We start from the raw sequence: 288358 nt of genomic DNA on the forward strand, positions 1-288358 counted from the left end.
AAGTCTTCTGCCATCTTTTTAAAGAGCCACTTTATGAAATTCTTGTCAATGATCCCTTGTGGCTATGCCCTCTGTCTCCTGCTGGGCCTCTAACTGACCCACCATCACATAGGAAACACAATATGAAAAGAGCATATACAACGTTCATAGCAGCACTGTTTACAATAGCCAAGACATGGAAGCAACGTAAGCGTCCTTCAACAGGTGAATGGATAGAGACAACGTGGTACATATACACAAAGGAATAGTAATCAGCCATAAAAAGAATGAAATAATGTCATTTACAGCAGCATGGATGGACCTAGAGATTATCATACAAAGTGAAGTCAGAGAAAGACAAATATCATGATATCACTTATATGTGGAATCCAAAAAAAAATGAAACAAATGAACTTATTTACAAATAAGAAACAGAGTCACAGACATAGAAAACAATCTTATGGTTACCAAAGGGGAAGGCATGGGGAAGGGATAAATTAGCAGTTTGAGATGAACATATACACATTACTATATATAAAAGAGATAAACAAGGACCTACTATATAGCACAGGGAACTATATTCAATATCTTGTAATAACCTATAATAGAAAAGAATCTGAAACATATATATATATATATATATATATATATATCTGAATCACTTTTTTGTACACCTGACACTAACACAATATTGTAAATCAACTATATTTCAATTTTTTTTAAAGTGAAGAGAAAAGAGTATATAAACTTTTGTTCTCTAAAGTTGTGAATGTTTCAATAGACATCATTTGATCATCCTTCATTGTGTCCCACTATGGCAAAGAAAAGTAGATATCAGCCTTTTTTAACTGCAAAGGGAAGAGAAATGTAGAGATATCCAGCTCCTTGCCTGTGGTAGGTCAAGAAATAGTAGGTAGAAAAGGGTGAGGGCAGAAGAGTCTGAAGCCCTTGAATTTCTAAACCTTGTGTCCCTTTAATTATTTAAAAATAGCCTATTTCTTCAGCTAATAGAGATATGGATGTCAAATAGATATTTGAAAAATGTGGGAAAATATAAAGAAGTAAAATTTTAAAAATTCATAATCCCACTTTCCTAAAATAAACATAGCTTATTTCTTTCCAGCCGTTTTTTTTCAGGTGTTCCATATGCAGCTGTTTTAAAGAAACAGGGTAGTTGGTTTTCTGCCTTTTCTCACCTAACTATATATTTCAGCATTTTCATTATCATTAAATATTATTTGTAGAGATTGTTTTTTAATGGCCATATAAATCTTATATTGTATAGCACATGGGTTCATCTTCTTCCCTATTGTGATCCTTGGCTTCTAGCAGGGAGCTACACTTTGCAGAAAGCAAACCAAGTTTCAATCCACTCATTGGCCACTGTGATGGTGTTCTTTGACATTTAGGGGCCAGCCTCAATCCTAAACAGAATTTAAAATCAAGGGACTTAAGAACTGAGAGAAAGGTGCTTGACAGCTAGTGGAGGCATTTGGGGAGTATTCCAAATGCTAGTGACATTTGGGGAATATTTCCAAATGACAGCTAGTGGAGGCATTTGGGGTCTAACAAGAAAACTGGTGGGGTTCTCAGTCTCCACCTCCAGATAACTTCGAAAGCCTGCCCTGCTGAGGTTCAGTTAAGGTGAGAATGATCAGGTAACTTCACAGGAAGACCATAAATCCTGCAATAACAAATGCCAAATTCTGTCATTTTAGCAGTTCTGAGTGACTGCCTTGTTATTTCTAAGGGTTTTAAGGGTAGTATTTGTCAGTGGTAGTCACACTGACTTTTCAAAGTAATTAACTTTGTATCCAAAAATAAACCTAATTGTTTAACCACTGATGTGTTAGGCACCAAGGGAGGGATGTACCACTTTCTTTGGAAATAAATCTGATTCCTTCAGCCTATCGATTTCTTTCTCCGGGAACCATGTTATTGTCTTGTAAAAAGGGCTACCCCTCCCATTATCTCCTAAGTAGCAGTTAGGCTGGGGAGAAAACAGTTATACTGATATATGAAGTTGGAGGCAGATGCCAAGCTAAGTGATTAATTGAGTACCTTAAATGGGAGAAAATACTTCCAAGAATCAACAGAGGTGCTAATTCGGCTAACTGTTGGACAGTGTTCCTTTTTTAAGTGAGTGATTTTCCCAATTATTGTTTATCATGTTGACTTTTTGTTTTTTACCCTGAGTTTATCAGTTTTGACTTTACTAAACCTTCTATGATATTGGTTTCCAATGTGTCTTCGTCCCAAAGTTTTTATCTCCAACCTAATGACAGGTGGTTTTCCTGGATGTGCTGCTCTTACAGTGCAAAAACCAGGCTTGGTCTTTTACCAAAATGACTCCAGCAGGGAAAAGTTTCTTCTAATGGCATCTAAAACAAAAACAAAAGTCCCTGTCTCACTAGAGTGGATGGACCAGGAAATAAATGTTGAAGCACATTACTTAAATTTACAAAGGTAACCAATAGACAAACTGAAGATTAATATCTTACTAATTAAAAACAGGGAAGAGAAATACAGAGGGAATGGATAATAAACCAATGTCTTACCTTTCTAAAGGTGTTGGGAAGGGGGTTTCAATAGATTTTGCTCAACATTGGTAGTTCAAGACTTTGGTCAACAATGGATACAAGGAGTGGACATAGGGAATGGAGTGACGAGACAAGAAGAGAGAATTTTCTCTCTTTTATTTAACCTTTCTATGTAATAACGTAAAATTAATAATAACATGACCACAAAGGTGTTAAGAGTTTGGAAAGAATAGTGAGATATGAAGGGAAGAGGAAACCTGGAATCCTAGAATGTGAGTGAAAGAAAGCAGGACCTTTTGGTCCTCACCCTCCACGTCCTCTGCCTGCCTTTTGTCTGTGGAAAAACTTTAGCCAAAGAATAAGTTTAATCAGAGAAGTGAGAAAATGCAGAAGCAAAACAAAGCAGTCAAACAGGACAAAATAATAATAGTTTAGTCAGTAAGCAAAGTCAAGGACATTTAGTTCCTTCTCAAGGGCTGTAGATAATATTCTGAGCCATATCCTATTAACTTGTGAACTAATAGATACTGAAACCCCCATCAAGTGGAAGAAGTTAACTACATGATGACCAGACTGTAGCTATGACCTAAGCTGCCACAATTCCGAGAACTGGCCTCAAGGAAATGGGGAACAAACCGACCCTGGAACTGAAGATTAACTGTACTTACAACAACCAAGATGACGCTGGTCAGACCACCGCGTGACCAATTTCAAGATGGCTGTCAGAGCTGACTGTGCTGTTTCTGCATGTAGCCCCCTCTCTCCATCTATAAAAGCTCTTGCCCACCGGTTGTCAGTGAGGGGGAGGGAGCCTTTGGACAGGATTCTGCCCTCAGCCCACCCCCTGTGGTCGGCATCCAATATAAAGCGAACTTGCCTTTCCACCAACTTGCCTCTTTAATGGCTTGGGCAGCAAGCAGCCGGACCCCACTTTCGGTTACATCAGGACTAAAAGAGACCCAGGAGAACAGTCTTTTCCCACTTACCTCCTTTACAAATGACAGACTGAGGGAAAGACGGTTGACTAACAGAGATTATTACAAACTTTGAGATGCAAAAATAACAAAGCAGAGTATAGTCTATTGATAATGTGTGATATTTTCTTGGAATAATACTTGGAAAATTCTCCTTGCTAATCCCCACTCCCAAGCCTGCTCACTAGTGCCTGAAATTCTTTTAAGACAGGACTAAGCCTTTCATTCCAAAATGAGGGATACCCTAGGGAGAAATTTACACATTAACTCGGGGTTCTGCCTGAGTGATTCTGACCTAATTTGAAACAAAGGTTTAATGTCTGCTATTAGAAGAGTACAAAACTCTGAATGCAGAGACAGAGGAAGCCCTATCAATATGAGCTCAAAAATGTATGACCAGAGGCATCGGATACAAATATTTTACATCATAACTGTTTCCTTCTGTCAGCTCTCTCTCCAGCCTCCTTCTTTCTTTCTGTGCAATGGCCCATGACGTTGGAGTTGTTTTTTATGGCGAAAATCAGCATTAGAACTGGAATTTCAAAGAGTTACTGTCAGAGTCTGGTTGGCATCTTTTGGCAGATCTCCCTGCTGGAGTGTTCACTGTCATATCAGGGTGGTAATGATAAACTGGAACCAACATACAAGCTGGTGGCTAACCTGGAACAGAGAAGAATTTTTCAAGGCCTTTCTCAGGGAAATTGGAGTTCACTGATTAAAAGAATTCACACGAACATCAAGGCACCACCACACCACCACCAGGTGTCTCCCTGCAAGTAATGTGGAGACATCATCACCGCCATCATCAACACTGCACTTGGGTTGCCATGTGACCTAGAACTTAGTTCACTTCTCTGAGATCAGCCCGCTCATCTATAAAATGGAGATGCTGAACATGGCCCTGCCCACCTTGTAAAGAGACATAAATGTGGATAAATAAATGAGGCAAAGATGCGTAAGAAAGCCATGAGAAAGCACTAAGCAAATATGAAAATAATCAGAAATGACTCCAAGGTCATAAGCTGTTTGAGGTCGGAGATACCAAAGAGCATTGCATGGAGTGTTGCACATTGTAGATATTCAAACGTGCTTTATGCACATGTAACAGAGAAAACAGGGCAAAAATAGACAAGAATGTAAATGATAATATAACTGATTCTATAAGGTGGCATATGATTAGTGAGGGGTATGAATAGTCAGTGCTGTAATTTTAGAGGATACTGAGCCCTCCAGAAGGATTCTGGAGTGAAATTATGGAAGAGAAACTTCAGCTGAGCTTTGAAGGACAGATCAGGTTTAGCTAGCTATTGAAGAAAAGATGACCAAAGGTAGGGGCAACATATAACTGGCAAATTAATCCAGTTCTTATAATACATTCAGATATGGTTACATATCACAAATTCATTTATTGGATTTGCTAACTCCTCTTGGGAATGAAATTGAAGTTGGAGGCAGGGACAGAGGTGAACAATGGGTTGGAGAGACAGTGTTCTGAACTAGATGGACAAGCACAGATGGGTTAGCACAATAGTGAGGGAGATGGCGTCAGGCGGAGCAGCTAGATAGAGTTGGGTGTGTGAGATTCTGAGTGTGAGACACTCTAAAAGGAAGCAAGGAGGGGACCAGTGAGCACAAGCTTCCACTTCTCATTATTTTGTCTTTGAAAGAAGGACCACTGTACATAGCTGTCTGGGAAGTGGCCATTGCAGTCAGTAGGAATTATGCAACGTGACCGCCCTCTCCCTGAAAGCCTAGTTAACTCTCCATTTTGGGCGTACAAACTCTGCTGTCTCCTCTTCAATATCTTCGGCTGGGATTTGCCCATCCCGGTCTCTGCTTCTAAACCATCCCATGGAGCCAGTGCCCATCAAGTCAAAGGAATGTCTAGGCCTGGAGATTGCCTGAAGCTGCCTAGCATCAAGGTTCAAAGCTTCTTTGTGGGTTTATGTTTTATCACGGAAATTCAGAGACTCGGGTGAATTTTGTGTTACACTCTATAATAGACCTGTGCCTATGAGTGCAACAAAAAAAATAACATAAAATTAACATTTTAAGAATAATAGTTAATCTGTATGCAACACTGATCATGAGCCAGGCTCTGATCTATGCCCTTTACTTTCACTGTCTATTTTAATCCTCACGGTATGAAACAGCATGATTATTATTGTCATCATCCTCCTTTTACAGGTGGAGAAACGAAGGCTTGGAAAGAATAATTACTTTACCCAAGCACATTCAGCCAATCAGTGCTGGAGACAAGATTGAAACCCAAGCTGGCTCACTCCAGAGCTCAGGTGGATCCTTCAAGGCCCAAGCAAAGTTTCTCCCCCTCCACGGATCTCTCCACATCCCATGTACTGAGCTCAGTGTCCTCTGAAATCACTGCATTTATCATCCATCCCCTTCTGTAATCATATACCCCTTATGGTATTAGGTATATTGTCGTTCACACTTTTATGTCAACCTGCCTACTCCAGGGCCTCTAGAACTCCCAATCCCAAGACCTCAAGTTTGAGAAGGACAGAGCTACGTGACTAGGCCTGCCAGGGAAAGTCTTAACATTGTCTGAGCTAAGCAGTAAGCTTCAGCATGTGTCACAGCCTGAAGGCCTCCAATGCGGGGGAACAAGATAAAAGAGGGCAAAAGAAAGTGGTGGTGAGAGGAACAAAATAAAAAGATTTTAAAAATCTAATAGAGGGAAAGGAAGATGGGATAGAAAGAAAAATAAATACAAGTAGTGTATTAGCCTGGGTGTGTTAGAGTGAAAACAAGAATGAGAAAGATGTCTGCTGCCATGCACTTCCCATGGGTTACCCAACTCACATGGGCTGGCCCAAGCTCAAGGCTAGTCATTAGAAAACAAGAGCTCTGACCCTTCATTCACTACTAATTAGTTAGAAAATCTTTAGTGATTCAACCAATTTCCAATCAACCTACCTCACTTAATCTCAGTCTCTTCTACTCCATTACCTCTCCTGACTACTGCATTAGATGACTGGAAGACCCAAATGGAATTATGCAATGTATGAAACGTTGTGTGAAAACATTTTTTGAGGAAAAGATGCGTTCGGCAGAATATTCCATTGCACTTCTAGAAAGTAATGTACATCATCCATGCTCCATGCTGAGTGTTAGAGATCCAGAGATGGGCAAGGCCTCATCTCCACCTTCAAAGGACCCACAAGCCAGGGATGGAGACAAGATGGATTAACAAGTGTATTACAAAACATTATGACAGGTGTAATAAGAAAACACATTCCAAGAGTAGGGAATGGTTAACTCTATCAGAGGATGGCAGGGAAAACATCATAGAAGAAAACACGGGCATCAGTATTTGTTTTACGGGAAAAAAAAAAAAAAAAGGAAGGTGATGAAAGAAAAGACAAGAAGTAAATAAAAATGTCCAGCTTTAAACCCACCTGATTCAGTATCAGAGTAACAACGTATTTATTAATGTCCGACTTCTTTCCTCTGCAATTTTAATCAAGTCCTAAAAGACACTTGTGAGATTAAATCACCACCCACAAGACCTTGATTTATCCAGGGAAAATGGACTATTTCAGCCTCCATTCCCTGAGCAGAACAGACAAGCCAATTTTGCCTTAAAAAAATCAACAGGTACGGGTATAACAAAGGTCGTATATTATGAGGCTGCAGATGGAAATTCAGCCCCAGCAGTTACATCGACACAGTTATTACTGTTATTACAGCTAACCCTCCTCATTCCACTGACATTATTAACCAAGACAAACGTGGCCCTGCAGCTTTATTTCATGGGGCAGATCACCTGTTAAACCAAGAACAATATCACTGTCTTTTGTAGCACTTCCAAAACTGCTTCCCGCCTCTAAGAGATTTCCTGGGCTTTTTTCCCCTTACCCTCAAAATAGACACCATCTATCTTGTACATGTTGTTTTATGGCCAGAATCTGTTTTGCATACCCCCATATATCCCCATGATATTCAGTCAGGTAAAAGATGTGCAATTGTTGGGATCATTTGTGAAACTATTAACATGCTCTCTGGTAATATTATTTAGGTGCTTACCGAGTGAATCCACCCCTTAAAAAGCTCAAAATTTATCAGGGTATTTTTTTCTCCTCTAACCAAAAATGCACATTTCAGAATCCATGAGAGAAATTCACCCCGGAATTTGAGAGTGCTACGTTCATCTAGAGGAAGAAACCATGTCCCAGACAGTATAAATGATTTGACCAGAGCTACACAGCTATATGTGGCTGAACAGGGACTAAAACTGAGGTCATATAAAATGATTTTTGCCTATTTAATCTAGGAAAATTGGCTACTCTTTTGAAACAGGACCACAAATCCTTATTTGCTATGTGGGTGATAACTAAAATTCAAACCACCTTTATTTGGCTGGTAGGGTGGGCTAATTTTTGCACGGAAATATCCCTCATTTAATTATACTTTTTTCACCTTAATTAATATATTGAGTAAATCATTCTCACACTCCATGTCATGTGCCTCAGATTTGTTTCAATTTGAGCACGGTCCCTTCTTGTCAAAGGGGGAAAAAAATCCCCTCCAAGCATTGATGATTCTGGAACTGACAATATTGAGTATTTTTGATGCAGCCCTAGGTGCCCTGTATAATTGTAAATAAAAACCCAGAGAGAAATAATTACAGTAGTCACTCAATAGTATCCTTGGTTTTCTTATGAATGGTACCCTCAAGAGGCAGAGTCCAGCAAGAAGTTTATGACAATGTGATCCTTAAGAAAGGGGAAATATCTTCTTGGTTTTGTGAAACTCCAAATGACCAAAGGTTTCCCAGGAGGTCTGCCATATGGCTTGGGCTTTTGCATGTCTTTTCTTGAATTTTCTTCTCGAATAAAACACACCAACATGTTGCTGTTGAACGACAACAAAATAGCAGGACTTGATGTTCCAGCCGCGTCAAGGTCGGAAGCCTGAACTGCGAGGACCTCTGCCTTGGCCTCCACTCTCCCTGCCACGCTGGCTGCCGGCAGACCAGTGGGATGAGTGAGGGCAGAGCCTGTCGCCTCGCTGGCTCCTCTGGTCTGTGTGCAGCCGGACTGATCCAGGGCCAGACCTGACTCCCCAGCTCTCTGCCTTTTGGCAACCAGCCACCTGGAGTCTGTTCAAATGAACAAGCTGCCTTTTCTTCCTACATATTGGTTTCTCCTCCATTTGAAAACAAAACTCTTCCCCATCTGCTTGCTTCTGGGATCGCCATAATTGCATGGAGGATAATTGGCGGCAACTCAATCTGAGGAAAACCCCGTTGATTCAAAGCACAGTCTCCATAAACATTTGTGTTTCATCGTTTTGCTAAATGGAGCCTGTGTCCCAGCCAGCTTTGCTAACGCAGGAGAAGAAATTAATGGGAGGCATATAAAGAGGAGGGAGAGCATTGAGCGATATCCTACCGTGATCTCTTTGTTTCTAAGAATTCTCAACTGTCAGGGGATCCGTTGATTTGTCTGGAACGTGCCCCGCCTCCAACCCCAATCCATAAAGCACCAAAGTAAATGACATCAGAACGGAGCGCTAAAAACAATGGCACTGCCAAGAATAGGGCTATTTTCCTGACTCCACGTCCTGAACTGTGGCCCTGGATATAAGTACTGAGCCAGTCAACTTCCATTAAAAAAAAAAAAAAAGTCATTGCCTTAACACCTAACATTTGCTTTCTGAAGTAGTCCTTGATGCCGTGAAATAAGCCTCTCAAGTCTGTGCATAGTCCAAGCGGAGAGTACAAGAGAATAAACTTGTCATTCACGAACCTGGGTTTGAGTCTTGACACTCACCAGCTGTGTGACCTTGAGCATGTCCTTTAATCTCAGCCTCAGGGTCTCATCTCTAACATGGGGGTGAAGAATCATTTCAAGCTCACTGGGTTGCTGTGAATGGGATCGTTCATGTAAGGATTACATCAGTCTCTGATGCATAGTAAGCTCTGTAACACTGGGCTATTACTGCTTATTACATTTGGTGTTCATTCAACAAACCTGTACTGAGCATTTCCTATCTATCAGGCACTCCTTTATGTTCTGGAAATACAGCATAGAAAAAGATAGACAAGGGTTGGCAATCATGAATCTTAGAGACTTGGAAGGGAGGCAGGCAATAAAGCAAGGAAATAAATTAGTAAACAAGATTGTTTGAAATAGTAACAATTTCTATGATGAAAATAAAACCACCTAAATGTCCATTGACAGATAAATGGATAGAGAAAATGTGATATACACACACACAATGGAATATTACTCAGCCATAAAAAAGAAGGAAATAATGCCATTTGCAGCAATGGATGGATCTAGAGATTATCACAGTAAGTGAAATAGACCAGCCAAAGGCAAATATTATATGATATCACTTATACGTGGAATCTAAAAAAAATTATACAATGAGCTTACATACAAAACAGAAATAGATCCATAGACACAGAAAACAAACCTATCTTTACCAAAGGGGAAAAGATGAGGGAGGGATAAATTAGGAGTTTGGGATGAACATATACACACTACTATATATAAAATAGATAACCAATGAGGACCTACTGTTATAGCACAGGGAACTATACTCAATATTTTTTAATAACCTATAGGGAACAGAATCTGAAAAAGAGTATATATAACTGAATCACTTTGCTGTACACCTGAAACTAACACAACATTGTAAACCAGCTATACTTCAGAAAAAGAAAAGAAAACAAAGTAGAAGAGTAGAGAAAGACTAAGACAGGGAGACAGGGACTACTAGCTTACATAGAATATTTAGGAAAAGGCCTCCCTAAAAAGGAAATATCCGAATTGCAACTTGAATGCTTAGGCATAGGAAAGAGTTATGGTGAAGGTCAGTAGTGGGAATGACCTTGACATGTTCAAGGGGAAAAAGGTAGACCAGTGAGGCTGGAACATAGTGAACAAGGGATGAGAGACATGAGATGAAATCAGAGGATTTGGCAGGACCTTGTAGTTCAAGGAAAGTGTTCTTTTGTAAACTGTGGAAGGCTCTGGGAGGAACTGGTGTTTTGTGATTTTTCATGTTTCATGTTTCACTTGGCTGCTTTTTTCCATGTTTCATGTTTCACTTGGCTGCTTTGAGAACAGGTCATGGACAAGAACAGGAGCACACCAATAGGAGGCTGGTGCTGTGACCTTGTTGGGACATGATGGGTACTTGGACCAGGTGGAAGCAGCAAGATGGAGAGAGGTAGACAGCATTCAAGCCATATTCTAGAACAGCAATCTCTATCAACCTGGCACGTGCTTACTTTCCCTGATCTGATTAAACTCAGGTTCTGAATTTCAGTCATGAGATCACCTGTCCAGCAGCATTCACACAGACATAGAGAGGGTTGAAAAGAGGTATATTCAAGGGACTTCTTTTTACTATGCCAAGTAGGCACCATAGGGTAGAAGAAAATACCCTGGGCTTTTAGTCAAAAGAACCAAGAATGAGTGAGCTGGACTCCACCACCTACCAGCTGTGTCACTTTGATCAAGACAGTCAGCGTCCAGCCTCAGCTGTTACATCATCTGTAATATGAGAGGGTCATACCAAACTCATGGAATTGTGGATGATAATGTATGTGGAAACTGTTCTGTGAACTTTAATGTGGTATTAAAGTATAAGAAAGTATTTCCAAACAGAAAGCTGGAACAGATGGTTTCTGCTTTTCTTGATGTTCGGTGCCCAAGTGTAGGGCCAACTGGGCCCCCATCTTGTTCGAGTTTCTATATGTGTTTCCTACGCCTGCAGTAACAAATTAACACAAACTGGGTGGCTAAAGATAAGAGAAATTTATTCTCTCACAGTTCCAGAAGCTAGAAGTCCAAAAACAAGGTGCTAGCAGTGCCATGCTCTCTCAAAAGACTCTAGGGAAGGGGCCTTCCTTGCCTCTTTAAGCTTCTGGTAGCTCAGGCGTTCTATGCTGGTAGAACACCAACTAATGCTGGTAGCTTGGAGCAACATTACTCCAATCGTTGCCTCCATCTTCACATGGCCCTCTCTCCTCGATGTCTGTGTATCTCCGTCTTCACAAGGTGTCCTCCTTGTGTTTCTGTTTTCTCTTCTTATAAGGACACAGTCAGATTAGGGCCCACCTTAACCGAGTATGACCTCATCTTAACTTGATTACTTCTGCAAAGACCCTATTTTCAAAGGGTACCAGGTACCAGGGAGTAGGACTTCAACATATCACTCAAAGGGACACAGAAAAAGAAATAGGCAGATTTGGACTATCTTGGTATCTTGCTAAACAAGAGAGCAATGCCCAGTTTTGAGTTGCGGGAGATAGCTTGGCAAGAAGGCAAAATCAAGAATCCAGGGTATAGGGCCATCGGTAGATGGGATAAATGGGATAAGTTTGATGTTAAGGTTAAAAATTAAGCTGGAGCCATCTGGTGGCCCTAAGGAGGGTTGTCAAGTTGGAAGAAAGGAAAAGAGGGACCAGAGAACAAGCCAGCATTGTTATGGGGAAAGGAAGAGTTGAACTGGTACAACTGGGGTCTGGGGGCAGTTGCCACACACAATGGACACTGCCAAGGCATTCCATTTGTCAGGCAAAGAGTATGTTACCCAATAAGAAGCAAAACGATTCAAGGGAAGCAGGTTTCAAGTTCTGCAGGTCATTAATTGAGCACAGGTGGAAGCCCTAAAGAAATTAGACTGTAAGTCACTCTGAATTGTATGTGTGTTAGATGGTGGCTCAGTCTGGCAGGTAGCCCTGTTCCTAGGCAGACAAAATGGAGAATTTAAAAAAAAAATTTGTCCTTTGTTGGTTTCCTTTTTGGTTTTTGTTTTACTAAAACTTCAGTTTAAACCTTTCATGAATATATGCTTAATTTCACTAAACAGAGATAGTAAGCAATAACCCCAACGTATTAACATTTTCCCTTTCTCAGCTGGGGGAGGGCCTCTAATCCTGGAATTAACTAGGTACATTAAAAAAATATTCAGATGGAGCTTCATGTGATGTCTTGTGAAAGAAATTAATTCAAGGAATGTCAAAGTTTATGTAGAAAAGAAAGAACTGGAATATTCTCTTTCCACAAGAAATCATAGTGGCTTTCAGGGATCAAACAGTAGGCAAATCGTTATCCTAGTGCTCCTGAAATGAAGCGTGCACTTTGAATCCATAAAGTGGGACTGACAATGTTTCTTTCACGGCATCAAGTACTGCCATGTGAATTTCACTATATATAATTTCACCCACATATGTCATATCAAACCACATTAGCAGACATTTAGAAGCACCAACACTGTACCAACCTCTGAGATTCAATAAGCTAGTGTAGTTGTATGGCACTGTTTTATATAACATAAATAAATATATGTGTTATATATTTACTCACCTATCTCCCACCGTAGACTGAAAGCCCCCTAAAAGTAGGGGCTGTCTTTCATTTCCATATCCCTGGGCCACTGTTTAATCAAAACACAAAGAATGAATTTACCTGGCATACAAATATCTCACATCCCCCTAACTCTAGGAGAGAAAGCTCTCTCGGGGAAGATAACATCCAAACTGCGGTTTACATTCTAAGCAGAGAAAATGAAATGAGCAAAGGCATGGAAGGAGGAAATCATGATGTGATGATTAGAAGAATGTAAATTTGATGTTAAGGCCCAAAAATTAGCTGGAGACATAGAGTGGCCCCATGCAAGTGATCCCAGACTGTCTTCCAGGCTTCAGTATCAGTTGGGGTTCCATCTACAAACAGAAAACACCCCAGGTGTTTTAGTCGGGGAGGGATTTAACATAGGAAATTGGGAGTTTATAGGATTTTTGGAGCTGCTGGACTGTACCTCCAGGAACATCTGCTGATCTATACAGAATTAGCCACCAGGAAAGCTTGTATATCTGAGGCCCCTGAAGCTATGCCAGAATCAGGAAGCTGGAACTGCCTCTCACGCTCGACTGTGATTTCCTCCAAATGCCCAGGAAGCTGATGGTGGTCAGTGGAAGGTTTCTGCAGAAACACCCACCTATCCAGGCCCTTGTCCAAGAAGGGCAGGAAGATAGCACCTTCCAAATATTGCACAAAATCACTCATTGGTAGCACCTAATTCAAACCCAGAGCCCTATCCATAAAGAATTCTCAGAAATGTAGTTTTCAGCTTTTTAACCTCTTCAACTAGAAGGAAGCTGGTGGTTTGAGTGATGGAAACCACAGTTTTCAGAAAATCTATTACAGGATTAAAGCGCTGATGACAAAAATGATGGTTTGAGAAATTTTTCCAGGATGAATTAAACAGAGTCTGAAAACAGAGAAACCAACGTAAACAAATGAAAAGACTTATTTTACAATGTGAACTAAATATTAATCAGAGATTTTATTGATGACAAAAATCTTTTTTAAAAGAATATCTTTCCTGCTTCGGAGTGTGTGTGTGTGTGTTTTAAGGAAATTGTTTCATGACTGGTAAGGGCATTTATCAGTAGGGAACAATGAAATGCTGATAAGGAAAAAGCGTCCCTCAGCTCACAGGGACTGCCTCCTGTTGTCATCTTACACTGTAGCTCACTGGATCCTGGAGCCATCCACGGGATTTCTTGAATTCATTTGGCACTTCAAGTATCAGCTGCAGTTTTAGGTCAAGCGTTGGCTTAAATTTCTATGGGGTTTGTTCAACGTGGTGTCTCGGGTTTGGGTATTGGCGAACTGTCATTGTAATTGTGCATCTAATTTGATGTGACTTCAGTATGTACCTTTCACTAAAATCTCCTGAGCAGCTTTTAGAATCCCTGATTAGTTTAGGAAAAGAAAAATGTTTCTCCATTAAAAGAAAGAAATAAAAATGGCCACATTAGTCACGAGGCTTTCAAGATCCGTAGTTGTGAAAGAACAAAGTTTCCATCACTTCACAGCTACTTTCCAAGTAAGCTCCTCTCCAATGCACCATCAGGCAGTGGGGACACATGTATTCAGCCTGGACTGAATCCCAAAGCTGCTCCGTACCAGCTAGTTATTTAACTACTCCAAATCTCAGTTTCATCTTCTGTAAAATGAACATGACACTTATTTTATAAGATGGTTGAGGGGATTAATACGATATATAATTTCTGGCATATAGTACATAGTTTATACTATATACAGCTATTTTCAATAAATGTTAATGCATGCCTTCTCTCTCTCTCTCCTTTTCTACTTAACTATATGCTTAAAGAGCATACCGTGTGTCCCCTTGTTCCTAGTACCTACATATATGCCTGGCATATAGTAGGTCCTTGATAACTGGTTTTTGGATTAGTTAATGTTAGAATGGACAGGTGGGTTGTTCACAGCAGCCGCTTATACCATGAGCCACTGTTGGTTGATTGTCCGGGCTGTACCTATATCTCTGTAACGCTGGGTAGTGAGCTTATAATGCAGGTTCCAGCCCATGCTAAGCACAGAAGTAACAAGTCAAATTTACTCCTGACTAGAACTGAACAGGACCCTCCCCTTACTGCCTCGGGAGGCCTGACTTGCATTTGAGGCCCCAGGAGTAATTGTCCTTTCCAACGGGCTTATTTCACAGTCGATTATGCTGTGGCAGCCCCAGACATCCCATTTTAAACATGTATAACATGTCCTTGAAAAACCCAATTGCTTCAACAAGAAGCAGTCACTCAAAATATTAAATATCACTCCATCTTCAAAGCAACTTATCGTATCATCCAGCCTCTCCTCTGGCAAGATCTCCTACTATCAAAAAATAAAAGAAAAAGAAAAAATACTAGGCTTGGAGATGCAATCAGACAATTGCCGAGCCACGGTAGCCATAGTGCTGGACATCATCAAAGAAACGTCACCTGGTGAAAGGCTCAGATATAGCCACTCGGCCACGAATATCCAAACTAGTACTTTGTGCCAAATAAACACAGGGCTCCGATTCGCCACAACATGAAAGAACTTAGATGTGCAGCTCCCATGGTCCTGGTGGGAGTCCCATGACTTACTCTCACCTCCCGGAGCCTCCAAGGGGTTATTTCCCTTGGCTGCCTAAGCCACTGCTTGTACCATTGGCGACTGCAGAAAGTAGTGCCAAGTCCACTCCGCTGCTTCCACGTCACTGTGAACCACAGAGACAGGGTGCTTTGGACAACTCCTGAGGAGCAGGCTGCTAGATGAGGCTTTATCTCCTCCGTGAGAAGTGAAATTATGCGAGCCTTTGATCTTTATTTTCCTTCTCTGAAGTGAACATTTTTGCTTGTGGAAAGTGCCAGACTAACAGGCCAGGAAAATGAAGGACTATACTTGCCAATGAGAAAGGTCAAAGAGGAGGAACAACCTTGCTGTCAATGGTCAATTTTGCCTGCTCCCCACCCACCCTTGTCTAGGGAGTTTAGGAGAAAACAGTCCAAAAAATCAGATGGTGTCTTGTCCCTGTTTCAGTCTAATTTGAAAGCTTGGCCAACTTCCTTGCTCCCCCTCAATTTTCCTGTCTGTTGAGTGGGCAGAGTCACTCAGATTTTTATTCCTCAGAGAGATACTTGAAAACAAAGGTGCTTTCAGGCTTGAAGTACTTCTGAGTTTACCAGAGCACAAGCAGGACAGTAACTCAGTCAGTGAGAACCGCGTTTGTTTCTGGGCTAGGAGGAGCGTACACAAGGGAAACCATTCATCCGCTGTGTTCATCAAGTTCCCACCCACTCTGTTCCCCAGACTGTGGTTAGCTCTACATGGAGTAGACAGAGACATAGGAATGGAATCCTGTCCTCAATCAAGGATTGTCTCTGCAGTTTCTTGATTTTTCTGAAAATGGAAATATAGATCTAACCAAAAAAATAAAACGTAGCCAATGATTTATTGAGAAGGAAAAAAGTTAAACCAGAACTGACTTAGCATAACTTAAAAACTGTGAAGTATTGTGGAGGTAGCAGTTGCACCAAGTAACTACCACCCATAGGGATGGTAAAACTAAGGGAACAGAGTAGCATCATTAAAACAGAACAAAGACCCAATAAGGCTGAAACTCAACTCAGACTTTTGAAGAGGGAGTGCTGTGTGGCTAGAGCTGGTGTCTCTGAGGGTACATGATGGGATTGGTCCTACAAGGGTTTGAAAATTTTCAACATGCTCTCAGCTGCTGGGGAGAAGAAGCATCCCCTGAGCGATACGGACAGGAACCGAAGGTGAATAAAGCAAGCAGTAAAAAACAGGAAGTAGCAGGTCCCTTCACCCCTCCAGCCTTGCTCACAGTCTCCCTCTAGTGTCTCCTTTTGGTAAAACAACAGAGAGGAGAGAGCAAAGCAGAAATGTGGTTGCAGAGCCCCAGTGCCAGCATGACAAAGAGGAAAAGAGAAGGGTCAGTTTGGAGTGGGGAGACAATTCCTTAATAACTGGCCCTCGGAAATAACCAAGGAGAGAAAGAGATATGTACCATTTGGGGGGCGGTGCTATAAAGACAGAGGGTAGAGAATAAGACTCAGGAGAAGCAAAAAAGTGGAACAAGAGGTAATTGGTAAAAAATGTAAGTCTTTGGATTTCACAAGCAAAATCTGAAGAGAGAGTAAACATAACACAGAATGTAGGATTAGGGTGAGGCCATTGGGCCGGGGACAGGTGGCAGTGAGACAGATAGATCTTAACATCAGAGGCATGAACTTTGATTTAAATACAAGTTCCATCAATTATTCAATGTAGGACACTGGGCAACTTGCTCAAACTCTTTGAGTTTCTTTGTCTACACCTGCAAAGTGGGGATGATAACACTATCTATGTCATAAGGTTATTGTGAAGGGTGAATGAGATAATTTTGCAAAAGAGCTTAATGGAGTGAATGGCATAAACCAAGGTCTCATTGTTTTGTTTTGTTAACATATTTCGAATCTATTTACATTTATTATTCTCTTTAGTGATGCTATGGAAGAAACTGTTATTTGTGTCCCAATATCCACTTTTCTTTCAGTATGATAATTTTTAGCTGGGCACATGGCTATGCAGAGTATTGAGTTCATCTCTCATGTGTCTTATATCTGTACCCAGTAGACTAAGTTCTTTCTGACCAATAGGATAATAAGTCAAGTGACGGAGCAATTTCCAGCTAGTGCCTTTAAAAGAACAGGGCACCCTCTCCTCTTCCCTTTCTCCCTTCTCCTGGCTGGAATGTAGACATCATGGGGAGCCATCTTCAACTTTATGGATGAAGGCAGCACCTTCAGGATGGCAGAGCAACAACATAAAAGGAATCCACATGACAACATAACGCAGCCGTCACAGCAGGTGAGGCTTTGTGTAAGAGAGAAATAAACTTCCACTGGGTTAAAGTCACTGTAATTTGGAGTGAACTAGACCTGGTCCCTGTCTTCACGGGGCTTGCATTCTAAAAGGAAAGTGTAGCTGTTATAAAGTTGTATCAGAGAAGATACTTTTAGTTTCAGCAAACAAAATAACCAGAAACTAAAATGTTGTGAAATAAAGGTTTGTTTCTCTCACATAAAAAAGAATTTGAGTGGTTCTGGAGTTCATTCAGTAGCTCAGCAATAACAGGACTCTGTGTCATCTTCTCTGTGATGCTCTTGCACCTGTCCTCATGGTGTAAAGATAGTGGCCACACCACCAACATCATATCCTCACACACAAAAATATGTAAAGCAAGAAAAATGGGGAAAGATGTACTCCCTGTTTGTCTTTCTCTTCCATCAGGAGGGAAAGTCTTCGACAAGTGTCCTTATCAGGTTTGGTCTCAGGTCCCGTTGGTCAGTATTGGGACACATGCCAATGCCCTAGCAGCAAGGGAGGCCAGGCAAGCAAGGAACTGATACTTTAGGCTTCATAAGCTTTGGAAGGTGGGCTCCGCAGGAAAGGAAGAAGTAGGGTAGCAGTACTGTTAGGCATCAATCTTTATAGGAATGCTTCTTTGCTTTCTGTAATTTTCACGTGGGCAGGTTACTGCTGAAATTCTTCTCCAAATGTGCTTATTTATACCCTACCTTCTTGCTGAGTTGTCCCCTTGTATTGTAGAGGAAATAGAGTAGGGTTAATTACTTAAAAAAAAAATTTCTGTAACTATTTTTTCATTCAATTCTACCATGCATCAGGCTCTGCACTGAATGCTTGATACACATTATATCATTTAATAAAGCATGCTTTCTGAAAATTGCTGGTCATCTGCGTGTTACCTTCCAAAGCACTGCATTTGAGTATGAATAAAAATAAAGCTGGATGATAGAAGGCACTGTGAATCAATTTTCAATATGCTCAAGAATCAGCATTGCAGAAAACAGACATCTTATTACCTTGGCCAAACTACATAAAGTGTTGGCTTAGCTTTTAGCTATGGCTTCAAATCAATTCTGATAATGGTGACAGAAAACACAGTGAAAAACTAAAACATATCTGGAATTTTCCTGTCAAACATACCAACCACTCCTTGGGAAATGAGACATTGGTCAAGAATTTAGATTGACTTACCAGGGCCATTCTGGGACTTATCAAAAAGTCTCAAAGTTCTTCTAATTTGCTTAAATATTTGCTGCAGTTTTGCACTCTGCCAGTTACTTGCAATGCATAAATTGCTACACATTCTCCTGCAGATTGTGAGCTTGCCTTTAAATCTGCTGAGTTTAAGGAATTAATGCTTGGAGACTTTATTAAAACTGTCACTCTTACATCCCATCACCCTCAAACAAATGGTCAGATTGCAGATATGGTAGAAGCTACTATACATGCGATGAAGAAACTTGTAGAAAGAATTGTCCAATGAGACTAGACAGATTCCTCATCACGGAGCATGGCTCGAGGGTGGAGCCAGGTCTGTGGTTTAGCCAGCTGTGCAGAATCTCATGCCTTGGCTACATCTAGACTTCTATATGTATAGGCTCAACACAAACATAGCCTAGAATCATTGGTTCTCAAACCCGTGTAGTCATAATAATCACATTAAGGGGCATATTAAAAATATATATTCTTGTATCTTATCCCAAACTGTGTATTGTGTAGATCTGGGCTAAAGTCAATGAATCTGCATATTTGACATGAGTCCCAGGTGGTTCCTATGCAGGTAGACTAGACCACAGACCATAATTTGAGAAACATGATCTAGAGGCTCCTTGGTTGGCATCTACTATTTCAAAGTTGAGTTATACAATTTTAGTCTTTGTAAATAATTATGAAGTTGGCCTAAAGTGGATTCCTTTAAAACTGAAATCACGTAGGCCAATGATTAGACATCAGAAAAATCAACATGGCATTACCATGTGGACCAGCATGAGGTTTGTATATGTGTGTACACACACACACACACACACACACACACCAGCCCAGTGACTGACAGAATCAGAGCTATTAAAGCATCCGATCTCCATCACTTAGCAAATAAACTATCAAATCTATAAGAACTAGAATGTAAAGAACATGATAATTATTTTAAGACTACCACAAACTGCTATAATCAAGTCATCTGATAGTTTTATATCTATTGGTACAACAAAGATCAACTTGAGGTGTCCTCTTCCAGGATGAACACTTATATTAATGTTAGGGAATAAGAGTAAAGATTTGATAGCCAAGAACTTAAGACACCTCAAATCTTACCCTAACAAATATCTTTATCTCCCCATAAGGTTCCCAAGAGAGATCTATGCAAAATATAGAAGCAGGACATTTAGAATAAAAGAACCACTAAATTAATAGCAGCGCAAGAGCCTCCTACCATTTTACTCTGTTACGTGGCAGAATTGGAGCAAGTTTGTTTTTGTCTAGAGACCTAAGAAGGGCCTAAGATTCCCTCCCTCTTCCTGCAAATCTAACTTCTGATGCAATTATACAAAGTCAAATCTGTGTGGAGGGGAATGGAAGACAGGCGCCAGGATACAGAGAAGAGAGAAAGAGTCAGTGAATGAGGAGTAAATACAGAGGGCGGGCCCTGGCCTGAGTCACCTACCACATCATACGCTGAGAGAGACTGAAAAATAATTAACCATGGTTCTCTAGAATGGCAGGCTCTGCCTAGATCTGCTTATTATAATGAAGAGATATCGCAAGGGAGAAGGAACTAAGCCATTCCCACCTGTAAGAACTGGAAGCCTGCCTGTAACAATAGTATGGCCCTAAGGAGCGCTTTCACCTGACCAATCATATTAACAACTGCTTCCTCGAAGCCAGAACAGAGGGATAGGGCAGGGGCAGCGGAAGGGGAGACCAAGTTCATTCCGGCTGTGATTCACTCCATAATTGGTTCTGATGTCAAAATGGAATTGTCAATCTGTTTCTTCACTCCTGCCCACATTTCTAAATCTTAACCAACTTTTAGGATTCAGTTCAAACACGTTCTTCTGGCTGACACCTAGGCAGGCAATTCTTCCCCTGCGATCACATGGCTCACAGCCATACCATCCGATATTTGCCCGCTCACCTACTGACAGATCGTGAATGACTACACTTATGAGAAAGTAAGCTAACCCTTGTATGAATTCATAGAATAATCAGGAGAGATCTCAGAAATGCAATCATGCCTCATCTCAACTGGATTCTCTATTCCTCAAACACAGAACTTCTGTTTCAAATATTTTTGTAATCTTTGTATCACCTGTAATGTATAATCCAGAAATCCCCTCATTTACGAACAGTCAATTTACAAATTTTCATGGTAGCAAAGATTTTCACTCAGGCAAAAGTGAAGCAATCTGCTGGCCATCAATAGATGGTTGGACATGGTCCCCTGAGATGTGGGGATCAAGTCTTTCATTAATTAATGGCATGTCTGAAGCAGTTATCATGTTATCAACTTATTTTTGATAAAAAATGAAAATGCAAGCATATTTGGAGAAAATGTTTAAGAGGGTTTTAAAAATCAGAGCTGTCAAATAATCACAGTTCTTCTACAAAACTTGACAGAAATATGCTGAGAGATTGCTTGTCGGGTATCCTGGGAGTTCTGAACAAATAAGCTAATGAATAGCCTTTTGAATTTTGACTGGATCGTAAGTTAAAGACGATTTTGGACTGGCATGTAGTAAGTGCTCAGTAAATTTATACCTGATTTTAATTTCTTTGACTTCAGAACTAAATTTTAACCTTCTCAAAGGCAAGAGCCTTATCAGCTGCTTCTTTTGGATTCCCCACAAAAGAGGAAGCACAGTGCTAAACAGCATTGCCCACCATAGAGAGAGAACAAATTCTTAAAAATCATCACCCAGATGAGTCCATAGTACATACTTGCGTGTGAGATTCTACATGCTAACCCATATACTTTCCCTCCAAGAAAGTATCCCAGGAAAAGAAGGGAAGGGAAAGAATATGGAGAAGATTTTCAGACACTGTGTGCAGCAGAGTATGTAAGTTCAGGTCAAACAGCTTGGTTTCTTCAGATGGAGGCACTCATTAAGTATTCAGCTTTGGGTAAGTTGCCTAGACATTCTGTGCCTCAGTTTACTCTTCTGTAAAATGGAGGTGACAATAATAGCAGGACCTATCTCATACAGACACTCTGAGGCTTAAAAGAATTAGGGGTTGTCAAACTACCACCCACAGCTGAAATCTGGCTCACTACCTGTTTTCTTATAAATAAAGTTCTATTGGAACACACACACAAAAGAGTTAATGCATGTGAATGCTTAGAGCCTTCCTGCCCTCTAGCCAACACTCAGTGAATGCTAGCCATTGTTTTTGTGGTGTCAGGAGACCTAGATGGTAGTCCTGGCTCTGCTGCTACTGAGCCTTTTGATTCTGTTTCCTTGTCTAAGAAATGGAAATATTTAAACCAGATGACCTCTAGCACTAATTCTAACCCGAGTTTTTCATATTCATATTATTTATTCAGTAAAGAAAATGCATATGGTATTTGAAAGAAAAATATAGACAAAGAAAAAAGAAACCGAGCAGAGTAAATTATTTGAAAGAAAGCATCCTGCCTCCCCCTCTCACACCCAAAATAAAAAGCAGCTAAGAGAAGGAACAGGATACAAGAAGAGACAGTGACAGTATAAAAAGAAAGAAGAGGCAATATTTCACTCAGGGCTCTATTGCTTTTATTAACTGGGAGACAAATTCACTCAGAACTTTTAATTCTTCAAATAACAGGCATCATAAACACCATTATATGTTTGCTTGTGCCTGTAACATTTACTGTAATTCCTCAGATGAAAACCTCAGCTTCTAATATTACAGGACAAGGACGGAGTGAGGAAGGCTTAATGTAATTCAAGATATTCAAAGGTAAAAAGCTTCAAATGAAAATGATCACAATGAGCAAGAATAAAATTATTATAAAACTGTCACATTTCTAATATTTCCTATCACTTCTGACCATAAGCTCTGCAGCTATAAAAGCAATATCTTTTACTCCCCAGTGTGCAGTCGTGATGGTTCGCATTCTTCAAGGCTTATGATGTTAAAAATGCCTTTAATTATGTTCCAGATAGCTACTCGTAAGGCATTCTTAAACCTCTCCAAGGTCAGCATCTTCCTTCTCACTGATTCTCAGATCATCACTCTCTGATTCTAGCTTCACTGACACAATATTCATTTTATCCTGGGGAAAGACACAATTGCTGAATTGGTCACACTGGCATCCGGGACGGGAGCAAGATTGTCCCAGAAGGTGCCTTTGCTGGGCACTTGACGTCTGCATCGGTCTCCTCTGCCATTCTTTAGAGGTCAGCCAAAGAGAAAATTCAGACGGGTACTTAATGCAATTCAAAAGTCTGAGCGCTGCAAACAGCCACCACCTTTTGAGGCCATTTGGAGACCCTGAGTATCAAGCAGATGGTAAGCGGCACAGCCCCTTATAGATTTGTGTTTCTGGCAACACCTTGTAATGGGGAGCAGGAAAGCAATTTTGAGTTGCCCATTGCAGTGCTAAGTGGGCACCTTGAAAATGGAAAACCTAAGTCTACCCATAGTTTATCCTGAATTTAAACAATCGCTGGCTATCCTGCATACAGTAATAGACTTTGCTCCCAAACCATTCATTTAAATGCTCAGACGTTAAAACCCAAAAAAAGAATCAACTTCATGGCTGGCTGGCCGTGTTAACAAGTAGCGACTGGGGTATATTTCAGGAGCACTGCCTCACCAAGTTCTTGTTAAGGGTATGGTAATTTTGGAAATGTCCTTGTTTTCAGGGATTTTCTTTTCATTTACACACATACCCACCCTCACAGACCCATACATCTGTTTCCCCTATGTGAAAGTTCAGAAAGCCTGCGAAAAATAAGTAGAAAGGGAATCCAAAGCCCAAAGGCATGCAGAAGAGAGACCAAGTACAGACTGGGAGACGGAGTCGCTTCCAGGTGCCAGCCAGGTAATGGGGAATGACTTCATTCTCTTTTAATAATTTTTAATAATAACTTTACTGTGGTTTTTCTGCTTATCAACAGAAATCTATGCCTGTTATAGAAAATTTGGAAAATACAGAGATGTCACGGAATAAGTTCTACTACTCAGGGACCATCACTGATAAGATTTTGATGTAAATTTTTACTGAGTTCTTTTTATAAGCATAATTGCATTGTCTATTTGTTTTATACCTCTTCATTTCTAACCTCTACCTAATCACAACCTTTAATGACTTTGCTTATTTATTTGTTTATTGTCTGGCACCACACCCCCGTCCCCAAATGCTCCTTCTGCCCTGGAAAGTACGCTTCCGAAAGGGAAAGTTGTGTCCTATTCTTTCCTTTCACAGAACCTGAGACCTCTTGGGTACCCAATAGATTAGTGAATGCACCAATTCATTGAGATCCTATTGAGCATGTAACTTTAGGTCTCATATTTCTCTCCCAACACTGCAACAGTGTAATAAGCACATCTTGTATGTCACTACACAATCCCTCCAATCTCTCCACTTATCCAAGTACTACAGGAGTGGCAGATCCCTGCAGGCACTGATGCAGCTAGAGAATGCCTCCCACAGACTTTTGCTTCCAGCCTGAAGGCATCTCTCATTTCCCAGACAGGGAGACTCATGGGAACCCTATGCATAACCTGGAGGTGTGCCCATAAGCCATGCTTGACCAATGACAGCCAGGAGCCAGTGGATAAATCCTCTTTTCATCCCTGAGGAAGATGGTTCTGAGATATATTTCGTAAGCCTCTCTGAAGATCCTGATGGGTTTGAGTTCATCAGCCATGGACAACATGAAAACACATCCTCATTTTGTTTCTCCCTATTTCCCTCTCCTGTGTTCTGTAAGCCTGTTCCATGGAATCCCATCCTAAAGATCCTACTGGCACAAAGCCTTCATCTCAGATTCTGCTTCATAGGAAATCAGCCTAATAAAAATAGAATTTTTATACATTATTATAAATTATTGAAGACAAATTTAATGGCTGTATAGTATTCTACTAATATAAATTACTATAGCTAGGTAATAATTTTAATATTTCTGAATGTTTAGGTGGTTCGTTGCTTTTAATCTTACAAATAAAGCTATGTAGAACATCTTCACATGTAAAGCTTTTTCCTCATTTAAGAAATGGAATTAGTGAGTCAAAGCTAAGAATCTTTTTTTTTTTTCAGTTTTAGATCATATTGGCCAATTTCTTTCTGGAAAAGACTGTACCATTTTATAGTCCCACTAACAATATATGAACTTGTTCTTTCATTGCAACATTGCCAACACTGGATATTATCTTTACTTGTATTTTTGATAATTTGGGAGTTGAATAGATTTTGTATTCTAATTTGCATTTCTTTTATTTATAGTATTTCCTCTTTTGGAAACTGTTTCTTATGGAAAAGCAATACTTTTCAGAATTTTGTGAAGCTCTGGGTTAGACATACCCTACAGCATAAGCCAAATCCCCCTACAAGATGGCCATTTGGGTAATGAGGTTGGAAAGCAATTCAGAGGGAAGATGTGAGTTGGAACAAGAGGGAACTCTCAAATTGAATAAATATGGTGCCTACTACATGCTGGGTGCATTAGAAAATATTGAAGATCCAAAGATGAAAAAGATAGAAAATGTCATATTGGAGCTAATAGTCTAGCGATCATGCTGAGGAGGAAACTAAATGTCTGAAATAAAGTCATCCTAGAGGATGGTTTGACTGGAAAGGGGAAAAACTAGTTCAAAATCCTCTCATTTTAGATTAAGACAAATAGATTGTTTGGACTGCATTTAGTTTGGCTATGAAAGAAAGTAAACAATGCTCATGGTTTAGAGCTAGACATACTGGATTAAGCTCAAGTGATATCAAAGGGGGTAGATGGTAATGTGATACTATAATAAGAAAACCTGAGCATAAGAATCAGGCAACCCTGGTTTTAAAACTGAATTCTACCACTTCTAGTTTATGGCCTTGGGCAAGTTAGCTTCTCTGGATCTCTATTTCTTATCTGTGAAATGAAAATTATAATACCTTCCTGACAGAGTTGTTATGTGACTTCAAATAAGATAATGTATGGAATAGCCTAACAAATTCAATGGCACAAAGTAGAAAACCAATAAAAATCATAAAGAAAAAAAATTAATGCTTTTTTAAAGTCAAAGGCAAAATTCCTCTGAGAATGAGAATTGTATTTTGTTACATAAAATAGATCAGTGTCACATTTCACTGTGAAAAGAGAGACCCGAGACCAGAGTCTGAAAATGAAGGGAAGACTCTAGAAGATAGGAACTATGAAGAAGGTAAAAAGTAGTAACCAAAAAAAAAGTGCTGATTAAAGAGAAACTGTTCCAACAACTTTTTCAAGAATGAAGGATATGAAACATCCACTTAAAAGTTGTTTGTTGCATGGCGACCAAAGTTAATGATACCTGAGGGCTTCCCTGGTGGCACAGTGGTTGAGAATCTGCCTGCCAATGCAGGGGACGTGGGTTCAAGCCCTGGTCTGGGAGGATCCCACATGCCACAGAGCAGCTGGGCCCGTGAGCCACAACTACTGAGCCTGCATGTCTGGAGCCTGTGCTCCGCAACGAGAGGCCGTGATAGTGAGAGGCCCGCGCACCGCAGTGAAGAGGGGCCCCCACTCGCCACAACTGGAGAAAGCCCTCGCACAGAAACGAAGACCCAACACAGCCAAAAATAAATAAATAAAATTTTTTTTTAAAAATGATACCTGAAATTTGCTAAGAATGTAATGAAATTTGCTGAGAGTCTTTTGTGTTCTCAACACTCAAACATGTAAAAGGTAACTATGTGAGGTGATGGACATGTTAATTAAAATGATTGTGGCATCATCGCACAATGTATATGTATATCAAATAATTACATCATTCACCTTAAATATATGAATATTATCAATTATACCTCAACAGAGCTGGAAAAAAAAGTGACTTTTCTGCTCACCAAAATTGGGTGTTATCATCTTCAATTTTGACAATAAGATTTGTGAATTGTTTTTATTTAATAATTGTTTTAAGCTGCATATTTTATTATTAGTGGGGTTGAAGACTTCCCCCACATTGAAATAGTAAAAATATTCTCTTGAAAAAGAAGTTATTTGCTGGGCAATGCTGAGATGTAACCCATCCTTCTATTTCTAGAACTACAAGAAAACAAATACCTCTGTGATGAATGTGTTAATTAATTGGATTGAGGTAATCTTTTCACAAGGTATACATATATCAAGAATCACATTGTATACTTTAAGTATATTACAATTTTATTTGTCAATTATACCTCAATAAAGTTAGAGAACAAAAACAAAGACCTCCAAAAATCTTTGCTGTACACATAGTCTAGTATCAAGTGTGTTAACTAATACACATATATGGGTTTAAGATTACTAGCAGCTCTTTTCCTTCCACAGTCAGGACCGGTTTGTTGAAAAAATGTGTTAGATATAGGAATTACAAAAAATGATGCATACCTACCTAAAATATTTTTATCTGCTAATTTTTGCATGTGAATCTAATAACTTCTACTCAAGTAAAATTCTCTCAGTTGGCTTCCCAGCCATCTTTCTTGCATAAACCATACCTATAATAAAGCATTAATTTCCATTTTGGTTTTGCTAAAGTGGAACAAGAACTTAAAGACACTTGCAAAATAATCTGAGTACAGAATCCTTCTAGAGTCTTCTAAATTTTTCCAAATCTATTACTGTTATTTTTCCCAGTTTTAATTTAATGCTGTTTTTAAACAACTCATCTTTATGGAGACCTGCTATTATTATTCCATAATAGACAAAAGTTTTCTTACTCAATTATTTAATCAGTTAGGATAATATTTCTATAAATTAATTACTTATACTAAAACACATATGTAGTAAGGCAGTTTGGTAACAGACATCTCTAATTTTGCTAAGCATACAACCTGACTGGTAGAGGTGCATGTGCATGAGCGTAGTTCTAGAGGGTGGCCTATAATGACTTCTGTTTCTAGCAGTATGGCAAACTAGATCTTTCTGAACAACCTTCTTGACTGGCACAGCTAAATTGTTGGATAAAACATATATATTCAATCTTCTAAAAAGAACTGCTGAGTCAGCGTAAAAGGAAGTCCTTCACAGAGGTCAAAGAAAAGTAGAAACAGGAACCTTGAAAGATAAAAGATACTAAAATCAAATTATATGTAGAGGTTTCTAGTAAACTCTGGAGTTCCTCAGCTCTGTTTTGATGCTGTAAAAGGTAAGGGGACTGGAGTGAAAATCTAGGATTTGCCCAAGGATGGGACCTGTGAAGACAAACTCCACTAGGCTCAGCTTCCAAGGACTGCTTACTCAAGGTAAAAAGAGACACAAGGAAAATTTCATTTATCAGTTCATTGCATTTATTGATTCTATGCTGAGTCGAGAGAGAAAAAATCTCATTTGAGAATTTGTTACCAATAGGCAATCATCATAGAAGTTTACAATCCAAATCCATGCTACCATCTGAATAATAATTTAAAAAATTCCAAACAAGTAGAGTGATCCTGTGTTAGTAATGCTACCAAATATCCTAAACAAACACAAATGTAGTTTGGTGGAATCCAACTACACGCTCTGCCTCAATAAATTGTCATAAAGTGCCAAGGAAAATGAGCAGACCACAGCCAAAAATCACAAAACACAAAAGTGATAGCCAGAAGAAACAATGAGATGGCAAATCAGAACTGAAAGTCCTCAGTAACTGCAATATCAGATGCAGAGTATAAAATATACAAATTCAATATGTTTAAAGAAATAAAAGAGAAGCTTGAAAGTAAAACAGAGGAAAGAGACTCTAAAGAGCAACTAAATAGATTTGGAAAGACCTAAATTACACTCCTAGACATGAAAAATGAATTAATTAAAATTAAACATAGAATGGGTAAATTAAACAGCAAATTGGAGACAACAGACAAGAGTGCTAATGAGCTGAAAGACCCAAATAAATTATCTAGAATGCATCCCAGGGAGAAAACTGATTGGAAACATAAAAGGGGGTAAGAGTCATAAAGAATAGAGGGAAAATGTCCAGCATAAACCTAATTGGTGGTCCAGAAAGAGAAGGTATTAGTCAAAATAGGCTAGTCTATGACATAGCAACAAAGTAAGCCCCAAGTTTTAGTGGCTTAACAAAACTAGTGTATTTCTCACTCACTTAAAGTCCAGTATGAATCAGTCAACTGTTCAGGGAAATATTCTCCCCTGAAGAGCCCCAGAGATACTGTGGATTTTCCATCTCAATGAGTGGTCCCCACAGTCTCTGCCAAAGGAGAAGAGAGAGCTGGAGGGTCAAAGAATAATCAAAAATGATAAGGTGATTGCATAGCATTAGCTCTGCCTCTGTTTGCCCTTCAGTCATGAAACCATTCCATTCTTCCATCCACACATAGAACACACTCAATCCCAACCCAAAGTCCCATCTAGTTACTGCTCTCAGCTCAAAATCCAAAGATTTTAATAATCATATTAGTCTCTTCAAACATGGGCTCTCTTTTCATGAGATCTGTGAATTAAAAAGTCATCATTGGGCTTCCCTGGTGGCGCAGTGGTTGAGAGTCCGCCTGCCGATGCAGGGGACACGGGTTCATGCCCCGGTCCAGGAAGATCCCATATGCCGCGGAGCGGCTGGGACCGTGAGCCATGGCCGCTGAGCCTGCGCGTCCAGAGCCTGTGCTCCGCAACGGGAGAGGCCACAACAGTGAGAGGCCCGCGTAATGCAAAAAAAAAAAGAAAAGAAATCATCATTATGCTCCATCCTATCAAATCAACAATGATGAAAGGGAAAAAAATTGCAATAAATATTTCCATTCTGAAAGGAAATGAATGAAAGATATAATATAACATAATATTTCACTAAAATCCACTGGGCAGACATAGTGCATGCTCCTTATTCAAAGGAGATTTTCCTTGATTAAGCCCTAATTTTCCTATTTTAAAATCTTTTTCCATTGGTCTTATGCCCTGTGGTGTCACGCTGTAAATTATTCCTTTTTACTTACTATCATTTGCCACATCTAAAGTGGGCTTTGGGAGTCAATCACTCTTGTGGTCTGCACAGATTTCACAACTGATTTTCTGTTTATGAAAAGTTGGAACCCAAAAGTTGGTTTAAATTGTAAAAGTCATATGCTTTTTAAAAATCCAGGCTGGACTTCCCTGGTGGCGCAGTGGTTGAGAGTCCACCTGCCGATGCAGGGGACGCGGGTTCGTGCCCCAGTCCGGGAAGATCCCACATACCGCGGAGCGGCTGGGCCCGTGAGCCATGGCCGCTGAGCCTGCGCGTCCGGAGCCTGTGCTCTGCAACGAGAGAGGCCACAACAGTGAAAGGCCCGCGTACCACAAAAAAAAAAAAAATCCAGGCTAATAGTTTCTTTGTCAATATAGGTTTTCTAAAAAATTAAGTTTCTGATCTATCTGCTTTCAGTGAGTTACACATGCCCATAATGATATCAGAAGTACCCTGAGAGACATCATTTTCAGATATGATTTATTTCTTTGTTTTTTTGTCCCACATACCTCTCTCTCTCAATTTAATGGCAGATATTTTAAGGCTATTTAGAATAATGAGTGAAGTGGCCAAACCTATAATGTGATGTCATCCTGGATCATTTTATCTGTTGATAGGTTTTTTTTTCATCTTTATTGGATTATAATTGCCTTACAATGTTGTGTTAGTTTCTGCTGTACAACAAAGTGAATTCAGCTATACATATATATATATCCTCTCCCTCTTGAACCTCCCTCCCATCCACCCCATCCCACCCCTCTAGGTGGTCACAAAGTACCGAGCTGATCTCCCTGTGCTATGCGGCTGCTTCCCACTAGCTATCTATTTTGTTGAGCCCCTGAAGGCAGGAAAAAGAGAACACATACATGGAATATGTATTTATTCCTGTGAGACTCAATCACTAGACCTTCAATGGTAGAAGGAACCCAATGCAGTCAACTTGCCATCACTTGGCTATTGGTTTATTCAAAGAGTGGTGCTGTATCAGGGTCTCATCATTGATATCTATTATCAATCAATTGATCATTCAGCAGTGGCAACAGTACTATCAGCCTTGATGAGTGTAAGCCCATGTTGTTGAGGCCATTCACGGCCTCCATCTCTGTCACCACGGATATCTCATTCACGTGCCCATCACACCAGCAATGGGTGGCCAAGGACAGATGGTGGCCAATGACAACCAGCCAAGTCAGTACCTCTTTCATGGAAGATGCTCTCTTATGGACATTTACGTCTTATAAAGATTTTCACACTTAGCATCTATTCCCGTGTATTCACCTACATACATGCCTCTATGCCAGATCACCTTGTCACGAGACTTCTATTTTTTCTCCTTTCAGATGTCTGATCACCTGTTCAGGACATTCACATCTTCCTATGAATCCATATATATTTTATCCTGAGGTTGTCCCTCCTCTGGTCGCACAAAATGATAACCAGGTGCACCACTTGTATATCTGCCAAACTTGAGTGGAACCAGCATCCCTTCCACCCACATTCCACTGGCCATAACTCCATCTCTTTCAACTCTAACTGAAAGACAGCTAGACAAGCTAATATTATGCTATGCCTGAATGTTCAAAGCTTTGCCTATGCCACAGAGATAATAGAGAATACAGAAAAGGTAATGTTCAAAAATTGTTGAGAATTTTCCAGAACTATTTAAAGACACCAATATTCAGGTCTAGGTATTACAATAAATCCCAAGAAGATTAAATTAAAAGAAATAGATACCTTAATCATCATCGTAATACTGAAGATCACTAAAAAAGAGAAGATCTTAAAAGACAAATTGCCCACAAAGAAATGGATATTACACCAATTTATGACTTTTCAATAACAACAATGAAAGCCAGATAGTAATGGAATAATACTCTCAATGTTATGAGAAAAAAGTTTAACTATTGTTCAAGAAAAAGGGTAAAGACATATTTAGACAGATAATATATGAGAAGCTCAACCCAGCTTCTCCCTAGAGTAAAGTCTATGGGATGACTTTAAACGGAAGGAAAACAATCACAGAGTATCTGAGATAGAATGATAAGAAAAAAATAGGAAGTGTGGGTGAATTTAAATCAACATTGACTGTTCAAAATAACTATAAGAAATTTTAGTTGTTGTGGAAAATAAAGGAGAATTAAAATACATAATATTAAGACTTAAATTGGAAAGAGGGGTGATCAAGGTTAAAGTATTTAAGGTCCTTGAATATCTCATAGGACAATGAAGTGGTGGTGATTTGGTGGTGGTGGTTAAATAAACCTGTTAAAAGTGTTTGAGTAACAAAAAATAATACACTGAGCACATAACATCAACCATATAAAGGGAAAAAATAAAACAAAGAAAAGAAAATAAGACTTAGCCAAATAAGTATGTCACAGAAGACAGATATAGACATAGACACATCATATTATTTTACTTACAGATAGATAAAATAAGACAATATATTTTCATATGTACATATAAAATCATAAAGGAAATTTAGAGAGTAATTTAGAGAAAATTCAAGGCAGTGCTTACCATGCGGAGAGTTCAGGAGGGGGGAGAACAGTGAGAGGGTGCCATGCGGGAGGGGCATAAACGTTTCTATTTTTAAGCTACAGGGTGGGCACTCAGGTATTTACCTTATTATTCTCTTTTAAAGGAATCATAAATGTTTTAAATACTCTTTTGCATGTGTGATATATTTCATCAAAAAAATATACTTAAAAAAAACATGGACTGCTAACTGAGTATTCAAAGTGCGAGGAGTGTTAGTTGGTATGAATTGTCAGCACATATATTTTAGAGAAGGAATGGAGAGTGTCAATTAAAGCAATAAATCAATCCAGAAAAGCATTAATCCAGCAATTTGATTAAGTAGAGATCAGATAAGAGTGATTTCACTCTGGGTAAATACAACTATTTAAATGTGCTCTCCCAGGGGAGGAGAGAAGAGGAGAGAAAACCTAGTAGAACTCAGTGCTCTTGGTTTGGTTTCTTGGAGACTGCTCTGGATCTTGGATGTAGATTTTACTGACTGTGATGCTTGTTTCAGTAGGACTCTGTATGCGTTAACTGCATACTGTGTGCCTACTGAATTTCACTTCTTAATAGGCTGTATCTTTCTATAGTGCATTTTCTCCTCCATGAAAAGCACAGCAATAGGTTACTGTTCAACAAAAAACGATGATAGTTTATAAGGTTTGTGTTTCTTATAAAGTTGCTTGAATAGTGTCTGCTCAGCTCCCTGAAGAAACTGGGATGAAATAATAGTATACATTTTAATAAAATATGCAAGGAGTTTGAACACTAAAACTGCTGTTATCAGTATTACCATTATCAGTAGAGAAGTTGTATACCTAATTCTCCATACATTGTACGAAAAAATTAAAGCATTATATCTAATACAATGTCAAAGACAACATTAAGGCAAAAATTAACTACAGGAATGCACAAAAGTGAAAGAATGGAATTCCAAATGAACAGATTAGAGAGATGGTAGCATTAAGACGTCTTCAGTTTCTAGAATAAATACAGAGAGTTTTCTAATGTAGTGCTCTGAAAAAAAAAATCATTCATGGAAGTACTACCTATAGTCATTTACATTTTCATAAATGATCTGTAGCATGACTAGTTGTTAAAACGCAATATTGACTTTAGGTAGATAATGAATCAACAACCAAGAAATGCCCAAAAGTGAATTCATCCAAACTGTCATCATTAGCCAAACACTGTTTTGTTAGAAGTACAAAGACAAAACAATCAGGATTCCTGCCTAGTCAGGTGAGTGAAGCAAACAAGTCAAGAGACTCCATGCTCACATAGTGAGTCCCTGGTTTCCTGTTCTCTCTTAGTAGGTGCTTATTGAAATGTTATTTAAATGATGGCTATGTGGTATGTTGGGTCAAAGTGCTTTCAGAATACCAAGGAGTTGGTGATGTTTGAGTTGAATCTTTAAGGAAGGACAGGGCATTTCCAAGAAGAGAAATATTCAACTGGAAGAGATCAATGGAAAGAAAGATTGTTTATTTCCATTTAAAATGTAAGGTAATGCAGGGGTAAATGGACACGTAAGCCCTGAAAAGTTCAGAGGATGAGGGTAGAGATGAGACTGGGAGGTAGAATGGGCCATATAATAAAAGACATCTATTCCAAACTAAAGAGCCTGTAGTTGCTCCTACAGAAAATGAGTCCTCAGAGGTTTTTCTGTAGGGGAGTATGTATGCAGGCTTGTTTCTATAAAGAGGAGATCTCCTGTAGCATAACAGTTGCTGGAGTGGGAGAGGAATGCCATGTCTTAGGCCCTGTGTTAGTGGCCACACAAAGATAAAGAAGATGCTGTCACTGCCTTCCAGGTGATGGACACCCAGTGAGGGAGGCAGGTAAAATCAGGAGACAGGTAATAGCAAAGGCTAAGTGCTGTGATGAATTTATACACAGTGGTGCTTTGGAAGTACACAGGAGGACTACCTACCTCATGGTGGAGAAGTCAGGGAAGGCTTCTAGGAGGAAGTGTCAGCCGAACTGAGCCTAGAAAATCAGGCCATAAAGGCACATATGCTATACTTTAATCACTGCTCAAGTCACACCATAAGGTTAAGAGATCATAACTGATTCTTATCCAATCACATGTGTTTTGGGGAACATGGCAGGGTATAAATATAAAAGCAATTAATTTAATAAATCAATAAAATAATAAGAGCAGTATTTAATCTTATTAAGCACAAAGAATGTTTCATTGATCAATCATGCACAGAGAGTGTTTATCAAGGACTAGGCACGAGAAAAGCTTCAGGAGAATTTTCAGAAGTACCAGAACTATGACCAATGGGATTCTCACAATGGGAAAGGACTTAGAACAGGTCATATTCCACTATGTCCCTTTGAATACTGAGGTTCCATTTCTGCCACCATTAAGAAGCTTATAACCTAATAGATGAAGCAGATCTTTTTCATGCCAGAAAAAATAAAGGTATAAAACAAGGCTTATAAAAATGTAAGAACGAGTGGTATGATACAAACAGAAACTTCCATGGTGATTATGAGAGATAAACTGAGAAATTCCAGACAGAGGGAATACTCTGAAAACAGTGCCTAGGAATAAGCAAAAACATGGCATTGTCTTTTTCCTTCCTTCCTTCCTTCCTTCCTTCCTAACTTCCCTTCCTCCTGCCCTTTCTTCTGCCCTCCCTCCCTCTCTCTTTCCTCTTTTCTTTCTTTCCTTCTTCCATAGATATTTATTGAACCTAAAATTATTTTTAAAATCAAAAACGTATTCCCTTACTGCAGATTGCTTACAGTTCAGTGAAGGGACACCAAGAAAAGAGAACATAACTGGCCCTCCTTCCCCTCCTAAATCTAATTCCATCTTCTGGAGTCAGAAATAGGGAGTTGATCAGGGAATACATCCCAAAAGAGGTGATGCCCAAACTAAATCACAAAGGAGCCCAGAAGGTAGGCAAGGCAGAAAAATAGCTCATGCCAAAGCAAAATACGGAGTGTGGCATATTCAAGGAAACACAAGGATTTAAACATAGCTGAAACTTGGGATGTGCTGGAGAGGGATGAGGGGTAGAATCTGAGGAGCAGTGCGGTGATGACTCACAGGACAGGAGACTGACCCAGCTGGTGGTTAAGGAACAGGAGGAGATAAAGTTGAATAGGTCAAATAAGGTCCTGCCAGCTAGAGGAGAGCAGATGGACGTCACATAAAAAAGGTTTCTAATCGTTCTGCAGAACTGTGTTTGTTAAGCAGTTTTGCACACTTGAAAGCAATCTGGGTACATTTAGGCCTTACAACTATAGTTTGTGTTACCTGTAATTATTATTAATTAAGGCAGAGACTGGTGTATATGAAAGGAGTGTGGAAATCTGCAGGGTTCATTTTTGTATTTGTCAACTTTTATTTGAAAACAGCAGGTGAAATCCTGATTTGAGCAACATTTAGCCTCAAACTATCATGCAGATTGTTTTGGTATCTATATAATTGCAAAGTACTGCTTTGGTCAAAGCTCCTGAACACTTTTTGTTGCTCATTTTGGCAATAAACCTGTTAATTAGTTAATTGTAAAACGTTAGTGAATCAAGCAAAAAGAATCCATCTGTTTATAAAATTTCATCTCTTCTGGGCATAATATTTAAAAACAAGAGCTGGCTTGCACTGTATTGCCTACTAACTACAGACATTGTCTGTGAAATATTTGTATAGTCCCCACTTAGGGCTAAGAGGTGATATTTTAATGCAACCATTTGCTGTATTTGAAGGTAATTTTTAGGTACATGGTGCTGCATACAATTTGTTTCAGGGACTGGTGGAAACTGAAAAATTGGTGAGAGATATATGACTTTTTCCTCTATATCCCAAGCTGAACCTAGAAATAATTAGCCAGGCAGGAAAAAAAATCAGAAGGGCATTTCACACAGAGACACACAGTAATAAAAGCAAGGAGAAAAACGGAAAAAAAAACCCAAAAAAACAGAGGACAGCAAAAATTCCTAAACAAAGAAAACTTGTAGTGCACCTAGGAGAAGGGCCAGAAAGAACACTGGTGAGCTAGGCAGGGACCAGACTGTAAAAAAATGTGTTTCCATAAAGAGGGATTTCTCTGCAACTGTACCATCAAGTTATGGGAATACACTGAAAATCCTCCATTTGAAGAGTCTAATGAAATATTTGTTTTTAGGAAACGTTGACAATCATCCCCTTGGAAAACTGGGGAGATTCCTAAGGTCCTCCTTTCCCCAGCTCCCAGGGGGAAGTGTAGTGAGAAGCTCAGGAAAACCCAGGCATCCAAGAATGAAGTAGGGAAAATGCTACCAGACTGGGAGCCAGAGATGTGGGTTCTAACCCTAGTAGCATACAGACCAGCGAGTGAGCAAAGTCATGTCATTTGGCTTCCCGGGTCTCTTCTTTTCTTGGTAAATGGGAAAGTTGCTTTGGGACACACTTTGTCTGAGTTTAGGAGGATGGGTTTACATAGTTGTATTCACAGTCACTTTCATGTATAGCTAAGTTATTGATATCCACAGGGATGTAGGGATGGCTTTAAGGAACTTCTACCACCGGAAATTGGAGTTAACCTGCCTCCTGACATAAAGATGCAGGGAAAGGGGCCAAATCACAATATGAACTCAGGCTCCCATAACTGGAATTATGTAGGTTTGGAGGAAGAAACAAAGTTTGAAATATAAGATACCAGGAGCTAGTCCATTGTCCAAAATCATAAACAGAGGATGTAGATTTGATGGACACCTAATCATAATGGAAGTTACTGCTTTGGTTATCATCTGAATTTTTAGTTACAATTTACCTTTTGATATCAGAATGATTTCTATTGATTTTTTATTGCTGATCATCATAGATTTTGTTTTGTATCCCATTAATTGTCTGAAGTTTCTTTTGAATCTTTAATAAATAAATTTAAAGATAACAAAGGAAGGTACCCTTCAGATATATCAACATCCAAACCACTTGTTTTGTTTCTTTAAACATTCAGAACATCTTAAATCTCTTTGTAAAATGCGACGAAAATGAAATACAGATTAGGCCTCTGGAGAGGAGCATCAGAGGATCTAAACCTCCCAAACATTTCACCTCTCATGTATGCTTTCCCTCTCTGTGGACTTTATTCTGTCTTGATGCAACTAGTCATTTCAACACTAAGGGAGAACCACCCACTAATAACTCCCATGCTCATATTTCTTCCTCCACCATAGATTACCTAGTTGTAACTCAAAATTCCATTTATTATATTATTTTAAGGCCTATTTTGCTTTGCTATTCCACTTGGGGGTCCCAGTGAGCATCTGTTGTTAACGACTCTGATTTGCTCATGAAGTCTTCACTTAAATATTCAGCAAAGCTGATGAAGAGAATGTACCATGATATGATGAAGTATGTAGAGCCAAATTAGTGGAGTCACTTATGTCAGAGACAGAATGGAGATGGTCAGTGCAGGAACATAATGGAACCTTAACCTAACCATACAGGAACTTATAACTCTTCTCAGGAATCAGCAGAGCAAGACAGCCACTCCCCAAATGCCATGTGTGTTCATGCTATCTCCAGACTTCCTTGTTCTCCCAACTCAAGAGTCCCTAATCCAATAGGGAAGAAGACCTCTAGGCAACCAATAATCTGAAAAAAAAACCCAAAAACTAAATGACTTCTACGTTTACCGCATAAAAATCCCCTAGTCTGTGAGCAACTTGGAACTCATTGCTCCCGTCATCTTGAGTTTCCTGGCTCGCTGATGGAAACTTTGCAATAAACTCATCTTTTTCCTTTGTTTTATTCAGTGTGCAGAGCTTGGTTTTTGACACGTAGAAAGAGCCCTGAGTTGGGAGCCAGAAAACCTAGTCTCCAGTCTAGTCTTGAGAGCTGTGTGGCCTTTAATAATTCATTTAATTTCCTTTAGCCCCAGTGTCCTCAACTATAAAAACAGAAAGTTGGACCAGGTATCATTTTAGATTCCTTCCAGTTAAAACATTCTGGAATTTGATTTCCCAGGCTAATTTGGGGGACATCTATTTGCTTCCAGCCCTGGTAAACAGAGGCCAGTGCTGTTACAACCTGACAGCTGGAGAGACAGACGAGGAATAAAAGTTTCCCTAAGTGTTCCTGTTCCTCCTTTTTTGTAAATAAATGAAAAGACTTCATTTTCCAGAGCAAATCCTGAGTCGCAAATGCCATTTTTTTCTTCATGGGGAAGTGAAAAAAATTAGCATTTAAAAATATGCAAGCAAGTAACATTTCGTTTGTTTCCCTAATGTCTGATTTAAAGATAAAGATCTTTTTTCAGCACTAAAAGCAAAACCACCTAATTCATCTGGCTTAGAGGATCGTTTACATATCCAATGGAACATTTATTTTATCTGACCAGAATTGAAGGTGATGCAACATTCTTGGCTGAGATTAAAAATATATAAGGATGGAATATTGATGGCAATACGCAGGATAGAGAAGAACAGCCCAGATGATGCACTGTGGATGATAAGAATGAAATGGTTCTTAGCTAAAGTGAAATGATAACCTCAAAAGATATAGATTAATGACAGTAGTTTCTAAGATTGAAAAAGGAGAGACAAGGATAAAAGAGGAATAAATTTAAGCATTTCAACAAAGGATGGAGAAACTTAAAGGATAATGTTAATTGAATCATGTGTTGTAACCAGATAATACTCTATTATACAAAGATGAAAGCCACAGTCGTATCAAACCATCTAGTGGAAAGACATCAACTGAATCTGCAAGGGTTATTTTTAAAGTGGCAGATTCTAATATGAATCCAAATTTCTGGGGTACAAGTTTAGTTTAAGCTTCTTAATTTATAATGGTGATAAGCTTAGTTTGATTGCTCAGGAACATATTTGGCAGATGTATGGCAACTTCAGGATGACTGAATGCATTGTTACTTTTCGTCCAGAATTCATTGATTCATTTTATATACATTTATTGAGTTCTTCTATCTGTCCATAATCCCAAATGACTCAAAAGGCACTGTTTTTCAATCTTCATTCATTCAACAAACCTCTCCTAAGTACCGTCCGTGTGAAAAGCATTGTGGTAAAGTTCAGAGGTTAGAATAAATTAACGTGTTTTTTGAGGACAAGAGCTATATTACCATTACCTTTCCATGCCTGCCAAGAGGGCCTGGCCTGATATAAGTAGTTGATAAATGTTAACTTGAACTAAACCTTTTAGGGAAGCAGATATACATAAAACTATAAGCTAAGAGAACCAAATATTATCTTACAATGTATAGAATCATGAACTAAAAAAGTTGGAGGAATATACGGAAGCAACCTAAGTGTCCATCAACAGATGAATGGATAAAGAAGCTGTGGTATATATATTGAATGGAATACTACTCAGCTACAAAAAAAAAAGAATGAAATTTTGCCACTTGCAGCAACATGGATGGACTTGGAGAGCATTACGCTAAGTGACATAAGTCAGACAGATAAAGACTAACATTGTGTGATATCACTTGTGTGTAGAATCTAAAAAATACAACAAATAGTAAATATAAAAAAAAAGCAGACTCATAGATCTAGAGAACAAGTTAGTGGTTGCCAGTGGGGAGAGGGAAGCGGGGAGGAGCTATGTGAGCGTTGGGGATCAAGAAGTACAAACTATTAGGTATAAAATAAACTATAAGGATATATCATACAATGTTTATTTATAATAGCCAATATTTTATAAGAACTATAAATTGAATATAACCTATAAAGATTGTGAATCACTATATTGTATTCCTGTAACTTACATAACATTGTGTATCAACTATACTTCAATAAAAAATAAAGAAAAAATAAAAATTAAACATTAAATTAAAAAATTGGAAGAGATCATATATGTCATTGAATCTTATGGAACAAATCTAGGTTTGTTCCATGGAATAAAAGTATTAGGTGTTATTAAAATTAAAGGGGGTGGGAGATTCCTTGGTCAAATAATTTCAAAGGAAACAGAATCAAACAAGTTTCTTTACTTCCCAGAGACTTTGATGAGTTAAAATTTTGTATTTCTCTCAAAATTAGATAGAGCACATAGCATTTCCAACCTTATTCATCCAGGGGCTTTTTTATTGTGAAACTAATGTCTGACTTTGGTAAGGGCTCAACTGGTCCATTTTCCTTGCTTTACCCCCCAACCTCACCACTCTTAAACCAGTGAGAGACAACTTTCTAACTCTGCCTAAACAATTCAATAAGTGATTCATCCAATTTTTTGAGCAAACGTTCTGTTATTGGTTAGCCTTAATCGTTGGAAATCTTTAGAATTTTGAGCTGAAATCTACCTCACAGTCTACTAGAGCACGTGTTAGCAAACAATGGTTGGAAGGAAAAATCTGCCCTGTGGCCTATTTTTGTATGGTCCTCAAGCTAAGAATATTTTAAAAATTTTTTAAAGACTAAAAAGAAGAATATGCAGTAGTGAGCATATATGGCCCACCCAACCTAAAATATTTACAATCCTGACTTTTACAAAAGAGTCTACAGACCTGTGCTCTAAAAAAAATTGTCTCCAGAATTTTTGATCATGCCATCTGTGGCAAGCAGTCTCTAAGGTAGTTTCCAAAAATCCCTACCTCCTTGTATTTAAGTCCTTGTATAATCCCCTCCCCTTGAGAATAAGCTAGATTTAGCAACTCACTTCTATTCTATTCTATTCTATTCTGTTCTATTGAACAGACTTGTTTCTATTCTATTTCCCTGAATAGAATATGGCAAAATTGATGGAATGCCACTTTTAAGATTAAGTTGTAAAAGACTTTGGCTTCTGACTTGGATACTATCTCTCCCTCTCTCATTCAACTGCTCTAAGGAAAGCCAGCTGCCATATTGCTTAGCTACTTTATAAAAAGGCACGGAAAGTAGAAAGGTCTCCAGCTAACAGCCAGCGAAGGACTAAGGCCTTCAGGCCAACGGTCTGAAAGGGACTGAATTTTACCAATAATCAGGTGAGTGAACTTAAAACAATCTCCTCTAGTTCAGCCTTCACATGTGACCACAGCCCTGGTCAACAGCTCTATTTCAAATTCATAAAGAGACCTTGAGCTAGAGGCAGCCAGCTAAATTACATCCAGATTCCTGACCCATAAAAACTGAGATAATAAATGTTTGCTGTTTTAAGATGTTATGTTCTGGGATGATTGTTATACAGCAATAGATAACTAACATATACTCCCATTAGTAAAAATTTTCAGGGCATGTAGTCCCAATATATGTATATTTACCTATGAATTATAAACATCTCCTACTGCAAATTTTTACTTTAAATACTAGTAAGGCTTACATTTTTTCTTAATTATTAGATAAAAATAAATATAGAAGGAAGTTTTAATAACTCGTTATGGGTATGGACCCTGTTGGATTGGTTTATCCATCCCTTGATATGCTCACTTTTCATGCCTGCTTTGCAGAACACTGCGTAAAGTAACATAATAACACAAACACTCCCCAAAATTATAGACAAAGAATTTTATTTGATCACTTTATCCTTTCAGTAGAATCAGTTCATTCTGTCTAAAATATTTTATTTGTTCAGAAATGTTAGCTCTTCATTCATGTTAATCGATGGACAACTCATCACAGATGTCACCTTGGAAACCTGTACTTCAGTTTGTAGGAAATTTTCAGATGTCTAAGAGAGTTTGTTCTGTCTTAAGGGTTACTTGGCCACTGAAGAGGAATGTTAACAGCTGTGGGAGAAGCAATTAGTGTCCATTCTATCCTGATTCACAATTCTGTAAAATGCCTGGTAGCATTTTCTATGGTTTTACAAAATGGCGACCTTCTGTTTCAGAGTGCTGGGTAGACTGAGTTCTGTATACAGTTATCATCATGTGGATGCCCCATGTAGCTTCCAATTAGGAAACCAACACTAATTTCACTCCCCAACCAGATTGAAATATAAAAGAGACAGATAAGACCTTCATAGTGAGGTAGGAACAGAGATTTCAGGCAAGCAGAATTCATGAATATCAACTTTTAGGAGCATTCAACTAAAAATGCAAAGGCAGAGTTCTCTGAAAAACTGGAAGGCTCTGGATGAAAGGAGAGAGATTAGTGAGAACCCTGTGATGAATGTACTGTTTTCATACAATGCCCTAATCAGGAGATGAGTGGTAGTTGTTATGAAGCAGCGAGTTGGGAACAATGCCTTTCCCAGGGAAGTAGTCACTACAAAACAGGGCTGCAGTAGGAGGATACTGACTTGTACACATGAAAGAGAATAATTACTTTAAGACGTTGTGTTCGACATCTGGTGAGCTTCCTTGGTCCCAAACCAAAAATACTAGAAACTGGAAAGTAGTGGGTTATTTTTCCTTTGGCTTCCAAACTTCCTATTTTTCTCACTACACGTTTCATATTATCCCAATTATCTAAGTTGGTGCATTAATATAGAAATACTATTATCTTCCATTTTCCCTAATTAAGACTATTAGGAAGACATTTTATGCTCTTATTTTTTTAATGAAACTCAATCTAAAGTCACTGTATCAGATCTTATTAGCTGCTACATTATAACATACAATATTTCATTGGGGGCAAAATGCCTAAATCAAAAATTAGATCCAAACTTCAAGAATGCAAACTATGATAGTAACATAGTCATGGTTTTTTGCATATATTTTATCCCATATAAAATAAAACTTCCCTTGTGTTAAGTTTTAGTCAAGCATGTCCCCAGGAAAAACTGTGACATGGGAGACCTGGGAACACATTTTACCATTCCATATTTTCAATAATAGGGTGTCCAAATTAAAAGTCCCACGTATTTTAAGGAGGATGTGAGAGGTGAATAAAGAGTTGACCCACACTAGGTCATATTTTAAAAGAGCAAAATAGGAAACTTTCATTCAATTATTTCAGGAAGTATACTTAAGTGTTAACTGCATTGTGAGCATGAAATTAATCACAATGGGATGCGGTAACATACTGGAGAAAGATGTCTCCACGGCCCAGCATATAGTAGTTGCTCAATACAATATTTTTAAAATAAATGTATAAAGTTCTTATTCTTTTCCCTAAAGAAACATGCAATCTAGGTGAGATGAATAGACATTCTCTCATCTAACGTTCACCATACTTCTGTAAGGAAGGAAATATTTTTAAGCTAATTTTGTACTTGGGGAAACAGGGGTTCTGAAAAGCTAATTTGTCCAACCAAGTTCAGAGAGCTAGAAAGTGTGGAGCAAGGAATTCAACCCTGTCTGTCTCTGGAGTCCAGACTGTTAACTTGGACTTGCATCTTTCAGCCGCTGATGTTTCACTCTTATGAGAACTAAGAAGTACCCTCAATGATCTCCTGCTAGTAGTCCTTCAGTCCTGGCCTCTTTTTAGTATGATTTCTTCCCTTCTCTATTATTCTCCTTTAGAAATGTTATAGTAAGACTATTCAGCCTCCTATAGGAAATCTTCCACCCATAATTATTAAAACACAAGTAAACGTGTACCCCCAACACTTGAGGGAAAAACCATATTTCAAGTAAAACCTTCAGGACTGCCTGGCAAGCTGCTTTGCATGTGCCCAGGGCTCAGAACAACCACCACTAGGACAACTGATACTCAGGGATGTTTTCTTTGTCATTGCTGGACAGGAAAGACCTTTCTCAATGATTTTCTGTCACCACTTGAAAGTGATAAGTTCTATGAACAGTTTAACGGCCAAATAAAGGATTTCTGGATACCCCATGGAGGGGATTCTCAATTTTGCTGTGCTCCCAGTACATCTCATAGGTATGCTTTGAGGACACGTTGATGTTCAAATTTTCACCAGGGTTCAGAGTCATCTATTTCTCCTAGAACAGCTCGCACTGGTAGAGCTCAGCTGAGACTAGAGATAAAGAATCTTAGGAAGCTGACAATCAATATAATACAGGGCCTCAGTTTTAGCTTATGGGGACAGAAAGCTTTTTCGTTTAAGGTCTAAAATTTTTAAGCCTTAATAAATTTGAATAACAGGAACTGTACAGTGGGGAAATACACCAGAAAATAAAAATGACATGTAGCGTTCCTCAACTAATAGGAATGAGTTGCTTCATGCAGCCAAGATATCGTGTTGCCTGTTTTCTGGTTTTGTTTGCTTGTTTCTTTTTTTACAGCAGTAAATCCTTAAACTATAGCATTCTTTGCTGACACTCTATTACTCTTGAAGTAGGTATAGCCCCTCTTGGCCAAAAGCCTTCATCCATCCACCCAGAATTGGAACCAACTGAGAAAAATGGCAGCTCTGATTCCCCCACAAAAATGACAGAGTGCCAAAACACCATAGAATTGTTCTCACCCAGTTTTTCTGTAAAGTCTGATTTGTGGCCTATCAATAGTCTGCACTGCGTGCTTCATGTCACCAAGATTACTGGAGGTCAGAGATTTGGTCTCTCCTCCCTCTGGGAAGCCTTCCCCAATCTTTGGGCATCTGTTCATCGGACACACTAGCTAGAGATGGACGATCATGATGAGATCTGAGAAAAAGTTTTAAATCTCAGAGGGTTTTTGTTCAGTTTACAAAATGCTTTCAGATATATAATTTGATTTGTAACAACCTTGTTATAAGAACACGCATTCTATAATGAGGGAAGAAACTTAGAGCAGTTCAATGGCAAGACAAAGATGATCAAGGCATTTAAACAGTAGCACCGGAAGCTCTACTTGCATCTTCTGATTCTCAGGCCAGTGCTCTTGCCACCTACCTTGCCACCGTTAATGTTAGTTGACTCACTGGAATATACTAAGGCCTCTCAAAGTGGTCAGCATCTGGCATCTCTTGAGAAATGCACATTCTCAGGGCTTTCTCTAGACGTGCTGAATCAGAAATTCAGGAATGGGTACAGCAATCCATGTTTTAACAAGACCTGTAGGTGATACTAATGCCCACTCATGTTTGAGAACCACTAGCATTTGCTAAACATTGTAGCCCACATATTACTATGATTGCCGTATAATTTTCCATCAAACTTCTTAAGGATCAAGCAATATGCTCATACTTACAGTAATCAGAAAGCCATCCCAGGAAGTAGTCCCTATATCAATAGTTTTTATATTAAGCCTCTAGAAAACCTCAAAGCCACGAGGAGAAGAATGTTTAAAGCTTATCCACACAATGCAGGTGACATGGCCATTATTTGTAGCTTCCCTTCCCCTTATTCCCTACCATTTGGAGATAAAGAAAATTATTTTTATCTCTTGAGGTCAAGATCGTCCAACTATTCAATTTTGTCAAAGTAAAAAAATATTTATCCTAGCTATGCAAATTATTTTTCAAGGGTCTTCAATTCTTTCTCAGTCTGCCCAGAACTGTGTTTTTATCCAATTCATAGGCAGTCAGAAAGAGTGATTACTTCTCCCCACCCCTTGCCCACTTCAGGGGCACTGTAAACATAAACTCTTTCAAGGGCTTTATTCCACTGTAGTTTGAAACGTGCATGCCTTGGATTTCATCAAGAAAAATGAAGGGAGGTTAGGCCCCCCTGTCACATGCTCCATAGGACTCTGTGCTTCTCCTTTACAGCCCTCATCACACTTCTGATTACTTGTTCAATGTCACTGTCTAATTACTTGTTCCCCACATGTTCTCAATTAAGACTTTTAGAGGTCCTAAGCTCTGACAGGATAATGGTGTCTACTCCAACACCATATGGATTTTGAATTAAGAAAAAAAAATCAAAACTTTCAAATAAGTTTAAGATGTCCAGCAAGGTTTTACTTCCCATCATGACTGCTTTGATGCTTTGCTCCAAATATCATATGCCAAGCTTAATTTTTAAAAGAGTGCCGGAAGGCAGCTCCTTGGCTGGTGCCCTAAGCATGTGTTGGTCTTCCTTTGGAAAATCCCACACCATTTCCACATAAATTGTAAGTTTCATGAGGACCAAAGCTGTATCTGTCTTGGTCACAATGTAGTCCTACAATGCCTGAGGTAAAATAGGTTCTTAATAAATATCTGATGAAAGGATACAAGAATGAGTGAGTGAGCAAGTGGGTGAGTGAATGAGTGAGTAGGACAGAGCAGTAGGATGAGAATGAGGTAGAAAAAATAAAGTGACAGGGAGAAAAGGAGGAGGAAAGGAAAAGAGGGGGGTAAAGAGGCAGAAGAGAGAGAAAGAAGGCAGAAGAGAGGAAGGAAATAAAACCAGTTGGTTACTATCTTAATTCTGCTATAGTTTACAGAAAAGGTGTACTGGTACTAGACACTCTAGTCCATTGTTAGAGCTCAAAGAATTATCTGGTTCACTATTGCTTAATTCCAGAATAAATGTTGCCCTCATCCTTTTATAGAATTATGAACTGGGTATTTACTTGCATGGCACAATTTTCAAATACGTGACAGCCCGTCGCTCACACTGTCTTTGTCATGGAATTAAATTTGCAGCTGCCGTCCAATCAGTGAGGAGGGCCCACCGGGCAGATAGTGCTGTGACACGTGAAGTTAGCTATTCAGCTGTTATAGTCCTTGGCACTTTTGATTTCTGTCACCCTAGAAAATGAACAGCATTTGTGCTGACAGCTTTTTTTTTTTTTTTTCCCAATTCATCCCTTACTAATGAAGCTATTCCAAACCGAGGTGTGCATTTAAATAAATTTTACAAGCCATATCAAAACAGCAATGTTAACAGTACTTGTTGCCAAAAAAAAACCCATGCAAATTACAGGGAACTTACACATGCAAAACATTTAGCCAAAATGGGGCTTTTATATGACATCAACCTTATAAGGTGTAAACACACAGCAATGATATTCAGACCTTGTTTTTCTCCTTTTTCTTGATAAGAACAAAAGTATGCTTTGGCACAGCGTTCAAACTCATCAGATAAGCACCCAAGAATGGCTGTATTGCACAGTCTAAAGTTTAGTAGGGAAGGCCCATATGCTGTATAAATAAGCTCCTATATCTTTAGGTCCCCAGGTCCTAATGTGACAAGGATATTATTATCCACTAGTCAAAAAGCCTTTTATAGAGAGAGTTTCCCCTTTAGCCCTGTTATTTTAATTTGTGCACAGATTTTAGCACAGGCAATTTCCCCATGCAAGGGCTTTTCACTAATAGAACTATACTATCTTAGCTCAGGATGGCCTTTGGTTTTTCAGTCCACTGGGTTCAAAAGGTTATTTCCTTGTGCTGGAAAGTTTTCCACACCACCCAGGAGCCCACCATTATCTGCACGAAACACCCCAGCCCGCTACATCCTCCAAGAGGCTACACAGCTGGGCCCAGCATGAAAATGACAAGCATTAGAAAACTTCAAGAGTTTATTTTCCTCTGGCTGGGTATCTTGGCTTCTGGACTCCCGTCAATGTCAACACAATGCATGCCTTTCAATAAAAAGTGATCTTAACAGGATTAAAGGTAATTTAGAGTCAATAAGAAGTTTGCCATCGGGCAGAATTATAATAGACAGTGTGATCAGAAGTAAGAGAATCTGGAAGGTTTTCAGAGCCCATTCTACTGTAAAAATGAAACACAGAGAAGAGAAAAAAAATTTATTCTCAGCCAAACCCTTTCACTAGTTCCATCTTGCACACAAATCAATTCACAGTCTATTAAAATAGTAAGAACCGTGTATTGTCATTTACGGGGAGGAAAAGAAGAGAGAGAGAGAAAAAAAAACAAGTGTGATTTCTACACCAGTCTTCTCTGTTGCTATGCAAGTGGTAAATCAAATGTTTTCGGTTCTGCCTGATGTGTGACCTGAACCCACAAGAGGCCCCTGGAGCCCAACACAGAATTATATTTGAAGCAGGACAGTTCCCAAATCATCACTCAGCAGCCAGCAGCTTTAGGAAGGCAATTTACTCTTCTGGAAGGCAGCCCTCCATCCCCTGGGCAGGATGGACCTGGTAAAGTAATGGAGGAATTGAGCACTGGATTGGAACTCTAGCCCAGGGAAGGATAACCCTCCTCTGCCAGAAGGATGAGCTTTTGCTTTCTTGGAGCTGCCAATGGATGCCCTTCACTGAATCACTGCTCTAGTACACATGGAAGGGATAAGGAAGCAAAGTAGGCATGTAGCAAGAGGTGACTGCCTGAAATTATTTCCCTAACTTTCGAGTCTTTGCACTAATATTAATAGAAAAAAATAATAATAGCTACCACTTAATGGACATTGTAATTGCCACTTAGTGGAGGGTGTCCTAAGTTATCTTATGTGTACCAGCTCATTTAAATTCTCACTACAGTCCTATAAAGTAGCTAGTTTTATTTTAATTCTCACTTTACAGATGAGGGAAAGAAAAATCAGAGGTCGGATTTAGTCACTTGAGGGCGTGTGTTCCACAAACGCTAGGGCTGTGATCAAACCCTGGGTTAGCTGGTGTTATCCATGCGCTTAACACATCTGCTCAACTAGCAACTGGAAATGCAACAGTTTTATCGTGGGAATAATTTTGGTTTGGTCAGTGCCATTGCTGGGAAGAGTAACTAATTTATTAAAAGAGATTCAAAAACAAAACAGCCTGCATGAGTGCAGAAACAAAGAACATAATGTTTAGTATAAACAATGGAAGTCTTAGGAAAGAAAGAAGCTACACATCTACTACTTTGTGAAATGACTGGCCGTGAAATATGGAAAATCAACTAAACCTTCAGAGACACAGAAGATCTTATACTGAAATGTTGTGGTTTGGCTAAATCGTGTGTCATTGAAAATAACTGGGAGCCAAAAGCCCCGGTGCCAGGCTTGATTCTGCCACAACTTTATCATTAAAAATATGAAGTAGCATTTTGATGTTTGGAAACAGACTGTCTGGTTGCAACACTGGCTCCACTACTTACTAGCTCTATGGTTCAGGCAAGTTACTTACCTTTTTTCTGCCTCAGTTTATTCATCTGCAAAATGAGGATAACAGTTGTAGAATTTGCATCATAGTAAAGGATTAAAGGAGTTAATCTACATCTTAAGTTTCCATTGCAAATAAGAATTTGCCTAACATCCATTACATCGCTGATTTAATACACATTTATAAGTTGCTTAGCTATGCCAGATATCATGCTCTGTACTAGAAATATTAAGATAAGACCTCAAAGTTGTTTGCCATCGAGAAGGGCAAACAAAAAACATTATGTGTGACAGAGATATAATAAATTGATGAGTATAGACTAGTGGTAACAATTGGTTTATAAGTATCTAGAAAGTGTAACAAGTACTTAAAGAACAGTTGTTGCCATGATGTGTTTAAAGTATCACCTAGAAGGAGTGAAGTGTATACTTGGCAATTTCTGTCACTTGTATCATTGTTTCCTTACAGAGCCATCACTGGCTTATCTATGTCCATTACTCGAACACCCAGTGAATCATCTGACCGCTGACATTTGTCTTTAAAAATATGTTCTAATAGGGCTTCCCTGGTGGCGCAGTGGTTGAGAGTCCGCCTGCCGATGCAGGGGACATGGGTTCGTGCCCCGGTCCTGGAGGATCCCGCATGCCGCGGAGCGGCTGGGCCTGTAAGCTGTGGCCGCTGAGCCTGTGCATCTGGAGCCTGTGCTCCGCAGCAGGGGAGGCCACAACAGTGAGAGGGCCGCGTACCGCAAAAAAAAAAAAAAAAAAGTTCTAATAATGAAAGAAAACAGAAGCTAAGGAAGAAAATTTAGGAACAAATTATAAAGAAGGAAAAAATTTTCATACCACAACCCAGAGAGAGAGATAAAAGGAAATATCAAGACATTAACAGTGGTTATTTCTTTCTTATCTTTTATCTCCATCATCTCCATATACGTTGCTTATATTTCTATAGCTAATATATACTCTGAATATATTAACTCTTCCCACGTACAATTTTAAAACTTTTAGCGGGGGTGGGGGTGAGGGAATAATTTTAGATTTACAAAAGAGTTGCAAAGAGAGTCCAGAGAATTTATATTCTTCACCCAGCTTCCTCTAATGTTAACTTCTTACATAACCATGGAATATTTATCAAAACTAAGAAGTTAACAATGGTAAAGTACTATTAATTAAACTGAAGACTTTATTTGGATTTCCAGGTTTTTCCACTAATGTCCTTTTTTCTGTTCCAGGACTCAATCCAAGGGACCATGTTGCATTTCAGTTCCTGAGTACTTTTGATACATTAATTATATTTATACATTAACTGTTCATTTATGCACTTCCCACCTTAACCAGGGCCCTTAACACATCAACTGTATTCTTCTGAAAAGAAGCTTTCTATCTGGTTCCTACATCTTTCAACATGTTGCTTTTAAATCATCACCATCCTGTCCAGAAATCTTTAGCCTTGCTCTAAGATGAAACCAGAAAGTCTTTAAAGAACATCAGAGACTCTCCACATTCTGGTCCCAACCTGCCCATCCTCTCCCCTAAGGAGAGCTGGAGTAGACCCTGCCTCCCACCTCCAACAAGCTTTATGCTTTCCACCTCTGTATTTTTACATGTAATATTTATATTATATTATTTTTATATTACATTATTTTCCTTGCCCATGGAGTCATATCCGACCATGCCATCTAGCAGAGAACTCTCTCTGCTCTTAGCATCTGGGAAATTCACCCAGCATCATTTATCATTTCATGTCCCTCTCCTAGCTCCCAAACCAGACCATGAGCTTCTTTTAGAGAAGAACTGTCTTGTCTGCAGTACCGCATCTCTACAATGTACTGCACAGTTTAGTTTAATAAATATGTACTGATTAGGCTGCTAGAAACCTTCACTTCTAATAATTATAAAAATAATGGCAACTGGTTTGCCATTCCAATATGTTGACTGGTTTCCAGTCCAATATGTAAGGAGCTTGCAAGTCATTGCTCCCATCCTAAGGACAAGAAGAAAGTCAAACAAACTGAAAATTAACAATTCTTCTTAGATCCACCAGACAATTGAGGTAACAGGGGAAAGTGTTGCCACAAAACATTGGAGAGACGGTGAATCACAAGTTTCCAGAGCAGGAAACTCTGCAGGAACCAGAGGGAGTGAACCGGTATGAAAGTTAGACATAATGGGTCACACTCATTGTGCCCAACCTCTCTGAACATGTGACATCGATTGGCTTGTTTAACTTTCACAACAGCCTTATGAGGAGCCCGCGTTACAGATAGGGAAACTGAGGCTCGGGGACACCCAGTAAGGTACTTAATGTCACTTGGCTAGTACATGTCAGAGTCAGGATTTAAATGCGGGTGAATTGGCTCTTAATGATTACACTATATTGGCCTCAAAACAGGTACCAATACCATCACTCAGGCAAAATCACATAAGACAGTCGTGGGTCAGGTGACACTTAGAGACCCTGGGAAATCCTGGGACAATGGGCTCCATTTACTCTCCACAAGAGACACTCATTAACTCTCACCATTGGGAATCTAACCCAGTGCTTCCACCATCTCCCCATCTCACCTACTGCCACAGTCTATAAGGTTTCTTCTCCCTTCCTGCTGCTGTAACCCATAATTCTAAAGCCCACCATAAAGTGTCTCCATGTCAAAATGTCTTCTGATTTCATTCTTTAAGGCTCATCATGCTTTGTGCTCTGTACTATATCCCTCCCAGGACAACTGGAGCCTAAAATATCATGATCAGTGATGAATATGTGTTCTCCAGGTAAGGAGTATTGCTAGTAATTAAACAGTATTAATTCTATCAGTTTTGATTTATTCTGCTCTTTCAAAAATGAAGCTCAATCTTCTATTTTCTTTCTGCCTTGCTCCAAGCAATAGAATTGATGTTTGGGGATTATCATATAAATCTACTTTTTGGTCAGCCAGTGCTGGGGAATTTTTTCAATATATTACAAATGTATTCATTACTCTCTCGTTCATAAAAATAATTAAAAACTACAGGCCGAATAAAAATTCCCAGACCACAAAAGCCTGACTGGCACTCCACTGCCAAAAACCAGGGTTGCCAGTGTCTTAGTTTACGGGTTTCTTAATGAGAAATTGTACTGCTCATTCAATAAAGGACTTAAGGGGACATTTCCTGGTGTTGTTTGCAGGAGTTACGAAAGTCCTATACATCAAACTGAAAAGGGACTACTATTACTTTCTGCATATTTTTAGCAATTCAGAAATGACTTACCCTAAAATGAAAACTATCAAAAAAAAATTCTTTAAAAGTGATCCCCAGGATGTTAATAACATGTGTTCACAATGCCATTTTTTTTAAAAAATCAAGGAAGGAAGGTAGAGAGAAATACAAGTAGATCCAATCCATCATTGTGATATCCAAGTTTCTTCTTAGATAAAACAGACATAAAACATGTGCTATACAAGCCCCAGATGACCTTCAAGACATCTAAGTACAGTGTATATGGATTTTTAAGTATAATTAACAACTCCTGTTTTTCCATTTAAAGAATACAAGTTCTGTTTCTTTGACAGGCAATAGCAAATCAATTCTGTTCTCAAATGTTAAAAAAAGCAATTAAAAATAAGATGAATTAAAATACTACAAGGGCTCATAGGGTTTTGGCTGGTGGACTTCTTTTTTCCTCACCTTTAACTTACGGCAATTTTGTTTTGACACTTTTTTAATTAATTAATTTATTTATTTTTTAACATCATTATTGGAGTATAATTGCTTTAAACTGTTGTGTTACTTTCAGCTCTATAAAAAAGTGAATCAGCTATATGTATACATATATCCCCATTTCCCCTCCCTCTTGCGTCTCCCTCCCACCCTCCTTATCCCACCCCTCTAGGTGGTCACAAAGCACCAAGCTGGTCTCCCTCTGCTATGCAGAGGCTACCCACTAGCTATCTATTTTACATTTGGTAGTGTATATATGTCCATGCCACTCTCTCACCCCGTCCAGCTTACCCTTCCCACTCCCTGTGTCCTCAAATCCATTCTCTACATCTGCGTCTTTATTACTGTCTTGGCCATAGGTTCATCAGAACAATTTCTTTTTTTTTTAGAATCCATATTTGTTAGCATACAGTATTTGTCTTTCTCTTTCTGACTTACTTCACTCTGTATGACACTACAGGTCCATCCACCTCACTACAAATAACTCCATTTAATTTGTTTTTATGCCTGAGTAATCCATTGTATACATGTGCCACATCTTCTTTATCCATTCATCTGTCGATGGACACTTGGGTTGCTTCCGTGTCCTGGCTATTGTAAATAGTGCTGCAATGAATATTGTGGTACATGACTCTTTTTAAATTATGGTTTTCTCAGGGTATATGCCCAGTAGTGGGATTGCTGTGTCATATGTTAGTTCTACTTTAAGTTTTTTAAGGAACCTCCATACTGTTCTCCACAGTGGCTGTATCAATTTACATTCCCACCAACAGTGCAGGAGGGTTTCCTTTTCTCCACACCCTCTCCAGCATTTATTGTTTCTAGATTTTTTGATGATGGCCATTCTGACTGGTGTGAGGTGATACCCCATTTTAGTTTTGATTTGCATTTCTCTAATAATTAGTGATGTTGAGCATTCTTTCATGTGTTTGTCGGCAGTCTGTATATCTTCTTTGGAGAAATGTCTATTTAGGTCTTCTGCCCATTTTTGGATTGGGTTGTTTGTTTATTCGATATTGAGCTGCATGAGCTGCTTGTATATTTTGGAGATTAATCGTTTGTCAGTTACTTCGTTTGCAGCTATTTTCTCCCATTACGATGGTTGCCTTTTAATCTTGTTTATGGTTTCCTTTGCTGGGCAAAAGCTTTTAAGTTTCATTAGGTCCCATTTGTTTATTTTTGGTTTTATTTCCATTTCTCTAGGAGGTGGGTCAAAAAGGATCTTGCTGTGATTTATGTCATAGAGTGATCTGCCTATATTTTCCTCTAAGAGTTTTATAGTGTCTGGTCTTACATTTAGGTCTTTAATCCATTTTGAGTTTATTTTTGTATATGGTGTTAGGGAGTGTTCTAATTTCATTCTTTTACATGTAGCTGTCCAGTTTTCCCAGCACCAATTATTGAAGAGGCTGTCTTTTCTCCACTGTATATTCTTCCCTCCTTTATCAAAGATAAGGTGACCATATGTGTGTGGGTTTATCTCTGGGCTTTCTATCCTGTTCCATTGATCTATATTTCTGTTTTTGTGTCAGTACCATACTGTCTTGATTACTGTAGGTTTGTAGTATAGTCTGAAATCAGGGCACCTGATTCTTCCAGCTTTGTTTTTCTTTCTCAAGTTTGTTTTCGCCATTCGGGGTCTTTGGTGTATCCATACAAATTGTGAAACTTTTTGCTCTAGTTCTGTGAAAAATGCCATTGGTAGTTTGACACGGATTACACTGAATCTGTAGATTGCTTTGGGCAATAGAGTCATTTTCACAATGTTGATTTTTCCAATCCAAGAACATGGTATATCTCTCCATCTGTTTGTACCATCTTTAATTTCTTTCATTGATGTCTTATAGTTTCCTGCATACAGGTTTTTTGTCTCCTCAGGTAGGTTTATTCCTACATATTTTCTTTTTGTTGCAATGGTAAATAGGATTGTTCCCTTCATTTCTCTTTCAGATTTTTCATCATTAGTGTATAGGAATGCAAGAGATTTCTGGGCATTAATTTTGTATCCTGCTACTCTACCAAATTCACTAATTAGCTCTAGTAGTTTTCTGGTAGCATCTTTAGGATTCTGTATGTATAGTATCATGTCATCTGCAAATGGTGACAGTTTTACTTCTTTTCCAATTCTGATTCATTTTAATTCTTTTTCTTCTCTGATTGCTGTGGCTAAAACTTCCAAAACTATGTTGAATAATAGTGGTGAGAGTGGGCAACCTTGTCTTGTTCCTGATCTTAGAGGAAATGGTTTCAATTTTTTACCATTGAGAATGATGTTGGCTGTGGGTTTTGTCATATATGGCCTTTATTATGTTGAGGTAGGTTCCCTCTATGCCTAGTTTTGGAGAGTGTTTATCATAAGTAGGTGTTGAATTTTGTCGAACGCTTTTTCTGCATCTATTGAGATGATCATATGGTTTTTCTCCTTCAATTTGTTAATATGGTTTATCACATTGATTGATTTGCATATACTGAAGAATCCTTGCATTCCTGGGAAAAACTCCACTTGATCATGGTGTGTGATCCTTTTAATGTGCTGTTGGATTCTGTTTGCTAGTATATTGTTCAGGACATTTGCATCTCTATTCATCAGTGATATTGGCCTGTAGTTTTCTTTCTTTGTGGCATCTTTGTCTGGTGTTGGTATCAGGGTGATGGTGGCCTTGTAGAATGAGTTTGGGAGTGTTCCTCCGTCTGCCATGTTTTGGAAGAGTTTAAGAAGGAGAGGTGTTAGCTCTTCTCTAAATGTTTGATAGAATTCGCCTGTGAAGCCATCTGGTCCTGGGCTTTTGTTTGTTGGAAGATTTTTAATCACAGTTTCAATTTCAGTGCTTGTGATTGGTCTGTTCATATTTTCTATTTCTTCCTGGTTCAGTCTTGGAAGGTTGTGCTTTTCTAAGAATTTGTCCATTTCTTCCAGGTTGTCCATTTTATTGGCATAGAGTTGCTTGTAGTAGTCTCTTAGTATGCTTTGTATTTCTGTGGTGTCCGTTGTAACTTGTTCTTTATCATTTCTAATTTTATTGATTAGAGTCCTCTCCCTCTTTTTCTTGATGAGTTTGGCTAATGGTTTATCAATTTTGTTTATCTTCTCAAAGAACCAGCTTTTAGTTTTATTGATCTTTGGTATCATTTTGTTCATTTCTTTTTCACTTATTTCTGATCTGATCTTTGTGATTTCTTTCCTTTTGCTAATTGGCGGGGGGGGGGTTGTTCCTCTTTCTCTAGTTGCTTTAGGTGTAAGATCAGTTTGTTTATTTGAGACTTTTCTTGTTTCTTAAGGTTGGATTGTATTTCTATAAACTTCCTTCTTAGAACTGCTTTTGCTGTATCCCATAGGTTTTGGGTCATCGTGTTTTCATTGTCATTTGTTTCTAGGTATTTTTTGATTTCCTCTTTGATTTCTCCAGTGATCTCTTGGTTATTTAGTAGTGTACTGTTTAGCCTCCACGTGTTTGTATTTTTTACAGTTTTTTTCCCTTAATTGATATCTAGTCTCATAGCGTTGTGGTTGGAAAAGATACTTGATACAATTTCAACTTTTTAAATTTACAAAGGCTTGATTTGTGACCCAAGATATAATCTATCCTGGAGAATGGTCCATGAGCACTTGAGAAGAAAATGTATTCTGTTGTTTTTGGATGGAATGTCCTATAAATATCAATTAAGTCCATCTTATTTAATGTGTTATTTAAAGCTTGTGTTTCCTTATTTATTTTCATTTTGGATGATCTGTCCACTGGTGAAAGTGGACTGTTAAAGTCCCCTATATGATTGTGTTACTGTTGCTTTCCCTGTTTATGGCTGTTAGCATTTGCCTTATGTGTTGAGGTGCTCCTATGTTGGGTGCAAAAATATTTATAATTGTTATATCTTCTTCCTGGATTGATCCCTTGATCATTACGTACTGTCCTTCTTTGTCTCTTGTAATAGTCTTTATTTTAAAGTCTATTTTGTCTGATATGAGAATTGCTACTCCAGCTTTCTTTTGATTTCCATTTGCATGGAATATCTTTTTCCATCCCCTCACTTTCAGTCTGTATGTGTCGCTAGGTCTGATGTGGGTCTCTTGTAGACACCATATGTATGGGTCTTGTTTTTGTATCCATTCAGCCAGTCTGTGTCTCTTGGTTGGAGCATTTAATCCATTTACTTAAGGTAATTACTTAAGGTAAATATTGATATGTATGTTCCTATTACCATTTTCTTAATTGTTTTTAGTTTGTTATTGTAGGTCTTTTCCTTCTCTTGTGTTTCCTGTCTAGAGAAGTTTCTTTAGCATTTGTTGTAAAGCTGGTTTGCTGGTGCTTAATTCTCTTAACTTTTACTTGTCTGTAAATATTTTAATTTCTCCATCAAATCTGAATTAGCTCCTTGCTGGGTAGAGTAATCTTGGTTGTAGTTTTTGCCCTTTCATCACTTTAAATATGTCCTGCCACTCCTTTCTGGCTTGCAGAGTTTCTGCTGAAAGATCAGCTGTTAACCTTATGCGGATTCCCTTCTATGTTATTTGTTGCTTTTCCCTTGCTGCTTTTAATATTTATTCTTTGTATTCAATTTTTGATAGTTTTATTAATATGTGTCTTGGTGTGTTTCTCCTTGGATTTATCCTTTATGGGACTCTCTGCACTTCCTGGACTTGATTATTTCCTTTCCCATGTTAGGGAAGCTTTTGACTGTAATCTCTTCAAATATTTTCTCAGTCCCTTTCTTTTTCTCTTCTTCTTCTGGGACCGCTATAATTTGAATGTTGGTGTGTTTAATGTTGTTCCAGAGGTTTCTGAGACTGTCCTCAATTCTTTTCATTATTTTTTCTTTATTCTGCTCTGTGGTAGTTATTTCCACTACTTTATCTTCCAGGTCACTTATCCAGTCTTCTGCCACAGTTATTCTGCTATTGAGTCCTTCTGGAGAATTTTAAATTTCATTTATTTTGTTCTTCATCATTGTTTGTTTGCTCTTTAGTTCTTTTAGGTCCTTGTTAAACATTTCTTGTATTTTCTCCATTGTATTTCTGAGATTTTGGATCATCTTTACCAGCATTACTCTGAATTCTTTTTCAGGTAGACTGCCTATTTCCTCTTCATTTGTTTGTTCTGGTGGGTTTTTACCTTGCTCCTTCATCTGCTGCATATTTCTCTGTATTCTCATTTTGTTAAACTTATTGTGTTTGGGGTCTCCTTTTTACATGCTAGCAGTTCGTGGTTCCCGTTGTTTTTGGTGTCTGCCCCCAGTGGATAAGGTTGATTCAGTGACTTGTGTAGCCTTCCTGGTGGAGGGGACTAGTGCCTGTGTTCTGGTGGGTAGGTGCTGGATCTTGTCTTTGGGGTGGGCAGGACTGTGTCCAGTTTTGTGTTTTGGGGGTGTCTGTGAACTTAGTATGATTTTAGGCAGCCTCTCTGCTAATGGGTGGGGTCATGTCTCTGTCTTGCTAGTTGTTTGGCATGGGGCATCCAGCACTGGAGCTTGCTGTTGGTTGGGTGGATCTGGGTCTTAGCATTGAGATGGAGATCTCTGGCAGAGCTCCGCCAATTGATATTACTTTGTGCTGTGAGGTCTCTGGTGGTCCAATGTCCTGAACTCAGCTCTCCCACCTCAGAAGCTCAGGCCTGACACCAGGCCAGAGCACCAAAACCCTGTCAGCCACATGGCTCAGAAGAAGAGCGAGAAAAAAAGAATGAAAAATAATAAATAAAAATTTATTTAAATAAAACAATTTTTAATTAATAATAATAAAAAATAAAAGAGAGCAACCAAACCAATAAACAAATCCACCAGCGATAAGAAGCGCTAAAAGCTATACTAAGATAAACATAAAAATCAGAAACAAATCATTCACAGACAGCAAACCCTATTCTACAGTTGCTCCTAAAGTCCACCGCCTCAATTTTGGGATGATTCGTTGTCTGTTCAGGTATTCCACAGATGCAGGGTACATCAAGTTGATTGTGGGAATTTAATCCACTGCTCCTGAGGCTGCTGGGAGAAATTTCCCTTTCTCTTCTTTGTTCTTAGAGCTCCTGGGGTTTGGCTTTGGTTTTGGCCCCACCTCTGCATGTAGGTCACCCTTAGGCATCTGTTCCCCGCCCAGAAAATAGGGGGTTAAAGCAGCGGCTGATTAGGGGGCTCTTGCTCACTCATGCCCAGGGGAGGGAGGGGTACGGTAGTCCTAACTAGAATGCGGGGCGAGCCTGCAGCAGCAGAGACCAACATAACATTGCAACAGCCTGAGGCACGCCGTGTGTTCTCCGAGGGAAGTAGTCCCTGGATCACAGGACCCTGGCAGTGGCGGGCTACACTGGCTCCATTTGGCGGCGGGTGGTGGGGGGTGTGGATAGTGACCTATGCTTGCACACAGGATTCTTGGTGGCTGCAGTAGCTGCGTTAACGTTTCATGACTGTCTCTGTTGTCCAAGCTGATAGCTGTGGCTCACGCCCGTCTCTGGAGCTCATTTAGGCGGTGCTCTGCCTTCTGTGGGCAGACAGGGAAGGAATCCCCTCTCCTTGTGCACCTTGAAACAACAGTCTCTTGCCTCTTAGGCAGGTCCAGACATTTTCCTGGACTCCCTCTGGGCTAGCTGTGGTGCACTAGCCCCCTTCAGGCTGTGTTCATGCAGCCAACCCCTGTCCTCTCCCTGGGATTCGTACTCCGAAGCCTGAGCCTCAGCTCTCAGCCCCCACCTGCCCCAGTGGGTGAGCAGACAAGCCTCTCAGGCTGGTGAGTGCTAGTTGGCACCAATGCTCTGTGCAGGAATCTCTCCGCTTTGCCCTCTGCACCCCTATTGCTGTGCTCTCTTCCATGGCTCCAAAGCTTCCCCCTCTCCTACCCTCCGTCTCTGCCAGTGAAAGGTCTTCCTAGTGCGTGGAAACTTTTCCTCCTTCACAGCTCCCTCCCAGAGGTGCAGATTCTGTCCCTATTCTTTTGTCTCTGTTTTTCCTTTTTTCTTTACCGCTACCCAGGTATGTGGGTATTTTCTTGCCTTTTGGGAAGTCTGAGGTCTTCTGCCAGCGTTCAGTAGGTGTTCTGTAGGAGTTGTTCCACATGTAGATGTATTTCTGATGTATTTGTGGGGAGGAAGGTGATCTCCATGTCTTACTCCTCTGCCATCTTGAAGGTCCCCCACCTACAGCAATTTTAATTTACAGGGCTTATTAGAGAAGCACCTTTGGTTTGATCTATCTCTTGGGACGAAGAGCTGGCCTTTCAAATGCAGCAGAGATCTGCGGAGGCCACAGCACTGTGAGGCAGCCAAGCCACTGATGCTAGATTGTTTGTTTCACTTGGTAGACCAGCTGTGACAGATCGTTTTATTTACAGCAAGAATATTAATTTTCTAGTTTTGGTAACAAAAATACAATGCTCGTTTGTATTGTTGTAAAACTTGTAAATATGCGCTGCAGGATAAGTAGTATTCAAAGCAACATCCTAATTAAAAGGAAAATTCAGTTGTTTTGCAAGATAATATAAGGAGGGCACATAAACTGTAAATAAGATGCATGGTAAAAATGAAAAAGACAGGTTGGATAGGAGAAGAATGAAATAAGATTTGGAAATGTGCTTTTAAAATGAACAAATTGTGAGATAATGTTTCATTAAACAATAAAAATAACAGACGAGTGGCAAAGATGTAATAGAAATTCCTATGTATACCATTTTAATTTTAATATAATTTTCCCCAGTGCATCCACGTTTATTGAACTACTATGACAGTTTCTTTCTCACCCTGTCCAAAGTTACTGAGGGAAGGTACTTTGCTGTAAATAATTCCCTGATTATGAACATGAAAACAATCCAGAAACTGACCACAGTGTTTTTTAAAAATGGCAGAGCATCTGCTCAGCACCAAAGCCTTAAGAGAATGGCAAAGTATGTTCCATTTCCTCAGGCAAGCAGAAGGAGAATATAGAAAACCACCTTCCCTATGTCTTCCTGCATAAAGTAACTCCACACACTTGTTTCTTTTTTACTTTTTAAAAAATGCAGAGAAGACTTCGATGACACCACAATCTACACTGTGCTGTCCATAACAGAGCTGATGCCAAGGAGGTGCCAGGTCCAGTAAACAAGCATTGATGTGACTTGAGGGAGATGCACATCAGTGCAGTCTCAGTTTCTCAGTCTGAAAAATGGGGTGATAATACTTACCTCTTCTCTTCAAGCCGGATAGACACATAAAAGTTTAGTAAATATTACTTAAATATGGATGTGAGGGCACAAAGTCCACATATGTGGAAGATGTGATGGAGTGAAGACAGGAAGTCCAGAGGGAGCCCTATATCTTACTGACCCCCACTGAGGAAGCTGAGTAAAATGTCCAAGTCCAAGCAACCTCACATACACCTCAGGCATTTCAACCACCAAGGTAAGAAATCCTCCCCTCCTTTGCTTACACTCATGTAAGTCAATTAACTCATGTATTTATTTATTGGCTGTCATCAATGTTCTGACGGATCCTTAATTTTTTTAATATAAATTTATTTATTTATTCTTTTATTTAATTTTTGGCTGCATTGGGTCTTTGCTGCTGCACACGGGTTTTCTCTAGTTGCTGAGAGCAGGGGCTACTCTTTGCTGCAGTGCGCGGGCTTCTCATTGCGGTGGCTGCTCTTACTGTGGAGCACAGGCTCTAGGCACGTGGGCTTCAGTAGTTGTGGCACACGGGCTTCAGTAGTTGTGGCTTGTGGGCTCTAGAACGCAGGCTCAGTAGTTGTGGCACATGGGCTTAGTTGCTCCGCGGCATGTGGGATCTTCCTGGACCAGGGCTTGAACCCATGTCCCCTGCATTGGCAGGCAGATTCTTAACCACTGTGCCACCAGGGAAGCCCCGGATCCTTAATTTTTAAAAATATCCAAAAGTAGACACCATGCCCTGCTCATTCTTTTGCTTTTAATCTGGTGTGGTTATAGAGTAGTAATCCAATTTCTGTTAAACATCAGTGCTCAAATACTCTTTTTTGCCATTCACATTCTGGTTTGTTTTATTACTTTCTTATTTTCCAAAAGTTTATCAGGCAAGAGAAAGATGTACTTGTTCATGCATAGGTAAACTATGTGCCAAATATTCAACCAATCCATTTTATTAACTAGGTTATCAGTTAATCCCTTTGGTGAACAGAATTCATAACGATACAGTGGGACTAACTTTTAATTTTGATTTTTATACTAGATTAAGTAGTAGAAAGTTATGGAACACATGCCAATGGACCTACAAAAGCAAAGAATAGCTTATGTAGATAGAAAAAAATAGGCTCATAAACAAGTATTTTTATAATAAGTGTTCTGCCGTTAGAGTTGCAAATCATGAGCACACTGTGCTTATAAATTTTGCATTATTTTTTCTAGAAAAATTCTAAGGATTTAAATCGAAGTTTCCAAGTCCATCTGATTTCTTAATATAAAAATCAATTGCAGTGGTTTTCTATTCTATTTTTTTAAAAAGCTTCATTGATCAAATACAAATAGAGTAAAAGTCATCATTAAATACATCCCCAGACATCATATATTCAGACTTCATGATCACAGATCAGCTGGTAGGACCTATTTATTACAAAGGCAACTTGAGGATGTCTGAAGGATCTACCAAAGCAGATTTCCTTTCCGAGAGCAGAGGCCCCTTCTCCAGGTGAAACTGCCCAGCCACCCTTCCTATAGAGGTCCCTCCAGGCCACTGTTTCAGATAATCTTAGCATACTCCTTGGCTGACATGTGAGGCACTCGGAGTCTTGCTGGATCTTCAAAATCAACGTGGAAGAGACCAAACCGGCTGCTGTACCCATGCGTCCACTCAAGTTATCCAGAAAAGACCAAGCACAATATATTTGAAGACTGACTTTATCAAGTTGGATAGCTAAAATTACAAAAACAAAAAATTACCATTTCCCCAAAGGTTTTATGAGAACACAAAATCATTGATGACCAGTGTGGATGGGTGTCTTTCTCCTGCAGAGGATCACAGTGGGAACAGAAAAAGGCTTGTCTCAATCCCCTTTTTATTTTATTTTATTTTATTTTATTTTGCGGTATGCGGGCCTCTCACTGTTGTGGCCTCTCCCGTTGCGGAGCACAGGCTCCGGAAGCGCAGGCTCAGCGGCCATGGCTCACTGGCCTAGCCGCTCCACGGCATGTGGGATCTTCCCGGACCGGGGCACGAACCCGTGTCGCCTTCATCGACAGGCGGACTCTCAACCACTACGCCACCAGGGAAGCCCCTCAATCCCCTTTTTAAATTTCCTGTTTTAACCAAGCAAGGGCTTCATTCACGAAGTTAATTTACATGCCTTTTTATTTGTTGTCCTCCCCGCTTCTTTAGATTGAGGAGCTATTTAATCTCTGAATTTCATCCAAGGTCCAAGAATATAATAGGCCCCAATTAATTTTTATTAAAATTGTAAATAAATGAATAAATAAATTATGACACTAAAAAAAGAAGTTAAATTACATAATTCTAAATATTTGGTTATTCATTCATTTTGACATTCATTTTATTCATTGTCTTTTACTCAGTACACATCTTTTCAACACCTACTATTCTTCAGACACGAAGAAACACACACACACAGAGTTTCTCCCTAATACCTTAGAAATGTATTCAGTAAAAATACTACCCAGATTCTAAATACAACTTCAAGATAATCTAGAAAGCCCATTGGTAAATTGGAAAAAAGTGATAGCAGCACAGCTGAGGAAGACCCAGTACTTACCTTGTGATCAAACTGAGGTATATCTTATAATTCTGGAAATAGAATCTCCAAAATGAAAAGGATCAGCACAGGGTTCTGGCTGTGCCTTTATCCTAGACTGAGTAGGCACAGAAATGCCACAGCATCTTCTCTGCCCCACATCTAAACTCAGAGTAGTGCTTAAGCCCTAAAAGACAAAGCACTAGACCACCTCCCCTCCAAATGCACATATGCACAAACACAATATTCTATATAATTTCATCTGCGGATGCCCCAGACACCATCCGTGGACTCCATATTAAGACGCCAAAGTGTGGAGAATTCTTTAAGTAGTTTTACACTGATTTCTTTCATTTAGTCAGGGAATTGAGCTCATTTTTTATTTAGCATTTTAAGTTTGGCAAAACCTTTAGGTTGTGTGAATCTTTGCATTGAGCATTCTCTTTTTTTAAAACCATAGCAAGTAAACCTTATCTATGGGATGTACTTAAATCTGTTTCACGGTGCAGAAATTAAATTCAAAGGCAAGTTTTCTTTATAAGGTAGACATAATCCTAAATAAGTTAGGTGAAAATGAACATTTATATAATAAATCAAATTTTAATTTTACTGGGGCTTTCTTTCAACGTAAATGACTCTTCTAGCTTCAGCAAACCAAGATCCACTTTTTAATTTTTTCTGTTATAAATCTGTATTTTTCAGGTGTCTCAAAATTACTATACCCATATACTATTACACATGTGTTGATTGCCAAATCTTAGAATTTTTTTTAACTATGGATAGACAAATGGAATTTTTTTTTTACTATGGATATTCTGTAGACAAATGGAATGTTTTTTATTAGTATGGATATTCTATAGAAAAATGGAATTATTATTTTTTCTTTTTTACTATGGATAGTCCATTGACAAAGGTTTTCTGACAGGTTAATTGATGCATAACCCCTCTACCTTTGTGCATGGAGGCATACAAAGTGCTTTACTTAGAGAATGCCCTGTGAATGGCCTCAAGGCAGGAATTAAACCACACTGGATTGACTCTTTTTAAATAAAGTGTTATTGGAAAATGAAATATATACCATTCAAGCACATCAAGCTTGATAGGAGTTAAAACACTTACTAGGTATGCCTTCTCCTCCCACTTGACCACCTTGTCACATGCCTCCTCCCCTCTCTTGTCAACCACAATCTGCAAAATACAAATATTTTTAAATAATCTTTTAAAATTTAATTTCTGGAAGGAATATATCTAAGAATGAAAACGACTAAAACCAAATACCAGGCCATAAAATGGCAATCTTTTTTGACTGCCTTATAATTCAATGTGGGGACATGTGAAAATCTGCATATCTTCTTTCTCATTTGCAGAACTACTTCTCAACAAGGCAGTCTGCCAGGTATAAAGCCAGGCAGTTTCTGAAAACATGCACAGTGCCACCAATCATGTACAAAAAGATTGATTCATGTGCTAAACCAGGAGATAAAAACAATGCCCTGCCTGCTTGGAAGGGAGCAAAAAGGAAATCTTGACAATTTCATTGTTAACTGCCAGGAGTTCCGCAGCAGGTACTAAACGGCCTGAGTGACACTGGTGGATGTCTCTGCATTTTCATTGCAGGAACACTCAAGTAGAGAATTACCTGGTTAGGGCTGAAGAGCTAGCCTGCTGGAATCCTTCTGATGGTGCTACCACTGGTAAAAATTACAAAACCGTATCGGAACCTGCATGCTTCTCCTGTTCCTACCTCCTCAAGAACAGAAAGAGACCATCATCACATTTCTTGTCACCATGACTTATGGGGTCCCAAATCTTAGTTGGGAAAAAACATTTCTGTTAATTCACTCTCTTTCTTTAAGCAGAGTTGCAGGCAAAGTAAACCCAGACTGACAGGAACTGCAGATGGGTACAAAGTACACGGGGATGAATACGATACCCATACCGGGGTCAGAGTTTGGTTTTGGAATAAAAGGACAGTAGGAAAGATCTCACAGTCAGCAGGTTGAATTTAAAGATGCAAGGAGAAAAATATCTAAGACTTATTAATATATTATAGCCTTCAGCTGTTCTCATTATAAGAAATCTATGCCAGTGTTGTACTATACACACACACATACACACACACACACTTATGCATGTACACATACACTCACTGCCCTGTGCTGGCCAAACTGAAAAGGTTGAGGAAACAGTCCTTCACCAGACAGTTCTCACTGCTGACACCAACTTCAGGTTCAAGGGGTTCCCAAAACCATGCTCAGTTTCAATAATTTGCTAGAAGAACTCTCAGAACTCACAGAAACCTCTTGTAGTCACAGTTATGGTGTATTACAGCAAAGGATACATAATAATATAAGCCAAAGGAAAAGACACATAGGTCAGAAATTGATGTCTTCAAACATAAAGTTTACATTGTCTTTTTCCCTAGGAGTCAGGACAAGTTGTCCTCCTGGTGTTGACATGTGACAACACACACAGAGTACTGCCAACCAGAGAAGGTCACCTGAGCTTCGGTGTCCAGTTTTTATAGGGACTTTGTTACATTGGCATGATTGATTGATTGCCCATGTGGATGTCTCAATCGCCCAGGTCAAGTGACACCGTGTGACCCAGAGTCCCTCACTCAGTCACATGACTGGTCTTCCTAATGTGACTAGCACTCACCCTAAACAAGGACATTCATCAGGTTGTAATAGATTTTTTTTCTCCCAGAAGCTAAGGGCAAAGGCCAATCCATGCTTTGGGCAAAACCAAACTCTTTACTACACACACACATATGAACACACACATTTTAGAAACACCTTATTTCATGGTATTGGGCAAATTCCTCTCAATTTACTGACTTAACGAGGTATCGTGATTATGCCTCTGTCTATCATGTTAGAAAGGGCTAGAAATCGGGCACTCAGCATCAGTGGGATTTATTTCCACACAGTTTATAAACAGAGATAATCTGTGTTTTCAAGATTGCCTAGACATCCATGAATGTGACGTAACTATGAAGCTATAAAACATACCACTAATCCACAGACCCAAGCTGCCAGGACACGAAACAGTGGAAAGGTCCAGGACAGTGTAAAAGGCAGCACCTCACAAAAAAAAAAAAAAAAAAAAAAAAAAAAAAAAAAAAAAAAAGAGAGAGAGAGAGAGAGAGATAAAGCACCAAGAATGGATAAGAAGAAAAATTATAGGCCCTTAAGTCATGACCCTGGGGGTGAGTTGGACACCAGGCAGGGCCTGGGAGTGACCGGACTGCGAGACTACTTTCCTCCTGAGACATCTCTGTGCTGCTCCTTTTAAAGGCATTTCTTGGTTGAGTAGAAACATGTTTCCATCAGACCATTTTAGGTTCAACTGTTTAGTGCCCAAGAGAATAAATCTAAACTTCTCATCCAGAGAAAGGCAACAGTCAGGCCTTCAAGTTCAGGTCACTGCAGATATTTACCAAGACAGTTCACTTATTCATTGAACAAATGTTCATTAACTGTTTCCTATGTGCTGGGTACTGTTCTGGCTCTGAGGTTACAGCATAAGAGCTGTGTGGCTGACAAGGTCTTCGTGCTCTGGCCTGGTATCAGGCCTGAGCCTCTGAGGTGGAAGAGCCAAGTTCCAGACTTTGTACCACCAGAGACCTCCTGGCCCCAAGTAATATCAATCAGCAAGAGCTCTGCCAGAGATCTCCGTCTCAACGGTAAGACCCAGATCCACCCATCCAACAAGAAGCTCCAGTGCTGGATGCCCCATGCCGAACAACTAGCAAGACAGGAACACAATCCCACCCATTAGCAGAGAGACTAAGTTCACAGTTCACATACTAAGTTCACAGACACCCCCAAAACACACCACTGGACATGGCCCTGCCCACCAGAAAGACAAGATCCAGGCCCCAACCACCAGAACACAAGCACCAGTCCTCTCCACCAGGAAGGCTACACAAGCCAGTGAACCAACTTCACCCACAGGGGGCAGACAAAAAAAAAATGGGAACTATGAATGTGCAGCCTGGAAAAAGGAGACCCCAAACACAATAAGTTCAACAAAATGAGAAGACAAAGAAATATGTAGCAGATGAAGGAACAAGGTAAAAACCCACCACACCAAACAAATGAAGAGGAAATAGGCAGTCTACCTGAAAAAGAATTCAGAGTAATGATAATAAAGATGATTCAAAATCTCAGAAACACAATGAAGAAAATAAAGAAACGGTTAACAAGGACCTAGAAGAACTAAAGAGCAAACAAACAATGATGAAGAACACAATTACTGAAATTAAAAATTCTCTAGAAGGACTCAATAGTAGAATATCTGAGGTAGCAGAATGGATAAGTGACCTGGAAGATAAAATAGTGGAAATAACTACCACAGAGCAGAATAAAGAAAAAATAATGAAAAGGATTGAGGACAGTCTCAGAGACCTCTGGGACAACATTAAACACACCAACATTCAAATTATAAGGGTCCCAGAAGAGGAAGAGAAAAACAAAAGGTCTGAGAAAATATCTGAAGAGGTTATAGTCAAAAGCTTCCCTAACATGGGAAAGGAAATAGTCAATCAAGTCCAGGAAGTGCAGAGACATGCCAAATATATATTATTTGGCAAGGAGAAACATGCCAAAATATATATTAATCAAACTTTCAAAAATTGAATACAAAGAATAAATATTAAAAGCAGCAAGGGAAAAGCAACAAATAACATACAACAGAATCAGCATAAGGTTAACAGCTAATCTTTCAGCAGAAACTCTGCAAGCCAGAAAGGAGTGGCAGGACATATTTAAAGTGATAAAAGGGAAAAACCTACCACCAAGATTACTCCACCCACCAAGGATCTCATTCAGATTTGGCAGACAAACTAAAACCTTTACAGACAAGCAAAACTTAAGAGAATTAATAAGAACCACCAAACCAGCTTTACAATAAATGCTAAAGAAATTTCTCTAGGCAGGAAACACAAGAGAAGGAAAAGACCTACAATAACAAACCCAAAACAATTAAGAAATGGTAATAGGAAAATACATATAGATATCTACCTTAAATGTAAATGCATTAAACGCTCCAACCAAAAGACATAGACTGGCCAAATGGTTACAAAAAAAAGACCTGTACATATGCTGTCTACAGGAGACCCAATTCAGACTTAGGGACACATACAGACTGAAAGTGAGGGGATGGAAAAAGATATTCCATGTAAATGGAAATTAAAAGAAAGCTGGATTAGCAATTCTCATATCAGACAAGATAAATTTCAAAATAAAGACTACTACAAGAGACAAAGAGGACACTACATAATGACCAAGTGATCAATCCAAGAAGAAGATATAACAATTATAAATATTTTTGCACCCAACATAGGAGCACCTCAATACATAAGGCAAATGCTAACAGCCATGAAAGGGGAAATCGACAGTAACACAATAATAGTAGGGGATTTTAACACCCCATTTTCACTAATGGACAGATCATCCAAAATTAAAATAATTTTATTATTTTAATAAAATTATAATAAGATTTAAATGACACATTAAACAAGATGGACTTAATTGATATTTATAGGACATTCCATCCAAAAACAACAGAATACACATTCTTCTCAAGTGCTCATGGAATATTCTCCAGGATAGATCATATCCTGGGTCACAAATCAAACCTTGGTAAATTTAAGAAAATTGAAATTGTATCAAGTATTTTTTCTGACCACAACAATATGAGATGAGATATCAAATACAGGAAAACAACTGTAAAAAATACAAACATATGGGGAGTAAACAATACACTACTAAATAACTAAGAGATCACTGAAGAAATCAAATAGGAAATCAAAAACTACCTAGAAACAAGTGAGAATGAAAACACAATGACCCAAAACCTATGGGATGCAGCAAAGGCAGTTCTAAGAGGGAAGTTTATAGCAATACAATCCTACCTCAAAAAACAAGCAAATCTCAAATAAACAACCTAACCTTACGTCTTAAGCAATTAGAGAAAGAAGAACAAAAACATCCCAAAGTTAGCAGAAGGAAAGAAGTCATAAAAATCAGATCAGAAATAAATGAAAAACAAATGAAGGAAACAATAACAAAGATCAATAAAACTACAAGCTGGTTCTTTAAGAAAATAAACAAACTTGATAAACCATTAGCCAGACTCATCAAGAAAAAAAGAGAGAAGACTCAAATCAACAGAATTAGAAGTGAAAAAGGATAAGTAACAACTGACACTGCAGAAATACAAAGGATCATGAGAGACTACTACAAGCAATTATATGCCAATAAAATGGACAACCTGGAAGAAATGGACAAATTCGTAGAAAAGCACAACCTTCTGAAACTGAACCAGGAAGAAATAGAAAATATTAACAGACCAATCACTGAAAATGAAACTGTGATTAAAAATCTTCCAACAGGGCTTTCCTGGTGGCGCAGTGGTGGAGAGTCCGCCTGCTGATGCAGGGGACACGGGTTCATGCCCCGGTCCGGGAGGATCCCACATGCTGTGGAGTGGCTGGGCCCATGAGCCATGGCCGCTGAGCCTGCGCATCCAGAGCTTGTGCTCGGCAATGGGAGAGGCCACAACAGTGAGAGGCCTGCGTAACGAAAAAAAAAAATCTTCTAACAAACAAAAGCCCAGGACCAGATGGCTTCACAGGTGAATTCTGTCAAACATTTAGAGAAGAGCTAACACCTATCCTTCTCAAACTCTTCCAAAATATAGTAGACAGAGGAACACTCCCAAACTCATTCTACAAGGCTACCATCACCCTGATACCAAAACCAGACAAAGATACCGCAAAAAAAAAGTTACAGTCCAATACCACTGATGAACATACATGCAAAAATCCTAAACAAAATGTGAGCAAACAGAATCCAACAGCACATTAAAATGATCACACACCATGATCTAGTGGTTTACCCCAGGAATGCAAGGATTCTTCAATACATGCAAATCAATATGATACAGCATATTAACAAATTGAAGGAGAAAAAACATATGATCATCTCAATAGATGCAGTAAAATCTTTCGACAAAATTCAACACCCATTTATGCTAAAAACTCTCCAGAAAGTGGGCAGAGAGGGAAACTACCTCACCATAATAAAGGCCATATATGACAAACCCACAGCCAACATCATTCTCAAAGGTGAAAAATTGAAAGCATTTCTACTAAGATCAGGAACAAGACAAGGTTTTACACTCTCACCACTATTATTCAACATTGTTTTGGAAGTTTTAGCCACAGCAATCAGAGAAGAAAAAGAAATAAAAGGAATCCAAATTGGAAAAGAAGAAGTAAAGCTGTCACTGTTTGCAGATGACGTGATACTATACATAGAGAATCCTAAGGATGCTACAAGAAAACTACTAGAGCTAATCAATGAAATTAGCAGAGTAGCAGGACACAAAACTAATGCACAGAAATCTCTTGCATTCCTATACACTAATGATGAAAAATCTGAAAGCGAAATTAAGGAAACAATCCCATTTACCATTGAAATAAAAAAGAATAAAATATCTAGGAATAAACCTACCTAAGGAGAAAAAAGACCTGTTTGCAGAAAACTATAAGACAGTGATGAAAGAAATTAAAGATGATACAAACAGATGAAGTGGTATACAACGTTCTTGGATTGGAAGAATCAACACTGTGAAAATGACTATACTACCCAAAGAAATCTACAGATTCAATGCAATCCCTATCAAACTACCAATGGCAGCTTTCACAAAACTAGAACAAAACATTTCACAATTTGTGGAAACACAAAAGACCCCAAATAGCTAAAGCAATCTTGAGAAAGAAAAACAGAGCTGGAGGAATCAGGCACCCTGACTTCAGACTTTACTACAAAGCTACAGTAATCAAGACAGTATGGTTACTGGCACAAAAACAGAAATATAGATCAATGGAACAGGATAGAAAGCCCAGAGATAAACCCACACACATATGGTCACCTTATCTTTGTTAAAGGAGGCAAGAATATACAATGAAGAAAAGACAGACTCTTCAATAAGTGGTGCTGGGAAAACTGGACAGCTACATGTAAAAGAATGAAATTAAAACACTCCCTAACACCATATACAAAAATAAACTCAAAATGGATTAAAGACCTAAATGTAACACCGGACAGTATAAAACTCTTAGAGGAAAACATAGGCAGAAGACTCTGTGACATAAATCACAGCAAGATCCTTTTTGACCCACCTCCTAGAGAAATGGAAATAAAAATAAACAAATGGGACCTAATGAAACTTAAAAGCTTTTGCCCAGCAAAGGAAACCATAAACAAGATGAAAAGACAACCCTCGTAATGGGAGAAAATATTTGCAAATGAAGCAACTGACAAACGATTAATCTCCAAGATATACAAGCAGCTCATGCAGCTCAATATCAAAAAAAACAAACAAACAATCCAGAAGTGGGCAGAGGACCTAAGTAGACATTTCTCCAAAGAAGATATACAGATTGCCAGCAGATACATGAAAGGACGCTCAACATCACTAATCATTAGAGAAATGCAAATCAAAACTACAATGAGGTATCACCTCACACTGGTCAAAATGGCCACCATCAAAAAATCTACAAAGAATAAATGCTGGAGAGGGTGTGGAGAATAGGGTAACCTCCTGCACTGTTGGTGGGAATGTAAATTGATACAGCCACTATGGAGAACAGTATGTAGGTTCCTTAAAAAACTAAAAGCAGAACTACCATAGGACACAGCAATCCCACTACTGGACATATACCCAAAGAAAACCATAATTCAAAAAGAGTCATGTACCACAATGTTCATTGCAGCACTATTTACAATAGCCAGGACACTGAAGCAACCTAAGTGTCCATCGACAGATGAATGGATAAAGAAGATGTGGCACATATATACAATGGAATATTACTCAGCCATAAAAAGAAACGAAATTGAGTTTTTTGTGGTGAGGTGGATGGACCTAGAATCTGACATACAGAGTGAAGTAAGTCAGAAAGAGAAAAACAAATACCGTACGCCAACATATATATATGGAATCTAAAAGAAAAAAATGGTTCTGATGAACCTAGAGGTAGGACAGAAATAAAGAGGCAGACGTAGAGAATGGACTTGAGGACATGGGGAGGGGGAAGGGTAAGCTGGACGAGGTGAGAGAGTGGCATGTACATATATACAGTACCAAATGTAAAATAGATAGCTAGTGGGAAGCAGCTGCATAGCACAGGGAGATCAGCTCAGTGCTTTGTGACCACCTAGAGGAGTGGGATAGGGAGGGTGGGAGGGAGACACAAGAGGGAGGGGATATGGGGATATATATATATACATACAGCTGATTCACTTTGTTATACAGCAGAAACTAACACAACCTTGCCAAGCAATTATACTCCAATAAAGATGTTAAAAAAAGGAAATTATAAGCCCCTAGATTTCTGTGTTCAGGTAATGGCAGATTACACTATTCAATCAAGTAATGAAAATAAGTAAACATGCTGACTAAAATTTTTTAAACATATTTTCAAAACAATGGAAAGCTGTTAATTTCATAGGGAATTAACAGGCCAAAGCAGGAAGTGGGAACTGAGATTCGTGGGCATGGCAGCTACTTTTTGCCTGATGGAATTTTCCAGTCTTAGGAAATCAGAAACTTTTTCTATTTTCTGGGGTGAGAATAAGTGTCAAAGAAATCTACTATGAGACCCTACACTCAGAAAACTAAGATCCCAAAAGACTAAACCCTGAGTGTAAGTGTGAGCCAGAAGCAAACCAGTCACTGTAAAGTCTTAAGTCACATGGTGGTTCAGAAAATGCTAAGTCTGGATCTTGGATTGAGGTGACCCCAGACTAACAGTACCCAGATACTGGGAAGATACACATTCAAATTCTTTCTAAAGGGAGATACCTATATTCTAAACCTCAAATTATTATTACAAACATTTTAAAGTATAATCGTCAGTACATGTATGACCATACAGACTGCTGGAAAATAATGACATAAAAAAAATCACCAGAATCAACAGACAACAAGAAACAAACCCAGAATGATCTCAGTTATTAGAATTGTCAGACAGACTATAAGATAACCATGTTCATTATGTTTAAATCATAGAGACCAACTTGGAATATCTTTTGAAAAAGAAACCTCTGCAAGATTGGGTTTGCACCCCAGGTCCAGCAGTCACTAGCTGAAGGGGCCTCTCATTTCTCCTGAGTACAGTGGAGACACTAATACTTACTCCTAGGACTGTTGTAAAGACGAAACAGGATAGTGTGGACCCCAGCACAATACCTAGCCCAGGGTGAGTTTCTGTTCCTTTCCTCTGGCCACCCCTTAGAAGAATATAGAAGCCAAAGTAAAAATACACTTTGATGTGCCCTCTCCCCCATCCCAAACATTTTGATAAAGTAGAAATTGGGTTTAATGAACATCTGCAACAGTGTAAAAGGGAAAAGGGAGTCACAGGGACAATATTCAGTCTGAGAAAGGTGACTGTAAAGACAAAGGGACAGCTACAGACTGTATAAATCTGAAGGCAGGGCTCTTTACTTCAGTTGACAGACTCCTTTCTTTGCTCCAGGGTGACATCTCCAAGTTATTGCCTGGCTTCCTTCCTCCCTGAGCTCTGAGAAGCAGTTCTAAGACCCCCATAAAGCACTGAGTTTCTGATGTCCAAGCTCTCAAACTCGTGTGATGTTCGTTGAGCAGGTGCATCCTGAGATTTACTTCTCGAGCAGCAAATCCTTTCCGAGATGTGGAAAAAACTAGTAGAGTGGGTCTGAGTCGAAACCTTAAATACTATGTGGCTAAGTCAATGTCATAACAAGTCCAAAAGACAGGATGCAAAACCACCTCAGATTCAAGGTTATTGAACTAGAATGGGAACAGGTCTCAGACAGACACCAGAGTTGGGGAGAGGTCTTGGGGAGTGTTCACAGAGGGTCATGGAGTATCTTCTATTTGCATTAATTTGTTGCTGCATATGGAAAAAAGCAAGACAATATAAAGACATGGAGCCAAAACAAATGTCAAAATGATTACCAGTCCACCAAGGAATTTTCTCAAAATGTTGACTCTGACCACCTAAACCAGTTAGATCTTGGGGCATGGCTTTAAAAAAGTTTGTTAGCCTCATCCCAAACCCACTAAAATCAGAGTCTCTTGGGTTGTGGGTTATGGGCTAAATTATGTCCCCCATAAATCCACATGTTGAAGTCCCAACCCCTAGTACCTGAGCACATGACCTTATTTGGACTTAAAGTCTTTAAAGAGGTGATTAAGTTAAAATGAGGTCATTAGGGTGGGCCCTAATCCAATATGACTGGTGTCTTCATAAGAAGAGAGTCACTAGGGGTGCATGGGCACAGAGGAAAAACCAGTGAGGACACGGTGAGAAAGTGCTTGTCTGAAAGCCAGAGACCTCAGGAGAAGTCAAACCTGCTGATAACTCAATCTTGAACTTCCAGCTTCCAGAACTGTGAGAAAATACCTTTCTGTTGTTCAAGCCACCCAGTCTACGGCATTGTGTTATGGCAGTGCTTAGCAAACTAATACAGGTTGAGAACTGAGAATTTCTGTTTTCAATAAAATCCCTGAGTGATTTTTATACTTAATCAAGTTTGAGGCTGATAAGCCTAGGATAAATTCTGATGGTCAACTACGATTTTTTGAACACAGCTTGCAACCCCAGAGGCATCCCTCTGGCGGATTATAAGTGTTAGAGAATCACCATCAGCCCCTTTCCTCAATAGTCATAGCTAGAGGAGCTCTGTGCAGAGACACAGCTATGTGCAGGCCAAGTCACAGCAACTTTCAGGCATGAGGACCACAAGACACTAAGGGAAAGATGCTGCATGCTCAGGAGTGTCAAAATGCCTTTTCATCCCACTGCTTAGTCGAAGCCCACCCTTATCCCAGTGGATCATGAGAAATCCTCTCAGTTCACCATGTGTAATGGCTTGATTGGAGGCTCCTCTAAAAGATTTGTCCATCCAAAACCTGTGAATGTGTCCTTATTTGGAAAAAGGGCCTTTGCAAATGTAAGTGAAGGAGCTCAAGATGAGATCATCCTGCATAATGGTGAGTCCTAAATCCAATGACAAGTGTCCTTACAAGATAAGAGAAGGGGAGAAGATATACAAGGAAGAAGGCAATGTGAGGACAGAGGTAGAGACTGGAGTGATCTGCCTACAAGCCAAGGAATGCCAAGGCAGCCACCAGAAGCTGGTAGGGGGGCATGGAACAGATTCTCCCTCGGAGCCTCCAAAAGGAACCAATCCTACTGATAAGCCTTCATTTCAGACTTCTGGTCTCCAGAACTCTGAGAGAGTCAATTTCTGCTGTTTAAGCCACCAAGTTTGTGGTAATTTGTTACAGTAGCCACAGGAAAGAGACCCACCAGATCCTTTGGTGTGGATGCCAACCGGGCTCCAAGTCCCAAACCACCCACCCGAATAGGCTGAGTGCTTATACAAATCTCTCTCAAGGCCTGCAAAGCTGGAGAGAGAAAGCCTTCCCGGGACACAGTTTGAAGTCGATTTTCTGGCCATTGCCCCACATACGAACTGAGAAATTGTGTCTCTCTGAGTCTGGTGCAAGTGCACAAGAGCACTACAACTGGAGGACAGCTTCAGCTGTATAAGGGTTCCTAAAAGAGAACTGGCACGCCTGCTGTTTCCCCTTTCTTTCAAAAAAATAAAATAAAACAACATCAGGAAGATCTAAACATAGAAAATGCACAATAAGCCTACCCCCCTAACAACTCCAGGTGAATATCAGTGGCTGGACAGCATCTGCGAAAATGCCCAAATAATCCCAAAGCAGGAGGCCCCACCGGCACATGGGAACACCCAGAAGCAAAAACTATGACTCTCTGAAAAGAGAGTCTTTGAAAAGCAAAGGCTAATGTATAAATATTTTATAAGAAAATGACAATTAACCAGAAACGAGCTGTAAAGTTGTCTTAATTATCTGCATCATTCCTATTACTTACATTAGATTGGGGGAAGGGAGGTGCAAGCTGTAAATAGCAGATGAAAGATATGATATAAAATCGTATTTTTATTTAATTATAAAGCTGATTGGATGATAGGTACACATTCATTGTCATCTTCTATAATTTCTACATCAATATTATTTTTATGGTTACTTCTGCTACAGTGGGAAGTTCTTATTAGAACCAAAGTTCTCAGCAAATAAATCTGTCTTCTACCAGAAAATCTTCCTTCCTTGCCCCATTCCCTCCTTTTCTCTCTTCCTTCCTTCCTTTCTTTCCTTCCGAGATTTACTTTTTCCTTCTATAAAATGGGGGCAATAGCATCTTCTTCCTACGATTGTTGGGGGTATTATATAAATTAATACATATAAAGCTCTATGAATAATGCCTAGTTTATAGTAAACACTCAGTATACACTGCTCGTTGGTACTGTTGTTCTTGTTATTTCTCTCAGAGTCTGGAAGGGCAATGAATGAAATCTGTTTTTTCTCTTCCTCCCATCTGGCTCCAAACAGCTTTCAGAGGGTGTAGAGTCAGCACAAAGTGCTCAGTGCTGAGAACCAGAGAAATCAGGGCATCAAGGGAAAGTGCAGCATCTGGGGCAGGGTTTGTGCTCAGTCAGAAAGGGTCAGTTGTGGGTCATGAAAAATAAATTACTAAAGACAAGGATCTTAGGGTGAGGCTGCCAGGAACACCAAGTGTTGCTGAAGCCTTCCTGCCCTGGGGCACTCGGAGCTGGGAATGGCATAACTTAAGGTTTCTGGGATCCTACATCCATCCTACACTTATTCAATAAATATATATTGTGCTAGGAATTGGGACTATAAGGGTGAGCAAAATAAGTGGCCTCTCTTTTTGAAGAGCTTAACAGCTTATATGGAAGACATATCTGAATCAAATTACCACCCTGTGAGCCTTTAATTACAATCCGTGAAAAACATTATGAAAAGAAAGACATGGGAACTGTGGGTAATAACAGCATATTAGCTAACATTTATTGAGAACTCAGGTACCACTTTAAGGGTTTCATGTATGCACTAATTCATTTAATCTTTACAGTAAACCTGTGAGTTAGATGGATATTACCATTGTCTCCATTTTACAGAGAAGGGAAGGGATCACAGAGAGCAAATATCAGGTCAGTAGGAGGGTTGAGACTGGAACTCAGGCAGGATACCAGCAGAGCCTGCACGCCAAGCCAGGACACTATACTGAGTCATTTGTTTGTTTGTCTGCTTGTTTGTTTTGTTTACAACTCCAAGGTTTTTTTTAATTTTTAAAAATTTTTACACACTTCTTAAAGGTTACTTTCAACTCCAATTTGTTTGAATTTTTAAAAAATTTTATACACTTTTTAAAGGTTACTTTCCATTTACAGTTATTACAAAATATTGGCTATATTCCCCACGTTGTACAATACATCCTTGTAGCCTGTCTTATACCCAATAATTTGTACCTCCCACTCTTCCACCCCTATATTGCCCCTCCCTCCATTGGTAACCACAAGTTTGTTCTCTATATCTATGAGTCTGCTTCTTTTTCTGTTATATTCACTAGTTTGTTGTAATTTTTAGATTCCACATGTAAGTGATATCATACAAAATTTGTCTTTGTCTTATTTCACTTAGCATATGCCCTCCAAGTCTATCCATGTTGCTGCAAATGGCAAAATTTTGTTCTTTTTTATTGACTTAGTAGTATTCCCTTGTGTATGTGTATATATGTATATGTATATATATATATATATATATACACACACACACACACACACACACACATCTTCTTTATCCATTCATCTGTTGATGGACACTTAGGTTGCTTCCATACTTTGGCAGTTCTTTGGCAATTGTAAATAATGCTTCTATGAACATTGGGGTGCATGTATCTTTTCAAATTAGTGTTTTTGTCTTTTTCGGATATATACCCAGGAGTAGAATTGCTGGGTTATATGGTAGCAAGACTGTGGAGAAAAGGGAACCCTTTTACACTGTTGGCGGGAATGTAAATTAGTGCAGCCACTGCAGAAAACAATACGGAGATTTCTCAGAAAACTAAAAATAGAACTACTATATTGAGTCTTGACAACATGTTGTAGTGGAAGATCTATCTAAGTCAGCAAGGGTTGGAGAACAGGGAAAATGGAACAGTCTCCTAGAGTGAACTAGAGCTCAGAGCTCAAGGATTAGTTGGAGTTATTGAATGCTACCAGCCAGGGTTCTTTCTTACTTGTAAGTAACAGAAGCTGACCTTGACAGATGAAGCAAAAAACGTGTCAAGGTGGAAAATTTGGCTCAAACGAAGCTTTCAGAAATAGTGCCCAAAAGCATACCACGGAACTGGTGGGTGGAAGAAACTTCCTTAACTGCTAATGACCTAATGGCCACTAAGTCCCATAGTTCGTGTTGCTGTCAAAACCCAACTTTCTTGCAGCCATGCAGCCACAGGCATCTCAACTACTTCTGCACCAGAAACTAGACTTTATAACCACTGTCATTCTCAAGAGCTGGATGCCTCTGTTGCTATCCTCACCAGCACGTGATAGGTTCTGCCTTCTTCAAGCTGTTTACTTTCAGATTAAATTCTCACATGAGTCAGTCTGATTGGTGGAGACTAGATCACATGTGCATGCCCTTGCTCCAAAGAAACCTGGGGAATGTCATTCTCTACCTTGACTAGACACAGCTCTTAAGACTGGCTATTCCTCAAATGTAGCAAGTGTATTCAACAAGTGCTAAGCAGTCAGAAAACCTGACAGATGTCCACTTCACTAAATGAAGAAGAATAAGAAAATCCGAGAAAAATAAATAACATATGTCAAAGATCAGGCATGGGAAAGTTCACAGCACACTTAAGGAATTTAAAAAATATAGTTCAATGGATCATAAAGAATTATCAGGAACTCATTGAAACGGAGACTGGAATGGTGGTTACCAAGGGCTGGGGAGTGGGGGAAATAGGGAGACATTGCCTAAAGGGTACAAAATTTCAGTTATAAAATGAATAAGTTTGCAGGATCCAACGTACAGTATGGTAATGTCAGTTAACAATACTGTCTTATGAGATTGAAAGTTGCTAAGAGAGTAGATCTTAAATGTTCTTGTCACAAAAAAGAAATAATAATTATGTAAGGTGATGGGGGGTTTAGCTGATGCTACAGTGGGAATTATATCACAGTACATAAGTGTGTCAAATCAACATGTTGTATACATTAAAGTTATACAATGTTGTATGTCATTGTATCTCAAAAAAGCTGTAGGGAAAAAATAATTAGAGAGAGAGAACATGCACTCCAGGAGGCAGGGACTGAGACATGCAGGGCCTTATAAAGATTTTAATCTTTATCTCAACAGCAACGAAAAGTCATGGAAGGAGTTAAGCAAGGGAGTGAGTTTAGCTAACTTGCATTTTTAGAAGAGAACTGTGACCTCTGTGGAGAATAGACTTGAGTGGAATCCAAGAGAGCATTTAGGAGTGATTGCAGTAAACCATGAGGGAGATGATAGGAGCTTGGTCTGGGTTGGCATAAGTGAAGACAAAGAATCAGATAGATTCAATAGATACTCAGATAAAATCAACAGGACTGAACAATTTATTGGAGATTAGTGGTGAAGGAGCTAAGGTGATAAAGTTAGCACAATTTAATGGATAGTATTGTCAGTCTCTAAGTTAGGAAATATTGGGCATAGACAACTTTTGGATAAAAGGCAGGGAAGATAATGAATCAAGCTTTGGTTATGATGACATTAAGGTGCTTTTTTGACCTCTAAATGAAAAGTTCAACAGGTAGTTGGACAGACAAATTAAAGAGCTCAAAGTAGGGTCTGACATGGAAATGTAAATTTTGGAGTCATCATGTAAAGATGGTAATTGAAATCATGGCTGTTGAATAGAATTTAGAGAATAAGAAAACAAGACTTGGTACAAGCCTCATGTCATCCCAACATTTAAAGATAAGCTGGAAAGAGAGATTGATGAGGAGGGCCAGAAATGCCCCATGTCCTTGACCTGGTGACACTCTCTGTGGATGTAATTTGACCAAAGTCACACAACTAAAAAGGGAGAATTTGGAAATGAATACTAAAACTGTCTGACTCCAAAGTCCATGATCCTTCTATAAGAATACCATGGAAACACTGCAAATCAAGAAAGACTGCACATCTAGGACTGTGGGTGACATGCAAGGGTCAAAGCCACTATGGGAATCAAATGGCCAGAGCATAAAAAGCATGTGGAGAGCATAAAGCTGGGGGTGACACCTGTAGCACTGACTCCTTAAGAGCAAAAATCTAGTGCTTGTAGTGTAGGGAAAATTCTCAAGTCTCTTCCACCCCTTTTATAATCCTCTTATATCTCCAGGGAAAATGCAAGATCAAAACCAAACAACTAGCACCATTGAGAAAGAGGAGTACTCAGTAATTGGTCCAAGTTTTTCTGCGGTGAGAGTTTTTTGTTTTAATGTTGAGCCTTCTTTTAATTTATTTATTTTTATTTTTGGCTGTGTTGAGTCTTCGTTTCTGTGCGAGGGCTTTCTCTAGTTGTGGCAAGCGGGGGCTGCTCTTCATTGCAGTGCACGGGCCTCTCACTGTCGCAGCCTCTCTTGTTGCAGAGCACAGGCTCCAGACGCGCAGGCTCAGTAGTTGTGGCTCACAGGCCTAGTTGCTCCGCGGCATGTGGGATCTTCCCAGACCAGGGCTCGAACCCGTGTCCCCTGCATTAGCAGGCAGATTCTCAACCACTGCACCACCAGGGAAGCCCTGGGGTGAGAGTTTTAAAGGGGATCACCTTATGGAGTTATAGCCTGCATGAGTAGGGGTCTCTCCTTCATGCACCTTAAAGTCAGAGTGGTCAGATGGCACACTGGAGCACACTTGGCCAATGTTCAGATTTTGTTCAAAGTTTCTCTTTTCGCTACTTGAAAACAGAGCTTCTGGACTTGCTTAGGCCCAGGACAGAGGCAGGCTTGTGGGGCGGGGAGAGGGGGCAGGGAGCACTGGGGACGCACTCTCTCCTGCTGTCTGTTGCACTGCTTCCATTTCCAAGGGCGTGGAACAGCGGTGTGTTCTTATTTTTATCCTATTAGAAGGATAAGTTCAGAGATGCTCAGACGAATTTAGGGGAAATTATGGCCTTTCCAGCCTATTTTAACACTGGGTTTTAGACTAACTCTAACCCACCTCTACTTAGGCAAAAACTATGTCATGTGGCTCAGCTTAGCTCATTAGACATCTAAAAAGAATTGGGGCCACAACCTAATTTGGTTCATGGATTCTCTGGTCAAAGACTATATGATGACACCAAAATTTGTATCTCTAGCTCTAGCATCTCTCTTACCTGCAAAATCTATATATAATTCACGACTTTACTTCTGCTCTTGTGATCTAAATGACATTTAAAATTTAACGGGTGTATTTGTACACTGATGTTCAAAGCAGCATTAGTCAAATGATGGAAACAATGCAAATGTCCATCACTGGATGAATGGATAAACAAGATGTGGTGTATACCTACAATGGAATATTATTCAATATTTTTAAAAAATAAAATTTTGATACATTCTACAACATGGATGAATGTTGAAGACAGGCTAAGTAAAACAAGCCAAACTTAGAAGACACATACTGTATGATTTCACTTATATAAAGCACTTAGAATGTCAAAGGCACAAAGTAGAATAATAGTTACAAGGGATGGTGGGGAGGAGTGATGGGGAGTTTAATAGGTACAACGGGAATACGAAAAAGTTCTGGAGATAGATGGAGATCATGGTTGCACAACAAGGTGAACTGTAAATTTAAATTTAACACTTTAAAATAAATAAAATTTAACGTATATAAAATAGAACTCTTGATGTATAACCCATTCCTCAAACCTGCCCCCACTCTATTTTCGAATCTCAAAAAATGGCATCACTTAGTTCTTCATACCAAATGCCTAGACGTCATGCCTGCTTCTCCCTTTTCCATATCCTCTTCACCTGCCCATCTGTAACAGGCTCTCCCCGCACCCAGCTCTTGATCCCTCTACACCACCACAATAGCTTCCCGACTAGTCTTCCTGCCACAACTCTTGCAAACAATGTAGCCAGAAAGTATAAATCTTCGAAAAACCAATTTGCCTTATGTCTTTTTCTAACTCCCCCACTTAATGGTTTCCTATTTCACTTAGTGCAAAATTTTAAATCCTTATTTGACCATTAAGGCCCTACATGATCAGGCTTCTGCACAGCTCTCCCCCATCCTCTCCTTCCTGCTCTCCACTGGCCATTCTCTAGGCACGCTGGGCTTCTTTCGCTTCCTAAAATGTACTGAGCTGTTTTCCATTTTACAGCCTTTACACAGACTTCCCTTCTGCTTGAATCACTCCTCTATGTCTTTACCTCATGGCTGCTTATTTCCATTCAGGTCTTGATTCAAGTTTACCTCCATAAGAGGTCTTTTTTGATGCCTCCATTTATATTCCCAACTACCTCATTCTGTCTCATCCTGTACTCTTTTCTTTGTGGCCCTATTATTAAGTGAAATTGCCTTGTTCATGTACTTATTTTTTATTATTGATCCTACCTGGAAGACTGAAAATCCCATGAGAAAAAAAGGGACCTTGTCTGTCTATTCTTTTCAATATTCCTAACCCTGAGAATAGTACTTAACACATAGAAGATGCTAAATAAGTACTTGTTGAAGGAATGAAGGAGAAAGGGAAATGAGGAAGGGAAAAAGATATAGGAGGAAGAGAGAGGAAGGAAGGAAGGGAGGGAGGGAGGGAGGGAGGGAAGAAGGAAGGAAAGAAGGAAGGAAGGAATGGAGGGAGGGAGGGAGGGAGGAAGGAAGGGAGGAAGGAAGGGAAAAAGGGAGGAAGGGAGTCATCTTAATATAATCTTAATAGGACTCTGGTCTCACTATTCCTATCTGGGTATCAGAATCATATTATCTTCAGGCTGAACAGCCAAGATGTCAATGCCATTGATTCCAAGTCCCCATCCAGCACCTGAATCCCTGCTACTGCACTGCTGGATGTTCCTGTCCCAGGGGAAACCAGCCTCTGCTTCCATTCGCAACCTGGCTATTCCAACTCTCTACCCATTCAGACCTAAGATTCCCCATCACTTTCCACTGGCCTCTCTTCTCTGACATATCCCAAAAGCTTCTCTGCTGTCTCAGCTGCTGCTACCACACTTCACCTGTGATTACCAATATCTCTCAAGGAACCCTTTATTTGGCCCTTGGCTGTATTTCTGGGGTGGTCTTCTTGAGTGTTTTCCCCTTCTTAAGAATTATCACTGTAAGTGCTCAGTGCTCTTGGGCAATGTCACTACACTCTCCTGGACACAGACTAAGCTTGAGTGGTGGCTCCTTGGTCCCAGAAGCCCCTAGGGTATCATAGTAGAGCTTCAGAAGAAAACATCTCTCATCAAACGATCTTATCCCTAGGCCTGAGGTACACACTTCGGAATAGCTATTATTTTTTAGATCATAAGAATGTTGATCTACTTGTATATAGAACTAGCCTATCTCTAATAACTACAGTGACCTAAGAACAGCCCTCAAAAAAAGTAGCTGGTTCCCCAGATAGAAATATCAGAGTCCTGTATTTCTATACACAGGTGAAAGGCTAAGTTCTATATTCTAGGGCTCTAGAGGTGGAAAAATAGGCACCATGGGTAAATAAAAAATGGTATAGCTGCACGTGAGAGCAAAAGAAAAATGTGTAGTTTTGCTCTAAAACTAATTTAGGGCTCTAGAATTGTAATTTGTCCAACTGTATTCTGAATAAATGGACTAGTGTTAGTACTTCATTCTTAGTTTCTTTCTTTAATTCCTCCCTTATATCCACAAAATACTTTATACTACATAGCATCTACTATATACAAGTTATTGTTTTAGGCATAGTGATTCTCATTTGGGGGGGTGAGGTGGTATGGAACCTAATGCAGACCTTGCCCTCAAGATGAAACAGAAGAGCAAAGACCCCATACAGTTTCTCTGTTATGTGCATTCACTCAACACTGTTATCTTCCCTTTTGTAACATGAATAAGACATGGAATTAACTATTTGTTCAGTGTCTGTCCTCTTCTCCAGACTCTAAGCTCCATGAGGGCAGGAAGCACATGGATCTTATATTCCCAAAACTTAGCACAGTGGCTGGTGAAGGATAACTGTCAATAAATACTGCTTAAATGAGTGAATAACTACAAATAGATACAGAATAACAAACATAATGTTAGCAAGATGAGAGTAGAGAAAAGGTCATTCTCAAGAAGGCAAGATTATTTACTTGGCCAAGATGACAAAATTCAACTCCAAATTCACCTTGTCCAAATAAAGAGAAAGAAATATCTCCTTCCAATATGATCAACTCACTGCACATTTTGGTTGCTGGGATATTTTTCTGTGGTCACTTGTCTTCAGGACCATGTCTCTTGTCAGTTACTAGTATTTCCATACCTATACGATAAATGTTGAATAAATTACATTAAATACCCCTTAAAAAGCCATTCTCAGAGGAGTTAAAGCCTCCTTTTGTTAATGACAAAGGGAGAGAAAGCAAGTGTTAGCATTCTCCACACCACAATAATACCACAAAAACACAAGTGCTTGCGTTCGGCGGCCACTGTAATTGCACAGAGTCGAGGGATACAGGAAAGTGAGCAACAGAGAGTTGGGAAGAAAGAGCAGTGGCACGTCTTTAAAATGCTACCGTGTACGGTTTCATATTGCTGGCACCAAGTTCAAGCCCAGGTGGGTACACCTCACCCAGACTGCCTGTCCTGGCCTATTGTATAAGTCTCGCTCGTCTGTTTTTTAAGGACAAAGAAGGACACTGCTTGGTGATGTGGCCACAAGCTGTTCGGGGAGGGGACTTTGCTCAGCACATTTCAGCTCCTGAGCAAGGCTGGGCTTGTTTCAGAGAGCCACATAAAATAAATAATCATGCAAAAGCATATTCGTTCTGATAGGCCTCTGACAGCTGCTCCGAGAGGTAGGTGCTTGCAAGCCCATCTTTCAACAATGAACTGACCCAAAGATCCAGGAAAGCTCCAGACAGGACCATATGGCCTGGAATAAAAGCATATTTCAAACTCTGTTTATTATGCATATCTTTCAAAGGTTCACTACTCTGTGATGAAACACTGCACCTGCAAGGCTTTAATAAGCTTCCTAAGCAAGTACAATTATAAAATCCAGGAACCTGAAGAGTTTGTCTTCTCTTACACCCACCCATGCACTACCCACCAATGACTTCTCTCATTCTTTTAATTAAATAGGTTTGCAGTATTTTTTAAGCTGCAATCAATACTTATTCAGAAAATAAAACTTCTTATAGACCTCAGAGTGAGGGCCATGAAATATATCTCTTCCTAAATTCTAAGGACTCCAACATTATTGCCTATCGAACCCTCCAGTCTGCCCGAAAATAAAAGCAGCAGTTTAATCATGCAGCCCCTCAAAGACAGGAGAGCATTTGACATGAATTGAGGTAGGGCTTCATTCATCAGCAATGGCCAGAGCAGAGGGGGCAGGAACAGTTTCCCTTCACAAGTGAGCCCTGTGACTCCGCAACTGATCCAAATATTTGAAAAGTCAAATTTGTTCATTATTCACTCAACAAATACCCACGGAGCAGCTATTATGTGCCAGACTCCAGGCAGGATGTGGTGATTCAGAGATGGATAGCATATAGTTTCTGCCCTCAGGAGGTGATGGTCTCATTGGGAAGACAGGTCCAAAGAGAACTGGTTGGAGAATACAAAGAGACACTGGTGGCACAAAGAGGAGGTGACTTAGCTCTCCTGGGAAGTTCACAAACAGCTTTCCAGAGGAACAGGCATTTGAATCAAAACTTGAAAGATAACTATGAGTTCACTAGCTACCAAGTAAGTGAAGACTGGAACTTTGTCCATGTGTCAATTTTAATGGCCTCTCCCAAGGCCACCAGCAAGGTGATAACAGCTCGAGGCCCAGAGACCTGTTTCTATCTCTGCCTCTAATTAACCTACGCATGACTAAGACGTGTGTGTCTGAGATTGCTCATATGGTCTAATGATGGGTTTGGAATGGGTGATCTTCATAGGTCTATATGGCATTAGAATCTCTCTAGGGTTCTTTCCAAACTAAAAGTCTACATGAAACTAACAGTCTACCCCAAAACAGTACACAGTGAGATAGTTCAGGATTTTAGGAATGGATTTTATGTAAGGTGCTTAGTCTAATCATTATGCAGAGTGTTAGAGTGAGTGAGTCTTGACTGCTAAGATCATATCTTATTCCATTTGAACACATGGGGCCTATGGATTTGTATCCTAGAGGGATTATATCATACAGAATTTAAAATAAAGAATGTAAAGCTAACGATGGTAGGTGATATAAACATTTTGACTCTGGGATTACATGGTAGAACTGGAGTCATATGAAAAAAGTAACTAGCTTCCTAGAGGTATGATGATGCCATCAGTAACTGCAAGAAGATGAGCTTCTTTAACGAGGGGTTGTTATTTGACAAGTGGATAGAGGGCAAAAAAGAGAGAAAGATGGAGGGAAGAAGGGAGAGAGGAGGGGAATAAAGGAGAGAGGAGGCAAAGAGGAAGAGAAGAGGCAAGAGGAAAGGAGGGAAAGAGGGAAGGAGGAAGGACCAACAATTAACAGTATCCCTAAACTGCTGTTACCTCCAGGCTCTCAGCAATGATTCACAAATATATAGCCAGGGCATTAGGTTTCAAGCCTTTTCAGACTCAAGGAGAAGAACAGAGGATTATCAAAGATGACACCTGACACTGTCCAGGCACAAAGGAAGAGGAACAGCTATGATTTATTGCTAAAAACCATGCTGTTCACAACAATTCTTAAAGACTGATGCTATTCTGTCCATTATATGAACACAGAAAATGAATTGCAGAGAAAGTAGACGTGTGCAAGGTGATAAGAGAACAGGTAACAGAGAAAAGATTAAAACCCAGCTCTCTGCCTCCAAAATCCATGTTCTTCCCAAGATTCTCTCTTGTCTTCTTCCTGATTCATCTTCATGAACATTCACGCCCCTGCTGAGGAAGCAGAAAATAGCCATTTTTTCTCTATTTTACTTCACGCTTTGAAAGACTGCTGATCACAGCCATGTAGGTGACCATAGCAGACGAAGTATCAAAGGAATTCTGGACAGGTGCCTGACACTGAGCATGCGACTGGCTTGGGCCAGTCCAACCAATGTCTCTTCATTTGACCTCTCTGTCTCTCATGTATCAGTTAAGCTTTTCTGGTTTTGAGTATTAAAAAAAACAAAAATATTCCTAAGCGGCATCAGCAGAATCACAGAAAGTGTAGAGAATATGCATGGGAATAGAAACCCTTTTATTTTACTGTGAACTGTATGGCAAAGAAAATTATCAAACCAGGAGAGAATGGGGTCAACAGAGTTTTGTTTTTCTCTTGCTTATGCCAGAACTCTACAAGTCTTTGAACTCCATTGTTTTTCTTGATGATTTTTTTCTTTATTTGGATGATTAATAAATCCACTCTTTTATGAGCTACTTCACTGAGGTCAAGAAAACCTACAGACCACCTCTCCCACCCAAACTTTCATTGACCACCTCCAAGAGCAACTTTCTTGAATGAAGGATGGGGTGAATTCACTTCCATTTGGAACTAATAAGATAGTAGCAATTAATGTTTACTGTGTGTTTACTGGATACCAAGCACCTTTTAAGAGTTTTATATGCATATTTAATTTGCTCTTTCCAACAGTACTGTAAGGTAGATACTCATTATTCCCCCTTTACAAGATGAGAAAAATGACTTAGGGATGCTGTGTCATTTGCCCAAGATCATGCATCTGACAATACATGTCAAAGATGATCTCCTTTGTAAATCTCTTGTAGAGTGGAGTGGATTTGCAACTTGGAGATGATTCTTGAAGGGTAACCTCATCATCTTATTCTCATTGAGCAAAATATTTATTCTTCCATTTAATCAACATTTATTGTTTTTTTTCCCAAGCCACTGGGAATACAAAAACCACTTGGATGAGATCCTAATCCTCAAGCGTTCATCTTTCTTATAAGGAAGAGAGATACATAAAGGAGTAGTTGGGATACAAGCAATCAGCGCAAACACTGGGCATCATGGGGGCACAGAAGAGGAACTGTTAACTCAGGGCATCGGGGAAAAGGGATGTCAGAAAAGGCTCTTTAAAGTAGCTGACGCTAGAATGAATAATCTTGAAGGGCAGGTAAGAAGATAATGGGAAGGAAAAGGCCAGAAAGCACAAGAAAAAGACATGTTCTGGGGAACTATACCGAATTTGATGTGACACAAGGCATCGATAAAGGCAAAAGGGCAAGAGTGATCTTGGGGGAATGTGTAAAAAGTGTGTAAAAAGCCATGTCATGAGAGAGCTTGCTCACCATGCTAATAAATTGGAATTTTATGCTGAAGGCAATGAGAAACCACTAGGGAGTTTTAAGTAGGAAAATGGGAAGAATGAATTTGCAGTTTAGGACAATCATTCTGGTAACAGACCGAAGAATGGAGTCTGGGAGGCCAGTTAGGAGGATGCTAAAACCTTATATTTGAGGAAATTGCAGTGGATAGGAGGGAGGGGCCAGATACTAAAGATATTAAGAGAAGAATCAAATCTTACAGCCAACTCATTGAAAGGAAGGGTTTAATATGACTACCAGTTTTATAGCTGTGTCAACTGGGTTAATAAAGAAAGAGAATTCAAGAGAATAATCAGGTTTGGAGAATTTAAAATGATAATGCACATGAGGCTTTACAGTATACAAATGAAATTGATAGATAATGTTTTATTATTTCTTTAAACAACTCTATGAGGCTGGTGTTATCCTCATCTCAGACAAGAGCCCTGAATAGAGAGATCAAGTGACTTGTCCAAGCTCCCACAAAATAGCAGAGGGAAGAATCAGAACTTGAACCCTTTCTAAATCTCATTTTCTTTCCACTACAAAATACATGTAAAAATAGTAGTAAAATAATAATGACGATAGCAAGTGTGTGTTGAATACCCAGCCCTCTTCTGAGAACTTCATATTTATCAATTCATTTAATCCCCAGGACAATTCTACCCAATAGGTATTATTGTTGGCTCCATTTTATAGCTGAAGCAAATGAGGATCAAAGAGGTGCCAGCAATAAGTGGTACCGTTGGGGCAAAGAATCTACCTGTTGCCATCTTCCCTATGGGGAGGGTCTAGTGCCACAGCAAACAGAACCACACTGCCGTAAGTCAGTGCCTTGACACATCTTTGTGTTCCTCAACAGAAGCCATGGTTCTTTCAAAGCCTGTGAACTAGGGAAAAATCCAAACACAAGCCCTCATTGTTTTAACCCATATATGAAAGTTGAGAGCCATTTCCCCCACTCTATCCTCAGTTTCTTGAGTTTACCAGCACAGATATCCAGGCCCTCCTTGCTGGGCTGTTGCCTTCTGAAAGCTAGAGCCAGGCACTGTGGATCCAGTTTGTGTTTTCAATATGGAACCATTTTCCAGCAACTTTGGTGTGCAGGCCTGGGCTATCCTGGAGTAGGATTAACAACCACAGGCTTGATTGCCCAATGCGACAAGCTATGGAAACAGCCCTCTGGAGAACACTGCTCACCAAAAGCTTGTTAGCTAACTACTCAGAGCCCATTTAGTAAGTGAACTTTCTGTGGATTAACTGGAGTGCTATGAAAGTAAACTTGCAGCGAGAAGCTAGTTCTCTGTAGCCAGATTCCTCCCTTGGTGCACCCGGAATCAGGTGTCCTGGAGAGGCAGATGGTGTAGTGGTGCAGCCACAAGCTCTCAGCCTGGGCTGCCTGGATTTAAGTCCCAGCTCTGGCCCAGCTGTGCAGACTTCAGCAAGTTATTCTGGCCTCAGTTTCCCCATCTGTAAAATGAGGATCATAGGACCTATTTCAGTGGATTTGGAGTTCTCAAATGTGGTAATGTCCCTGTGCTCGGCACATAAGAACAATCCAGTAAATGTTAGCTGGTTTTATTTACTGCCCTTGATTATTTGTGTGGAAAAACCCACCTTGTTCCAAAGAATACAATATTAAAAGTGAGAGGAGGGAGAATAAACTTACTCCAGTTTGATTACTCAGTTGTTTTTTTTAAGTCTTTGGGAAGTGGGAGCACACCGTGTGGCCTGCAGGATCTTAGCTCCCTGACCAAGGATCAAACTTGGGCCCCCTGCAGAAGAAGCATAAAGTCCTAACCACTGGACCTCCAGGGAATTCCCTGATTACTCAGGTTTGAGTAAGTAAACTTACTAAGGACATTTGTGATGTCTGCTACAACCCTCATTTGGCAATTAAGATATACTTTATTATTAGTTTGTATCACTGTGTTGCTAAGTGACTTTTCTTATACCTAAGCATTAATTATCTTATCAATCTGATTTTATGCTCCTTGAAGACAGGTCCCATGTACCTTCATGTCCACCCATACCTTCCAAACACTCAACAGATATTTGTTTGCTGACTGATGTTGTTGAGTAAATTTCTGTCATTCCTGATGAAAATCAGCTAGAGTGAATATTGGTTTGCTTGCTTTATTACCAAGAATATTTAATTCTTTAAGATGGAAAGGTCCCAATCAATTTAACCTCTATTCATGTTGTGCTGTCAAATTAGATATACATATAATCAGACCCATAGAATGAAATGGTAATAAAGTAAGCCAAGGCAAGAATTTATACTTCTCCTGAGCCACAGGTAGTTTATTTTCTGAGGATATCATACAAAAGTTAAAGTAGATGAATGCAAAAGCCTTCATGATCTTAATGCCACTGGAGTTGGTCAACAGTTTAGCCTAAGAAGTAGAAGAGACTCTAAAAAGCAAATTGAGGAAATTCCCTGGTGGTCCAGTGGTTAGGACTCCACCCTTTCACTGCTGTGGGCCCGGCTTTAATCCCTGGTTGGAAAACTAAGATCCTGCAAGCTGCTCCGCGTGACCGAAAATTAAAATAAAATAAAAAGCAAATTGAAGTTCTGCATGAATTAACTGTAATTATCATTGAAGCTGTGCAAACCTGATCAAATAATTTTATTGTCTGCAAAATCTGAAGTCTATTTTAGTATAGATGAAAACAGCATGTATCGTATTATTGAAACAACATTAACCCAGTAAACATTTTATGGGTTTGAGTACTTGATGATTACTTATTGAAAATTATAATTGTCAAGGTAAGTATTGAACATAATAACCTCATAATGTTGTAAAAGCCAATTATTGCTATTCAATCTCTTTTATGATTTTAATTTAATCTCCTTAAAAGCATAAAAATAATATATTGATTTGTTTAAAGGAAAAATAAGAAAAAACATGTCACATCTTTTGATAAACATAGGTAGCTGCTGAATGGAAAAGTCAGAACTGGATACCTGCAGACCTGTCATTCAAACAGACTTAGGTAAAGAGTTAAATTATCAAGTTTCTATGGAAATAATTTTGTGCTTTAAAAAAGAGAAGAAAACCCTGAAATAGCTTCCTTTCTTCAGTGTGGTCATTTTCCTGATTCCACAAGCAGAAGCAAATACAATGTGACCTGCTAATTCCCAGCTGTGTAAAGATTTAAATCCATGCCTGAACACTGGACAATCAAATTATGTAGTAGCTCAGTAGCCAGAAATAAACCCAACACATAAATGCAGTTTATTTAACATTATTAACACAAATAAAATTTACACCTACAGTCCTGTGCATTAAAAATAACTTCTCTCACATCAAATAGCAGTATTTTGCTATACCAATCAAATTAAACCACCAGAAACATAGAGAAAGAAATCAATTCTGTAACAAACCTTTGAAAAGTATGGCATTCATCATGTTCAAGACAGGTTAATTCCCATTCTAAACAAACTTTCTCTTTCCAAGTTGGGGCCTTTGTTTTACATTCTTTTCTTTTCTTTGCTGGGAATGTGCACAATACAAACATTCTGTCAGTCTAGCCACAAAATCCTTTTTCTCCCAGCTACATGAATTAAAAGGAGAAAAAAAATAAAAACAACACACACACACACACACACACACACACACACACACACACACTATCCTACTAGACCCAGAAAAATTTAACTGTATTGATTTTAGGCAAAAGTGGGACTAAAATCCTATACCAAGAATGAGAGTTGAATATTCTGGTGAGAAATGTTTATAGAAAAAGCTTTCCCCTTGTTTCTTGTCAACAGCTTCAGGAACTGTAAAATCACTTCAGCAAATCTATTTGGCTAAAGGGAAAGAAGCCATTTTTAATGGTCTTCAAAACCCTACACTCCACATAGCTCTACAGATAGAAACTGATAGCCCCAAGCAGAGCCCTACTCTGAACAATAACTGCATCATCCACACTACCTGAATCATCTTCCTAAATTAGCATCCTCCACAGCCACCATTAGCTCACATTTGAAAGACAGAGTCAGGACCAGTCATCCAAATCATGGACGACAATAACCTCACCTGTAAGTCATGAGCGAAGTAACAATGGCCGCTCAAAAGTGCATACAGAAAGGAAAGAAAGGCATAAGGTGTACATTTTAGAGCAGAAAGAGACCTTACTGATTACCTAGTCTGGTCTTGTAGCTTCCATTACATCAGAGTGTGGGAGTGAAAATATGGAATGCAAAAACTTTCCCCACTGGCAAAGAAGAAATGAACCTACAGTGCCAAATGCCCACGGGACTTCTCAGCATTTGTGCAGGTACCTAGTTATTCTTCACGAAAATGGAAACAGTCAAAACTATTGTGTCAAAATTAAGAGAGAGAGTTGGCTTTCTAGCTGGGGATTTGAAATTTGCATTTAGTTAAAACCAGTAAGCTGAAACATCAAAGTAAGTTTCTTTGTTTTGTCTCAGTTTTACTTTATATATTTTAATTAATTCATCAGGCATTCACTTATTAAGTCAACAAATATTTACTGAGAGCTACCAAGTATCAGGTACTGCCCTGACTGAAGGGGTAGAAAAATGGACCTAGCAGAAAAAGTCCCTGGGAAAGGGCTGTCAATAAACAAGTACAGGCATGTATACATGAGCTGGTGATAGGTGATACAAAAAAAAGAAATCAGGTAAGAGCTGAGACTGGCAGAAGATGATATTTTATATAGAATGGTCAAGGAAATCCTCACTGATAAAATGATATTTAGACAAGATTTACAAAAGAAAGGGAGCAAATCTGAGAGTATACAATATGAGCATTCCAGGCTAAGGAAACAGCAAGTTCAGGGCTCTCAGGTGAAAACATTTTTGACATGTACAAGGAACAAGAAGGCCAGACTAGATTTGAATGATCAGAGGAAGAGTGGTAGAGCAAGAGGGAGAGAGGAAATGAGGACCATCAGGTAGGGTCTTGGAGGCCACAGCAAGGAATTTGGATCTAATTCCAAGTGAGATGGAAAGTCATCAGAGTGTTTTGAGCAAAGAAGTGACCACTAGGAAGCAAGGGCAGAGCAGTTTAAAGAACGCCTGTAAGGAGTGGCAGCCCCTGCCCCACAGAGCTTGCTTCATTCAAGACCTCAGTTCATCACCCACCACCACAATCATTACCAACACTCCACCCAACCCAGTAGATATGAGTAGAACCAGGAAGGGAAAGAGGTCATCTTATTACAGGTCATAGAGCAGCAAACATCTGATGGGATCCAAATGTCCTCCCCCACCCCTTCTAAGTCAGGGACTGGTGAGCATTCCTTTGCTCAGGACTAAAGGCAAGAGTAGGATGGCAGAGGTAAGATGGGCAATGGTTGGAGAGCATCCTGCATCTGCCACAGTTTACCAAGGCAAAGATAAGGAAAGTTCTTATGGGTCGACCAGATGCCAGAAGATAGAGGAATTTAAGCACTTCCAAAAGGGCTATTCGTTACATGAGGGGACCCTGTAGCAAGAGTTCATGGGGTGAGTGGCCTGCCCATGGTCTGTACTGAAGCTGGCAAGAAGACATCAAAACTGGGCCAGGTCTCCTGGGCCAGGTGACTGTGTAGGGCAAGTATGACAACAGCTCTCCCGTGAGCACCCATAAGAGGTAACTCTTGGGGAAACTGCCACAAAGAGTGAAAACTAGTTGATAAAGGAAAGTAGATTAAAGGGCTCTAAGAAAGCCTAAAAAGCTCCTTACCTAAAACTGTTGCCATTTATGTGATAATAATGTAATTCTGGTGATAACTCATTGAGGAATTTGCAAACACATATGGTTTAAATTGTGAAAACACCCAGTGAAAATTTTCTGCTTTAAAAATTCCATAACAAGAGACTGATTAAATAGAGCTTATACATATATTCTGCTTTTACAGAATTAAATTCAAAACAATTCAACACAGAAAAGTTTAATAGTTTTCTCATGAAGTCATATTCACTTGCTCTTGGATTTTCCAAAGTTTTGAAATTAGGCAAAAATATCACTTTCAAAAATTGACTATTTTTTTAATCATGTGTATGATTAACTTAAGAAATAGCCTGGTCTGTAAGTAGAGCATTAGAATGATGTGACCCTGCCTCTACCTTTTGAACTGTGATTCTATGGACAAGTCACTTCCTTTTGCACAGATGATATCCTCATTAAAGAGTTTGCGTATAGAAATACACAGTTCCTAATCTGTGCATTTACAGTCCTTTGGGGAGAGTTCCTCCTAATACTTCTTACCTCCCATCCTGTCTTTACTGCAAGGTAGCCTGGAATCCACTGTGAATGTCTCACAGGCATTGGTTAGTTTTGCCTACCTTGCATCTACCTCCCACCAACCACTAGTAAGAACACCTCAGTTTTTCTGGAAAAATCATACTCTCCATACTCAGTGCACATGTTTGGATGGGACTGGCTCCATCCCCTAGATCCAGGTCTGGACACAAGATTTATTTCTGGTCAATCAACCTTTATCCAAACTGAAGTCATAATGATGTTGGCCCAAAGATGAACTCCTGATTCAAGTTGCATAATCAGAGCTAAGCCAAGCATTGGTTAGAGAAATGGGAGGATGTCATTCTCTTCTATTTGATCTTTTTTTTTCTCCAAAAGGTTTTAATTAGAATAAGTTGATGTGTCTATTACAGGATATAATAGAATATGAAATTTATATTTAAAATATGATTTATATAGTATTTTCCTTTTTAATGATAGCTATGAAAATAAGACAAAATCCAAAAATTACTTACATTTAGAATGCTGACACTGTTGTAGCAGGTATTAAAATTGTATGAATATTTCTCCTATATACAACATTTCTACCTGCAGATGAGTATCCTAGACTAAGCTAGCTTAGTTCTTCTAGCCTACATATTTTTTTTTAATATCTTTAATGGAGTATAACTGCTTTACAATGGTGTGTAAGTTTCTGCTTTATAACAGAGTGAATCAGCTATACATATACATATATCCCCATATCCCCATATCCCCTCCCTCTTGCATCTCCCTGCCACCCTCCCTATCCCACCCCTCTAGGTGGTCACAAAGCTTACCGAGCTGATCTCCCTGTGCTATGTGGCTGCTTCCCACTAGCTATCTATTTTACATTTGGTAGTGTATATATGTACATGCCACTCTCTCACTTCATTCCAGCTTACCCTTCCCCCTCCCCGTGTCCTCAAGTCCATTCTCTACGTCTGCATCTTTATTCCTGTCCTGCCCCTAAGTTCTTCAGAACCTTTTTTTTTTTTTTTTTTAGAATCCATATATATCTGTCAGCATACAGTACTTGTTTTTCTCTTTCTGACTTACTTCACTCTGTATGACAGACTCTAGGTCCATCCACCTCACTACAAATAACTCAGTTTCATTTCTTTTTATGGCTGAGTAATATTCCATGTATATATGTGCCACATCTTCTTTATCCATTCATCTGTCAATGGACACTTAGGTTGCTTCCATGTCCTGGCTATTGTAAATAGAGCTGCAGTGAACACTGTGGTACGTGACTCTTTTTGAATTATGGTTTTCGCCAGGTATATGCCCAAGACTGGGATTGCTGGGTCATATGGCAGTTCTATTCTTAGTTTTTTAAGGAACCTCCATACCGTTCCCCATAGTAGCGGTATCAATTTACATTCCCACCAATAGTGCAGGAGTGTTCCTTTTCCTCCACACCCTCTCCAGAACTTATTGTTTGCAGGTTTTTTGATGACAGGCAATCTGACCAGTGTGAGGTGATACCTCATTTAGTTTTGATTTGCATTTCTCTAATGATTACTGATGTTGAGCATCCTTTCACGTGTTTCTTGGCAATCTGTATATCTTCTCCGGAGAAATGTCTATTTGGGTCTTCTGACCATTCTTGGATTGGGTTTTTTGTTTTTTGATATTGTGCTACATAAGCTGCTTGTATGTTCTGGAGATAAATCCTTTGTCAGTTGCTCCTTTTGCAAATATTTTCTCCCATTCTGAGAGTTGTCTTTTTGACTTGTTTATGGTTTCCTTTGCTGCACAAAAGATTTTAAGTTTCATTAGGTCCCATTTGTTTATTTTTGTTATTATTTCCATTTCTCTCAGAGTTGGCTCAAAAAGGATCTTGTTGTGATTTATGTCATAGAGTGTTCTGCCTATGTTTTCCTCTAAGAGTTTGATAGTGTCTGGCCTTACATTTAGGTCTTTAATCCATTTTGAGCTTATTTTTGTGTATGGTGTTAGGGAGTGTTCTAATTTCATTCTTTTACATGTAGCTGTCCAGTTTTCCCAGCACCACTTATTGAAGAGGCTGTCTTTTCCCCATTGTATATTCTAGCCTCCTTTATCAAAGATAAGGTGACCATATGTGTGTGGGTTTATCTCTGGGCTTTCTATCCTGTTCCATTGACCTATATTTCTGTTTTTGTGCCAGTACCATACTGTCTTGATTACTGTAGCTTTCTAGTATAGTCTGAAGTCAGGGCACATGATTCCTCCAGCTCCGTTTTTTCTTTCACAAGTTTGCTTCAGCTATTCGGGATCTTTGTGTTTCCATACAAATTGTGAAATTTTTTGTTCTAGTTTTGTGAAACCTGCCATTGGTAGTTTGATAGGGATTGCACTGAAGCTGTAGATTGCTTTGGGTAGTAGAGTCATTTTCACAATGTTGATTTTTCCAATCCAAGAACATGGTATATCTCTCCATCTGTTTGTATTATTTTTAATTTATTTCATTGGTGTCTTAGAGTTTCCTACATACAGGTCTTTTCTCTCCTTAGGTAGGTGTATTCCTAGGTATTTTATTCTTTGTGCTGCAATGGTAAATGGGATTGTTTCCTTAATTTCTCTTTCAGATTTTTCATCATTAGTGTATAGGAATGCAAGAGATTTCTGCACATTAACTTTGTATCCTGCTACTTTACTGATTAGCTCTAGTAGTTTTCTGGTAGCATCTTTAAGATTCTCTGTGTATAGGACCATGTCATCTGCAAACAGTGACAGTTTTACTTCTTCTTTTCCAATTTGGATTCCTTTTATTTCTTTTTCTTCTCTGATTGCTGTGGCTAAAACTTCCAAAACTATGTTGAATAAGAGTGGTGAGAGTGGGCAACCTTGTCTTGTTCCGGATCTTAGTGGAAATGGTTTCATTTTTTCACCACGGAGAACGATGTTGGCTGTGGGTTTGTCAGATATGGCCTTCATTATGTTGAGGTAGGTTCCCTCTATGCCTATTTTCTGGAGAGTTTTTATCATAAATGGGTGCTGAATTTTGTCAAAAGCTTTTTCTGCATCTATTGAGATTATCATATGGTTTTCTCCTTCAATTTATTAATATGGTGTATCACATTGATTGATTTGCATATATTGAAGAATCCTTGCATTCCTGGGTTAAACCCCACTTGATCATGGTGTATGATCCTTTTAATGTGCTGTCAGATTCTGTTTGCTGGTATTTTGTGGAGGATTTTTGCATCTATGTTCATTAGTGATATTGGCTTATAGTTTTCTTTTTGTGTGACATCTTTGTCTGGTTTTTGTATCAGGGTGATTGTGACCGTGTAGAATGAATTTGGGAGTATTCCTCCCTCTGCTATATTTTGGAAGAGTTGAGAAGGATAGGTGTTAGCTCTTCTCTGAACGTTTGATAGAAGTCACCTGTGAATCCATCTGTTCCCAGGCTTTTGTTTGTTGGAAGATTTTTAATCACAGTTTCAATTTCAGTGCTTGTCATAGGTCTGTTCATATTTTCTATATCTTCCTGGTTCATTCTTGGAAGGTTGTGCTTTTCTAAGAATTGGTCCATTTCTTCCAGGTTGTCCATTTTATTGCCATATAGTTGCTTGTAGTAATCTCTCATGATTCTTGTATTTCTGCAGTGTCAGTTGTTACTTCTCCTTTTTCATTTCCAATTCTGTTGATTTGAGTCTTTTCCCTTTCTTTCTTGATGAGTCTGGCTAAAGGTTTATGAATTTTGTTTATCTTCTCAAAGAATCAGCTTGTAGTTTTATTGATCTTTGCTATTGTTTCTTCATTTCTTTTTCATTTATTTCTGATCTAATTTTTATGATTTCTTTACTTCTGCTAACTTTGGGGGGTTTCTTGTTCTTCTTTCTCTGATTGCTTTAGGTGTAAGGTTAGATTATTTCTTTGAGTTTTTTTTTGTTTCTTGAGATAGGATTGTACTGCTATAACTTTCCCTTTTGGAACTGCCTTTGCTGCATCCCATAGGTTTTGGGTCATCGTGTTTTCAGTCATTTGTTTGTAGGTATCTTTTGATATCCTCTTTGATTTCTTCAGTGATCTCTTGGTTATTTATTAGTGTACTATTTAGCCTCCATGTGCTTGTATTTTTTACAGTCTTTTTCCTGTAACTGATATCTAGTCTCATAGTGTTGTGGTAGGAAAGGATACTTGATATGATTTCAATTTCTTAAATTAACCAAGGCTTGATTTATGACCCAAGATATGGTCTATCCTTGAGAATGTACCATGAGCACTTCAGAAGAAAGTGAATTCTGTTGTTTTGGGATGGAATGTCCTATAAATATCAATTAAGTCCGTCTTTTTTAATGTATCATTTAATACTTGTGTTTCCTTATTTATTTTCATTTTGGATGATCTGTCCGTTGCTGAAAGTGGGGGGTTAAAGTCACCTACTATGATTGTGTTTCTGTCAATTTCCCCTTTTATGGCTGTTAGCATTTGCCCTATGTATTGAGGTGCTTCTATGTTGGGTGCATAAATATTTATAATTATTATATCTTCTTCTTGGATTGATCCTTTGATCATTATGTAGTGTCCTTCTATGTCTCTTTTAATAGTCTTTATTTTAAAGTCTATTTTGTCTGATATGAGAATTGCTACTCCAGCTTTCTTTTGATTTCCATTTGCATGGAATATCTTTTCTCATCCCCTCACTTTCAGTCTGTATGTGTCCCTAGGTCTGAAGTGGGACTCTTGTATACAGAATATATATACAGGTCTTATTTTTGTATCCATTCAGCCAGTCTATGTCTTTTGGTTGGAGTATTTAATGCATTTACATTTAAGGTAGCTATTGATATGTATGTTCCTATTACCATTTTCTTAATTGTTTTGTGTTTGTTATTATAGGTCTTTTCCTTCTCTTGTGTTTCCGCCTGGAGAAGTTTCTTTAGCATTTGTTGTAAAGCTGGTTTGGTGGTGCTAAATTCTCTTAGCTTTTGTTTGTCTGTAAAGGTTTTAATTTCTCCATCAAATCTGAATGAGGTCCTTGTTGGGTAGAGTAATCTTGTTTGTAGTTTTTTCCTTTTCATCACTTTAAATATGTCCTGCCACTCCCTTCTTGCTTGCAGAGTTTCTGCTGGAAGATCAGCTGTTAACCTTATGGGGATTCCCTAATATGTTATTTGTTGCTTTTCTCTTGCTGCTTTTAATATTTTTTCTTTGTATTTAATATTTGATAGTTTGATTTTTATGTGTCTTGGTGTGTTTCTGCTTGGATTTATCCTGTATGGGGCTCTCTGCACTTCCTGGACTTGATAGACTATTTCCTTTCCCATATTATGGAAGTTTTCAACTATAATCTCTTCAAATATTTTCTCAGTCCCTTTCTTTTTCTCTTCTTCTGGGACCCCTATAATTCGAACGTTGGTGCATTTAATGTTGTCCCAGAGGTCTCCGAGACTGTCCTCAATTCTTTTCATTCTTTTTTCTTTATTCTGCTCTGTGGTAGTTATTTCCACTATTTTATCTTCCAGGTCACTAATCCGTTCTTCTGCTTCAGTTATTCTGCTATTGATTCCTTCTAGAGAATTTTTTATTTCATTTATTGCGTTGTTCATCACTGTTCGTTTGCTCTTTAGTTCTTGTAGGTTCTTGTTAAACATTTCTTGTATTTTCTCCATTCTATTTCCCAGATTTTGAATCATCTTTACTATCATTACTCTGAATTCTTTTTCAGGTAGACGGCCTATTTCCTCTTCATTTATTTGGTCTTGTGGGTTTTTACTTTGCTCCTTCATCTGCTGCATATTTCTCTGTCTTCTCATTTTGCTTAACTTACTGTGTTTGGGGTCTCCTTTTGCAGGCTGCAGTTTTGTAGTTCCCATTGTTTTTGGGGTCTGCCCCCAGTGGGTAAGGTGGGTTCAGTGGCTTGTGTAGGCTTCCTGGGACTGGTGCCTATGTTCTGGTGGATGAGGCTGGATCTTGTCTTTCTGGTGGACAGGAGAGCATCCGGTGGTGTGTTTTGGGGTGTCTGTGAACTTATTATGATTTTAGGAAGTCTCTCTGCTAACGGGTGGGTTTGTGTTCCTGTCTTGCTAGTTGTTTGGCATGGGGTGTCTAGCACTGGAGCTTGCTGTTCGTTGAGTGGAGCTGGGTCTTAGCGTTGAGATGGAGATATCTGGGAGAGCTCTCACTGATTGATATTATATGGGACCAGGAGGTCTCTGGTGGTCCAATGTCCTGAACTCGGCTCTCCCACCTCAGAGGCTCAGGCCTGACCCTGGCCAGAGCACCAAGACCCTGTCAGCCACAAGGCTTCTGTCCTGTGTAACTTCTCAATGGCAATGGTTTTTCTGGTGATACAAATAGGGCTGGTTTTCCTTGAACCTTCAGGCTTCAGTTTTGCCTTGGTCATAACATGCATGTAAAGAAAACACCCGAGTCCAAGGAAAGAATCAAATCAGGAATCTTCCCTTTGATCTTTATTTTTTCTTTACTTTTTATTTTGTATTGGTGTATAGCCAATTAACAATGTTGCAATAATTTCAGGTGCACAGCAAAGGGACTCAACCATACATACACATGTATCCACTGATGCAAGCCTGGATCTGCTAGCACCCACCACAAGGAGAGAGACTGGGAGCTGAAGAAAATTCACCAGAAAAAAGTAGAACCAAGAGATGGAGAAGGTTAAGCCTCTAAGTCCAATTAATTTTAAAAACTATCCTTGGACATTTCAGCCACTTGAGCAAATAAACTCCCTTATTTCTATTAAGTTTTTTGTAACTGAAACCAATTTCTGTTAAGTTTTTTGTAACTGAAAGAGATGTATCTGATGGACATAGTCTATACGTTGAATTATTTATCCAGTCTAATTCAGTGATATACAAATATTTTTATAATATATGTAGATAATGAGCCAAATAAAATATAAATCAGCATAAAAATAATTTTCTACATTTTTAGTAGGATTTTCTCAACCAATATATAGTAAAGGTACCATTAGACAATTTTGCAGAGTCGTGGATGGACCTAGAGAATCATACAGAGTGAAGTAAGTCAGAAAGAGAAAAACAAATATTGTATAATATCGCTCATATGTGGAATCTAGAAAAAATGGTACAGATGAACTCATTTGCAAAGCAGAAATAGAGACACAGATATAGAGAACAAACTTATGGCTACCAAGTGGAGAAGGGGGGTGGAATGAATTGGGAGATTAGGATTGACATATATACACTACTATGTCTAAAATAGATAAATAATGAGAACCTACTGTATAGCACAGGGAACTCTACTCAGTGCTCTGTGGTGACCTAAATGGGAAGGAAATCCAAAAAGGAGGGGATATATGTATACGTATGGCTGATTCACTTTTCTGTACAGCAGAAACTAACACAACATTGTAAAGCAACTATACTCCAATAAAAATTAATTAAAAAAAGAAAAAGAAATAAAATTTTGGCCATCCCTTAGGTTCTAAAACTCTATGATGTTTAAAAGTCTTTGCATTACATGCATCAAGGTATAAACTTGCTCATAAATGATATAGGGACATTAGCCCTCCGAGTTTAATCAATAAGCAGCTGTGTACATTTGCCCGGTATTGTGAAATGTGAAAACTTTGAGACAATGATGTTACGTTGTGGGTTTTGCTGATTAGGGTCATGGAAATAAGGTTGTGGATTCTGAGTAAGACCAAAAAATTTTAAAATCCAAAAGATGCCTTTTGTTTTGATCTTTCTTTTTGTGCCGGTGGAGATTTCACTCTGGGTAATATAAATCACCAACATGCTAATTAAGCTGTGTTTCTCACTTTAAGGTCTTTTTGTGCTTCCCTCAAAGTGACAACATATGGAACACCATCATTTTCCTTAGATCTGAGATCACAAAGTGTCCACAAGCTATATACAGTTGTAGTGATACAATAGCCAGCAAAAAATAAGGCTTTAAATATCACCCACCACAAAACCTGGAATATAAAATGTGAAATTTGCAGAGGCATGACTAATGGGGTGATTTCTATTTTTCCAGCAACTGAACACCCAGTCCATGAACCGTGCACATATAATACTTAGAAAACAGTCTTAGAGAAAACTGACAGATATATGGGGTATTTTATCTTGCATTATGTGATTTGTAGAAGTAATCTCCAGTGGAAGCACTTCAAAGGAAGGCATTAAACAAGTATAAAATAACTAATCTACAAGTATTTATTAAGTGTTTGCTATGTAGCCAGCCAAATCCAAGGTGGCTGAGGAGGAAATAAGGGTGTGAAATCTAAGGACCCTGTTGAGAGTAACCTGCTAACTGTGTCCCCTCTTTCAGCCTCATCCTTCTAAACCACTATACACGTGGCTCCCAGGCTGACTGATTCAAAGCACAGTCTGACTCATTTCACTGTCCAGCTCAAGCATCTTCTGTGGCTCCCCACTGCCTATTAAATACATTCTGGATATCTCAGGTTGGCACAAGATTAGATATCCTAAACTTTTAGCCTTATCTCCCAGCATTCCCCTTCGGGTGACCTGACACAAATTAGCATTTTTATCTGAGAAGGAACTGGTTCTAGAATGGCTATGACAATGAAGACAACAATGATGATGGAGAAGAAAAGGAGGAGGAAGGAGACTGACATTCTTCGATTGGTTACCACATACTGAGTATTAGCTGTTGCGCTAAGTATTTAATGTCCATAGTTTCATTATAACCCTATGAGGGGTGTACTATTTTCATGTCCATTTTTTTCTATTGAAGTGAGATTCACATAACACAAAATTAACCATTTTTAAATTTTTTTATTACTTTTTATTGGAGTATAGTTGCTTTACAATGTTGTGTTAGTTTCTGCTGTACAGAAAAGTGAATCAGCCATACGTATACATATATCCCCTCCTTTTTGGATTTCCTTCCCATTTAGGTCACCACAGAGCATTGAGTAGAGTTCCCTGTGCTATACAGTAGGTTCTCATTATTTATCTATTTTAGACATAGTAGTGTATATATGTCAATCCCAATCTCCCAATTCATTCCATCCCCCTTCTCCACTTGGTAGCCATAAGTTTGTTCTCTATATCTGTGTCTCTATTTCTGCTTTGCAAATGAGTTCATCTGTACCATTTTTTCTAGATTCCACATATGAGCAATATTATACAATATTTGTTTTTCTCTTTCTGACTTACTTCACTCTGTATGACAGTCCCTAGGTCCATCCATGTCTCTGCAAATGGCACAAAAATTAACCATTTTAAAGTGAAAAAGCATTTAGTACATTTACAATGTTGTACAACCACCACCTCTGTCTAGTCTCAAAATATTTTCATCACCCTAAAGGGAAGCTCCATATCCATTAAGCAGTTTCTCCCCCTCTGTCCCTCCTCCCAGCCCCTGGAAATCACCAATCTGCATTCTGTCTCTATGTCATCCCCACTTTAAAAATGAGGATATTCAGTCTTAAAGAGGAGAAGCTACTTGTCCAAATTCTCACTGGTAAGAATAGTAGAGCTGAGATTCTGTCCCCTGCCTTAAAACGATTAAGCTATGAGGCTTTTGAAACACATTTACTTGAAGAATAAACTTGCCATGAATACAGGGATTAGAGAGTGGTTGAATGGTGCACCATGGGGAACTAATAACTATAAAATAGACCAGGTCCCCCACCCACCCCTAAGACGCCACAGGCAATAGGCCAAAGAGACATCACCGGCAGCTCTCAGCACCATGAAGGCCCCCAGAGGTTCATTTCTAACAAGCATCTGCTCCCATCATTTATGTATTATGTGATACGTATTTAGCACCTACCATGAGCTCAGTGCATAAGTTTCAGCTATAAGCATAGTCTACTTTAAAACCTCCCAGAAGGGACAAGGTTCAAAACAAAATATCTGTAATCCTGTACATGCCATCCTCCTTAAAATGGGCCACTGTTTTTCTCATGTTGGGATCCTAGTTCTTTTGTAGAATATAGTGTGAATATTATAAAATATCTTATATAGCAGATGTAAATATCTCAGACTATAATATGATATGCATACCGCAATATTATATTTATATAATATTACATATTATGATAATTTAATCCAAATCTAGATACAATATTATTATACATAAGAAATCATACATATTAACTCAGTATAGCGTTGTAAGATATCTCACTTGACCCTGGTCTAGATGAACCATTACAACAGCTGTCTGACTTGTGCCCCTAATCGCAGCCCTGCTACCTGTATTAGAGCACTCCAGAGAAACAGATCCTGTAGGATGGAGTGGTGGGGGTTGGGGGGGAGTTGGTTGTAGAGAGGCAGATTTTGAGGAGCTGGCTCACTTTCTTGTGGGGACTGACAAGTACAAAGTCTTCAGGGCAGGCTAGAGCTGATGTTGCAGCTTGAGTCCAAAGGCAGTCTGGACACAGAATTCCTTCTTCTTCAGGGAACCTCAGCCTTTTTCTTTTAATTTCCTCAACTGATTGAATGAAGCCCATCCATACATTATAGAGGGTAATCTGCTTCACTCAAAGTTTACTGATTTAAATGTTAATAACTACTGAAAAAATACCTTCACTTCAACATCTAGACTGGTGTTTTATCAAACATCCGGCCACTATAGCCTAGCCAAGTTGACACATAAAATTAACCATCATATTAGTTATGAACTAGATTTTGAACCACATCCCCACCCCACCCCCCCAAATTCATATGTTGAAGCTTTAACTTCCAATGTGACTGTATTTGGAGAATGGGCTTTAAGGAGGTAATTAAGGTTAAATGAAGTCATAAGGGTGGGGCCCTGATCTAATCAAACTAGTGTCCTTATAAAAAGAGGAAGAGACAGCAGAGATCTCTCTCTTTCTTCCCCATCTACACAGAAGAAAGGCCATGTGAGGACACAGCAAGAAGGCAGCTATGTAAGCCAAGGTGAGAGGCCTGACCAGAAACCAACCTGTTGGCACCTTGATCTTGGACTTCTAGCCTCTAGAAATGTAAGAAAATAAAATTCTATTGTTTCAGCCACCCAGTGGTATTTTACTATGGCAGCCCTAGCAGACTAATACTCTACCCAAATCTCTCCCTGATAAAGTAGTCAGGGACTCACTGAGAACACACATTAAATTCTCTCCATCCTTTGCCCAGAACCTTACAAGTACTCCTATTTCCATCAAAGTATCAAAGAAGAAGCCAATGCCATTAAAGGCCTACCCTGTCCTACAGGATCTGTTCACAGAGGTTTCCTCTCTCCCTCAGTGACTTCCTTCCCCTCAGCCATGTCGTTCCAGCCCTTGCTGGCCATGTCATTGGCCCCCTTGCTATCCCTGGGCCATGCCAGGCCAGATCCCAGCTCAGAAATTCTATGCTGGATCTTCCCTCTGCATGGGAGCTTCTTCCCAAATGGAAGGACTGTTCCCACTCCCATCTCCAAGCCAACCCTCACAAGACCCCTACTCAATGAGATGTATGCTGTGACCAGCCCTTGACCTCCACCCTACCCTCTGCTCCCAGGATCTCTGCTCCCCCTGCCCCTGCTTTACCTCATCAGTCCTCTCAGGAACCCCATGAAGTACATGCTATTATTACCCCCATTTTACAGATGAAGAAACTGAGGAACAGACGGTTTCATTACCATGCCTTTGCCCATGAATCCCCGAAGTCTGAAGAGACCAGAAGAGACCAGAATTTGAAGCCAGGCTGTCTTACTCTAATTCCAAACCTTAATCACTCAATTAGACTGTCTCTAGCTGTTTGTGAGGAGAGAAGGAACTGCCATTTTTTCCCAGCTTTACTAAGATATAATTGACATAGAACATTGTGTAATTTTAAGATGTACAGTGTAATGATTTTATATATGTGTATATTATGATATGATGACCACAGAAAATGCTGCTTTCTGAATTAGCCATGCATTAGGCACAGCTCACAGCCCCACGCCAGTGCACACCCTTAGTACATTGTCTCATTTAACTGCCAAACAATTCTGTGAAGTCAGCATGGTTCCCTTCATACAAATGTGCGCGTGGCTTTTTAGGAGAGACTGGGTAACAGCAAATGAGAGAATTCCAATCTACTCTCCAAAATATTTATCTGCATGCTCCAAGGATCCGGGTTCTCTCCATCTGTCTATTCTGACATCCATGATGTCCGCTTCGGTTTCAGGATTCTCTCAGTGCCCCCAAAGCTCCAGCTCTCCTCTTGTGAATGTAACACAACAGCCAGAATTTCAGACTTCCCTTTCTCACACCACATGAGAAAGACCAAGCATCTCCTTTAACTGCTCCAATGGAAGCGATAGGAACCACCTTTGTAGAAACGCCAACCAATATCTTCCTGCATCCCTTTAGCTCTGTTTGGGTAACATCCCTTTCCATGCTCCAATCAAGAGTGTCTCGGGAAAAGGATTCTCTTACTGACTTGAACTAACTAGGGCTCGTCTCTGAAGCTAGGGTGGAACCATTCTTGCCAAAATTAGGGGGTTGAAATGGGGACCAAAGGAATTGCTCAGGGGAAATGTGGGACAATGTCAGAAGAAGTAACATATGTCCACTGGGAAAGGGTAAGGTGTAAAACCATTTCAAGTTTTTAATACTTAAGCAGGGTATTGGTGCTTTCACTGATTATCAGTACAAGCCTGGTACAAGGAAAGAAGAAGAGTGTGCGGGGGGGGGGTAGTCTGTGTGGGAGTTTGGGGGGTTGTGGGATAAAGGGGGTGCATTTCATCTCCTACAACAGGAAATTGGTAGAGCAAGCAAATGCAAGAACCAGGTCAGACCGAGAGGACCCAGTGCCTTAGGTCAGCCGTGAGCATCAGAATTTACAAGGCAGAGCAAGAACAGGAAGGCAGAAAGGTGAAGGAAAGAGAAAGAGGTTTTGCCTACATGACAATTTTGCCTTCTCTGTGAGGCATGAGCTATCTATCGGACAGGCAGGCTACCAAACAAGAAGAGATCGACTCTGCAAAAACAAGCATACATTATAGAAATTCTCAGATGGGATGATCCTCCCGAGAATTCTGTTACATCCTAGCTAATTAGCCAAGTAGATAATTCATTTTACTCTTGAGAATCCAGTTTTCCCTGAGGGGGGAAAATATTCAAGGACTGCAAAAAGAGAGTCCGATATGACTATGAGTGTTGCTAAGTACCAAGCGTTCGTCCTCCAGGGCTGGAGCCCAGCAAGGGCAAAGCAAAGCCAAATTTTCTGGCTTTGGCAGTAGCCACTCCCCTCATCCTTCCCATCACCCCCTCCCATCTCATTTTCCTGTCCCCTCCCCTAGCATTTAGGCCTGGAGATATCTCATGCCATGGGAATGCAGATCCTGGAGAGAATTCCTCTTGTTACTGCCAAAATATATAGTAGGGAGAAGCACACAGTATGATGTTGGCAGAACACAGGGGGAACAAAAAGTGTACCCAGTGCTCAGTGAGTTAGAAGAGCACCACTGGGTAAACATGGATGAGCAAAGACAGCTGCAGAAATTCTCTTGAGCAACACAGTTCCCCCTTGCCCCCATGCTGGAACAGAACAGGGCTGATTAAAGCCATAATGAAGGTGTGGCTACATCTAAAGACAGAATGAAGCAAGAGAAAAGAGAAGTTTAGCCATAAAAACATAGGAAGTTGGGCAGAATTTATCAATATGTGTCCAGCACATCCAGGGATTGGTGCCCTGGGCAACAAGTACAATTTTTGTGCCCCTATGTAGGAATATTATTATAATAGAGGTGAATGCATTAGGCTAAAAGATGATGAGGCTGTTAGTCCTTGCCCTGACATGACCATCTAGCTACATTTTAAACTCTTCCTATGTTTCACTTATAGCTTTTTTCCAGAAAGAGAATGTGTTAACTAATTGACACAAATACCTTATGTCCTCAACAGTTGTATTTCAAGTCATAAATTAATAAATCGACACTTTGGTTTATATATCAGTGTCTTGCAAGTTGTTAGCTACAAGTCTATTCCATGAGAAACTGCTATACTCTGGAAATGCTGACACTTTAGTTTCTGAACAAGCAAAGCTGAAGAGCATGGCTATGGCCGTCCTCCAAAGGGCCTTGTCCAACTATCTGGCTGGATTCTGTGGGTCTCCTTCCTTTTGTTCATGCCTTTCAAGCTACAATAGCAATGCAGGGTCATCAGCAAGGTCGACTTCATCGCAAAGGATTAGCCTCTGCTCTAATTAGAAATATGAGACAGTTTTGTAGGTTGGTTTTTTGTGGCCACCTTATACAAAGCAGCCAAAAGGCAAAACACCCTACAGAATTTAAGAGCTGTAATGAGTCCTCATTTCACAAAGAATCTCAAAGAAATCAAATGACTTGTATATGGCCACACATTTTTGGCAAAAACGAAACTGAAGATTCTTGGTTTAAGTCTAGGGTTTTTTCCATTGCAGCACAACGGTCCCCAAAGACCATCAAGGTTATCACCATATCCACCAAAAACCGTGTTTCTACAACATCATTTGAATTCATAGTTATTCTTGTGTGAATTAAATTTGAAAATATAGCCAATCCCAGTCTATGTCCTCAGTGTAGAAATCTGATTGCATTTCGAAGGTGAAATACTCTGATTAGTAACCAAATTATAACTGCTCTTATGTCCTCCATTTCCTTACTACAATGATCCTAAGATTTCATATAAAATTTCAACATAGATCAAGTGAAATCTCAATACATTGTCAATTAAACGTGAGTTCTAATTCTTACATACCACACAGTAAGTTACTGATAAAGTCACAGACTGTCAAGTGTTATTTATTTTGTTATCAGGAGATAATACTATTTAGCCTCTTGAAGAACTCACATGCACCCTTCCACTGGGTGAAGAAAACAATGCTGCCCACGGTATTTTTCTTTTCGTCCTGGCTGATAGGTGACTCAGCAGTAAACATAATGCTCAATCACAGGAGCTTTGCTAGACCAATGTTTTGGTATATTCATGCCTCTCAATCTAAGCCAGCCATGCTGGGCTCAAGCCACATTCAGGCAGAGCTGCCCAAGAAGAAACTACATAGCGGTCATGAAAAGTGGAGAGTTTAGTGATAGGTCACCTATATTATAGGATGAGCTAACTAACTAAAAATTTAGCAAAATGAAAAGCCAGGGAATTAGAATAGTGTATCAGACTGGAGAGAGAAACTACAGACAATAAAATAGAAGTAAAACATATGGTGCCTAGAGATCATGAAATCTAGAAAAGAAAGGAACTGATCAGGGCAAAACTCCTGTGAATTCAGCACAAGTGCTCTGCCATCTTCCTTGTGATTATATTGATTGGTTTCCTAGCCCAGCTTAGATTCCTAAAGAGTTACCTTCCTTTAGCTTTTCACTTTTGTTACTAATCTAATTGTATATGTTAATTTTGTTTTAAGCCCTGTCTATTCCTATATGAAAGCAAGTAGCCAAAGTAAATTAGCTATTTTTAAAATCTCTGATGGGGCTTCCCTGGTGGCGCAGTGGTTGAGAGTCCGCCCGCCGATGCAGGGGACGCGGGTTCGTGCCCCGGTCCGGGAAGATCCCACATACCGCGGAGCAGCTGGGCCCGTAAGCCATGGCCGCTGAGCCTGCGCGTCTGGAGCCTGTGCTCCGCAACAGGAGAGGCCACAACAGTGAGAGACCCGCGTGCCGCAAAAAGACACAAAAAAACAAAATAAAATCTCTGATGATTGCAGGAGCTAACTGGTAATGCACAAACTATATGTGGATGGGTTAGCAACCATCTTTCTTTTAAAATATGACTCTGATCCTAACTCTGGGCAGTCATGTGTCTGAGTGTTGAGAAATAGAAAGAAGGCAAGTGTGGCTGGAGTGGAATGAAGCAGAGAGGGTAATGGGAGATGAGGTCCAAGAGTCTGAATAAGAAGGGGACTGTGTAAGACCCTGTCAATTAGTTAAGCATTTTCACTATTACTCTGTGTGATGTGGAAAGCCATTGAGGAGCTTTAAGCAGAGTATTTATATGATCTGACTTACACTTTAAAAGGATAATTCTGGCTTCTGTAAGATGGAGAAATGAGAAACCAGGTAAGAGCCTGGTCCATTAGTCCAGGCAAAGATGATGGTAGCTTAAACCTAGGTGTCTGCAGACTTATTGGTTGAGAGGGCACAAAAAAAAGAGAGGAGACAAAAATGACTCCATGATTTTGAGCTCAAGTCATTGGAAGCTGGGAGTTGCTGCTAAATGAGACGCTGTGTCAAGGCATCAGGCACACAGAGATGAACAAGACACAGTGGCTTTGAGAACCCACAGTCTAGATGAGGAGATGGACAAGAAAACACATGTCAGTAAAAGTAATTCCATTTCTTAAACACTTACTTTGTACCAGACACTGAACTAAATATTCTACAAATACGACATAATTCAGTCCTCATAATGACTTCATGTGGTTGATACAATTCACCCTATTTTATAGATGAGAAAACTGAAACTCAGCAGAGTAAAATGACTTGTCAAAGGTCTGAGAGCTGAAAGATAGAGAATTGGTTTGAATCCATATCTGCTTAACCTCAAACTTATGCTCTTAAAGAGTACTGTGCTTGAGCCTAACTCTGGCTTGTCCTAATCTGAGGAAATGAGAGGCAGGCCCGTGAGGACAGAGAGCAGTTTACCCATGACAGAATGATTGCACGATCGCTTTTTTTTTTTTTTTTGCGGTACGCGGGCCTCTCACTGTTGCAGCCTCTCCCGTTGCGGAGCACAGGCTCCGGACACGCAGGCTCAGCGGCCATGGCTCACGGGCCCAGCCGCTCCGCAGCACGGGGGATCTTCCCGGACCGGGGCACAAACCGGCGTCCCCTGCATCGGCAGGCAGACTCTCAACCACTGCACCACCAGGGAAGCCCTAGCACGATCGCTTTTAATCCATGAAACAAGAAGGATGGACTCGACGATTTACATGGTTCCTCTCAGCTCTCAAAGCCTGTAATTTTAAAACATGGTGATGCTTCTTTTCAGTCAAGTGAAAGTCATTTTTATTCCTTAAGATTGAACAGCATATAACACAGTTCTCTTATTTACACAAAGCTATTTCAAGCCGGGCTGAATTGAGCCTCAAACCTTACAGTTTGCCCATTTTGAAGTAGAAAGACTATTAATGGTGAAAGAATAGCAGTAAACACAGAAGGGTAAAGAACAAGGCACATCAAGGAAATAAAGGCCTTGTCATAAAATAAGCAAGGGATATAAAAATGAGGTTTGGAAAATTGTCATTTTCCAGAAAACTGAAGGACTTTTTCAACTTTTATACAGAGATCTTGACTGTGGACTAAAAAGTTCAGTAACAACTAAAAAAGCATCTTGCATGTTAACAGAAACTTTAATTTTCATAGTCTTTTTTGCTCCAAATCCTAGTTTGTAATATCACACCTTCAATGTATCACAATAGCAAAATCATATGAACATATTTTCACCCAGAAAGGGCGTAAATCATAAACAGCCGGAAAAAGATAATGCAATATATCTGTTTGCCTTCAGTATGAGATATGTCTGTGAGATTAAACTAAAATGTGGCCTAGATTTAAGGAATCATAAAATTAACTTTGGGTTTAATCAGGATGTAACAAGCAGCATGTTTTTCTCCATCATCATCATCACTAAATTTATGATAGACATCCATAATGTAGGTATCCCTGTGGCAGTAAGCAGCTAGGGGGATATGTCACTTGATTTGCTGACAGTGAAGGCATATGAAGTTACAGTAAAATTATTCCAAAGTGTCTGATTAGCATAAACAGAAAAGGAAAAGTTCTAAACTTTGGTTTTTAAACTATACTTCATGGAACTAGAGTGTCATATCCCACAGGGGAAACTCTCCCTCTCCTCCTCTCTCTCCCTCACTTTATCCTCTTTTGGACACTTTCATATGATGTCATTAATATAATTACATCTTAAAATCTCATTTTGAGCTTTAAAATATGTGTAAAACTGCATCTAAGACTATAAAGAATGGATTCAATGTTAAAAAAAATATAAAGAAAATTGAAGACTTTACCACATATTTTAAAATCATCATTCTCTACATACTTTCTGGAGACTGCTAGGGGAAATGACAATCAGCTATTATAATGGCTGGTATTTTCTTGAAACATATGCTAAACATGAAAACCACAATAGAATGTTTAGAGGACTTGAACAGAAGCCTTACAGAAGAATTTCAGATAACTAATAAATAAATAAAACATTATCTTCTCTAAAATTAAATAAATGTAAATGAAAACAAGAGAAACATACATGCAAATGTAAACATCATTTCAAATTATCAAATTGTATGTTGTGTGTATGTGTGCATTTTAAAGACAATATCTACTATTGGTGAAGATGTGGCAAAATGGGTATCCTAGTAATTATTAAGAAAAAATTTAATTTCTGCAAATCAATTTGAAAATATATATTTAAACAGTTTTAAAAGTTCATACTTTTTGACAGTAATTTTCCATCTAGAATTATATTTTAAGGACATAAACAGAAGCTGGATCAAAAAAATATTTTCCGATGATTTATCATGATTTTATATAAGCTGTCAGTATGAGCACCTAATTCTCCCAATTTCCATATTCCTATAAACATTCTAAAATACACAATAGGTAAAACCTGCATTAATTCTGGAAATCATACAGGATTTGCTCCATTTGCCAAAAAAAAAATGTAAGTTTTCTGGCTTGTCTGCTGGAGAGAGAGGGCAGATGGCACCAGACTGAAGGAAGAACAGAGGGTAGATGGATGTGAACAAGAAGTAAATACAGAACACCCTTGTGGAAGATAACACCCCAGCAGGAAGACCACAGCCTGAATTCCACCTAAATGAGGAGGAAAACAATTAGACCTTTGAAAAGTTATTGCCTTTCATAAGAAAAGAACTACCCCTAAAAACTATAGAAAATGCTTTACTCTAACAGAGACTTATTGCAAGAAAAGTACACATGTTTAAAACATTTCTGTCCTTTTGTCTCAAAATTATATGAGGGTTTATTGCATCTATGAAACTAAAGTAAGTAGTCATGAGATCAGGAAAGAACACATGGAAAAACTAAATTACTGAAGGACACATGGAGAAAATAAATTACTGAATCAAAAATCACCAGGGTGGTGGAAATCAGATAACCAGGCATAGTCAAAAATTGAATTAGTATGGTGGAAGACACAACTGGAAATCTGCCCAAATCTCACCGAAGGGCAAGAAGATTTAACTATAAGGGAAAAAATAAAAGACATGGAGAACAGATTCAGAAACGCTGACACTCTATCTGTAAAAATTAGAATCTCAATTAGAGGCTATGGTACAGATAAGACAGACCTAACTCTCAAAGATACAATAGCATAAAATTTTTGAGAGCTTAAGAAAACCCTGAAACTTTTACTGCAAATGGCTTATTGGCAGGCTACATTAATGAAAAGACAGGAATCATGGGTTACATACCTCAAGAAAAAACAGCTATTCTCATAAGCATCCATGCAAGATGCTTAATCATCTACAACGAAACACAAATCAATTTACAAACTTCGCTTCCACAACAGTAACATCCAGAAGAAAATGGATCAAACTTTTAATTTGAAAAAGAAAGAGCAGAAGGAGAGTTTTAGAGGCATACACATTGCTACTCGTGTGCAAGTGCAACGGAAATGCACTCTCAAACAGATGTCAGAAATGCTCTGAAAACATTACACCTGTATAAAACTCATTCCTGAGTAATTTTCAGAAAGATCCTACCACTTCACAATAGCTCAGCATAAATGAGAACACTGGTCTGAAGTATCTCTTAGAAACTAGGTCTTTTTCAATTCTCAGATCCACAGAGAGTCTATGTTCTATGCAAATGATGCTCCACAAATAATACCATGGAAATTTTTAGATTTCTCTTTAATATAAGGAGATCAAAGCCCCTAAATCAGTGATTCTTAGCATTATCTGCACATTAGAATCTCCAGGGAATTTGTAAAATCCCTAATGTCCAGGCCACACCCCCTGCATTTAAATTAGACTCTCTGTTTCTGCTGTGTATTGCAGCACTATTCACAATAGCCTAGAAACTGAAACAACCTAAGCGTCTGTCTACAAATGAATGGATAAAGAAGATGTGATATAGATATAGATCTCATATATATGTGCATATGTGTATACAATACACTATATATATAAAAAGAATATATATATACACACACTATTATATAAATATACATATATATTATACATATAATATATATTATAATATTATTCAGCCATGAGAAAGAAGAAAATCCTGCCATTTGCAACAACATGGATGGACCTTGAAGGCATTATGCTAAGTGAAATAAGTCAGAGGGAGAAAGACAAATATTGTCAAGATCTCACTTATATGTGGAATCTAAAAAAAGCCTAACTCACAGAAACAGAAATAGAATAATAGTTGCCAGGGGCAGGGAGGGAGGGGATGGAAGTTTGGTCAAAGGGCACAAACTTCCAGTTATAAGATGAATAAGTTCTGGGGATTTAATGTACAGCATGGTGACTATAGTTAATAACACTGTATTGTATATTTGAAAGTTGCTAGGACAGTAGATCTTAAATGTTCTCACCAAAACACACAAAAAAGGCAATTATATGAGGTAACTGAAGTGTTAAGTAACTCTATTGTGGTAATCATTTTACGATATACATATGTATCTAAACATCACCTTGTACACCTTAAAATTACACAATGTTATAAGTCAATTATATCTCAAAAAATGGGAAAAAAATAAAGTATAATCACTGGGGTGGTGGGGGGGAACCAGGTAGAACTCACTATTTTTGAAATCTCCCCAGGCTATTCCAGTGTGCAGCTGAGATTCAGAAGCAGTGCTCCAAATGTTTGCTCTGTATATAGCAAAAAATAGAGTAATAAAAAGAAAGTAATGTCAGAATATGCAAACTTCTATTTTAATATTTTTAATTTCCCAAATTTTTTACTTTTCCAGCTAAGATCCTTTAAACATACTTGCATATCATCCTAAGTGGAAGCTTTAGGCCCCATTGGCTGATCATTCTTAGCCACTCCAAAGCAAAGGCTTGGGAAAGCTGTCTCCATCACACACTCCCTCTGTACTATATCCATTACTCACAGCACATTAATCTAAACTACACTGGGAAAACATAATTTTAAACTGGATTAATTTCAAGGTCAGAAAATGGAAAAGAGACACACACAAAGGGACACTCTCCAGTAGAGGAAATAACTAGGTCCCCAGACTATATGGCAAAGGAATATTTTTAAAGCCTTCCCAAGTATCTTGCATATTTACTAACACAGTAAGGTAAGCAAACATTAAAGATCTGAGGCTGTAATCTACTCAGTGTCAAAGTGGCTCCCAACGTTATAAGTAGCCTAAGGAAGTATGTTCATCTCTCAGGTCACTGTGATAGCATGTGGACCAGTCACTGCAGGAAATATGTTAATCAGATTCTAACACTCCTTTCTGAAGTGTGTGAAAGACAGAAAGGCCAGATCCATGCAACAGCCAAGGTCAGGTCTTTGGCACAGCACAGAGAATTCAGACCAAAATGTTAGGTTGTTAATGTGATATCCAAACATAACCCCCCAAAACTGTTCCATCCAGACATTTATTTATTAATGTTCTCTAGTGCCCTGAAGGAGGTTTCCAAGTCAAACACGTTGTGATTGATTGAGGCAGACTTGACTTTACAGAATTAAGTGTGCTTACTTATAATTCCATGAACTCTCTGCTTTATAATTTATGTTTTTACCATCAGTGAGAATTCCTGAGATCCAATTCTAATGCAAAAATATCTATCCTGACAGAGTTTGATTAAATAAAACCAACACAAGTCATTCTGAGCTTGGGATTCATATTAACTTTAAAGACCAGAAGAGATGTGAACCAAAGGAAAGAAACTCACTTTTCATATGCTATAATCTTCCATGTCGTGAAAGAAAAGGTACTAGATCTTAATTTTTCCAAAAACTAAGAAGAAATAGTTATGTGAGTTGATAGAGGGTGCTAATTATTGCTACCCTGGCAACTGTAGTACAATATATAAATGTTTCAAATCAATGTGTTGTACACATTAAATTTACATGATGTTATATGCAACACAGATGTCAATTTTTTAAAAAGAAAAACCAGCAAAGTGAGAGCTTAAATTCAGGGACAATAGTAGGACTTGGCTATATGAAGTGGTTCTCCGAACCGTGTTCTTCCCTGCTGGGCATAAGTTTAAGTATTACTGGTAGGTTGGTGGTGTTTTGAGACCTCATAACTTTGGACTGCTCTAATGTGGAATTTGTAAGAATGACATCAGGGCCTTGGCTAAAACTCCCTGAGATTCACAGAATTCAGGATTGGAAGGTGATCACATCTAGACAGCTGTGCTTTATATATTTCTGCATTCCCCACAGAAACAGGCACACCATGGGGACTCAATAAATATTAGGTGATTACACACACTTGTGGAATGACCATCCCACATGGGGCAGACATCCTCTGAACATCTTTGACAGATGGGCATCTGGCATCTGTTTTCATGTCATCTATTGACAGGTATCTAATGAACTCCTGAGGACATCCGTTCCCTTACTCAGTCCCACTAATTGTCAGAAAGCCCTGTCTTATGTTGAATCGAAACTTGCTTTCATGTAATGGGCCCCCGCTGGCCTGACCTCTGCCCTCTCCAACAGCACAAAATGAGTCTTTTTAGTCTTTTATGTGATAGCTCTTACACAATTTTAACAAAAATTAACAGGCCTCTCCCTATATGAGATTATCCTGGGCATTCTCTTCTGGGTATGATTTAGATTGTTAATATTAACATTAATGCTTAATGGTGCCACAGATAGAAGATAATATTCCAGATATAAACTGAGAGTGAGGCTATTACATCTTATAATCAGGAGATCTGACACTGTGAATGAAAATTTTAAATGACTAAAACATGTATGTTTAGTATACATGGAGTATATTCAACAATTTCTATCAAGCTTCTAGATTGACTCCTACCAAGTTTCATTTCTAAACCAGGAATGTGATCATGTCATTTTATTGCCTAACATTCTTTGATGGCTCCCCCAACTTTCTTTCAATCAACAGAAATTTATTAACTTCCTATTATGTGCCAGGAACTATTCTATGTCCTAACTAGCCAGAAATGAGCAGGGAAGCCCTGTCCCTTCTCTCATCAAGCTTATAGTCTATGAAGATGTGTTAGGAAACTAGTAAACAACTAAGAAGTACAATTTCAGGTAAAGAAAACAAGTAAAAATTGATTGGAAATGGGGGCCATATATTAGTCAGATGCACAGGGAAAATCTTTGTGAGAAGGTGATATTTAAGCCAAAACCTATTTGATGAATAGGAACAAACCATCATAAAAGGAGAAACAAGCTTGTTTTTGCTCACTCCTAATGAGATTTTTGTCATCCACAAACTTGAAACGCATTCCCTCAACTCTTTACCCAAATCATTGGTTAAAATGTTGCATGGGGCAGGGTCAGGAAGTGAGGTGGATGGACCTAGAATCTGTCGTACAGAGTGAAGTAAGTCAGAAAGAGAAAAACAAATACCGTATGCTAACACATACGTATGGAATTTTAAAAAGCGGAACTGATCAACCCAGTGGCAGGGCAGGAATAAAGATGCAGATGTAGAGAACGGACCTGAGGGCACAGGGTGGGAAGGGGAAGCTGGGATGAAGTGAGAAAGTAGCATTGACATACACACACTACCAAATGTAAAATGGATGGCTAGTGGGAAGCTGCTGCATAGCACAAGGAGATCAGCTTGATGCTTTGTGACGACCTAGAGGGATGGGATAGGAAATGTGGAAGGGAGGCTCAAGAGGGAGAGGTTATGGGGATATATGTATACGTATAGCTGATTCACTTTGTTGTACAGCAGAAACACAACACTGTAAAGCATTTATACTCCAATAAAGTTGTGGGAAAAAAATATGTTCATACTATAGTGTAGTCTAATAAGCATGCAATAGTATTATGTCTGTAAAACAATGTACATACATTTAAAAATACTTTATTGCTAAAAGAGAAAAAGAAGAAGAGAGAAGCTTTAGGCACCTCGAAGTTTCCTGTTAGACTGTTTTGTAGCAACATCTAATTACAAGGACTTTGTAAAGCAAATAATACGCTTTCAGGATATCCAAAGCTGGGCGGAATTCCTCCCCTACTAAACTCCCATCAATAATAGAGAACATCGTACTGCCTGTTGTGGGGTTGTTTCCCTCCCCGGGCAAAGCCACCTAGTGAGGACCAAAGGAACTTTAGATTAACGCATTTCAAGGTATTGATACTTGTAGCACCAGCCGCAGTGGGAGGTTCACAGCTTGGTACCTCAGCCTGATACACTTCAAACTTCCTTTCCCAGAGCAAAGGCAGATATGCCTTTTCCTGCACAACTTGCCTGCCTTAGTAGCACACTGCTGAGTTAGCAGCTGAAGCCTGGTAAAAGCCTGCACTGTATATGTGTTTACACTGAAGAGGCTTGAGGGCAATATTCTAGAAAGGGGGAGATACGCATAACGCCGCCACACGTTATCACTTGTCCCGGCCACCAGTCCTCTGTGATCTGGAAAAAGCGAAAGGCTCGGACATCTTCCTTGTGTTCTCCATTTGCAACACAGTATCTCCAAAGAAGGTGCAATTTTCCCCAGTCCCCACCTTTAGCTAGAAAGACCTTGAGGAAATACAAAGCACAAATCTTCTATTTAGATTCCAGTTGTAAACTCTTAAGCACACTAACTCACCCAAACTCTACACATCCTACAGATGTTCACACCTATAGCATCCCCTACATAAAGGACTGCTGCTTATGTTTACACACGTTGTACTTTGCACAACTCTAGAGAACACCCTTGACATAAAGCCATTGTAGATTTGTTTAGTCTTTGTGACCATTTTCCAGAAAACGTTTTGAGGAAAGGGAGCCTTACTCTAAATGGTACAAAGATACCATTTGGGCTAACCATGGGGCTGCTTCCTAAACTCCCATGTAGGAAATGTCTTTTAAACATATGAGCTACTCAAGGACATTCACTGCAGCACTGTTCGTAAAAGTGAAAAAAAATATCCATCATTTGGACCCCAAAGGTCTGTCAGCAAGCAAACGGATACATAAATGTTGTCTGGTTACACATCAGACTATCATAGGGCCATTATAAAAAATGAATTCAAGCTAAAAGTATTGACATGGATAAATTTTAAACAATGTAATGTTGAAAACAGCTATGTCTAGTGTGACACCATTTATATAAATACTAAGATGCACAAAACAATGTACAAATAGGTCCATGCATTTTGTAGCAAAATGTACATCTAGTGCACAAGTTGATACCCATCATCTTCAGAATTAGGGTTATCCCAGGTAAGGAATGGAAGACAGGAGATTTGGGAAGGGCACAAAGCGGTTTCACCTGGGTCAATCACATTTTATTTCTTTTTTAAAGTAGAATATATGGGGCAAAATATTAACATTTGTTAAATCTGGGTCATAGTTATATGTATATTTGTGTTTTTTCTGTATATGTGAAATATTTTTTTAAGTGAAAGAGAAAAGAAGTGAAGCCTCATTTCCGCAAAGGAGCTACTATTTTTTGTTGTTGTTGTTTTTCCTGTTGTTTTGGGTTTTTTTCTGGGAGGGTGTCGAATTTTTATTTTATCTTATTTTTATACAGCAAGTTATTATTAGTTATCTATTTTATGCATATTAGTGTATATATGTCAATCCCAATCTCCCAATTCATTCCCCCACCACCACCGTCCCCACTGCTTTCCATGCTTGGTGTCCATACACTTGTTCTCGACATCTGTGTCTCTATTTCTGCCTTGCAAACCAGTTCATCTGTATCATTTTTCTAGATTCCACATATATGCATTAATATACAATATTTGTTTTCCTCTTTCTGAATTACTTCACTCTGTATGACAGTTTCTAGCTCCATCCACATCTCTACAAATGACCCAATTTCGTTCCCTTTTATGGCTGAGTAATATTCCACTGTATATATGTACCACAACTTCTTTATTCATTTGTCTGTCCATGGGCATTTAGGTTGCCTCCATGACCTGGCTATTGTAAACAGTGCTGCAATGAACACTGGGTGCATGTGTCTTTTTGAATTATGGTTTTCTCTGGGTATGCCCAAGAGTGAACTGCTGAGTCATATGGTAATTCTATTTTTAGTTTTTGTTTTTTTTAAAACATCTTGATTAGAGTATGACTGTTGTGTGTTAGTTTCTGTGTTAGTTTCTAATTGGTGTGTTACATTTTGCTTTATAACAAAGTGAATCAGTTATACATATACATATGTCCCCATATCTCTTCCCTCTTGCGTCTCCCTCCCTCCCACGCTCCCTATCCCACCCTTCTAGGTAATCACAAAGCACCAAGCTGATCTCCCTGTGCTATGCGGCTGCTTCCCACTAGCTATCTATTTTACGTATGGTAGTGTACGTAAGTCCATGCCCCTCTCTCACTTTGTGCCAGCTTACACTTCCCCCTCCCCGTATCCTCAAGTTCATTCTCTAGGAGGTCTGCATCTTTATTCCCATCTTGCCCCTAGGTTCTTCTGACGATTTATTTTATCTTTTTTTGGATTACATATATATGTGTTAGCATACAGTATTTGTTTTTCTCTTTCAGACTTACTTCACTCTGTATGACAGCCTCTAGGTCCATCAACCTCACTACAAATAACTCAGAGGCATTCCTTTTTATGGATGAGTAATATTCCATTGTATATACGTGCCACAACTTCTTTATCCATTCATCTGTTGATGGACAGTAGGTTGCTTCCACATCCTGGCTATTGTAAATAGAGCTGCAATGAAGATTTTGGTACATGACTCCTTTTGATTTAAGGTTTTCTCAGGGTATATGCCCAGTAGTGGGATTGCTGGGTCGTATGGTAGTTATTTACTTTTTTAAGGAACCTCCATACTATTCTCCATAGTGGCTCTATCAATTTACATTCCCACCAACAGTGCAAGAGGGTTCCCTTTTCTCCACACCCTCTCCAGCATTCACTGTTTGTAGATTTTTTGATGAAGGCCATTCTGATTGGTGTGAGATGATATCTCATTGTAGTTTTGATTTGCATTTCTCTAATGATTAATGATGTTGAGCATGCTTTCATGTGTTTGTTGGCAATCTGTGTATCTTCTTTGGAGAAATGTCTATTTAGGTCTTCTGCCCATTTTTGGATTGGGTTGTTTGTTTTTTTGATATTGAGCTGCATGAGTTGCTTGTATGTTTTGGAGATTAAACCTTTGTCAGTTGCTTTCTTGGCAAATATTTTCTCCCATTCTGACAGTTGTCTTTTCATCTTGTTTATGGTTTCCTTTGCTGTGCAAAAGCTTTTAAGTTTCATTAGGTCCCATTTGTTTATTTTTGTTTTTATTTCCATTTCTCTAGGAGGTGGGTCAGAAAGGATATTGCTGTGATTTATGTTCTAGAGTGTTCTGCCTAGGTTTTCCTCTAAGAGTTCGATGGTGTCTGGCCTTACATTTAGTTCTTTAATCCATTTGGAGTTTATTTTTGTGTATGGTGTTAGGGAGTGATCTAATCTCATACTTTTACATGTACCTGTCCAGTTTTCCCAGCACCACTTATTAAAGAGGCTGTCTTTTCTCCACTGTATATTCTTGTCTCCATTATCAAAGATAAGGTGACCATATATGCGTGGGTTTATCCCTGGGCTTTCTATCCTGTTCCATTGATCTATATTTCTGTTTTTCTGCCAGTACTATACTGTCTTGATTACTGTACCTTTGTAGTATAGTCTGAAGACCGGGAGCCTGATTCCACCAGTTCCATTTTTCTTTCTCAAGATTGCTTTGGCTATTCGGGGTCTTTTGTGTTTCCATACAAATTGTGAAATTTTTTGTTCTAGTACTGTGAAAAACGCTAGTGGTAGTTTGTTAGAGACTGCATTGAATCTATAGATTGCTTTGGGTAGTAGAGTCATTTTCACATTGTTGATTCTTCCAATCAAAAAGCTTGGTATATCTCTCCATCTATTTGTATCATCTTTCTTTCATCAGTGTCTTAAAATTTTCTGAATACAGGTCTTTTGTCTCCTTAGGTAGGTTTATTCCTAGATATTTTATTCTTTTTGTTGCAATGGTAAATGGGAGTGTTTTCTTAATTTCACTTTCAGATTTTTCATCATTAGTGTATAGTAATGCAAGAGATTTCTGTGCATTAATTTTGTCTCCTGGTACTTTACCAAATTCCTTAATTAGCTGTAGTAGTTTTCTGGTAGCATCTTTAGGATTCTCTATGTATAGTATCATGTCATCTGCAAACAGTGACAGCTTTACTTCTTCTTTTCCAATTTGGATTCCTTTTTTTTCTTCTCTGATTGCTGTGGCTAAAACTTCCAAAACTCTGTTGAATAATAGTGGTGAGAGTGGGCAACCTTGTCTTATTCCTGGAAATGCTTTCAGTGTTTCACCATTGAGGACGATGTTCGGTGTGGGTTTGTCATATATGGCCTTTATTATGTTGAGGAAAGTTCCCTCTATGTCTACTTTCTGCAGGGTATTTATCATAAATGGATGTTGAATTTTGTCGAAAGCTTTCTCTGCATCTATTGAGATGATCATATGGTTTTTCTCCTTCAATTTGTTAATATGGTATATCACGTTGATTAATTTGAGTATATTGAAGAATCCTTGCATTCCCAGGATAAACCCCACTTGATCATGATGTATGATCCTTTTAATGTGCTGTTGGATTCTGTTTGCTAGTAGTTTGTTGAGGATTTTTGCATCTATGTTCATCGCTGATATTGGCCTGTAGGTTTCTTTCTTTGGGACATCTTTGTCCGGTTTTGGTATCAGAGTGATGGTGGCCTTGTAGAATGAGTTTGGGAGTGTTCCTCCCTCTGTTACATTTTGGAAGAGTTTGAGACGGATAGCTGTTAGCTCTTCTCCAAATGTTTGATAGAATTCGCCTGTGAAGCCATCTGGTCCTGGGCTTTTGTTTGTTGGAAGATTTTTAATCACAGTTTCAATTTCAGTGCTTGTGATTGGTCTGTTCATATTTTCTATTTCTTCCTGGTTCAGTCTTGGAAGGTTGTGCTTTTCTAAGAATTTGTCCATTTCTTCCAGGTTGTCCATTTTATTGGCATATAGTTTCTTGTAATCTCTCATGACCCTTTTTTATTTCTGCAGTTTCAGTTGCTACTTCTCCTTTTTCATTTCTAATTCTACTGAGTCTTCTCCCTTTTTATCTTGATAAGTCTGGCTAATGGTATATCAATTTTGTTTATCTTCTCAAAGAACCAGCTTTTAGTTTTACTGATCTTTGCTATCGATTCCTTCATTTCTTTTTCATTTATTTCTGATCTGATCTTTATGATTTTTTTCCTTCTGCTAAATTTGGGAGGTTTTTTGTTCCTCTTTCTCTAATTGCTTTAGGTGTAAGTTTAGATTATTTGAGATGTTTCTTGTTTCTTAAGGTAGGCCTGTAAAGCTATAAACTTCCCTCTTAGAACTGCTTTTGCTGCATCCCATAGGTTTTGGGTCATTGTGTGTTCATTGTCATTTGTTACTAGGTATTTTTTTATTTCCTCTTTGATTTCTTCAGTGATCTCTTGGTTACTAAGTAGTGTGCTGTTTAGCCTCCATGTGTTTGTATTTCTTACACATTTTTTCCTGTAATTGATATCTAGTCTCATAGCGTTGTGGTCAGAAAAGATACTTGATACGATTTCAATTTTCTTAAATTCACCAAGGCTTGATTTGTGACCCAAGATATGATCTACCCTGGAGAATGTTCCATGAGCACTTGAGAAGAATGTGTATTCTGTTGGTTTTGGATGGAATGCCCTTAAATATCAATTAAGTCCATCTTTTTTAATGTATCATTTAAAGCTTGTGTTTCCTTATTTATTTTCATTTTGGATGATCTGTCCATTGGTGAAACTGGGTTGTTGAAGTCACCTACTATGATTGTGTTACTGTCGATTTCCCTTTTATGGCTGTTAGTATTTGCCTTATGCATTGAGATACTCCTATGTTGGGTGCATAAATATTTACAATTGGTATATCTTCTTCTTGGATTGATCCCTTGATCATTACGTAGTGTCCTGCTTTGTCTCTTGTAATAGTCTTTGTTTTAAAGTCTATTTTGTCTGATATGAGAATTCCTACTCCAGCTTTCTTTTGATATCCTTTTGTGTGGAATATCTTTTCCATCCCCTCACTTTCAGTCTGTATGTGTCCCTAGGTCTAAAGTGGGTGTCTTGTGGACAGCCTATATACGTGTCTTGATTTTTGTATCCATTCAGCCAGTCTATGTCTTTTGGTTGGAGCATTTAATGCATTTACATTTAAGGTAATTATCGATATGTATATTCCTATTACCATTTTCTTAATTGTTTTGGGTTTATTATTGTAGGTCTTTTCCTTCTCTTGTGTTTCCGGCCTAGAGAAGTTCCTTTAGCATTTGTTGTAAAGCTGGTTTGGTGGTGCTGAATTCTCTTAGCTTTTGCTTGTCAGTAAACTTTTAATTTATCCGTCAAATCTGAATGAGATCCTTGCTGGGTACAGTAATCCTGGTTGTAGGTTTTTCCTCTTCATCACTTTAAATATGTCCTGCCACTCCCTTCTGGCTTGCAGAGTTCCTGCTAAAAGATCAGCTGTTAACCTTATGGGGATTCCCTTATGTGTTATTTGTTGTTTTTCCCTTGCTGCTTTTAATATTTGTTCTTTGTATTTAACTTTTGATAGTTTGATTAATATGTGTCTTGGCATGTTTCCCCTTGGGTTTATCCTGTATGGGACTCTGTCTCCTTCCAGGTCTTGATTAGCTATCTCGTTTCCCATATTAGGGAAATTTTCAACTATAATCTCTTCAAATATTTTCTCAGTCCCCTTCTTTTTCTGTTCTTCTTCTGGGACCCCTATAATTCGAATGTTGGTGCATTTAATGTTGTCCCAGAGGTCTCTGAGACTGTCCTCAATTCTTTTCATTCTTTTTTCTTTATTCTGCTCTGCAGTAGTTATTTCCTCTATTTTATCTTCCAGGTCGATTATCTGTTCTTCTGCCTCAGTTATTCTGCTATTGATCCCTTCTAGAGAATTTTTAATTTCATTTATTGTGTTGTTCATCACTGTTTGTTTGCTCTTTGGTTCTTCTAGGTCCTTGTTAAACGTTTCTTGTATTTTCTCCATTCTTTTTCCAAGATTTTGGATCATCTGTACTATCATTATTCTGAATTCTTTTTCAGGTACACTGCGTATTTCCTCTTCATTTGTTAGGTCTGGTGGGTTTTTGCCTTGCTCCTTCATCTGCTGTGTGTTTCTCTGTCTTTTCATTTTGCTTAACTTACTGTGTTTGGGGTCTCCTTTTTGCAGGCTGCAGGTTTGTAGTTTCCATTGTTTTGGTGTCTGTCCCCAGTGGCTAAGGTTGGTTTAGTGGGTTGTTTAGGCTTCCTGGTGGAGGGGAGTAGTGCCTGTGTTCTGGTGGATGAGGCTGGATCTTGTCTTTCTGGTGGGCAGGTCCACGTCTGGTGGTGTGTTTTGGGATGTCTGTGGCCTTATTATGGTTTTAGGCAGTCTCTCTGCTAATGGGTAGGGTTGTGTTCCTGTCTTGCTAGTTGTTTGGCATAGGGTGTCCTGCACTGTAGCTTGCTGGTCGTTGAGTGGAGCTGGGTTTTGGCGTTGAGATGGAGATCTCTGGGAGATTTTCGCCATTTGATATTACATGGAGCTAGGAGGCCTCTTGTGGACCAGGGTCCTGAACTTTGCTCTCCCACCTCAGTGGTACAGCCCTGATGCCTGGCTGAAGCACCAAGAGCCTGTCTTCCACACAGCTCAGAATAAAAGGGAGAAAAAAAAGGAAGAAAGAAAGAAGAAGATAAAATAAAATAAAATCATTAAAATAAAAAAATAATAATAATTAAGAAAAATACATTTTTAAGTAGAAAAAAAAAAACCAGACAGAACTCTAGGACAAATGGTAAAGGCAAAGCTATACAGACAAAATCACACACAGAAGCATATGCATACACACTCACAAAAAGAGATAAAGGGGAAAATATATATATATTGCTGCTCCCAAAGTCCACTTCCTCAATTTGGGATGATTCGTTGTCTATTCAGTTATTCCACAGATGCAGGGTACATCAAGTTGACTGTGGAGATTTAAACCACCACTCCTGAGGCTGCTGGGAGAGATTTCCTTTTCTCTTTGTTCGCACAGCTCCCAGCGTTCAGCTTTGGATTTGGCCCCACCTCTGCGTGTAGGTCGCCTGAGGGCATCTGTTCTTTGCTCAGACAGGACGGGGTAAAGGAGCAGCTGATTTGGGGGCTCTTGCTCACTCAGACCAGGGGGAGGGAGGGGTATGGATGCGGGGCGAGCCTGCGGCAGCAGAGGCCCACATGACGTTGCACCAGCCTGAGGCGCGCCGTGCGTTCTCCTGGGGAAGCTGCCCCTGGATCATGGGACCCTGGCAGTGGCAGACCGCACAGGCTTCCAGTGGGCAGGTGTGGATAGTGACCTGTGCTTGCACACAGGCGTCTTTGTGGCTGCAGCAGCAGCTTTAGCGTCCCATGCCCGTCTCTGGGGTCTGCGCTGACAACTGCAGCTCACACTAGTCTCTGGAGCTCCTTTAAGCAGTGCTCTTAATCCCCTCTCCTCGCGCACCAGGAAGCAAAGAGGCAAGAAAAAGTCTCTTGCCTCTTCGGCAGCTCCAGACTTTTCCCGGACTCCCTCCCGGCTAGCCGTGGTGCACTAACCCCTTCAGGCTGTGTTCACGCCATCAGTCCTCTCCCTGCGATCCGACCGAAGCCCGAGCCTCAGCTCCCAGCCCCAGCCTGTCCCGCCAGGTGAGCAGACAAGCCTCTCAAGCTGGTGAGTGCTGGTTGGCACTGATCCTCTATGTGGGAACCTCTCCGCTTTGCCCTCTCCACCCCTGTTGCTGCGCTCTCCTCTGCGGCTCTGAAGCTTCCCCCCTCAACCACCCGCAGTCTGCACCAGTGAAGGAGCTTCCTAGTGTGTGGAAACCTTTCCTTCTTCTCAGCCCTCTCCCAGAGGTGCAGGTCCCGTCCCTATTCTTTTGTCTCTGTTTTTTCTTTTTTCTTTTGCCCTACCCAGGTACGTGGGGAGTTTCTTGCCTTTTGGGAGGTCTGAGGTCTTCTGCCAGCGTTCAGTAGGTGTTCTGTAGGAGTTGTTCCACATGTAGATGTATTTCTGATGTATTTGTGGGGAGGAAGGTGATCTCCGCACCTTAGTCTTCCGCCCTCTTGAAGCTCCAAGTCTATTTTTAGTTTTTTAAGGAACCTCTATACTGTTCTCCATAGCGACTGTACCAATTTACATTCCCACCAACAGTGCAAGAGGGTTCCCTTTTATGCACACCCTCTCCAGCATTTGTTGTTTGTAGATTTTCTGATGATGCCCATCCTAACTGGTGTGAGGTGATACCTCATTATAGTTTTGATTGCATTGCTCTAATAAGTAGTGACGTTGAGCAGCTTTTCATGTGCCTCTTGGCCATCTGTATCTCCTTGGAGAAATGTCTATTTAGGTCTTCTGCCCATTTTTGGAATGGGTTGTTGGTTTTTTTTAACATTGAGCTGCATGAGTTGTTTATATATTTTGGAGATTAATCCTTTGTTGATTCATTTGCAAGTATTTTCTCATATTGTGAGGGTTGTCTTTTCATCTTGGTTATAGGTCTCTTTGCTGTGCAAAAGGTTTTAAGTTTCATTAGGTCCCATTTGTTTATTTTTGTTTCATTCCATTACTCTAGGAGGTGGGTCAGAAAAGATCTCTTTGTGATTTATGTCAAAGAGTGTTCTTCCTATGTTTTCCTCTAAGAGTTTTATAGTGTTTGGTCTTACATTTAAATCTTTAATTCATTTGGAGTTTATTTTTGTGTATGGTGTTAGGGACTGTTCTAATTTCATTCTTTTACAAGTGGCTATCCAGTTTTCCCAGCACCACTTATTGAAGAGGCTGTCTTTTCTCCATTGTATATTCTTGCCTCCTATGTCATAGATTAGTTGAGCATAGGTGCATGGGTTTATCTCTGGGCTTTCTATCCTGTTCCATTGATCTATATTTCTGTTTTTGTGCCAGTACCATACTGTCTTGATTACTGTAGCTTTGTACTATAATCTGAAAGCAGGGACTCTGATTCCTCCACCTCCATTATTTCCCCTCAAGATTGCTTTGGCTATTTGGGCTCCTTTGTGCCTGTAAAAAAATGCCATTGGTAATTTAATAGGGGTTGCATTCAATCTGTAGATTACTGTGGGTAATATAGTCATTTTCAGAGTATTGATTCTTCCAACCCAAGAACATGGTATATCTCTCCATCTGTTTTTGTCATCTTTGATTTCTTTCATCAGTGTCTTATAGTTTTCTGAGTACAGGTCTTTTACCTCCTTAGGTAGGTTTATTCCTAGGTATTTTATTCTTTTTGTTGCAGTGGTGAATGGGATTGTTTCCTTAATTTCTCTTTCTGATCTTTCATTTCTAGTGTATAGGAATGCAAGAGGTTTCTGTGCATTAATTTGGTATCCTGTAACTTTACCAAATTCATTGATTAACTCTAGTGGTTTTCTGGTGGCATCTTTAGGATTCCCTATGTATAGTATCATGTCATCTGCAAACAGTGACAGTTTTACTTCTTCCTTTCCAATTTGTATTAATTTTATTTCTTTTTCTTCTCTGATTACCGTGGCTAGGACTTCCAAAACTATGTTGAATAATAGTGGTAAGAGTGGACATCCTTGTCTTGTTCCTGATCTTAGAGAAAATGCTTTCAGTTTTTCACCATTGAGAATGATGTTTGCTGTGGGTTTGTCATATATGGCCTTTATTACATTGAGATAGGTTACCTCTATGCCCACTTTCTGGAGAGTTGTTGTCATAAATTGGTGTTGAATTTTGTCAAAAGCTTTTTCTGCGTCTATTGAGATTATCATATGGTTTGTATTCTTCAGTTTGTAAACATGGTGTATCACACTGATTGATTTGCATATATTGAAGAATCCTTGCATGCGTGGGATAAATCTCACTTGATCATAGTGTATGATGCTTTTAATGTGTTGTTGGATTCTGTTTGCTAGCATTTTGTTGAGGATTTTTGCATCTATATTCATCAGTGATATTGGCCTGTAGTTTTCTTTTTTTGTATTATCTCTGTCTGGTTTTGGTCTCAGGGTGATGGTGGCCTTGTAGAATGAGTTTGGGAGTGTTCCTTCCTCTGCAGTTTTTGGAAGAGAAGGATGGTTGTTAGCTCTTCTTTAAATGTTTGATAGAATTCACCTGTGAAGCCATCTGGTCCTGGGCTTTTGTTTGTTGGAAGATTTTTCATCACAGTTTCAATTCCATGACTTGTGATTTGTCATTTCATATTTTCTATTTCTTCCTGGTTCAGTCTTGGAAGGTTATACCTTTCTAAGAATTTGTCCATTTCTTCCAGGTTGTCCTTTTTATTGGCATAGAGTTGCTTGTAGTAGTCTCTTTGGATTCTTTGTATTTTTTGTGGTGTCCGCTGTAATTTCCTTTTCATTTCTAAAATTATTGATTTGAGTCCTCTCCCTCTTTTTCTTGATGAGTCTGGCTACAGGTTTATCAATTTTGTTTATCTTCTCAAAGAACCAGCTTTTAGTTTTATTGATCTTTGCTATTGTTTTCTGTGTTTCTATTTCATTTATTTCTGCTCTGATCTCTATGATTTCCTTCCTTCTACTAGTTTTGGGGTTTGTTTGTTCTTCTTTCTCTAGTTCCCTTAGGTGTAAGGTCAGATTGTTTATTTGGGATTTTTCTTGTTTCTTGAGGTAGGATTGTACTGCTATACACTTCCTTTATAGAACTGCTTTTGCTGCATCCCATAGGTTTTGGATCATCCTGTTTTCATTGCCATTTGTCTCTAGGTATTTTCTGATTTCCTCTTTGATTTCTTCAGGGATCTCTTGGTTATTTAGTAATGTACTGTTAAGCCTCCATGTGTTTGTGCTGTTTACATTTTTGCCCTGTAATTGATTTCTAATCTCATAGCTTTGTGGTTGGAAAAGATGCTTGATATGATTTCAGTTTCCTTAAATTTACTGAGGCTTGATTTGTGACCCCAGATGTGATCTATCCTGGAGAATGTTTCATGCACACTTAAGAAGAAAGTGTAATCTGCTGTTTTCAGATGGAATGTCCTATAAATATCAATTAAATCTATCTGGTCTATTGTGTCATTTAAGGCTTGTATTTCCTTATTCATTTTGTGTCTGGATGATCTGTTCATTGGTGTAACTGAGGTGTTAAAGTCCCCCACTATTACTGTGTTACTGTTGATTTCCTTTTTTATAGCTGTTAGCATTTGCCTTATGTATTGAAGTGCAACTATGTTGGGTACATATATATTCATAATTGTTATATCTTCTTCTTGGTTATTATGTAGTGTCCTTCCTTGTCTCTTGTAACGTTTTTATTTTAAAGTCTATTTTATTTGATATGAGTATTGCTACTCCAGCTTTCTTTTTATTTCCATTTGCATGGAATATCTTTTTCCATCCCCTCATTTTCAGTCTGTATGTGTCCCTTGGTCTGAAGTTGGTCTCTTGTACACAGCATATATATAGGTCTTGTTTTGTATCCATTCAGTGAGCCTGTGTCCTTTGCTTGGAGCATTTAGTCCATTCACATGTAAGGTAATTATTGATATGTATGTTCCTATTACCATTTTCTTAATGTTTTGGGTTTGTTTTTGTAGCTCCTTTTCTTGTGTTTTCCATTTAGAGAAGTTCCTTTAGCATTTGTTGTAGAGCTGGTTTGGTGGTGGTGAATTCTCTTAGCTTTTGCTTGTCTGTAAAGCTTTTGATTTCTCCATTGAATCTCAATGAGATTCTTGTCGGGTAATCTTGGTTGTAGGTTCTTCTCTTTCATCACTTTAAATATATCATGCCACTCTCTTCTGGCTTGTAGAGTTTCTGCTGAGAACCTTATGGGAGTTCCCTTGTATGTTGTCATTTTTCCCTTGTTACTTTTAATAATTTTTCTTTGTCTTTAATTTTTGTCAATTTGATTACTATCTGTCTCAGTGTGTTTCTCCTTGGGTTTACCCTGCCTGGGACTCTCTGCACTTCCTGGACTTGGGTGGCTGTTTCCTTTCCCATGTTAGGGAAGTTTTCAACTATAATCTCTTCAAATATTTTCTTGGGTCCTTTCTCTTGTCTCCTTCTGGGACCCCTATAATGCGAATGTTGTTGCATTCAATGTTGTCCCAGAGGTCTCTTAGGCTGCCTTCATTTCTTTTCATTCTTTTTTCTTTATTCTGTTCTGCAGCAGTGAATTCCACCATTCTGTCTTCCAGGTCACTTATCCATTCTTCTGCCTCAGTTATTCTGCTATTGATTCCTTCTAGTGTATTTTTTATTTCAGTCATTGTATTGTTCATCTCTGTTTGCTTGTTCTTTAATTCTTCTTGGTGTCTGTTCTTTAATTCTTCTAGGTCTTTGTTAAACATTTCTTGCATCTTCTTGATCTTTGCCTCCATTCTTTTCCGAGGTCCTGGATAATCTTCACTATCATTATTCTGAATTCTTTTTCTGGAAGGTTGCCTGTCTCCACTTCATTTAATTGTTTTTCAGGGGTTTTATGCTGTTCCTTCATCATGTACATAGTCCTCTGCCTTTTCATTTTGTCTGTCTTTCTGTGAATATGGTCTTCGTTCCACCAGCTGCAGGACTGTAGTTCTTCTTGCTTCTGCTGTCTGTCCTCTGGTGGGTGAGGCTATCTAAGAGGCTTGTGCAAGCGTCCTGATGGGAGGGACTGGTGGTGGGTAGAGCTGGGTGTTGCTCTGGTGGGCAGAGCTCAGTAAAACTTTAATCCACTTGTCTGATAATGGATGGGTCTGAGTTCCCTCCCTGTTGGTTGTTTGGCCTGAGGTGAGCCAGCACTGGAGGCTGCAGGGTCTTTCATGGGGTAATGGCAGCTTCTGGGAGGGCTCATGCCAAGGAGTACTTCCCAGATCTCCTGCTGCCAGTGTCCTTGTCCCCACGGTGGGCCACAGCCACCCCCTGCCTCTGCAGGAGACCCTCCAACACTAGCAGGTAGGTCTGGTTCAATTTCCCATGGGGTCACTGCTCCTTCCCCTGGGTCCCGATGCGCACACTACTTTGTGTGTGCCCTCCAAGAGTGGCATCTGTCTCCCCCAGTCCTGTCAAAGTCCTGCAATCAAATACTGCTAGCCTTCAAGGTCTGATTCTCTGGGAATTCCTCCTCCCATTGCCAGACCTCCAGGTTGGGAAGCCTTATGTGGGGCTCAGAACCTTCATTCCAGTGGGTGGACTTCTGTGGTATAATTGTCCTCCAGTTTGTGAGTCACCCACCCAGTGGTTATGGGATTTGATTTTATTGTGATTGCACCCCTCCTATCATCTCATTGCAGCTTCTCCCTTGTCTTTAGATGTGGGGTATCTTTTCTAGTGAGTTCCAGTGTCTTCCTATAGGTGATTGCTAAGCAGGTAGCTATGATTCCGGTGCTCTCGTAGGAGGGAGTGAGCACATGACCTTCTACTCCACCATCTTTAACCAATCTGCTACTATGTTTTTTCCCCTCTGATAATTAGTTCCCTATTAGTCAGTGGGTATCCAATTTTTCCTTTTTTAGCAACAGAGTCTTCTTTTCAAATGAACATTTTTATGGATTTCTGATATATACAACCAATGAAAACTGATGTGCCCCAGAGCCCTAATTTCTCACTTTCTCTCGATACAATCTAACAGAGTCCCCAGAGATATCTCCATGGAACCCAAGGCTTCACAGCACACAGTCTGAATACTACTGCTGTAATGAATGATGAATCCCTTTGCCAGGAAGCTATGTGCCAGTTTTCAAGCTTTCTGTCAACGTCTATGGTCAGAACATTTGTATTCTCCCTTTCCCTCTTGGTTCTGGCTTACTAGCTTGTATTTCTTTTCATCAGGAACCTGAATATATAATAAAATGGCCCATCTTCGATAACTGACAAAAATTAATACCTCTCAACAAGTTAAACTGGCATTTAACTGTTCTCCCTACTATTATTCTGAATAAGAGAGATTTAACAGTGTTTGTATTATTCAAAAAATATTTTTAAAACTAGAAATACAAAAAGAAGATGATTTTTCAAAGAAGCAGATCTCTCTTAAATAAAAGGAAAGCAATAAATGACTTAGATTGAATGCAATTACCCAAATTTATAAGAGAATCCAGCATTAGGAATATCAAGAGTTAAAACACAACTTAGACTTATTTGGGGAATCATTTCACAACATATATACAAATATTGAATTATTATATTGTACACTTGAAACTAATATAATGTTATATGTCAATTATATCTCAACAAAAAAAAATTTAAGTTAAAGAATAAGAAACTTCATATAAACTTTCCTCAACGACTGGCCAATACAAATATTCAATATGACATTTCTGGCATGTATTGGTACAAAAAACCAGTGAAGAGATTTTAACTTCAATTTTATGAACATTCTTAAGTTTTAACATTTTATGTTAACATAAATTCATTTGTTCTGCCTAGGAGCTCTGATTCCATAACTAGGAAAATGTCACATTTTCTTAAAGAAGCCTCCTCAGTAAAAATTGACCATTTTTTTGGTCAATGGTCAATTGATTGCAATTGACGATTCTAATATACCAAAGTTCAAAATCATGGTTCTCAGAAGATTCAGCATAGGCCTATAATGTAAGTATGGTTTGTCAAACATGAAACATGTTTGCAATAGTCAAACAAATATAGGTTTGTTGTGCCTAGAGAAACAGTGATAACATTACCATTGAGTTATTGGTTTTAATATATGCCTATATAAGGAGGAAAAAAAATCACTTTGGGGTGAAATTACACACAGTAGTAGTAATAGGTAGCTTACCTTATCAACTGATCTATGGTTACCTAGTGTGTTTAGTCTCAGAGACAGCACAGGGTTAGAGTGCTAACTATTGCTTTCTGGCTAGCCACCCAGGCTCCCTGTCTTCACCTAGCATGCACCCAGACATTGCCAAGGAAGACCCCGTATTTTGACAGGAGTATCCTCACAAATCCTGGCTTTGTACCAGGACCAACAGTCGCCTGATCTTGGAAAGCAAAATTAACTCTTCACCAGCTACCTGTCCTTGCTCCCCATTTAAAGGAAACCATCACCCTCCTTCTGCAGCCACCACTGTATTCCCTAAGTACTGGGAATGTCAGCTGGGACGTAACGGATATTATGGAAGAGAAGACTGTTGGTTGGAAGGGGGATTTCAGGGCAAAGCAGAGAGTTAAAGGAAGGCAGCATGAGGCCAGACAGAGAAGGACGGATGAATACTATGTCTTACGGTGATCAATTAAACTTCCAAAATCAATCTGCTTGCCTGAAAATCCATCTTACTGAGATCACAAAGAAACTATACATCGATACCTTTTTAAAGACTATTTCTAACACAAGTCAGTTGTTAAGCCATCTTTTAAAGCAGCATGTGACACTACGTGGGGGACCAGACAAATGGGAGAAACGTGGATAATTCAAAGAAGAACCACAAAAATGATTAAGTGCACAGTGAAGTTTTCATCTAGAAGGTTATGTAGCCTAAAAAGCCCAGTGAAAATGTCTAAAACACGATTGGATAAAACTAAAGGTTGATGAAACACCAAGATAGATTGGGTACTAATATCGGTTGAGATGTCCATCTCTAGAAATCCATAGGAAAAGAACGGACAAGGATCAGGGCTAGAAGATTTAGTTACTCATCGGCACAAAATCAGACTGGATGACCAGTATTATGACCTTGTGATCAAAAATATGCAAAGGGCCTTGTGTAGACTCAGACTATTGTTTGAGAATATTTAATGGTTAATTCTACAATTTCCACCAGGCAATAAAGTCAACACGTTGACTCTGAGAATGGATATAAGTCTGTGTGACGTGAACCCACACAGCAAATGCCCAGTTGATCCACAGGGCAGAGTTTGGGTTCCAGCAATACACAATAAACTCTTTATTAGTCAGATAGTCAGGAAATGGAGTGCTCCAGCTAATCAAATATTTTCTGTTAATTGTTACCACATGCAGAAGGATTACAAATTTTTAAAGAATGAGAATATTAAAATACACTGAAACTAAACTGATTATAATTTAATCTTTCTCTAATTATTCAGAATGAATTTCAGGGTCATCAAGAGAAATATAAATTATCAGTGCTTGATGACTGTGCAGGAAGTCACAGTTTTTCTAAAATCCTGGATAATAGATGCTGGCTAACAAAGAATTCACTGCATTTGTTATCATTTGGGGGACTTATGTGCCAAGCATTTTTCTAGGATATGAAGTATATCATTAATCCCCACCAAAAATAACATTTCACAGATGATGAACTGAGACTCATAAAGTTAGGATAACTTGTCCAAGGTTACAAAACAAGACAGGGTGTCAGAGCCAGATTTTGAGGGCAGAACTGTGTCTTTAAGGAATATGTTCTTTCACTATGTCAAACAAGCAAATTCTTGTTATATAAAAGTATTCATAAAATTTTCTGCCTGTCTGTATAAAACTTAAGCACAATCAGTGGGTCATACTCTTTGTTTTTGTTTTTTTTCTTTTCTTTTCTTTTTTGCGGTACACGGGTCTCTCACTGTTGTGGCCTCTCCCGTTGTGGAGCACAGGCTCCGGACGCGCAGGCTCAGCGGCCATGGCTCACGGGCCCAGCCGCTCCACAGCATGTGGTATCCTCCCGGACCGGGGCATGAACCCGTGTCCCCTGCATCGGCAGGCAGACTCTCAACCACTGCGCCACCAGGGAAGCCCCATACTCTTTGTTTTTCCAGACACGCTGAAGAATTTTTCTCAGCCATTCTTGAGATTGCTACCATGTATTCATGAGGGCAGCAAACTCTGGGCATGAAATATTTTTGTTTGTTTGTTTGTTTTTAATAAAAGACCAACTGCTCATTCAAAGGATGAAGAATATAGCCTGAACATCTTTGGAAGAAAATATTTTAAGAGACTAAATTAGCACAGCCTCAGCCACATAACAAAATGATTTACCAATAAATGTATATATTTAATGTACATTCATTTACTCATATTTTATTCAGTGATCTAATTTTTGTGTTAATACACTTATCTTTAACTATAAAATACATTGGGTTGGCCAAAAAGTTTGTTACGTTTTTCCATAACATCTTACAAAAAAACACAAACGAGCTTTTTGGCCAACCCAATATTTGAATTGCCTCGTAAAAGAACATGGTCATTTAAAATTATTTAAGACTTTAGGCTGGATTTACATCTATAAAAGAAATGAATTCAACTTGTTAGGGGAGAAAAAAAGTTATTTCATAAACAGGTGTGGTACATTCCTTCTCCCATCATCTACTTTTTAGTCCCAAGCTCAGTCACAATTTCACCTGAGACATTTATGGCTTCTTGTTCACCTGTATTCACAAGCACCAAAGCACCAATTAACATTCTTCAAGGCTCCAATGCCTCTTCTTCCTCCACACATAATGGTTTCACTTATCTCAAAGCAGACAGTGATTCCTATAATGGAATATCACAAACAAGGAGGGAAAGTGGCTAAACTTTAGAAGGGCATGGAATCATCTCCGGCCATGATACTGTTTCATTAGCTAATCTCATTCACACCAAGAAGACGCTGCACTTCTGAGATGACCCTCATCAAAGAGACTGGCCTTCCTGCTGCATGTAGCATTTCCAGATAAGCCTTAAGAAGACTTAAAAGGAACTATTTTCATCTCTAGCACCATGCTGATATTTTCATTGTATTGAAGAAAATGCTACCTAAACAGTAACTTGGGGTCAAAGGAGCCCTGATTAGAGTTCTCTCTGCTCAAAAATTCAGAATAAAAAAACAGACTTCCCATATATGAAGTCGCTCCCCAGAATTATTGCGGGAAGGTAATTCTGAAATCTGATCCTCCCTTCTAATTCAGGATCTTGCCCAGAGACAAAAGTTTCATGCTCAAGTTAAATTTAAAGAAAGTTAAAATTACTGCACTGCCTAACTGAATTAAATTATGCATTTATGGCAAAGCTTGAAAATCATACTTAACTGTCTTAAAACTTGATACATTAGGTGGTGCTTGCCATGATCCTGTTTTGAAAGGTGATTTCACTGCTCATGACTGTAACTGCCGTGGAGTTGTTCAATTGAGAATTGTCCTCTAATGCTTTGAACTGATTTGTTCATTCAATTTCCTCTCTGAGATTTTACACTCTCCACAGTAACTTCGTAAAACTTGAAGCTGAGGTGACCCTTCTGTTTCTGAACTCAAGGGATAACTCTCTCAGGGGAAGAAAAGTGAGGTTCATTTTCAATACAAATGAATAAAGGAGGAAACACCCAGATTGAAGGTCAAGAAAATGTTACCTGGAAACTGAATCAATATCAATAGAATCAGTTCATTGGAGAGCAAGGTCTAATTTTATGCCCAGATAAAAAAAGTGTTCACATTTCAAATTAAGTAGCTGGATGAGAAGAATGAAGAAAGTTATTTTAAAAAGACTATTAATTATAATTCCTTAGACTTAATTTTTTTTTAAATAGCCTAAGAAATTACTAAGAGTTCTAATAAAATATGATCCTTGACATACCTGCCGAGAAAGAATATCTAGAGGGTCACATAATTCTTAAACTGGAAGGATCCCAAAAGAATAGCTAGTTTAAGTCTTTTATTCTTCAAATGAAGAAACTGAGGCACAGAGAGGTTAAGTGCATTTACAGAAAGGTTAAAAAACTTTAGCATAGATTTCAATTATTGTCACAACACACCCAAGTTTAATGTCAAAAGGGTACAATTAGCACTCATGCCTAATCTTGATGCATGAAAATTGTTCTCATAATAGTAAAAACAATCTACCATTTAAATTCTTTTAAAAAGCAAAATGATGGTATAAATCTAATATTCATTGAAATTCTGGAGAGTAATTCAGTTTTCCTGCTAATGTAGATTCAATCTCCTAGTCACTCATTAAACATTTACTTAGCACTTACTGAATGCTGAGTATAGAACTAAAAACCCCAAAACTGTATTCTGGTTAGAATTTTGTCTGTAAAAAAATGGTGCATAAAATCTTACTACACACTGCTCTTGTCTGTGAATGCTTATACCTTTTAATAACTTCCATTTTCTCCTAAAAATGGTTTTTTCCCTTCCTTTCAAGGATTATAATGGGCATTGTCTTCAAAAACCAAAGTGTTTCCCAAGTTCCATCTATTCAGTTGGCTTATTCAACAAGTATTCAATTGTGACAGGGCTGCAGTTGTACGAGGGTCTCATGAATCAGTTTATGGCACCAATGTTTAATGTTTTATTCATAATATTGTTGATTTTCTTGTATACAGTGTCAGGCTCAATATTGAAAAAACAATATAGGGTGTAGTTAACCAGGAATTTACTCAATGAAAAGCTTGGGAAAGCTGGCAGAAACAATATTTATGTCACTGTAGAGCAATTGTCCAGCATAAGTAATATCAAAGTTATAAATAGGTAAGATAAGACCACAGAGGGGAAGGCCATAGAACTGGTGAGATTAACACTGCTTAAGGTCTAATTAGCAACACTGCAAATCCAGACACTCATTTTCTTAGTGCACCCAGAGCTAATCTCCACTGATGAACTCACAAGACTTTGATTTATAAGACATAATGTCAATGTAATAATTTATAGTGGGGAATATCCTTTTCCAAGATTTGGAAAACTCCAAAAGTTTCCTGAGTTTCCTGAGTAGGAATGGCTAACACCTGGCCATCCACTTCTCCCTCTTCTTTCCAAGAGCCCACAGCTGTCCAACAGAATCCATCTTAACACAGTTATCCAGGCAATCCCTGCCAATCACACTAAGAGAAATTCTACTAGCCTTGTTCCAAAGCAGGTTCTTAGATAACTGAGAGGCCAGGTGGTAATCAGGTTATTTTGGAGATCAGAAAATAAGAGCTTATGTAGACAGACAATTGAGGACAACTTCACCTGGGGAAAACCTGAGATGTTCACCTTCTCTCAATTCCAATAGCCCTCTCAACACCTGAATATTCCAGTATTGCTCTCTCCCCAAACAGGTGAAAAAAGTCATCAACTCTTCAAACTCCTGTTTCCATTTCCTTTGGATATATACCCAGAAGTGGATTTTGCTGTATCATATAGTAGTTCTATTTTTAATTTTTTCAGGAACCTCCGTACTGTTTTCCATGGTGGCTGAATCAATTTACATTCCTACCAACAGTGTACAAGAGTTCTTTTATCCCCACATCCTCGCCAATAATTATCTCTAGTCTTCTTGATGATAGTCAAGAGATATATGAACTCCTATGTTTATTGCAGCATTATTGACAATAACCAAGATATGGAAACAACCTAAGTGTCCATCAACAAATGATCAACAGATCTACAGATGAATGTATAATAATGAAGTTTTGATATATACGTACATACACACACACACACACAAACAGTGGACTATTATTCTGCCATGAGAAGAAGGAAAAAGTAATCCTGCCATTTGCAACAACATGGATGGAACTTGAGGGCATTACGCAAAGTGAAAAGTCAGACAGAAAAATACAAATATTGTATAAAATCACTTATATGTGGAATCTAAAAAAGCCAAAGTTGTAAAAACAGAGAGTATAATGGTGGTTACCAGAGGCTGGGGGTGCAGGGAGACGTTGTTTAAGGGTACAAACTATGAACTAATAGATAAATAGGTAAGTTCTGGAGAGCTAATGCACAGTATAGTGATTATAGTCAGCAATACTGTATTATAAACTGCAAAGTTGTAAGAGACTAGATCTTAATTGTCCCTACTGCCAAAAAAAAAAAAAAAAGGAAATAATAACTCTGTAACATATTAGAGGTTTTAGCTAACACTAAGATGGTGATATTATAATATATATCATAATATATAAATGTATCAAATCAACATGTTGTACACCTTAAACTTATACAATGTTATATCTCAATTATACTTCATTTTAAAAAGCATTATCAAATCCTAATTTTTGCCCCTTTTTCAAGATTCTATTGAGTCTACTCTTTATACTGGAAAAATAGATTTTCTTCAGATAAATTATACTTTGATTATTTTACAGGTCTCTTTTACAGTTATAAAAATACAACTGCACTTCTGTTTGCTGCTACATCAACACAAAAACTACTGGACAGATTGTTCTAAAAATGGAGGATGAGTTTGGAATCATCTAAATAAACTTTTTAAAGGCTGTATAGTAGTATTAAAATTCACTCGGTCTGATGTGGTGGAGAACCTTAAGTAATTATCCCCTCAAAACAGTTGGAACTGAATTAAAAAGAAGCCCAAGGGAATGTCCATCTGTGGGGGCAGAGCATATGTATTAGAATGCTATGGAAATAGAAGATAAAGAATGGTTTCTAATCTGCACAAGGGCAGATGTGTGATTGAGCTGCTTGTCAAATGGGCAACTCCATGAAACCTGTTCCCAGGAAGCAGATGCACCAGGTTCTGTGTTTCTAAGAGGGTGTGCCCGATAAATGGTGTATGTTCCTGATCACATCAGTATGGGCCTCACCTGGATAAGTCTGGTGAAGTAGTTCAACAGCTGTGTGTGTGTGTGTGTGTGTGTGTGTGTGTGTGTGTGTGTGTGTGTGTGTGTGTGTGATTCTGAGCTTTGCCAAGCACCACACCAGTCACTTGGTCATAGAACACGTTCTCTCAAACCCCTAATCTGATCCCACTGTCATAGCCCTTCAGAAACGTGCAGGAAAATAAAAACCATAGAATATGAGAATTGTAAATGTTGACAGGATCTGGATAATGGGCACCAAACACTTCCCTTTGCAGTGGAGAACACTAAGGTCCAGATTATGTATTTTTGGCCAGAGTGATGATGTCCTTAAAGGTGTAAAGTAACTATATCAAATATGAGAATAATATCTAACATTTTAAGGTGCTCAGGACATACATACACATAAATTACTTTATTTTCACAACTGACTTTGGGTTAGGCAGGATGGCAATTAGCATCTGTCCCATTTAACAGGTGAGGAGGTTGACATTCAGAGTCCCAATGAGAACTTCCCCAAGTGCACACCACCAGAACCCAGGACTTAGTCTTCACTCTTCAGACCCTTCAGACTTTCTACTCTGCCACCCTTCATACGGGGGAATGGAAGACAAAGGTAAGTATGCTACTGAACTTTGGGGAGAAGTAGGGGAGAAGCAATAGGGGAAGGTCATCTGGCATATCTCTGCTTAAGGTTTACTCTGTAATCTTTGGCTGCCTGAGTTTATGTGTGGTCTGAGTATGTAGATTGGTGGGATACAGATATATTGGAAATTGTTTTCTTTATGACTTTTCAAGTGCTACAAGTCCGTAAACTAGCACACACAAACGATTCTTGTGCACGGCCTTCGAATCTCGTTCTTCCTTCTCTATTCCGATCTTTTTTTTTTGCGGTACGCGGGCCTCTCACAGTTGTGGCCTCTCCCGTTGCGGAGCGCTCCGGACGCGCAGGCTCAGCGGCCATGGCTCACGGGCCCAGCCGCTCCGCGGCACGTGGGATCCTCCCCGACCGGGGCACGAACCCGTGTCCCCTGCATCGGCAGGCGGACTCTCAACCACTGCGCCACCAGGGAAGCCCTCTATTCTGATCTTGACTCCTCTTCGCTAGCCCCATCCAGTCCAGCCAGGAGCAACAGTATTAAGTGCATCCAACATTCCACCCCACACGTTCCCAAAGCTGTGAGTTCTCCGTGAGCTATGAGATGAAACTGCTCCATAGGGCTAGGTTGACAAAGGTTTACTTTGAGAAGCAATAAAACAATAGACATGGAGTGATACTCTATATTCAGGTAACTGAGTCTCTATTCTGAGCTTGCAATGGATTTTTAATAGGTTCATTTTTCCAAAAGGTCAATGTGTCAAACTTTGAGATCTTCCCCTAATTCTTAGGATTTTTTAATGCACATTTAGAAAAACACAGGTGCTTAACACATTTTGTCCAGTTAAATGGGTCTCTGTGGTCTGAAACTGACATAGGCAGGTGGCTGCCAGGTCTGCACCACTTTTGGAAATGGATGTATTTCTCCTTTCCTGGTTCTCCATGGGAAGTGAGGGAGGGAGAATGCTGACAGACAACAGCAGGGTGATTCTGCGCTCAGCATCCTGTCTTGGTGGTATACCCAAGCTGCAAGATTTATAACCTTCTTGTTACAATGCATCAGCTTCAACACTTTCAGTGAAGTCTTCAATAAATTTGATGACATCTTGCTGAGGGGTTTTGTCATTAAAAGCCTAAAGCTGGTCATTAACAAATCTTCTCTGCAATCATCTACTACTGTGCTAACTCAGGCATGGATCTCACTGGAAAGTTGGTCTGGCTCAGAAACTTTCCAGAAGGCTGCATTTTTTTTCCTGTGTGGGGTATATTTCTTTAGGGAAAGAAAATACAGTTCCCAATCATTTCATCATTTATTTCTCATTATCCATTGACTAACTCTTCTCTGATAGACACAACCAAATTCAACAAACATGTGTAGAAAGCTACTACATGACAGAAATGGTGCTCTGGGCTGAAGATATAACTATAAAAAAGACACAGCTCCAACTCTCAGAGGGCTCAGAGATGCCCCCCAAAATTAACCATCATTATGGAATCTTTCTTAATGTACCAGACTCTGTATGTAGGCTTGATATGCATTATCTTTTTCATTTTTCACCATGTTTTAGAAGATAGATGTTCTTATTATCCCCATTTTAAAAATTAGATGGCTGAAGTGTTGTTTGCTTAAGACTTTTCCCCAAATTATTGAACTTGTAAGTGGAAGAACTAAATTTCAAACCCATGTCTTGCCTGACTTCAAGCTAGATCTACCCCAAACAGGACTGGGCCAGGAAGAAGGCAAAGACCATGACATTCCAGTTGAGGAAAGATTGGGAACCAAGCCAAGAACAGGCATATATTCAGTAGGTGTGAGGAGCAGGTTGAACCTAACTGGAATCCCCTTTTAGGAGAGTTTAGGTCATGGGTCAAGTATCACCCATTGAGAATAACTTCCCCTGATTTCTCACACTTTCTCACCTGCTCATCAACATTCAGATTATTGAGGTATCCCTTTGTGTGTGATTACATACGAACTTAAACTTGCCTGCTGGCTCCAGAGCAGCGAGGACTGGTGTAAATTTTATGTATATAATAAAGATTCATATCATGTGAGAAAAGCCTAACTCTTTGAAGATCACTGCTCCCTGAGCTTTTCCAAAACTTCCTGTGGCAGAACAATTCCAGGTACCCAGTTGATTGACAGTTGTTTCTGCTGCAATGGTTTGATTTTTCACCTAATCTGGCAACCTCTCCAAAGGAATAACGAATGGAGGGAGGTCCTGGCTGCTTTGTCCTCCACAGGGCTCAATCATAGATAGCCAGAGGGCCAATGTTACAACACTCATTCAGAGGTTTCCCAAAAAGAATGATGGAGAAAATTGCAGACATAGGGGAATGTTCTGCCATAACTTAGAGACTTGAGGGAGGATGGAATTTTTTTTTAATGTCTTGGTATTCTATTTTTTAAATAATAAGGAAAATAACTTGGGGTGATAAATATGTTCTTAAAAATGCACATTTTGTAATAATAATAATTATACCATCTGTTGAGGGCCTACCATGTGCCAGACAATTGCTTGGGGTGTTTAACACAATAGCTTATTAAGCAAAATCTTTTCAACAACTCTGCCAGGGAAAGTGTTACCCCATTTTTATTGCTGAACAAACTGAGAGTTTGGGAGTTTGAACCTTTTGCCCATCCTTGAATAACTGGAACTGGAATGCAAGCCTAGTTCTATGTTATTTACAGTGTTTTTGTCTCCACTGTTGCTTTTCTCTCATCTATATCTGCATTAATTAAAACACAATCTATTTAAAGGCATTTAAATAATGCAATGGTTAAAAAGGTGTTAGCTGATTTTTTTTTTCTTGAAATGACATTTTTCCTCTTTTTTTTTTTTTTTTTCCCAAAAGGAAACAGAAACATTAGCTTTCTTTTTATTGCTCAATTAATTGTGGGATTTTACCTGAAGAGATTAGTAAGACCTCCAGGCAGACGCCGCCATTGATCCAACTATGGTGTCATTATGTGCCTGTCCGGGTGCGTGATGTTGGAGGGAGGGCTTTTTTCATGGGAATCACAAAGCCATAGTCCATCTATGGGCTCCCTGGGTTCTGGAGGGCTCCCACCTGCAGCACTTCCCACAAATGTCTTCCTCGGTCTGTTATTATTTTTAATTGCACACAAGGTGCTTCTTACTAGTAAGGTTCTCACCAACCAAGATCATCAGCGCTACCTTGGAAGAGTCTCAGGAAATCGATCAGTAACTTCAGCTCTGTGCCTCTGACAACAGGCAGGATACAGGGTGTCTGAGTTTTGTCCAAGGTCGTAGGACCTGTCGGCTGTTGCAGAAGCAGCATGAAGCACTTTCAAAGAATATGTGCAAGCCCAGGGCACCAAAGGTGAGGAAAAGTTTGGAGAAGTGTGGTGGGACAAGCAAGCACTCTGAGTCAGAAAGCCCAATACCAACAGTAGTAGTAATAATAATATACACATTCTGCCTTGTTCTGGTAAATACTACTTAGTAACTTTGTGATCTTGAGCAAATGACTTAGCTTCTTTGAAACTCAGTTTGCTCATCTGTAAATTAGGAGCAATGACCTCGTCTCACTGTTTTGAAAATAAAATGAGATGATGGCATCAATTAAGACTTTCTTTGTTCCAAGTGATAGAAATCCAGTCAGAAGCAGATGAAGCAGAAAGAGCACTTAGTTGTAAGTAAAAGTAATGTTTCTCAAGAACACGCATGCAACTGGCTCTGAAGAAAAAGTGGAATTAGAGGTGCAAGTGCCCTCCTGAATCTCTCCCCGTTTCTTGTCTCCATTTCCCTTGGGGCACCTGCAGCTCACCTTCTCACTACCCCTAAGCTTTACATGGCAAGGCATAGCCACCAATGGCCTGCCAAGGTCAACCCAAGCTATGAGACAGACAAACTGATTGGTCCAAGTTTTAAATCCTAGGGCAGAACTGGGATTGGCCCAGCTCATGTCATGTGCCTATATCTAGACCAATCAGTTATCTATTGACAAACAGCAGTATTTTATTCTACTTACATGGCCCTCGGTATGGTGAGTCTAAGGATGGGGGGAGGTGGGTATTTCATAGAAAAAAACGGATTCGTTACTAGGAAAGAGAGTTTCACTGCAGATGAAAAAATTGTTGTCCACTACAACAACATATGAAAAATAGCTATCACTATACCCAGTCCAGAATATACACTTAATATAGGGTTTTTGGTCAATGTGTACATTTCTGCACATTTTGAAAGGCTACATATTTTTTAAAAATCAAAATAAATACAATATTTTGTGTTAATTACAATGAATATAAATTATCTAATGTTAAGAATCAGAAGAGATTGTAGATGCTGTGAAAAATTAATGGTTTAAGTACGTGATACTTTTTACATCAATTCAAAAGTACAATAGAAATTCAACAAGTTCAAAAACAGGATTTTGTTCCTAAACCTATTATTCTCTCCTGTCGCTCACAAACCAAATCTTCTCACATTTTCTACTCTTGCCTTCAGTAACTTTTCTATCTTTAAGTTATCTTAGTTTGACGGTCTTAAAGATCTAAGGGACTGTATAAAGTACTTGAAACAATTTCAGAGAGCAATGAAATGTCCTTATGTTAGCACTAAACAGAGCTGGGAATGAAGAAAGCCAATTTCAATTCTTTCTCTCTTTTCCCTAACATGCACAGAACAATCTTGGACAAGTCGTTTGTGTTCCCTATGGCATCCATAAATCTGATGATGGTAACTAGCCTACTTGTCTCTTGGGGTGAAGCTGGGAACATCAGTGAATTAACTATGAATAGGGTCATTTATAGGGAGAAGTGGGGAGAATCTCAGAAACCTAGAGATTTCCTTTTCTTATCAGATGGGGAATTCCCACACAGAGGATGAATCTGTTTTGTCTGCAACACAAAAGAATGATTTTGCTTGGATCAATCTGTAGGAGTCCAACTGCCCTCTGTCAATAAACTCCAGGCCCAGGTGAGGAACTGAGTCAATATATTTTAGGTTTGGGAAAGAAACCACTTTATGTCACTTTCCAGAATTCCTTCTGGCTGATTCCAGTATGTTACTGATTTATTTTGGAAAGAATCATTCCAGGACCTCTCAAACAGAACGATGAGAAATAACTGTGCCTATCATGGTTAAAGAAAGGAAATTGAAAATCTAATTTTGCATTGAATTTTGTTGCTATGATATTATTGCTTTATAGGGAGGAGAAATTAAATTTACGAAGCAACAGTGTTCCAAGTGGTAGCTAAAAGGGAGAAATTAACTGGGGTAGAAATGTGTGCTACCAGTTAAAGATTATTCCTTCACATTTGTTTTCAAATACGAAAGGAATCCCATCAGGGAAAAGGAGATACCAGAATAATAATATTGTCTTGAAACAAAATTCACAGATTCTATATGACAAAAAAAAACTGTTTCTGCCGCTTGGTAACAGTTTAAATGAAACATGCATTGATAGAAGATGCATACCACTTTAAAGTTTATTGAACAAATACTTAATTTTGGTCCTTTAAGAATTCTGTCAATTCATTTCTTGGTAGTTAGGATATTAAAATATGCAAATAAACATGCTCTAGTTGGTCACAGCTGATCTTTTTGTAATAACTAAGGTTCTCTCCCAACAGCCACCACTCCTTCTATTCATGTCACCTTCACCCAGGAGTCACAAAATGCTGAAGACAGTCGCTTTTTACTTGCTTAAATTTCAGCAGGTTGAAGCTAGACCAAAATCCTCACCTTCCTCTTTCCTAAATACTTTTTTTTTCCTCCCCTCTCTCTTAATTACATGGCTTTACACTGATTTACATGAATTTCAGCTTTCAAAATCATTGGTCTTTCCTGAATGCAAACAGGCACATGGGAAAATTATATTAAGCCTGCACAATTGATCTTTCATCATTTCAAATGGTACCTTTGAACAGTTCCTGAAACGTCTGTCTGAAACACTCCTAGCGTTGAGCATCATCAAAAGATGTCGGGTCACCCTGGGGAAACCCATTCTCTGTGATGTAAATTACAGGGTTATTATACATATCCTGGAACAAGAAAGCAGAAGTTTTATTCCAAACAGATGTTTTAAAAAAAAAAAAGCTCATTATATCAGGTGCATTCCCCTCTACCTTCTCTACAACCCCAAAACTAGTTTTCATCAAATTGCACTGACCCTATTAACTTAATGTTCTGCGTGCTGACCTTTTATAACTAACAATGGAAAAGAAAAACTGTGCAAATATCCATGAAGACAGTCAAATGACTTTTGTTATAATGAGAAGACAGAAGTATCTTTCTTCCATCAGCATCTGCTGGTTGTCATTTCTCCTTAACCCCTGGGTCCCTCCCAGCAGCTACAGCCTCTATCCCCCCACACAGCAGGGATCCTAAAAACTGATAACTTAAAATTTTTAATTTCAGCTACCTGGATGCCATCCAGTGTAACAGAGACCCAAAAAGGATCCAGCTACTTCAACCCTTATTATCCCTTTTAGTAATTCCAGTTGTGACCCCAGCCTGAAAAATATGTCCAAGCTACTGTAGCCACAACTGAATTTAATTTAATTTAGGATTTAATTTAATCCTAAGTTTAATAATAGCTTTGAAGCCCTTTATCAGCTAGTTAACCTCCATCGACTTAAATCCTAATCATCTCTTCCCAGGCCAACAAATGTATATGCTATTGCCTAAATCATTCTTTGTTCGGGTTCTTATACACACAGAAACATGCCCGTCTTCCCATCTTCCCATGTTTGAATACACATGGATGCAAACAAAAGGTGCATTTACCTTAATGTATTTCAGTAGTTTACGTATTCCCCATGGCACACATAGACCCAATCCAAACTTATACAAGATGGGTCTGGAAAAACTTCAACTTCTGCATCCTGGAGTAAACCCAGTTCTCCTTTCTTATTCTCCTGGTACTTGACTCAGCAAGTCGTATAATTCTGCACAGCAAAGAAATCAGCAGTGCCTTTGATCACTTTATTCTCTTCTGTAAATTCTGGAAGCCTGGACGATGGATAAACTTGCTTTTTACTCGTGAGGGCAACCTGCGACTTGACAACTGCAGGATAATCGCCGTCAATAAATATGGGCTTAGCAAAGAAATCCAATTGGAAAGCCACGGCTCTTTTAGCTGCTTCCTGGTCAGACACTGAGTTGGGATCTGCTGGTTCCACCCAGCCAGCAAAAATTGAGAGAGACACCATACCTTTCTGCTCTTATCAGAATAAGGATTCATAGCTGTGCCAGGATCTGGCATGAGCTTTAATCAAATTATGAGCTGCCTGATAAAACTTTAGTTCCAACGTAAGGCACACCAAGAGGAAATGCACCAAACTCATATGCCAGCAGGGCAAAAATATTAGGCTCATTTATAGTGATCCACTGCTTGACTCGATCCCCACATGTACTGAAGCAAAACCGGGCATATTTGTCGAAGGGTTCAACGATTGCCTCTGACAACCAACCTCCTTGGTCTTCCAAGGCCTGAGGCAAATCAAAGTAATAGAGGGTCACTATGGGCGTGACCCCATTTGTTAACAAATCATCAATGATCTTGTTGTAATAGTCAATTCCTAGGAGAAAAATAAAAGAAAGCATAAGAAAAGTTATTTTTAGTACATTGACAGTAAATAAGGATTGGGAGAGGATCAGGAATAATAATATCCTAAATAACTTTAAACCAAAATAAGGTTCATTACTTTCTACCTATAATCAATTAAAGGCTGGGAGGAAACATGAAGAAGTCCAAGGAAGACTGGCTGATCAGAGAGGGAAATGTGATGGGGCAACACGATTGTGGAAGATGTATGTTCTGAAAGGGATTCACTTGGGCAAGTTGGTAGCACTTAACTTTGTGTTATTGGCATGCTTATTGATATTATTTTATTTGTAGGGGGGAAGGATAAATTAGGAGTTTGGGATTAACATATACACACTACTATATATAAAACAGATAACCAACAAAGACCTACTGTGAAGCACAGAGAACTATACTCAATATTTTATCCTAACCTATAAGGGAAATTAATCTGAAAAAATAGATATATATGTATAACTGAATCACTTTGCTGTGTAACTAACACAACACTGTAAATCTACTTCAATTAAAAATTATAAATTTATATGTTCATATTAAAAAAAGAAATTATTTTATTTGCTTGTATGTAGATCAACTCCACTTGAATACAAGCCCCCTGATAATAAGGGCCTTATCTATCTAATTTATCTCTGGATCCCCCAAATCCTGGGACAATCCCAGAAATTTAGTAGAGACTCAATAAATAGCTGTTGAATGAATGAACAGATTTCAAAAGTATTCAATATAAGTAAAGAAATTGGACCCAGTGGCTGCCTTAGTGCTTCTCCAGACCCATCAGTCTCACAAGTCTAGGAAGAGAGACCCACTGATCATGCACAAGGGCTCAGCATCAGTCCCAGAGTGTGGGTTACAAGGGCAGTGAGCCAGGGGCGTGGCACATTAAGGAATGCTCAGTTGGGGAGTTTGCTCTAAATTTCTGACATAGTCCGTGGGAATACACAGCTACCCTTGGCTCTCAGCTGATTCTCCCAGCACTGCCTGTGTGAGAGAGAGAGTTTTTGGATGTGGCAGAGTTCAGAAAAATGTTATTAAGTTGGACATGTTCTGCCTTAGAAACCAATGCCAAGAAGATGCTGGGTCTAACCTAACAATGACTGTCAACTTGGAAGAGACTTTCTGAGGAAAGGCTGATATTAGTTCTTCATTTGATTGTATGTCTAAGAGTATGGAGGGAAACTAAGCAAAGAAAAGAGAAGCTGTCCTGTTTTGAGAGGTTGTGAATACAACTAAATTCATATGTAGAATTGTATTGCATTCAAAGTTTGCATAGAAGCAGGGTCCCTTTATCTCTCTTTTTTTTAACTTATTATCTACCAATTTTAAATATAATAATTTAGATTTTTGCATGTGTTTCATTCATTCAATCATTAATTTATTCATTCCTCAAATACATATTTATAGAGAAACTACTATATGCTGGACTTACAAACGTAAGATAAACATTGTCCTTGTCCAAAGAAAACTTAAATTTTAGTTGGGACTACAGACAAATTCATAAGCAATTATCATACAATGTTATTATTAAAAATAAAGTACAGAATGCTATTTAAACATATGATAAGGAGTCCTTATCCCAAACTGAGGGCATCTGGAAATACATTCAGAAAGCAATGTAGCATAATGGTTTAAAAAGTGAACTATGGTGACAGGCTACCTAAGTTCTATCCCAAGGCCTTCACCCACTAGTTTGGTGACCTCGGGCAAGTTACTTTATCTCTCTGAATTATCTTTCCTTGCCTGTAAAATGTGGACAATAATAGAAATGTATTTCAATAATTGTTGTGAGAATTTAATGAGTTGATAAATCGAATATGCTTAGAACAGTTCTTGGCATAGTTAGCTATCATCCTAATAATGATTATTATTGTCATGAGTGACATCTAAGCTGATTTTCAAAAGATGAAAATAAATGACCCACATAAGGCAAGGAGGAGTGATCCAGGAAGAGAAGAAAGGGAAACAAATGTGCAAAAGTCTAAAGGAGGAATGGAAATAAACAAAGCCCACCCAAATGTGAGCAGCTTACTTATTCCAAGTTTGTTGTAGCAAGGAGTCAGCCATTATCACTTGCATTTGGCAGATAATTAAAGGCTATCAGGGAAGCAGGAAAGCTTTATTATTAAAAAAAAAAAAAATGGGGGAGGATTCAGGTACTTTTGATTGAAGGTTGTTGGCATAGGGAGGCTGGAGGTAGGCTAACTAGAACAAGGGCATCCCAGGCAATCGGTTTGGGAAGCATATTTGGCTTTTTCCGGTTGGTTCTAAGTTCAAAGTAGGGGACAGAGGAGCAAAAATTAGAGAAGCTGGCAGTTGTTGACCACATTCTGACTATTCTAGGCCAACTGCTGCAGTGGGTGTCGTTTGGCTTCCTGAGCTTCTCTTGTGGATCAGAGTTCTATTGTCATGTATGGCCTGGCTTTTGTTTGTTTGTGTATTCATTCTCTTCTGGGAACTGCAAGTTCACCATAGGGAGGGTGTATAGCTCAGCAGAAGAGCAATAAGAATAGTGAGAGGTAAGCAGGGTAAGCAGAAGCCAAATTATGCAAGGTCATGTGTTGTCTGCCTATCTGTCTGTAAGAGCGGGTAATTTTTAACAACAGCTCACTTATTTTGCAAACATGAACATAATGTGAATCGTGCATAACAACTCCATACTTGGAAGGCCCTTTTGTATGCCATTACTCTCTGGGTGGACATAATAAGCTACCACCCCCACCCCAGCCCCACAAGATGTCCATGCAGTAATCCATAGAATATGTGAATATGTTACTTTACTTTTTATGTTACTGCAAAGGGACTTTGCAGATGTAATTCAGGTTAAGGATCTTGAGATGGGAAGATTTCTCTAGATTGTTCAAGTGGGCCCAATCTAGCTGCATGAGTCCTTAGAAGTGAAAGAGGATGGCAGAAGAGTGGATCGAAGAGATGCAGCAACAGAAGAAGAGGCACAAGAGATGGCAGCATGAGAGGGACTCAACCTACTATTGCTGGCTTTGAAGATGGAAGAAGGGAGCTACCAGCCAAGAATGCAGGTAGCCTCTAGAAGCTGAAAATGATCCTCAGCTCACAGTCATCAAAGAAATGGAGACTTCAGTCCTACAACCACAAGAAACTGAATTCTACCAACAAACTAAATGAGCCAAGAAGCAGACTCTCCTTTAGATCTTTGAAAAAGAATTGCAGCCCTGTTAAGCACTGTGGTTTCATCCAGGAGAGACCTGTGTCAGACTTCTGACCTACATAACTCTAAGGTGATAAGTTTGTATTGTTTTAAGCAAGTAAGCTTGTAATAATTTGTTGCAGCAGCCAAGGAAAACTAGTATACCCACCAAAGTTTATAAAGCTTTTCTTTCCTCTCTCACTAAAAGAGCACTCTGCCATCCCATCTCTGGGCCTCTGCAAGCCCACATTTCCTCACTTGTAAAATGGAATATCCAAAGATTTGTATGATGCGATCATCTTGGTACTGGACTGTGTTAAGGTTTTTATAGCCAACGCCTTCCATTGGCTTTGAATATAAAAATAATATCAGCTTTAATGTTTTGCATTCATACTATATGTACATAACATCACACATTTTGTTTAATCCCCGCACTAAGCACAAGAGGTGGGCATTTTTAGTCTCAATAAACATATGAAAAAACTGAGATTCAGAGAGTGAGTACCGGACATAAAGCGACAATGTTGTCAGATGGCACAGCCAACATTTGAAGCCAGTCTGTCTCACTACAAAGACTGAGCTGTTCCCACTACAACATTCCCCTTCTCACGCAAATGTTTCAGATCCAGAAACATGGTGATACTGTTTCCCTAGCCTTAATAATCACCACTTTGGAGCTGATTCATAATATCAGGGTTTTTTATTTTTAATTTCTGGAATAATCAATGATTTATAAGCATCATTAGATACGGCACTATCATTAATGACGGCAATCAATGTAATTCAAACAACATGATGATCTGCAATTGAACTGAAGTCAAAAGTTTTTAAGTAAAACTTTGTTTTACTCGTCAACATGGCAGAGCAACAAAGCATTGCATACTTAATATTTATCATCCCAGAACTGAGCACTTTACTTCTGGTTTGTACAGTTTATTCGGTGTTGTAATGAAACTTTCCCATGAGGCAGTGGAGTGAGGCTTTTAAGAGCAGAGCTCTGGAGTCAGACAATTCAGTCAAGGGACTGTGGACAAATCACGTGGCCTCCCTACACCCACGTTTCCTCATCTGTAAAAGAGGAATATTAATAGTGCCACCTCAGGAGTGTTTAAGCTTTGAATGAGAACAATAGAGAGTGCTTTAGCTTTATCAGACTCATACAATTCAGGGTAACTAATTCTATGCATAAACATGTATTTTTAAATGATCATCTGTTACTAATCTAGGGAGCATGAAACCCCGAGAGGTCATTTGGACCCTGTTCTGCATCTGGATATTTAGGGCTGGGTTATTTTCAGTATTAAAATCTCCACAGCCTTCTTTCATAGTTACTACATCATCTCTGTTTTAATTAAACCCACTTCTTATTTGATCTTTGAAAATATGAAGCATATTTAAGTGAAAGGTCTTTTGGAAATAGGGAAAAGAAGCCCACTCACATTAACTCAAATGTAAAGGTGACATTAGAGGTAGAAGGCTGGTTAGTATGTGATGCAGTGGACATTATTGGAAATGAGTGATGTCAGATACCCAATTACAGTAAAAAAAATCACACTGGAACTTCAAGGAATTAAAGCTGGGAGCTGAGAAAATCTTGCCTCTCAGGAAAAGACTGATGTCTCCCATCCCAACTTCTCTCAACACATCTACTCCATTCCTCTCCTGCTCAAAGAACCAGCTTCCTTTGTGCATCCAATTTGCTATGGTCTCAAAATGGCCATCCCATCTGCCAATGCCACCTCATAACCCTAGTGCCTACCACCCACCAACTCAGCCTCTCAGCTCCTCAATTCCAAACATCCCTGAGAGAGGAAGGCAGTTGAGCAGGATTATCTTTTTTAATGAAGTTAAACAAATTATATGTCACAGGAAAATAAGTCTTTTCCTCATCCAGTCAGCTGTGGCCAAGAGCAGAGCAGGATTATGTAGAACAAAGAAATGGGGAAATTTGCTTAGAAGGGGATGTGGCTGAAACTTGCAAAGATGATGTCTCAGTCCATAAAATAACTACACTGGAACTCTCCTAGTCAAACTGTAAATGTCTTAACATAGAATTAATTTTGACCAAGTGCCCACCATGTGTCAAACACATAACTCTCTAGGTTCACTCCTTGCTAGACCCACACCACCCATTTCTCTCACTGACCTATCTTCTCTTGACAAACTGACTGTGTTAGTTTCCTATTGCTGCGGTAATAAATTACCACAAATGTAATGGCCTAAACCAACACCGAGTTATTATCTTACAGTTCTGGGCATCAGATGTCCAAAATGGTTCTCACTGAGCTAAAATCAAGATGTCAGCAGAGCTGTATTCCTCCTGAAGGCTCTCAAGAAGAATCCATTTCCTTGCCTTTTCCAGCTTCTAGAGGCTCGTGGCCCCTTCTTCCATCATCAAAGCCAGCACTGAAACACCTTGTCTCCTGTCTGACCTCTGCTTCAGTCCTTATATCTTCTCTCTCTGGCTCTGATCCTCTTTCCTCCCTTTTTTAAGGATCTGTGTGATTACAGTGGTACCATCCAGATAATCCAGGATAATCTTCCCATCTAAAGATTCTTAACTTAATCACATCTGTAAAGTCCCTTTTACCATGTAAGATAATATATTCACAGTTTCTAAGAATTAAGACATGGACACTTTGAGGGGCTATTATTCAGCCTACCTCACTGCCCAACTTAGAGTAGGAGATTAATAAATGTTTCTTTAGTTATTTACTTAACTACCATTCCTGCTAACTGTGCTCATGTTTTAAATCTTAAAGTGCAAAAGAAATTCTGCATAACCATTCCTTTTCCTTTTTATTTCCAATACTTGGGTCTTTTGCTAATCACCTGAAACTTACATTTGCGGCAGATATGAAAATGCACTTGAACAGTTGAGAAATACAGAAAAATGTGATTTCAGTTGCCAGCTCAATCTCTTCTTGTTAAACCTCAAAAACTTGACATTTGAAAGAGAAAGACTGTGTAACAGTGACATTTTGTAAAATATTCTTCCAGCTTGGGAACACAGGATTTTACTTACAAGTTTCTAAATGTCCTCTCATCAAGCTTTAAAATAGGGAGTCAAATACAAAAACAGGAGTTTCTTGGAAAAGATAGTGACAAGGGTTCTCTAATTCTTTACATGCTCTTTGAGAAAATGTTTAAACAGAGAAAACAAATGATGGCCTTTCTGATCTAAAACAGTTCCAATTGCTTCAACAGATCACTGCACAAGAATGAGCAACCACTTACTGAAATTCTGCCTACTGGAAGCACTTCCACTGCCCTTTTGTTCATAGAAAAGTCTGTAATGTTAATCAGCTATGGGCTTTACAAAAGCTGGTGCCAAACATGAAAAGCTTAGTGCTGGGAGCACGTGATCCCCACGTGAGAATTGCACAAGTGAATCCTTCACGTTGTCCAGGTGGCCCCAGTGACTCCAGCCACCACCACCACTACCCTCTAGCTTTTCTGCTGCCCTGCTCTTGCATTCCTGATCTACAGTGAGCTCCATGAACTCCTGTGTATCTTAAGTTGGTGTTAAATAACTGGATATGTTGGCGTATTGGTACAGGTCCACAATCCTTTATATGAAAATCTTGGCAGCCATGTGTTCAGAATTTGAGGATTTTTAGAAAAGAAACAGAGTACATATTATGTATTAAGTTTAACACCCCCAGTGGGTGTGGGTCAGTATCCCTTAATATTTCTGCAGTAAAACAGATAAATAATCTCACCAAGCAAAATGAACTGAGATGATAAAAAACTTTCCCATCAACTCAGGTCAGCTTTTGCTGCTAAATCTGTTTTAGAAAGCTTACTAACTTACTAAACCTAAACTTACTAAAAAGGATTCAATATTCAGAACCTTTTGGATTTTAGAACTTCACATAAGGGATTATGGACCTATATTACAAGTTGGTGGGGTTTTCTTTTTTAATTTTTATGTTGTTTACGATCCAAATGGAAGCTCAGTTAAAAACTCCAAACTGCTAGAATCATACGCTAGAACAGTGGAAAGAGTTTTAGTAATTCAGTGCTTCCACCTCATGTTACCAAAAGTGAAATTGTAGCACAAAGAATACTAGTGGTTTGGTAAGGTTGTAAATGTCTCTGGATCCTACTTTTTGACATCAGACAGACCTAGGTTGAACTCAGCTCTAACTAAATTTGTCATCTTGGCAAATTTATGCCCAGCCTTACACCCCAGTTTACCATGATTCCCTCTGTTTAGGGAGGGCCCTCTTTCACAGGGCTGTTCGGAGCATTAAATTTGCAAAAGCAGGTGCAGTGCTTGGCATAGTAAGTTGCACATACTACATGCTCAATAAAAGGCAACCATTACTGCCCTTAGAGTGATCTGTATGGTTATTATTGACCTAATTCAATTAAATTCAGTTAAGTGTTTACTGAATTCATCCCTGCAAGACACTGTTCTAGGCCACAGGGGTGAACAAGGCAGAATCATCTCCTTTTTATCCTGTAAAAAATTCCAGGGATTCTCTTATCTTCATTATGAGTATGTAGACAGAGTCCCTGACACACAGTAGACACTTAATATATGTTTGTTGGGTTGAATTAAACTCAAAGTGCTCACAGTCTAGCAGGGGAATTAATAATGCCAAGAGCAAAGAGTGTAAGAAAGACCCTAAGAGTTTTTCAATGTGCTATGGGAATTTTTTTTTTAAGATTTCTTTTGTCTTGGAATAGGGAAAGACTCTAAAGAAGAGGAAACATTTGTGCTAGCCCTTAACAGTAGAATAAACATTCAGCGGGTATAGTTGGGAGTTTTTGTAAAAGGCCAATCCAGGCAGGAGGAAGAGCTTGGGAAAATTTCTACAAAGGTGGAAAATCGCATAGCATGTTTAGTAAGTAATGGGTTATGTGCTTAGGGCCTTGCGTGGAGGAATTGCATGGACCACATGCATGGGTGATTCAGCCTAGAATGCTTCAGAGGTGAATTAAGACTAAGTCAAAAACTGGAATGATATATGAAGGAGTTTAAATGACAAAAAAGAATTTTTTATCTTGCTTTGCTCTAGCAGGAGATGATGCAAGCCACCATGACTTGGGCCAAGCTTTCAGAAAATTGCTGTGGTGGCATTTTGTATGAAGGATTAAAGGACAAAGAAAGAGGGCGAAAGTAGGTATAACCATCAAGGGTATATCAAAAACATCTAAACCAGGGCAGGGACAGAGAAGAAGGCTAGAAGGGGAGAAGTTAAAAAGGCATAAGAAGAATGGATCATATTTGGCAACCAATTAGATGTAAGAAGCAAAGAAACAAGAAGATTCAGAGATTACTCTTAGTTTTTAATCCTTGAGGGTTATGATGGTGCCAGAGAAAAGAGAGGGTACAGATGATGGATTAGAATGGTGGGAAATTAAGAGTTAACTTTTAAACTGAATAACAAATTACCTACTGTTCAAAGTCAAAAAATAAAACTGGCAGGTGATGCCAAGAAAGTAGACCTTCAACAAAGAGTGGTTAAAAAAAGAGGCTAATGTCTTTAGAATCAAGTCATGAACCTGCTAATCTTGCATTGTCCTTACCTGGGGGAGGCTACTTTAAGGCCATGTGCTACGGGTGAGTGCATAAATTGTGGTTCCATTTCACAATGCAGAGATTTCCCCACCTTACTGTGCAAGTGCACAAGTCCACCTAGGAACTGTTATCACAGGTTGTTCTTACTACGTAGGAAATCAGATAACTTACTCAAAAAGAACCCCTCAATATCTATGCCGGCCCTTTGGGCTGGAGGTGTAGCAAGGCAAGCAGGTGACTTCATGCACAACCTTGCAGTTGTGAGATGCTGAAAGTACATGCCTCTCAAATTTTCCACGTTAGGTCCCTCCTTGCCTCACCTAGTCCCAACCCTGGGAGTAATGTGAAATCTTTTCCAGAACAAAGGAGCCATAACGGTTCTTTACTAAGAAGTCTTTAAATTGTGATGCAGGGGTTACAAAGCTTTTCCTATAAAGGACCACATAGTAAACATTTCAGGCTTTGCATGCTGTACGGTCTTTGCCCCAACTATTCAATTCTACCATTACACTGGGAAAGCAACCAACTATACGTAATGAACGGGCACGGTTGTATTGCAATAAAACTTTATTTAAACAAAATAGGAATCAGGCCAAGTTTGGCCTCAGGTCATAGTCTGCCAACCCTGTTGTGTGGAAGGAGCTAGCCAGACCTTAGGCTTAAATTCCAGATCCACCAAAAAATACAAATTTACAAAATATCTGGATTTGAACATGCACCTCTGTAAAATGTGATACTTATATCTTCCTCATTGATTTGTGGGGTTTAGAGAAAATGTAAGTAAAATGCCTTATAAATAAGGACAGTAGTCTTTTTCATTACAAGGCATAATATGAATAATAACTAACACTGAATGCTTTTACACTATACCAGCTACAACTGTGTAAAGCACTTTAAAAGATTATTTCATTTAATCTTCCAACAACACTCTGAAGTAGGAGCTATTACAGTATCCCTTTCTACTCATGGGGAAACTGAGGCACCAAGCCATGCCCAGGAGATGCTTACATAGATAGTGTGATGTCGCTGGCACTTAATCCCAAGTAAACAGATTCCAGGGGCTCTGGTGCTAACCTCTGTGTTAGTTAATTAGCTCCACTAATTCAGCTTCAATTGAAATGCTCAGAATCTTCTCAAGTTCCGCAGGGCTCTTCATGACTCATCCCAGCATAACACAACTGAAAATCGTTTATACAGAACTTCTGGAAATTCACCTTCAGGTCAACAGTCAAATAACCTCTTGCATAAATAAAACACTTATTCCAACCCCCTTCCTGCCCATCTATTTCCACCCCTCCCAACAAAGATCTCCAGTTGAGGGAAGCCATAATAGTCCTGAGAAAGCTAATGCAAACCCATTTCAAAAAATTTATCCTATAATCACTCTAAAAACTTGCAATTTCAAAGCAACACTGCAGAATAGAATCCTGGATTAATTATGCCAGGCTGTAGCAATAACCTTGAATTAAAGCTGCAACCTTCTATTTTTAAGAAACACTTGCCTTTCTGGTTGATGAAACCTGTCGTCCCATCAGGTAACAGACGTGACCAGGAAAGAGAGAAGCAGTAATGAGTCAATCCAAGCTGTTTGATACATTTCAAATCTTCCTCCCACAGAGTGTAGCTGCCACAAGCTACATCGCCAGTCTGGTTCTTGAAAACTCTGTCTCTTCCCTGATGGGTGAATGTGTCCCAGACACAAGGGCCTTTTCCATCTGTATCCCAGCCTCCTGAGAAAAAGAAGAAAATGAAACAGTTACACTCTTGACATCAAGAGGCATATGTGGAATGTAAATATTTGTCACCCAAAGAACATCCCTCATTAACTCAATGTATCATATTGGTAACTTTAAAATATGCCTTTAAAATAACATGCATGAGTGGGTTATGTGTTCAGCTGTCCTTGATCCCTGAAGCTGACTGGTGGCAAATGAAAAATTGTTGCATAATGCTGTGGCATAGCAGGCTTTCACGGTTCATTATCTGAAGATCTCCCAGCTGGTAACAGAGGCAGGGCTCAGCTTATGAGTGTCTGAATTGAAAACACCTCCTCCTTGTGAACATTTCTCCTGGCCATGACTGACATGCCTTGTCCTTGTTGTGCACAAAGCAGTCTCGGGACCTTATCTTTGACCCCTGACACCTGAACCCTATTCTCCTGTCGTCTGACCATGGAGCCTGAGATGGTCTAGTCAACTATTGTGGAGAGGAGGTTAGTTTTTGCCATTGTTGGGATGATATTGGTATCCTACATTCATTCCTTCATACCTCCCTTAATTCAGCAAATGCAATGTGTCAGGCTCTACGCTAAGCACAGTGGCTATCATGGTGAACTCTGCTGTGCTCCGGGTCCTTGGAGAACTTACACGCAATTATAAAACAGCTAACGTAAGGACCATTGCGTGAAAGCCAGGGAGGGGCGTTTATCCAGATGTGGGCAGGAGTCCGAAGTCTCTTAGAGAAATGGCTTCTAGGCTGAAATCTAAAGGAAATGTTGACTCATCAAGGTGAATTTCTCAGAGGTGGGAGTGGGGGGAAAATTTAAAAAAAGAGGAGCCAGGGTCAGAATAAGCCCAGAGGTAAGAGAGAGTGTCACACATTAAAGGGACAGAAGGTAAAAAATTACATTAGATTTGAAATCCCTATTCACATAGAAATTTTGTTTAAAATTTAGAATCCATTTTATGGTATAAAGGGGTAATGTTAAAAATCTCATGACTCCCTAATTCTACTTCTAAGGGCATACGTTAGAGGAACGTTCATGTATTTTCACAAAGAGATTATATGAGATTATTGAGGCAGAGTTTTCTGTAATAACAAAATCCTGGAAACAACCACCTATTTCCTATCAACAGTAGAACAGATCATTAATTTTGGGTATATCCATAGAGAGGAAACAATAATCAGCTATTAAAGTGAATGAATCAGAGCATAGATACCCTTCTTCTCTGGTCTGAATGTCTGTGTCCCCTCAAATCCAGAGGCTGAAATCCTAACACCCAATGTGATGGTATTAGGAAGTGCGGCCTTTGGGAGGTGCTTAAGTCATGAGAGTGGAGCCCTCCTGAATGAGATTAGTGCTCCTAAAAGGAGACCCCACCATGTTCCCTAGCTCCTTCTGCCCCGTGAGGATACAAGAAGTCTGTAATGTGGAAGAGGGCCCTCACCTGACCATGCTGGCACCCTAATCCCCAACATCCAGCATCCAGAACTGTGAAGAATAAATGTTTGTTGCTTATAAAGCCCCTAGTTTATGGTATTTTGTTAGATCAGTCCAAATGGACTAAGACATCCTCAAAACTATAATATTAAACAACAACAACAACAAATCAAGATTCAAAAGAATGTATACAGGAATGAATACGGGGAGCACAGGAGATTTTTAAGGAAGTGAAACTACTAAAACTGTATATGGATTTTCCACTGTGCTGTGGGTCTGCTCCCCTAACCCTGACTTGTTCATGGGTGGACTGTATTCTGTATGATACTGTAATAGTGGATACATGACATTATACATTTGTCAAAACCCATAAACTATGAACTTTATTTAATACTAATGTATCAATATTCGCCCATCATTTGTAACCAACGTCCCACACTAATGCTAGATGTTAACGATAGGGGAAATTGGAGGAATGGGATATATGAGAACTCTGTACTTTCTGCTCAATTTTTCTATAAATCTAAAATTGCTCTAAAATATAAAGGTTATTAATTTTTAAAAGAATATATGCAGTACTTTTATCATGTTTTATGCAAAATATGTAAAACAAATCATGGATTTTCTGAACATATACCTATGAGGTAAACATACAACAGCATGCCTGGGGATGATCAATTCAGGCTGGTGGCTGCCTTTGGGTAGAAAATGGAGGGAAACGGAAACAAGGAGGAGCCTGAGGGCCCTTTGCATCTCTTCTGTTTCACTCCTTAAGCTGGCTAACAGGTATATGAGAGGCTGTTGATTACATTATCCACAATCCTTTTTATATACCTAAAATAGTTCGTAATGACTTTCATGTAAGAAAGGAGTCACAGCTAGAGTAAATAGACTAAAGCAATTATAGAAAAGTTTTTTAGATCCTCATTTAGCATTTACTTACTCATATTTTTTGCACGATTCTAATAGGATTAGATGTAGTCTCCAGACCAACAAAAAGACAACCTGGGCTATAATTTATGGGAGAGAACCATGAGGAGACAGGAGAGGCTGCTAAAAGAAGGAGCTCTGACAAAAGCAAAAATGACAGTTGATATCAAGGTAGGGTACTAAAGATCTATACAAAGAAATCATGAATATTAAAAATTGTACTCTGGGGGCTTCCCTGGTGGCGCAGTGGTTGAGAGTCCGCCTGCCGATGCAGGGGACGCGGGTTCGTGCCCTGGTCAGGGAGGATCCCACATGCCATGGAGCGGCTGGGCCCGTGAGCCATGGCCCCTGAGGCTGCGCGTCTGGAGCCTGTGCTCTGCAACGGGAGCGGCCATAGCAGTGAGAGGCCCGTGTACCTCTAACTAACTAACTAACTAAATAAATAAATAAATAAATTGTACTCTGGAGCCATGTCAAATAGAGGCAAAAAGTTTTATACATCCCAATGGCTCTCAAGTTATGTCTGTATATAAGGTTTAGAGGGAGGAAGAAAAAGAATACCGGTATTCAATCTTAGAATGAAATAGGTATGAATATTAAAATGCAAGTTTGGCCAAGCATGGTGCTTATAGTTTGGGTTAATAGATTTACAATAAATGAAGAAGCTTAATCTCAGAGAGTTTAGGCATAGCGTATTGGTAAATATTAACAAGTGGCTGTATGTTAAAAATGTATACACCTATATGTATATATGTTTATTATAAATTTTACTGATATAAAGGATGTGTAATACACCATCTCCAAGCAATAATATGCAATGCTCTTTACTGTAAATTCCTTATAGCCAATTGATTCTCATACTATGCTTGTTTAGATTTTTGCCAAACTCTTATATCGGGAGCCAAACTGCAACATACAATCTGACAAGTGTGAGTAGTCCTGTATCAGACTGTTGACTGATATCTTTGCTTAAATTAACAAGCACAATGAAAGGAAAATAACAAAGATGTACCAGAATTTCACTTGTTCATTAGTGACATGAGCAGCTTCTTTGCTGAACTGGATAATAGTTTTCAAACAGCGGAAGACTATTTCCTTGAATTTTTTGTCCTACTCACAATGTAACAGTTACAGACATGACACACAATCATTTACTCTGTATTATTAATATTTTTTCTATAACTTTCTTAGGTCCAGACAACCAACAAAACAATACATCAAATATTGACTTGTAGCACTTGCCAATATCTGTGGTATAAATACTTACACATGCCCAATTTCAAGCAACCAATGTGACAGCACTGAAGGCAGAGTTGCAAAGAGATGAGCAGTGGCACATCATTATATAGTATTTCTTCTACACAGATACAAGAAATCTAAACAGCTTCAAGGGCATAGCTAATAATAAACGTAGTAAAATATTGAGGAAGTAAGGATTTTGAGTATTTATTACCCCTTTTTAATATAAATTATTTACTTATAAGTTTATGTAATTGAATTTTTAATGCTGGCTGTGTTTAAGAATCAGCTCATAAAATTGCTGAAAACTTAACAGTAGGCACTGGTGAGCCAGTACAAGCTGGCTTCACCACATCACTGATTGTGACTTGCCTAAGATCACACTCTTAGTAAGACGCAGAACCAAGATGTGTCTCCAGATCTGTCTGATGTTGAAGTCCAAATCCTTCCATTGGACCACACTGCTTTTAGTAATAATGACTGACTAATGAAGGAAGAGTCAACTGATGCCCGTGCTACTCAATTTATGAAGCCTAAGAAATGCATAACATGACCTACACATTTTGGAAAACAGTCCATCTGAAGTGCTTAAAACAAGTTTTGACAATTTCAAGAGGTAAATGTCATTTAGCAGGAAAACGTACTTATGTAGAGTAGTAGTAGTATACATTCTAGATGTATACTAGATGAGCATGTGTAAACAACATTGTTTCTATGAGAACTAGAATATGAATTGCAAAGTAACCATTATAAGTGAAATTTTGATTTAAAAATATACAGTGGCCTTTAAAAAAATAAAAAATGTCTATAGTGGCCAGTACTTATTAGTACTTGAATGTAAATTTTCCTGAATGAATGATATTAATAACTCATTTGCTCATTAGGGATCTTCTCAAGATGTAATTATGTCCACATATTAAAAGTTCGTTGTTCTTTATGAGGAACAAGACTACCGTTTCCAGGCAGACTACATACCCTGAGCTATCCTTCAAACAACTACGATTGCCAGATGGAATATGGGAAATGTATTGTTAAATGTGCCATCGATCTGGCAGGATGTTAGGGAACCCCAAATCAAAGTGAGAGGTAATTCAGAAGCATAAGTGAGTAGCGATATAGGCTTTTGTCCTGAGAGCATCGGAGAAGCCCAGATGATGTGAGCTTGCATTTTAATGGCCTGTGGGACAAAGGAGAAAAGAGACAAAGTCTAAAGCTCACCAAAATGGGAAGCCTGTGGTAAGATGCTCACATAAGTCTGATGATGCAAGGACTTCACATACAGTGCCAGAATAAACAACAAGCTCTGCCTAAGAAAGAGACAACAAAGCAGTTAGCCTGTGGGAGAGAAATTACTCCTTGATATTTGTAACCACAACTCAGCTCTCAAACTATTAATTAAGTGTGAGAATGGAAAAAGATTTTAGCAGACATACGAGCTCTCACAGGATACTGGGAAAACTTTTTCCTCTCATTGGATGTTACTAGAGGATAAATTTCTCCAAAACAATGATGTAAAACAAGAAAGAGAAAGATCCAGGATCCAGGAAATGAGGAATCTAGCAGAAGAAGTCTGTGGAATGATGTAGCTGTGCAGCAAACCCAAGGAGTAACCAGTCCATGGGAAACCAGCCTATTTCCCATAGCTATGGGAAATATTTCTTCAAGAATATTATACTACTAGAATATTTAGTTTGATTTTTTTCAAATTTTAAAAATTTACTAGAGAATTGTCAACATGCACAATACTACAGTGAAGCTCCACGTACCCCTGGTTCACCTTCCGCAGTTTCCAACTTTCGCCAACCTTGTTTCATCTTTATCCCACACACGCTTCTTCGTTTAATCTACACACATTTCAGTATACCCTCTAGCTGACAAGAATATTTCTAATTGGGGTAAAATACACATCACACAAAGCTTACCACCTCAACCATGTTTAAGGGCACAGTTATGTGGCATTAAGTGCATTCACATTGTTGGGCGATCATCACCATCTATCTCCAGAACTCTTTTCATTGTGCAAAACTGAAACTTTGTAACAACTTAGCAATTATTCCCATTCTAATTGTGCACGGGGGGGTGGTGAAAGTGGGAAGGGAGAGGGAGAAAAAGTGGACAAATGGGTAAATCTTCATCTTTCACAGGGAGAAGTCAATAGATTATGCCTACAACAGGAAAAAAAAACACAAAAACTAGTAATATAAGCATGATATTTAAGATATAGAAGTCAATGCCAAAAGGATTAACCAAAAGAATTAAAAGGGATTTCCTCTAGAGAGAGAAACATGGAAGAGAACAAGGGATTGATGGTTTCTGAAAGTCTTGTTTTGACTCTTTAAATTAGTTTGCTATATTAACTTTAGTTAGCATGAAGATGAACTTAAGAAATTATATTAAACATTAGAAAAGATGGCATAGAAAATAGACATTAAATATGTGGATAATCTAAACAAGCTATTAAAGTATAAACCAATAAAATGTCTGTTTTGTGAGAATTAAAAAGAATAACTAGATAGAACTAAAATGCTGCCCACCCCAAAAAAAAAAAAAAAATATATATATATATATATATATATATATAAGCACCAAGGTAAGAAATCAGAGTTAAAGTGTTCTCAGATTCATATACTGTCTAGAAGGGGACTAACGATATTGATTAACATTTTACTTTGTTATATTTTATACTCAGGTTAAAATTTCTAGGGTAAGCACTTAAAGAAAAAAATGTAATTTCTTTTTAAAGACAAGTCCAACATATATATAGCAAGTCTGTGCCAGGCTCTGTTCTAAGCATTTTATATTGATGCTGTGCAACAATATTATGAGTAACTGCAATTATTATCCCCATTTTTGGGTAAGGAAACTGAGAAATGAAGAGGTTAAATTAATTTGCCTAGATCAGTTTGTACTAAAGCTGAGATTCTATCTCAGACAGTTGAATTCCAGAGCCCATGCTCTTAACCATTATGCTAAATGAGGAAAACTAAATACATTTAAAAGAGGGCAGGAAAATAATAAAAAGTAAACAAAGAAATAAGAAAAATAAAAGCATAAAATAAGATGGTATGACAAGATATATAATCACTTATAACAATATGTCAATGGGCTATACTCCCCAGATAGAAGACAGAGATTGTCAGACTATATATATTTTTTTAAATTCAGTGATATACTGTTAACCAACATACCTAAGACATAAGAATATAAAAACATTGAAAGTCAAAATATAGAGAAAGATATCCACCCCCCAAAAAAGCAAAGGACTTCAAGGAGGGCAAAAAAAGCACTAGAGATAAGGTGGGTCACCACATAGTAACAATGCTGTTTTAAATATGTATGCATCTAAGAATCTGGTTTCAAAACATGTGAAGCAAAATTGACACAACTGAAATGTAAAGTTGACAAATCCACCTCCATAACCCAAAACTCCACCTTGGGTTTTAATCAACCAACGTTCTAGCAAACATTTAAAGAACAAAACCAATAAACTCTACTCTTTCATGAATTATTCCAAAAAATAAGAAAGAAAGAATTCCTCAACTCATTTCACATGGTTAGAATAACCTTGATACTAAAATCTCTCTCAGCAGCTGAAACAAGAGAGAATAAGTATAGCATTTATTAACAAACTTGACCTAATTGATATATATGACATTGCACAATAATGAATGCTACAATTGAAAAATATACGTTGTTTTCATTCAAACAAAAACATCATGAAAGCTGAGCACAAATTGGTCCATAAATAAAGTCGCCGTAAATTTCAAAAAGCTGGAGAAATACAGATGGCAATCTCTGACCAATAATATTAGAATTCAATAACTAAAGAACATTAGCTTTTTCTTTCAAAAATCTGAAAAGGAACATCAGAATAGCTTAAAAGCAAAGATGGCATAATAGGGACTTCCCTGGTGGTCCAGTGGTTAAGACTTCACACTTCCACTGCAAGGGGCATGTATTCAATCCCTGGTCCAGGAACTAAGATCCCGTGTGCTGTGTGGCAAAGCCAAAAAAATTTTTTTCTTAAATGCTAGGGCCTGCTAACACACATATATGAAATCTAAAAAAAAAAAGAAATGGTTCTCATGAACCTAGGGGCAGGACAGGAATAAAGACGCAGACATAGAGAATGGACTTGAGGACACGGGGAGGGGGAAAGGTAAGCTGGGACGAAGTGAGAGAGTAGCACTGACATATATACACTACCAAATGTGAAACACATAGCTAGTGGGAAGCAGCTGCATAGCACAGGGAGATCAGTTCGGTGCTTTGTGACCACCTAGAGGGGTGGGATAGGGAGGGTGGGAGGGAGACGCAAGAGGGAGGGGACATGGGGATATATGTATACGTATAGCTGATTCACTTTGTTATACAGCAGAAGCTAACACAACATTGTAAAGCAATTATACTCCAATAAAGATGTTAAAATAAATAAATAAAATGTAAAAAAATGCTAGGGCTAAAATAATAAAAAATTAATTAATTAAAAAGTAAAGAAGGCATAATAGTGGTCAACAGAAAAAACTAAATCACAAACAATAGTAAAACACTGTGATATCTAGTTAATGCATGCATTAGAAAACAAACAAGACTTATAGCTAAAAAATTATTAAAAGAGTTATAGCTAAAAGCCAAAAGAATATATAATGGAATTATAAAAAATAATCTGAAAAAGAGATAAAAAGAGGGGAAAGAGAATAAAGACAGATGAAACAAATAGATAACAAATAGCAAGATGGTAGATTTAAACCTAACCATATAAATAATATCACTGAAGATGAATGAATCTAAACAACCCAATTGAAAGGCAGAGATTATCAGATCGGTTAAAACACCAGACTCAGCTATATACTGCCTATAAGAAACCCACTTTAAATATAAAGACAAAAGAAGGTTAAAAGTGACAGGATTAAAAAGATATACCATGGTAACACTAATCAAAGAAAACTGGAGTAGCTATATTAATACCAGGGTAGATTTCAGAGCAAGAATATTACCAGGTATAAGGAAAGCCATTTAATAATATTAAAAGGGGTCAATATATTCAGGGGATTTACAATCCTAAATGTTTATTCACCTAATAACAGAGATTCAGTATACATGAAGCAAATACTGACTGAACTGCAAAGACAGATCCACATTTGTATTTGGATAGTTCAATTAAAAAGACCAATAAGATTATAAAAAAGTGGACAAAAGATGTGAATAGTTCCTTCACAGAATGAGAAACACATGGCTAGTAAACATTTAAAAACACATAGGAGATCATTAAAAAACAGGGAAATGCAAATGAAAACCACAATGAGATACTATTCTACAACCACACAGTTGGCACAAATTTAAAAGTTGGGCAATATCAAGCATTAGAGAGATTGTTGCAAAGCAAGAATGTTTATACAATGCTGGTAGGAGAACAATACAGAAATACCTAGTAGAGTTGAAGAAGCACATATATCAAAACCCCATAATTCACATACCACCATATATCCTGTTTCTACAAATGTAGACCAGGAGACATATATAACCATGACTGCAAAGCAGCAACAAAAACCATCACTGGAAACAGCCCAAATTTCCTTTGTCAGGACAACAAATCAATGAATGAATGAATAAACTATGGAATAGTCATACAATGAAAGACTATACAGGGGTAAGAATGAATGAATCACATCTGTATCACCGTGCATAAATTTCCCAAATATAATATTGAGAGGGAAGAAGCAAAAACTACACAAAATGTATTTCCATTTATACAATGTCCAAAACATGTAAAGCTAAACAAGAAATTGTTCAGCTATATAGTCTCCCATGATAAAATCATAAAGAAAAGCAAGGAATGAATAAATGCAAAACTCATCTTAGTGGGTACCTCTGGGAAAAGGGGTAGGAGAAAGTACTGAAGAGGGGGTCCTAGAAATATGGTGAGTATGTGGATATCAGTTTTATTTTTGATTCTCTACACAGAAATTATAAATGTTTTTTGCTATTGTTTTTTGGGAAAAGTTTTCAATTAGCAATAATCGTGCCTCGGATAAACATCATTGGCTACGATACTGCCACTGCACAAAGCCTGCTATTGTTTTTTGAACAAACAAATCTTATAATACATTTCATTGTTCATAATAAGGGCCATTTACTGAGCCTTGGCTTTCTATCACTCCTATATCAAAAACTTACATCGGCCATCTCATTCTTCCCCCGTGACAACCCTTAGAAGATGTACTACTATTACTAATAAGAACAAAAGTATAAAGATTGAGTAACTTTCCAATATCATATAGCTAATAACTGTGACTATCAAAACATGATACCCCAGTCCTACCCTTACTGACATCAACAGTTTAAACTCCTGCATTACTTACAACTTAGGTGAGTCTAGGACAAAATGAAATCTTTCTTTGTGAATTAATGTTTCGTTCCACCTCTACAAATTTCCCAAATAATAGCTGCAATATCTACCTTCCTTTGAGGATCTCACAGTCTAGTTGGTATCAGACAAAGTCTTAGACTACATTAAGATAAGAGCTATATTAAAATCATGTAAAAGCACTACGGGAGAACCAAGAAGCAAGCACTCACGAGCTACTTCCGTCATTGGGAGGCAGGTAGACTTGCCCACGAGAAAACATTTTAAGGCAGGTGCTGAAAGATGAGTAGGACTTATAACAGTGGCTCTGATAAGGGAAAAGCAAACGTGTAATTCGGTGGCAATGGTGGGGGTGAATTGCAGAAAGAAGGCACTAGAAGCCCAAAGACCAGTTAGCAGGTTGTTGCAATATTTTTGGCAAAAATGATAAATTCCTGTATTTTGCTTTTTTAGTAATTTGGAAGAAAATAAAATTGTCTCTGAAATTCTTACCATATGAGGACACAGAAAGGATTCCCACAAAAAAATGTAAACTATTGACATTACCTACAAATCAAAATATCAAAAACTTCCAAGGCTGCAAAGGATTATGGAAAGAGCACAGGCTCTAAAGCTGGCATAAAGGAGTTTCAGCTCCATCCCTACTTGTCTTCTCTGTATATGAAGTGAGAGGATAATATCCACTTTGTAGGGTTCTCATAAAGATCAACTGAGCCAAAGCCAAAGTGTCTACAGGGCGTGTGGCAGATAGTAGGTGTCCAGCAAGTGTTAGTCTTCTAGTCTTCTAGACTCAATGCAATAAATACTAACTAAAAATTTACACAAAAAGTGACCATTTGCTCTTTTTTCTTCTTTCTGTGGCCAGCTCTTGATGCCAGAGTACACATGTAGGAAGCACTGTAACTCATATTTGCAAACTTGCCTGTGATGAAGATTCAGTGTCTGGACCTGCATGATTGGGTCTGCGGGGCCCTCGGCTACCTGGTTTAGAAGCCGTCATTACAAATGGTGTCATGTCACTTTCACTTTTTCCATGACAATGCCGTTTGTGAGGACATAGATCTATACAGACCTCAGTCCTCTGCACAAAGAAAATCATGTCAAGCAAAAACTAAATAAGTGTCTGACGTGTGTATGTGTGTATATATACTTTTCCTTCAAAACCCCAAAATGACATTACTTTACAACCTCTTCTCAAGAGCATTCTCTAACTCTTCACGATCACACCCTCCTCAGTGTACACACTGGACAAATAACACATGGTGTCGAGTCAACATTAAAAACATCTTTTACCTCCTTTGCACTTTGAGCTCTGTCAAGGCAGGGTCCAGGTGTCACTCACTTATTTTTGTTTCTCCAGTAGCAAGAATGGCATATGGGAACAGTGTGTGCTTTGGAAAATGCTTTTTGTGTGGCACGCTTAACATAAAATAGGAATATTGATGTTTGCTATGTCATTGCTTCACAGAAATGTGGAAAAGGTGTCTCCGTGTTTGTAAGTGATTGCAAATTCTTTACTTGAAAGAGGAAATATAGGACTTCCCTCGTGGCACAGTGGTTAAGAATCCACCTGTCAGTGCAGGGGACATGGGTTCTAGCCCTGGTCCGGGAAGATCCCACATGCCGCAGAGCAACTAAGCCCGTGAGCCACAACTACTGGGCCTGTGCTCCAGAGCCTGCAAGCCACAACTACTGAGCCCACGTGCCACAACTACTGAAGTCCGCGCTCATAGAGCCCGTGCTCCACAACTAGAGAAGCCACCACGATGAGAAGCCCACGCACGGCAACGAAGAGTAGCCCCCGCTCGCCGCAACTACAGAACGTCTGCGCGCAGCAGCAAAGACCCAACGCAGCTGAAAATAAATTAATTTTTTTAAAAAACAGGAGACAGTTAAAAATTCAAGTAATTGCCATTCAAAAATTGTGACCTGATGTACTTTCAAATGAAAACATTTATATATTTTTGCAACTAACATTCATTAAGAATATTAGACATAACTATTCTATGTGAAACTTTGAGGTTGTGGAAAGCAAAGATTCCCTGATCTAGAAACAGTGCCCTGTGCCTAAAGCTAATTCAGAAGGGATGAGGGCCCCAAAAGTGATAAGAAAAACCACCATACCAAGTAGAAACGCATTTCACTATCACAACACAGGAGGATGGAGGGTTCCAGAAGGATGTCTCCAAGAAAATAAAAACAAAAGAAACGGATGAAGTATGTGATGTGTTTGAACATGTCAAGAAGTAATTTACATTTCTGGCAGACAGTGTGGGGGTGAATTAGTGAAAGAATCACAGAATAGGAAGCCAACAACAACAAAGTATTAACTCTCAGGCCAAAATAAAAACCGTACAAGAAAAGAAAGTCATAGGATGTTAGGCTCACTTGCACACAATATTTACATAAAACTGTGATGCAAAAACTAAATGATAATTTAAACAAAAATTTGTTTAATTCCCAAATACTCACATTAGAAAATGGAGAAGAGAAAGTTTGCTTTGTGAGCAGATACTGTAAGCAGGCCTAAAAAAAAACTAATCTGACATAATAGGAAGTCAATATGTTATATTTTCAACTAGAACATCAAATAATAGCTGTACATGCATGCTCTTTAGAAACATAAAGTAAATCCTAGAAAAAGTGAAAAGACTCAAAAGCATCGGCTTTGAGGAAAATAAATAAGAAGCAGAGAGGAGTGACATAAAAGACCTTTTTTGTTGTTGGGTATTATAACTCTCACAGTACTATCTGAGTTTTTAAACTATGCACGTATGTTACTAAGATAAAACTAAAAGTTAAGTTAGAAAAATAAAGATAATAAAGAGAAGGAAATGGTAGACCTAGGTCCCAAACTAGTCAGCACCTGTTTGCAGGTAGGAGGGCATGCCACGGAAGGAGGCATGTGGAAACATGCACATGTGCTTTTGACTGTGCCAGTGACTGGGATGCTGCTGCTATTTAGTGACAGGGCCAATAAGAGGTCCTGCTAAGTACAGAGCAGCCACACACACCAAGGAATGGCCAGAACAACTGCCACTGGCACCTCCACTGGAAAACACTGCAGGAGATGGGAAAAAGAGTAAAGAAACATACAATGAGAAGGGGAAACGGACAGAAGAGAGGGAGGACAAAGCAAAAGGAAACTATCACATTAGAAGATATAAAATAATAAAATGGCAGAAAAAAGTTGAACCATATTGGTAACCATAAAAATTTTAAATCCATTAAACAGTCCTGTTTCACCAAAGGTAAAGATTAAGAGGAAAAAAATATTTACATGTAAGTACTGATAAAAAATAAAGTAGATTTAGTAATATTAATATGATATAAAAATGAATACAAGGAAAAAGCATCAAATAAGACAAAGAATAGTAAGCTCATATTAGTAAAGCTTATAGCCCACCAAAACTATAGAGTAATCATGAACTTTTGTGCATCTAACAACAGAGTTTTGAAATATACAAGAAAAAAATCTGCTACAAATGCTGGGATATACTGAAAACTTAATTAAGACAGTGAGAAACTCTCTCAGAAATTGAAAAAGAAAGAAAGAATTTGGTTAATATAGTTTATAAGCTTATTCTCTTATGGACAGAAGTCTATGTATGACTTTACACATATAGGTAAATATGTATGTGTGTGTATATATACATATGAAACACACACATGAACGAGAGAAACAAAGATTGGTAATCAGCAATAGAAAATTATTTTCAAACACGCTTGAAGTATTCACAAGTATTAGAACACATGCAGGCTACATTCTCTAACAATTAAACTGAAGAAGAAAAGAAGGAAGGAAGGGAGGGAGGGAAGGAAGGAGAGAGGGAGGAAGGGAGGAAGATTTTTAACAACCAAAGAATAAGCCAATCTATCCATTTGGATTTTATTTAAAATTCTAACTAAATCTTGGAGTAAACAGAAAATAAAGCAGAATGGTTTTTGAGGAAAAATGTGTTATTAAAATTATCTTAAGAAACGGAAAAAACCTGAAAACAAACATCTTTAATGCAGCTAAATGCTTCTATAAAACAGACTTTTCCTCAACAGATGGGAGCTGAGGCTGAATAGAGAAAGTGATGGGCTGGGGGAGATATGCATTTGTGGTACTCAGATACTGCCCGGTACTCAGATACTGGGGAGGTCTCTGGAAGCCACAGATGTGTCCATGAGAAAAAGAATCATCGAAATATCTGTCAAAATCGGACGTTGTGAAGCCAACCTAAGAACTTTCCTTTTCATTACCTTGCCTTCAACCAGGTCAACCAGGTTTAACTAGGTCAGAAGCTGTGATGAACAATCGGAAATCAGAGAAGCAGGGAAAAAAAGAAGATGAACACACCCTCTCCTCCAATAGAGCTAAGAAAGGAACTTAACCTTAAATCCGATTTGGAGTTTTAACTATTTCATAGATTAATTATTCTAAATACCAAAATGAGACTATGTGTTGCAACTGAAGTGGCCATATGTATCAGCTGGGGTCCCAGCAGGAAACAGATGGCACTCAAACTGGGTAATTGAGGAGTTTTATACAGGGACATTTTACTATGGTGTGAGCAGGGTCTGAGGAAAGCAACAAGGATGGCGCAGAACCTCCGGGCCTGCAGCAGCAGGAAGTCAACAGCACCACAGAAGGTGCTGGGGCAGAAGAGGCTTCCAAAGCCTGCAGAGAGAAGTGGCTTGCTGAGGGCTGCCTGGCAGGAGAGGAGTTCTTTAGCAGAGCCAGCCCACTGCAACCCAGTAGATGGGGGAACAGGAAGAATAAATACTTTGTCTTCTCCCTCCTCCTACCCAGACTCTACCATCTCCTGCTAATGCTTCCTGATGATCAAGTCCAAACTGAAGCCAAAGGACAATGCCATATCCATATAGGTCTTCTCCCAGGGCCAAGAGCAGGGAAAGGTGGAGAGTGGATCCCAATGGACACATAGAAAATATCCAGTACAACAGATAAGCAACAAGGTCCTGCTGTAGAGCACAGGGAACTATATTCAATATCTTGTAGTAAACTGTAATGGAAAAGAATATGAAAAAGAATGTATGTATATATATATATGTAGAACTGAATCACTTCACTGTACACCAGAAACTAACACATTGTAAATTAACTGTACTTCAATTTAAAAAAGAATATATCCAGTACACAATAAGACTTAAGGCCACCAGACAAACAGAGCCCACCTGTGTTTTCTTCTAAAGAGAAGGGGAAAAAGTACCCCCACTAGGTAAATGTAAAGGTACAGTGGGGAAAATTAAGAAGTTACTTTTATGAGCGTGCCCTGAGTGTTGTACTCGTGGACTGTACAAATATAATGTATAACAGAACATGATTATAAGTTAATTACTGACTTAATAATTCAGGGAAGTGATAAATTCTTCTAGGAATAAGTAGTGAAAGGAAATTTAATCCTGGTTCTGGGACTTGACTTTCTGGGCTCCAACGCTGTACTTGTGTTGTTTTTTTTCTGATAATCATAATGTCTTCAGCTACAAAGACTCCTGACTCCCTCTTCATTTACTGTAGTCCTGTTTAACACTTGTCCTTTTTGTCTTAACTGCTTTTGCCTCTGCTATTCTACTGCAATTATTCTTTTATCTTTCAGTTAAGTCTCTTTGCATTCAGGCATTTATGCACAGAATTCCTCCATCTACTGAAAGACACTTTTCTCGCCTTTGAAAGAAAACCTCTCCTCTTCTTTTCATCCATCAGAGCATTGCATTCATCTAGGCTGGCTTCAGCCTCTGATTGTCACTATGCTAATCTGAGCCCCATTTGGGAGGACGGAATGGTATACTGGAAAAAGCATCATGATGATGATAACAGCTATTATGTATTAAGCCCTCAGCAGGGGGTAGGCACTTTGCTAAGCACTTTACATGTGTAGGGTAAAAAATTTTCCTTGACCCTCTAAGGGTCCCTGGCTGGGCCTGAAAATTAAACTGACAAAGACAGATTAACAAGAGAAAAGCATGCAAATTGATGTGATATAAGTTTTACATGACATGGGAGACTTCGTAAGGAAATGAAGACCAGACAAAATAGTTAAACCTGAGTACTTTTATGCTGGGTTTGATGAAGAGTAGACAGTTGTGGAGGAATATGATAGGTCAAGGAGTATGTGCTAACTTGGGGGAAACTTAGCAAGGCCTGCTTATTCAGATTCTTCTCAATGTCCCTCTGTCTTCTGAGATAAGAATGCGCCTTTCCTCCAGGTATAGGGAGAACACCTCTCACATGAATGTTTTATGACCTGTTTCAGGGGCTGAGGATCAGAGAGACCTTCCTGTTTCTGCCACTTTCTCAAACTCCTTCAGTTTCCAAAGTGCCATGTTTTGGGAGAGCGAGAACTTGTCCTGAACCCCATCACATGCTTTCTGCCTTCTGATTCTACCCCTTTTAGCCATGAAGAATCTGAGGTTTCCTTGAGTTTAAGATCACAGAGCTGGTAAGTAGTGAACCTAAAATTGTAAGCTGGTGTAACTGATCCAAGACTGTGCTCTGACTACGCTCAATGGTCTCTCAATTCATATTTTCTTTATGTTAATTTATCTCTACACCTCGCTACCTTTGTGACCTTAGAGAATTCACTCAACCTTTCTGTGCCTCAGTTTCCTTATCTGCAAAATGAAGATGATAATAAACCTGGGTCTTCCTCTTTGGCAGTGTTGTTGAGAAAATTTCTTGGATGTTTATGGGAGTTGAGGCATTTAAAACTGACTTGCTGGGAGGCAGTGTTTCATTGTTGTTGTTGATAAACAGTATTTGTACCTACGACTCCAGGCTACACTCTCTCCTAAGAAGAGATCTCAAAGTAAATAGTCCTTTTAGGAACCCACCTTGACTCCCTGCCCTCCTTGATGACTACAGGGGTTCTCTTTTCTGGAGATGCATTTCAGCATCATCTAGCCTCTCAGTACTGTAACAAGGACATTCATCCTGTTCCAGAACTTTGGGGCAGGGGGCAATGGCTCCTGGACAAAATGCACTATGAAAGCTCTTCCCCTAGAGGCAAGCATTTTTTTCCAGTGGCCTTTTTTCTGTTTCCCTTTTAAAAATAGTAATAATAAAGTTCTCTTATTACATAACTATGGGACAAGGGATCAAACAGTGCTTAAAATGCAAAAAGTGCCCTATATTCCAACTGCTGTTGCCCAGAAGAAACACCCTTTGCAAGACTTAAATAAACCCTTTAACTCTTACCTGCCTCTGATGCATGAAAATTACAAAGCGCACCATGCCTTTATCTGTTATTTCCCAGCGACATCATGTGATAAGCAAAATACCCCAACTCCTGGAATTCTGGCCTAATTCTAGAAACAAATCAACCCAAGAATTTTATAAACACTCATTTGATTTTCATTATTTTCTTATCAAACACAAATTACAGATTTTCATTGCCCAACATAACTAAGCAAAATAATGGGCTCCCTAAATATATTCCGAGAATTAGGCCTAGTAAATCAATTCTGTCAGTTAAATTCAAATGTCTTATTTTAATTAATTCCATTTTGATATATGCTTTTAAATACTTATTTAAACCTGGCACTCATGAAAATGGGCTAATGGCATCTTTTTTTTTTTAATTTTTAATGAAATATAGTTGATTTATGATGTTGTGTAAGTTTCAGGTATACAGCAAAATGATTCGGTTATACATATATATAAATATATATTTTTTTCTTTTTTAAATTTTATTGGAGTATAATTGCTTTACAATGGTGTGTTAGTTTCTGCTTTACAACAAAGTGAATCAGCTATACATATACACATATCCCCATATCTCTTCCCTCTTGCGTCTCCCTCCCTCCCACCCTCCCTATCCCACCCCTCTAGGTGGTCACAAAGCACCGAGCTGATCTCCCTGTGCTATGCGGCTGCTTCCCACTAGCTATCTATTTTACATTTGGTAGTGTATATATGTCCATACCACTCTCTCACTTCGTCCCAGCTTACCCTTCCCACTCCACATGTCCTCAAGTCCATTCTCTATGTCTGCGTCTTTATTCCTGTCCTGCCCTAACTTCTTCAGAAGCTTTTTTTTTTTAGATTCCATATATATATGTTAGCATACGGTATTTGTTATTCTCTTTCTGACTTACTTCACTCTGTATGACAGACTCTAGGTCCATCCACCTCACTGGAAATAACTCAGTTTTGCTTCTTTTTATGGTGGAGTAATATTCCATTCTATATATGTGCCACATCTTCTTTATCCATTCATCTGTCGATGGACACTTAGGTTGGCTTCCACATCCTGGCGGTTGTAAATAGTGCTGCAGTGAACATTGTGGTACATGACTCTTTTTGAATTATGGTTTCCTCAGGGTATATGCCCAATAGAGGGATGGCTGGATCATATGGTAGTTCTGTATTTAGGTTTTTAAAGAAGCTCCATACTATTCTCCATAGTGGCTATATCAATTTACATTCCCACCAACAGTGCAAGAGGGTTCCCTTTTCTCCACACCCTCTCCAGCATTTATTGTTTCTAGATTTTTTGATGATGGCCATTCTGACCAGTGTGAGGTGATACCCCATTGTAGTTTTGATTTGCATTTATCTAATAATTAGTGATGTTGAGCATCCTTTCTTGTGTTTGTTGGCAATCTGTATATCTTCTATGGAGAAATGTCTATTTAGGTCTTCTGCCCATTTTTGGATTGGGCTGTTTGTTTTTTTGATATTGAGCTGCATGAGCTGCTTGTAAATTTTGGAGATTAATCCTTTGTCAGTTGCTTCATTTGCAAATATTTTCTCCCAATCTGATGGTTGTCTTTTCGTCTTGTTTATGGTTTCCTTTGCTGCACAAAAGCTTTTAAGACTCATTAGGTCCCATTTGTTTACTTTTGTTTTTATTTCCATTTCTCTAGGACGTGGGTCAAAAAGGATCTTGCTGTGATTTATGTCACAGAGTGTTCTGCCTATGTTTACCTCTAAGAGTTTTACAGTGTCTGGTCTTACATTTAGGTCCTTAATCCATTTTGAGTTTATATTTGTGTATGGTGTTAGGGAGTGTTCTAATTTCATTCTTTTACATGTAGCTGTCTAGTTTTCCCAGCACCACTTATTGAAGAGGCTGCCTTTTCTCCATTGTATATTCTTGCCTCCTTTATCAAAAATAAGGGCACCATATGTGTGTGGGTTTATCTCTGAGTTTTCTATCCTGCTCCATTGACCTATACCTCTGTTTTTGTGCCAGTAACATACTGTCTTGATTACTGTAGCTTTCTAGTATAGTCTGAAGTCAGGGAGTCTGATTCCTCCAGCTCCGTTTTTCTTTCTCAAGATTGCTTTGGCTATTTGGGGTCTTTTGCACTTCCATACAAATTATGAAATTTTTTGTTCTAGTTCTGTGAAAAACGCCACTGGTAGTTTGATCAGGATTGCAATGAATCTGTAGATTGCTTTGGGTAGTATAATCATTTTCACAATGTTGATTCTTCCAATCGAATTACATGGTATATCTCTCCATCTGTTTGTATCATCTTTAATTGCTTTCACCAGTGTCTTATAGTTTTCTGCATACACGACTTTTGTCTCCTTAGGTAGGTTTATTTCTTGGTATTTTATTCTTTTTGTTGCAGTGGTAAATGGGATTGTTTCCTTAATTTCTGTTTCAGATTTTTCATCATTAGTGTGTAGGAATGCAAGAGATTTCTGTGCATTAATTTTGTATCTCACTACTTTACCAAATTCATTGATTAGCTCTAGTAGTTTTCTGGTAGCATCTTTAGGATATCCTATGTATAGTATCACGTCATCTACAAACAATGACAGCTTGACTTCTTCTTTTCCAAGTTGGATTCCTTTTATTTCTTGTTCTTTGATTGCTATGGCTAAAACTTCCAAAACTATGTTGAATAATAGTGGTGAGAGTGACAACCTTGTCTTGTTCCTGATCTTAGAGGAAATGGTTTCTGTTTTTCACCATTGAGAACAATGTTGGCTGTGGGTTTGTCATATATGGCCTTTATTATGTTGAGGTAAATTCCCTCTATGCCTACTTTCTGGAGGGTTTTTATCATAAATGGGTGTTGAATTTTGTCGAAAGCTTTTTCTGCATCTATTGAGATGATCATATGGTTTTACTCCTTCGATATGTTAAAATGGTGCATCACATTGGTTGATTTGCGGATATTGAAGAATCCTTGCATTCCTGTTCCACATGTAGATGTATTTCTGATGTATTTGTGGGGAGGAAGGTGATCTCCATGTCTTACTCCTCCACCATCTTGAAGGTCTCTCTTGGCATCCTTTTGTAACGAGTAAAAAAATCACAAACTTCAGAGTCAGCTGGATCTTTTTTTGACCATATCGGCAAATATTTATGAATCATACAATGCTTCAGATAATGAGGCACGACTCTGGGCTTTCTTTCTTAGTTCCCATTTCCCAGGAGAAGAGAGAAGAGCTGGGGGTAGGTAGACTTAGAGAGCTAGACCTGAAGAGAGGTGGGTCATATCCAGATATTAGCACCTATAGAATGTCAAACCCACAAGTTAATGGGCAAGAATTCCTTACAATCTGCCTAAGCAGGAATGTGGGTTTATTTTTTTGTCTCTAATTAAAAAAAAATTCTAGAACTCCTACATACTAGTTCACCCTGGACAACTTAACTTCTTTGAATATCTGTCCTTATTTTTTTTTTTTTTTTGGCTGAAAAACTACTGAAGGATTCATTTATTTTATTTACATAAGAAATACTTTTATAAGGCTTAGTATGTGCCTGGCACTATTTTAATCATTATACAAATATTAATTCATTTGATCCTAATAACAACCCCATGAAGTAAATAATACTATCATCTCTCTTTTACAGATGGAGAAATTGAAGCACAGAGAAATTAAGTACTCTGCCCAGGGTCACATAGCTAGAGATCTACAGAGCCAGATATCAAACCCAGGAGGCTGACTGCAGAGCTGGTGCTTTTAACCACGATACAAGCTGCAACTGCTCTGGGAGGCTGAGGAAATGGAACTCAGAAGGAAGGAGGAAATGCAAGAACCAGTGGTAAGAAACTGGTAAATGTCTCAGTTAATCCAAACTTGTGTTGGCTATTTACAACATATAATAATAGTGATAAATCTGGGGTGTGTTAAAAACATGATGAAATTAAAACCATGTATTGATACAACAATAACATGTAACATGAGAGGAGGAGTAGAGTTAGTGTTCTGTTCTATCTTGTTAAGGAGGGGCTTAATTTAACAGTTATGCAAGTTAACATAAAACAAAAGGAGATAAAACGTAAATACTAATCTTGTAGAGGAAAATAAAGGGAGAATAAAGAAAACATAATCCAATGGAAAGAACGAAATGAGAGAAAAAGAAACAAAACTCCCAAAATCCCAATCCAACAGATTTTTTCAAAACTTTTAGCAAGCTGATCCTACAATTTATATGAAAGAATAAAGGGTTTTAAATAGCTAAGACAGTTACTATAAAGCTATATTACTCAAAAATGTGTTACTGGCACAGAGATATACAAATAATCTATTGAAAAGAATACCTGTCTGATAGCTTAGAACATGATAGAAGTTAAAATCCATGACTTTGTTCTAAAACATCAGCATAAAAAAATATCAAAACTGTAATGTTTGGTGAATCAAGCAAATTGCAAAAAGATAATATACAAGATGATGTTACCTATGTAAAAATTTAAGATACCATGGACATACAGGTAATAAAAAAACCAAAAACATACAGAGAAACAACACATAGTAACTAAAGCATAATGGTTACCTCTGAGCAGAGTTGAGAGAATAGAGCATGAGGCTTTAGTTGTATCTGTTGCATTTTTTTTTCCATACCAAAAAGAAAAAAAAAAACTGAAGCTCTTATGGCAAAAAATTTAACATCTACTTAATCATAGTTGAGAAAATAGCTGTTACATTTTCTGAACTTTTCTGTATGTCTGAAATATTTTGTACTTAAAATATTTTTTAAATCTAAAAACACAGAGAAAGAAAATAAAAGGGAAGAGACAGAGAGGAAAAAGAAAGAGGAAGAAGGAAAAGAAACTAATATAAAACCTCAGTGTTGTGAGAATTTTATTAATACCTTCATTCAGTGGTATTTGGGTGCCATCACAGTCCTCAGGGATACCAATCCCCTTTCCCAACTTAGGCCAGTGGTCCCTGGACAGCTCAACTGGCAGTCCTCCTAAAGAGCCCCAAAGCCTTTCTAACCCCCAAATATTTGGCTGTTTAGCAGGGATGCAGAAAAACACATTGCTCTTAGGTGAAGGACTCAGTGGAAATGTTGACCAACTTTCTCTGTTCCCTACCCAGATTTAGAGGTGACACTGGGTCACTGACCTTTTCATAACCTCCACTGGTCCAGGTCTTCCCTTTTCATTGACAGACCCCCAGGCTGTTCTCTAGTTAATTTATGCCTCCTGAAGGGGGTCAAGCTTATTATTGCCTGCATATATGATCCTTCCTTCTATTGGAGGGATAATGGTCCCGCCTGACTTGGGCCACGTGGGGAAATGATGGGGCATAGAGTTGCCTTCCAAGGCCCCTCACAGCAGCTCTTCCACCTCTGGCCCCAACTGGCCCTGATGCCACTGGGGTCCATCTCTACCCACTACAGACCACACTCTGGTTAGCATAGATCTCCAAGGAGAGCCCTGTACTGGAGGTCGAGACACTTGCTGGAGACTTAGGAGAAGCCTTGGGGCTTCCCACCCCCATGAACCCCCCCAACTACCTCCCAGGCACTGTTCTTTTCCTTTTTCTTCTAACCATTCCCTACCGTTTCAGACTTGCTTTCCTCTCCTCTAACTCCCCTCTGTAAACCCTGACCCTGACCCAGCCCCCTTTTTATTAAGCTATCTCTTCTATAGACACTTACCCTGAAGATGCCTCACCTGGGAATTTCTACAATCCATGGTGCAAAGCTCCCAGCAGCCTGATGATATAATGGGCAGGGAGATACTCAGTCAGGAGGCTTCCAGCCTAGAAGGGCACTTTGCCAGGTAAGGGGCGTCTCTCCCAAAAGGAAGACCTTGTTAATCCTTGGCCCTGGATAACTCATTGGTTATGTCTAACATAAACTTCTCTGAGATGAAATATAAAACAAAAGAAGAGCTACTGCTACCAGATTCTGGTGGAGTCCACCTTATGCAGAGGTGGTCAGTCCAGAGCCTGACACAAAACTTCATTAGGGTATACACAGGATTTTTTTTTCCCGAATAGATACACATTTTAATGTATGAGTTTTGACTAAAGTATTTTCACAGCTGATACAGTTTTGGGGGTGTGGATTCTTATGCTGAAGACATGTATTTTTAAATTTACTACACCGATTTAATAATTTCATCATTTATCTCTAAGTCCATTAGTACAATCATCAGGCTCACAGGATTTCTCTCCTGCAGGGACTAACTCAGGACAAAACCCATGATCTGACTGCGAACACACTTTCTAAAAAGGCTTCAACATGTTGACCTTGAAGTCCTTACCCCACTATCACACAAACAGTGGTTCTCTCCCACATGGATTCTCATTCAACAAATATTTACTAGGTGGCTACTCCTGCCAGGCACTGTGCTAGGAGCTGGGGACACAATGGCGAGCAAAGCACACGCAGCTGCCCTCTCTTGGAGCTGCCAGAATCGTGGTAGAAACAGGCTCTCCGGGGAAGGGGGAGATATGCACACACCTACACCTGCATGGTTTTCTCCCACGTGGAGTCAGATGGATGTGAAGGCCTGACTCGCTTCTCACACGCACAGGGTCTCTACCGTGCATGGACTGTGATGTGCATGAAGGTTTGCGCTGTGACGGAAGCCCCAACCACAGACACTGAAAGCAATGGTTTCTCCCCTGCATAGACGCTCTGCAGAGAAGCTCTGTGTTCTAAAGAAACCCTTTACCACACTTGCATATTTGTAACATTGCTCTCCTGTGGGGACTTATGGAACTCAAGGTTAGTGCTCTTTCCAAAGCCCTTACTACACTTAGCACATATAAATGGGTTTTCTCCTGTATTAATTCTTAGATAAACTCGAAGATCTAAGCTCTAACTGAAGAAACACTTATCACACACCCATCACGTTTGCAGTTTCATTCTCTGGAGAACGTGAAGATTCACTGTGATCGAAATCCTTCCCACACTCCTCACACCTACAGGTTTCTCTCCTGTGTGGACTTTCTGATGAGCACGGAAGCTTGTACTTTAAGGGTTTCACATTGAAATGGTTTCTCTTGTGTGGACTCTCTGATGCTCTTGGAGGTCTACGTTCTGTCTGAAGCTCTCACAACACTCCTCACATTTGTACGGTTTTGCTCCAGTGTGGACTCTCCAGTGGACGCAAAGGTTGGGGCTCTGATGGAAGCCCTTGCCACACTCCTCGCACTTAAAAGGTTTCTCTCCTGTGTGGACCCTCTGATACACGCAAAGATTCGTGTTATAACTGAAGCCTTTGCCGCATGTATCGTACACAAAAGGTTTCTTTCTCGTGTGGACTCTGGTGGATGTGAAGGTCTGTGCTCTGACTGAAGCTCTTGCCACACTCGGCACAGTCATAAAGTTTCTTTCCCACTAAGACCAGGTTGCCATAGATCTCCAGCATCACCTCTTTGTACAGGGCCCTTTGTGCGGGGTCCAGCCGCCCCCACTCCTCCTTGGTGAAGTCCACGGCCACATCCTTGAACGTAACAGGTTCCTGGGAACTGGTCATCTCTTCTTCCTCAGCAAGGTCAAGGAGTTAAGGGGGCAAAGCCGAGCCTTGCTGAGGAACGTCCACAGCCCCAGCAGCTCCAGAACCACTTCCTCCTCCAGACCCCGGTCTTGGCTAGTAGTTTTGGCAGGAAGCCTCAGGTCACAGGTGTATCCTCTCAAGATGGGGTCCAGCTGCCTGAGGAGTTGCGGACTTCTTTCCTACCAGCATGGCTTGTTCCTGGCTCAAGCCGGGTCTCGGGTCTCTGGTCTCCCGGCCCGGGGCCAAGCCCGCTGGGGCTGTACTCCATCCTTATTTTTTAAAAGGGAAAGATTATATAGGAAACGTGTTAAATGTCTGGCATGGTGGCAAACAGTATTTGTTTTAAAAAGGCACGTTATTATTGCTATTGCTATTATTCCCGTCATTCCCATGATAGCAAGCTCTTTCTATGTGATTTTTATGTCTTCAAATATCTCATTAAACTTGCAAACGTATATTTAGATCCATGCAATATTTCCAAGTGCATTTAATGACAGGCTGTGTCATAAGGTAACTCTGCTGTGGTTTTTGTCTTTTAGAAAACTGCGGTTCAGAATCAATGTATCATAGAAATTAAAAGCCCAACTTGAGGTAAAATTGAGTCATAGTCCGTTGCCTTAGGCGAGCAGAACCATCCATCCCCCACAGACAGGTCTATGCTTGGTACTGACGGGTCTTACTGAATCTTTACGTAATCTAAGTTTTGTTATACTGGAAATGGTTAATTAAAAGAGGTAGGGGAGTCTGAAATGTCACAGCAAGTTCCTCTTGGCCCACTGCCACGTTTCATGAATTCTTGTGCTGAACCCATTTGGATTAAGCAGTGACCCAATCCAAATAAATTGCTTCTGTGCCTCTTATCTCCTATTACCTATTTATGTCCCAATACATCTGCATTGCGTGGCTCAGTAAGATCCATTAAGTCCTTGGGCAGGGTTTATGGCTAATTTTTTTTTTTTCTTTAAGGCTCAGATTTATCACAATAAAGTGACAATACTGTGCAGACAGTGAGTCAAACCCTTTTTAAAAGAAAGGAAAGAAAAGAAGTATAAGATATGCAATTTCAGTCTGTGAATTCTCAGGGCAACCCTGTGGGTGAGAGACAATCATTGCTTGTAGGTTTTAGGTAAAGATTTAATTTACCTTTATTTGCAGACACAAAATTCTGAGAAAACGTTACTTGCATCAATTCCTCTGGCTTTAAAAATATTTATGAAATTGAAATAGTTACCTGGAGGAAGAGATTTCATTCAATGTCAAAGGTCAGGCACACTGACTAACACCCCAGATACTACTGATGTACTTTCAAAATTTAAAATAATGTTTATACCATTTATTTATTCATTCATATATAGAGCACCCATCCTGGAGTATCTGGGACACTGAACAAGGTTTACATAAATCTGACTGCTTTCTCCTCTGGGCCATTTGGCTCAGTCTGGTAGACCATAAATATTCAATAATACTTTATAATGACAAAGCATCTTTTATGCAAACATCTCTAAGCACATTATTCACCAATATTACAATCTCCTTTTTAACCTACCGGTAAAGTCACAGAAACTAATTGACTTTCTTCAAGGTCCCATCACAAATTGTTTATTTAATAGAGTCCAGGTGTCCTGAGTCTAGCTATAACTAAAGGGAGAAAAACACAAACACATTTTTTTTAGGTGCTTAAGCTGATGACCTACACTAAATATTTCTAAATTGAATCTATTAGGCAAAACGTCCTCCTTAAAGATGTTAAATGTTGTGACTGCATCCAATTGAATTTTACAACTTTTCTTCCAATTTGCTCAAGGCCAGTTACCATTTTCAGAGCCCCAAGAATGACCTATTTTAATTGAATCCTGTTACAAACACTTAAACTTTCACTCTTTAATCAAATCAGTTTTCTAAATAGAAATTAAAGTTGAAGCAGAAAAATAAAACTTTTCATGGAAAGATCCAAGTGAAGTAATAACATAACTACCGAAATATTCAAGCAAAGTCAAAGCCTGGAATTACTGTGAGATTTGGGCAAGTCTAAAAGAGTTCAGGTTACCCAAGCAAAAGGAAATATTTTAAATTCTTTATTTTACCTCTTCTACCAAATGTTACAGTAATGCAGGTTAAATATAAAATATTAATAAAATACCCCCAAAATGGGAAGACTGTTTAAATCACTCAAAACTGTGACTGCCATAATAGCACATTTTGAAAACCCGCAACTCCAAGGAGTGTAATTGACTGAGGGCCCCAGCTACTGAGCCCTGAAATCCATCACGTGTGCTGGAGTTGGCACTGAGGCCCACTTCCCAGGGTTGGTCCCTGCCAATGATGAGCATGGCAAGGTTATGACAATCCTGGACCTGGAAGATGTGGGACTCTTCTGACAGGAGACTTTGCATCAAGGACTCCCCAAAGACCTGGTGAAATTTCTTTGAACTTCACTTACGTCTAAATGCTTCACTCAAACTTCTTTCTTCCTTCCCTTACTCCTTCACTCATCAGACCTGCATCCCAGCCTCTCCTGGCTCCCACTCCAGTTTCTTTCATGGGTGTTTCCCCTAATAAATTTCTTGCATGTTCGATACCATCCTGGCATCTGCTTCTTGGAGGACCCAGACTAACACATCATCTGATGGTGATGGTGATGGTGATGAATGATGATAAGGACTAACAATGATGATAAGGACTAACATTTAATGAGTTCTTTAAAAAATGTCAGGCCCTGGGCTTCCCTGGTGGCTCAGTGGTTGAGAGTCCGCCTGCCGATGCAGGGGATACGGGTTCGTGCCCCGGTCCAGGAAAATCCCACATGCCACGGAGCGGCTGGGCCCGTGAGCCAAGGCCACTGAGCCTGCGTGTCCGGAGCCTGTGCTCCACAACAGGAGAGGTCAAAACAGCTAGAGGCCCGCGTACCGCAAAAAAAAAAAAAATGTCAGGCCCTGTGCTAAGAGATTGCCTAAATTATTTCATGTACTCTTCCCAATAACCTCCAAAAGGTAGATATTACTCACCTGAGGGAAGTAAGCCTTAAAAGGTTAAGTAACAAAAACAAGACTACATTGCTTGTGAAAGTCTAATTTGAATGCTTGTTTTTCCTAAGCCAGTGAAGTGTAGAAGCACTGGTGCCAGTAACTAGCACATTATATCACTTCTCTGTATTACTATTTTGCAGTACAATCTTCTAGTCCTTTTCCTGGATAGTTATTACACAGTTATAATTATACTCAAAATAATAAATGTAATAAGTTAAACTTTTTTTGTAAGAAATTGTATTTTTACTTGAACTTTCTGATTTCTCTAAAATTTTCAGTTAGTCTGCTTCACTTTGGTTACATAGACCTGATCTAGTCATTCAAATACTGTTAGTTAACATATTCAAATATTTTCCATATTTGTATCACATATATGTAGAGCCACTATATCAACTCTGTGTAGTGGGGAATTTTTCCCAAGCCATTAAAACAAACAAAGGTCAAGCAAATGAGCCAAGGCCAAGTAACTTAGACAATCAGAACTATAAAAACATCCAAAATAACAATACTCAGTCTCCAATTTTAGAATTTATTAACAGTATTAAATAGATCACTTTAAATAACAAACTAATAGGCTTTTTCTAAACAAAACAATTGGTACAATAAAATGCACTTACAAAGATTTATATCCCATAAGTGTCTTTCTAAGAAAAGACAGCAGCTTGGAACTTGTAGCAGCTTGCTAATTCCAGAACAGAAATTTCCAATAGCAGCAAGTGTCATTTAGAATAATTTGAGCTTCCTTTGACTCATAAACAAATTGACTTTCCTCAAGGTCCCCCAGGAAACACTGGGTCAGTCTTCAGTCTTGGCAGATTTCAGCTGATACTGCAAAACAACTCCCTGAATACAGAGTATTCTAGAGTTTTCATGTGAGAGAATGATTGTAGTTGCTACAAATAGTTTCTACTACATGCCAGTTGGCAGTATAAAGGTGTGTTCCATCAGCAACCTTCCAAAAGAGTCTTCTTAAATAAACATGCATTCTAATAAGAAAAGCATACTTGCCTTGCAAATAGAACTTCAAGGCAAGTTATCAAGATTTCGCCTCCCAACTAGGTTGTCCTCCCAAAGACCCTCCTCCATGAAAGGAAAGCTACTACTGACCTTCACTTCTCATCCCATCATTAAAGTTTCACTTCTACTGGAATTTGGATGGGGTCTGGGCTATAAGTGCAGTGCAATGTCTATGATAACTTCCTCAGTTTTGTAGAAGTTGGAAAGACCCATTTTCTAACTTTCTCCAACCCAGCACAAACCTTTAGCTCTGACTCTTAAATGGGCAGAGCTAAAGAAACTGAATCCCTGAATCCTTTCTTTTTTAAAAAAATATATTTGCTTATTTATTTATTTGTGGCTGCATTGGGTCTTCATTGCTGCGCACAGGCTTTCTCTAGTTGGGGCTAACAGGGGTTTCTCTTGTTGTGGAGCACGGGCTCTAGGCATGCCGGCTTCAGTAGTTGTGGCACGCGGGCTCAGTGGTTGTGGCTCGTGGGCTTAGTTGCTCCAAGGCATGTGGGATCTTCCCGGAACAGGGCTTGAACCCGTGTCCCCTGCATTGACAGGCGTATTCTTAACCACTGTGCCACCAGGGAAGTCCCCTGAATGTTTTCTTAGCCTCTTAAAATCTACCACCTCTACAACTCCTTCCCATAATATTATAACTCAGAATGCTAACCCCTCATTCCTTGAAACAATGTACTGTCTTCACCACTGGGCTGGTTCCCTTTTGTTGCTGTGTTTCTTGTGGGTTTTATCACATTGTGTTCCCCCTCAGTCACTAATGAGTTTCATGACATTGATCATGTAATCCATCATCCAGCCTCTATAAAATAAAGGATGCACATCTATGTTTTAAAAGCCATGTTCCCTGGAGAGGAGTCAGGAGTTGACAAGAGGGGAAGAAGCAGTAAAGAAGGGAACACTGGGTGGATAGGCACATGTTCTCCCACTCTTCTCTTCAACCAGAGATGCTCCATCCGTATCTGCTTTATTAAAGTCCTGAGCTAGAGTTTCCTTGAAAACCGAGTTCTGCTGCATTAAAAAAATGTTTTAACACCACTGGACTGGAAGTTTCCTCAAGTTCTTTCTAGTCATCCTCATATTCTGGAAGAATGTCACATTCTTATGGGCTCTTCTGAGTCTTTTAAATTCTTCTACAGCACATAATCCAGACTTTGCAACCTGCTCCTTTTCTGTTTCCCTCTATAACCCTATTTCAAGAATTCTCTTCCTTTATGACTTGAACTATCAGCTACACACTGATAACTAAGAGCAAATCGAATCCGAAATGGAAGTATGAATCTCCAGTGACTTCCCAGGCATTTCCCTTTAAATACACTAAGGGACTCTCAAATCCAAATTGAACCTATTATATATCTTCCAGACAAATTCCAAACCTGCTCCTTCTCCAGTGTATTTTATTTCTATTCACAGCATCATCAGCCAGAAAGTTACCTAAACTGTTACCACAAGAGTCACCTTAGTCTTCCTCCTACTTCCTTCATGCCCTACATCGTATGCTTTTGGTTCTCCCTCAGTGATGTCTCTTTCTGCTTTTTCTCCATTCTGTCCCCTCCATCCAAATTCAGGACTTCATCATCACCTACCTCATCTACTGCAAGAGCCTAACAATTGTTCCTTTGCTTCCACGCCTCCTTCCTTCAGTTCATCCTCCACACTGCAGTCAAAACTCTTCTAATATACAGACTTGATCATAATACTCCCTGTGCTTAAGAATATTTTGTAGGTCCCAAGAACCTAGAGCACATGATCCTAACACCAACTCCTTAGCCTGGTACCTTATGTGCATCAAGACATAGACCTATCTACCTCTCTGGTTTCAGGTCCTACCATTCACCCTGTGATCAGAAAACAGAGCCTGTGGCAGAATTTCTCAAGGCATGAGCCATCCACAACATTATCACACAGAGAACTCACTAAAAAATGTAAATTCCTGGGCCCCATCTGTAAATACCACTATTATATAACCTGGTACTAGGCCCCCAAAGCTACACTGTAACAAGAACTCCAGGTGATTCTAATACATTCTAAAGTATTAGAATTCTAAACCCCTTACCTACTTTGCTAAATGTGACTATATTATTCCCCAAATATAACATAAGCATTCATACTTCTGATCCTTGACTCAAAATGTTTTCTCTGCTAATATGCCCTTCCTTATGTCTTTCCCTGAAAAACAAAACAAAACAAACTTTCCCTTAAAAGCTCAATTTAGATGGCATACCATCTTCCCCAGTTTTATTCTTGTATCCCCACTCTTCCCACCTATGCTCCAACATCATTTTGTTTCTTCTACTGCTAGAGTTGTCACATGATATCATAGTCATTTATATGACGCTCGACCTCACTAGAATGTTGGATTCAAATGATCATTCTATTTACCTTTTACACCTCCAGACTCTAGTACCCACAGTAAACAAATATCTAATTGGGAAGAACTACATAGTAATAATTCAAATAAATATCTATTCAATTTAACTTTAATTACTAATTCATGCCAGGGGACCCAGGTCTCCAGGTACAACATGGAGACAGAACTTTTCTGAATGTTCTTGCATAATTTCTCTCCAATTATTTCTTGGAGAAAAGAAATCTCTAACAAGAGAAAAGTCATCTTCTAACAACAAGCCAACTGTATCATAGGTTTAGTATAGTTGTACCTGGTCTTTCTTTGAGCCACAGAGAGTGTATTGAGATGACCCTGGAGGATGTTTGGCCCAGCTATATAGTTTCTATGCTGAGAACTCTTCCATTTTCCCTTCATCAAATCAACTGGGCAACAAGAAAGTATTATGTGCCTATGTTTGCCAAGTTCTTGGCACTACAAAGAACCAGAGGATACACTAGAGCCCTTACCATCTCCATCCCCATGTCTTGTTCTTCACACAAGCACAATAAGCAATGGCCAAAGCCACTTTGTAATATTTCACCTTTCGAAAGAGCCTTAGTCTCTCAGCCTTAGTACATTCTGGTGCAGAGTGGCTATCGTGCATCCTTAACCTGCGCCTGCCACCTAGACCTGGATGATAATTTATAAGATATATGAAGGAATGGACCATCAAGAGAAAATGTTGCTCTTTCAAAGATCCCCAAGTATGCGTCTGTATGAAGGACTACAATGACTCCAAAGGAAGATTATTGTCTTTAAATAATGCACTCTTTTCCCCAAGTCTCAAAGCCTGTATTTAAATGATTATTCACGGGAGCTGTGGGAGACTTTAAGCCTTAGCTAGGCAATTCCCAACATAAAAATGGATAATGTTTCAAAAACCTTGTTTATGAGTCACCTGCCCAGAAACTCACCATTGCCTCTTACATTATGTTCCAAATTCCCAGGCCAACTCCCAAAACCTATTTATCTCATTGTACACCTGAAAGTCATTCAGTGACACCAATCCCTATTTACAACATTGTTCCTTTGAGAACATGTCCTCTAAATTCCCAGTCAAGTAACATGCAGATGCATTTCTCCCTGTATGCAGGGATGCACTGGGAAAAAGGAAAGGATGAAAATGAGAAGGAGGTGAGATTATATATTTCCAGAAATCAGAATCCTGTTAATCTTACACAAACATTCAAGAAATGCCCTTCTCCACATGGTTATTGCTCACTAGGGACAAAGAATTATAGCCTCCACTTTCAAGAGAGAGATTTTCAGAATTTGAAGTAACTCCCACCCACTCCTTGCTACCTAGTTGAAACATAAGCATGGTTATAAGAGAATTTGACATTGAATCTGGAACTGTCCAACCTCTTGCCTATATTTTCAATTTTTCCCCTACCTCCATTAAGTACATGCTGTGGTCAGTATACATTTTAAACTAGTGCATCCTAGGAAATAGTCTCCTATTTTGAATCAATTTAAAACCAAATATATTTACTGTTACAAAATATAAAATAGGCTCTTTTAGATTAAAAAAGAAGAATATCTAGCTTGTTTTTTTTTCTATTATCAAAACATAAAGGATTTTTAAAATCTCATTTATTTTGTCAATTGGTTCTGCTTGGCACTCTTCAGCTTGGTCCATTCTCAATTATCCATGGTAAGGAAGGGGGATCAGTGGCCTGTATAATCTAAAACAGCAGACAATTTTAAAAGCCCTTGTATTTGGCCCGGGCATACTTTACAATCAAACTCTGCTTATCCACACTAATGAAAGGAAGAGCAGGCACCTTGAGAAAGATCCAAAGCCAATACAGATCTGCTCAGCTGGTTTAGGGCACCTCAAGGCAGAGGCACACATAGCAGAATCGAAGGAAAATAACAGGGGCCCAGCTGCTCCCTTGCCATCTGAAATACAAACACTTAGCTATAATATCCACCTTAATACCATATCAATCCATATCAATACCTCTCATGATATTAGTCATCCTTAAAAGCATGGAGCTATGTCCAAATGTCCCCAGGTAAAAGACATATTATCCATGTTGTTCCAAATAGTTAATAAGAGAATAGATTGTTCATAGGTACTAAAAACTTCTTTGGGGGGTTTCCTTTGCCACACCCCACTCTCAGCCCCTTACTATCTCTACTGTGCTCACATAACACACTTAGAAGAGTAGCATAAAGGATGATGATGAAAGAGGCAGTATGCTGCAGTAGGAAGAAATCCAGCCTGGAAGTTAGGAAGCCTGGATCGGCGTCCTCTGTTGGTCTCTGCTCATGCCAGCAGTCAGGTATGCACTCAAGCAGAAGGAACAGTGCGTGCAATGGTACATGAAGGTCATGGCACATTTAAAGAAGTATTTGTGCTTCATTTTGGTCAAAGAATAAGATACAAATGAAGAAGAAACAAGTGATAAAACTGGGGAAGTAGTCAGAGGTAAAATTACAAAAGTTTTTTTTTATGTCATGCAGGATGTTCAGAAATACTTCTGTAGAAGGTAAGAGGAAAATTAAAAAATTTAAATAATTGTTAAAATGTATTGAACACATACAGTGTGCCCAGTACAAACGTTCTAAGCATTCGATGTTCATAAACACATTTAATATTTACAACAACCCTGAGATAGACACCCTTACTGTTCCCATTTTACAAATGATGAAAAAAGGTACGCAAAGCTTAGCTATCTCCCAAGGTCACACAACTGGTAAGCAGTGGAGTTGGGGTTCAAACCTAGTCTGTTTGATTTCAGAGCTCATGCTATCTCTCAAGAAATGGAATGGTGTGGTCGGAATTTTAAAAGACCATGCTGGAGCAGTGTGCCAAAGAGATTGGAGGAGAGGGGAGGGGAGGGAAGGAGAATTTAAGAGGTGGTGAGTTCTGGAACTAAAAGAAAGGAAGTAGTAATGGGGAAGAGGGGTGTAACCAAGAGGTATAGAGGAGATAGAACAAAAAATAATTAATTAAATAAAGGAGAGATTAAGAAGAAGGGTCTAGCAAGAGTCCCATACTGTCTGGGACACTGTGTGATGACCTAATAATTATTGAAGAATCGCTTAAGCTTTGCACCAGTGAACTTACCTGGAAAGCAACCCCTACCAGATGGGCAGGCCCAGGAAGGAACAGCATAAATAATGCCTTTTTTTCAGTACAATGTTGGCACACATTCATCCAAATAAACAAATGTTCCATCCTAACTGATGAATTTAGCGGTGACAAAATAATTTATGTACAGATTTGTAGGACAATATATAGAACCCTACTCCAAACAAATGTTTGAAATGCAGCAAATTATCTCTTATTTTTCAAAGATACATATATTTACTCACATTTAGCTTTCTATGTAACATCCATGTGTATAGAAAGATAGAGAAGGAAGAAAGGGCACCAGAAGAGGAGAAAAGAGGCAGATGTGTTATAGCCTATCAGGATATTTGTAAGGGTATAACAGAAACCAAAACCATTTACAGAACGTACCTATTAGGGTGAACAGAAGTGCATGAAAGTCTGTGAATGTATAGAAAAAGTACATACTCAAAATCTGAAAATACCTCTCTGGCTGATTTTTTATTTTGCTTTTTTTTTTCTTGTTTGTATATTTTAAATATTCTACAATTATTTTTTAATACATCCATAGTACAAATAAAAATATTTTTCCTAAACATATGGGATAAGCATCCATTCTGTACCTAGAACTTCGCCTATAGAAAAGAATACACAGGCAGGCAGACTGTTATCAATAAATAATCCACATGTACCAACAGTGATGGCAGCAGATACATTTCAGCACTGCCCACGAAGCCAGTGGAGGTACCCGGAAACTTGGTGCATGGAGAATCTGTGTGTCCAGGATAAAGGGAGGTAAGAAACGATGAAAAGTGCAAATGGCTTAGAGCAGCTGACCCCAGAGGCAGGCACCTAGACATATGGCCTTTCTTGGTCATAGTACCCCTCCTCCGCTATGGCTTTCCTCACCCTGTCTCAATATTTCACTTTCTCTTGTTACATTGTCTAAAATGCCATCAATTCCATGTTATCTCATCCTCTTTCTAAAAAGCATAGGACTAGAAAATTTCCAGAGGTTGGATGTGTTAGTGATAGAGGAGGATAAGGGTAAGAAGACAGGGAAATTCACTTGTTAACTTTGAATAAAACTGCATGGTTTATAAGGCACTTATAAACACATATTAATAAGCACTTCCAGTTCAAGATGGGGAGTACAGTGGACATACTTAATTCCTCTCCCTCTCACAACCCCATTGAAATGACAGTAAAAATTTTTTTTAAAAAAAGTTCCACAACAGAGCTGAAAACAAAAAAGCCCCCAAAGAATATCACATTGACTAAAGTATTTCTGGCAAATGGAAAGAAACTAGGGCTGAATTGCCTGAGAAACTAAAGCAAAGGATTGCAACATATACTCACACACTGAAGACGGCTGATAAGGATTCAGAGGGGTTGCCCTAGAGAATCTGCAGGTCAGCCACTGCAGAGAGCACAGCAGGCTCAGAGCAGTCATCACGGTAATTAATTAAAGGATTATCTAATGTACTATTGGCCTGACTGGTTCCTCTCCCCCATAAACAGAGCAGTTAGTGCTGCCTTCACCCCAGGTGGAAGTTCCAAGAAATGATTAATAAAAGTGAGAGATGTGACGGGACAAGATAGCCCTTGCTATCAAGGGCAATGAGACAGTAAAGAAAAGTAGAATAAACTCTAGAACTAAACGTGAACTTGAAGGGTAGTGTAGACGGGAAACAAAAGTCAAAAGCAAACAGACAGAGAAAGACAAATACTGTATGATCTCACTTACATATGGAATCTAAGAAAACAGAAAAACCAAATTCATAGAAAAAGACATCAGATTTGTGCCTTTCAGAGATGGGAGGTGGGGGGAGAGGGAATTGAATGAAGGTGGTCAGAAGGTTTAAACTTTTAGTTTATAAGATAAATAAGTACTGAGGATGTAATATAAAACATGATGACTACAGCGAAAGCTGTTGCATGCTATATTTGAAAGTTGCTGACAGAGTAGATCCTAACATTTTGCATCAAAAGTAAAAAAGTGTTTTCTTTTTTTCTTTTTGTATCTAAAGGAGATAATGGATGTTAACTAAGCTTATTGTGGTAATCAACTGACAATATATGTGTCAAGTCATTATGCTGTACACTTTAAACTTATAAGGTGCTATATGTCAATTATATCTCAATTAAACTGAAGAAACGGACTTAACAAAAACACTTTTAAAAAGCAAGGGACTTCCCTGGTGGTCCAGTGGATAAGACTCCATGTTCCCAATGCAGGGGGCCTGAGTTCGATCCCTGGTCGGGGAACTAGATCCCGCATGCATGCCACAACTAAGAGTTCACATGCCACAACTAAAGAGTCAGCATGCCACAACTGAGAAGCCCACATGCTGCAACTAAGAGTCCACATGCCACAACTAAGATCCCTCGTGCTGCAACTAAGACCAGGCACGAATTGGGAGATTGGGATTAACATATATACACTCACTATTGATACTAGGTATAAAATAGATAACTAATGAGAACCTATTGTATAGCACAGGTAACTCTACTCAGTGCTCTGTGGTGACCTAAATGGGAAGGAAATCCAAAAGAGAGGAGATATGTATATACATACTGCTGATTCACTTTACTGTGCAGTAGAAACTAACACAATATTGTAAAGCAACTAAACTCCAATAAAAATTTTAAAAAATAAGAAAGAAAGAAATGCTAAGTAAAATGATGGGAAAAAATAAGTATAAATAAATAAATAAAAATTTTTTTAAACTACACAAGTGGTAGTCTCTCAAAGGTTGTTAAAAAAATTAATAAATAAAAAGCAAACAAAACATTCTTTCTTAAAGACCCCATTATCTGGCAATTTTTGAGATCTAAATCTTGGCTCCCTTCCTTCATACACATAGTCCATTATGAGAAGCCTGACTGTCAACAGGCCCCACCCACTTACACAGAACCCTGCTTCTTATAGGGTCAGCACTGTTTCAGTTCAACAGAGTTACTTAATTTCAAAGGAAGTCTAACTCAGTTACTACTATCAACATATTCTTTCATTCAAAAACATAAACGGGTATTCAAGGATCACCAGCCATTTGACAAAAACAAATAGCATAAAAGATATGGGCCCAAATAAACAAATAATCCAAAGAGTTCAAATTGATATAAAAAGAAAGAAAGAAAAAGAAAACAAAGACTTAATTTTTTTTAACTAGCATTCTTAAAAAGATTCGAGGGTGACTTCATCTGAAAAAGCAAATTGACTTCCTGGAAATTAGGCAATCAAAGAATAAGAATGTGTTCCTAAAACTTAAAAATATGATCACCATAATTAAATATTCCATAGAGGGACTGAAAAATAGATGAACAAAGCTAACATCCAAATTAATAATCTGGAAGAAAAAGTTGAGGAAATCACCTCAGATCCAAAGAAGTACAAAACATAAGAAAAAGCTCTCCAACACTTATCCAATGACATTTCAAAAAAAGAGGTGAGCATTAGGAATTTTGCAGGTGAGAAATCTGAGGCTAGAAGAAATTAAGTGATTTGACTCTCTAGTAGTTCACAAATAGAGTCTGATATATTCCAGCTGTGTCCCACTCATAAGTCTAAAGCTAAAATTCAGTCAGTTCATGGAAGTGTGTCCCCAGTGGTTGATTACAGCTGGCACCCACTCTGTTTAGTTAATGTGGGTGCCAGGCTAGTCAAATCAGTTGTTGACAGCTGGCCACTACTCTTAATGGTCAATGAAGACACTGATGCTGGTCTGTTCCATACCAGTTGTTTAAGGCTGGCATCTACTCTCAGTTAAGGCAGGTGCCAGTCCAGTCTACACCTATTGTTTACAGTTAACATTGGATTGGCCAGTGTGTCAGCTGATGCATATCTGAATATCATCCCTGCCAAAGCCCATACTCGTTCAATGATGACTACATAATTTCATGGTACATTCAAAAGAAGGGGCAACTTTGAGTTTTTGTGAATCTCAAATTTGAAACTGGGGGAAAGAAATAAGGGTCCTTTCTGTCATCTCAACTTTAATCTGTGAGAAATTTCATGAATAAAGTCTCACCTCTCTTCTTCCTTTTTCCTTACACATCAAGAAATAAATGACCATGCTTTTAAGCCTGCTCCCACTCCTTTCTTAGGTGGTCCACACAAAGGGCAGACCAATCTGGTGAGCTCCGTTCTAGAAAACTACCAAGGGCAGCCAAGAGATTAAGTCCCAGACTGGAATGTTTCCTCCAAAGAGTTTAGTAGGAACTAGGAACCAAGACACACTGCCAAAATTGGTTGAGCAGAGAAAGCAAACAGGAAGCGATCTCAAGAAATATGGGGCTTGTGCTGACATCTATAGCAGGTAGATAAAAAGTGTCTCTAGCTCAGGTTTGAATGGACCAGTTCAGTTTTTAAAAGGTACAGGAAGAAACAGCCTGGATAGAATCACTACAAACCGTACCTAAAACGAAGGAATTCAGCTGCTTTGTTTATTCTCCCACTTTTGTAAGTGCAAAAGTAACCCCAAGCTTCTCAACTATAGCATTCCATCTTTGACACACCAAGACAAACAAATGGCTAAAGTTTGAGGCCAGCCCAATATCTGCCAACATAAAGTCAAAGTCCAAGTTAAATCAAAGTTCAGCATGCAGGGGTGATAATAGCATTCATAAAACTGCGGCCTTTGCCTCCTTAAAAACCACAAACTCAGGGTTCAAGATGGCAGAGTAGAAGGACATGTGTTCACTCCCTCTTGTGAGAGCACCGGAAACACAACTGACTGCTGAACAATCATCGACAGGAAGACACTGGAACTCACCAAAAAAGATGCTCCACATCCAGTGACGAGGGAGAAGCTGCAGTGAGACAGTAGGAGAGGCACAATCACAATAAAATCAAATCCCATGGCCGATGGATGTGTGACTCACAAACTGCAGAACAATTACACCACAGAGGTCCACCAACTGGAGTGAAAGTTCTGAGCCCCACGTCAGGCTGCCCGACCTGGTGGTCCGGCAAAGTGAGGAGGAATTCCTAGAGAATCAGACTTTGAAGGCCAGTGGGGTTTGACTGCGGGACTTCAACAGGACAGGGGGAAGCGGAGACTCCACTCTTGGAGGGCACGCACAAAGTAGTGTGCACGTCAGGACGCAGGGGAGGGAGCAGTGAACCCAAGAGAGACTGAACCAGACCTACCTGCTAGTGTTGAAGGGTCTCCTGCAGAGGCGGGGGGCAGCTGTGGCTCATGGTGGGCACAAGGACACTGGCAGCAGAAGTTCTGGGAAGTACTCCTTGGTGTGAGCCCTCCCAGTCTGTCATTAGCCCCACCAAAGAGCCGGGTAGGCTCTAGTGCTGGGTCGCCTCAGGCCAAACAACCAACAGGGAGGGAACCCAGCCCCACTCATCAGCAGACAAGCAGATTAAAGTTTTACTGAGCTCTGCCCACCAGAGCAACACCAGCTCTACCCACCACAATTCCCTCCCAACAGGAAGCTTGCACAAGCCTCTTAGATAGCCTTATCCACCAGAGCACAGACAGCAGAAGTAAGAAGAACTACAATCCTTCAGCCTGTGGAACGAAAGACAGACACATTCACATTCACATTCACAGAAACACAGACAAAGTGAAAAGGCAGAGGACTATGTACCACATGAAGGAACAAGATAAAACCCCACAAAACCAACTAAATGAAGTGGAGATAGGCAACCTTCCAGAAAAAGAATTCAGAATAATGATAGTGAAGATGATCCAGGACCTCAGAAAAAGAATCAAGGCAAAGATTGAGAAAATGCAAGAAATGTTTAACAAAGACCTACAAGAATTAAAGAACAAACAAACAGAGATGAACAATACAATGACTGAAATGAAAAATGCCCTTGAAGGAATCAATAGCAGAATAACTGAGGCAGAAGAACAGATAAGTGACCTGGAAGACAGAATGGTGGAATTCACAGCCGTGCAGCAGAATAAAGAAAAAAGAAGGAAAAGAAATGAAAACAGCCTAAGAGACCTCTGGGACAACATTAAATGCACCAACATTTGCATTATTGGGGGAGTCAAAGAAGTAGAAGAGAGAAAGAGAGGACACAAGAAAATATTTCAAGAGACTATAGTCAAAAACTTCCCTCACATGGGAAAGGAAATAGCCACCCAAGTCCAGGAAGCACAGAGTCCAAGGCAGGATAAACTCAAGGAGAAACACACCAAGACAAATAGTAATCAAATTGACAAAAATCAAAGACAAAGAAAAATTATTAAAAGCAACAGGGGAAAAATGACAACACACAAGGGAACTCCCATAAGGTTAACAGCTGATTTCTCAGCAGAAACTACAGAAGACAGAAGGGAGTGGCAGGACATATTTAAAGTGATGAAAGGGAAAAACCTACAACCAAGATTAATCTACCCTGCAAGAATCTCATTCAGATTTGACAGAGAAATAAAAAGTTCTACAGACAAGCAAAAGCTAAGAGAATTCAGCACCACCAAACCAGCTCTACAAAAAATGCTAAAGGAACTTCTCTAAGTGGGAAACACAAGAGAAGAAAAGGAACTACAAAAACAAAACAATTAAGATAATGGTAATAAGAACACACATATCGATAATTACCTTAAATGTGAATGAATTAAATGCTCCAACCAAAAGACACAAGCTTGCTGAATGGATATAAAAACAAGATCCATATATATGCTGTCTACAAGAGACCCACTGCAGACCTAGGGACACATACAGACTGAAAGTGACAGGATGGAAAAATATATTCCATCCAAATGGAAATCAAAAGAAAGCTGGAGTAGCAATACTCATATCAGATAAAATAGACTTTAAAATAAAGACTGTTACAAGAGACAAGGAAAAACACTACATAATGATAAAGGGATCAATCTAAGAAGAAGATATAACAATCATAAATATATATGCACCCAAAATAGGAGCATCTCAATACATAGGGCCAATGCTAACAGCTATAAAACAGGAAATCGCCAGTAGCACAATAATAGTGGGGACTTTAACACCTCACTTACACCAATGGACAGATCATCCAGACAGAAAATTAATAAGGAAACAAAGCTTTAAATGACACAGTAGACCAGACAGATTTAATTGATATTTATAGGACATTCCATCCAAAAACAGCAGATTACACTTTCTTCTCAAGTGCACATGGAACATTCTCCAGAATAGATCACATCTTGGGTCAAAAATCAAGCCTTGGTAAATTTAAGAAAATTGAAATCATATCAAGCATCTTTTCCAACCACAAGGCTATGAGATTAGAAACGAATTACAGGGGAAAAAACGTAAAAAACACAAACACGTGGAGGCTAAACAATACCTTATTAAAAAACCAACAGATAACTGAAGAAATCAAAGAGGAAATAAAAAAATACCTAGAAACAATTGACAATGAAAACATGACGACCCAAAAACTATGGGATGCCGCAAAACTAGTTGTAAGAGGGGAGTATATAACAATACAATCCTACCTCAAGATACAAGAAAAATCTCCAATAAACAACCTAACCTTACATCTAAACCAATTAGAGAAAGAAGAACAAAAAAACACCAAAGTTAGCAGAAGGAAAGAAATCATAAAGATCAGATGAGAAATAAATGAAAAAGAAATGAAGGAAATGAGAGCAAAGATCAATAAAACTAAAAGGTGGCTCTTTAGAAGATAAAGAAAATTGATAAACCATTAGCCAGACTCCTCAAGAAAAAAAGGGAGAGGACTCAAATCAACAGATATAGAAATGAAAAAGGAGAAGTAAAAACTGACAATTCAGAACCACAAAGGATCATGAGAGACTACTACAAGCAACTCTATGCCAATAAAATGGACAACCTGGAAGAAATGGATGAATTCTTAGAAAAGCAGAGCCTTCCAAGACTGAACCAGGAAGAAATAGAAAATATGAAAAAACCAGTCACAAGCACTGAAAGTGAAACTGTGATTAAAAATCTTCCAACATATAAAAGCCCCGGGCCAAATGGATTCCCTGGCCAAATCTATCAAACATTTAGTGAAGAGCTAACACCATTCCTTCTCAAACTCTTCCAAAATAGAGCAGAGGGAGGAACACTCCCAAACTCATTCTATGAGGCCACCATCACTATGATACCAAAACCAGAAAAAGATGTCACAAAAAAGGAAAACTACAGACCAATATCACTGATGAACATAGGTGCAAAAATCCTCAACAAAATACTAGCAAACAGAATCCAGCAGTACATAAAAAGGATCATACACCATGATCAAGTGGGGTTTATCCCAGGAATGCAAGGATTCTTCAATATACGCAAATCAATCATTGTGATACACCATATTAACAAATTCAAGGATAAAAACCATATGATAATCTCAATACACACAGAAAAAGCTTTTGACAAAATTCACCACCCATTTATGATAAAAACTCTCCAGAAAGTGGGCATAGAGGGAATTTACCTCAACTTAAAAAGGCCATATATGACAAACCCACAGCCAACACCATTCTCAATGGTGAAAAACTGAAACCATTTCCACTAAGATCAGGAACAACACAGGGTTTCCCACTCTCACCAGTATTATTCAACATAGTTTTGTAAGTTTTGGCCACAGAAACAAGAGAAGAAAAAGAAATAAAAGGAATCACCAAATCGGAAAAGTAGAAGTAAAACTGTGACTGTTTGCAGATGGCATGATAATCTACATAGAGAATCCTAAAGATGCTAGCAGAAAACTACTAAAGCTAATCAATGAATTTGGTAAAGTAGCAAGATACAAAGTTAAGGCACAGAAAACTCTTGCATTCCTATAAACTAATGATGAAAAATCTAAAACAGAAATTAAAGAAACACTCCATTTATCATTGCAAAAAAAGACTAAAATACCTAGGAATAAACCTACCTAAGGAGAAAAAAGACGTGTATGCAGAAACTATAAAACACTGATGAAAGAAATTAAAGATGAAGCAAACAGATGGAGAGATATACCATGTTCCTGGGTTGGAAGAATCAACATTGTGAAAATGACTATACTATCCAAAGCAATCTACAGATTCAATGCAATCCCTATCAAACTAACAATGGCATTTTGTCACAGAACTAGAACAAAAAATTTTACAATTTGTATGAAAACACAAAAGACCCCAAATAGGCAAAGCAATATTGAGGAAGTAAAATGAAGTTGGAGGAATCAGGCTCCTAACTTCAGATTACACTACAGAGCTACAGTAATGGTACCGGCACAAAAACAGAAATATAGATCAGTGGAACAGAATAGAAACCCCAGAGAAAAACACATATGGTCACCATATCTTTGATAAAGGAGGCAAGAATATACAATGGAGAAAAGACAGTCTCTTCAATAAGTGGTGCTGGGAATACTGGTCAGCTACATGTAAAAGAATGAAATTAGAACACTCCGTAACACCATACATAAAAATAAACTCCAAATGGATTAAAGACCTAAATGTAAGGCAGACGCTATAAAACTGTTAGAGGAAAACATAGGCAGAACACTCTGTGACATGAATCACAGCAAGATACTTTTTGACCCAGATCCTAGAGAAATGGAAATAAAAACAAAAATAAATGAATAGGACTTAATGAAACTTAAAAGCTTTTGCCCAGCAAAGGTAACCATAAACAAGTCAAAAAGACAACCTTCAGAGTGGGAGAAAATATTTGCAAATGAAGCAACTGACAAAGGATTTATCTCCAAAATATACAAGCGGCTCATGCACCTCAATATCAAAAAAAAAAAAGAAAACCCAATCCAAAAATGGGCAGAAGACCCAAATAGACATTTCTCCAAAGAAGATATACAGATTGCCAACAAACACATGAAAGGATGCTCAACATCACTAATCATTAGAGAAACGCAAATCAAAACTACAGTGAGGTATCACCTCACACTGGTCAGAATGGCCATCATCAAAAAATCTACAAACAATAAATGCTGGAGAGGGTATGGAGAAAAGGGAGCCCTCTTGCACTGTTGGTGGGAATGTAAATTGATACAGTCACTATGGAAAACAGTATGGAGGTTCCTTAAAAACCTAAAAATAGAACTACCATATGACCCAGCAATCCCACTACTGGGCATATACCCTGAGAAAACCATAATTCAAAAATAGTCATGTACACATTGCAGCACTATTTACAATAGCCAGGACATGGAAGCAACCTAAGTGTCCATCAACAGATGAATGGATAAAGAAGATGTGGCCCATATATACAATGGAATATTACTCAGCCATAAAAAGAAACAAAATTGAGTTGTTTGTAGTGAGGTAGCTGGACGTAGAATCTGTCACACAGAGTGAAGTAAGTCAGAAAGAGAAATACAAATACAATATACTAACACATATATATGGAATCTAAGAAAAAAAAAAAAGGTTCTTATGAACCTAGGGGCAGGACAGGAATAAAGACACAGACGTAGAGAATGGATTTGAGGACACAGGGAGGGGGCAGGGTAAGCTGGGATGAAGTGAGAGAGTGGCATGGACATATATACACTACCAAATGTAAAATAGCTAGTGGGAAGCAGCCGTATAGTACAGGGAGATCAGCTCAGTGCTTTGTAACCACCTAGAAGGGTGGGATAGGGAGGATGGGAGGGAGATACAAAAGGGAGGGGATATGCAGATATATGTATACGTATAGCTGATTCACTTTGTTATACACCAGAAACTAACACAACAATGTAAAGCAATTATACTCCTATAAAGATATTTAAAAAAAAAAACTATCCAACCTTACACCTAAAGGAACTAGAGAAAGAAGAACATACAAAACCCAAATTTAGTAGAAGGAAAGAAATCATAGAGATCAGAGCAGAAATAAATGAAATAGAAAAAAAGAAAACAGTAGCAAAGATCAATAAAACTAAAAGCTGGTTCTTTGAGAAGATAAACAAAATTGATAAACCTTTAGCCAGACTCATCAAGAAAAAGAGGGAGAGGACTCAAATCAATAAAATGAGAAATGAAAAAGGAGAAGTTACAATGGACGCTGCAGAAATAAAAAGCATCCTAAGAGACTACTACAAGCAACTCTATGCCAATAAAATGGACAACCTGGAAGAAATGGACAAATTTTTAGAAAGGTATAACCTTCCAAGACTGAACCAGGAAGAAACAGAAAATATGAACAGATAAATTACAGGTAATGAAATTGAAACTGTGATTAAAAATCTTCCAACAAACAAAAGTCCAGGACCAGATGGCTTCACAGGCGAATTCTATCAAACATTTAGAGAAGAGCTAACACCCATCCTTCTCAAATTCCTCCAAAAAATTGCAGAGGGAGGAACATTCCCAAACTCATTCTATGAAGCCACCATCACCCTGATACCAAAATCAGACAGAGATACTACAAATAAAGAAAATTACCGACGAATGTCATTGATGAATACAATGCAAAAATCCTCAATAGAATACCAGCAAACAGAATCCAACAACACATTAAAAGGATCATAAACCATGATCAAGTTGAATTTATCCCAGGGATGCAAGGATTTTTCAATATCTGCCGATCAATCAATGTGATACACCATATTAACAAACTGAAGAATAAAAACCACATGATCGGGGCTTCCCTGGTGCCACAGTGGTTGAGAGCCCGCCTGCCGATGCAGGGGACACGGGTTTGTGCCCCGGTCTGGGAAGGTCCCACATGCTGTGAGCCATGGCCAATGAGCCTGTGCGTCTGGAGCCTGTGCGTCTGGAGCCTGTGCTCCGCAAAGGGAGAGGCCACAACAGTGAGAGGCCCGCATACCGCAAAAAAAAAGAAAAAAAAGAAAAAACACCACATGATCATCTCAATAGATGCAGAAAAAGCTTTTGACAAAATTCAACACCCATTTATGATAAAAACTCTCCAGAAAGTGGGCATAGAGGGAACCTATCTCAATGTAATAAAGGCCATATATGACAAACCCACAGCAAACATCATTCTCAATGGTGAAAAACTGAAATCATTTCCTCTAAGATCAGGAACAAGACAAGGGTGCCCACTCTCACCACTATTATTCAAACTAGTTTTGAAAGTCCTAGCCACGGCGATCAGAGAAGAAAAAGAAATAAAAGGAAGCCAAATTGAAAAAGAAGAAGTAAAACTGTCACTGTTTGCAGATGACATGATACTATAAATAGAGAATCCTAAAGACGCCACCAGAAAACTAGCTAGACCTAATCAATGAAGTTGGTAAAGTTACAGGATACAAAATTAATGCCCCCAAATCTCTTGCATTCCTATACACTAACAATGAAAGATCAGAAAGAGAAATTAAGGAAACAATCCCATTCACCATTGCAACAAAAAGAATAAAATACCTAGGAATAAACCTACCTAAGGAGGTAAAAGACTTGTACTCAGAAAATTATAAGACACTGATGAAAGAAATCAAAGATGACACAAACAGATGCAGAGATATACCATGTTCTAGGACTGGAAGAATCAATATTCTGAAAATGACTATACCCAAAGCAATCTACAGATTCAATGCAAGTCCTATCAAATTACTAATGGCATTTTTTATAGAACTAGAACAAAATATCTTAAAATATGTATGGAGACACAAAAGACCCCAAATAGCCAAAGCAACCTTGATGGAAAAAAATGGAGGTGGAGGAATCAGACTCCCTGACTTCAGAATATACTACAAAGGTACAGTAATTAAGACAGTATGGTACTGGCACAAAAACAAACATACTGATCAATGGAACGGGTTAGAAAGCCCAGAGATAAACTCACACACCTATGGTCAACTAACCTATGACAAAGGAGGCAAGGACATACAATAGAGAAAAGACAGTCTCTTCAATAAGTGGTGCTGGGAAAACTGGACAGTTACATGTAAAAGAATGAAATTACAACACTCCCTAACACCATACACAAAAATAAACTCAAAATGGATTAAAGACCTAAATGTAAGGCCAGACACTATAAAACTCTTAGAGGAAAACATAGGAAGAACACTCTGACATAAATCACAGCAAGATCTTTTTTGACACACCTCCTAGAGTAATGGAAATATCAACAAAAATAAACAGATGGGACCTAATGAAACTTAAAAGCTTTTGCATAGCAAAGGAAACTATAACTGAGATGAAAAGACAACCCCCAGAATGGGAGAAAATATTTGCAAACGAATCAACGGACAAAAGATTAATCTCCAAAATATATAAACAGTTCATGCAGCTCAATATTAAAAGAACAAACAACCCAATCAAAAAATGGGCAGAAGATCTAAACAGACATTTCTCCAAAGAAGACATACAGATGGCCAAGAGGCCAACATCACTACTGCTCAACATCACTACTTATTAGAGAAACACAAATCAAAACTACAATGAGGAATCACCTGACACAGGTTAGAATGGGCATCATCAGAAAATCTACAAACAATAAGTGCTGAGAGAGTGTGGAGCAAAGGGAACCCTCTTGCACTGGGTGGGAATGTAAATTGATACAGCCACTATGGAGAACAGTCTGAAGGTTCCTTAAAAAACTAAAAATAGAATTACCATATGACCCAGCAATCTCACTACTGGGCATATACCCTGAGAAAACCATAATTCAAAAAGGCACATACGGGGCTTCCCTGATGGCGCAGTGGTTGAGAGTCTGCCTGCCAATGCAGGGGACACGGGTTTGTGCCCCGGTCCGGGAAGATCCCACATGCCGCGGAGAGGCTGGGCCCATGAGCCATGGCCGCTGAGCCTGCGTGTCCAGAGCCTGTGCTCCGCAACGGGAGAGGCCACAACAGTGAGAGGCCTGCGTACCGCAAAAAAAAAAAAAAAGGCACATACATCCCAATGTTCATTGCAGCTCTATTTACAATAGCCAGGTCATAGCAATCTAAGTGCCCATCAACAGACGAATGGATAAAGAAGAAGTGGTACATATATACAATGGAGTATTACTCAGCCATAAAAAGGAACGAAATTGGGTAATTTGTAGAGATGTGGATGGACCTAGAGACTGTCATACAGAATGAAGTCAGAAAGAGAAAAACAAATAACATATATTATCGCATATATGTGGAATCTAGAAAAATGGTACAGATGAACCAGTTTGCAAGGCAGGAATAGAGACACAGATGTAGAGAACAAATGTATGGACACCAAAGGCGGGGAGGAATGAATTGGGACATTCGGATTGACATATATACACTAATATGTATAAAATAGATAACTAATAAGAACCTGCTGTATAAAAAATAAATTAATTTAATTTAATTTAAAAAGTAAAAGACAAAGAAAAAAAAGAAACCCACAAACTCAGATCACACCGGGAGGCCTTAACAGAGTAGTCTGGACTTTGTTGATGATTCGCGGGATTTTGTAGAGCACATTCACCCCTTAAGAGATCCTCCGTGAAATCACTGGGAGGTACAGGCTCATAAGAGCTATAGAATCAGGTCCTAAATGTTATTTTCATAGCCCCTCCGTGGCCTACTGAGGAAGTAAACAAAACGCCACTGAGCTACCTGCTGTTTTGGGGCCTCACATTCCCTGCAGCCAAAAGCATAGGCAGAGTCAGTTTCATAAAGGGTTAAAAATCATGGGAATTTTTCTGTACTTTAAAATATTGCATGAAACTCACTTCTGTACGAATAACGATCATCTGCATTTTCTTCCCTGCCTCTTCATCTAACAAATACATTTTTACAGGTTTTACAATATTCTTTACAGCTCACGTAAAACACATAATTTTCCTCCTGTTTATATCACTTATTATTTATTTATCAGATTTATATGGCGCTTTCCTCCAAAAGGCACTACGCAGCCAACTCTGATGAAATAAACATTACATTAAACTCTTCTTAAAAACCATAGTCAGGGAAGTGGCCAGCATGAAGGCCCAAGAGACACGCACAGGAAGAACGAAGAGCCATGGGTCTGGTGAAATATGCAAGCAAGTAGTCAGTATATTAGGAGGCCCAGTGACCGGAAGGCCTGTCCTGTATTTTCTGGTCACTCTACCTGCAAAAGACCCTGAGAGTGTCTTTGATTAAAAGTGACAGAGCCCAAGTATCTCTATTTCTGTGTGGGAGTGGGTGTGGGTCTGTAGGGGAGTGGGGAGGGGGTGGAGTATTATAGCTGTATCTCCAGGCTCCGGAGAGGATGTCTGAAAACAAAGATACCTACACAGACAATGTGTTTTGAAAATCTCTGGAGAAAGATACATAGTGATGTTTTATAACAAATCACCGAGATAGATTTTTTCTGTATAAATACAATTCACGCTCAATCCTCAGTTCTGCTGAGTGTCCATGACTTCCAAAGGCTCTGTAGACGTTCAAAGGCCAGGGAAGCTCAAAAGTGCAAAGATTCTCAAAATCGAAAAGCGACAAGGTGACTTCAGCTTTTAAATTCCGGGCCACATTGATTTGACAAAGCCACGTGTTGACGTCCTGCATATGTGATCCTTGCAGTGGTGGAAGGGGTAGCTAAACAGTAACTCTCCCAGGCGCTGCTGGAAGATCAGGACAAGAATGAGCAAGAAGGGAGTATATCCTTACTTGTGGTCCAAAGAAGAAAGGACCATTCCCAGTAAATGGAGCAGGTGATGTAGCTCTCCTATCAGTACAGACAGTGGGAGAGAATCCAGCCAGGAGAAAGAATAACATCATCATCCTTATTATTATTACTAGTAGTAGTAGCGGGAGTGTTGTTGTTATTGTTATTTCGTGGATATTATGACCCAGGCACTCTTGTGCTCCAGTCATATATGTTGACCTCTTTAATCCCCAGAACAAACCTACAGAGTGGGCATGACCGTTTTCCTAGTTTTACAAATAAAGAACCTGAGACTTAAATAAGTTATTTGCCCAAAGTCACTCAGCCAAGTGCTTGAGCCAGGATTCAAACCCAGCACAAAAGGATAGGTTAGAAAACCAAGGAAACATATAAAAGGCATCTCTGCATTGACAAAAAGAGAAGGGAAGATCAATTTCCCTTCTGAAAGCTGTTGTTAGAGAGCTAACAGCACAATAGCAGGTTAGGGACAACAAATAAAGACCTTACGATAAGGCAGCAGCAAGCCCAGTGCAGACAGAAGAAGTACAGCAATGCGGAGACCCTGTGATGAGAGGAGCTCAGAAAGGACCAGTAATCTTATCCCCAGGGCTGAGTGAGCAGGATCTGGGAGCTGGGAACTGAAACCCACTGTGTTGTCTTGTATAACTGACTGTGTGCTTCAGCCAAGTTCACTGTGGAGTTCTAAAGTGATTCATTCTCAGTAGCCCGTTTGTGACCCTCCCCCACCTAAATATAAATACGATGCATTCAGCACTTACTGAGCATCAAGCATTTAACACACGTCATCTTATTTAAACCTCACAGCAGCACTATAAAGTAGATACCATAATCACCCCCATCTTACTGACAAGGAGGCACAGAGAAGTTGAGTAAATTGCTCAAAGTCATACAGAGTTAGAAAAAGGTAGAGATGGACCCCCAGTCTAGCGAGTCTGGCTCCAGAACCCAGCTTCCTAGTTTCCATGCTGTGCACCTTCTAGAACCTGATTCTGTGCACTGCAACCCCCTCTCAGTTCTGTCTGACCTCTCTTCTGAGAAGGAAACTAGCCAACGTCCTGTTTCTTGTTTTCACTACTAGAAGGCCAGCTTCATCAAGTCACCCACCCTGACCAAGTGAAAATTACCTGGGAACAAATGTAGAAGATACCATAGAGAGAGAAAAAAGTGACGTGGAATTCCTATTAACCTGTACATTCCCAGACATTCTTTTGAAAGTGCTTTGTATCACAGAGCATATGTGTCATAACATACATAGTCCCCATGGAAGATGTCTTCCACATGGCAGTTGTTGCAATTATCATAGCAGAGATTCCTCATTCTCATTTCTGGAGGCCTGGGAAATGGCAACTGAAGCTGGGAATCATAAGCAGCATGGATTATGCCAGGATCAACCTGCACCTTCTCTAGAAAAACCTTCACCAGCTTCAAATGGCTCCCTCCTTCTCGTCCTTAAAGTTTCAGATTAAATGACAGTAATTCACAGAGATCCTCCTAAATCAAAACCTGGTATCACCCTAGCACTTACCATAAGCAGTAATTATATCTTTTATTAATTTACTTGTTTTTGTTGATGTATTTGTTTTCTAGGGCTGCCATAATAAAGTACCACAAAAGAGGTGGCCTAAACAACAGAAACTTATTCTCTCTCATTTCTAGAGCCTAGAAGTCCAAAATCAAGGTTTCAGCGGGGTCATATTCCCTCTGAGACTCTTGCTAGAACCCTTCCTTGCCTCTTCTAGCTTGCGGGAGTGGCCATCGGCCCTTGGTGTTCTTTGGTTTACAGCTGCATCACTTGAGTCTCTGCCTCTATTGTCACATGACATTCTCCACATGTGTTGCTGTGTCCAAATTTCCCTCTTCTTATACGGACACCAGTCATATTGGATTAAAGCCCCACTCTACTCCAGTATGAGCTTACCTTATCTTAGCTAATGACATCTTCAGATGGCTAGCTCTGGCCCCCCGAAGTGTGAGAGAATACATTTCTGTGTTTAAGTCTCCCAGTTTATGGTCATTTGCTACAGCAGTTCTAGGAGAATGCTGCCAGAAATTCTCTTAGCTTTATTTATCCCTGGGTTTCCACATTTATTTGACCAAATAAATATTTTCCCATGATAGCTATTAACAATCCCTAATTCCTTAGGTGGAAAATATATATAGGAAAAAGCTAATCTAATCTTCCTATTTTTCATAGGAAGAAACTGAGACTAGAGGAGGAGACCAGATTCACAAGCTCATGCCTGGCAGGATGGAGACCAGAACTCAGACCTCCAACTCCACTCTGGGTGTGCTTTGCCATCTCACAGTTAATTCTCAGCCACCCAGGAAATGGGGGTGCCTTGAAATAGAACAGGGAACCTCTCCCAACTGAAGAACATCCTTCAGTGATGTCTCTTGGACTCCTTGAAGGTATTTAGTCAATATTTTTCTAACCAATAGGAGAAATTGTTATCATTTTTAGGGAGGTTATGGGAAATGTGTTCAAGAAACCAGTGATGAAAGCAGCTGGTCCAGTGTACACTGATGTCTCAGATGAGCTGGAACGGACCAAAATTACAGCCGCAGAGGGGTCTTCAGCCCCTCGTCACCACCACCCTTGTGCCTAAGGAAAGGGACATGGGAAGCAAGTGTCTTCTGTGTGAAAAGGGATAGTTTCATTTATGCAGTTATGGGCTCTTCAGTGCTTTTGCTTCTCTTCTTTTTGCCCCCTCACCCGACCTTCTTCCCCAGACATACAGAATCCATGAGAAGTAAGCCATTCCAGCTCTGGAGAAGGGGAAGAAGCTTCTCCTACCTTCCACTTGATAAGCTGAGGTGACTGCCCCCCATCCAAATCCTGCAGGAAAATCCATGCTTTCAGAAGACGGCCGACGGGAACACTCAGGCAACAGAGCTGCACCCTTCAGGCAGGGGAGCCCAGCAGCTGTGCAAACAGTAAGTGAACTCTCACCCTGACAGAAGTCTCAGAATGCAAACGAGTATGCAAACAAGAAGGGAACCTGATTAAAGCATCCCACTTGACTGGCCACAGCCTCGATTTGAAGCCAAGACACTTGGTTCAGGGGGACCATTTATACTGTTCTTCTCCAGACACTCCCCGATTTTTAACAGAGTTGGGCCAGCCTGGGGACAGACCAGGTCCCTGCTTTGGCAGGGCACCCATTCATCTAATCTTTTCCCTTTTAATGAAACACATGGACATTGTTTCTTAAAGTCACATAATCCTACTAGAACTTTCCCTTGGCCAATTCCTCCCAATTCCTTATCCCCACTCCCTACAGGCCACCATTTTCAAGTGTTTCTTCTGATATTTATTCCCCTGTTGTCAAATAATAGGCTGAGATTGGTGCCTCTTAATTTGTTTTTCAATTTTAGATAATAACTATTGACTTCTGGATATAAGGGTGGAAGATCCTAGCATGTGTGCTCTCTCTCTCTCCCCTTCCTCCATCGACCCGATGTGGTTGGATTACCTCTTCTATTTAAATAAATATTCGATATTTACATGAATTTGACCGCGTATGGCTCAAAGCTGAGCTGTGTAGTATACCATGCTTACAGGCAACTTTTCATTTTCTCCAGGGTTCAACTGTCTGGATTTTATATTTAAATTCCTCTATTCTTATCACTAATTTATCCCCAAACAGTCTGACAGGACTATGAATCTATGTTTAAACACCTCTGTTTGCTTGCTCCACTCTGCACTGTTTGTTTCTTAGGCAGCCACAGAGCTATGTAGTCTTTAACTTCCCTCACCAGTCTCCTGGGCTTTCTCCCTCTTTTTTTCCTTTCCCTTTTTAGAGAAACAAATCCTTGAATAACTTTCTGATAAAATGGGCATGGGAGGCACGTTTTTTGAAACCCTGTAGTTCTGCAATTATCTTTATTCTAATGTCACACTTGATATGTTGTTTGGCTACTATGGGATTTTATGGTAGAAATAATTTTCATTCAGAATTTTGAAAGCATCGGTTTACGGTTTTCTAGCTTCCAGTGTGGCAACTGAGAAGTCTGATGACAATCCAAGTCCTATTCTTTCATATGTCACCTGTTTTGTGCCCCAGCCCACCCTCCCTGCTCCCCAAGCTTCTGTTTCTGAAATTTCACAGTCACATGCTTGATGTGGAATTTCTCATCCACTGTGCCAGACACACAGCCTGTGGACCGTAGTCATGCAGGATGTTGACAATAGGGGAAGCTGGGAGAGGGATACACGGGAATACTCTGTACTATCTTGGCAGCGTTTCTGTACATCTAAAATTGATCCAAAATTAAGTTGTTTTTTTAATGCCTGTGAAAAGAGGAGTTAGGAAAAATCAAAGTGAGGAGAGTTACTGATTCAGTTCTCCTAAGACAGCAGTAAATCATCCTACACTGTGTCATGACAGAAACACAAGACTGGAATGAGGTATAACTAGGTTGAAATCCTACCCTCTCCAGTTATCCTAATCCTAAGAAGAAAGAAGAGGTTAACTCTCAAAGGAAATGAGGGAAGATATTTAAAGGGTACGTGTTTGGTGAAATAAACATTAAAAATACAGGGCGGAGGAGCTTCAAGATGGCGGAAGAGTAAGACGTGGAGATCACCTTCCTCCCCACAAATACATCAGAAATACATCCACATGTGGAACAACTCCTACAGAACACCTACTGAACGCTGGCAGAAGACCTCAGACCTCCCAAATGGCAAGAAACTCCCCACGTACCTGGGTAGGGAAAAAGAAAAAACAGAGACAAAAGAATAGGGACAGGACCTGCACCAGTGGGAGGGAGCTATGAAGGAGGAAAAGTTTCCACACACCAGGAAGACCCTTCACTGGTGGAGGCTGCAGGTGGCAGAGGGGAGAAGATTCGGAGTCACGGAGGAGAGCACAGCAACAGGGGTGCAGGGGGCCAAGCGGAGAGATTCCCGCACAGAGGATCAGGGCCGACCAGCACTCACCAGCCGGAGAGGCCTCTCTGCTCACCCGCCGGGGTGGGCCGGGGCTGGGAGCTGAGGCTTGGGCTTCAGTCGGATCCCAGGGAGCGGACTGGGGTTGGCGGTGAACACAGCCTGAAGGGGTTAGTGCACCACGGCTAGCCGGGAGGGAGTCCGGGAAAAAGTCTGGAGCTGCCGAAGAGGCAAGAGACTTCTTCTTACCTCTTTGTTTCCTGGCGCACGAGGAGAGGGGATTAAGAACGCTGCTTAAAGGAGCTCCAGAGACGGGCGAGAGCCGCGGCTATTAGCGCGGACACCAGAGACAGGCATGAGACGCTAAGGCTGCTGCTGCCGCTGCCACCAAGAAGTCTGTGTGCGAGCACAAGTCACTCTCCACACCTCCCTTCAGGGGAGCCTGTGCAGCCCGCCACTGCCAGGGTCCCGGGATCCAGGGACAACTTCCCCGGGAGAACGCACGGCGCGCCTCACACTGCTGCAACGTCAGGGCGGCGTCTGCAGCCACAGGCGCGCCCCGCACTCCGTGCCCCGCCCTCCCCCCCCCCCCGGGCCTGAGTGAGCCGGAGGCCCTCAATCAGCGGCTCCTTTAACCCCGTCCTGCCTGAGCGAAGAACAGATGCCCACAGGCGACCTACACGCAGAGGCGGGGCCAAATCCCAAACTGAACCCCGGGAGCTGTGCGAACAAAGAAGAGAAAGGGAAATCTGTCCCAGCAGCCTCAGAAGCAGCAGATTAAATCTCCGCAATCAACTTGATGTACCCTGCGTCTGTGGAATTCCTGAATAGACAACGAATCATCCCAAATTGAGGAGGTGGACTTTGGGAGCAATGATATATATATATTTTTTCCCCTTTTTCTCTTTTTGTGAGTGTGTATGTGTATGTTTCTGTGTGTGATTTTGTATGTATAGCTTTGTTTTTACCATTTGTCCTAAGGTTCTGTCTGGTTTTTTTGTTTGTTTTTTTATTACTTAAAAACAATTTTTTCTTAATAATTATTTTTTATTTTAATAACTTTATTTGATTTTACTTTTTTACTTTATCTTCCTCTTTCTTTCTTTCTTTTTTTCCTTCCTTTTATTCTGAGCCGTATGGAGGACGGGCTGTTGGTGCTCCAGCCAGGCATCCGGGCTGTACCACTGAGGTGGGAGAGCAAAGTTCAGGACACTGGTCCACAAGAGACCTCCCAGCTCCACGTAATACCAAACGGCAAAAATCTCCCAGAGATCTCCATCTCAAAGCCAAGACCCAGCTCCACTCAATGACCAGCAAGCTACAGTGCTGGACACCCCATGCCAAACAACTAGCAAGACAGGAACACAACCCCATCCATAAGCACAGAGGCTGCCTAAAATCATAATAAGGCCACAGACACCCCAAAACACACCACCAGACGTGGACCTGCCCACCAGAAAGACAAGATCCAGCCTCATCCACCAGAACACAGGCACTACTCCCCTCCACCAGGAAGCCTACACAACCCACTGAACCAACCTTAGCCACTGGTGACAAACACCAAAAACAACAGGAACTACGAACATGCAGCCTATGAAAAGGAGACCCCAAACACAGAAAGTTAAGCAAAATGAAAAGATAGAGAAACACACAGCAGATGAAGGAGCAATATAAAAACCCACCAGACCTAACAAATGAAGAGGAAATACGCAGTCCACCTGAAAAAGAATTCAGAATAATGATAGTAAGAATGATCCAAAATCTTGGAAAAAGAATGGAGAAAATACAAGAAACGTTTAACAAGGACCTAGAAGAACTAAAGAGCAAACAAACAGTGATGAACAACACAATAAATGAAATTAAAAATTCTCTAGAAGGGATCAATAGCAGAATAACTGAGGCAGAAGAATGGATAAGTAACCTGGAAGATAAAATAGTGGAAATAACTACTGCAGAGCAAAATAAAGAAAAAAGAATCAAAATAATTGAGGACAGTCTCAGAAACCTCTGGGACAACATTAAACGCACCAACATTCAAATTATAGGGGTCCCAGAAGAAGAAGAGAAAAAGAAAGGGACTGAGAAAATATTTGAAGAGGTTATAACTGAAAATTTCCCTAATATGGGAACGGAAATAGTTAATCAAGTCCAGGAAGCACAGAGAGTCCCTTACAGGGTAAATCCAAGGAGAAACATGCCAAGACACATATTAATCAAACTATCAAAAATTAAATACAAAGAACAAATACTAAAAGCAGCAAGGGAAAAACAACAAATAACACATCAGGGAATCCGCATAAGGTTAACAGCTGATCTTTCAGCAGAAACTCTGCAAGCCAGAAGGGACTGGCAGGACATATTTAAAGTGATGAAAGAGAAAAACCTACAACCAAGATTACTCTACCCAGCAAGGATCTCATTCAGATTTGACAGAAAGATTAAAACCTTTACAGACAAGCAAAGGCTGAGAGAATTCAGCACCACCAAACCAGCTTTACAACAAATGCTAAAGGAACTTCTCTAGGCAGGAAACACAAGAGAAGGAAAAGACCTCCAATAGCAAACCCAAAACAATTAAGAAAATGGTAATAGGAACATACAGATCAATAATTACCTTAAATGTAAATGGAATAAATGCTCCAAACAAGACTTAGATTGGCTGAATGGATACCAAAACAAGACCAACATATATGCTGTCTACAAGAGACCCACTTCAGACCTAGGGACACATACAGACTGAAAGTGAGGGGATGGAAAAAGATATTCCATGCAAATGGAAATCAAAAGAAAGCTGGAGTAACAATTCTCATATCAGACAAAATAGACTTTAAAATAAAGACTATTAGAAGAGACAAAGAAGGACACTACATAATGATCAAGGGATCAATCCAGGAAGAAGATATAACAATTGTAAATGTTTATGCACCCAACATAGGAGTACCTCAATACATAAGGCAAATGCTAACAGCCATAAAAGGGGAAATCGACAGTAACACAATCATAGTAGGGGACTTTGACACCCCAATGTCACCAATGGACAGATCATCCAAACTGAAAATAAATAAGGAAACACAAGCTTTAAATGATACATTAAAAAAGATGGACTTAATTGATATTTATAGGACATTCCATCCAAAAACAACAGAATATACATTCTTCACAAGTGTTCATGGAACATTCTCCAGGATAGATCATATCTTGGGTCACAAATCAAGCATTGGTAAATTTAAGAAAACTGAAATCATATCAAGTATCTTTTCCGACCACAATGCTATGAGACTAGATATCAATTACAGGGAAAAATCTGTAAGAAATACAAACACATGGAGGCTAAACAACACACTGCTTAATAACCAAGAGATCACTGAAGAAATCAAAGAGGAAATCAAAAAACACCTAGAAACAAATGACAATGAAAACACGATGACCCAAAAACTATGGGATGCAGCAAAAGCAGTTCTAAGAAGGAAGTTTATAGCAATACAATCCTACCTTAAGAAACAAGAAACATATCAAATAAACAACCTAACCTTATACCTAAAGCAATTAGAGAAAGAAGAACCAAAAACCCACAAAGTTAGCAGAAGGAAAGAAATCATAAAGATCAGATCAGAAATAAATGAAAAAGAAATGAAGGAAATGATAGCAAAGATCAATAAAACTAAAAACTAGTTCTTGGAGAAGATAAGCAAAATTGATAAACCATTAGCCAGACTTATCAAGAAAAAAAGGGAGAAGACTCAAATCAATAGAAATAGAAATGAAAAAGGAGAAGTAACAACTGACACTGTAGAAATACAAAGGATCATGAGAGATTACTACAAGCAACTCTATGCCAATAAAATGGACAACCTAGAAGAAATGGACAAATTCTTAGAAATGCACAACCTTCTGAGACTGAACCAGGAAGAAATAGAAAATATGAACAGACCAATCACAAGCATTGAAATTAAAACTGTGATAAAAAATCTTCCAACAAACAAAATCCCAGGACCAGATGGCTTCAGAGGCGAATTCTATCAAACATCTAGAGAAGAACTAACACCTATCCTTCTCAAACTCTTCCAAAATATAACAGAGGGAGGAACACTCCCAAACACATTCTACGAGGCCACCATCACTCTGATACCAAAACCAGACAAAGGTGTCCCAAAGAAAGAAAACTACAGGCAAATTTCACTGATGAACATAGATGCAAAAATCCTCCGCAAAATACTAGCAAACAGAATCCAACAGCACATTAAAAGGATCATACACTATGATCAAGTGGGGTTTATCCCAGGAATGCAAGGATTCTTCAATATACGCAAATCAATCAATGTGATACACCATATTAACAAACTGAAGGAGAAAAACTATATGATCATCTCAATAGATGCAGGAAAAGCTTTCAACAAAATTCAACACCGATTTATGATAAAATCCCTCCAGAAAGTAGGCATAGAGGGAACTTTCCTAATCATAATAAAGGCCATATATGACAAACCCACAGCCAACATCATTCTCAGTGGTGAAAAACTGAAACCATTTCCTCTAAGATCAGGAATAAGACAAGGTTGCACACTCTCACCACTATTATTCAACATAGTTTTGGAAGTTTTGGCCAGAGCAATCAGAGAAGAAAAAGAAATAACAGGAATCCAAATTGGAAAAAAAAAAGTAAAGCTGTCACTGTTTGCAGATGACATGAAACTATACACAGAGAATCCTAAAGATGCTACCAGAAACTTACTAGAGCTAATCAATGAATTTGGTAAAGTAGCAGGATACAAAATTAATGCACAGAAATCTCTTGCATTCCTATACACTAATGATGAAAAATCTGAAAGTGAAGTTAAGAAAACACTCCCATTTACCATTGCAACAAAAAGAATAAAATATCTAGGAATAAACCTACCTAAGGAGACAGAAGACCTGTGTGCAGAAAATTATGACACTGATTAAAGAAAATAAAGATGATACAAATAGGGCTTCCCTGATGGCGCAGTGGTTGAGAGTCAGCCTGCTGATGCAGGTGACATGGGTTCGTGCCCTGGTCCGGGAAGATCCCACATGCCACGGAGCGGCTGGACCCGTGAGCCATGGCCACTGATCCTGCCCATGTGGAGCCTGTGCTCCGCAACGTGTGAGGCCACAGCAGTGAGAGGCCCACGTAACGCAAAAAAAAAAAAAAAAAAAAAAAGATTATTCAAATAGATGGAGAGATATACCATGTTCTTGGATTGGAAGAATCAACATTGTGAAAGTGACTCTACAACCCAAAACAATCTACAGATTCAGTGCAATCCCTGTCAAACTACCACTGGCATTTTTCACAGAACTAGAACAAAAAATTTCATAATCTGTATGAAAACACAAAAGACCCCGAATAGCCGAAGCAATCTTGAGAAAGAAAAACGGAGCAGGAGGAGTCAGGCTCCCTGACTTCAGACTATACTACAGTGCTACAGTAATCAAGACAGTATGGTACTGGCACAGAAACAGACATATAGATCAATGGAACAGGATAGAAAGCCCAGAGGTAAACCCATGCACATATGGTCATCTTATTTTTGATAAAGGTGATAAGAATATACAGTGGAGAAAAGACAGCCTCTTCAATAAGTGGTGCTGGGAAAACTGGACAGCTACATGTAAAAGAATGAAATTAGAACACTCCCTAACACCATACACAAAAATAAACTCAAAATGGATTAAAGACCTAAATGTAAGGCCAGACACCAACAAACTCTTAGAGGAAAACATAGGCAGAACACTCTATGACATAAGTCACAACAAGATCCTTTTTGACCCACCTCCTAGACAAATGGAAATAAAAACAAAAATAAACAAATGGGACCTAATGAAATTTAAAAGCTTTTGCACAGCAAAGGAAACCATAAACAAGACTAAAAGACAACCCTCAGAATGGGAAAAAATATTTGCAAATGAAGCAACTGACAAAGGATTAATCTACAAAATATACAAGCAGCTCATGTAGCTCAATATCAAAAAAACAAACAACCCAATCCAAAAATGGGCAGAAGACCTAAATAGAAATTTCTCCAAGGAAGGTATACAGATTGCCAACACACACATGAAAGAATGCTCACCATCATTAATCATTAGAGAAATGCAAATCAAAACTACAATGAAATATCATCTCACACTGCTCAGAATGGCAATCATCAAAAAATCTACAAACAATAAATGCTGGAGAGGGTTTGGAGAAAAGGGAACCCTCTTGCACTGTTGGTGGGAATATAAATTGATACAGCCACAAGGAGAACAGTATGGACGTTCCTTAAAAAACTAAAAATAGAACTACCATACGACCCAACAATCCCACTACTGGACATATACCCTGAGAAAACCATAATTCAAAAGGAGTCATGTACCAAAATCTTCATTGCAGCTCTATTTACAATAGCCAGGACATGGAAGCAACCTAAGTGTCCCTCAACAGATGAATGGATAAAGAAGATGTGGCACATATATACAATGGAATATTACTCAGCCATAAAAAGGAACGAAACTGAGTTGTTTGTAGTGAGGTGGATGGACCTAGAGACTGTCATACAGAGTGAAGTAAGTCAGAAAGAGAAAAACAAATACCGTATGCTAACACATATATATGGAATCTAAAAAAAATAAATGGTCATGGAGAACCTAGGGGCAAGACGGGAACAAAGACGCAGACCTGCTAGAGAATGGACTAGAGAACATGGGGAGGGGGAAGTGTAAGCTGGGACAAAGTGAGAGAGTGGCATGGACATATATACACTACCAAATGTAAAATAGATAGCTAGTGGGAAGCAGCCGCATAGCACAGGGAGATCAGCTCGGTGCTTTGTGACTGCCTAGATGGGTGGAATAGGGAGGGTGGGAGGGAGAGAGACGCAAGAGGGAAGAGATATGGAGACTAATGTATAGGTATAACTCACTTTGTTGTAAAGCAGAAACTAACACACCATTGTAAAGCAATTATACTCCAATAAAGCTGTTTAAAAAAGTACAGGGCATGGTATTAAATTAAAGTCCTTATAGTCTTTCAGTTGTGAAGCAATCATATGTTGAATGAAAAATAAATAAATATTAAAATATTTTCATTATGATACACTAGATGGCAGTATTGTAATTTTTTAGGTTTACAAATTGCTGGATGAAGTGTTATTAAAATTTAGTTATCCCACCAATGGCCATCTACACCATAACCCCTAGCTAACTGCTCTTCTAATGATTTTTCTCTAGAAAGAAAAACTATACTTTCTCAGTTCTCCACATTCTCTGAAATTATTAGACCACAAATGGCCGAATTTAATTTTTCTCAGCTCTGATGGAATTCTCCAGTCTAGCACTCTCAAGAATTTTGGTGTCAGGACCTCTTTACATTCTTAAAAAGAATTGAAACCCCTAAAGAGCTTTTTAAAAAGTAGGTTGTATTTATCACTATTTACTGTATTTGAAGTTAAAACTGAAAATTTAAGAATATTTACTTATGACTTCATTTAAAACAGCAATAAAAAGCATGTGAGCATAAATATTTTATGAAAAGTAATCATATAATCATAAACAAAGAATATTTAGTGAGTAGAGTGTTTTGCATATTTGCAAATCTCTTTTATGCCTGGCTTAAGAGAAGACAGCTGGATGTTTATATCTACTTCTCATTCGACTCGTTGCCTCTGGAGAACTCTACTGTACACTCATAGAGGAAAGAAAGATGAGAGTGAAAAAGGCAAATCTTGTCTTAGTATAAGTGTGGGCCCCCAAAAGGGTCTTGAGGGGCCCAAAGGAACCTTAGCTCTCCCAACACTCTCTCTAGTAGCTTCCGTTGCTGCCCACAATCTCTCTGTATTCTCACCTTACAGAGAGCTCATTCCACTAACACTCCTGCATTAAAGCCCTTCTGACTGTAAGACCTATGAATTCGCAGTCCCCATCTTGAGTAAGAAAAAAAATTATTTCTTTGTTTTCTTTATACAAAAAGAAGTCTGGGGCTTCCCTGGTGGCACAGTGGTTGAGAGTCCGCCTGCCGATGCAGGGGACACGGGTTCGTGCCCCGGTCCGGGAAGATCCCACGTGCCACGGAGCGGCTGGGCCCGTGAGCCATGGCCACTGAGCCTGTGCGTCCGGAGCCTGTGCTCCGCAACGGGAGAGGCCACAACAGTGTGAGGTCCGCGTACCGCAAAAAAAAAAAAAAAAGAAGTCTGATTTCATGGCCTCATCTAGCAAAACTGGCTGGTAATTTAATTTGTCACTGAGTCCCCTCCACTCCATTTTAGGGCCATACAAGATAATTAAGGTCTTGTGAAGAGCAAATTTTTTTTTTTAATGCCTAGTGGCCCCATTCTCTCACCTCCCAATTTTGGTCCCTACTGGTTAATGCCAACATGTCCAGTACCCAGTCTCCACGCCTGCCATTGTCCCTTCCAGTCCACTGACTCTCTGCTTTTGAGGCATGGGAATACTTTAAGGGTATAAATCTGAGCCCTTAGGTTCAACTCCCTTTCAAAACCACAGGGTAATCCCTTTGAGATCCTGCCACCTTCCCAGGGTACTGCCTCAGAACAGCACACCAAATCCTGCTATTCAGGACAGCCACCAAACTCTGTCCACATTCCAAGCTGGAGGGAAATGAATATGTTACTTGCATTATGGGTTTGGCTACTAGTGTGCTCTCTCTAGAAGTCCTGGAGTGCACAGAGACTATAAATGCAGTGCCCTCTGGGGTAAAAATATATCTCGCAGAAACTCTTTGTTGACTGCAATACAAGCTGTTACTCAATAGGGATTCAGCTCCATCAGTCAAGACTTTGACCCTCCCAATTTGAAATGCCAAGATTCAAAACTCCTGGCATTCACAATGTTCCTGTGTACCTGTATCAGGAGAAAAGTATGGTTCTAAATAAGCATTTTTCTATCTGCGGCAAAGATTACCATGGGTTAGCCAAATCCTGGTTCCTTTTCCATCTGGGCACACAATTAGACCACATGTGTCACCTCCCTTGCAGTTAGTGGAATGTGGGCAGAAAGAATATGCACCATTTCCAAGCTAGATCACTGAAATCTGCCCACACAATCATCCGTGTTTTGTCCATATGTCATCATTGCCCTTCATCCACAGATCGGATTTAAAGGTGCCACTGGAGAACTCCGATGTCCTAGGAACTCCTTAGATAGAAGAGGCCTGGTTCCCTATATCAACGCGTAGAGCAGACCCCAGTACCTACCCCACAAGCAGCCCACTTTGCAAAATGTTTACTTTGCTAAATCACTGAGATCGGGGACTGGCTGATAAATACACTCTCTGAATACCGAATAATGACTATGTTTTAAACCAAAAAAGCCAGAGGAAAAAGTTTGGTGACTTCCAAATACTCTTTTCCAGCAGGGGAGCCTCTTGGTGATATCCTATCACTAGAGGAAAAAGGAAGTGAAACAGGAAGTGAAGGAGGGCCAGGTGGGGTGAGGCACACCAAAGGGCAATTCTACCCTCAGTTGTGTGTGCAGAGAAGTATTCATCTTGATTTTCTACCTTTGTCAAGAAAGATCTGCTCAAACCCTGACCTAAGGATGTATATTTTACAAAAGTGACCCCAAACAAGGCCCTGGACTCCTGAGGCTCATCAAGCTATTTTTAATATTTCAGTATTTCTAATTGCAATTGTATATTTACTTCCTATCAAGTCTCCCAGGCTATCTAAAACATCCATTTTATTGCTTTAGGCTGAATTATGTAAACTCATTGTGGTAATAATACTAGTTTCTCATGCATGAAAATGCAACAATGAGTTAGTTATAACAATGCTCTCAGTTTCTTAGCAGATAGAATCTGTCAAAACATGAAGTCCAGAAAGTAAATCAGTTATAAAAGAAATCTTCGACTGTGAAGATTCTGACAACTGTGATGTATGTGTGGAAGCCAGCAGCTGAGGCATTTCTTAATCTGGACCATCTAGAATGCAGTCAACTCTCAGGATTCTCTTAGTAACCGAATCTGATTTTCCTTTGGGTATCTGCCTCTCCCCTCTGCAGACTCTGTGCTTCTGGACATGCTGACACTGCACCCCACCCAATAACCCACAAGCTCCAGGGATTAATTTAAGGCCATTTTCACATCTCATCATTAGTTACTGGGATTAGATAAGAGCTGGGCTTGAAACCCAATGAGACATGAGAAAATGTATGTTAGGGTTTCTGAGAAAGAAGCTTCTCACTCTTTCATAGAAACTGTCTAAAAAGTCATGCTCTTCCTGCTAATGTGGAAGGTTTTGGCAGCCATTTCATAAATATGAAGAGGACTAGCTTTCGGATCTGGAGGAAAGATGGAAGAAACCAAAACTTTGAGAACAAATAAATTCCTTTTATGGTTTAGGTCTATTTGGATCGAGTTTCCTGCTACTTGCAACCAAAGGATTCGTATACAGTACACATATATATTTGAGGTGTGTGTACCTGTATCTATATATACATAGATACATATATATGCATATGTGTCATATCTATAATATATATTTGCATGTTTATGTCTATTTATCCACACATGTGGTTTTATGTAAATATGTATAAGTGAGTATAGACCTAGGTACATGAAAGTGGATGTGTGTATACATACATGATTCATGTGTCTCTACAGATCATAAATCCCCTCCAAATAAAGAAACTTTAGTGGATATTTTTTTCTAGCTGTCTTGAATGTTGGCCCGTATCACCAGCCCTGCAATGAAGATATCTGTGAGATAATTAATGGCAGACTCAAGTGGGATTCCATTACATCATTTGCATTTATTGATTGAAGGCCATACACACCATAAGATTTAGCATGAAAGCAACATAAAACAACAGCAGTGCATCACTCAACATTTCAAAAAGCCATACGGCTATATAATTAAGGATTTATTATTGAGTAATTTTCAGAACAAACAGAAAATGCTCTGCCCTTCAAGGTGCTGACAGGCCAGTACTAACAATGGCATACAAGTAATCACAAGAACCACTCAATACTACTCAAAGCTCAACCGTTGAGTTTAGAAGCACTAAGAACAAAAAGCACTCAGCAGAGGCAGAGCCCTTAGAAAGCCTTCTGGGAGCCTTCCAGCTCACGCTCACAGCTGTGGTATCAGATTCTAATAGCAGCGCTTCTTGGGACAATATTCATAGCGCAGCTGCCAGGGATTCTGTCTACCTCATCGACATGATTTAAATTCACCAGAATTGTTATCCCACCAACACAGATTTAGCCACTCAGATCATCCTCCTAAAAACACCCCTCCATCAAAACGATCTAAACTCCACTTACATTCCTATGAACTATTTGGAGACGTGTTAAACAAAACTGGAATTAGGATGAAGCAAGTGAGGGGCCCAGGATGCAAAATTCAAGGAGGTGTGTGCTCTCAGCTTTGGCCCAGGTGTTAAATACCAGAAAGAGAACATTCAGGTTCGAAGGCCTTGCTGCAGATCACGAATGGGTTTTATTTCTAAACTGTTTGTGGCAATGCACAGGCGTGTCATATGCCTCAGGACTAAACTGTAGCTAATCCACCTAAATCCCGTGAGGGTTTGTGCGTTTGAGAGTGTCTTTGATTGTTCATCTTGCTTCAGGGATTGGTTTGGGAATTCAGAAGCATTTTCTTCCCACAGTGAAAAAAGCAATGCATTGGAGACCCACAATCTGGAAAGGAAGCATCAAAGAGTGGAATTGAGCCAAATAAAATGGAAAATCAGATTGAAAGAGAACAATTTCGGTGATCATCAAATTATTTTAGATGAGCTACATTGGAGAGCAAGCACAGCCTTCTGTGTGGCATGGGATGGACGGTCTAGAAGAACCTGCACAGACCTCTCTCTTAGATCCTCAATCCAAGACCACTGCATGGCCTAGATACCATCCTGAGCCTTTCTCTTGTCTTCCTCTCCTTCCTGCCACGTGCAGCCCACGTCCAAACACTGTTGACTCTAACTCATTGATATGTCTTACATATGTCAATTTCCATTCATCCCTGTGGCCTCTTCTCTGTGCAAAGTCAGTGGAAATCCTCTTAAGTCTGGAAACGTCCGAATGGACTCCCAACCAACAGATTCTACTGCAGCCTGAGCCATCTTTCTAAAATACACATTGGGGCTTCCCTGGTGGTGCAGTGGTTGAGAGTCCGCCTGCCGATGCAGGGGACACGGGTTCGTGCCCCAGTCCGGGAAGATCCCACATGCCGTGGAGCGGCTGGGCCTGTGAGCCATGGCCGCTGAGCCTGCACGTCTGGAGCCTGTGCTCTGCAACGGGAGAGGTCACAACAGTGAGAGGCCTGCGTACCGCAAAATAAATAAATAAAATACACATGGTTCGGAGATTGTCCTCTGCCCGGAAGTTCAAACTTGTTGATCTATACAAAGCCTGTGTGACCTGGTTGCCTCCTCCCTTCCCTGCACATTCACACCAGTGTTCCTCACATAAGCTCTTTTAGCCTTTTTCAGCTTTCCAAGTCTACCATGCTTCGAGCTCTTTCTCCACGCTGATTCTTGGCAAATGGTGCCTTCTCTGCTGGGAACTTTTTCTCATTTTATCTGGGCTAACTCTTACTCCTCTTTGATTGGCCAGCTGAAAGTTACTTTTTTAAGGACATGTTCCCCCAAACAAGCTAGGTCCCCCTGCCCCATGTTCCCTTGTACCTTGTGTACCTCTTATCATAACACTCATGGTATTTTATTAGCTGTCTGATTTCCCCATCGATTTATAACTTTTCTGAGAACAGGGGTTGCCTTAACCATGCAAGCTAAGATAATATACCAAAGCTCATTTGGTATATTTTGTCCCTAAATTCATTGATTCATTTACCAAATGAATAATAGTCAGCATTTACAATGAGTCAGCCACCATGCTAAACCCTATGAGGAAACAAGTGAACCAACCCAACAAGTCAGTCCCTGAACATACTGTCAGGGTTTGAATCATTTTCCAATCTACTAATTAAAGCACCCCAACTTTGTTTTGAAAGCATCCCATTTTTACTCTGAGTTACTCAGGGAAGAATCAAAGAGTAAGTAGAGAGTTACCTGTAGTTTTCCTAAACGTATTATTGCCACCCCTTCCCACCCCTCAATTCCTTATAGATTCAGAGTAGAGAAAGGAGATGGTTAGGAAGGGAGAAAGAATATAACCAATACTACTTCTGCTCTGTTTGCCTGTGAGCTCACCAAGGGAGAAAGGAACCCTCTGAGACCACTGGCTGAAGTGGATTTAGGATTTAGGCTCAGGGAGCAGACAGTAAGGCTGTTCCTCAGAGAACTCCACCTGAAAAGTTGTCTGTGAAACTTCTGGGTCTTAGAGTAGCTTGCGCAAAGATCCACCCGGCCATTGTGAAGTACTAACGGTGTGGGGCATCTCAGCCTCTGACCAGGAAGCCCTTCTCCCTGTCTTCCAGAAGGTAACACCATACTGGACCTACAGTCCTTCTATTTGGGATCCCCTTTCCTTGGACAACACCAGCCTTCAACTCATGTTTCTGTTCATAACATTTAGAGCTAAAATATACTTTGCTCACTTTAAGTGATTATAAAAGATTATTATTCTAGCCTCATTTCATGGGTGTTTTATGTTGTTGCATTCTTTTTTTTTTAAAGATTTATTTATTTATTTTTGGCTGCATCGGGTCTTAGTTGCAGCATGTGGGATCTTTGTTGAGGCATGCAGGATTTTTCGTTGCGGCGCTCGGGCTTCTCTCTAATCATGGCGTGTGGGCTCTCCCTCTCTAGTTTCAGTGCACGAGCTCTAGGGCGTGTGGGCTCTAGTTTGAGGCACGCAAGCTCAGTAGTTGTGGTGCGAGAGCTTAGTTGCCCTGTGGCATGTAGGATCTTAGTTCCCTGACGAGGGATAGAACCCATGTCCCGTGCACTGGAAGGTGGGTTCTTTACCACTGGACCACCAGGGAAGTCCCTGTTGTTGCATTCTGATTAAAGATTTCTTGCATTATAACCTTCGTATATAATAATCAAAATGGATATAAAGAATGAGCAATTTATTAATATTACTCCTGAAATCAAGGTGAAGCCATTAAAATAGGCCAAGACAGTTAAGGTCAGTAAGAAGGAGCTTGTGACAAATGAGAATTTTTCCTAAGGACCTCTTTTTATAACATTCATTTCCCGTGCTTAGAGTTTCATGGAAGAGATAGATACTATGCACACAAACCAGCAAACAAACAAAAACACAGAAATCTATTTCTAACTATGATAAAACAGTTCTAGCTTCTGATCGTGACAGAGTAGCTTGCGTCAGAATTATCCTTTTGCAAATTTCAGTCGCAAACTCTTAACACCAAAGACAACTTTTTAAAGGCACTGAAGATGATGCAAGAGTGGTTAGCAACTGGGAAAGAGTCAAAACATGAAAGAAGGGAAGTGAACCAGAGTGCCATTCATTTTTCAAGATGTTTACCCTGAGGATACTCCTAAGAGAATTCAAACAGAAAACCTCTGTCCTTCCTGTGTAGTGGGACAGAGAGAAAGGAGCTTGAGGGAGAAGAGGGGCTAGAAACTGAGGGAGGAAATCCAAAAATGGAGGGAGCTAAAACTTAAAGTTGCCATGTTTTCATTATATATATTTTTTGTTACGTTTTACTTACAATACATGATGCTAGTTTTCCATACAGCACCATGATATAAGTTTTTCTTTATAACTACATTTTTAACTTAAAAAAAAAAGAAGATAAGTCCATGTAAAGTAAGTAGTAATGTAGGTATTACAAAGCTACAGAAAAAATGTTAAAGGTGGTATCCAAAGGTCTGAAATTTGTGTAGCTCTTAGGCCATTATTTTCATCCATTTTCAACCCATGCCCAAACAATAATTTTCCCTCTATCTGACATGTACTTTGACAATAAAGAAGATGTTGATTATCTTTCCCTTTGATGATTTTTATTGGGAAGGAAATTGGAATATTGAGTATTTAAAACTACAGGTAATCTCTCTTTTCTAAAACAGTGAGTAGCAGAAGTATGTGGGCTTGGGTGTCAACCCATGGGCCCCATGTGAGTATGGCACAGTGTTTGCTAGGTGCGTAAGCTTGGATGCACTTACCTCTCTGAACACAGTTTTCCCATCTGTAAACTAGTGAGCATTCTTAGTTTAACCCTGTTGTGAGCATTAAATGAGACAATATATGCGAAGCAAAAGAAAAGTGCTAGGCCCACAGCTGACACTCCATCAAAAACTGTCATGGGTAAGACATTGTTATGTATTCAAGGTAGAAGTTTGAATAGCATGTAATTCCACTCTCAGTTCTCTTCTGTGAAATAACATAATTATAAAATGAAGAACCGATTAGGGGCTGCCTGGGATTAGGGATAGATGCTGGCTATAAAGGGACAGCAGATAGATGGGACCCTTATGGTGATGGTAAAGTAGCGAATAATGGTGGTGGTTACTGCATAGAGTCACACGCACACGTACACACAATGAGATATGTATAACTGATGATAATGGAATTGTACAATATCAATTTCCTAGTTTTAATATTGTACTATAATGTGTTACGTAAGACATTAACATTGCAGGATGCTTGGGGAAGGGCGCACAGGACCTCCTTGTACATTTCTGTGCAACTGCCTATGGATCTACAACTATTTCAAAATAAAATGCGAAAAAAAAAAAGGTAGCAGTTTGCCATTCAGAGAGCTATAAAGACAGCCATAAACTGGGTTGGGCAGGGATTCTTTTAGATATAACAGCTAAAGGAAGCTAATTCCCTCAGTCCATTTAACTTGGCAGTAGGAGGGGGGCTGGTGGGAGGGGCCCATCTCCAGACTTAAAGAAAGTGTTAAAATTTACAATTATGAGGTATAGAGGAGCAATATTTTTCCACAGCTCACACAGGTAAATGAAGGTCTTCTCTCATTAGCACAACCTCTCTGAAGTGGATTCTTCCACTTTTACAAGTGCCTGCTCTAGTTTACACACATCTGGCCAAGGAATTGAGCCAGAACAGAAGTCACATGGGCATATGGAAAAATGTCCCCTGCTAACTCGTTCCAATTAGCGTGAAGCTTTAGGTGCCCCTTCTTTTGCTGGACTTGTGGCCTTTTGCCATTTGTTATTCCAATCAAGTCCCAGTGTGATCCAACAAACACTGTGAAAATAAATATCTCATTTGTCTAGAAAAAACTCACTGTTTTCCTTTACTCTCACACTCACAAGACTTCTGATATCAGATGTGAGGGTTTTCCCACACCCACCAATTATCTAATGCCAGCTGGGTAACGGGCAATTTGACCCAGTCCTGACACAGTCTACTCAGAGTTGGCATCAGACCCCACGAGTTACATGCTCAGTCCCACAGGCGGTCCACATTTCAGAGGCCAGTCAAAAATCCCAGATAGTCACCTGTACTTCTGACCAACCAGCTATAAATTGGGGTTCCCACACCTGCCTTCTTGGGTTCTATAGCTTGTTAGAACAGCTCACAGACTCAGAGAGACAATACTTATGTTTATCAATGTACTCTATAATAAAGGCTATGATCAAGGATAGAGATGAACAGCCAGACGAAGAGATATATGGAGTGAGGTCCAGAAGGGTTCCGATTGCAGGACCTTTTGTCCCCATGGAATTGGGTGTGTCACCATCCCAGCTTGGACATGTTCACCAACCTGGAAGCTCTCCAAACACCATACTGTAGAGATTTTTATGGAGGCTTCATCACACCGGCATGATCGATTATTATCTCCACTTCCAGGCCCTCTCCCCTCTCCAGGGGTTGGGGGATGTGTGTGTGTGAAAATTCCAAACTTTTAATCATGGCTTGGTCTTTCTCATGACCAGACCCCACCCAGGAGCCCGCCAAGAGTCACCCTGTTAGAATAGGAAACTACAAGGATTTTAGGAGCTCTGTGTCAGGAACTGGAGAGAAAGAAGCAAATATATAATCACATCAGTGTTTTTTTAAATTCACAACAGTATAATCAAAAAAACATGAATTCTTGGGATCATTCATTTCTATATTCCAAGCAATATTTGCTACATTTGCTACAATTAAATGTCAGTCCAGCAATACAGTTTGAGAAGTTCTTTATATAGTTTTGTCATGGGTTGGCCTTATATTCTTTAGAGAGGCATTCAGAAACTATAAAAGTGAGAGAAGCAATAGGGAATATTAAGGCAGAGGTGTGGCTCCCTCCATTTTAGTGCATTTGGATATTACTTTTGTTAGGACAAAATACCAGCATGTGTTGCCACATCCTTTTCTGGGTCACTTTTTCCAGCTTGCAGCTTTTGTTTTATTTCTGCCTCTGTTATTTAGAAGCCTGGAGGCTTCCACTTAAAATAAAAACTTTATTTTATGGCATAATGGCTAATACAAAAGACAAATATTTTGTCTGGGGTGTTTTTCTTTCCACAAACCAATTGATCCCTAAATCTGTAATTTTTTTTTTAATTGGATTGTCAATGATTGAATGTAAAACATTGTTAAATTCCCCCAAATTGCCTTTATTTCCCTACAATGTTCATTTATTCCATTTCGCCTATGGTCTGTTGAGCTATATCTACGCTATTTTTTTCTCATTCTGTCTTGTGGTTTTCTTTTCTCTTCCTCTCATGTATCTGAGCTTCCAATAACTCTAGTGACTGGAATTTTGTGGCAATAGAAAGCACAGGCTCCCCAAAGATCTTTTTTTCCTTCATGGCAATCAACCAAACACCTCCCCACTAAGACTTTTAAAACTTCACCCATTTAAAAGGAACACAATTCTTTATTTTACCTACTTTTTAATGCCTTAAGCAGAACTGTCAATTTTGCCAGCCTGAAGGGAAAAGACATTTTTATTTTCAACATTTTCCACAAATATTCTACATATGGCTTTTATAGTTAAAAACACATCATCTCCTCCAAGTGTAAATATTTTCTTGGGATGAGAAATCCAATAAAACCACAGGTCCCTGGCCTTTGTGGTTGCTATAAACAAGCACTACTTTTAGAGCTTTCAGTCTCAAAATGTGACAGCCATGATTTTATTTTAAAGGTTACATTTTGCATTTTTTTAAGTGTTTGCAAGATTTATTCATATGTGATTAAATGTTTCCATGTCTCTGAAGTCACCTGCTAGGACCAGCCTCACTTTACATATGGGAAATCATTTATGGGAAGTGAACAATATTTCCTTTGTCTCCAGCCACAAGCTGGCTCAGCATCACCTTCACAGTTAACTAAGTTTCCAAAATTATTTTCCTGATGTGCACTGTGATTCTTTTCTTCTCTCAGAACTAAAGAACAACACTGCCTTATCCCAAGTCCTGACTTTAGCTTTTGAGTGTCAACAGTGCTTTCACTCTTCTGAAAGATTTAACTGAGCCCCGGAGGAAGTGTAGTGTAGTATAAAGAATCTGTACATGTCGCAAAGGTTGCTTAACTTCTCCAGGTCTGTTTTCCTATGTGGATGTATGTGTCTCCTACCTCCCAGCTCCCTTTGGCTTCTTACTGATCTATTTCTTATGAAATCTTTTTCCAAAATGTAGTTATGTCTTGGTGTTGAAGTTATGATTCTGATGGACAATAGGTATACGCTATAAATATATCAGAAGGAGGAAAACATTTTTCTTAAAATGAGACAACATGAGGAGTTAGAGAAATTCTACCAACCATCACCAGACCCTGACTCAAACCACTAATATTCTTCAAATCAAGTTGTGTAAGCATCCCTCCCCACCCCTTAGGAGAGAGAGAAAACAGAGCTACACAGGCCCACTGTACTCTTTTGAGCACTTGCAACAAATGTTTTGAATGGCAACATAGATGCGCTGAGTAATAATGTCACAGCTGGCTGCCAATCGTTGGGGGTTAAATAAAGCAAACATTCCAGAGGCTCCAGCCCTTCTACTCCGTGGTCTTTCTCTGTCCACTTCCACACATCGTATTTTTTTAGGAATAAGAAATTCTGGTAGTACAGCTGTTCTTTGCGCCAGATGGCAGTTAACAACCCAGAGTCCCTTTCCAGACCTTTCTCCTCCCTTTCCACACAGTGGTGAAGTGGAAGTGAGACCTTCATTCAGAATCATAAAGCAGAGAACTGAAAAGGCCCTATACATGGAGTTTGGACAGGAAACCTCAGTTAGGATCATGGAGTCTTCTGAGTTGGAAATCATATTAAAGGTCATTTAGGTAGATGCAATCATTTATAAATGAAGAAGATGGCCAGAGACTTGCCTGGAAAAGCACTGTTATAAATCAGCAAAGCAGGAACTCGGGTCCAGGTGTTTCCATTCCAAGTCCTGTCTCATTCCAGCAGTTCCATTCCATTTGGAAATAGAGTTTTATTACTATTCTAGAAAGCACAACACATTTCTACCATAAAGCCCTTGTATTAGAAGAGCTTCTCTCAAAATTTCTTTAATTTTTTTCTTTTTTTTTTTAGCTTTTTACAGGCATTTGTTTTTACTTGGTCTCTCCACTTTCTAACAGGCATAGAGCTAACCATAACCCAAAGGATCATGAAAACTCCACTCCTGGCCAAAGTTTCTTTACTCCATGCATTTTTTTTTAAATCATCTCCTCTACTCTTTCCCTCTCTCTCCCTTGTATAAAAGTAAAAATGGCAAAGGGAGAAACAAATCTGAAAATATGTGTTGATATATACCTGGCACTGGGTTTCACACACTGAATAAAGGAAACTCATGAGATCTCAGCACACCCAAAATGAAGTGGTAGCACCCTGACTGGAAAACGGGGAACCGGGTCTCCAAACCAGGAGGGAGATTTCAAGTGATCAGCACATTTTGGACAAATAACTCTTGCCAGGGTCAACATGCAACCAGAATTCTGGCACTCCATTTTGTTGGACCAACATTATGCTTAAAAAAAAATAATGCGTAAAAATTTTTTTCCATGATTTAAATGATTCTATATAGAGAAAAAGGATAATCTATACTTGGGTAAATTTATGCAGATTAGAATAATACTTTTTTTTTCTTTTTTTTTTTTTTTTGCGGTACGCGGGCCTCTCACTGTTGTGTCCTCCCCCATTGCGGAGAAGAGTCTCTGGACGCCAGGCTCAGCCGCCATGGCTCACGGGCCCAGCCGCTCCGCGGCATGTGGGATCTTCCCGGACCGGGGCACGAACCCCTGTCCCCTGCATCGGCAGGCGGATGCATCGGCAGGTGGACTCTCAACCACTGCGCCACCAGGGAAGCCCCTAGAATAATACTTTTTTGAAGATAGCCAGATAGCTTGCCTTCGACAGAGAGGGGAAAAGTCATGGTTCCCTCAGTCAGATCTGATTGGTTCTAGCACTTGAGTTTCCCCCTTCAGCTTGGACTCATGTTCCAAAACACAGCCTGATTCTAGAAGCTGTACTACAAGGTCAGTTTTGTATACAAGAGTACAGTAGGTTTTCCAAGCCAAGAACTGACCATTTACCTTTCTCCTCGTTTCTCTCTCCACAAACACCTAACACAAGTGCAAGAAATTCACAAATAAACTACGGATGTTTGGAGGAAGGAGGAGAGGTTGGAAAAACAGAGATATTCTTTCAATGACTATTGGCAATATGTATGGGACTTGGGTTCACAATGCCCAGACCTATGGCAACTTTAACCACTTCACTCTGTCTTAAAGCTCTTCCCATTCTTCACAGTGAAATGAGGTATTTATGAGGAAGGGTAAAGAAAACCAACAGGTGTAGACCAGGCATCATCTTATACCTACTTTGCCAAGCAAACTTAGTTCCTCTTCACAATCCTGAAGACCAAGAAGTCTTATTCTCTTTCTAAAGATTAAGAAATGGAGGGTTATCAAGGTTTAGCAACTTGCCCAACTTGCTCAGTTCGAAGTTGAAGAAGAGTGGCATGGGGATCTCCTTGACAGTAAGACCTATTGGCTTTGCCCCAAATCATGACACTCAAAACTAATCTTCAATGTGTGAAGAATGTGTGAAGATTTTAGCTCTTCACCCCTAGGCAAGAGGACAAGCCTCAGGCCCATACCTGTTCTTTCTGTGAAACTGAATTCTTAAAATATCAGTATTTTTCATTTTGGGAAAATCCAGGCTCTTCTAAGCAAATGTTGGCTGGGAAGGAGTAGGCTTAGCCCCTGGGGTGGGATTGTGAATTCATATTGATGTGTGAGAAAAAAGAGCCATGTGGAGTGGGGGGACTCTACCTGATTTCCAGTGTAGTAGTCACTGAGACAAAAGCCCAAGAAAGCCATCTATATACATATATACATCTATATGTGTACATATATACACATATACACACACACATACACTTATATATGTATGTATATATTTATATATTTGACATTCAATATTATATTAGTTTCAGGTGTACAACATAGTGATCCAATACTTGTAGATATTGTGAAATGATTACCAAATAAGTCTACCTACCATCTGTCACCATACAAAGTGATTACAATATTATTGACTATATTCCTCATGCCGTAATTTACATCCCCACAACATTTATTTTATAATTGGAAGCTTGTACCTACCCCCTTTACCCATTTCACCCCACCCCCATTCCCTTCCCTCTGGCAGCTATCAATTTGTTTTCTGTATCTATGAGTGTGGGTTTTGTTTCTTTGTTTTGTTTTTTAGATTCCACATATAAGTAAAATCATGTGGTATTTGTCTTTCTCCGTCTGACTTATTTCACTGAGCATAATACCCTCAAGCTCCATCCATGTTGAAGTAAATGGCAAGATTTCAGTCTTTTTTATAACCTAGTAGTATTCTACTGTTTATAAATATCACATCTTCTTTATCCATTTACTCATCAATGGACACTTAGGTTGTTTCCATATTTTGACTACTGTAAATAATGCTGCAATAAACATAGGAGTGCAAATATCTTTTCAAATTAGTGTTTTTATTTTCTTCAGATTGATACCCAGGAGAGGAATCGCTGGATCGTGTGGTAGACCTATTTTTTACTTTGTGAGGAACCTCCGTACTGTTTTCCATAGTGGCTGCACCAATTTACATGCCCACCAACAGTAATAAAAGAAACTGAAGAAGACACAAATAGATGATATTTGATGCTCATGGATTGGGAAAATTAACATCATTAAAATGTCCATGTTACCCAAAGCAATCTACAGATTCAGTGCAATTCTTATCAAAATTCCAGTGACATTTTCCATCCTCCCTTTTTATTAGATATCAGCTGTTGGAGAGATCATTTCCTTTAGAGCTTCAGACTTCCTGGACTATTAACACCTTCATTTTAAAAAACTCTACCTCCCAGGGACTTCCTTGGTGGCGCAGTGGTTAAGAATCCACCTGCCTACATGTGAAAGAATGAAATTAGAACACTCCCTAATACCATACACAAAAATAAACTCAAAATGGATTAAAGACCTAAACGTAAGGCCAGACCCTATCAAACTCTTAGAGGAAAACATAGGCAGAACACTCTATGACATAAATCACAGCAAGATCCTTTTTGACCCACCTCCTAGAGAAATGGAAATAAAAACAAAAATAAACAAATGGGACCTAATCAAACTTAAAAGCTTTTGCACAGCAAAGGAAACCATAAACAAGACGAAAAGACAACCCTCAGAATGGGAGAAAATATTTGCAAATGAAGCAACTGACAAAGGATTAATCTCCAAAATTTACAAGCAGCTCATGCAGCTCAATATCAAAAAAACAAACAACCCAATCCAAAAATGGGCAGAAGACCTAAATAGACATTTCTCCAAAGAAGATATACAGACTGCCAACAAACACATGAAAGAATGCTCAACATCATTAATCACTAGAGAAATGCAAATCAAAACTACAATGAGATATCATCTCACACCGGTCAGAATGGCTATCATCAAAAAATCTAGATAAATGCTGGAGAGGGTGTGGAGAAAAGGGAACACTCTTGCACTGTTGGTGGGAATGTAAACTGATACAGTCGCTATGGAGAACAGTATGGAGGTTCCTTAAAAAACTAAAAATAGAACTACCATACGACTCAGCAATCCCACTACTGGGCATATACCCTGAGGAAACCATAATTCAAAAAGAGTCATGTACCAAAATGTTCATTGCAGCTCTGTTTACAATAGCCAGGACATGGAAGCAAGCTAAGTGTCCATCAATAGATGAATGGTTAAAGAAGATGTGGCACATATATACAATGGAATATTACTCAGCCATAAAAAGAAATGAAATTGAGTTATTTGTAGTGAAGTGGACGGACCTAGAGTCTGTCATACAGAGTGAAGTAAGTTAGAAAGAGAAAAACAAATACCATATGCTAACACATATATATGGAATCTAAGAAAAAAAAGGTCATGAAGAACCTAGGGGCAAGACGGGAATAAAGATGCAGACCTACTAGAGAATGGACCTGAGGATATGGGGAGGGGGAAGGGCAAGCTGTGACAAAGTGAGAGAGTGGCATGGACATATATACACTACCAAACATAAAATAGATAGCTAGTGGGAAGCAGCCGCATAGCACAGGGAGATCAGCTGGGTGCTTTGTGACCACCTAGAGGGGTGGGATAGGGAGGGTGGGAGGGAGGGAGACGCAAGAGGGAAGAGATATGGGAACATATGTATAACTGATTCACTTTGTTATAAAGCAGAAACTAACACATCATTGTAAAGCAATTGCACTCCAATAAAGATGTTAAATAAAATAAAATAGACAGCAATCATTTGCCAAAAAAGAAGAATCCACCTGCCAATGCAAGGGGCAATGTTCAATCCCTGGTGCAGGAAGGTCCCACATGCCACGGAGCAACTAAACCCGTGCACCACAACTACTGAGCCTGCATGCTGCAACTACTGAAGCCTGCGCACCTACAGCCCGTGTTCCGCAACAAGAGAAGCCACCACAATGAGAAGCCCAAGCACCACAACAAAGAGTAGCCCCCGCTCGCCGCAACTAGAGAAAGCCCACGCACAGCAACGAAGACCCAACGCAGCCAAAAAAATTATTTTTATTACTCAGCCATAAAAAGGAACAAAAGTGGGTCATTTGTAGAGATGTGGATGGACCTACAGACTGTCATACAAAGTGAAGTAAGCCAGAAAGGGAAAAACAAATACTGCATATTAACAAATATTTGTGGAATCTAGAAAAATGGTACAGATGAACTGGTTTGCAAGGCAGAAATAGAGACACAGATGTAAAGAACAAACATATGGACACCAAGGGGGAAAGGCAGGGTGGGATGAATTGGGAGATTGGGACTAACATGTATACACTAATATGTATAAAATAGATAAATAATGAGAACCTGCTGTATAGCACAGGGAACTCTGCTTCACTTCGATGAACAGTAGAAACTAACACAACATTGTAAAACAACTATACGCCAATAAAAATAAATAAATAGGGCTTCCCTGGTGGCACAGTGGTTGAGAATCTGCCTGCCAATGCAGGGGACATGGGTTCGAGCCCTAGTCTGGGAGGATCCCACATGCCGCAGAGCAACTGGGCCCGTGAGCCACAACTACTGAGCCTGCGTTTCTGGAGCCTGTGCTCCGCGGTAGTGAGAGGCCCGCGCACCGTGATGAAGAGTGGCCCCTTCTTGCAGCAACTAGAGAACACCCTCGCACAGAAACGAAGACCCAACACAGCCATAAATAAATAAATAAATAAATTTAAATCATATGGGCTTAAAAGAAGACCTCTGCTTAAAATAAATAAATAAATATAAATAAAATCTCCTAAAAAAATAATAAATAAATAAAAATAAAAAACTCTACCTCCCAGAGACTGCTTCCTATGTATAACAGAGGCTTGCAGTCTCTTTCCAAAGGCAGATTTTAAGCTCATTGAGTACTTGGGCCCTGTCCACACTGACTTGACATCTACAAAGAACCTGAACTTGCACGTTGATAGTTCTCTTGAATAAGGCAGGCAAGTAGGGGAGGGAGGATTAGAAGGAAAGAGACAAGTTTTGGCTAACAAAAAAGAAAAGAGGGCTTCCCTGGCGGCACAGTGGTTGAGAGTCCGCCTGCCGATGCAGGGGACACGGGTTCGTGCCCCGGTCCGGGAAGATCCCACATGCCGCGGAGCGGTTGGGCCCATAAGCCATGGCCGCTGAGCCTGCGCGTCCGGAGCCTGTGCTCCGCAACGGGAGAGGCCACAACAATGAGAGGCCCGCGTACCACAGGAAAAAAGAAGAAAAAAAGAAAAGAAAAGGGGGAAAAAAAAGCTACTGCTTTTCCAAGCTTTCTAAGCTCTGCCACACATTTTCAAATTCATTTTCCATGAATCATCTTGGTTATTCTCTTTCTCATCTTGATGCCTCCTTTTATCTTTTTAAAACCGTAAATGAGATAGACGATTACTCAGATGTGGCTCAAATTATTCCATCAGCAAAATTTAATTTTCTATTAGTAGACAAGCCCAGACCCTAAGATCTCATGATTTGTGACCTGTTCATGATTATATAAGTCACTCTGGGAAAATAGTTCAACAAGCTGGATCTGATGCCCGTGGCAGGTATCACATCAGTGGGTGGATGTACCTATTGATATAATGATGTAAAGAGAAAGCAGATAAAGAGAGAATACTGGATGCTTTTATCTACAATCAGAAAGTTTCTTAGAGATTATTTCTGCTTTCTTTATTTTATAAAGAATGAATTTAAGACACTTGCTACCAACCACTAAGACCAATCGGGATAGATCCTATAAAGCATTGCCTTCTTCTCACTCTCACCAGTGCACAACTCTAGGTTGGCTAGAAGGTACTCATAAAGGGATCAAAATGTTACAAAGATCATCTCAACAGCCCCTGGAAAACCTATAAATCTGAACTGTTACTTTCAAATAAATCACTGTATAGATTTATATTATGATTATTATTGCGAAGTATTGTTATATATATCCTGTCAAGCCCGGAAATAATTCTGTTGTCTTTAAAATGTTGCTTATTTTGCATTTATATTAACCAAACCCTCAAAAAACTCTTGCCCTTGGAAAAATAGTAAGGCACAGTGATACAATACACACAGAAGCCCTACTCCATGAGTTCAAACCCAGACTCTGTCACTTAATAGCTTCAAGTACTTTGGGCAAACTATAGAATGGAAAAGTTACCTACTTTGGATAGTTGTTACGATTAATTTATCTCATTCACAGAGAACATTTATCATTGTGCCTGATATATAAAATAATCATTAATATTAGCTTTTATCATTTATGTTGAAATAGACATTGCAGACTTTTATCAATTTCTTTGTGGGAAGAACAAGATGATCTAAAGAAGAAAAGAAAGAAATGTAAAATGCCAATGCCTACCATAACAATACTCAGAAGATAGGGAACTTGGAGTCAGAAGATCTGAATGCACTCTGTAAGAACAGGGTGAGTTTTGGAACATCTCCTAAAATCTCTGTTTTTCAAGGTTCCTCATCTGCCTGCATCCAAAATTGCTTAAGGATCAAATGAATCCTTAGCTGAAACAGGTCATAAACTAAAACAGGTGATACAAAATTCAGTTCGGTTATTTGTCTTAATGTTAATTTTTACCAAGTTATTCCAACAATGGCTTTTATTAAAGGGTGTTATAAATTAATTCTATATCAACTTCCAACATCTTAAAGCACAGTTGTGTTCATGTCTCTCCTCTGGTGATTTCTACAAGTAAAATAAAATTCCTGTGCCCATAGTCAAGGCTTTCCCGGATCTGGCAAAGTATCCTTCTCAGTCTTATTTCCCCAAGTCTGGTCAAACTGAGTGATTAGTCATGATTTCTGCTCACAGACTGAATATTTATTTATTCCCTTTCTAATATTATTCCTGACATGTGGAATGCTTTTTCCTCTCCATCTCCATCTGTCCAATTCTTACTCATCCTCCAAGGCTCAAATGTCACTCCTATGAGATCTTACCTAATTCTCCTAGAGTCAACATTACTTTCTTAGCTTCTCTGAACTGTGCCAGTGCTTTATTTATGATGTCGTGGGAAACCAAAGCTACTGCATGTCAACAGCTGTAGCAAATGACAGGCTCTTCCCCAAATCAGCTCTAGTTTTCTCTCCTGGGAGAGTTTGCACATGCTGACTCTACAATCTGAGATGCCCTCCATCCTCTCATTCACTTACTGGGCTTCTAATCCTGCAAACCTTAGTCCAAGAGCTACTTTGTCAGCCAGGACTACCCCAGGAAGGGTTGAGTAAACCCCTCCTATCATCTCATAGCACCAAAGACTCCGAGCCCTTCAAAAAGCAGTAGAAGGTAGTTTTTTTGTTTGTTTTTTTGCGGTACATGGGCCTCTCACTGTTGTGGCCTCTCCCGTTGCAGAGCACAGGCTCCGGACGCGCAGGCTCAGCGGCCATGGCTTACGGGCCCAGCCGCTCCGCGGCATGTGGGATCTTCCCGGACCAGGGCACGAACCCGTGTCCCCTGCATCGGCAGGCGGACTCTCAACCACTGTGCCACCAGGGAAGCCCCAGAAGGTAGTTTTTGACACTTGACAACCCTGTGTTTGAATCCTAGCTCACTCACTTATTACTCTGATAATTTTAATTGTCAGTTAAACCTACTCTAAAGTCATTTCCTCCACCAAAAATAGAGCAAGAGATTGAAACAGAGAATATTAATGTTCAGAAGCGACTACTACAATAACTTACAAAGTCATGAGAATTTGCAGCATTGTGAATAAAGCACATGCACATTTAAAGAATAAATAAATCATACATATTTTCACATAACTCCGTGTTAGTTCCTATCATACATCACAATTGCTTTTTTATTGGTGTTCCTTCTGTATCATGAGCCCCCGGAAGGTAGCTATCATGGAGTATAAGTGTCTTAGAGCCTGACAAACACACACCTGGGTTTAAATATCAGCTCTGTTACTTATGAGCTGTGCGTCACAGAGCAAGATGCCTCATCTCTTTATGCCTCAATTTTACTACCTGTAATATGCAGGTAATACTACCTATGTGGGAAGATTGTTGTAAGGATCCAATGAGTATAAATAAGAAGCTTGGGGGAAAAAGTATAGGACATAGAGACTTCTCAACATATGCAGTTATTATTTCTTTGTTACAAATAAATATAGTATATAGTAGCTAAATATAGAACATAGAAGATGCTAAATAAACATTTCTTAAATGAAGAAATGAGTAGTCTGTAAAATACTCTACAGATATTAATAATTATTCTATTGACCTGATGAGATTACTTCAGCTGCAAGAGCCTGTTCTCAGCTTTGCTTGGGCAGGAAATTTGATTCCATCATTCACTCCAGTCCCTGTGAACTGAGCTCCAGGATGCAGATAAAAGAGATTCCATCTTTTTTCGAAATGTGCTGAAAAATGTATCTGGACCAATAGTCAAAATTTCTTTGTATGCAATGAAATAATCTATCAAATTCTCTATCAGCAATCTCCCTATCAGTCAAAACAAAAAATATTGCCTCATATATTCTTGTGGATATTTTTCCCCCTAAAAACCCTTCTCAGTCTCTACAGTCAACCAAGATATTTGTTGAGGGTCTCAAGTTTGGCATTTGTAAAGCAAGACCTTTTTACCTAACTCTTTTCTAAGAGTCCCTCTGGGACTTCAAAGTGTTCAGCACCTTGCTGGGTTCCACGGAGAGATGACAAAGTATGAGGCATGTTCCTTTCCTTCAAAGAGTACATAATATTCAGAACTATATTTTTAAATTAAATGGGAAATAAAGAGGAGCTGCTCTTTAGAATTAGAGTCCATTGGTTCTCAGTTTAAGCCTGAAAACATGGCGTATTCTTACTCTGAGCCACTGTTTTTCATTATTCCCCAGTATTCTATGTATTACAATATCACATATTCAATTTCAACACCAAGTTTTATAGGAAAGACATTTTCAATGGGGTCATCTCCTGACTGCATCTTGCTTATGGTCCTGACAGCTAACAGAGGGTGTCACCTTCTGACATGTTTCACTTTCTGTAGATTCTAATGTCTTTCCCAGTCCACATTATCTTGGACACTTGTCGCTTCACTCACTTCAAATATGGCTGCATTAAACGTAACAGTGAGTTTTAGTGTTAACAAGCAAATGACGCACCATATTATTATTTTTGACTCTCGCTAGAACAGCTTTTAGGATACAATTTAGTTTTGAATTTTTGAACTGTAAATTACCTATTTCATAAAATGTATGCTACTGGGTGCCTTCCTGAAAATGTTCTTAAATAACTGATTTTTTGTAACTATTTCATTTTCATTATTTTTCACTTATATAATGTTAATTTTATACTATTTAAATGATGTGTATATTCATCCTACCTCCCCTAAAAACAGCCACCATTGTTAAGTGCTTAATATGTATCAGACACCACTCTCTATCATTTAATCCTCACACAACAACCATATAAGAAAGGTGTTATTATTATTAACTCCATCCCACAGCTGAGGAAACATAGGTTTATTAAGGGTACATAATTTGCCCTAGGACCTATAGCCAGGAAGTAGAAGGGCAAGATTGGAACTCGGCTCCTCTGACTCCAAATCCTTAATCTTTCATTACTATATCTTAGCAGCTTTCCTACCAGGTTGAATATTTCTTTAGAACAGAAACAATAAATTGCTCTGATTTCTTTATCTCTTTCTAATGCCTAGTACAGAACCCCTTGCCTAACAGCTAATAAATTCAGAAGAAGAAGGAGAAGGAGGGGAAGAGAAAGAGGAGGAGGTGGAGGAAGAAGAAGAAGAAGAAGAAGAAGAAGGAGGAGGAGGAGGGGGAGGAGGGGGAGGAGAAGGAGAAGGAGAAGGAGAAGGAGAAGGAGAAGGAGAAGGAGAAGAAGAAGAAGAAGAAGAAGAAGAAAAGGTGGTGGGAGGGAGGGGGAGGGAGACATGGATTCCAAGAATGGTATAGTGACATAATATGGTTTCTTCTTTCTTGAAGGCATCCCTCTGCTTCTCTCAAAACCTTGGGGTCCAGCCAACAGTGCCCACTCACTGAATGGGGGATGAGCATGGGAGGTGGATGGGCAACACATTTCTAATTTTCTGCATAAATGCCTTAGTTACTATTAAGAGATTGTCAAAGGGAAGTAATTTCAAAGAAGAGAAGCTAGCCTGATTAAGAAGTTCGATCAAGATTGACTTTTGAAGTAAACTCAAAATGATTAAAGACCTAAATGTAAGGCCAGACACTACAAAACTCTTAGAGGAAAACATAGGCAGAACACTCTATGACATAAATCACAGCAAGATCCTTTTTGACCCACCTCCTAGAGAAATGGAAATAAAAACAATAATAAACAAATGGGACCTAATGAAACTTAAAAGCTTTTGCACAGCAAAGGAAACCATAAACAAGACCAAAAGACAACCCTCAGAATGGGAGAAAATATTTGCAAATGAAGCAACTGACAAAGGATTAATCTCCCAAATTTACAAGCATCTCATGCAGCTCAATAGCAAAAAAACAAACAACCCAATCCAAAAATGGGCAGAAGTCCTAAATACACTTTTCTCCAAAGAAGAGATACAGATTGCCAAGAAACACATGAAAGGATGCTCAACATCACTAATCATTAGATAAATGCAAATCAAATACTACAGTGAGGTATCACCTCACACCCACACTCTGGCCATGGGTCAGAATGGCCAGCATCAAAAAATCTGCAAACAGTAAATGCTGGAGAGAATGTGGAGAAAAGGGAACCCTCTTGCACTGTTGGTGGGAATGTAAATTGATACAGCCACTATGGAGAACAGTATGAAGTTTCCTCAAAAAACTAAAAATAGAACTACCATATGACTCAGCAATCCCACTACTGGGCATATACCCTGAGAAAACCATAATTCAAAAAGAGTCATGTACCACAATGTTCATTGCAGCTCTATTTACAATAGCCAGGACATGGAAGCAACCTAAGTGTCCATCGACAGGTGAATGGATAAAGAAGATGTAGCACATATATACAATGGGATATTACTCAGCCATAAAAAGAAACAAAATTGAGTTATTTGTAGTGAGGTGAATGGACCTAGAGTCTGTCATACAGCATGAAATAAGTCAGAAAGAGAAAAACAAATGCCGTATGTTAACACATTTATATGGAATCTAAAAAAAAAAAATGCTTCTGGTGAACGTGGGGGCAGGACAGGAATAAAGACACAGATGTAGAGAATGGACTAGAGAACATGGGGAGGGGGAAGTGTAAGCTGGGACAAAGTGAGAGAGTGGCATGGACATATATATACTACCAAATGTAAAATAGATAGCTAGTGGGAAGCAGCCACATAGCACAGGGAGATCAGCTGGGTGCTTTGTGCCCACCTAGAGGGGTGGGATAGGGAGGGTGGGAGGGAGGGAGATGCAAGAGGGAGGAGATATGAGGATATATGTATATGTATAGCTGATTCACTTTGTTATAAAGAAGAAACTAACACAACATTGTAAAACAATTATACTCCAATAAAGATGTTAAAAAAAATATATAGGGGGCTTCCCTGGTGGTGCAGTGGTTGAGAGTCCGCCTGCCGATGCAGGGGACACGGGTTCATGCCCCAGTCCGGAAAGATCCCACATGCCGCGGAGCAGCTAGGCCCGTAAGCCATGGCCGCTGAGCCTGCGCGTCCGGAGCCTGTGCTCTGCAACGGGAGAGGCCACGGCAGTGAGAGGCCCATGTACCACAAAAAATAAATTAAAAAAATAAAATAAAATAACTATATATAGTGACTTTTGAGAAAAATTAAAAGCTCAGAGGAAAAAGAAAAGATTAAGGTTGGGAGCCGTTAAAGGGAGCCCTCAGAAACCAGAATGGCAGAGGGCTGCTGCCCATTGACGCAGAGCACAGAGCCTTTACACTAACATCACCTTTAATCATAGCAAGCACAACACAAGTGTGCACTGTCAGCCTGCCCAAGGCCAAGCACGTCCATATCAGCTCCGATTCTAATAAATTTGGAGCCTCTTCAGAGCCTGGAGGTCCTCATTTGAATCACACAGGCTCCCCGCTTACCTCGTCTCTTGATGGCCCACTCAGGACTTGGAGCCTAATTGTAGCATCTAGTCCCATTCCTTTGATCCTGTGTAATAATTTTTTCTCTCCTTAGAGATTTGCTGAGAACAAAGTAGACACTCTAACCACCTCTCACTTAAACAAGAGATTTATTACTCTTAACCTACCATATGTCAAACTCCTGGATGGTGGAGTCCTTGGCCAACTGTCCTGATTCCTCTAAACACACTTTTCCTCCTGCCAGTGCTGCCCAGTAGCTGATGGTCTGGTTTCTGGCCTCAGGAGTATAGCCAAGAAAGGATGGCAATGACTGATCCCCTGGGGAGATCTCAGAGACAGGTCCTCTGTGGAAAGCTGACATATCGGTCCAAACTCCTAGACCTCTGCAAATTCTACCTGTTTTCATGTCTGGGTTTTATATCTTTGGCAGCATTTGAAAACTGTCACTCAAAATGGACTGTGGCTATTCATTCTTGGTCAGTCCAAATGTAATCTAAATGTGCTTTTAACATTAACAAGTAAGAATAAAGCTGTCAGGTTGGTCATTAGCAGAGCTGCAGCCAGTAGGAAATGCCTAGAAAATTCTACTACAATTAAAACACTGGGCATCCCTGGGAGGGACAGAGACTAGAAAATTGGAATTGGCAGGGAACTAGAGGGTTCCTTTCAGGTTTTTTCTTCCTGATTTTCCTCAGAGTAAAAAGCAAAGTCCTGAGTTTCAAAATCCCACCCTTTTACAGAAAAAGGGATAATGATATTGCCACCCTAGGAGTTTATACTGACACATGGAAAGGTTTTGTGTTACAGTACATGTGTGCTCAATGTTTATGGAATTTTCACCTGATGAGGAAGAGAAATAATGGTTTCCTCCATTTACTCTGAGAAATGTGAAACTCAAAGTGACAACAGTTTGCAACTTGTCACTTACCACCACAACTCAGGTAATAATATTGTACTTTTAGAAACCTCGAAAAGTATGTATGCGTGAGGAATGAGGGTCAGTCCAGAAATACACAACATGTCTTGGAATTAGACCTTAGAGTAACATTATGTTCTAATGTTACATCTGCCTTTCTGAGCTCAGTAAACCCCCCAATAATTCTACCTTAACACTTGTCAGTTTCTTTTGAATGCCTGTCTACGTGCATGTGTGTGTGTGTTTTAGTCAACTTAAAATAACTTTTTTTCTTATTTCTAAAATAAATGAAGAATTATTGTAGATACATGAGAAAGAATAGAGAAACAAAAATAAGAAGAGAAAATCCCACTCACGGAGGTAGTTAACATTTAACATCTTGGAATACATCTTGTCCCTTAGTGTGTTATGTTTTGTTCATTTAAACATAAGAAGCCCATTTCGTTACATCTTTCTTCACAGTATCCTTCCGTAAAACACAAAATGACTTTTTAAAAACCCACTTCTAATATCTACAGAGTAGATCCGAGGGAGCAAAAAAGATGGGACCCAGTACCCGTTTGTATTTGCATGTGTGTAGAGAGTCAAAGAGAACATTTAAAACTAAAGGGGACTTAAAATTAAATATGATGAAGTGAATACTTATTTACTTTGTGCTCAATGCATGCTTCTTTTCAATATCCTATGAAATAACAATGTAGGGATAAACTCACAAGGTCAAAAGGAATGGAAAAAGAGATAGTAGCAACAAAGTTTAAGAAGATAGAAAGCAAATGGACAAGTTGTAACAGACTTAACAAAACAAGAGACATGGAAGCCAGCCCAGAAGCAAGCTGATTTAGTCCTTGGAATTCCAAAATATAAAAATGACATTACAGATAGGGCTGAAAACTGGAGAGTGTATTGAAAGGTTTTCTAATAAGAAGCAAGAACAAACAGTGTGCAGTACCCAGCTCTCTACTTGCCCCTGTTCACTACCCCCAACACACACACACACAAAGCCCTGTTTACCAATTTTCATGGTGTAAATACTCCCATCATGGGTAATTTCAAGCTACTAATATAATGTTACCGAACTCAGACTTGGGAAGAGATGAACACACCACCTCTAGAGAGCTGATTCACGCTGGCTCCAGCACACCTCCGGTTAGACCCAATTAAGCAGTAGAGGATTTATCCTTCTTTTTCTGCAGCTATTCTATGAAAACATTCCAGAGAGACATAGGACTTGGAGAACTGAGGCTTAATTAGGGAGGAGGCACAGCACTGAAAAGGAGGACTACATGGAAATATATTTATGGTACAGCCCCTTTTTCCTCTTGGCTGGAGATTGGAGAATCCTTTGTGAGCAAACTGAAACCCAAGAAGAAAGATCAATAGACAGGGCATTTGGGGAGTTTCTCAATGAAACAGAGCAGCCACATCACACCAAAGTGAAGCCCATAACTGGAATGCTCCACCCTTGCTCCAGAGCTTCCAGTCAGTGTTGCAGTGTATCACCTTTGAAAATGAATGGAAGCAGCCTAAGTGTCCATCAACAGATGAGTGGATAAAGAAGATGTGGCACATATATTCACTGGAATATTACTCAGCCATAAAAAGAAACGAAACTGAGTTATTTGTAGTCAGGTGGATGGACTCAGAGACGGTCATACAGAGTGAAGTAAGTCTGAAAGAGAAAAACAAATACTGTATGCTAACACATATATGTGGAATCTAAAAAAAATGGTCAAGAAGAACCTAGGGGCAAGACGGGAATAAAGATGCAGACCTATTAGAGAATGGACTAGAGGACACAGGGAGGCGGAAGGGTAAGCTGGGACGAAGTGAGAGAGTGGCATGGACATATATACACTACCAAATGTAAAATAGATAGCTAGTGGGAAGCAGCCGCATAGCACAGGGAGATCAGCTCGGTGCATTGTGACCACCTAGAGGGGTGGGATAGGGAGGGTGGGAGGGAGGGAGACACAAGAGGGAAGAGGTATGGGAACATATGTATGTGTATAACTGATTCACTTTGTTATAAAGCAGAAATTAACACACCATTGTAAAGCAATTATACTCCAATAAAGATGTTAATAAAATAAAAAAACATAACTTTAAAATCTGAAAAAAAATGAATGGAAAATCATACTGGTGTTGGTAGTATTAATATTGCTATTATTAATATTATTATGGTAAGTGAAATAAGTCTGACAGAGAAGATAAATGTGGTATGATATTGCTTATATGCGGAAGCTAAAATACAACAAACTTATTTGTGAATATAACAAGAAGGAAACAGACTCACAGATATAAAGAACAAACTAGTGGTCACCAGTTGGGAGAGGGAAGAGTGTAGGGGCGATAGAGGGGTAGGGATGTAATAAGTAAAATCTATTATGTATAAAATAAGCTACAAGGATATATTGTACAACACAGGGAATATAGCCAAAATTTTATAATAACTATAAATGGAGTATAACATTTAAAAATTGTGAATCACTATATGGTACACCTGTAACTTATATAATATTGTACATCAACTATATTTCAATGAAAAATATTGCTATTATGAAACTACTGGGTGTAATAGGGGATAACACACAAGTGTACTGTGGGATATTCAGCCATCCTCTGTGTCCTTGAGAACTAGAATTCCTAATGTAGGAGAAAGGAGATTAAATGTAATATAGAAGAAGTTGAACCCTTGCATTAATGGTCAAGAGATCTGGGGGCAAAGATTTCAGGGCAAATCAATGGAGAAAGGAAAGTGCCAAGACAACTGGATACTCATATGCCAAGAATATAAACTTTGGTTCATATTCACACCATATATAAAAATTAATTCAAAATCCATCATGGACATAAATGTCAGAGTTAAAACTACAGAACTTCTAGAGAAATCATAGAAGGTAATCTTTGAGATTTTGGACTAGACATATATTTCTTAGATATGACACCAAAAGTAGAATCTATAAAATAAAGAATTGATAAACTGGATATTTTTCACAAATTTCACCAAAATTAAAACATTTTGGTCTTCAAAATATGCAGCTAGATAATGAAAAGGGAGCACACAGACTGGGATAGAATATCCATAACACATAACTGACAAAGGGCTTTTATTCGGGATGTAACATGGATTCTTGAAACTCAATAAGGTGCCAAGTAACCCAACTAAAAAAAAAATAGACAAAAGATTTGAATAGACACAAAGAAAAATATGCACATGATTGATAAACACATGAAAAGATGTTCAACATCAGCAGTCATCAGGGAAAGAGAAATTAAAACTACACGAACTACTACTACATAGCAACTAGAATGGCTATAATCAAAAAGACTGTACCAAATATTAGCCAGAATATGAAAAAAACTGGATCTCCTGTGCTTTGCTGGTGGAAAAATAGTCTGGAAACTCCGGGAACCAACGTGGCTGTTTTTTAAAAAGTTAAACATAGACTTACCATACAACCCAGTAATTCCATCCCTAGATACGTACTTGAGAGAAATGAAAACTTACGTCCACCCAAAGATGTAAATGACCATAGTAGCATTACTCATAATAGCCCAGAACTGGAAAGAGTCCAAATATCTATCAACTGGTAAATAAACAAACAAAATGTGGTATAGCCATACAATGGAACACTAGTCACTAACAAAAAGGAATGGATTACTTTTACATACTACTACATGAATGATCTTCAAAAACATTATGCTTAGTGAAATGTCAGACACAAATGACTTAGAATATTGTATGATGTCAATCGAACTTCCAGAAAAGCAAATTCATAGAGACAGAAAGCGGATCAATGGCTCCCTGGGACTGAATTGGACAGTGCAAATAGATACAGGGGAACTCTTTGTGTTGCTGAAAATGTTCAAAAGTGAGATTGTGTTGATGGTTGCACAACTCTGTAAATTTATTAAAAATTAGTGAATTGTAGTTATAATGGGTGAATTTTATGGTATGTAAATTGTACTTTGATAAAGCTGTTAAAACATAAAGAGAGAGATAAAAAAAGCATATTAGGGCTTCCCTGGTGGCGCAGTGGTTGAGAGTCCACCTGCTGATGCAGGAGGCACGGGTTCGTGCCCCAGTCCGGGAAGATCCCACATGCTGCAGAGCGGCTGGGCCCGTGAGCCATGGCCGCTGAGCCTGCGCGTCCGGAGCCTGTGCTCCGCAACGGGAGAGGCCACAACAGTGAAAGGCCCCCGTACCAACAAAAAAAAAAAAAAAAAAAAAAAGCATATTAAATAAGTGAGCAAGAACGAACTGTGATACCTAGCATGAAGTTTTTAGAGATGAATCTAGAAAGAAATATAAAGAAGTGATTATTATTCCACTTTTTCATTTTACATTTAATTTCACTAAAATTCCCTTAGTGTTCATATCCCACTGGGTAAAAAAGACATCATACTAACAGATGGCCCAAAGTTTCTAAACTTAGAACTATCTGTTCCTACTGGATTCCCTGATTTCTGCAAAGTCTTCCATAATTAACTCAAAGTCCATGTAAGTATCTCACTGAACGCATAAACTGAACTCTCAAACTGAATTATTGGGTTGGCCAAAAAGTTCGTTCGGGTTTTCCATAAGCTGTTATGGAAAAACTCAAATGAATTTTTTGGCCAACCCAATACCTCATGGTATCAACAATATTCTTCCTCTCATTGTCCAACTCCCTTGTAATATCCATGTACGAGCTATAAAATAAATTATGAGACATGGAAGCGACCTAGGTGTTCATCAACAGATGAATGGATAAAAAGAGATGTGATATATATAAACAATGGAATATTACTCAGCCATAAAAAAGAATGAAATCTTGCCATTTGCAGCAACATGGATGGACCTAGAGATTATCATACTAAGTGAAGCAAATCAGACAAAGAAAGACAAATATTATATACTATCACTAAAAAATCTAAAAAAAATAATACAAATGAACTTATTTATAAAACATAAACAGACTCACAGACATAGAAAACAAACTTATGATTACCAAAGGGGAAAGGGCAGGGAAAGGGATAAATTAGGAGTATGAGATTAACAAATACACACTATTACATATAAAATAGATGAACAACAAGGATTTACTGTATGGCACAGGGAACTTTATTCAAAACCTAGTAATAACCTACAATGGAAAAGAATCTGAATATATATATATATAAAATTGAATCACTTTGCTGTTCACCTGAAACCAACACAAAATTATAAATCAACTATACTTCAATTTTTAAAAGTTATGTCATTTTAGTGATTCTACACCTTAGATAATTGCTCTTAAAGTCACATTTAAAACGGATATTGTACACTATAAAGATGAATGGCAAAATCTATGCTAATCATTTAAAATTTCAATTTTTCTTCACTTAGGAAGACATGAAATATGGAAAATAAAAAACACCATGAAGGTTTAAGAGAAAGCCTGTGGAAGAAAGGAAAAAAACTTCCTATTTTATCACCTTTAACATTTTTTTCCAGCTTTTTCAAACAGACCTTGTATTTTCATTTGCACTTGACCCCCACAAATTATGGACCTGGCCCTGACCTGAAGGTACCATTTTGATTCAGACAGTGGTGCTCTGGTATGACAAGAGAGATCAGATACTGGTAACCTGGGAGGCTGCCCCAATATCAGGATTTTTACCAAAGACCCTGGGACTTGTGCACAGTTCCACTCCTTATATTTGCAGAGTGAAGGACAAGAGTAAAATTGGAGGGCCACATATGACATGGCTGAATATTAGAAGTTGTAAGAAATGTTAACAATGTCTTAAAGAAAATAAAACATGTTCTGCCCTCTCACCTTGAAAAAAATATTCCTTTGTAACTACTGGAAGGCGAGTCTAAGACTTAGAATTCTGTTCCATAGGGATTGTCGACCCTGGCTCCCAGTTCCCAGCTGTGATGTGATCCCATTTTCTTTCCACCCCTAGCTTCATCCCAGACCCAGAGGGTTTCATGCTAGTGTGTGTAGACTCCACAGCCCACACATTCAAGCTCTGTCTACACCTCACAGCCACCCTTTGCTTCCCTTTCCCTTAATCCTAAACACTGAGAGACTGAATATACCAACAGATAATGGCCAGACCAGGTATAAAAATAGAACTCTGACCCACACCCTTCAGCAACTTGCCCAGGAGATCAAGCCCCTTATCTACAATAAACAGCCCAGGAAGCCAGCCTTCTGTAAGTCAGACTTGCAGAAAGTCAGATTGTTATCTCCAGTGACAATCCAGGAAGCTAAAATAAAAATCTGTAATGGTCAGCCCCAAGTGGTCAGGATTCGAATAATAACTGACAGCTTCCCTACTTTTTCCCCTGCTTCCAACCTAGGACCAGGCAGAAAGAGTCCAATATGCAGGGTGGAGGGCAGTGGACGGATACATCAAGGCTAGTCCAACTTGACAGGATCCTTAGGGAAGGCAAGCCACGGTAATAAGATATTGAGGATGGGGGATAAGAAATTTGATCAGTTATCAAAGGTGGAGGACTTTTGCTAAACTGACCCAGGAGAATTCTTGCTAAAACTGGGCTGAGCAGGCCCAGGACAGATTCCCCAGGTCAGAGTCAAGTCAAAAGAGGACTCAGAGGAACCTGACTCAACTTTGATCAAGGAACAAGTCTTTGTCAAGTAGACTACACTCTATACACTTTATTTTTTTAATTTCTATTTATTTATTTTTGACATATAAAAAGTATATATATATATATTTATGGTATACGATGTGATGTTTGGTATAGGTATACATTGTGAAATAATTACCACAGTCAAACTAATTAATAGATCCATCACCTCCCGTAGTTACCATTGTGTGTGTGTGCAGGGGGTGAGGGGTGAAGACCTGAAACCTACTTTTAGCAAATTCAAGTATACTATGCATTATTATTAACGCTATAATCACCATGCTGTACATTATGTCTCCAGAACTTATTTAACATTTTAACTGAAAGTTTGTAGCCTTTGACCAACATCCCCGCCCCCCATTTCCTTCACCTCCCACCCAGCCCCTGATAACCACTATTCTACTCTCTGTTACTGTGAGTTCAACATTTTTTTGATTCCACATATAAGTGAAATCGTGCAATATTTGTCTTTCTGTGCCTGACTTGCTTTAGTTAGCATAATGTCTTAATAATAATATCATAATACACATGATATTTTCTTTATCCATTCATCTGTGGATGGACACTTAGATTGTTTCTGTTTCTTGTCTACCATGAATAATGCTGCAAAGAACATGGGAGGACAAGTATCTTTTCGTGATTTTATTTCCTTTGGATATACACCCAGAAATGGGATTGCTGGATCATATGGTAGTCTTATTTTTAATTTTCTACAGGACCTCCATACTAATTTCCATTGGCTGTACCAATTTACACCCCCACTAGCAATGTGCAAGGATCCCCTTTCCTTCACATCCACACCAACACTTGCTATCTTTTGACTTTTTGTTAATAGCCATCCTAACAAGTATGAGGTGATGTCTCAGTATGCTTCTGATTTGCATGTCCCTTGTTGACCTAAAAGAAATAGACCACCAGGTATTTCTCCAGCAAAGGTGGGTTTATTCAAGATCAGCAGAGAATGGCAATTCGAGGTCTGCAACAATGGCAAGCCATATGCAAGTTCCCACATGGCAAGGGAAGGAGAACACTTTTATAGAAAGGAAAAGGAAGTTGGGAGTCTATAGCATACTATACTCTATTTACTATTACTCTATAGTAAATAGAGTTCATGGCTTTTTAGTGTCTGAGCTCTTGCCAGGAAAGAAGAGGAGAATTTCTTTTTCCTACTGGGCTCTACTTCTTCCTATTGCAGGTCTTCTAACTCTATTTAACTGAAGTTTCTGTTTATTAGTATTTTACTCCCTGATGATTAGTGATGTTGAGCATCTTTTCATATACTTAATGGCCATTTGTCATGTCATCGGCAAACAGACAATTTTACTGGTAGTGCAGGTCAGTGGCTAGAATCAGGGCCAGATCTGGGCTCAGAAGCAGCTTTGGGGCAAGATCTGAGCTCATGCACAGTGGTGAGTACCCTTGACAAGAGTCAGGGCCAATAGCATGCCAGTCTCTGGCTGCAGGCATGTGGCAGTGAAGGCTTGTGTCAGGAGTCAAGACCAGAGTCTGATTCATGAGCAGTTGTGGGGATCTGAGCTGCTGATGTGCACTTGTGTGGCTGTAGGGTTAGCCACGGGCACACGAGTGGCAGTGAGGGTTGGCTGTGGGGACCTGGATTGGCATCGTGCACACACACAGCTACAGAGCGGAGGCTGGCTGTCTGCAGCAGAGTGAATACAAGGACCCAGAGCCCAGGGCATCTCTGGCAGCGCTGGCTGCGGGGGGGCTCTGGCAGGAGGTGGGGAAAGGGAGGGACTCAGGTTGCTGAAGTCCACAAATGCAAAAACCCATGGAACCCTTGAGGATGAAATCTGCAGGGGATCCACAGTGGCTTTGCTGGTCATTGCTCTCCTCGGTGGCGTAAAGCTGCTGGAGTCCTCTGTGAAGCAGTTCCCTGGAGTCCGTGATGGAGTCCTCAGGGGTGAGATATACAGAGGATCCACAAGGGCTGTTGAGGTCCTCAGTGGTGAGGGTTGCTGGAGTCCTCTGCAGAGCGGTCCACTGGGAGCTGCAGTTTCTCAAACCCTGTGACTGATACTGGTAACCTCTGACCTTCTTCCTTGATCCTATCCATCTCTAGATGTCTCACTCTGCCAGTCTTTGAGGAAGGTGAAACAAAAGTGGGTCCTTCAGGCAGTGCCCAAAACACTGGGGAAGGGGGGAGCTCACCCTGATGAGGGGAAGTCTCCTGGTCCAGGAAGTTCCCTCTTGGCACTGGACAGTGCCATCTGGGGGATGGGATGATGCAGGCACAATGAAACTGTTCTTCCTACCCTTTTTGTGTGGCTATTCCCAGGTTTTTTGCTCCATTGTGACACTGAAGTTTCTTAAGTGGACTCCAGAGTTCTCCTAGAGCTCTTTCATTCATGGGTAGCTGTCTAGTTATTCTTCTTTATGGGAAGGCAGAGGCTGGGGTCTCGTACTCCACCATCTTGGTGACATCATCTGACAACACTCTTTTCTCACCCTCTGTTCTGCGTTAGGTTGTGGACCTACCCAGGAGCCCTATTGCTGCCAAAGTCATCCCTTGTCCCCTCACTTCCATAGTTGGGGGAAGGAACAGAGCTTGCAGCTGGGTGACCAGAGTTTGAATCTGGGCTCCACTACCTATAGCTGTAGGATCTTTTGCAAATCATCTCACCTTGTTTAAATCATGTATTCTTTTTTTTTTAAATTTAAGAACATTTTTATTGACGTATAGATGATTTGCAATATTGTGTTAGTTTTAGGTGTACAGTAAAGTGATTCAGGTATATATATCTATTATTTTTTCAGGTTATTTTCCACTATATGTTATTACAAAATATCGAATATTGTTCCCCGTGTTATACAGTAAATTCTTTTTATTTTATTTATTTATTTTATACAGCAGGTTCTTATTAGTCATCCATTTTAGACACATCAGTGTATACATGTCAATCCCAATCGCCCAATTCATCACACCACCACCACCACCCCTCCCATGTATTATTTATACCACCTCCTCATGTATAAAATGGGAATGATAATATCTGATTGGAATGATTGATATTTATATTAGAGATGGCTTATAGTTGGTGTTCTATAAAAATTTACTACTACCCCTCCTGCTGCTACTGCTACTTTTGTGGTTATTTTCTATCCTTTTATTCAACACTCTATTAGTTCTATCTTATTTGGTTTGATGCTCAGTTCCTGTCACAATTTTGCTAAACAAGTATATCAAATTGTGTATTTATGTAGCTAAGAGAGAATTTTCAAGCACACACACACACACACACACACACAGCATGTCAGAAAACAGTCTTGCCTCGACAGGAAGAAGGATAATGATATCCAATGGGTATTTTCCATTTCTAATTTCAGTTACTCTATGGTCCTGCAATTATTATAGCCATCTAATCAACTCAAAGTAGTTATGCACAATTCCAAACATATTATGAAGTAATAAGGCCTTTATTTTTCATTGTGCCCTGAATGCTTGTATCATTAAAGATGTAAAAACAGAATTTAATTTGTGCCCACAGAATGGAAAGTCAAAGGAATGAAAGAGAAGATAAGGTCTAGTTTTTTTTCCTTTTTAGCTCTGAAATATATAAAGTTTGTAAAATGTGTGAAGTTTTTAAAATGTGCATCAAGTTTTTAAAATGTGTGAATAGCTTCACAGCTGCCAGATCATAGAGGGGACTCACCTTAAACAAGCCAATATTGGAGGATTTTATTCTTGAGTCCATAGAGAACGCCTGTAAGTACGTATCCGAAGTCTCTGATGAAATGCAAATGATCAAGTGTCCTGGAAAAACTAAACACATCGGTACCAAGATCACTGGGACATATCCTGATTGTCTCACAGCCTAGCAAACGTGTCTCACTCCAGTTTTCTAAGTCTAGACTGTGTGTATAAACTGCAAAAATTAATTCCAGAAGCATATTAATGAAAAGCAAGTAGGAGCACAGGTTTTTACAAAGTAGTTATGATATAACTCCTGCAGCATATCATTAAATGAAATGCTGTATGCCACCCTGTTCTGTAATCTATACCATAGTGAATTAGGCAGAGTCATCATTATCTCTAATGATGAACCCCACTAAAATTCTCATAATGAGAACAGAATGAAGTTATGCATCTTACCCAACATCTTCAATATACAGGCTAGTTCAGTGACTGCCAGTGTATGCTCTGCAGAGAAAACCAAACAAAGCAATGCATACTCCTTCAAAATGAAAAGGACAGAAAATTTCACAATTAATTTGGGAACGATTTTAACAATTCTTTTCTGAATTCTAGGCTGAAATATGGTGAGACCAAGCTCTGTCTCCAAAAATTAACAAAACCATAAGTTAGTTTAAATTCTAGACGTATTATAGCCCACTGTTTGCCCGGCAACATGCTCTAATTTTAATCAGAACAACACAAAAATTTATTCTGTGTCCTCTCAGATCTCTTTTTATATTTCTATTTAAATTTTCCTGGAGAACACTGAGCATAGCTAAACGTTCATCATTCTCTAGGCAAAACCATGTATGAAAGTGGATTCCAAATTTTGTCCTTTCCGTTTTACCCTGTATGGACATACATTAAAATTCTGATTAACTTTGTGAGGGACTGTCATGAATAAAAGAAAAAATTAGAAGTGTTTAAATCCAACTCGTTGGAGCTGATATTTCAAGATCCAGGTAGGAAACACATTGTATATTTCTCCCCAGCTCTTTAGTCTTACACAGCTTCTATTCTTTTAGAAGTTAGAAGAATGTTGAGCTTAAACATCAAAGACAGATTATTCTTAAAAAGGAACATTTATCAGAAAAAAGTATTAATTGGTTGCTAGAAAGAACTATAAGAATAAAGGAATCTAGGGTGAAATGAGAGATTAAAGCTAGAAAACATCACTAATGAGGAATGGAATCTCCTTTTATGCACGTTGGAGCTTGCATACATGTGTTTTTTTCTCCCAAATATCTGAGATGCTTAGATGAGCAACAACATGCCATTAGCTTTGCCCAGCGAGTTTTCCCTTTGCCTCTTCTGGTTTGTGATATGAGGCATGTTCCCCCCCTTATTCTCCTGTCAAAGGGTTGTAATTCTGCTCTGTGTTGCAAACTGCCCACACAACCACTCCTGCTCTGATGACTGTAAGTTGGGGATACAGGGGAAGCACACGCCTACCTGTGATCAGGGCTAAGATGCAGTAAAGAGAAGCAAAAAGCAAGAAGGCTACTTCTTGTCCACCCAGAGACCACAGTATCCTGGCAGAATTAGGGAGCTGTTTCAGCAGGGTTTCCGAGGCCCAATCCAAGATATTCGAATTCTCAGCACCCAAGTCAGAGTGAGGGTGGGGGAGGTGTGTGCAGACTGGCCGGGCGACAGCGTGTTGGAAGTTCTCAGGAAAGCGGAGCAGAAAGATGTGTCGGGGAATTCCCTGGCGGCCCAGTGGTTAGGACTCCGTGCTCTCACTGCAGAGGGCCCAGGTTCAATCTCTGGTCAGGGAACTAAGATCCCACAAGCTGCACGACACAGCCAAAAAAAAAAAGAAACGAAAGGAAAAGAAAAGAAAAAGAAAGATGGGTGTCCACAATCCTTCCTGCTTGTTAATTTCTGAATCTTTGCCTAAGAAAACCCCAGAAAGGGATTAGGGATCAAAGAACCAGACGTAATAGGAGGGAAATAGGTGACTTCCTTTACTGTTCCCTTCCTTCTCCAAACTTCAGATCACCTTCTTTCCTCTCTGCTCTCTTCAGTTCCCATCAAAACACGCACACACACACACACACACACTGATAGCGTTTCAGGTATACAAAATTATTCAATAGAGTCTCACCTTGCCAACTCATCCTTCCACTTTCCAGCCCTCCCCTCATCTAATCTAGAGCTTTCATGCCCCAAAGGTCTTAGCCTGCAGATCAACGATAATAATGATAGCTAATATTTATTATGTGTCAGGCATGATTCTTAGGGCCCTTTCACCTTTTAAGTCATACATCACCTAACAAACCTGAGATGTACATACTATTATCATCCCCATTTTAGAGCTGAGAAAACTGAGGCTTAGAGTTTTGAAGCAGCTTGCCAATGATCAGGCAGCTTATATGTTTGGGACGAAGGTTTGAACCTTGATCTTCTGACTCCAGAGTTCGCACTTTTAATCACTACTTAAACTATCAGTGTTCCTACCCCTTTTCTCCTCATCAAAACTTAATGTCCTATCAGCATTATCGTGAATGAAACTAAAGCTCCTGGAGAGCGGATGCCTATATTAGGCGCTCTATTAATATCAGTTGTCCCTTTCTATTCACAATGGTAAATTTTAACGTGAACCAGCCCAGATATGTTGTTCAACTGCTAACTGTGCACCTGAAAATAACAGTGCCCTAAATCTCTAAGGAATGAAAAAGATACAGAGACTTTCAGGCATCCTCGGAGATGGAAGAAACCTTAGAATAGTCCTAGTTATGGGTTTCCATGGAGGGGTGCACACAACAGCCAGACAAGTGATAGCAAAGGGTGCAGAGCTGGATTTTCCTGGGGCCCATTAGAGAGGAGTGCCTTTGCCATGGTGGAAGCTTGATTCAGGGACTTTGCTCAGTCACGACAGGGTGCTAGGTAGGAAGTTTATTCATGAACATAAATCAGTATCTGGACTCAAGTGATTTGTCAGGGCTGCTAGACAAGTAAAGAGCCAATTACAGACAGTATAATTAAGTCCCCCCCCAAAAAAAAACTGCCACTTCTCATAAGCTCTATGCCCATGTCTCAGCATTGATGTCAATGTTACATATATTAAAATAAAAACTAAAGATGCTTGTTTGTAATAGCCAAGTAAAGAGAAGAGAGAGCAGTTTTTAGAACAGTAGTAAAAATTGTTCAAATGTCTTGAGACAGGAGAAATGATGACCTGTACAGAAATGTGGAAAAATGCAATGAGGTTGGTGTGAAAGCAAGTAGAATGGTTCAAGGATTTTGTTGTTTTTGTTGTTTTAATCCTTATCTCTTTATTTTCATAACTCATACCTTCTGACCTCAGATATCAATATAAAAGAAGCCCAAAGGCTTCAACGGACCTGTGGCCATGTCTCCAGGAGGTGATTTACATGAAACTTTTTTGACAAAAGAAGGTCATGCCAGAGGATTTGGCTCATGTGCTCAGAATAAAAGGTGCTAGAGAGGACAGGACAAGGTCTCCCTCAAATTACTCAAGCTTGAGCCTTCTGGGAGGACAGCTCCAGAGGAAACTAAGAAATTATTTATTAAAAGGACTCAGGTGTGGGGTCCCCAAACATACTGCAGGTCTTTGTAAAGAAACGATACTCCAGGTACCAGAGCTGAAATACCTTGGCTGCCTGTATATGGGATATCCAGATGGAACTACCATAGCAAGAAAGACCCTTCCTTCTTCCTCTGCTGTACTCTGGCCAAGCAAATAATATGTGGCCCTTTATTAGTATGAAAAACACATTATCAGCAAGAATAGGGTTTAGAGACGCTCCAACAGCAGGATGAGTCTCTTTTGTGAATTGTCAATAAATAAAGGAGCCGGTTCAGGCTTAGACCTGGACAAAAGGGATGGCTGACCTGACTCTCTACTTTCAAGAGCCCTTCACAGCATAAACTCACCCTTACAACAATGCCTAAAAGAACGCATGGGTCAAGTGGAATGTAAAAGTTCTCTTTATTATAAAATGTCATTAAGATGAAAAGACAAGTCAGAGACTGGGAGAAAATATGAACAATACCTGTATCAGACAAAGGCCTGGTGTACAAAAAATGTATTAAGAATTCCTACAGATTATTATTGAATAAAAGACAACTAACTCAATTGTTGTTGTTTTTTAATTTTTTGGCCGCACGGCACGAGGGATCATAGTTGCCCGAGCAGGGATTGAACCCGCACCCACTGCACTGGAAGCTCGGAGTCTTAACCTCTGGACCACCGGGGAAGTCCCTAAGTCAATTGTTCTTAAGTGGGCCAAAAACCTAAACAAACACATCACAAAAGAAGACATACAAATGGCCAGTTAGCACATGATAAGGTACTCAATGTCATTTATCATCAAGGAAATAAACATTAAAACCAAAATAAAGGGCTTCCCTGGTGGCACAGTGGTTGAGAGTCTGCCTGCCGATGCAGGGGACACGGGTTCGTGCCCCGGTCCGGGAAGATCCCACATGCCGCGGAGCGGCTGGGCCCGTGAGCCATGGCCGCTGAGTCTGCGCGTCCGGAGCCTGTGCTCCGCAAGGGGAGAGGCCACAACAGTGAGAGGCCCTCGTACCACAAAATAAATAAATAAATTAAAAAAACAAAATAAAATACTGATTTACACTCAAGAGAATGGCCAAATAAAACAGATAAAAATTCCAAATGTCAGCAAAGATGAGGAGCAATTGGAACTCTCATCCAAAATGATATCACTTTGGGAAACAGTTTGGAAGTTTCTTATAAAGTTAAACATACTCCTACCCTACGACCAAATAATTCCACTCCTAGGTATTTATCATAGAAAAATGAAATCACATGTCCATACAATGAATAGCTTACAGCAATGTTTACAGCAGCTTTATTCACAATAACCCCAAACTTGAGAAAACCAGATGTTTACTAACAAGAGAAAGGTTAAATAAATACAATAAATATATGTTAAATATATATTTTTTTCAGAAATTAAAACAACTACAAACTACACAAAATAAAATGATTTAACCTCACAAATATTACATCGAGCAAAAAAAGCCAGACACAAAATAGCACACACCATATGATTTCATTTTTATGAAGCACTAAAAGAGAGAAAACGAATCAACAGCATTAGAAATTGGAACAGTGGTTGCCTCTGGTTTTTCTAAGGATTGACTAGAAAAGAGACAGAAAAGACATTCTGTGGTGGTGGAATGTTCAATATCTTGAATGAGATGGTGGTTAAATAAGTGTACACATTTGTCAAAAGTCATCTAATTTTACACCTAAACCTTACATTTTATTATACTAAGTTGTGCACAATAAAAAATGAGTTTTGGATTTAAAAAATATTAACTCTAAGAAAAAAATTATCCAAATCCAAATTTTACTTCATTTAAAACAATAAGTGTCTCTGTCATTCAGGTACTGGTGCTCAGCACTGACAAGGTGCAACACATACCTAGGAGGAAAAACTCTACCTCAACCCTCCTAGGTCTGCGTATGAGGACTGCAAATTAAACTGACAAAAGATAGATTAAGAGGAAAAAATTTTTTCATGTACACACAGAAGCCAACAAAAGAAGTAGCTGTTTCATTATATGACTGAAGATTTTTAGAGGCTTATATACTTAACTTAGTAAGAGAAAGTTACTTTAGACCATTACTGCCAAGAGAACACAAATTATGTATAATTTTGATTACAACAATATAATTAGTGAAATGCAGACAAGAAAAATACATTTTATAAAATAAATATATTTTACAAATTATATGTCATTATTTATTCTTAAATCTTTGATCCATCAACAGAACATCCAGCCATTTGCAAAAATAATAAAATCAGTCATCTTTAATACAGTTTACCAATTTTCAGTCATCTGAAATTCCTAGTTTTACATACATTTTTTTCCCTTTTGTCATCATGAAGGCCCATTTTTCCAAGGTAGGAAACACTATATATTTTATTTAATGATTTGTTATTTGATTTATATCTTTCAAATAACTAGACAATGGTATTTTGGTCTCCATTTTTACTCATGCCCAGGGCTCTGTACATGTAAGGAGAGAAAAGATAAATGTTCCCATATGCCTGGAGCCCAGAAACCTGTCCTCTACTGCAAGAATCACTTGGTGCAACAACCTCATGTTTGCTTAACAGGATAGGTCTTGCTCTCTTTGATGACTCTAGACAGGAGATAATACCTCTTGGTTCTTCCTACCGTCTTCTGTCTCCCATGGGTAACGGTTGACCAGTGCTAACATATATTGAGGGAAGAAGGAAATGGGGCTGGGAAAAAGGGGACTTTTTTTTTCACTTTATGGCTTTCCGTATTCCCCAAAGCAAGTCAACAAATCATTATATATAAAGGAAAAGAATTACTTACAGAGTCAGTGAACCTCCACAGCCTTGCCAGCCCACAGTGGAGATAATGTTTTCCACCATTATGCAGAGCATTTCAGTTCCACAAGGTTTTTCCTATGCATAGAAATTGGGACCTTTACAATAACTTCCACTCTACCCTTGCTCACCATTCTTAATTCTAGAAGGCTTCAAGAGAATCTTGGAATATTGTTTTCTTCTGTCTTAATCTAGATCAAATTCTAACTACTAATGTTCTTTGTGAACAGAGGGGAAAAGGCACAGAACAAAGATTTAACTTTCTCAATTTTTGGTGTAACTCATTATGAATTTTCTCCAATTTTGCAGAACTGTATAATCTGACAGAATGAGGAACAGTTTTCTCTCTCTTGCTATGTACATCCCTACTCCACTGTGCCCACACTTTCATGCTGATGGCTTAATAGTATTGTTTTACACCGGCAAGGACATCACTTCTTGAGAGGCAGAACGTTGCCCAGAACAGAGTGGATGTCAGAAGATGCTGGATTTACTGTGAAGCTAAGCAAGCTTGCTTCAGAAGCTTCTGCTCTGTAGTTAGACGCATTATCCATTGCGCCACTCGCCCCCCTAGTAGGCTTGCTTCAGAAGTTCTCACTTGCACACGTACATTCCAAAGCCCTAGAAGAGGCCCTAGCAACATGTTCTCATGGTCATGTGCTTTCATGAAATTGGCAAAAGTGGGGTCCCACCTCTCTAATTTGACTTCTCCCGCTGCACATACACTTGTTAACACAAAATAATGTTGAAATGGCTATGGGCATTTTTTTTTAATCTAGCTAAGGGAAAGCTGACTTGGGATCCTTTTCGTTTGTATTTAGGGAGATATAATTACATGATTTGCAATCATCTACAATCAAGCTGTTGCTAACTTTCCAGTGACCCACTGTGCAAACTCACCCAGCATGACAGTACAAAGGTCAGAGTAAGAGACTGCATGAAGGAATGATGGTGTAATCATTTGTGATGGTTTTTTTCTCATTCATGATAAGTAGTTACTTACATATCTAATTTTTACATGTATGAATTTGTATTCTTTATCCCAAAGCAGATCTCCAAAATTATATTAGGTTCTGGTCCCATAAAACCCAGATATGTCCCTAATAGAGATTCAGTAAATGTTTAGTGTCTAATTTTATTAAAAAGTTAAAAATTTAAGGGGGTAAATTAAATTCCTGAATCTTTAAATACCACTTCAGGATATCAGAAAACGTTGGGGAAAAGCATATACTTCAGAGTCAGATAGAAATGAGTTTATATCCTTCCTCTTAGTCATTTAAACTTGATCAAGTTATTTAATTTTCTTGGACCTCATTTTCCCCATCTGTAATATGAGGATAATAATACTTACTTTACAGAATTACTCTGAGGATGAAATGAGATGAGATTCATCTAGCTCTGAATCACAGAGCCTGCAAAAGTGATCTAGAAAAGTGTTAGAGGCATGTAGGTGTAGGGGTTGAGCACACAGACTCTGAAGTCAGATTACCTAATTTAAATCCTAGTTCTCCAGCTAGTTACCTATATAACCTGGGACAAAGTGCTTTACCTTTCTGTGCCTCTGTGTCCTCATCATTAAAATGGGAATAAAAATGGTACCTATATTATAAGGTAGTTATGAAGATTAAATGAGGTAATATTTCTAAAGCACTCAGAATGGTGCCTTTGGCACAAGGTATGCTATATAAGTATATTAAATTATCAACTATTTATTTATTGAAAATCTTTATTCCTCTAAACCAGAACTGTTCTATTAGGTACACACTACAGCAGAATAACCATAACATTATCTCTGAAAATGGGGGAAGTTTGTTCTAATTAAATCTACCTTTCTTTGTTCAGGTTTCTTGTAGTTACAGATTTATAGACAATTTAAAAAAACAACAACAAAGTTTTGAATCAATGGCGTCACGTTCTGCCTTGTTATTATACATAAAGACCCCAATTATACTACTTGGTTACTGCCTTCAAAAGTATTTTTATTAACAGTTAGACTAAAAGCGTTCCAACAAAAAAACTATTGTTTTCTCTGGGATCCAAGAAAGTTTAATTAAAATGCCAACATGATCAAGCAGGCTAAGAATGTTTCCTCATTATTCGAATTAAGAGTCAGTAAGATTTGATTAATATTATTCTGACTGCACTGGGTTCTGGCAGATCTGTATATTCTCATTTAGTTATTCAACTCTCATATATCGTATTAATTATCTCTCTCTTTCTCTCTGCCTTTCTCTTCTTCAATATAACGCTTTTTTTTCAAATGGCCTCAAGAGCTTTTTCCTTAAAATAGTAAGAATTATTTTAAGTGCTACAGCTAATTTTAGTCATAACTTTAAATACCATTTTGAGTTCATTCATATCTCAGGTTCTTCATATAAAAGAAATATGTGAGTTTTAAAAAATGAGTTTTCTTAGTCTTGATATAATTTACTGTGTAACTCAGTATCTACCTGAAAATTAAAATGATTATTTATATTCCCCAGACTCAGAGAATTAGGGAAACATTGAACTGTGCTGATTTTTTTTTTAATTCAGTTGGAATTGTTTAGTAATGCTTCATTTGTATGCAGAAAGCACAACACATATTAAAATGGGTACACACTTCTGTGTTGGTTTCAAGGAAATGAAGGTGAGCCAGTTTATTGTCAAAACTTATATATTCAGTACCCACCCCAAAATTACATAAATGAGGTGCCATGTTTGAAATATTCACTAGATAGGAGTCTAAAACCCAAAGTTATGACTCCCAAAGAAAGGATAACTCATTCTTTTATAGACTTACAATATTAAATTCTTGACTACATATATAATTCTGAATAGGTATATGAAATGGTTTTCTATGGGGAAAATGCCTAGTTAGTACTCTTTTTCAGCCTGGTAATTATGCTGGTATTTTTAAATATGTTATGGTACCCAGAGGTTTTGGAAATGGTAATATGTTTTATCAAAATATGAATAAATGTGAGCTAGAATTATGCTGCAATTTCTGGGGAAACCATAATCCTGAATTGAATGGCTTTTTTTTGTGTTTTTAAACCTCACCTGCATAAACATGAATATAAAATGTGAGTTTTAAACGAAGGGCATCTATAATTATATTCTGGTTCTTTTGTGTACTTAGTTTCATGTCTCTGTGTGCTTATGTGCATACACAAGTTTTTGGTTCTTGTTCTATGGAACAAGAACCCCCCCAAACTACAATGATATTGAGAGATAATATATTAAACACAACTGCATAAAAGTGTCGCTGCTTTTTGTACTTGAGTTAGTTTCTTTTTTTAATTTTTAAATTCTTTTTTTCCTTATTTAAGAACGAGAAAGAGAACACAAAATATACATACTCTTCCCCACGTGCCCACTACATTCACTGGAAGCTACTGCACCTGGACCTCTTCACCCTCCGGGTATGGATTTATGTCCTCAGAAGGTAGCGTTCTTCACACGGATTTTATACACAAAATGCTTTCCAATTTCATTTATATGGGCTGCATTAGGTAGACAATGGAAAGAATTATTATGATTTTAATTATTATAATTTCACATGATAAAAAAGCCTTTATCTCTCCAGTTCTTTACTGATGACATAAAGAAAGGAACTCTAAGTGATGAAGTGTCTTTTTTAAGAAATGAAGAATTAAAGGTCTTGAATGACAGTGGCAAGGAAAATTCTTCCTTGAAGAGAATCACATGCAGCATTCTGATTCTCTCTTTGATGGCAAAAGGAAAAATACAGTGTGATATGTTAATGCTGTGATCATTTTGTGGCAAAATGGATGACAGCCAGTCACTAACTGTGCTAAATCCTAATTCCCCTTACTGTGCTGTTTGTTCTTTACTTCATGTTTCAGGTTTAAAGTAAAACGAAGAAAATTTTTTTTTTCCGTGTTGATGACAGTCCTCGGTGGAAAAATTCATATAAAATATTTAGCTAATGCCTGATGTATAGTGAGTGCTTAGCAAATGATAATTCTTATTTCAAAATCAGGTTTTAAAAAATAACCTCTTTACCATCTCTCACCGTAGATGTCCTTTCTCTTGAAAACTTATACCTTACTACCATGCTTACAATGTACAACAGCATTATCTTAATAAAATATTTATTATCATTTTCCCATAATTCCTTTTAATTTTACTACTCATTTGCTTTTAAATTTGTAATTTTAAGAGGCACTCTTTTCTTTCCATTCCAAAATCGTATGTTCAGATTTTTATTTATTCACTAAATGTGTTTTGAAACAAAGTTCCTCTTCTCTAAATATGAAATATTTTCATCATGTGCACAATTTTTTTGTTTAAGGAATCTCTTTGTATTTTATTTTAACAGCAACTGTTGCGTCTACAAACTGCAGTAGCATGTAAACCAGCATTTTTCCTTAACTGTGAATTCATGAGAACATAAGAAGGTTATGTAATTTAATTTCCTTTATAGGTTCCTCAATTTTGTTTCTAAGAAATTAAAAACTCCCACAACCCCAGCCTCCTGAACAATCAACAATTAAGTTAAAACTCAGATTTAATAAACATTTTGGAATGAAATTATGTTTAAACTTGAAAGTTAGCTGGAATTACGAAAGTGAGTAGGAAAAATGCTAAGTAACATTTTGTACACTTCCCAACTCTGAGTTGTCCGCAAGAAACCCACTTTAAAATATAGAGATACATATAGATGAAAAGTAAAAGGAGGGCGAAAAATATACCATGAAAGTAACAATTTGTTCTGGTTGAACTTAAGTGCTTCCCTTTGTGATGGTGCTTAATTTTAACTACGTAAATTGCATTCAGGATGCATGAGCTCCTTTATCTAATCATAGGCTGCCAAAAATCTGTTTAGAAATTCACCTGGGTTAATATGCATATTATTGTTCCTCAGTTTGGAAAATGAAGCTTTGGACAGAATCCATTATCTGTGTGTGCTGGTTTGCCTGAGCAATTGTTTTCCAAATGCATATTAATTGTATTTTTGTTATTTTTAGCTCTAATCTCTCTAGGTCCTTGTGCCCTGAGCCCTTGGATAAAGACAGCTGTTATGGGGATCTGAGAAATGGATTCCAAGTGTAACTGTGGAACTCTTGGAGACCATGACCTTCCTGAGCGCATGCTCTTCCGTCCAGTGAGGGACACTAGGCAGCAATCACTGAAGGCCTTCTAAATGTCTCCTCATAATCCATAGTGAATCCCAACCACCACTAGCCCCCCAAATGCCTAAAAATTAGTGGTCAAAATTGGGAAGAGCTGTATACTACAACCCCAGTGGAGAACCAACTTTTTTTAAAATTAATTTTTATTGGAGTATAGTTATTTACAATGTTGTGTTAGTTTCAACTAACAAGTTATACATATATCCACTCTTTTTTAGATTCTTTTCCCATATAGGTCATTACAGAGTATTGAGTAGAATTCCCTGTGCTATACAGTAGGTTCTTACTAGTTATCCATTTTACATATAGTAGTAAGTATATGTCAATCCCAATCTCCCAATTTATCCCTCTCCCCCTTCCCCCCTGGTAACCGTAAGTTTGTTTTCTACATCTGTGACCCTATTTCCATTTTGTAAATAGGTTCAACTTTTATATTACTGATCACAATAAGGCTCGGAGAAGGCATGAAAAGTCTGTTCAACTTTGTTTAACCCAAAGTTTCCCAAATTTTTTTCAGGTATAGTATAGTTTTTATTGAATTATGATTAACATACAATATTATATTAGTTTCAGGTGTACAACATAGTGAATTGATATTTTTATACATTGTGAAATGATCACCACAAAAAGTCTAGTTACCATCTGTCACCATACAAAGTTGTTACAGTGTTATTGACTGTATTCCCTAAGTGTACATTACATCCCTCAGACTTATTTGTTGGGTCTTTGTTGATGTGCGCGGGCTTTCTCTAGTTGTGGCGAGCGGGGGCTACTCTTCTTTGCAGTGCACAGGCTTCTCATTGCAGTGGCTTCTCTTGTTGTGGAGCATGGGCTCTAGGTGCATGGGCTTCAGTAGTTGTGGCATGTGGGCTCAGTAGTTATGGCTTGCAGGCTCTAGAGCACAGCTCCAGTACCTCTGTCACACGGGCTTAGCTGCTCTGCTGCACGTGGGATCTTCCCAAACCAGGGCTCGAACCCATGTCCCCTGCATTGGCAGGTTGATTCTTAACCACTGCACCACCAGGGGAGTCCATGACTTATTTTATAGCTGGAAGTTTATACCTCATAATCCCCTTCACCTATTTCGTCTGCCCACCCCCATTCCAGACCCCCTGCTGACCACCAGTTTGTTCTCTGTATCTGACTCTGTTTCTGTTTTGTTTTGTTTGTTCCTTTGTTCTGTTGTTTAGTTTTCATATATAAGTGAAATTGTATGGTATTTCTGTTTCTGACTTATTTCACTCAGGATAATACCCTCCAGGTTCATCCATGTTGCTGCAAATGGCAAAATTCCATTCTTTTTTATGGTTGAGTAATATTCCATTATATGTATGAGACATATATATAGATATATATGTGAGATATTCATATAGGCTGCTTCCATAGCTTGGCTATTATAAATAGGGTTGCAATGAACAGAGGGTTACATATTTCTTTTCAAATTAGTGTTTTCACTTTTTTCAGATAAATACCTAGAAGTTGAATTGCTGGATCATATGGTAGTTCTATTTTTAGTTTTTTTGAGGAAACTCCATACTGTTTTCCAAATTTACTTGAGCATGAAATCCTTTAAACAAAACAGCTAAAAAGATTTTCCTCTTTTTACTTTTATCTGTTTTCTGAGTTTTCTGCAATGAAAAACTATTACTAGGAAGGAAAGCAACAAATGTATGGAAAGTGAAACAAAGTCGTTTAAGTTGCCACACTAGCACAGTACAATGCCTGTGAGCAGTCACTGAGATCCTGACTTTCCTCACATTTTTCCCACATATAAAGCACAGCCAAAATCACATTCTCTGACTCAGGTTATTGTTTAGAGTGGCATTTCTCAAAGCATACTCTATAGACTGTTAGTTCCCAGAGATGTTAATGAATGTTCCAAAAAAAAAAGTTTCAAAGTCAAAAAAACTTGGATTCTACAAAGTTGTAATTGGGCTTCTCGGAACCTTTCACTTTCTAATGCCTATTGTACATTTCCAAAAGAGATGAATTTGCTGTGTTTCACCAAATTTATTTGACCATAGGTCTTCTTTTTGTTAGAAATATCTTGAGGGGTATTTTTCTACCAAATACACTTTGGAGAATACTGGTTTCAGATTTTAGCTCAGCAAGTGCTTGGAGACACAGAGAGGGTGGGGATTAAAATGTTTTTCAGCATTTGACCTAAGACCCTGGCTGAGCTCTGAGAATTGTTGGGGACAATTTGGAAATGCAGGGACTTTGGTTTTATATGTCAAGGAAAGATATTTCATGATGATGACAATGAATTTTATATACATAACCAAAGTATATTTCTCTAACTGAATGAAAGAATGTGTGTGTGTGTGTGTGTGTGTGTGTGTGTGTGTTTTCCTTTCATTTGGTCAACCAATTCTGTGCCAATTCTATACCCAAAACAGAAATACTGTAGTACTAAGGATACAAAGACACTTAGTTGAGTCAATGACCTTTAAGGGTTTGTAGTCTCTTTGGTGAGGCAGCCATACAAATAAACCCAGTATGATGATAACTGTAGGGACAAAGCTATGTCTAGGCAGCCATGGGAGCAGAAGAAAGAGACCCAGAGGTTTGCAGAGATTTGTTTCAGGAAAGTGTTTCTAGAAGAGTAGGTTACTGAACTGAGACCTGCTTCCCACCACTGCCCCCACCTGAAGATTATAAAGCATGGAATTGCATTCTATAAATTTATCTTCTTTTTGTACCTCTGACAACAATGACAATCTCTTCAAAATTTGAATTGAAAACTCTGTTTACCCAGTGGTAATAAAATAGTGTCATTAAGATAATAAATGTGACCTCCTGGGCTTTATATAGAACAAGAAATTATCACTAACAAAGACAGAAAAATAGTATTGGTTCCGAGAATGAGGTGGGCCTATCATTCAGATCATCCATGTTGAAGAAATACTGAAAATCTTCTCTTTTTGCTGACTGCAATCTGCCGCTGAATTGAACCTTTGAACCATTGAATCATTAATTTTAAAAAATCGCATTTTGCCAGCCAATTACTCAGCTTTCTGTGACATGATCAATGATGTTAAAGGTTTTCAGCTCGTTGTATTAATCAATTAAGCACAGAATATAAACAAAAAACAACTGTCAGCTGATCTGGGTCCATTGCTGATGAACTGCTGTTTAAAACAATTAATAATGAAGTAATGCTGGAAAACTAAGGGCAAAGGCCTAATTAATTTTTCCAAAGTAAGAACATTCTAAATGCTCAATTAGTTAATAATTTGCCTACTAATTGATTTCTTCAAGGTGTCTGACTAGCAAAATTGAGAAAGATTCTATAATCACTATCCTTCTACAAAAAGCTTGTTTCTAGGCATTTAGGAAGGTTAGAAGATCAGTTTAGACTCCCATTAATAGTGTAGGAAACTTTCTCCAAGGATGAAAAAGCAACTATCAAAAACAAAGAAATCATCAACTAATAAAACTCTGGGGAGCCTTCTATGAAATGAACCAATTTCATGAAGAACATTAATAAATTAAATAGGGAAAAATAATGAAATAATGCAAATATCTATTAGAAATTACAGACATTATGCATTTGCATAAATGCAAAAGGAGAAGTTTGAAACTGAGAGACGTGATTAAAATGCTTTTAATTGCAGGTAATGAACTAAATAAAGAGAAATTAACATATAAGCGTACTAAGAATTCTTCTAATTATTTTTTATTCTCTAATTGTATCTTTTCACTGTACAGGGCAGGTTACAAGACTTTCTGGTAATGGAACCTTATGAACAGTATGTAGATGGTATAATAGAGATTATAGGTATTAAAAACAATCCAAAAGCATCCTGGGGGTAGATTACAATGCTAATAGTATGAATAGTAGTAGCTAACATTTATTAAATATTTGCTATGGGTTAGCCATTTTCTAAGCATTTTGCATAGACTGGCTAATTTAATCATTTTAAATTCCTATGAGAAATTGTCTTTCCAGAGGGCAGAATTTGAAGACAGGCAGTCTAGTCTCAGGATCCTAGTCTCAGGATCCACACCCTTCATGTCCCATATTTTATGAAACCATGTACTATTTTAACAACTGATGTAGATTTTCTTGTTTAAGCTCCAAACAACCCTACCTGTTAGGGACTATTTTATCTATATTTTACCCACTTAGAAAATCTGGTTAAGTAATTTGCTCAAGGAGCACTGGGCCAATATATAGTATCTTAGGAAATTACAGGACTAATAGCAGAACACATGGGTCTTTGGGCACCAGTGTGGACAAACACACCAAGCTGGTGACCTTAGATTTTTAACTGAGGGGTTTGATTCAAATTCCTTACTGTTCTTCCCTCTGTCACTCCTCCCACAACTTTAATACAACCATCTGACTTGACTTCTTTTTCCAGGGTAGTGTGAAAATATTTTTAACAAGTACAAATTATGTGTAAAAATTATAAAGTAGAAAGATATTTGCACGAGTATGAATATACAGGTTTATGTGTACAAATATTCTAACTTCATTACTATTAATTGCTTTATATGACAGCCAAAAAAAACATTAGCTTAAAATATCAAACATACGTTGGCTGTTGAACTAATGGCCAGAAAACAATTCCATCCTTAAAACCCTCTGTCAAGGCAGGGATGCAGAGGACCAGGAAGCTGGAGGAAGGAGGCAGATGGGAGTCCACCCTGACTACAGGGGCAGGAGCTGGGACCCAGAGTCCAGACTTTGGTCTCCAGCTTCACAGAAACACATGGTGAGCAGTAGCTCCGTGAGGTAACACCAAATGATCACCAGCTGGCCACAAATAAAGGTTGCAAGTCTTTTCCTCCAGCACTTCCTATCTTTTGGTTTATCCTGTAGGTAAATAGAGATGCAAATAGAATGAAGCCATAAACACATTTTAAAGAATCAGGAGCATCCAAATTTCTTCTTGGTTTGATCCTGAATAACCCTGTGTTAGAACTGCCTGTTATGTATAAAAGATAAGAATTCTTTTTTTTTCTTTTATTTTTTAATTTTTATTGAAATATAGTTGATTTACAATGTTGTGTTAGTTTCAGGTGTACAGCAAAGTAATTCAGATATATGTGTATATGTATATATTCTCTTTCAGATTCTTTTCCATTGTAAGTTATTACAAGATATTGAGTATAGTTCCCTGTCCTATACGGTAGGTCCTTGTTGGTTATTTTATATATAGTAGTGAGTATCTGTTAATCACAAATTCCTAATTTATCCCTCCACCCCCACTTCCCCTTTGGTAACCATAAGTTTGTTTTCTACGGCTGAGAGTCTATTTCTGTTTTGTAAATAAAGTCATTAGTATCATTCTTTTAGATTCTACATATAAGCCATATCATATGATATTTGACTTTCTCTGTCTGACTTACTTCACTTAGTAAGATAATCTCTAGGTCCACCCACGTTGCTGCAGATGGCATTATTTCATTCTTTTTTATGGCTGAGTAATACTCCATTGTATATATATATATATATATATATATATATACACATATATATATATATATCACATCATCTTTATCCATTCATCTGTCAGTGGACACTTAGGTTGCTTCAAGATAAGAATCCTTAATTAGGGATTTAAGATTCTAACCCAAGATCCTTTCTTTCCTTATTTTGAAATTGGACATCAGCTTTCATACCACTTTGTGGAGTTCTGAGGATTAATCAGATAACTTATCCAGTGTGTGTGGACATAGGCTAGCACGCATGTTAGTCAACCTCCCTCCACACCCACACCCATCAGCTCTCCTTCCCACTTCCTTCCTCACTGCACTGAAGAAACAAGAGCTGTGTCCAAGTGTTGGATTAGTCAGCCTTCTAGCCTCCAGTCCCAGTCAGCCAGGTCAAATCCCCCAAGCTGCACACTTTCTCACCATCTCTGCTCCTCCCTGTATGTGGCTGTCTGTGGGTCTTCCTGGCCTGAGTGAAAACCTAGGGTTCATTTTCCTTTTTCCCTTTGACCCTGCCCCTGCTCAGTCAACCATATGCATTGTCTGAGGGTGGGAATTACGTGGAATATAGGGAACTAAGAGTTATCCTGCCTTTGGAGTTCCAGAATTCACTCCTGAACCTCATAGTTTAAACAATACACTTGAAATTACATTCTTTTAATTTATGAGTGCCAGGATTTTTTCTTCTCTCTCTCTCTCTCAAAATACCTGCAAAAATTGGGTTTTACATATGGAAAGTTGCACTCCAAAGAAACTGAGTCATAAACTATATGTCTAACACTAGATTGGAAAATAGGTAGTGGAGGAAACAGAATCCAATCTGGATAAGTAGATGAGGGTGTCCTTCTGAGAGAAGAAAATAATGTCAACTGCTGGTCTCTAAGGAAGTGAGGCAAGCAAGGCTGGGGAGGTAGAAAAGAAGCATGATAGAAAGCACAGGTGGGTTTAGGGAGAACCCCAGGACAAAGGGACCTCAGCCTGTGCAGCACACTTTGGTGGTGACACAAAGACGTCACCACCACAACCAGTGGCAGCACCAGTGTGCGACTGCATCGGAAGCAGCATTGGAAACAGTGGCAGGCTGTTTCTGGGCAGAGAGGACCTGAGTCAACCCACTGAGATTTCTTCAGTTCTGGGGAGCATGAAAAAGCATCCAGAAGTGTCTCATGTTCTTGAGAGGATAAGAGAAGTGTGTGGGAAGGGACAGCAAATGGAAGGGAACTTTCATCAGGACAAGACAGATCTTGAATGAGCGCATTAACCTGATACTAGCAACAGTGAGGAGGAAATACATGAAGTTTTCTTCATCAAGTGTGACCATTCAGGATAACATTTACACATAGTTATCTCTTTCTTTAAAAGTGTATTTTTTTAATGCCTGCATTTGTGCTCTATAAACTATTATGCCATCCCTACAGGGGAATCAGTTGCTTTGGAGAGATGTCTAAGCCTTTCTAGATTCTCTAAAATGGATTGGAAGTTTCATCACAATGAATTGAAAAATGGGTATGTTGACTAAGAGTAATATCAGCTTGAATAATTTTAATATGCCACAGACAAAAATATTTTGTAGAGCACACTCATGTTTAGAGCAGCATTATTCTCAACAGCCAAAAGGTGGAGACAACCCAAGAGTTCACAGATAGATAAACAAAATGTAGTATATATACATGCAATAGAATATTATTCACCCTTTAAAATAAGGAAATTTTGGCACATGCTACATGGATGAACCCTGAGGACACTATGCTGAAAGAAATAATCCAGTCACGAAAGGACAAATACTGTATGACTCCATTTCTATGAGGTGTCTAGAATAGTCAGATTCATAGAGATGGCAAAATGGTAGTTGTCAGGACCCGCGGGAAAGGGGAATGAGGAATTATTGTTTAATAGGTACAGAATTCCAGTTTTGCAAGACGACAGGAGTTCTGTGGATGGATCATGGTGATGGTAGCCCAGCAAAGTGAATGCACTTAATGTCACTGAGCAGTGCATTTAAAAATAGTTAAGATAATAAATTTTGTATTATATGTATTTTACTACAATTAAAACTTTTTTTAAGATTAAGACAAAAAAAACACACATCTTGTAGAAAGACAAGAACTTCTGATTGTCTGTATCCACACAGCTCCTTCACAGAAATCTTTAAAATATATGCTCCTCCATACAAGGAATTTATGTGACTACCCAGAGCTTTATAACTGCCAACTTCACATAGAAGTCTCCTGAATTCAAATCCAATGCTCTCCTATTAACTCTAATAAATGTACACTTGAGTATATGTGAGCAAATAACATATACACACTCACACAAATACAAGTATAGTGTGTGTGGTTTTTATTAGGAGACAAAGTAATAAATGCATTTTGCTGAGCATTTTCATGTTACTTTGGATTTGCGAATTTCAATCCAATATATTTTTAAATAAAAAGTATTTTCAAAGTGTCTTTGATGTCCAATAATTTTAAGTGTACTTACAGACTTTGTTCTTTGAAATGGTAAATCAGGTTTGCTAAGTATTAAAATACTAAATGGTTAATTTCATTGTTTCTAACTCTAAACCAACAAAAATGTATTCTTGCCTGCTCCATTAAAAGCGTATCTGAGGGCTTCCCTGGTGGCGCAGTGGTTGAGAGTCTGCCTGCCGATGCAGGTGACGCAGGTTCGTGCTCCGGTCCGGGAAGATCCCACATGCCGCGGAGCGGCTGGGCCCGTGAGCCATGGCCGCTGAGCCTGCGCGTCCGGAGCCTGTGCTCCGCAACGGGAGAGGTCACAACAGTGAGAGACCCGCGTACCGCAAAAATAAATAAATAAATAATAAAAAACATGAAAAACACAAAATGCATCTTAGAATTGACGAAATGAGGGAGTGATGGGGCCAGGTCTCTGGGCTGGCCATTTTCCTTATTTGAAATAATTTAAGGCACTTGAGTGTTCAACTGCTAGTTTGCGAATGGTAGCACATCTTGCAGCTCTCTAGAGTGGTAGATGATGTGTAAGGAACCTGCTCCTCTTAAAAATCCTTCGTTAGTGTTCTGGGATTTAAATTATTTCTCTGCCCGGTTCTACGAACTGTGTTATTATCCCTTATGCTCCAACCAGGACTTCTCTTCTTTGCTGTCTACTTCATTGCCTGCATTATTTCATTAACATTTCCTCCATCTAAATCCCTCTCTGGTTGGTCTTCTAAAAATTTCTCCCATTTATCTATGTCTCTTAGAAGAAATTAGATGCTCACTTACTAAATATAGTATTAATGAGACCTAATCACTAGTGCTGAATTAGATTAATTACCTTGCTTGTTTGGAATGTGACATTCATCAATCAATTAATATGCCACATATGTGTGATTGCCCCACTGTATTTCCTAAGACAGATTAGTCTGATGGTGGTTTTCAGAGGTAGAGAGACCAAAATCAAATATTGCTTCTTTCTGCCACTCACTATGTATATAACCTTGAACAAGGTACTTAACATCTTAAGATCCAGTGTCTTCATATAAAAATGTATATAAACACACTTCAGCCTGTATCGTTCAGGTTTTGTTCAAAGAAGCAGAATTACTAGAGGGAGATAGAGATAGAGTTAGAGACAGAGATACAGATACAGATATAGGTATATAGATAGACAGATGATTTATTCCAGAGATTTTATCTTATACAGTTGAAGGAGCTGGTTAGACCATCTAAGTGCGGCTGTTCCTTCTGTGTCTGTTGCTATGGCCCAAAGTCAGCAAGTTCAGCAGTCTAGAAGAGGAGATAAGCATGAAATCAGGAAATAAGTACATATAAGAATCTTTGAGGCTGAGAGGAATCCACAAGACGTTCTGGAACCAACACTGGTCTTTCAGTGTCTCCACATCTCCAGCATCAATGATGGGGGTATCCTGCTGGATAAGCTGCTTCCTTCATCACTTTTTTTAAAGCTGCCTAATATTCCACTGGTTGGGGCAAATTCTGGAAAACAAGATACAAAAAGGGCTTCCCTGGTGGCACAGTGGTTGAGAATCCGCCTGCCGATGCAGGGGACGCGGGTTCATGCCCCGGTATGGGAAGATCCCACATGCTGCGGAGCGGCTGGACCCGTGAGCCATGGCCGCTGAGCCTGCGCGTCCGGAGCCTGTGCTCCACAACAGGAGAGGCCACAACAGTGAAAGGCCCGCGTACAGCGAAAAAAAAAAGACCAACTGCCACTTCTGAAGAGCCAGGAGCAAAAACAGCAGGGTATCAGGAGCAAAAGCAGGGCACTGCCGCATGCCTCCTGCACTCAACACCACCAAAGGGGTGGGCAGACCACCTAAGCCACCCCTCCAGCCCAACGCCTTGACCCACCCCTACCTTCACCCCATATAAGCGACCAGCTCACCCCTGCTTGGGGAGTGAGCAAGGGAACCTGTTATTTGTTTTCACTCCCCCCGGCTGCAGCAGGGGCCCCAAATAAAGCCTTGTCTGAATTTCTTGTCTGGCCTCTTATCAATTTCTATTGATTAAGTAAGGCCAAGAACCCTGGTTGGTATCATAACCAATCCACTTACACTACCCACAGTCTTCAATTTTGCCTATTGCACTCACAAATGGTGTGAATAGATTGTTGTTGTTGTTTTGGAAGAAGCTGGGTTTTACCTTAGGTTGACTGTGAACAAAACAGAGAGAGGACAAATGTAGAGGAAGAAGTAGCTGTGAGAGTATATGCTATCCGGGAATTCAAAGAAATCTAGACTAAGGAAGTAGAGTTTTGCACATGGATTTGAAGTTGAGTTTAAATTAGATTTATCTAGTCCTCAACGAGCTGGGAGAATCCAGCTGACTTCTGGATTACACTTTATTTGTTTGTTTTAAAATTACCTTTATGAAGTGGTGGCAAATAGCCATTCCTGTGTAAACATCTTCCCCATGTAGCCTCCCAATTAAAACATAAGAACACTTTCCAGGAATACATACACACAAACATGCACACACCTTGAAAACATTACGGAAAAATTATACACCAAATGGTAACAATGATTATGTGAAAAGACTGGAGATAGTCACTCTCAACTTTTATATTTTTCTGTATTGTTTGAAGTTTCTATAACAATTATGTACGCTATTGTAGTTGGAAAAAAAATAAGGATTTATAAAATCTTTACGTAAAAGAAGACTTACAACTGCCTTACAAAATTGACAGTTACACCAACATAGTGAGAGATTTTAAGACATCTCTCTCAATGACTGATTATAAAGAGGATCAGGATATGCCACCGCAAAATATGACACTTTGACTTAAGAATTATTTTGTTCTGAAGGCATTTGAGTTTCTTCAGTCTCTTGTATGCCTAAAAGAAGAGCTTCCCAAAAGAGCTCAATTGTCATAAATCCCCTTCCCAGAGTAACTCTTAGCCTTCTCTTCTTGGAGAGAGAGTGGCAAGCACACCCAGACAGACATGTTATAAAACTATCATATTTTTCTATCCATTCTCCTAAGGGCCTATTTATCCTGCCAAAAAGTCATTTGCCTTTCCATAAGTTTTCTCCCCCTCCTTTTCCCCTACTAAGTTAGGTACATAGACCCCAAATTCTAGTCACCCTTTGAAGTTATTCATCTCTGAAAGCTCCCAAGTGTATGTACAATGCACATGCTAATAAACTTCTGTCTCTTTTTCTCTTGTTGATCTGTATTTTGTTAGTCTAATTACAGAGCCCTGGCCAATGAAACTAAGATGGGTAGAAGGAAAAGACTGTTTCCTCCCCAACAATGCCTGAAGTAGGCAAAACAAAACAGAACAAAACAAAAAACTGCATGAATAGAGGACATTTAAACAACACAGTTAGCAAGCTTGATCTAATGGGTACATGTAAAACATTGCACTTAACAATTGGAGAAGACATGAAATGCTTATACAAATCTACATGTACCAAATCATAAACAAATATCAAATATTTTTTAATAATCAGTACCAGTCAAACCACATTAGTTGACCAGAATGTAATTAAGATAAAATGCAGAAGAACAAAAAGAAATCAAAATGGAAATGAATAAACATTTTAAAATACGACTGCCAACTATCAGAAGTGGAGGTATATAGCTAAAGTGGTTTTTAGATGGAAATTTATAGCCCCAAGTGTATGTATATTAGAAAAACAAGGAACTTGAAAATTAGGTTTTAAGCATTCAAAATAAGAAAGTAAAGAAAGAACTATAATAAACCCAAAAGGATTTTTTAAAAAAAGAAAATATCAAAGATAGAAAAGAAATTAATACACTAGAAAACAAATATGTACTAGTGACATTCAACTCAACCCAAAAGTAAATTATATGAAAAGATTAATAAAAATCACAAAACACTGGAAAGATTGCTCAGGAAAAAGAGAAAGGACAGGGCTTTCCTGGTGGCGCAGCGGTTGAGAGTCTGCCTGCCGATGCAGGGGACACGGGTTCGTGCCCCGGTCTGGGAAGATCCCACATGCCACGGAGCGGTTGGACCCGTGAGCCATGGCCGCTGGGCCTGTGCGTCTGGAGCCTGTGCTCCGCAACGGAAGAGGCCACAACAGTGAGAGGTCCACGTACCACAAAAAAAAAAAAAGAAAGGACAAATAAATAACTTCAGAAATTTAAAACAACCACAGATGCATTATGGATGAAAACACCATAAGGTTTTAAAAACTCTTAACCAACAAATTTTGAGAAGACAAACTTTTAGAAAATATTGAATTACCAGAGCTGACTGAAAAAGAAATAGAAAACCTAAATGATCCTAAAACCAATAAATAAAATCACTCATTTAAGATCTGTCCACAAAGAAGCTCTATGTCAGTTTTACAGTAATCATCTATCTAATTTTTATTTCAATCTTACACAAATTCTATGAAAGAATTGAAGAAGTAGGAACAATTCCCAAATCATTTTGTGAAGCTAAATACTTGACACAAATACTAGGCAAGGATGATTCAAATAAAGTAAATTATAGACAAATGTGACATATGAACACATATGCAAAAACCCCAAACCAAACAATGGCAAACCAAATGCAGCAATGAATAAAAAAAGACATCATGACCAAGGTGGGTTTCTTAGAGGACAGGAGTCTGGCTGAACTTCAGAAAATCTTGTCATGAACTCTTTCTGGTAATATGGCAGGTTGGGCAGTCAGGTAAGTAATAAGGGTCACTAACTGACGCTTCCTCTGAAACCAACTGAAAATTCAAGATAACAGGCTTTTAAAATCATCTTCTAAGCATCAAAGGGCTAGATGGAAAGTAAGTAACACTTCGACCAAAAACTAAAAAGAGGTGGACACCCAGAGAGCAATGGAACTGGAGCCAGCCTTACATGGGAGAGCATTCACTGAATCCTAGAAAATGAATTCTTCATTTGTCACGGCCTTACAGGTATAGGAAACTAGGCCCAGGACCACCCAAAGTAAGGAAAATAATAGGAAATACTCTCTCCCAAAGCTGGAATCCCAAATCCACAAAATAAGGATAAACTAGAAGTAAAACTTTCATTCCATATCCTCAGGGATCTACAAGGAAACTTACCTGTCAGAAGTGTGCCCCTTTAGCAGAGAATTTTGTTTAAAACCAACCTGGGAAAGGGATGACATGGTGTTAGATAGAAAGGACTTCATGGTGATTTCCATAACCAAAGGCTAGGAGGGAAATCTGGAAGTTGAAGAAAAATGTTATGTGAGCCAGAGATAACAAGAGAAGGAGTTGGAAAGGGAAAGTTTGAGCGGTGAAATCTACAAGCAAGAGGGAAGTGTGATGGCAATAGAGGGAAGATGGAAAACAGGGGATATTAACTATTGTTGTAGACAAGTGCTATAAAAAAGAAAACCACAGACTCAGAATTTGAATACAAGATGTGGCTACTTATAAGAATTACATTACTGGAAGGCAGAAGAGGTCTCATCACCCTGTGGCTGAAGACTACCACGTGCCTATAGCTCAATGCATAAAAAAGCTTTCCACTTATGTCTGAAGACCCCCTCGAACATTGCCTTGTGGTCAGCAGGGAAAGGAAAGGTCTCTTGCCAGTCACACAGGGAAGATGAAACACTTTGACATTCAGCAGGGGAGAAAAAGATGGACTTTGAGAGGTCTTTACAGTATTCATCTGGTAAATATTTAGGCTTTCTAGGGATTATAGTATTTGTGCAGAGATGTATAAAATCAAGGATTTCTTTGATAACTGAGATGTTGTTTTTAACTTTTAGAACACGTGTCAAGAGCTTCTGTTGATTGTGGAGGGGGTGAGTTCCACATCAAATGCCCCTCTCGGGATAAACAAACCTGCCAGTTTTTACTTGGACATTTATCAGGCTATAAATCTGCCTTTCCAAAGCTTGTAATTGTTCATTATCTCTAAATTCCCCTTGAGGGTGGTGAACACAGTAGAGCCAGGGAAGGAGGGCCTTCCTACTGGCGGCCACAAAATAACCAAGTGGATTTCTAGTTCGCAGCAGTGGTCCTGAGGTTATTTGCCCATCATCTCCCAAATCATTGAGAATTTGTTGTGGACTCCCCTCAGCCAGAGACAAATGCCCCAAGATGTTTGCCTTTTCCCATTTGAAGTCTGAGGCCGACACAAAGTGGTAAAAACTCGGAGTCCTTTTCTGGACTTTCCAAATTTAAGTGATATCTGTGATTTAAAGAAACCCACCTCGTCTTTTGTGGTCATTCTGACATAGCAAAGATTTCAAGTTCACAGTTCTCTGGTTTACAGTGTTGGAGAGATTTGCGAGACGTGTGGATACATAAGGGTTATTCCAAGAACGGTTCAGCCATAGGGATGGTCAGGAGAATTTCACAGGGCACAGTCCACCCAGGCGCAAGGTACTTTTAGTCCAGAATTCCTTTGCACAGATCCAGTCTCCAACTGGAAAGACTGTGTTGCTGTGGAACACGATTGACCTGGTAGCACACATACAAGCAGAACAGGATTACAGTCAGAACAAGGCTTTGTAAATGACACTTCCACGATCTCCACTTCAGAGAAAAACAGTCAGAATGTGAGCTGGAACCTTTATGCATCATTCCCGATGATCTCAGTGACCTGAGTTCACCAGAGGGCAGAATTGCAGCTCACACCTCCATCCTGATCACTAGAAGTTCGCAGGCCACTTTCACCCACATTCACTGAGAAGTTACTTGGTCTTTCCTTAACATGACAGTTTCCTTTCTCTACTTTGTCAGAGTGCTGAGGGTAGGGGAAAATTATGTTGATAATTGATATATTTAGGATTTCACATACATATGGAAATCGTATCCTATAACATGAGAACCTCGATGTAAGTCTACAATCCCCAGCAAGGAACCTACTTCTAAAGCAAGTTATTTCTTTTCATTATTACTGAAGCATAGTTGATTTACAATGTTGTGTTAGTTTCAGGTATACAGTAAAGTGAATCAGTTATACATATACATATAGCCACTCTTTTTTAGATTCTTTTCCCACATAGGCCTTTACAGAATACTGAGTAGAGTTTTCTGTGGTATACAGTAGGTCCTTATTAGTTATCTACTTTATATATAGTAGTGTGTATATGTCGATCCCAATCTCCCAATTTATCCCTCCCCCCTTTCACCCCTGGTAACCATAGTTTGTTTTCTACATTTGTGACTCTATTTTTATTTTGTAAATAAGTTCATTTCTACCATTTTTTAGGTTCCATGTATAAGTGATATTATATGATATTTGTCTTTTTCTGTCTGACTTACTTCACTCAGTATGATGATCTCTAGGTCCATCCATGTTGTAGAGCAAGTTATTTTATTTTATTTTTGAATTTTAGAATTGTATTTTTTTTTTATACAGCAGGTTCTTATTCGATACCCATTTTATACCTATTAGTGTATATATGTCAATCCCAATCTCCCAAGTTTTTTTTTGTTGTTGTTGTTTTTTTGCGGTACGCGGGCCTCTCACTGTTGTGGTCTCTCCCGTTGTGGAGCACAGGCTCCGGACGCGCAGGATCAGCGGCCATGGCTCACAGGCCCAGCCGCTCTGCGGCATGTGGGATCTTCCCGGACCGGGGCACGAACCCGCGTCCCCTGCATCGGCAGGCGGACTCTCAACCACTGCGCCACCAGGGAAGCCCTATTTTTGATATTAATATTATTTGGAAAGTTTTGGTCCCTCCAAAGAGCATGTATAGAACAAGCAGGACATGGTTGTAACTCCCAGGGTAGAAAAATCATAGTCATTTTCTAAGTAAGTAAGGGACCTCCTCCCCACCCACCCAATGGGATGCTTTGTTGCACCTGTACTGGCTTCCTTGTTTTATCGGTATTATAAGAGGCAAAAATGGGGCAGAACACACAATGAGGTAGGACTCTTTGAGAAAATAGAGCAGTCTGTTGTTGTTGTTATTCTATTATGCCCAAGTGTGTCACTTAGTGGAATAAGTGGACGAGAACAGTAGTGGGGAATAAGACCTTGGGAAGCTTATCTGGGTATAGCCAGAGCTTGTGAACAGGGAGGACTAAGTAACCTGTTGCGTGTAGGTAGCCTTTTAAGACTCAGGGTTCCAATGTGTAGGTTAGGCAGTTAGGTGTCAAGGAAGACACTATGAGTGACAATGTAGAGGGATGATATTCTGAGATAGAACATTTTCACCTGGATCACCTCAAGCTTCCCCCTTTTAAATACTACACTGGCTCATTCAAGAGGTAGAAACTTCTGGGCTTCCCTGGTAGCGAAACTTCCTGAGTATTAAATAATTCTTATTAATTAAATTTTAAAAGCTTATAAAGTGAACCTAATATCTTAGATGAGATATTACTGTACATGATTATTTCTTAAAATCATAAAACTGTAGTATTTAAATAGCCGTTTCAAATTAGTTAAAAGATTGTCACTCCATTAGGCCAAATTCTCCCATTTTTTATTAGCACGTGCAATATCAGATAGGCACAGCTTCTGTCTCAACATGAAAATACTAATCCTAAAAGTCTGATTTTCTTAAACATTTCTGCACTTAATTCAAAATTTTCTCAAGTTGAAAAAACATTATTTCACTAAGGAAAACAGTGATCATACCCCACCACTGACATTACTAAAAGAGATTTAAGCTAGAAGGATGTTATTTGCTACTCTGACGTGATTTGCTGAATACAATTTTTGTTTGCTACATCAGTGATTTCATAACTCTAAGATGATCAGTTAGCTCACTCTCTGGGATTTAAGTTATGTACAAGACCTAATTCTTCAGTCTACCAACAGTTCCTTCACACGAGTTGGTAAACTTCAAAGTAAGTAAATGTCTTTCTCCTTCTAACTTTAGAGACTTTGCACTTGATGAGATCCTGAGAAGCAGAACTTTAAATCCTTTAGATCTGACTGCTCTTGCATATTTTTTCATTCTTAGAACCATAAAACTCTTTAAAATACTAATATAGATATATAATATATATTACATAATTATGTATTACTAATATAAATGTATACATACACAATTTAATTTGAATATTTCACGTCTGCTTTAAGGTCACAACTTATGGTATCATTCTACTCATCTTCCCTTTGAGTCAGAAAATACATTTACCCGAAGTGATTACATTTTTTTGTCCCTATCCTCTTTAACAATATAATAAATTAGTCAACAATGGCAACATGATTGCATAATACGTCTCGACATTTTGCTAGCTTTTCTCCTTTGTACAAAATTATATATTGACATTTTCTCAGATTTAATGTGTGTCAATTGACCACAGCCATTATCCTCCTTTTGATGCTCAAATTGTCTCAGGTACACTTTAAATTGGTTCCTGTGGTCTTTTGATATAACAGCATTAATCTTTGAAGGCTTCCTAGCTTTCTGGCACAACTAAATGCTCCAGTCTCTCACAAAACCTTCCAGTGCAGACATGGAATCAACCTTTTTTTTCCAAGAGGCCCCATGCTCCTTGGCACTAGAGCACATCACAAAATGACCTTGCTCCTGGGCCATGTCAGTACACAGGGCTAAAAATGACATATTTCCCCCACAGAACAGCATGAGTTCTATTTTTCATCTTTATGGAGGTAAAACTGACAAATAGAGATTGTATATAATTAGGTGTACAACTTAATGTTTTGAGATCTGTATACATTGTGAAACAATCACCACAACCAAGCCAATTAAAATATTCATCACCTCACCATTACTTTATCTTTCTTTCTCTCTCTCACTTTCTCTCTCTCTCTTTTTTTTTTTTTTTTGGTGTGGTGAGTATGTGAAACATCTACCTGTTAGGAAACTTCAAGTTCACAATGCAGTACTGTTAACTGTATCTATAACTGTTCTCACCATGCTGTACACATTAGACCTCCAGAATTTATTCATCCTGAAATAATGAAAATTTGTAACCATTGACCAACTTCTCCCCATTTTCCCTTTCACCTAACTCCCAGCCACCACCATTCTACTTTCTGCTTCCATGAAACTGACTATGTTAGGTGTCACATATAACTCTGATTATGCAAGTACCTGTCTTTCTGTGTTGGGCTCATTTCAGTTAGTGTAATGTTCTCCAGGTTCATCCATGTTGATGCAGTTGCCAGGATTTCCTTCTATTTTAAGGCTGAATAATATTCCGTTGTATATAGATAGACATACACTGATATATAGATATCTGCACTCCTATGTTCATTGCCTCATGACTCACAATAGCCAAGATATAGAAACAACCTAAATGTCCACTGATAGGTGAATGCATAAAGAAAATGAATAGTTTAAATAGTAATCGTATGCCATTAGAAAGATTAATACAAATTCATGCCTTTCCACTATGGATGAAGAGAAGGACAGATTTTTGTGGGCAGCTAACAATCTCTGCAACAGTCCAAGCATCTGAACAACTATGAGTGAACTCAGAGCTACTATGTAACCTTGCTTAAGTTTTAAAGTAGATGATGGGGAGAGACCTTCAAGATGGCAGAGGAGTAAGACGTGGAGATCACCTTCCTCCCCACAAATACATCAGAAATACATCTACATGTGGAACAACTATAGAACATCTACTGAACAATGGCAGAAGACCTCAGACTTCCCAAAAGTGTGGCTGACAGGGTCTTGGTGCTCCGGCCGGGTGTCGGGCCTCTGTCTCTGAGGTGGGAGAGCTGAGTTCAGGACATTGGTCCACCAGAGACCTCCCAGCTCCATGTAATATCAAACAGCAAAAGCTCTCCCAGAGATCTCCATCTCAACACTAAGACCCAACTCCACTCAACGACCAGCAAGCTACAGTGCTGGACACCCTATGCCAAAGAACTAGCAAGACAGGAACACAACCCCACCCATTAGCAGAGAGGCTGCCTAAAATCATAATAAGGTCACAGACACCCCAAAACACACCACTGGACATGGTCCTGCACCCCAGAAAGACAAGATCTAGCCTCATCCACCAGGACACAGGCACCAGTCCCATCCACCAGGAAGCTTAAAACACCCACTGAACCAAGCTTGCCCACTGGAAGCAGACACCAAAAACAATGGGAACTATGATCCTGCAGCCTGTGAAAAAGAGACCCCAAACACAGTATGTTAAGCAAAATGAGAAGAAAGAGAAACACACAGAAGATGAAGGAGCAAGGTAAAAACCCATCAGACCAAACAAATAAAGAGGAAATAGACAGTCTACCTGAAAAAGAATTCAGAGTAATGATAGTAAACATGATCCAAGATCTTGGAAATAGAA

The 288358-nt window shown here is 39.1% G+C and overlaps 2 pseudogenes; both read right to left on the reverse strand.

Annotated features, from left to right (window-relative positions):
• Positions 1 to 62388: 62388 nt before the first annotated feature.
• On the reverse strand, positions 62389 to 212599 carry LOC114902434 (annotated as a pseudogene).
• Positions 169630 to 169746, reverse strand: LOC114903294 (annotated as a pseudogene).
• Positions 212600 to 288358: the final 75759 nt, after the last annotated feature.

The sequence above is a fragment of the Monodon monoceros genome, unplaced genomic scaffold, assembly GCF_005190385.1.
Source record: "Monodon monoceros isolate NGI ecotype Baffin Bay Population unplaced genomic scaffold, NGI_Narwhal_1 Super_Scaffold_20, whole genome shotgun sequence".
Lineage (NCBI taxonomy): Eukaryota > Metazoa > Chordata > Mammalia > Artiodactyla > Monodontidae > Monodon > Monodon monoceros.